A 272,203-nucleotide genomic window follows, 5' to 3' on the forward strand; every position below is an offset into this window, starting at 1 on the left:
GATATCTCTCTTTGTCCCTGGGAATATCCCTTTTTGAAGTCTACTTTGTCAGATACTCATGCAGCTACTGCAGCCTCTTTTGATGAGCGTTTGCATGCTGTGTCTTTTTTCATCCATTTACTGTACCTGCTGATGTCTTTATATTTACAGTGTGTTGCGTGTATTTGAAGTGGATCCATGACCCATACCTGATGTTCTCAGGGCACTTTCTGCACAGGGTGGAAGTTCTGTGTTTGAGTCTGCCTCCTCTTCCAGGTCGCAGGCGCTTGAGGCCAGGTGAGGGCCCCTGACCTCCTCTCCATATCTGTGGGCCCAGAACCTGGCACTGAGTGGTTGCTGCACAGGAGTGGTCACATCTGCAGGATGTGAGGCCTCAGAAATCCTCACTGTGCAGAAGCCTGAAGTGATTGGCAAGCTGGCCAGCCTCAGGGCACCGATAGTGTGACTGCCCCTCAGGGCCACTGCTTGGATTGGGGCGCCTGTGTCCAGCGGCGCTGGTGGAGATGGGCGGGTTTGGTCAGCTGGGCTTGGTGCCGCTGTGAGCTAGCGGCCAAAGTGGAAGCCCCGCACTGTGGCCTAAGTGACAGATTTTACACAGAAAAGAGGAAGCCTATTGGCCCAGAATTTCAGAGCCTTTAGTGGGAGGATGGGAAGAGGAAGAAGACCCACCACAGAGGCCACCGAGAGAGGACATGCAGCCTTGGGCCTGCACGGAGCCCGCACGGAGCCCGCCGCTGTGCCCTGGCTGTGAGTCCTGCTCACGGGGCCACGTGGATCGGCTTCTGCGTCCTGAGGGCATTTGTCCACAGTAAGGCTTTCCGAGAGAGGCAGGGGCAAGAGCACAGGGCTGCTCTATGTAGGGGTGCAGTGATGCCAGGCTGGGGAATGGGATGCTGCCCATCGAAGGGGAGATGTTGCCGGGGTGCACTGAGCGAGAGGAGGCACGGGCAGCGCAGGCTTGTGCTGGAAGTGCCGTGGGCCATCTTGCTCGAGTGGCGATGGAGGCGTTGGGACCCCCGTACAGGGAGTGCAGGGCAGCACGACACCTCGATCCCGGCACAGGGGCCTGAGCTGACACTGCTGCCTTTGGTGGTACGGGGCGTCGGGTGGGCCCTGCGGCCTCTTCAACATGACCAACCTGGTGCTCCCTTCTTTTCCAGGCCCAAGATGATCCCGCCGGGGGAGTGCCTGTACGCAGGGAGGAAGAGAAGGAAGCCCATCCAGAAACAGTAACGTATTACCTTCTTTGTCCGCTGGTTGTCACTGATGAAGGGGGACGGTGTGTGCACTTGCGCTGGCAAAATGAATTCCAGGAGAGGTTTTGGTCACGCCTCCCTGAGGGATGGAGGGACCTGCGGAGGCCTGGCAGGGCGTGCACCCTGGCCCGGCAGCAGGAGGTCGCCGCTGCCCTCCTGTGGGTGGCCACTGATGTAGAGCCTGCTGCAGCTGCTCTCTGGCTTTGATGAAGGGACGGTGAAGGCCCAGTGACGCTTATTTGGCCAGCAGCCCACATGGAGGGCTGCGATGTCACCCCTGTCAGTGGTGACACACAACCCCCTCTGGGCCCTGGTGACCCCCTGTCCTCAGTTAGGACCCACCCAGGGCTCCTTGGAGAGCCTCACCACAGATGGAAGGAGTGGGGGGCTCATCCTCCCTGCCTGGGGCTTCCGGAACCCCCGCCACAGGTGGGTCCAGGCCCCCTTCCACCACATCACCCCTGCTCACAGTCCCTCGGCCTGCCTGTGGCTGGCCCCGTGGAGCCTGGGCCACAGAGGTGTGAGGCCTGTGGTAGCTGCGGGAATAACAGGGCTTAGGGGATGCCCTGCTGGGGGTCAGCAGAGAGTGGCATCCCAGTGGCCCACAGGCTACCTCTGCTCCTCCAACAGGGTTCCTGCAGGTGTCCACCATTGGCTGGGGCTCTGTGTGAGTGTAATACAGCTGTGTGTGTGTGCAATACAGCTGTGTGAGAGTGTGTGCGTAATACTGCTGTGTGTAAAACAGCTGTGTGTGTGCGATATGGCTATGTGAGTGTGTGTATAATACAGCTGTGTGTGCATGTGTATAATACGGTTCTGAGTGATTGTGTATGTGCATGGACTGTGTGTGGGTGCACACCTTTCAGCAGTCTGTGTGTGGGTCTGTGTTCTTTGACCGCCCCCTGGCCTCCGGCAGCTGCAGGATTCTGTGTGAGGTTCTCAGCAGTGTGGCTCCGCAGCCCCAAGGAGAGGCAGCAAAGGCCTGTGAGGCTGGACTTTGGCAAGTAGATTTGCCACCTGAGTCTGTCGTGTGGCCGCTGTGGCCTCGGGGCACCACAGGCCTTAGGCAGGGTGGGTGCCAGGAGCACAGGCATGGCGTGGTCTGCAGGGGAAGGCGGCCAGAGGATGGAGAGATGCGCACCTGGGTGAGGGCAAGGCAGAAGGCGCAGACTTGTGCCTCCTGCCGGCATCCCTGGGGCAGTAGCAGGTTATTAGCGTGCAAGAAGGTAAATCAGGCCCAGCCCAACATGCACACTCATGCCTAACGTGGGACTGCTCAGTCATCGGTGTGGGCGTCTGTGACCCTGACAGGTCACCAAACTGCCCCACACTCAAGATGTGCCTCTTCCCCAGCCGGGGCACATGGTGTGGTTCAGACTTCGGTATTTGTATGCTTTAGTCACAAGTGAGGTTTACTGTGTTGATAACTTTTGCTCATTTTTCTATTAAGTTGTTAATGTTTCTGTGCTTCTTGGTCCTTAGGAACTTGTATATCAGGGAGACTAATTCTTGAGTGTGTTTCAAATACTTTGCCCCAGTTTTAATTTAGTTACGGTGTTCTTTGCCATGCAGAAAAATTTAATTTTTATGAAGTTGAATGCATTAATCTTTTCCTTTGTGGTTAATTTTACATCATCATTAGAAATGTTTCATGTTTACAAGAGAATTTTGCAAACATTTCTTCTTAACTTTTATGGATTCCTTTAAAAAAGTTTGAGTGCTGTTCTTAACAGTGTTACTGAATAACCAGTCCTCTCCTCACTGATGTAAGCGGCATCGAGCGTTTTAGACTCGCATTCAAGAAGCTCATGGGGAGCAGCTGGGTGTGTGCATGCGTGCCGAGCATCTCCACAGGGACACGTTCCAGGAAACTGGGGGCCAGACGACTTCTGTTTTTGATGTTTGAATGCGGGGCACCCGAGCCCACAGCCCCTCCTTAAGTGTGAGCTACATCCCTGCATTCCAGCTGTGGCCCCGGCCTCCTTGCCAGGCCAGAGGGCTGTGGGGCTTTGGTCTGGCCCTGCCCTCTGGGGTGGGTGATGGGTGATGGGTCTGTGGGTGCCCATCTTCCTCCGGGAAGGTGTGGGTGAGAAAGTCGTGGAGCATGCGGTGGACAGAGGAGACAGCATTTGCCTGGACTCACGAGTGTCTGGCTCCTGGGCAGAACCTGCTCCTCAGAGGCTTCCTCGGGGCTGGACGCAGAGAGTGGACCTGGGTGCTGTCAGGTCCCGAGGGCTTCTGGGAGCAGCGGGGTGACACTTTGAGCTCAAGGAGGAGTGAGCAGTGGGCCTCCCTTCTGTTGTCTGCATTTTTCATCTTTATTGGGCAATAACTGAAGTACCTTCGACTGCATGGATTTAAAGTGCACCGTCCAGCCCTAGCTGGTTTGGCTCAGTGGATAGAGCGTCCGCCTGAGGACTGAAGGGTCCTGGGTTCAATTCCCGTTAAGGGCATAGGCCCGGGTTGTGGGTTCGATCCCCAGTAGGGGGCGTGCAGGAGGCAGCCAATCAATGATTCTCATCATTGATGTTTCTATCTCTCCCTCTCCCTTCCTCTCTGAAATCAATAAAAAAAAATATTAAAAAGTAAATTTTAAAGTGCACTGTCCGATCGGTTTTGACCTACGGAAACACCCGTGGAAACGTCACCGAAATCAAGGTCACAGACACGCCTGTCACACTCCCAGAGTCTCCCTGTCATTCCTTCCTGTACCTCGTCCCAGCAGCCTGATGCCTCTTTCCCGCAGACTGGTCTGCATTTCTGGAGGCTTCTATAGAGGTAATCACACGCTCCTTCCCTGGGCACACGACTTTGAGATTCCTCCATGGTTTCTGCATCAGTGTCGTGCCCCAGGCGGGAACCCCACGTCCCCTGATTCACGTGCGGATGGACACCCAGGCTGGTCCCAGTGTGGGGTCTTTGCGACTGAAGCTGCTGCGAACGGGACTCTAAACGGGTGTGGGTCTTGGTGTGGATGTGCTTTTATTTCCCTTGAATAAATACCTAGGAGTGGAATCGCTGAGTCATATAGGGGGTGAGTGTTTAGCTTCTTAAGAAACCACCAAACTGTTTCCGAAGCAGTTGCACTGTTTACATCTCGGCGGCAGTCCTGGCTGCTCTGCCCTCTGTCCCCGCCTGGGACACCGTCCCCTTGGCGTCAGCCCTTCTGCCGGGTGCTGGGTGCTGTGGTGCTCACCCTGCCTCTCCCCAGGGACTGCGGGTGGGGAGGACCTTTCCGGTGCTTATTCGCCGGCCACGCACCTTCTCTGGTGAAGTGTCTGCTTACATAATGGGCCTGTCTTACCGGGTTGTCTTTTCACTGACTTGTAGCCCTTCTTTACGTGTTCTGGATACAAGCTCTTGTAAATATCATTTTTCCTACACAGGGTTTCCCTTTTGATCTTTGTAAAGGTGACTTTCAAAAGACATTTAAACATTGTTAACGAAGGTCAATTCATCAATTTTTTTTCTTTTATGACTGTGGGCGTGTGTTCTAAATGTCTGGGACCACCCCAAGGCCATTGAGATTTTTTCACGTATTTTCTTGTAAAGTTTATACTGTGGGTGGTAGATTCAGGTCTGTGATCCATTTTGAGTTAATTGTGGGGTGTAGAGTGAGGTAAGGGTTGATGTTCACTTGTTTTCATGGGTGTCCAGTTAATCAGCACCATTTATTAAAAGGACTTTTCTTTCCCTATTACATTGCCTTAGTATCTTTATCAAATGAATTGCCCAAATATATGTGCGTCTGTTGCTAGACTATTTTGTTCCATTATGTTTCTATCTTGTCTCTAATATCAAATCATCTGGAATATCGTAGCTTTAGAGAAGACTTAAAGTCAATAGGATGAGTCCTCCAACCTCGTTCCTCTTTTTTAATGGGTTGTTCTAGGTCCTTTTCATTTCTATGCAAATTTAGAAACAACTTATCAATTTCTGTAGAAAGGCCTGTTGGAATTTTGATTGCATCACATTGAATCTATAGATCAGCTTAGGGGAGCATTGCCACCTTAACAATATAGAGTCTTCTAATCTATGAACATGGTATTTCTTTTCATTTACTTAGGTCTTTTAAATCTTTTCTCAGCAATATTTTATGGTTTCAGTTTAGGTGTCTGGGATGTCTTTTGCTAGATTTATTCTAAGAAGTTCACATTTTTTGTGTCACTGCTTCCTTTGTAACTCTCCTTCCATCTGAGCTGGCCAGGGCTCCTCCTGTACTGTTCCTAAGCTGGGGGGTGCAGGGTCCCTTGGCTTCCCCGCTTTCTGCTGAGTCTCTGTCCTAGGGGATTGGAGCATCCTCCACATGTCCCTTACCCCATCTGTTCTCACCCACTTGGATGTGCGATGGGCAGGTCCTGGCCGTTGGAGCTGGGGTGGGGTGGAGGAACTGCATCAGGGGCAGCCAGGTGTTCTGAAGGAACAGAGTGATGATTGCCAAGCTCTTCAGATACCTGTTTCTTCAGCCTGACCCCCAGGTGCCCCATGGAGGTGGGGGTGGGGGTGGGGGTGGGAGAATAGTCATGCTCAGCTCATTCTCAGATACATGCTCTCTGGGGAGACAGGTGGGCAACTGCTCCCCCAGGTCTACACAGAGGTGAGATTTGAGCCTGGGCTTCCTGCCCATTACCTGGCATCTCTCCTCTTCTCTGACCCCACACCTGCCCGTGATGCTGCCCTATCTCTGGGGTCACCTTAGGGGTCTTTTACTGACAGTGTGGGCCTGTTCTCTGGCCAGCAAGTGCCAGTCCACATTGGAGACTGCTCGATCTATCCCCAGGTCTCTGTGTACTTACGTTGTGGCTACTGGTGTGAGTAACTTTGGGGTAGGGGCCTTATTAAGAACAAGAAAGAAAGAAAGAAAGAAAGAAAGAAAGAAAGAAAGAAAGAAAGAAAGAAAGAAAGAAAGGAAGAAAGAAAGAAAGAAAGAAAGAAAGAAAGGAAGGAAGAAAGAAAGGAAGGAAGAGGGAGGGAGGGAGGGAAGGAAGGAAGGAAGGAAGGAAGGAAGGAAGGAAAGAAAGAAGAAAGAAAGAAAGAAAGAAAGAAAGAAAGAAAGAAAGAAAGGAAGAAAGAAAGAAAGAAAGGGAGAAAGAAAGAGAAAGGAAGGATGGAAGGAAGGAAGGAAAGAAGGAAGGGGAAGGAAGGGTAGAAAATGAAAAGATAACCAAAGATATAGGAGAAAATATTTAAAAATTGTATGTCTACTAAGGGACTTATATGTAGAATATATAAAGACTGCCTATAACTCAACAATAAAAAGACAAATAACCCAATTAAAAACGGGCAAAGGAATTGAATAGACATTTCCCAAAGTAGATACACAAATTGCCAACAAACACATGAACAGATGCTCAACATTACTCCTCACTAAGGGCAAGCAAACCAAAGCACACTGAGGTACTTCACACCCATGAGCATGTCTGTTAGGATAAAACGGAAAATCACAAGTGTGGGCATGATGTGGAACAGCTGAGACCCCCCTGCTGGGAATGCGAAGTGGTGTGGCCCTCGTGGGAACAGTTTGGAAGTTTTTCAAAAAGTTAATCATAGAATTACATATCAAGCCAGTGACTCCACTGCTGGGTTTGTGCCCAAGGAACTGAGCACACATGTGAAAACTGGGACACGGATGTCTGTGCAGCATAGTCACCATACCCACCAGCGGAGTGACTCAGATGTGCCTGGGCTGGCGAGGGGATAAACTAAGCGTGGTAAATCCATGCGGAGGAACATTATTCAGCCTTAAAAAGAACAAAGTTCTGATAAATGCTACACCACGGATGACTCTTAAATACATGATGTTCAGTGAAAGAAGCCAGACACGAAGTCTCACATTGTATGGTTCCATTTATGTGAAATGTCCCAAGCAGGCAAATGCTTGGAGAGGGAGAGCAGATGGCAGTTAAGTCTGCTAGTTTAACGTTGTATGAATTATATCTCAACCAAAAAAGTGACTCTGGGTTTGGGGCTGCAGGTCCTGCCATGGGTCTTGTGGCCGAGGCCCTCAGACAGCACAGGGGACAGCTTTGTAGACAGAACAAAGAGGACGGACTGTTTAAGGCCCACTTTCCATGTGCTTACAAGTGAACACACTTAGGAAAATAGGAACTTCTGGACAAGAGACTCCAGCCCCTAGAGGCAGCAAGAGCCCGGGGCCGGAGCGGGGCGGGGTGGGGGGGCGGGAGCGCGGGGCAGGGAGGGGGTCAGCCCTGGAGCCAGCGCCCCTCCCAGCAGCCTTAGCTGCCATGTAGGGGCAGAAGGTTTCCTGTGGCAGATTTAGGAAGAACAAGGGGGAGAAGCTGTTCTGTGAGGTGGGAAATAGGGTCAGAAGAAGGGCACTGTCATCCTGGGGACCAGAAGGGCAGATGAGGGAGGTCACTGTGAGGCAGGCGGGGGTCTGGGGTGAGGGAGGGTGCACAAGGGACACCCCCTGAGGGGCCAGCTGGTCTCTTGCGGGGCAAGGGGAGAAAGCAGCCGGGGCCCTGCCCACCTGCACAGAGGCACAGCCCTTGACTTCAGGCCTTGGAGGGGTAGGTGGACAGCGCTCGGTGCCCAGGGGCCTCCGTTATCCTCCCCTCACTCCCTTTCAGCCCTGCTGTGTAGAGGAGAAACTGAGGCTCAGAGAGGCCACTTGCACCTGGACTGCAGGGCCAGGAATCCAGGTCCGAAGAAGGCCATGTGTTCAGACACAGGAATTACTGAAAGGGGCTGAGCAGATACAGCCTAGAGCTAGCTGCCTTTCTCCCACTTCTGGGAAAGTTAGCACAGAGAGGTCAAGAACCATGCTGGAGTCACACAGCTTGCGCCGAGCCACGTTCTCAGGCTCCCTGCTCTTCATCTCTCTGTTCCTTCCCTCCCCGTAATGAGATAGAGTCACGGAGGTGCAGTTTCAGATTCTTAGCACGAACCTTTTCAGGAATGGGTGAGTTTCAGTTTGTTTCAGCACTTTTTGTTTCCCTGGCGGCAGCCCCATTTGGAAGCAGGGACAGGTTTCCACCTGGGTGGTCCGCGGACTTGGGTGGAGTCACCCCAGGCTGACTGGTTGTTTCCCCGCAGGAAGCCTTCTGTGGGGGCTGAGAAGTCGAACCCTTCCAAGCGGCACCGAGACCGCCTCAACGCCGAGCTGGACCACCTGGCCAGCCTGCTGCCCTTTCCCCCCGACGTTGTCTCTAAGCTGGACAAGCTCTCGGTCCTGCGTCTCAGCGTCAGTTACCTCAGGGTGAAGAGCTTCTTCCAAGGTAGGACCCTGCCCACCGGTGCCCAGCGGGGTCTCACCTGGGGTCACCCTCTTTGCTGGGTGGACAGTTTGTGCCTCATGTCCTGTGTGGCCATTTAGAGGAGGGTTCGCTGACTGCCGAACCAGACAGCTCTGGTGGAAGGGGCAGAGCCGGGTTCCCCCCGTCTTGGCCTCCGTCCCTGCCAGGGCCTTGGGGCTTCCTCACAACCCCAGGGCTCCCGGGACCCGGCGGATCTGCTTCGTGTCCTGCTGCTGACGGCAGTGAGCTGGGTGGCCGGCCTCCTGGGGGTGCTTTGCTGTCCTGGGTGCCTGCTGCGCTCCCCCACACCGGGTGCTCCAGGTCATGCTCATTCCCCACGTGGCCTGGCTCAGCTCCTGAGAAAGAAATGTGCTTGTCACCCATCTTAAAACCTGCGGCTGCCACTACCAGGGAACGAAGGGTGAACCTCTTACAAAATCACGAACTTGTGGTGTTTCTTCAGGGGCAGGAAAGGCCAGTGTCTCAACGGGCACGGGTGGACAACAGGGAGGGGTGGGGACTGCGGTAAACTGTACAGTTCCTGCTCTGCCTGCCGTCCACTTTTGTGCTTCGTCGCGCTGCTCAACAAAATGCCTCGGGCTGCGGTGAGGATGGACAGGAGGTGAGGGCTGAGGCCTGGGGCCACGTGAACCAGGTCTTCCTACTCGGCACAGCGGCGGGAGCCGTTTGTACTGAGATATATCTGGGGTGAGACTCAGCCTCTGCCCACTGCTAGCTTTCTCTGCTCCTCCTGGAGATGGGGGGCAGTTTTCCTGAGGACTCAGCTCTGCCCGCCATGTACTCCAGCTGGGCAGCATCACCGATCCCTCCTCCGTAGGCCCGTTGGCCCTCATTTCCTCTCACGGACCGGGAGCCCCAAGTCCTCTGGCCACGGCTGGTCTCTGAGGGCCCCACTCTGCGTGTGAGACCTCTGCACGGGTGGTCTCGGCTCCTCCCACCCGTCTCTGTTCCCACTCTGCTCCGGGACATGGACCCCTTGTTGGTGGTGTGGGGCTGATGCCGAGCCACGCTGAGATGTCCCATCATGGAAGGGCCATCTGCCCCAGCGGAGGCCGGGCACACAGGCTGTGCGGCCGTGGGATGTGCTGAGCTGGGCGTGGTCCCGCGCGCTGGTGGCTCAGGTATCGGCCATGCCCGGGGCTCCTCTGAGGTATCCCTGCATTCCCGTGCCTCCCCAGGCCACTGCCTGTGCCCAGCCCACACTCATGCCTGTGGACACCTTCGACAGGCACGTGGGCTGAGATATTGCAGCCCGGCCCCCTCTTCTCTCTGAGCACCCCGATCCCTGGAGAAGCAGCTACAGCGGGTTCCCGTCTCCAACCTTGGTAACTGCCAGGGTCCTGGGTTCTCTCCCTGGGTCCTGGGCCCACATTCAGAATTGTCTGAGCTGAGTCTGATTCTCCTTCGCGGTGTCCACAGTGTCAGGCTCATGTCCTGTCTGTCCCCGGAAGTGCCTTTGTTTCCTTACATTTCGGGTTACTGGTTGCCCTGGGACCTCGGGTCTCCGATGAGCCCACAGTAACTTGCAAACTTGAACATTTCTCTCGGTGCTTTGTTGTGAGGTGGGGTGATGGGCTTCAGGCGTCTGTATCCCAATCAGAAGCCGAACGTGATGTCCATTCAAGTGGTCTTGAATCACACTCCTTTCAAAGTTAAAAATCAACAGTCGCCCGCCAGTGGGGCCTCCGCGGGAACTCGAGAGAGAGTGTGGTTCCGGTCCCGTGTGGGCTCGGCCCCGGCCACCAGGTCCGGGGGCTTGGAGGGGACCCGGTGTGGCCGCTTTCTGACTTGGAGTCAGGGCCCTGTCCAGGCCTCCCACTGGCCCTCCTGTGTCCCTTCAGGGAGGAGGGTCTGTCGTGGGCGTGTGTGACCGCTGCCACAGGGGCCCTGCCGTCCCCAGGCGCCTCCGATGGCCCTTGTAAAGGGTGTTGGCTGTGGGGACGCTGGAGAGGGCGCCCGAATGGCGTTAACACCCAGCATTGCCCCTTGACCCTGCAGTGGCCCTGGCCGGCCCCAGGGCCCTGGAGTTGAACACGCGAATGTGTTAGCAGCAGGAATCTCTGAATGGAAACGTTCCAGGGGTTTTGTTTCACTTTCCAGGGACTTAAATTTCATACCGAAATGTATCAGTTTTATGAACAGGAAAAACTCAGATGTGTGAAACGGCCGAGAAAACCTTCGCAGCGCTGCTGTCGTCTGGGTGTGGGGCTCCCGGCTCCTTATCCTGGACCCAGCTGAGCCGGGGCTGCTGGGTAGATAGTTCCAGATAGTCCAATAATTGTTAAAATCGTCACATCGTTCCTCAGGTATGAGTGTTATAACCACACATTGCACACCAATCCGTGTGTTTAATAATTTAATAATTTATACAATCGAGGCTGAGCAGACTGCGGGGGCTTGGGGAGCACCGCCAGGCAGCGCAGGGAGCCTGCTGTGGGAACGGTGACGGAAGGAAGGAATTGCGTCTCATCGGAAAAGCTGCCTGACTCTGAGAACCGGGACAGTAGAAGTTACTGTGCCCTGACTGCTGGGCCACGGGGCTGTGTCCACGGAGCTGAGAGTCCCTGGAGGGAGCACCCGGGAAGCCCTGCAGACGCAGAGCACGTGCTGCAGGCACACGCCATCCCTCAGAACCCTCTGCCTGGCCTGATGCTGTGGGGGGCACGTGCCCATGTCCCGGTGCCCGAGTCTCCCCTCACCAAGGCCCTGTCCCCTCACCAGGCCCCGGTCCCACGCCTGGTGCTGAGGTCAGTTTGCTGCGGTGACCAGGAGCCTTATCAGGTTGTGCAGGACGACTGCGCTTTTCCAGGAGAGCGGTGACGTGATGAAGAAGTGGAGGAAGAATGATAGCGCACCATCGCATGGGGCGCCAGACCCGCCTCTGGCAAGCACCTGTTTTATGGCTGCAGCTACTGGGCTGTTTGGACAGCTCAGGCAGGTCTGGGGCTGCCCGATGGGGCGGTCAGTTCACCCTCCTCCACTGGCACACCCACGAAGACCAGACCTCCTGGCCCAGAGATTGGGAGGGACCGATCACTTCCTGTCTGGACGAGTCCAGCTATGTCCAGCCAGGCCAGGGTTGGCAGTCTTGGAAAGACTGCTGTTCCCAGGAGTTCAGACGACTGCCCAGGTGTCCACCTGAATGCCTGGTTTTTAACCAGAAGCAGTGTGACAGTCCCATCTCCCAGCCGACCCCACAGCCCCCAGGGGTGCAGGGCCCCTGCCTGAGCCCGGGAGGCAGCTCCCTGCTCCGCTGCAGGCCGGCCTGGCTCCAAAGCGCACAGAGACGCCGTGGGAGCGTCGAGACTGTCACCACCGAGAGAAATAACAAACCTGATCCCGCCAGCGCACCTCTCCTACCAAGGATTCCCAAGGTGTACATTTTAGAGAAAATTCTAAACGCTTTCCTGAATTCATTTCCACTGAGTAGCTAGAAAAAAGTCAAGCTATAAAAATTGGATCTTAATCTGTGCTTCCTGACTCAGAAATGGGTGAATTAATTTCATTACAGCTTCTATAAAAAGTCACCTTTGGGAAGGACATGAACTGGAAAGTTTCATCTTCAAAGGGTAACAATGACCTGAAAATTTCCAGTAATGTTTAGTGTTGACTTTCATGAATTTTTAAAAGGCAGCGGGATTACTTTATTTTACTGTTTTTTTGCACAGAGCAAAGGGCCGGTGCTTCCGAGTTATAAACCCTCTGCCTGTACCCAAGAGCAGAGTTTTCCACTCGTAAATCTCACCATTCACCCGAGGGACGATGTGGGGGGAAGGTGGGTAGAGGAGAAGCCTGAGGACCCCCTAGGGGGGGCTGGAGTGTAGCGGGGTTCCTTCCAGGACATGTGGCCCCTGAAAGCGCGGGTCCAAGAAGCCCCTCACCCGCTCACTTAGGCTGAGCGGCCAATTAGGCCACCCTCCCTGAGCGCCCACTCATTCGGGAGAAGGACAAGTGCCCGCCCAGCAGGGAGGAGCAGCTCGCACAGATGACAGAGGGCCCAATGTCCACGCAGGGCTGGCACGTCGACGGCGTCCCCAGCGAGTCACACAGACGGGAGCGTCGTTGGGGCTAACAGACGTGTGCTCCTGATGCCCGGGAGAGAAGTGCCAAGGAGAGGGGAGCAATCCCAGTGAACACAGCTGAGAAGGGAAAGATTACAAAATCTGGAGATTCTTCCCGTGGTGACAGCACTGTCCCCCCATGCTTCACGGACCCTGTGGTTGAAACTGGCCTCCTGACCCTTTGATTCTTCGTGCTCAGCCTCTGGCACCCAATCCCACACACGCCTGCCCTGGAGCCCTGACCGGGTGGCCCTGGTTCCCTAGGCACCTGGGCTGGATGGGTCTGCTTCACCCTCATTGTAGGTGGGCAGGTCCAGAAGCTTTTCAGCCCTGCCTATGTCCCCTGGAATCGCACTGTAGTTGGCACCTGTTTTGTCTTGGGGCCTCAGCCAAAATTCAGACCGAAAGAGTTCTGCATTAACAACCTGTTTTAATGCAAGTGAACAGAAGAGCCGTAGTCCCGCCCCCTGGCATTCAGGGTCTAGCAGAGATGTAACCAGTCAGTCCTCCTGCTTACCAGTATAAGAGCCCAAAATACAAGAAAATATCTGAAACCTTTGAAAATATGTTGATGAGCCAGCGGGAAATTAGGGAATACTCAGAGAACAAACGAAGTGAAGCTGAGAACCCAAGGAGAACTTCATTAAAGAAGATTGTGAAGGAAGGGAATTCCAGGTGGTGGATCTGAGCTGCAAGGAGGGAGGAAGATGAGAAGGTACTGACTGTGGGTACATGAGGGCCCAATTATATGAAGCAATACCACTAATACATTGTAAGAACAAAGAGAAATGAATTCCAGCCATAAGAGCATATATATTTGGAGCAGGAGATTTGTGTTAGTCCAACAATTCTTGTATTAATTACCTTTGGAGGTTGATTAGCTAATTATAAAATTTCCATGATCATCATCAAGACAAGCGAAATGGGATTCAACTTTCAAACTAGTGGAGAGAAAAAAGTGGAATGAGAAATGTAATCAACCAAAAGAAAAGACAAGAAAGGAGAAAAAATATATATATGAAAAGGGTGGAGCAAATAGGAAGCACAAAATTCCAAGCATGTCACTAATTACAGAAAATGCAAGTGGACCAAGCATGCCAGCTAGCAGCCTGGGGTTATAATGGTGGACAGCTGTGTGTGTTCATAGAGGCCACAGGACAGGGCAGTGAGAGGGTGGAGAGATGCTAACCAGAAGAAATCTGATGTAACCACATTAATGTAAAAAAATCAATTTTGGGGTAACAAACATTACTGGAAATCATGGGTCCTTACATAATGATTAGAACATTCGTTTCATCAAGCAGATAAAATAATTTTAAATCTGTGTGCTTCTAATAACCTAACCTCAAAAATCAAAACAAAAATCGACAGAACTATAAGGAAAAATAATACATGAATTCATCATCAGAGAGAAAGAGGTTAAATAATTCTCTCAGTATTTAATAGATCAAATAGATAAAAATCAGTAAAGATTATAGGCTACTTGAACAATGCAAAAAAGGCTTAATTTAATGGGTATACATAAACCACTATAGTCTGAAACTGCAGAATTTACATCTTTTCAAGCCCACATGAAACTTGTAAATGTATTGAAAACAGATTGGCAAATAAAGCAAGTCTCAATAAATTTCAAAAGACGAAATCAATAATACATGGTAAGGCTCAATTCAATTATGCTGGAAATCAATAATGAAAAGATGACTTGAAAAGCCTCATATTTGGAAATTAACACTCTTGCAAATAACTCATAATTCAAAAAAGAAAATGTGGTAGAATTTAGAAAATATTTGCAAATCAAAATGTGTGGGATACAACTAACACAATACTTAGAAATAAATAACCTTAAGTGTTTATATAAAAGAAGGCTGAAAATTTATGGCCTAAGCATTCAGTTTACTAGTTTTGATTTTAGAAAAGCATAATAAACAAAAAGAGATTCAAAGAAAGCAAATAATAAAGGAAGATGTTCATGAAATAGAAAAGAAACATACAATAGAGTTATCTTGCAAAGATCTGGTGAGACTGATGAAGGAAGAAAGAGAGTGTCAAGAATGTTGAAGGGACACAATGGTAGAAGATGCAGATATTTCAAAGATACTTTGAGGCTACTATGAACAAATTCATGCCAATAAATTTGAAAACATAAATGAGTAAAATCCTAGAAATACAGCTTATTAAAATTGATTGAAGAAGAAATAAAAAACCTTAATAGTCATATGACCATTAAAGAAGCTGAATGAGTTATAAATCTCCCATGGAGATAATCTAAGCCCAGATAGTTTTAAAGCAATTTCCACCAAATACTAAAGGGAAAATAATTTCTTTTAAAAAAAAATACATTTTATTGATTTTTTTACAGAAAGGAAGTGAGAGGGATAGAGAGTTAGAAACATCGATGAGAGAGAAACATCAATCAGCTGCCTCCTGCACACTGCCTACTGGGGATGTGCCCACAACCAAGGTACATGACCTTGACTGGAATTGAACCTGGGACCCTTCAGTCCGCAGGCCGATGCTCTATCCACTGAGCCAAACCGGTTAGGGCAAGGGAAAATAATTTCACTCTATACTGAATCCTGTAGTGTTGAGTTGGAGTTGCAGGTACTGATGTAAAACCATGAATTTTGACATATGTTGATATAGACATAAATATGTGTGTATAAAATGTTAGTGTGTTCTAGCTCTGTCCACTGACGAGGTCTGGGGGCAGTGACACCAGTTTCAGTGAGCACAACTCACATTCAGACCTTGGTATATAGACACCATTCATTAAAAAGGAACGAGGGTGTGTTTTCTTTGTTGTTGTTGTTGTTGTGTGTGTGTGTGTTTGTCTCCTTCCAGAGCTGGAGCAGGGAAAGTACAGGAGAAACTTAGAACATTTGGGCCAGAAAGCAAGGCTGTGTTCAGATTGTCATGGGGATGTTGTGGGACACAGAGCCATCAGAAGGGGCTGCACTGGCCACATCTGGGGCAATTTCAACATTAACAAGAGTAAGGATAATAATGGATTTAACCCAGTGAATAAAATAGGATTCCATAAGTCCACACTGATCAGAGAAAGCTCCTCCTTACAGTAAACTGCTGACTAATAGGAGACAGGATTCTGGACAGAGAACTCTAAGTAGAAGAGGTGAATTATAAAAACTCCATTTGGTAACCATTGTAGTAACAATTCAGGCAAGAAACATCAACAATGCTAAAATTAGTACTTCAAAGTGGGGTGAGAAGTGGGATTTTCATAGTCTTGGCCTATCTCCTAACAATATACAAATGAAGTACAAAAGTAAAAAACTTAGAGTGGAGAACCCCAGCACACACTGTCCTAAGTGATCAAATTTGACCCCATCAATAATGGAATAGCTGACATCGTGCATGAGAAGAGCACACGGCCACTTCTGTCATATTCCTACTGAAGACGAATAATCACGAGGAAACACCCAACAAACTCAAACTGAGAGGCAGTCTGGGAAATAACTTGCTATAATGTTTTAAGTCAAGGTCATGGAAGTCAAGGATGGACCAAGGATGGACTTTAGATGGATGGGAACAGAGCGGGGGTGGCGGGGATAGCAGGCCCAGACCCCAGGCTAAAGGGATGTTAGTGGAACAGTATACAAAACTTGAGTCTCCGGGAAAGGATATTTGGGGTGCTTTGTACTATTCTGAAAACTTGCCTGTAAGTCCAACATTGTCTCAAAACATAAACAAAAGAAGAAACAAAGAAAACCGCACAACCGAACATTTGCCCTGAGGTGTGAATGGTGGGGCTCCTGGTGAGGTGTGGGGAGAGCGCGTCCTTCCTGGAGGGTGGGAGGTTGGCGGGGGCAGCATGTGGGGCAGCGCTGGACGCAGCAGCCGTGTCAGGGAACACGGTGTGCGTGTGCTTGTGCTTGTGTTGGTGAGGAAGTCACATTTGGACCTTGTAGGATAGCCTTTGGCATTTTCAGGCGCCCAATCTTTTTGTAAAGAGAAGTTTGAGAATAGCCAGCACTTTCCTCACAGCCACCATAACCACCAACCATCTCACAAATGAGCAGAGGTGGGTGGTCAAGCAGGAGCAGGCTAGTGGGTAGCTCTGGCCGTGAGGACTGGGTGTAGCCCCGGCAGGATGGGGTGTCATGGAGCGCGAAGATGGGTCCCCCGCCTCAGATGGGGGTGCTCTCCTGACAACCCAGACACCTGTAGTTTTCTTACAGCCATGGCCCTGCCGGTCCCTCTGCTCCTCCAGGTCTTTTCATCAATTCAGTCTGTATCTGTCCAGGGTGAAGTAAGCGTGACCGATAGGAACCAAGAACCTGTAGTGACATGTGATTGATTTGTGAGGAAATTGAAGGTGATGATGACTGACAGGCCAACTTTAAGTCAGAGTTATTTGCAAACCTGGGTAACTGGAGGCTAAGAACTTACTATGACTTACTCTATGAACTTACTATGACTTTACTATACATTCACGACTCATGCAGGAATCAGAGGCTCTCTGACACCTGAGCTGGGTGGGCACTCCTCTAAACTCCAGGGCGCCGGCCTGGGGGTGAACGGCTCTGGGACTGTTGTCAGCTGGGGCTGCCACTGAGGACACTGTGTGGGGCTGGCCCTCCAGGGCTCTGTCCTGTCTGAACTCCACCCAGGATTCCCTGTCGCCCTGTGAGGTTCTGGGTCCTGGCTCATGCGCCTCGTCTTCACACCTGCACATTGTGCAGTTACTAATTGAATAAATATTCGAATTTTTAAAAGCATCAGGACACCTTTTTCGTTTATGTTTTGTTTTGCAAAATGTTTCTTGAACCCTCGGCTTGACACTGGTGCATTTTCCTCCCGCTGTATTGACACGTAACAAAAACACCCAAACAGTTGGCTTCTTCCATTTGTTATGCCATGAACAAATATGGACCTGCAATGCATACAAATATTATTCCCTTTCTTTTTCTTTCCAAAGAGCTCTTCTTGGTTGCACTTAGCACTGTGGCATGGGGATTGCAGGGAGGGTGTGTTTGCGCTGCAGGACCTGTGACCAAGTTTCCACGGAGCCCCCGTGGGCTCCACGGAGGAGTGGCCTCAGAAAGTGGTTAGGAGTGCAGCCTCCTGACCGGAGAAGCCAGCCTCACGGGCCGCTGCCTCCGCATCATCACGGGCTCTGAGGAAAAGCATTTTTGGTGGTTCTTGGAGCCATATCGCAGGGTGAAATGTCTAAGGCTTGCCTGGTGCATTTTAGGAAATATGGAGGTTCTATATGTGCATAACCCATAGACACCGACACGTGTGGTGATGGCCAGAGGGAAGGAGGGCGGAGGCTAGGAGGAGGTGGACAAAGGTGGGAGTAGGGAGAGGGGAACGGGGACATCTGTAATAGTGTCAACTGTAAAAATAAAGTAAAACACGGAAAGAAATAAAAAGAAAACATGGAAGTTCTTTCTATAGAAGGTTAACAACTTGATGCATAAACATCTTGGAATGTGTGTTCATTTCCTAAATACATGAAAGGCACATGTTTATTTATACTCCTGAGGAGTTTTCTTGTCTAAGGGAACTTGGGGCTTTGAGTGGCAGTTTTAATCCCTTCTCCCCTCAAGCTGTACCACTAAAGAGGGTGGACAAGCATTTGGGGAACGGACACCACACCAAATCCCACAGCTGGGACCCTCTCCCCACATGTGTGTCATGCTCTGTTAAAGCACATCTGCACCATGTGGAGAAAGCTTCCTCACCAAGGAGTCATTCTCCCACTCATTGTCTTAACCCAAAGCAGGACATTCGCATGCTCTGTGTTCATACACACACACAAACAGCGTTCACATATACCCAGCATTCACACACAGAGACACACAGAGCATTCACGTTCACCCACACAGCATTCACACACACAGCATTCACACACAGAGACACACAGAGCATTCACGTTCACCCACACAGCATTCACACATACAGCATTCACACACAGAGACACACAGAGCATTCACGTTCACCCACACAGCATTCACACACACAGCATTCACACCGTGTTCAAACACAGCTTTTATACACACACATATAGAGTGTTCACACTCAGCGTTCACACACATGGCATTCACACACAGCATTCACACACAGTATTCACAAACACAACATACACACAGTGTTCAGACACAAAGCATTCATACAGACTCACAGTATTCACAAACAGCATTCACACACAGAGCATTCACATAGAACATTCGTGCGCGTGCGTGTGCGCGCACACACACACGCGCGCGCACACACACACACACACAGTTCCCATAGGCCCTGCTGGTTACTCCCCCTTCTGTGGTCCCTCCCCTCTGTTTATTTTTTTTGTGTGTTTTTTTACTACTGGGAGGGGCACTGCCTAGGGAGGGGGCGCCTGCTAGGCAGTGGGGAGGCCAGTGGGCTTGCCCTCTCACCTTGCCCCCCTGTGTTGCTCTTGGGGGTCTCCCCCAGACCAGGCTGCAGCCAGGTGAAATGGGCATAGAGGAGAGGGGTCACTGATTTTCCTCCAGAAACTCCCCATCCACCTGCACCCTGGGGCAGACGGTGGAGCCTGCAGGTGCAGTGCCTGCAGGGAATGCCCTTTCATCCAGACGGGTGAGGTCCCCGCAGATCCCCAGAGGGAGCTCTTGGGTAGAGGAGAGCGGGTGAGAGGCCCATCCTCCTGGGACGGGACAGGACGGGGCCAGCATGTCCCCAAGTCTTCTCTCTGCGGGAGAGGACAGATACAGCTCTGTGATGCTCCGAGCTGCCCCAGACCCACAGGGGGCACCTGGACGGCATTCTGCTCCCTCTCACCTGGTGCCACGTGTTTTCTGGGAGAGCTGGCGGCTCTCCGGGATCCTCCTCATCCTGGCCCCTCCCCAGACACTCACCTGGGCCAACTAACCACGTGTGCTGGACTCGCCTGCTTTGCAGGCTAAGGTGTGTGTGTCCCTTGCCTATTTGTAGCCGTGTGCACACGCAGGCTGTCCAAAGCCACTGTGATCCTTCCAGAACCGCCAGGCGCCCTCTGCCTCTCCTCATGCACTTTGAGGTTAAGGCTGCCTTTCCTGTCACCCATCTGAGCGCTCGACTTATTGGGGGGGACTCCACCTCCTTGGGGTGGTTAGGAGAAAGCTGAGCTTGTCCCGGTCTCCTGCACAGAGAACCTTCGGGTGGGATCCAGTGCTTCCGCTACCCTCCCCGTGCAGAGCCTGGCAGGTGTCCGACACTAAGCACCAGCTGCCTGGAGTGACAGGAAGGATCATGGTCTGCACCCCAGGTGCAGGGAACACATCTGGGCAGAAGGTAACGGAGAGGAGCTTCCTCCACAAATACAGTTTGTAGCCATCAAGAAACCTGAACACACGTGCACTTCGTGTTCCTCTTCCAACGCAAAGCAAGGGGGTTTATCTTTCCGTTCTTGGAAAGTGAAGACTGAAGGAATTCGGACAGCTGTGAGGTGGGGATGCACTCACGTGATGGCAGTGAAGGTGCGTGTGTAGACACAGGAAGGATGGGGAGCAGAGATCAGAGGTGGAGCACCCCCTCCTGCAACTCCACTCCCTCCTCCCACCCTCCCACGGAGTACCTGCCCCCTCTCCCTGCCTCTCTCCCTCCCCTGGAGCACTGCCTCTCCTCCCTGCCTGACCCCCTCCAACACCTTCCTTTTCTTCCTCCTCTGGTGCACCCTACCTCCCTTGAAGCACCAGGGCTCTATCCCTGCATCTATCCTTTCTCCCTCCCTCCCCTGGATCACCTGTCCTCTCCCCCAGAACTTTCCCTCCCTCCCCTGGATCACCTGTCCTCTCCCCAGAACCTTCCCTCCCTCCCTCCCTCCCTCCCCCGGATCACCTGTCCTCTCCCCAGAACCTTCCCTCCCTCCCTTCCTCCCCCGGATCACCTGTCCTCTCCCCAGAACCTTCCCTCCCTCCCTCCCTCCCTCCCTCCCTCCCCCGGATCACCTGTCCTCTCCCCCAGAACCTTCCCTCCCTCCCTCCCCCGGATCACCTGTCCTCTCCCCAGAACCTTCCCTCCCTCCCCCGGATCACCTGTCCTCTCCCCAGAACCTTCCCTCCCTCCCCCGGATCACCAGTCCTCTCTCCCAGAACCTTCCCTCCCTCCCTTCCTCCCCCGGATCACCTGTCCTCTCCCCAGAACCTTCCCTCCCTCCCTCCCCCGGATCACCTGTCCTCTCCCCAGAACCTTCCCTCCCTCCCTTCCTCCTCTGGATCACCTGTCCTCTCCCCCAGAACCTTCCCTCCCTCCCTCCCCGGATCACCTGCCCTCTCCCCAGAACCTTCCCTCTCTCCCTCCCCGGATCACCTGTCCTCTCCCCAGAACCTTCCCTCCCTCCCCTGGATCACCTGTCCTCTCCCCAGAACCTTCCCTCTCTCCCTCCCCCGGATCACCTGCCCTCTCCCCAGAACCTTCCCTCCCTCCCTCCCCTGGATCACCTGCCCTCTCCCCAGAACCCTCCCTCCCTTCCTCCCTCCCCTGGATCACCTGCCCTCTCCCCAGAACCTTCCCTCTCTCCCTCCCCCGGAGCACCCACCACCTGCTCTCCCTGCCAGGCCCTGGTCGTTTACTCCCCTGGGTCTGGTTGCACTGCACTGCGTTGGACTCACAAACATGCCCGGCGCTTATGGAGAGAGCGAGTATCCGTGAGGTCACCTGTCAACTCCTGGACTCATGTAGCCTCTGGGTCCCTGGAGAGACCTCACCACAGTCACCAAGAAGGGGCAGCACACTCCCATTGTCCTGGCCCAGGTCCCCCTCCCCTCCTCACCCCCAGGTCCCAGTTTCTTAGCTGCACAAAGGGGACAGGCCACCTGCAGTGCACCTGGTGAGTGGCCCTTGTGCATGGGCTGCCAGGGACCCTGCCCTGCAAGACGTGTGGCCATGTGGTCACCATCTGGATACTTTGGTAACTACCCATCTTAGTCAACGCAGGCTGCCACAGACAAGGCGGCTTGTAGACAACAGACACTGGTGTCTCCATTCTGGCGCTGGACGTCCGAGCCCAGCGTGCCCACGTGGTCGGGTTCTGGTGAAAACCTATTCCAGTAGCAGATGCCGCCTTCTCTCTGTCCTCACAGGCAGGAGAGGCGGGAAGCTCTGTGGTCTCTTCTTGTAGGGGCACTAACCATATTCATGGAGCGCCCCCCCTCATGGCTCAATCATCTCCCAAAGCCCCACCTCCAAATACAACTTGGGGTTAGGTTTCAACACATGAATTTTGGGGGGAACACACATTCAGTCAATAGCGCCACCCTACTGTGGAGTGAGCCGCAGTCCGGTGTAGACGCAGAACAGGAAGGTGTTTATGGGGCCCCTGCTGCCCAGGCTGCAGAAGGGACATTAGGTGCATGGCCTCGTTGGACCCTGACTTACAGGGGGTCCTGGGAGGCTGCTCTAAGCTGTGCACATCCCTGTGCTGAGCACAACTCCCAGGGGGCCCAGCTGGAAGTTAGCTTCCAATGAGATGGACCGAAGTGGGGCCGTGGCCATGCCAGCTGCCTGCAGAGGGACAGTAGGAGGTGTGGAGGTGGGCTCTGACCTCTGAGGGCCTGGGGCAGGAGGCTGAGCCCCGGGGGCCAGCAAGCTGCTGGGCCAGGGCTGGAGGAAGAAACATCCTGATGACACCTGCTGTGGGTGCCACCCCAAGCGTGGAGGTCAGGCCACAGAGCAGCACCCTTGGGGCTCTGACTTGATGATGAAATAGTGCCAGGTTTTACTGGGCATGTGTTCCATTCAAAGCAGGGACTGGGGTGTGGACATGGACCAGTCCTCGCTAGGAACTGCAGCTGGCGAGAATCGGGTTTTCAGTCCAGCCTCCTGTGGGAGCCCTGGGCGACAGGAGTCCTGTCCTCCAACCCATAGACAGCCCCTAACATTCCACATTCAGTGCATCCCACATCCTGGGCTCATCTGTCCGGGACACACCTGTCATGGACTCACTTATGCTGCACCCAACTGTCTGTCCACTTGGCTTCACCTGAGCTGGGAGCAAAGAGGCTGCCACCTTCTAGTCATCACAGCACTGTCCAGAGGCAGAGCGGGGGAGTCTCCCGACTTCCACCAGGAGGCAGATAACCCCTAAGCAGCCACTGGTGGGGGGTCTGGGCCCCCGTGGCACATGGTTCAGCTCAGGGTCACACCTTGCCCTGAGTCTCCTTTGTGCAAAGGAAAGGGAGGTCTCTTAGCAAGCAGGGGGGCGGGGTACGGGGTGGGGGCCAGCAGGCAGGGTGCAGTCAGCTCCAGTCTGAGCCTCAAAGGGAAGCCCCTACCCCACCCTGCGTGGGTACATACAGAGATGTCCACTATCTCTATGGTAATTCTTCAAATTCTCTCTGTTCCAAAGGAAACTTTTCAGGGGTGCAATAAATCAATGAAATGAGAGAAAGGCTGGTTCCAGTTAATTCTGCAGCCAGTTAGGGGACAGCATGGACAGGGCAGTGAGAATCTCAAGTGTGGCTGCAGTTCTGAGGCTATGGAGACTTAGTGGGGAAGGATACAGTGGGGCCGGACTCTGCGGGGTTCAGGCAGCTGCGCGAGCCTGCGCCCCCTTCAATTCTGGGAGTGGACAGCCCTGGCCGCTGCCTCCTGGCCCTGAGCTGCCTGGCACACAGGAAGCCCAATGCTCCAGGCTCTGCCCAGGGTGAGATCGGCTTCTGGGGCGCCCCCCTCACTGCCCTTCAGAGGCCAGCACTGGACACTTCGATGCTTGTCCCATAGGGAGGTCCTTGCACCTGGGACTTGGGGTACTTCTCATCCCTGGAACATCGCCTCCTCACCACCTGCTCCACAAGCGGGGCCTTGGGAAGGGGGTGCACAGTGACTCTCCACACTTTCACCAACTCCCGGAAAAGACACCCCACACCTGCTCCCTACCAGCCCTCCTCCTTGACCCATTACCTCGGGCAGTCCGGCACAGATGGAACCTGGATGTGGGCCTGCCCTCCTCATACAGGAGTGGGAGACTGGGCACGGAGAGGGTGGGACCCTCCGGGGTGTGGCTAGCAGTGGAGCTGGGGTCTGTCGGCTGGCACCCCTGCCCACAGCCCCACCTTTGCTCGGCTCCCCTCCCAGGTCAGACCCTCAGGTCTGAGTCCAGGGAGAGGGGTGACTCAGGAGAGAAGCCCTGAGATGGAATAGACCCAGGGTGACCAGGCAGTGCTGAGGCCAGGAGCTGCTGGGAGGGGGCCTGGGGGTGCCTGCAGGGGGTGGGGGTGAGGGCTGCTCCCCACAACCCCCTTGCTGTCACCACCTTCACACCCTGGTAACGGGAATGACCTGACCCAGAGCCCTTGGGCCCCCTGTGACCCCCGCCCCCATTGGAATTAGCCAGCATCCTGGGCACCCCTGAACTGGGGACCTGGGAAGTGAGGGGCAGGCCCTGTCAGACCAGGGATTTGGGGAAAGCTGCCCCCTGCGAATTGGAATCGCATTCGGTTTCTTTCTGTCTTGCCTCAGGCCTGGGGGTGGGGGTGGCGGCTCTGCTCGCACGCGAGGCCCTGGCCAGGGTCCAGGCTGCTGTCACTGCGCTGAGGCCCCATCGCGTGACAGGACCCGAGGAGGCCGCTGGGTGTGGCCCGGAATGTGGCTGCGGAGGAGGGAAGTGGGGGTGCCCGCGGCGCAGGGAGGGGGGACCCGCGATGCGGGGGCGGGGGCGGCTGTGTCCAGGTGCAGAGATGTGTGGAGGAGGGAAGTGGGGGGGTGCCTGCTGCGCAGGGGGGAGTGGGGGAGGGGGGAACGCGTTGCTGAGGGGGTGGTACCCTGGTGAAGAGATGTGGGGGAATACAATGCGTGGGGGGAGGAGCGGCGGTGTCCAAGTGTAGAGAGATGCGGGGTCAGGGAGAAATTAGCAGCTGGGGCGCCCCCCCCCCCGCCAACTTTTGGCCCCCCGAGTGGGCTGCAGCCCCTGTGCATCTGGGAGTGAGCTGTGCACCCTGCATTGCGGGGCAGGGTCCCCGCGGGGTGAAGGGGTCAGCGGCTGCATCCGCGGTGATGTCACCGCTTGGGGTCCACCCCCAGCCTCGCAGCTGTAGGAGTCAGCATCCCCCTCCCCCACGGGGTCTGCTGGCGAGAGAGTAGGAGGGCAGGGACAGTCCAGCCCCAAACCTCCCTTCCCTCAATTCAAAGGAGGCGCTGGGGAGGAATGGGGGCAAGGAGCTGACTCGAGCTAGGGTGAGGGTGGTGGCGACTTGCAAAGGAGTTTGCTGAACTGGGAGGTCTTAGTGGTCTGGGTCTGTAGCCTGTGACCTGGGTGCACTGAGGTGGGGGCCCTGCCCAGCCCCAGCATCACTCCTGGCCTTTCCTGAGCCCCAAATCCTCCCAGGCCCTGTGGGCTTCCCCAGCCCCAAGCCCTGACTGGTAGGACTATCTGGGTGGGCTGGGAAGCCCGGCCTGGCGGTAGGGGCTGCCTGGAGGGGTGGGGGAGGGGAGAGATGGGGGAGGACAGACCTCCTTGTCTTATTCCCACACCGACTTCTCCTTGATCTTTCTTGCGTCTCTGTCTATAGAACACACACTGACTGAGCCTTCTGAGACCCGGAGGTCCCTTCAGGGGAAGGGCCGCTCCTGGGTCTCTCTTGGGGAGCAGAGAGCCTTCCGGCTTCTGAACCTGTGCTGAGAAAGCCGGGTGCATACCAGAGGGGATTAAACACAATCTCTTTTAATGTCTCAGAGCTCAGCATGTCTGCCGTGTGGGAGCTTGGTTGCTGAGAGGGTGGCTGGTAGCAGACAGCCTGGGTGTGTTTGTCAGGGACCCCCTGGGCCACCTCCCCCCAGGGGTGACTGCTCATGTCTCCAGGAATACACCTGCCTTCTGGGAGCAAATGGGTTCCTTTCGTGTTATATTCAGTGCAGTGACGTGGGTTAGTGCGTATTAGCTGTGGGAGAGGAGGCTGATGGCACACGGCTTCTGAGAGAGGGAGGGATGGAGAGGCCAAAGGCCACAACGCAGCCAAGAGGTGCCCACTCTCCCAAGGGCCGTCTCCCTGTGTTGAGCTCTCTGCCCTGAGGACGCTCTGGTCAGCACCAGAGGATTTAATGAAGGGGTCCAGCGTGGCCTCTGTGGGGTCAGGGGCTGCTGGCCCAGGGGTAACCTGGTGTGTGTCCACTCTGCGGGGAGGAGGGTCAGACACCGTGTCTCAAACTGGAGCTCACATTCGGGCCCTGCTGTGTTGTGCGTCTGGGGGCCTGGACCCCCTCAGAGCAGATGCTGCCCACCGTTCACCAACAGGGGTGAGGGGGCATCTGTGGGGAGCAGGCCCTGTGTCTGAGTGGGGCCCAGTGGGGAGGTGAGGCCAGAGCCTTGGTTTCCCTCACAATCGATGGATGAAGCTGCCTAAGTAAGAAAGCAGCACAGACCAGCGCATCCTGGAGCAAAAGTTCTGAAAGAGAAAATGCTGGAGTGAAGTGCCCGCAGTTATGTTTTATCCCAAGACCGGAGCCAGTGCTAGGGCTCCACCTGCGGGCCCCGGGCCCTCAGTTGCACTGACATCACCTGTAGCTTCAGTTTGCAAATCCCAGAAATGAGGGGAAGCTGCGAGGCACTTCCCCGCCCGCCCTCCACGGAGGTGAGGCCCTGAGTTCCAGACTGCATCTCTCTACTCGCCTGTCCTCCTGGCCCCGGGGCCCTCCCATAACTCCTGGGTGCCAATGCAGAGGCTGAGCATGGAGTGGAAGGTCCCTAACCAGCTCCTGGGAGCTGGGATATGAACCTCTGTCTGTCTGTCTGAACTCTTCCCCCCAAAGTGGAGGTGAAGCCAGCCTGGGGAGGGGGTGGGAATGTGGGGATGGGAGAAGCATAAGGGTGCCGCCAGCGTCACAGGGCAGGGTGGCAATGTGAGGGCCGGCAGCTTCCCGGACTGGAGCAATCGGTGCAGTAATGGGTGCCTGTGGGGTGTGGGCTGCTCCACACGAGGTTCCCTGAAGCCAGTGGGGCTCTGAGTGGTTCGTAGGAGGTGGGTAGAGAGCAGTTTCTGGGGAGCAGAGTTAGGTGGGGTGCTCAGGTTAGGCCCAGCCAAGATGTCCTGATCTCCCAAACGTGAGCACATTGTTCCCACCTGGCTGCCCTGGTCGGAGATCCTGGCTCCTCCTGCCCTGTCCTCTTCCCGGGAGGCCGAGCGGGTCAGTGTGGGACTGAAGAGGGTGGCAGTGAGGAACAGTGGGGTGAAGAATGGAGAAATGCAACTTAACAAAGGCTCGCAACTAGGCCTGCGGCCTGGGGCCTGGGGCCTGGGGAGGGTGCTAACATGCTCTGTTTCTGTCTGACAGCCGTGCAGGAGAAGTGCCCGCGCCAGCCAGTGGCCGGTGCCCCCTCACCAGGAGACAGTGGTCCTTGTGGAGGGTCGGCAGTGCTGGAGGGAAGGCTCCTGCTGGAGGTGAGCTCCCTTCATTCCCCCACCCCTCTTTTTCCCCCCCTTCACCCCTTGATCACAGCACGGTCACAGTGCAGGCCTCTCCCCAGGGCCCTGAGGCTGTGACCGTTTACAATGAACTAGAGTTAAGGTTCTGAGGCGTCTCTGTGGATGGAGTCCCAGGGTCTCCTGGGAGCAGTGCAAATCTGGGGTCTCAGGTGCTCCAGGTGAGTGCTGGACAGAGACGACCAGCCATGGCCGGGCATCGGATCTAAAAGCCATTTTCATTCTGCATTCTCTGGTTTTACTTATCCATGGGGGAAACCTAACAAAATACTAAGCAGGGGTTTTTTTTCTTTCAAATTAAGGACAGGAAATTGTGTATTGAGCTTCCTGAGGTCTGGCAGGTGCGGCTGGCTGGTCCATTTATTGATATTACACGCTGATGGCGAGGGCCGGGTCGGCCCTTTCTCCGCCATGGTCGGTTCTTAGGAGATGTCATGGTGAGGAGTTTTCTGGGTTGTGTCAGATCAGTGTTTCACAGAGTGAGGGTGTTGCTGCCTCGCTGGGGCCGAGGACTCCGAGCTCCCCAGGCCTTGGCTTGTCCTTTCTCGGCAGCGGCTGGGAGGATGCAGCCGTCCCTCTGTAGGAAGGTGTGGGGGACTCAGGGAGAGAAGCCCATGGCAGGTGGCCCCATACCCAGCAGCCAAGGTGCTCCTGAAGCCCCAGCTGCTTCCCCGGGAGGAGCTGGGCTCACGTGTCCCCCCTATGTCCAGCGCAGAACTGGTTCTTACCCCCCAGCCCCATGTGGTGGGCGGTTCCGTCCCCCAGGTGAAGCCTCCTCGACTCCTCCCACATTCGGTTCATCTGTTAGGTGATGGCTGAAGGGCAGAAATGGTGAACTGCTGGTGCCATTTAAGCTGGGTCCAGTACCCCTTCTCTGAACGCTGGCAGCAGCTTCGCTCCAGGCGCTTCTTCTGCCCCCCAACCTGCTCTGTGGCAACCAGAACTGGCAGACCCTGCAAGGAGACCCGGGCCCTGCTCCCTGCCCGACACCCAGGAATGACCCCCATGGTTCCTGCGGCTCCTCCCCAGGGAGGGGCAGCCTTGCGAGGGAGGATGGATGGTCCCCTGGGCTCGGCCCTCCCACAGAGACAGGTGGCTGACCAGCCTGGGGTGGCCTCACTGACCAGAGCGGTGCTGGGCCACCTGGGAGCTGGGTGGGTGAAGTGGGGACACCAGGTGAGGCCCCACCCTCAGGCTCACTCAGCCCCTCAACCTTCCTCCTCTGACCCAGCTCTTCAGCCCATCTTCCCTCAGTGCTTTTCTGGGTCCCCCTGGCAGCTTCCCTGAGCAGTCTCATAAGTTCGATGTTCAGCTGTCTAACTGGCGTGACCCCCATGGTCCCCACAGGAACCACATGGCCCCCCAGGATCCCATGCCCCTCACCCCCGCAAGATCTCTGCCCTGTTAAAGGGTTTGGGTGTGCTCTCATGAGGATCAATGAGCTTATAAATTATTTCCTTTTTTTAAAAAAAATATATGAGGAAGTACATTCTTGCCGTCTAGTTTGCCGGGTCCGTGGGTGTTTGGGGGACTCCCGTCCTGGAATGAGTGTGGGTTTCATTTTGGGTCTGTCTGGAGCAGAGCGTGGGTCCAGCCTCAGAGTGTGTGTGGGGGGGATGTCACGCTCTCGGTGGAGGAAATACTTCCATACTTCATTATTTATCAGGTTTTTAGGAAGCAAATTCTTAAATATTCATTTTCCTTAAAAAAACTTTGGTCAGTGCTAGTAAAATTGGAGCTGGAAATGTGGCAGTTTGGATTTTATTCTTGGCAAAGATAATTGGCATTACATTTTTATTATTCATGTTCAAAGTTAAGATAATAAAATCTTAATCATAAAATCTTTTAAAAACTTTTGTTCTGAGCTATAAATACAGGAGCTTATGCACAAAGTGCCCAGCCGCCCTGGTGGAGCTCAGGGGACAATTTCACATATGTTCACACATGTCCTCACCACCAACCCTCGTCCTGCTTCTCTGCTGGGTTTGGGGAGAGCAGCACCCCAGAGGCTGTCTTGTGCACCGCCCCTCTCCCTGCCCGCCGTGGTTCTTCTCTGGGGGCTCGGTCTTCCCTGGAGGCCTCGGGGCCTCTGACTGAGGCTGAAGCCCAGGAACTAAGGACCAGGCCTGACTCTTGAGTCCCCACAAGCTCCCTCAGGGCCTGGGAAGGAGGGGAAGGCAGAGCTCAGCCCCATTAGCTGCCACTGATTTTCTGAGTTCTGCCCAGCGTGTGTGGGTGTTTTTGGAGCTACCCTCCTGGGTGGGACTTTTCCAAGGAAGAGGTCCCAAGGCTGAGAGGTCGGGTCCACTGCCCATCTGCTCAGGGCACTGCAGGCTGTCCCGGTGCCCATCCTGCCCGCTGGCTGCCAGCCAGGTCGGAATAGTGCTCTCCCCGCTGCATTTGAGAGCAGGAGAGCTAAATGTTCTTGAAGCCTCGTTCATTCTGCCGCCTCTTGTTTATTGTTCTCTGTGACCCACAGGAAGTTTCTGGAAGCTTCCTTTGGTTGCAGTCAGGGAGGTTATGTGGTGAGTGTCCTCTTTCACCTGGTGATTCTCAAACTTTGGGTGAGAGATTCTTTATGAAGTTTAAAAGCATTCCCAAATAGAGCAAAAGGAGCAGATTAAGCAACAATAACAAGAAAATCCCAGCTTTTATTTCTAATCTTTAATCTCTTGAAGACAGACCAGAAAAAAAGGAGAGGTTTATGGCAGGGCATTAATTCATAAAAAATTCATAAAAAATTTAGAGCTGGCGCAGACTTTAGAGTGCCTGTGGTCTAATGTCTGTTATTTCAAGATGAAGAAACCAGGATTTGCAGCTGTTAGGGGCTAGTCCAGGGTCCCCGTTGAGGCTGGGGCTGGAGCTGGACTCGGACCCGTGGTTCTTTGTCTGAGTTTAGTGGCTCTTGGGCCCAGTGGCTCCAAGCCCTTAGCTCCCCTGGGAAGCCAGGAGAGACAGACAGACAGACAGACAGACAGACAGAGCTGCCACCTAGTGAGCACTTTGGCACAGGCGCTGCATATGGCCTGGGGGTGGGAGCTTGGTGGGAAGAGGAAACCAGGAGCGGATGTGGTGGGATAGAGGGTCCTGGACACACACACACACACACACACACACACACACACACACACACACACTAGGTGCTGATAGAGCAACGCTGTGAGCTTTGAGCATGGGTCAGAGTGCCTCAGTTTTTATTTCTACTTGTAAGGTGGGCTGCAAGGCCATGTGTTTAGTGCGGAAATGATAGCATGTTCGCAGGAACTGTGAACTTGGGCCTGGGGGGTGGGGTCAGGATGATGCTACGACTGCTTGACTCTGGCTGGAGTTCAAGTGCATTGCGGCTGCATGATACATTTTCTAAAATTTTTATTTTTAATTGAATTTATTGTGGTTTCAGTGGTTAATAAAATAGGTATCAAGTGTACAATTCCTATATAGTCATTGTGTATTCACCATCCAAAGTCTAGTTTCCTTCCATCACCATTTATCCCCTCCTTTCCACTCTTCTACCTCCCCCTTTCCCTCTGGTAATCACCATTCTGTTCTCTGTGTCTATGAGGTTATTGTTTTTTAAAAAGTTTAATCCCTTCTCCTGTTTCACCCAGCCCCGCACTCCCCAGACCCTCTCCCCCCAGACCCTCTCCCCTCTGACAGCTGACAGTCTGTTCTCTGTATCTCTGAGTCTGTTTCTATTTTGTTCATTAAATTCCACATATGAGTGAAATCATATGGTCCTTGTCTTTCTCTGACTGGCTTATTTCACTTAGCATAATGCTCTCTAGGTCCAGCCATGGTGTTGGGAAAGGTAAGATTTCCTTCTTTTTCATGGCTCAGTAGTAGTCCATTGTGTAAATGTACCACAGCTTTTTTATCCACTCATCTACTGATGGACACTTAGGTTGCTTCCAGATCTTGGCTATTGTAAATAGCACTGCAATGAACAGAGGGGGTGCATATATTCTTCTGAATCAGTGTTTTGGGTTTCTTTGGATATATTTTCAGAAGTGGAATCACTGGGTTATAAGGCAGTTCCATTTTTAATTTTTTTGAGAAGCTCCATACTGTTTTCCACAGTGGCTGCACCAATCTGCATTCCCACCAACAGTGCATGAGGGTTCCCTTTTCTCCACATCCTCACCAACACTTGTCATTTGTGGATTTATTGATGATGATAGCCATTTTGACAGGTGTGAGGTGATATCTCATTGTGGTTTTAATTTGCATTTATCTGATCATTAGTGACATTGAACATCTTATCATATATCTATTGGCCATCTGTATGTCCTCTTTAGAGAAGTGTCTATTCAGGTCCTTAGCCCATTTTTTAAATTGGATTATTTTCTTTTTTTGGTATTGACTTGTTTAAGTTCTTTATACATTTTGGATATTATGTATCTTTGGTGAATATATACTTCCACTGAGTCTTTACTCTTTCAACCTTAGGTATGATAGTAGCTTACGTTTGTTTTATTGTGTTGTGTTTTTTTCTTGTAGCTATCTTATATCAGATTAAGAAATTTCCCTCTATTTCTTGTTTTCTGAGAGTTCTTATTATGAATGAATGTTAACTTTTGTCAAAGGCGTTTCCTGCATCTATCGAGATGATCATGGTATTTCTTCTGTTAATATTGTAAATTTCATTGACTGATTTTCACATGTTGAGCCCACCTTGCATGCTCAAGATAAATCTTACTGCTGGATTACATTTGCTTATATTTTGTGGGAATACTTGTGTTTATGTTCATGAGAAATATTTTTGTAGTTTTCTTTCTTGTAATGTTTTTGTCTGGTTTTGATATGGTAATGCAGGCTTCAAATTAGTTGAGAGTATTCCCTTCTCCTCTGTTTTCTGGAAGAGATCGTGTAGAATTGGTATTTTTTCTTCTTGAAATGTTTGATGGAATTCATCAGTGAAAACAACTGGTCTGGGAGTTTTCTTTGTTAGAAGATTTTTGTAAATATGAATTCAACTTCTTTAATAGATATAGGACTGTTCAGGCTGTCTATTCTAGTGTGAATTTCAGTAGTTAGGGTCTTTCAGAGAATTGGTCCATTTCACCTATTTTATTGAATTTGCAGATACAGAGTTAGTTGTCCATGGTTTTCCCATATTGTTCTTATAATGCCAATAGTTTCTATAGTGGTGTCTCCTCTTTTATTCATAAAGAATTGATAATATGTATCTTCTTTAAATTTTTTTTAATCAGTTAGATTAGAGGTTTACCAGTTTTTATTTTTTTCAAAGACAAAAGTATTGGTTTCATTGATGGTTGCTATGGACTGAATAATTATATCCCCCCCCCAAAAAAAAAATTCCTATGTGGAGATCTAATCCCCAATGTGATGGTGTTTAGATGTGGGGCCTTTGGAAGGTGATTAGGTAATGAGGATGGAGTCTCGTCAATGGGATTAGTACCCATATAAAAGAGGCCCCAGAGAGATCTCTTCCCCTTCTGCCATGTGATGTTACAGCAAAAACGACGGTCATTGATGAATCAGGGAGTGGGCCCTCACTAGACACTGTCATTGGTGAGGTATTCTGTAAACCTCAGTTACATCCAGTTGGTTGATAATGTTCTAATCTTGTAGGTCCTTGTTGATTTTCTATCTAGTCTCAACCTTAAAGACAAGGGTTAACCTTTTCCAGTATAATTGTGGATTTTTAAACTTCTCTCAGTTCTATCAGTTTTTGCTTAATGTAGTTTGAAGTTGTGTTGGAGGGTGCATACTCATTTAGGGTTATGTTGTCTTCATGAATTGACTCTTCTGTTATTATCATTATGTAAAATGATTCTTTATTGTTGATAATTTTCCTTGTTCTAAAGTCTAGTTTGCCTGATACTAATATAGCCACTCTGCCTTTCTTTTTACTAATGTTTGCTTGGCATATTTTACTCCAACTTCTTACTTTTAATCCATTTATGTTATATTTAAAGTGCATTCCTTTTTCTTTTTTTAAACATGCATCTTATTATTTATTTAGATGTTAAATTCTTGCACTGGATTTTTATAGGTTGGTGAATACTGACAAGTTATTTCTCTCACAGAACTATAACCACACATTCCCCGACAGTATAAATATATGGTTGAACTAACATTAATACACATCACCATTTTATCAATTACATACTAAAACAAATTATCATGTATCCAAATATTAAGTTACACAGCTCAAAGGCATAAAAAATATTAAATGTCTGCTCAATTCATTAGCAGAAACCCACTTTTTTTTTTTTTTTTTGGCAAGAGAGGGTGGGTCCTAGCCATTTTGGCTAAGTGGATAGAGCATCAATCTGCAAACTAAAGGGTCCCAGGTTTGATTTCAGTCAAGGGCACATGCCCAGGTTGCAGGCTCAATCCCCAGTAGGGGGCGTGCAGAAGGCAGTCAATCAATAATTCTCTCTCATCATTGATGTTTCTATCTCTTTCTCCCTCTCCTTTACTCTCTGAAATCAATAAAAATATTTTTTTAAAAGAGAGGGTGGGAAGAGGGAAAAAACACACACTTCAAACAAAAATATGTTGGTAAACAACTTCAGAAAGTCTGAAAAAATAAGAATTTTATGATTAAGAATTGTTTTTAGCTGCAATATCCAAGCGTCTCTATCTTTAAAAAATATTTCCTAAATTAAAGAGCATATTCTGTGTTCTGCACAAAACGAACGCCAAATTTTACTAAAAATACTTACTAGCCCCCTCCCATTCTTTTCTCAGGCCCTTCCTGTAAGTTGCACCCCACGTGCAAACCTTAAAATTAATGTGAGGCTTTCTGTCTGGAGACATTAAAGACATGCGCTTCTGTACAATGTAGATGTTCAAAAGGGAGTCTTTTCCCTAACAGCACAAGGTGAGATTTGTAGAAAGACAAGACTTGGCATAAAAATGTTTTAGAAGTTGAGCCAACCTGTCGTATACTTGTATGAATGTGGGAGATGTGAACATAGGGGGAGCAGGCACATATAGGCCCTATTTTCTGTGTTTGAAATGACGTAAGGGATAAACCACATAAGGTCCAGAGTGTTCAGAGTTCCTGGGATTGTTAGCTCTGTATGAAACTAAAAATACACAAGTATTGTGCTGGGCATTTGGGCATCTAATCTTTCTAAAGCTCTTACAGCTAGTGTATTGATAAGATTCTGGCCCTGGAAATAGATTTAAACACATACCTCAATACTTAATGAGTTCAGGAAAAGTTCATTGGTACAAATGATAGACCCATTTTAAATGCTGAACAGTAAGAATCTTTTGCTAAGTGTCAGAATAAGTTGATAGTAACCCACATATAGAGGTTGCTGTTCTATCAAGCGTGTGGCCTGGGAAAACGGCTTCTCAATACTCCTACGGAAGCTTCGTTAGACTTCTTCACCAAGCCGACGACATGTTGGCTAACATGAATGACAAACGAGGTCCTGTCTCCCGTTCCACTCCCAAGGCAATGGCATCGGGCACCCGTTTTATTGAATGCCAACAGTTGTTTCTGTGGCCATTGGAGTCTGAAACGCAGCCACAGGTTAGGACGATGCTTCTCCACTGAGTGGTTCCGTGGGTTGCTCAGTGTCACATCCTATGGAAGGGCAGAGCAGGGATTGGCCCCCACCGCCCCCCTCTGTGGGACTCTGCAGGGCCCTGGGCTGAGAATGCCCTGCCCGAGGCGGCCCAGAGCGGGGCTGGTGGCAGGGCCAGGGGCCGTCCCACGGTCAGCAGAGATGAGGCTCTCGAGTGGAGTGACCCGCCCAGCCCTGCAGAGCGCTCCCAGAGCTTCGGTGTCAAACCTCAAAGCCGAAGCACCAGGGGAACTGGACTGGGGCAGCTTCTGTCAGGCCTGCGATGCAGTCCCCGAGGCCTCCAGTTCCTGCTCAGACTGAACCGGGAAGGTGGCTGCGTGCCTGGCTGCCAGTTCTCAGGACTAAACCCATATTGCAGAGGATTTTCTCCGAGCATCTCACACGGAAGAGGAAACGGAACCCAGTTAGAAACCCATGGGCAACAGGCCTGAATAATGACACCCAGAATGGAAGGCTGGATGGCGACCCATGGACAAGGGTCCTTCTGGGGACACGGCTGGGCAGGACGCTCCCCAGGAATCAAGGTCCATGCAGGCAGCTGGGTCTGGGTGCTGCAGTCCTGGCTCTTCAGGGAAACCAGCTGTCACATAAAGTGACGATGCTGATGAGGGTCCTGGGGGGCCCAGGTGGGGGTGGTGAAGGCTGAGAGGTGGGGATGAGGGGGTGAGTGGGCACTTGGGTATGAGCGGGACTTGTCAGCAGATCAGGCTGAAGGCGCACATTTTCAGGGGAAAAGCTGTGAATTCAGGCAGTGTTCGTGACAGTTTCATAATTTCACGGAAAGTCCTTGAAAACCAAAGAGAAGTAGCCATGGAGGTCACTAGGAACAGTGGTGAGCGGGCCCTGGACCCTGGACCCTGGACCCTAGACCCTGGACCTTGGACTCATGTGTTCAAAGATCATTGAAGAGATTAAAGTCAAAACACAACCAACACAGGGGAACTGAGAGACCATCTGAGCATGTGGACATGGTGGCCCCTGGTCAGTTAAAAACATAACCAGGAAGCAGTTAGCCACCAGGAGGTTGGGGTCTCTGGGTTCTGACACAGTGGGATGGCCGATTCCCGGTCAAGGGCACATACCTAGGTTGCAGGTTTGATCCCTGGCCTGGTTGCATGCATGCCGGAGGCAACCAATAGATGTGTCTCTCTCATGTTGATGTTTCTCTCTCTCTCTCTCTCTCTCTCTCTCTCTCTCTCTTCTACATCTACTCCTTCCCTCTCTTCTACTCTTTCTAAAAATTAATGGAAAAAATATCCTCAGGTGAGGATTAATAAAGAAAAAAAGATGTCATTAAGCTCTTCAGAGAAAACTGAAGGTCAACAAAATGAAAACAGGTTTCTGTAAAAGGGAATATTCAGAGACTTAAAAAAAAAAGAGATCAACAATTAAAAGCATTAGAGCAAAACTTAGAAATATGTAGGAGGGTCAGAAATTCAAGTTGAGCCTGGCCAGTGTGGTTCAGTGGTTGAGCGTCGATCTGTGAACCAGGAGGTCATGGTTCGATTCCCAGTCAGGGCACATACCCGGGATGTAGGCTCGATCCCCAGTATGGGGCATGTGGGAGGCAGCCGATCAATGATTCTCTCTCATTATTGATGTTTCTATCTCCCTCTCCCTCCCTCTCTGAAATCAATAAAAAAATATTTTTTAAAACAGAAAGAAATTAAATTTTGAAGGGATCTTTCTAAGAGTAAAAGAAAAGTAGGAAAGAAGAGAAGAAAGTTAGGCAGACTGCCAGACCCCACAAGACCTGAGTAAACTGTTCCAGAAAGATCAGAGGGAAGGAAATGGGCAAGGAAGCAACCAGAAGGCTTCCCAGAACTGAGGACTGAGTTTCCGGCCCAGAGGTCCCACTGGGTGACTAGCACAATGGCTGAAAGGACGGGGGTGTTCGCCTTTGTGAAATTCTACACCTGGGACAATGGGAAACCCTCTGTGCTCCCAGAGAGAAGGAGCAGGTTCAGGACGTGTCCGTGGGACGCTGGAGGCTGGACTGCCAGGAGGACATGCCTACAAAGCACTGGGAGGAGTGCTTTCTCACCTGGGACGTGCACACACCTGTTCCTTCGTTGGAGAGGAAGTGGCATCAGGACAGCTTCAGACATTCGGGGCTCAACGGTTTCCCCTCCTCTGCAGAGCCTCTCAGGAGGAGGGTCTCTCCACCAGAACCAGGGTGACAAGGATGGGGGAGGGGGGGGGGAGGGCAGGCTTCCAGGAGATGGTGGACAGGACACCTACAGAGGGAAGGCTTTACTCCCCCTGGGAAGATTTGGGGGGCAAGTCAGGAACCGTGTACAATAAGGCAATACACAGGCGTTAACTCCAGACCCAAAGATTGTTGAGGGACAGTGAAGTGTTCAATGTGCATCCGCCTGGCTCAGCCGAGAAGAGTCTGTGATAACACAAACACTGCCCGTCGCTTTAAGCAAAATTATGACACAGCTAAATTAGGACGCGGAGGGGAAGCGAGCGTGCGAGCGTGTATCGTGGGCAGGTAGAGTGGCAGCTAGCCAACTGTGATGTCTGAACCCTGAGAAATGGAGAGCAAGCTGTTATGTAAGCCAGCAGCTCAGCGAGCTGAGGTCTGCCCCACCAGCCCCACCACCGCAGGGCAGGAGCTTCAAGCCACAGCTCCAAGGAGCGGAAGCTGCGGGGCGGGGTCAGGCACGGACTGCTAATTTCCACAGGCGTGGGGTGCCCCAAGCCTCTTCACCCCCCCCCCCCCTCCCCCCCCCCCCCCCCCCCGCCATCCTAAAGCTTACACGTTTGACTTTAACCCTTTTGTTCCAGTAAATTTACATTTTATCAGATATAAGATTATCTACAGCTTTCTCTGGGTTCCTGGCCGCTTGATACATCTTTTGCATTCTTTTCTTTTCAGCTTTTCTTCTCTGTTTAAGTCTGCCTCTTGCAGACGAACATGAGGCACCCTTCCCCCAAACGTTCGTCCAGTGATTATTTTAACCTATTTGTACTTCCTGTAATCACTCTTATTTGTGGGCTAATTTCTGTCATCGTATTTCCTATTTCCCATTTACTATACTTCCATTAGTTTCCTTTTTTTCTCTCTAGCTCTCCATTTATAGATTGAACTTTCACATGCTTTTGTTCTTTTGGGGTTGTCTTTGGCATAAGCCCTTTCCATGTTGGTTTTATCTGATTTATTAGACTTATCAGTGTTGACATTTCCCCAACAAGACTTGCACCCGCATATGCTTGGGTCTTCTGGTTCCCGGCCCCTCACCACCCCCAACACTTGCACATTGATTTGGTCTAGAAGTTGAATCCTGGATGGCACAGATTCTTATCTTTGTCCCTAGCTTTTTAAAAGACTCCTCTTTAAAGTTCACTGGGATTTGCTCACCATCCTTGTCATGCCTTGCAGCCCGGATGTGTTTCTCTTCGAGGGATTCCCCCAAAGTGTTTTCCTTGTGGGTCTGGGTATGAAATCTTCCTCGGTCCCCCCGTGCTGGAATGTTGTTGTACCTTCACATCTGGATAATAATTGGGCTGAATATACAATTTTAGGTTCAAAGTTTTTATCCTTCGACATTGAAAAATATTGTCGCGTGGCTTGCAGTGTTTTTGTGGCTGCCGGTGTGGAGAAGCCTGAGGGGTTCGATCCCCATTCTTTCTTGCCATCTCTCACAACTTTGCGATTCTTTCTTTGGCTTTGATGTTCTTAAATTTCTTTCTTTTTAAAAAGGTTTTCTATTGGTTTTTAGAGAGGGAGAGAGAAACATTGATATGATCGGCTGCTTCCTGCACGCCCCGCACTGGGGATCAAGCCCCCAACATGGGCATGGGCCCTGACTGGGAATTGAACCAGCAACCCTTTGTTGCACAGGACGAGCCACACTGGCCAGGGCAGATATTCTTAAATGTCGCTGTGTCCTTTGCCTGTGTCACCTGTGTGGTGCTCTGCGCTCTGTCCCTCTGAGCTGTTCCGTCGTTCATGCAACCTTGTCCCCTCTGCGTCATTGTTTCAGCTACTGGAGCTGCAGTTGTCCAGGTGCTGGCCCTTCTACGCCATCCTCCCCTGACCGGCTTCTCTTATATTCTGTCTGGTCCCCCCCTCCTCCCCCGGCTGCCTCAGCGGGTGGTGGACTCATCAGTCCAAACCCCTCAACTGCTTTTCCCTTTGCACCATTTTCATTCCTAGTATTTCCAGTTGATTTGTTTGTACCATTTTTTGTTCTTGTTTCATTTTGCTGGTAGCTTTTCTTACCTCCTCAAATAGCTGTATTTGAATCATGCTCTTTGGCGTCTGCTCTGTGCTGCCCACGTGCTGGGCACCTCCCGGGCTCCCGTGTGCTCTGTTCCTGCAGGAGTCTGACACCAGCTCCTCTGATTAGTGTGTGTGTTAGCTGAGGGTCAAGGGTCGGAGAGGAGGGGAGGGGAGGTGCTGGGTGGCGGTTTGCCTCCCCTTTAGAAAGGGGCACAGTAGGAGGAGACCCTGGCCTGGGGTTTGCAGCAGAAGAGGAGGAGAGGTGGGTACCTGGAGGGCAGCTCAGCTCTGCACCTCCACCCCTGCCCTGTGGTCCCACCAGGCAGAAACTGTCCCCAGACAACGGAGAGGGGCAGCAGCGTAACATAGAACGGATTTCTCCCACCTGTTCTCTGCCTCCCCAAAGCCCCTGCAAGCGATAACCTCCAGTCTCCTCCTCCCCCAGCCTTGGCCGCCTTGGGTGACTGGGAGGAGCCGGGGCCCACCTGCCCGTCTTTGTGGCCCTCTCACCCTCAGACAGTTGCATCCTTCAGGAACTGCTCTCAAGCACTGTGGCTGCTTCATGGCAGGGAGTCAAGCCTGAGTGTACTGTTTGTGGGATCTATAAACAGCCAGTGATTCCGCTCCCCAAGCAGGAACGCTGCTCGCACGCACGCTGGCTGGCCGAGGAGAGGCCCAGCGAGTGATCTGGCTCCAGGAGGCCGAGCCAGCTGCCTGACACCCGCGGGTGGGTGCCCGCTTGCTCGCTGGCTCGCGTGACTAGCGGGGCTTGGCCTGGTGTTGTTGCTCCGTGACCTTGGCAACGGCTCTCAGGGGACTTCTCTGCTCCCCGCTGCCCTTTATTCCGGAGGAGCAACAAGGGGCTGTGAGAATTGTTCCTTTTCCCTCTTTTTTTTTCCTCTGCCACGACCTTGACAAATCCATCTCTGAAATGCTTGCTGCTTATTTTATTTATTTATTTTTTTTTGCCACAGGACTGGAAGAGATCAGGATATTCAAGGGATTGGCCAAAGGAAGTCCTGGCTTTCTCAGATGTCCCTTTTTCCCCAAAAGGGGCTGAGGGTGGCAACAGTGTCAGTGGCCAAGCCGGCCTGGAGGCCTGGGCACCTCAGACCCTATCTGTGAAGTGGCAGGTGCACGTTGCGTGACGTTCAGTAATTGAATGTAGATGTGATTATTTTCCCCTCTTAAAAAAGCGCAGCCTTAAGCTTGGGGCCAAATCCCTTTTTCCACTTGGAAAAGTGATCTCATTTTCCATGTACCATGTTTAAAAAAACACACAAAAAACTCTTGTAGGATTAAAAAGAGAGAGAGAAAACAAACAAACGCTCGCGATGCATATTTGAAGGATGGTCCCACATGTGTAAAAGTATTTGGCGCGAGGACTCTGGACCAGAAAGTCAGTCTGATATTGAATCCATATGACTCGGCAAACAGCATTTTATGGTCTTTCATCTTTTTTTAAATTTCTGCTTTGTGAGTTAAAATTAAGGTTGTTTTGGTTGTGACTAATCTCATAAAATCTTTTTTAAGAAGGCATTTTATATGCTCAAGCCTTGAGCATTTCTTTGCTCTTTGAACTATTATTAGTAGGACATCAGTACGCTGCAACCTCAGCGTTGGGAGAAGCTGTGGGGGAACCGGTGCCAAGCCCGGGTGCCCACTTCCTCCACCCGGGCTGCTCCCTAAGTTGCTGGGCATGGAGGATGGGGCTGCCCAGAACCTGCAGGTGGATGCACCCCTTCAGCTTGACCAGGAGATGGACTTAGGTCCCTCGAGGTCACTGTTGTCCAGCACCCGTGTGTGATTGGACTCTGACCCCTGCTCTTTCAGCATATGTTCCCTGGACCACACAGCCCGCTGATTACATCAGGTTTTCACTTTTTAGCGATTTGCTGTGATAGCAAATAGTTGCTCTGAGAATCTATTAGAATTGACACCTTATCTTCCAACAACTTCTCAGTGGACCCCAGCATTGCCCCACCCTACCTGTGCCAGATCCTGGGGATGGGGCTGCAGGGGACTGATGGAGTCAGTGTTAGATGGGCAGCCTGCAGGGTCCCCCATCCTGGGATGTTGTTCCTGGCTCCCGATCAGGCATGAGCCGCTGTGGTGACAGCACTCCATCCACTGAGCACCTGTGAGAGCCAGGCATTGAGCTTTCCTGGTTTGTGCCCCTGTCACCACCTGGGAAGTGGATGGTGCCAGCTCTGTTCTCCCTGCCGAGGCCTTGAACCCACATCCTCCATCACTACCAGCCCCAGAGCCTCAGCTGTGCCCAGGGCCTGCCAAGCACAGGGTGGGAACGATGTATGCACGAGTTCCCATCAAGTCCAGGTGAGCGGGAGCGCTGGGGTTTCTGACATGAAGCACGTTGAAGCCATTGCAGGGCGGCCGTGAGATGCAGGCTGCGTGCCAGGGCACTATCTGTTCTTTTAAAAAGATTTCCAGCTCTGCGGGGTGGCAGTGCGTTTAAGCCTCCTAATGAACCTCTTTTATCCCAGGCAGAGTGGCAGGGAAGAGCGAAGTGTTGAAATGAATGTCATTCTTACCTCAGATACCTTGCTTCTTGAAGATGCACTCACTGTCTTACTGGTACCCCCATCGTCACAGCAGCATCATTCACAGTAGCCAGAAGTGGAAGCAACCCAGGTGTCCATCGATGGGTGAATGGAGAAGCACAATGTGGTCCACCCATGCACTGGAGAACTACTCAGCTCTAAAAAAAGGAAGGAAATTCTTATATACGCTACATGGACCTTGAGGACATTATGCTGAGTGAGATAAGCTGGTCCGAAAAGGACACATCCTGTGTGAATGTGAGACCCCTAGAATTTCCAATTCATAGAGACAGAAAGTAGGAGGCCAGGTGCCAGGGCTGGGAAAAGGGAGCGGGGAGTTAGTGTTTAATGGGCACAGAGTCTCAGTTTGAGAAGATGGAAAAGTTCTGGAGATGCTGGTGGGTATGGCTGCACAACCATGTGAATACTAGTATGCTTGATGCCAACATATGGTTACAGTGGTGAGTTTTATGTTATGTATATCGTACCACAATTTAAGAAATTTAGTTTTAAAAGCTGTCATAAAAATGCACGGCCTTGGCTGGGTTGCTGAGGGACAGAAATCTGGCCATAGTGGGTCCCATCATGGTCACAGGTGCTAACGGTAAAGGCGCTAGGGACAGCCTCCGGGCTAGGGCAAGTGGAAGAGACAGTCCAATTTTTAGGTAAAATGTCTCTGAAGTGGCCCAGGACACAGTTGTGGGGAACATCCACACTCGATGATTGCCAGGCAGGGGAGGTGAGCCTTTGAGCCCAGGACTGATCTATTTAGGACAGTGGTCGGCAAACCACGGCTCGCGAGCCACATGCGGTTCTTTGGCCCCTTGAGTGTGGCTCTTCCACAAAATACCACGTGCGGGTGCGCACATACAGTGCGATTGACACTTCGTGGCCCATGCGCAGAAGTCGGTTTTCGGCCTGGGTGAGTCTATTTTGAAGAAGTGTTTCTAACGCCGAGCCACACTCAAGGGGCCAAAGAGCCGCATGTGGCTCGCGAGCCGCGGTTTGCCAACCACTGATTTAGGAGAACACCCACATAATGCAGCTTTTGCACCCTCCACTCAGCCCGTTTCATGTCCCAGAGTCTGACCCAAATGCCAGGGTAAGAGCTGCGTCCTGTCTGCACTCATCAGACCAAGGCAATTCGGGTCTTTTTGTTAAATGATCTGAACAAGTAAATCTCACATGTTTCGTAGGTTTTTCCCTAAGAAATACTGTGTGTCTGAGAACAGAGGCCTTGGGGAGACTGTGGCACATTCCCAAACTCTGGAATAACGAGGCCCCGGCAGACACTGCACGTCCCACTCCACTCAGAGACGTTAGGACAGTGGGACCAGGCACTTCTCCGTGGAGCCGCACAGAAATTGAAATGACAAATGGCACAGTCTGTTTAGTTCCCGGAGACACTGTGGCGGACGCCTATGTTGCACGGGTCAGCTTCCCATTCTTTAGAAGCACATTGGGGTCCAGGGACGGGTTGCTGATAATGGGCTTCGGGATAATTTGTGGTCATCGTCTCTGGTTTGGACCATTGAAAGCGGCCACCGCAGCTGCAGTGCCGCGTGAGCTGGGATTTCTTGTTCAGAAAACTCTGCACAGGGTCTAAATCACATTGTGAAGTCACTGCCCTGGTGTTTGCATCTCTGTGCCAGGAAAGTCATCTGAACCATTGAAATTAGGCAACAAGCCCAGCCAGAGTGGGGCTCAGTTGGTTGAGCATCGTCCCATTCACCAAAAGGTTGCTGGTTCGTTCCCGGTCATAGCACATACCTGGGTTGTAGGTTTCACCTCTCTCTCTCTCTCTCTGTCTCTCTCTTTCCCTCTGTCTTTCTCCTTTCCTCTCTCTAAGAATGTCCTTGGGTGAGGATTAGAAGAGAAGAGAAGAGAAGAGAAGAGAAGAGAAGAGAAGAGAAGAGAAGAGAAGAGAAGAGAAAAGAGAAAAGAAGAGGGAAGGGAAGGGAAGGGAAGGGAAGAAAAGGGAAGGGGGTAACAATTTGGATGGCACCTTTCCACTCAAGGATCATCCAGGAACTTAGTTTTGCATCTAACAGCCACTAGTCCTGACTGCCTGGGGTCATCTCGATTCCCAGTAGTTTTTAGGCTGGTTTTAACGTCTCACTGCTTCCCTCTCGAGTAGAACTGTATTTTCATGGGCACCATGGCCTTTCCTTTCTGAATGATGCCTTCATGGTTGACGTGTTGGAATGAGAGAGCTGTCAGGCTTCACTCTCTCCGTCCACATAACCAGCTGTCCCAGATACATCTGTGTAAAGGACTTCCCTTTCCCCACTGGCCTGAGCCAGCACCTTCACTGAAGACTGCCTGTCTGTCCTTACCCCACGCAGCCTTCGTTACCATGGCCTTCGAGTCAGTCGGGAAGGCAGTCAGCATGAGTCCTACAGCTTGGTTCTTTACCAGGATTGCTTTCGCAAGTCTGGGCCCTTTGCATTTCCACATAAATTTTAGAATTAGATTGTCAATTTCTATAAAAAGAAAAGCCCTACTGTGATAGGATTGGGATTGCTTTATATCTATAGATTAATTTAGGGGGACTTTCCATCAGGAACTTGCATATCTCTCAGTGTGCTTAGATCTCCTCTCTGCACTGTCATTGTTTTCAGCATGTAGGTCTTGCACATGTCTTATTAGATTTTTTTCCTAGGTTATTATTTTTTTAATCTTTATTTCATCTGGGCCTGAAGTCATCTTTGTGGGGGTAGTTTTGATTACAACTTCAATTTGTTTAATAGATATTGGGCTATTTAGATTTTCTAGTTCTTTTTATATGACTTTTCTTAGTGTTTTTCAAGAAATGTGTTCATTTAAATTGCTTACTTTATTGAATATCAGTCTTACTATTCTTTTAATATCTGTAGGATCTGTAATAATGTAGTCTTTAAAATTCCTGGTGTCAGTAATTTGTGTTTTCCTTGATCAAGCTTGCTAGGGGTTTACAATTTTATTAATCTTTTCAAAGGACCAAAGTTTTATTTTATCGATGACCTTTATTATTTGACTGCTTTAGACAAATTTCCTTGATTTTTACTCTAATTCTTACTTTCTTTCCTTCTACTTACCATAGATTTCATTGGCTTTGTTCCCTAGTTTCTTGAGGGAGGGCTTTACACTTTTCCTTTTGAAACAGTCATTTTAGGCTCACTGGGACTTCATGTTGCCTTTCTGCTTATAAATAACTTGAAGTTTACCAGTTTCCTGTGTCCTCCTCAAGTCGAGGGCATGGATTGTTCAGCTCTGCTTGTCCCTGTTGCTCTCCATCATTTTTTAGATGTGTGGGGATTGGATCTTGGTGTCTGCCATTATCTTAGGCTGCCTAGAAATATCCAGTATCAGTAATTTAAAAGCTCTTAGAAGTTTATAAACCTTCATGGGAAAATTAGCACATGACCTGCATGGACAGTTTACCGAAGAAGAAATACAAGTTACCGATGACTGTATGAAATGTTTTCAATCTCATTGATAATGAAAGAAATGAAAGTCCTAGTAATGGTAAAATAATTTATCACATCAAATTCGCAAAGGTTTAAAAAAGAAAATAAAAAAAGAGAAAATACCCAGATTGTCAAGAATTAAGAGAAGTGAATGTTATGATATACTGTGGAAGGCCACAGACCTAATGAAAGTTAATTTAAGTCTCTAAATGTCTGTGTTTTAAAGATACAAGTTGAAATATTTATGAACTCCACTGACTGGGTGTCTCAGCCTCCCTCACCTCCAGCTTCTGTGCTGGCAGAACGAAGTCACAACTGTTCCTGCCTCATGGAGGTGACATGAAATTGAATGAGACATTCCACACAGAATGCCCGACACCCATGGGTCCCCACACAGTATGTGCTGTCCTTACTTTATCATGGTAATGGCGATGATGGAGAAGATGATAGTTAGATGGTAGATAGATGATTGATAAATAACTAGATTATAGATAGATAATAGATAGATAGATAGATAGATAGATGATAGTTGGTATGTAGATAATAGATAAATAAATAGATAGATAATAGATGATAGATAGATGGTAGATAGATGATAGATAGAATGCTCACTGGTCATGCAGTTAGGTCCTATGTGCATCTTCACTAGTGGCGGCTCTGGAAGCCACTGCAGGATGGTTGAGAGAGCTTGCTTTGCAAATGGAGACTTTAAGTCAAGTACAACAGCCACATCCCTACTTTTCTCCACACACACAAAGTCCACAATAATTATAGATATAACAGATTTAATCATCATAAAAGCATTGTGAATAACAAACACAAGCAAATTTAAAATCAAGATGAAATGGATGCATTGTTACAAAATATTTTAAGATACCAAAACTTATCTATATTATAAAGAGGTGATATGCAAATTAGACTGGGACTCCGTAATGGGTCATGACCAGACAGGAGGAGGTTGCGTGCGCAGGTGAGGCCCAGAGCAGAGATGGAGACAGTGGCGGGGGGCCTGCCCGAGCCGGTGCGGTGGCTCAGGTGGCCTCAGAGTGGACACAGGCAGGGGAGCCAGGGGACACTGTGAATCAGGTGTGGGTTCTGGCCCCCTGCGGCGCTGTCTGGCCTGACTCCCGTGGTGGACGGCACTGCACGAGTCAGGCGTGGGTCCCGGCCCCCCGCGGGGTGCTTCCTCGCACGGCGGGAGGCGGGGCACCTCCTCGTGCAATTTCAATTGCGTGCTGGGTCTCTAGTATTTAAATAATTTAAGCCTGAATATGCTAACAGCCATTAAATAAATGACATAGTACTAAAATCTACCCATTTTCACTAACCATCTCCCCAGAATACACCTAAACTGGATGATCTAAGAGGTGAGGTGAACCAAACTCTCAAGGAACACATGAACCCCATCTTAAATAAGTGGGTCCATAAAAATGAAAGCAGGGGAAGGGGGCCGACTCATGTCTGATGATTATGTGTACTTGACCCCCAAATTAGAGAAGCTTACAGTCTGGCTTTTCCTTAAATATGGAATACATTTATGAAAAACTCCCCAGTGAAATGAATCAATTCATAGCATATAAAGTTACGATCAGATATGTTTACCCCATGTGTGCCAGTGATTCTTCATCGGGAAATCTATCCCTGTATGTCGCCACATTAATAGACTAACAAAAATGTGTGTGGTTATTTCAGTAGATACAGAAATATCACTTGATGGAGTTCAACACTTTTTCATTATAAAACCCTTTAGAAAAACCAGAACATAGTAAAGAAGAAGGTGAACGCGTGAGGAAGTCACACAGGTGAAATGAAAGGCTTGTGTTTAGTTTCAAGTACTGATGGTGTGTCATCTTGTCCTGATGATGTTTACTTTTTATAAAGTAAATTTGTAATCATGGCAAGAACAAGAACCCAAGTCTTGAGCCTCATAAACCATGACCAAATGCCCATGTCATCTGCTAATTGGGGACCTGTTGCAAAATGGTCATAAATAAACGGACAGTAAGCATTTCTGGGGATTATGAATGCAGACTACAAAGCAGGGGAGAAAAGGTTGAAAGCTCAAGCAAAACCACACTTGTAGTAATTTATTTCGAGTGATTGCATGAATGTATCTTGAGGCCAACTGGATTTTTGTTTCTTCCAGTCCCTGGACGGCTTTGCTCTGGTGGTGAGCGCGGAAGGGGTGATATTTTATGCATCAGCAACGATTGCAGACTACCTGGGCTTCCACCAGGTGAGCAAACCTTCTCTCTGCCGTGTGATAGGTCCCGTTACCTGTAAATGCTCATTCTTCAAGGTTTAAACATCTCCAAAATCACGCTTTCCTTATCACAGAGGTTTTATCAGTTAAGCATTTGTCTGGGGCTCAGTCATGGCAAGAGGTGTGACTGGTTACAGGGTGTCCCGAATCTAAACAGCAGCAATGGTGCTGACTGTGGCACAGCCCCCACGCTCGTCACGCTCTGGCGAGTCCTTGCCAGCAGCATCGATCGATGCCTTAAACACCAGGACAAAGTGTGTTCTGGAAACGCCCTCTTGGATGCTCAGATAATCCACTTGGAAGGTTGCTGCAGACCAGCCAGGGAGGTGGTTCCAGACATTGGGGCCAAGAGCTGTGGCCGAGGCCCATCAAATGCTGGGACCCAGAAGGGCAGCTCCTCTAAGAAAAGGTGCAATGAGAAGTCCCACCCAAAACCCAGGAAAGGAAAAGGACACTTCTCTGCGTGGCAAGGGCACTGGCCCCTGTGACACTCCTGAGAGGCGTCCCCACACCAGCCCCGCTACAGGGGAGGCTGCCTGGGGTGTTTCTCCCTTGGCTGCACTCAGCAGTGTGTGACATACATCCTGTCCATGTCCTGAGATGAGTCTCTCATCCCTAGGACAATACAAGCACCAGGTGTGGCCAGCTTAGCCCTGGTGCCCTCCCTGTCCACTGTCCCCTCCTGTACATCACAGAAGCTCTGGGTGCCTCATTTACACAATGCTATTCACCCCTAAGTGGCCAGAAGATTGGTGGGCACGCCTGGGGTTAATGGCTCCGTCGCTGGTGGACAGGGCAAGAATGTGGACACGACTCGAATCCAGCCCCCAGTGGTGAAGTTTTAATGGACTTTCCTCAATTGCTTGGGCAGGGCTGAGTCTAGAGAGACGCGTTTGGTTTGCCTTTTCGTGCTGTCACCAAGAGTTGCCCCGTGAATTCTTTAGCCGTTATTCGGAGGTCTTAGCGCAGACGTTGGCTCGGTGATCAAGGCAGGGGCCCTGTAGAGCAGCCTTGGTTCCAGGTCTGAACTTGTCATTGGACCTTTGTTTTATTGGAGCTGGGTTATTTCCCTCCAAGAGTTAGAAGTAAAAAAAAGTTTTGCCTTTTATTATAAGGAAATTGTTTCCAAATGCCATTAAATCAAGCATCGACTCTAATTTATGCAAAATATTTCATAAAAATCTGAGAACAGCTTTGTGCTATTGTGAGCTCCTTGTGCAAAATGATTTACAAAGTCAGGAGCCAGATTCTTCCTATCACAGCCTGAGCCCATTGTCTATCTCAGGTCCAGTACTTTTTGTGGTGAATCCATAGGTCTAGGCGTATATTTCAGTCGCCATTTTTTGATTGAAGAAGTTGTCTTTCCTCGCACAGGGCAGCAGTGGGGAGGCTGTCCCCGTGTGAGCCAGGGCGCCTGTGGAGCGTGTTGACTTTGCACGAAAAAGTAAAGATGATAACTGCTGGCATGAGGATTTTGTTCAAGTAATGCTTTTATTCTTAACTCCATAATGATGGTTTAGAGCTAAAATAACGGCTGCTTTTGCTTGATCAAAGCCATGTTTTTGTCTATTTGAATAATTGTTATATTATTCTCTGCCTTCCTCGCATTTTTCCCACCATTTACTTCTCTTGACCTCACTTCCTAGGAATCAAGCTCTAGGAGATTAAGAAAGAAGAAGGGTGGTCAGACGTGCCACACTAATTATTACAATACAGATCCTTGTTTCCTCAAACTGAAAAAATTCACATTTAATGTCTTCAAATTGGCCTTAGTCAGGAATGCCCTTTCCGGTTTTATTATGCCCTCCTCCAAGTTCATCTGTCCCCTGTTTTGGTTGAGCCGCAGACTCATACCTTGCATGTTAATTCCACACATTCTTTTCATTAATAACTACGGTGTGACGATGACGAACGGCACCCAGGGAGACCTGTGGGCGGCCACTGCCTTCCGGGTTCTGTAAGGCTTGGGGTCACTGACTAACACTCATGAGGGAATAATGTGAACCATAGTGAGAACCATGACTGCTCAGTGCTCAGAGGTCAGCCTACTCTTTTCCTTAAACAAAGCCATTGAGGGGGAAATGCCATCTATCTGCAAGAGGATGCAAAACACCCAATTCTCAGTAAGGACTCAAGAATATAAAACAATCTTTAAAGAAATTAAAGAAGATCCAGATAAATTAAGGGATAGGCCATATTGATGAGTTGGAGGACCCAATCTCTATATATATAAAAGCCTAAGTGACCAACCATTCGTCCATCTGACCATCTGACCGACTGACTGGCCAGTACATATGACGCACACTGGAAATTTAAAAATAAATGTTGACTTGCGCATGCGCGATACATATAAAGCTCTCGCTGGTTCCAGTCACACTCGTGTGTTTCAATCTGTCATTGTAGATCGTGAATTTGGTTGACACTTCTATATAGAGAAAGGGCGAATAGCAATATTAAAATACTTCTTCTAATTAATTTCCTTTCAATGTGCACAAATCTGTGCACCGGGCCACTCATATTATCATAAAGATGTCAGATCAAGTTATAGAATTAATGACATTACCACAAAAACTGAGCAGCTATTCTGGAAATTGGCAAGCTAATTGGAGGTGCAGAAAGCTAAGGTGATCCGAGCAGGTCAAGGGAGTGGGAGGGACTTTGGGGGACCTATGATTCCTGGATACAAGACTTCCTACAAAACTCAGTAGTTAAGATAGTATGGCCTCAGTGCGAGAACAGACAAATGGACCCACAGGCGAACTGGCAGACGGGTGTGCACACATGATAAAGGCAGTCCTGCCGATGGTGGGGAAATGGTCAATAAATGGAGCTGGGTGAACCAGATCTACTGGCAGGAAAACGAATCTTGATTCTTGCCTCACACCATACACAATACATACTAGGTGGATGTAGAAGTTTCTAGGAGATAACAGAGCAGAAGTAGGAGATCTATGGGGAAAGATTCCTTAGGACAAAACCCCATCCCTGAGGAAAGATTGATGAATTCAACTGTGTTAGATCCATTAAGAGAGCAGGAAGGCAGGCCAGGGAGTGGAGATGTTTGCAATGGGACACGCCCAATAAAGTCCTCGTGACCAGAACAGACAGAGAACGCTGACAAGTCAGCACGACGGCTCCATGGAAAATGGAGAAAAAGACACAAATGGCCAACACGCACGCACGCACACACATGACACGTGTACACACACACTCACATCTAAAGACCAATAAATCTGTGAGATGCTCAATTTCCTTAGATTTCATGATGTGCAAATTAAAACCACACTAAGAAACCATGACACATTTGCCACAGAGGCTCAAACGAGAAGGGCTGAAGTGCCGAATGTCGGCGAGAATGGAAAGCAACTGGGCTTTTGCACTCGCCACAGCGAGGGTGTGACTTGTGCACTCACTTTGAAAAGCTGTTTGGCATCATCTCCTGAAGCTGAACTTTGGCTCCCATGCCCGAGTAATTCCACTCCTGGGTGTGTTCTCAGAGACGCAGCCGCGTCACGCCAACGGGCCCAGGCAGGGAACAGCCCAAATGTCCGTCAGCAGGAGAGGGGATTAGCCAGAGGTGGGGTACCCATACAGCAAAACTCATACAACGATGGGGGTGAAAACTGCCACACGCACACACGTGGGTGAATGGACAGGCACCAAGGAGCACAGCACACAGCGCTCCACTTACGTGCAGGCCAGCGTGCCCGCCCCCGGGAAGGAGAGAGGGAGAGGCCCACGAGGCGCTGTGGGTGTCCTGCTTGCTGATTGGGCGGTGGTTACATGGGGAACTCAGCACGCTGTATATTTATGATATGGGTACTTTCCAGCCTAGAAGTTATACTGGAATCACAAAAGTGTATTAGGAAAACATCCCTGTGGGTAGTGCACTTGCCATCATAGAGCCCCAGCTAAGGTGAGAGCCATCAGGGGAGCTGGAAGCCACCAGGTGAGACAAGAACCTTCGGGTGAGGTGGGATCTGCCAGGCGAGGTGCGAGCCAGCAGGTCTGAAGCTGGAGGGAAAGCCTGGTGCGTCCCCTTCCACCAGGAGCTGGCCTCTGCCTGTTGATCCCACATTCATGTCCGGAGCCCCTGACCCTGGACAACACTGACCAAGGGCAGCACCACTTCTGACCTCTGTGTCCACTTCTCTCTGTGAAAACGGTCTGTTTGGACTGTGGGGGTGCACAGAGATTGGGGTCCAACTTTGAGTTACGATCATATTCCTGCTCTGCCTCCCTGAGGGTGTCTTATTTGACATTAGGGCATCCCAGCCGGCCTTCGCCAGAGTTACAGGAAGGAGAAGTCGTGGGAGATGTGTACAGGCCCTCGTCATTTATCAACAGACTCTGAGGATGTTTTCACCGACAATAGCCACAGTCTTCATGGTCCTGGTTGTGGCCTCTGTGCCCCAGACGGTGGCTTCCCAGTGTGGACCTGGGGCCGCAAGGGTCGGCCTCTGTGCCGAGCAAAGGGAAGACAGAGGACCAGAGAGAGGGCTGTGGACGGTGTGTCCCTGGGGCATCCTGAAAGGGGGTGGGCGGGGCCTGGAGGTGCCAGGAAGAAGGAAGTCACTGGCCAGGAGACACTGGTGCTCCTACCTCACCCCCAGGGGTGATTTCCTAATAAACTTTTGGCTGCAAAGTGCCCAAATCATACAGCGTGATGAGTTTCCGGTGTCCCTGAGGCGGAACCAATTTAGAAAAGTGGGTATCTTGGCTCTAGAAGGCATTTGGTCTGAGCCTCGCTCTGCCCCCAAAGTCACCACCCAGCTGGTGGGTGGAGATTGGGGTGCTCTGTGTTCCAGGTGGCATGGCCGGTCCTCCCAGGGAGGGAATGGCCTTGAGGCCACACTCCAGTCTTTTCTGTGGACTTTCTCTTCACAGATAGGGCTCGCTCCAGAGAGTTGGATGAGGTGTTTGTGAGGTAGTCAGCACTAGGGACCGTGTGTAACTCCCTGGGGTAAGGCTGGGGTAACTGTTCACAGGGGACCATGTGTAACTCCCTGGGGTAAGGCGGGGGTAACTGTTCACAGGGGACCGTGTGTAACTCCCTGGGGTAAGGCGGGGGTAACTTCACTGGGGACCATGTGTAACTCCCTGGGTAAGGCTGGGGTAACTTCACTGGGGACCGTGTGTAACTCCCTGGGGTAAGGCGGGGGTAACTTCACTGGGGACCGTGTGTAACTCCCTGGGGTAAGGCTGGGGTAACTGTTCACTGGGGACCGTGTGTAACTCCCTGGGGTAAGGTGGGGGTAACTGTTCACTGGGGACCGTGTGTAACTCCCTGGGGTAAGACGGGGGTAACTATTCACTGGGGACCGTGTGTAACTCCCTGGGGTAAGGTGGGGGTAACTTCACTGAGGACCGTGTATAACTCCCTGGGGTAAGGCGGGGGTAACTTCACTGGGGACCGTGTGTAACTCCCTGGGGTAAGGCGGGGGTAACTATTCACTGAGGACCGTGTGTAACTCCCTGGGGTAAGGCGGGGGTAACTTCACTGAGGACCGTGTTTAACTCCCTGGGGTAAGGCTGGGGTAACTGTTCACTGGGGACCGTGTGTAACTCCCTGGGGTAAGGCGGGGGTAACTGTTGCGATGTTTCAGACGGACGTGATGCACCAGAACATTTATGACTACATCCACGTGGACGACCGCCAGGACTTCTGCCGGCAGCTCCACTGGGCCATGGACCCTCCCCAGGTGGTGTGTGGGCAGCCCCTGCGCTCGGAGACAGGTGGGTCTCACCGAGACTGGGAGCCCGGCTTGTCAGCACGTGGACTGCCCGGGAAACTGCCACCCGACCTGCATCTCCTTCCCTTCACATCGAGTGCAGCGTCCCCCTCTTCCAGTGACCTCCTCCCGCATTCCTCTTGCCCCTCCAGGCGGCCCACAGGGCTCTCGGGCTCCTGAGCCTGATGGCTGATGGCGTCTCTGTGCTCTGCCAGGGCCCGGGAACCCCTCCCCAGAAAGCTGTGGTGCTCGTCTTCCCCCAGGGACGCAGTCTTCCAGGGAATTCCTTTGGCCCCATTCGATTTACCTTAAAAAAGAAAGCCCCCAGAGATGGTTGTCTGCTCACAGATGTGCCCCTTGCGGGCAGGACCCCCTCCTGGCAAAGCCCCACCAGACCCAGACCGAGGCCCCTGCCCACTCAGGACACGCTCGGCAGGCGTCCAGCTCCTGCGGAGGCGGCAGGGCAGCCTGGCGCGCAGGGGAAGCGCACTCGGGCACGAGGAGACAGGGTGCCTCCCCCTGGGGCCCAGCACGGGGGAGTGAGTCCCGTTGTAAACGATTCAAGAAAAGTTTCCAACACAGCCTCACGCAACAGCATAATTTCCTCATAAAGCTGAGTGAAGGAAGCAAACCCAGGTACTCACACGCAAGACCGTTCTATCAAGCTCGAAAGGGACAGACTAAACAACCGGTGTGTCACACGCGCAGTCCTACTGAAGTGACGTGTTTCGTTTCCTTAATCCTCACCAGAGCATTTGTTTTTATTGATTTTTTTTGTTTGTTTTGTGGATGATTTTTTTGGCCTTTTATTATATAGGATTTTATTGGGGTGACATTGGTCTACATGGAACATATAGGTTACATGTGTGGATTACTCATTTATAAAATCTGTGTATAGGACCCTATGCCCACCACCCAAAGTCACATCGCCTGTCACCGAGAGAGGAGGGGGTAGGGAGAGAGAAACATCGATTGGTTGCTCCTGTACTAGCCCCAACTGGGGATCGAACCCACGACCTAGGCCTGTGCCCTGACTGGGAATCAAACCCGCAACCTGTTGGTGTATGGGATGACGCTCCAACCAACCGAGCCACCCAAGGGCTGAAGTGACGTTTTTAAAGGCAAAGTTCTGTGAGCACATTTGTGGGAGCAGCTGTCACTATGGGGTGTTGGGGACAGGGGATGGGCGGGAGCACAGGGGACGTGTGAGTTGCGGCCTACAGGGTGGGCGTGTTACATGGTGATAGCTGGCTGTTGCAGGCACAGCCTTGCTTATCAGCGTGTTTTTTCCGTTTCCCTGTCACTGCCCTCGGGCTCCCACCCCCGCCTGCGCCCACCTGGGCAGGAGAGGATATCATCCTGGGGAGGCTGCTCCGGGCCCAGGAGGGGGCCGCCGGCCCCACCGAGTACTCGGCCTTCCTGACGCGCTGCTTCGTCTGCCGCGTGCGCTGCCTGCTGGACAGCACCTCGGGCTTCCTGGTGAGTGAGCGGTGGGGGCTCCAGGGACGTTCGGGTGCCCTGTGTCCTGTGGCGGAAGGAACGGAGGGGGAAGTGAGGGGCTGGGGGGTGACCTGCATGCGGTTCTCAGCAGGACTGAGTGATGACAGGTGGGTGAACGAGAGTGAACCTGAGACACCTGCGACCAGGAGAGGACATGACTCAGCTGACGTGTTAAAACGTGCAGTAGGCCTTACACTGCTCTGGGTTTTAACTTATGTTTAGTTGTACCTTTATTTCAAATTCATTTGCAAAGATTTTCCCAGTACACCCAACAAGCACCGGAGACCCCGTTCCTGCCAGGCCTTTGGGTTTAAGCTCTTCTCTTGCAGATAGATACTGTGCCCCCACGTCTCATGTTTGACCGTTTCCTCGTCCAGCTTCTCCCTGAAGGGATGAAGGGAAGGGTGGAGACGTCCTCCAGGGGGCACAACAGAGCAGAGCGCCCAGCCCGTGCCAGCCTCTGTCCACCTCCCAGACTGTGTTCCAGAGCCCCTGTCGCTTCCCCTCCCCAGCCCAGTCCCCACACTCTCCTCGGGGTCACAGCCTCCCTAGAGGCCCAGCACCCCCATCCTTAGGCAGCAATTCAACACCAGACCCTCTGACCCCAGGGCCTTTCACCATCAGTGGCGCAGGGCAGGGCCCTGGGGCTCAGTCTCCAGCCCTGCCTGGGTGTGTGCACTGCTGCCTCTGACCACTGTACACCCTCCCAGCCCCTCCTGGCCCCGTGCCCAAGAGGAGTTGTCTCCCCCTCCTGGACTTTGGGCCCCTACCTGGGGTCTGTGTTCCCCACCTGGACGATGAGCCCCTCGAGGGTCCATCTCCACACCTGGGCTGTTTGGTGTTTGGTGTTTGGCAAAGCCCCGGAGTATTGGGCCAGGGCTGGGCTGGAGGTTTCTAGCTGGTGCTCAGCGTGCATGTAGGAAGGGAAGATGGACAGAGGACGGTGGTGTGTCTGCGAATCGTCCTCTAAGTGGCTCTGGAAGAGAGAGCCGTTCCTGCAGACCAGCCCTCGGGCGCCACCTACCGGCTGGCCGCATCAGTGCCTGTCTCACCGATCTTGTTTTGCTCCACCTTTTCCAGCTCAGAGCCCTTTGAGCCACTGCACACACCCCCCATCCCAGCCCCAGACTTTCGGGAAATGCACACAAAAACCATCCCACATCAGAGCTGCCCCGCAGCCCTGGGCTGAGGGCCAGACCCCCTCAGGACTCGAGACCCTCGGCATCACTCACTGGGGCACCCAGCCCAGGTCTCTGCAGGCAGGGCTCAGTACAGAGGCCGAGACCGACCAGCCGGTAGCTGCAGTTTCATAAACTTTTACCTGTTGGTTGGTTGTTTTGTTTCTGCATTGACAATTGTCTTAATAAAAACATTATTTGTGCACAATACAAATTCAGTCACTTCAGAACAGCAGAGAATGAAACTAATGTTCCTCCTTTGCATTTACCTGCTTCTCCAGATGCCACGGCCCCTACACATGTCCCTCCTGGGGTGCTTCCCCAGTTTCTGGCTCCCCTCCCCCCATACCCCACCTTCTCTGCTCCACCCTGACCCCTGAGGAAGCAGAGCCGCTGCTGGGCCTGGGAGACCCTCCCCTCAGGTCCCTGTGTCCTTCACGCTCACGTGTGAGGGTTGGCTCGCACACCCACACACCCGTGAGTGCACACACGAGCGCATGCTTGTCCGTTAAAGGAGATTACAGAGACTCCAGGGCACCCGGGAACCACTCGGGGGTCTGGGGGCAGTTCCTGTCCCACGGAGGCCAAGCAGGGAGACATGCTGGTGCCCGCCTCCTCGGTGACGGAGGATAAGGCTCTTGTCCGTGTTCCGATCCCCGAGACGTCATTTCCACCCCCTTTGACCATGTCGCTAATCGCTCTGTGAACACGTTTCTGTCCTTAAAACATCAGACGATGCAGTTCCAAGGGAAACTCAAATTCCTGTTTGGCCAGAAGAGGAAGGCGCCGTCGGGAACAGTCCTGTCCCCTCGGCTCTCGCTGTTCTGCGTCGTGGTGCCCGTGCTCCTGCCTTCGGTGGCCGAGATGAAAATGAAGGGTGCGTTTCTGCGGGCGAAGCACAGGGCAGACGGCTCGACCGCCATGGACACGAAGTGAGTAAGCCCCTGGGCAGCCACGCTCACCGTCCTGGTGCTTAAAGCGGAGCGCCTGACACGGAGCACTTTCCACATCTTCTTCATCTTCGGAAAGCGAGGAAGAGAGAGAAGTGTGGTGTTTTTTAAGCTAGCACATTATGGGAGCAACCGTTAGCAAAACAGAAATGCTTCTGTGAACCGTGGCAGCAAACACTGCCTCCACCATTTGTCCCTAAATCCTCCAGTTCCAGTCAAGCCCCAGCGGCCACCTGCACAGCTGTCCCTTGGGGGGCCAGGTGTGAGCGTCCACTCCTCATCAGCACCCACGATTCACCTCTGATGTCTTCCATGACCATTTAGAGCAGGGATGGGAGTCGTTTTCCTGCCAACAGCCATTTGGATATGTATAACATCATTCGCAGGCCATACAAAATTATCAACTTAAACATTAACCGCTATATTTGGTCAGACATTTAATTAACTCACCCTAATGCCTTGGCAGGGCCCGAATGATCTCGCTGGCCTTATAGGGCCTGCGGGCCGGACGTTCCCCACCGGCACGGTGATTAGAAAATCTGACAGCAGACACGGTCGGTGACTGGAGCGCTCCCGTTGTGTGCTCTGCTTTCTCGAGATGCTCATTCTCATGTCCGCGCGCTGTGGTGTGGTCTGCCTCGGGGCTGCAGTTGGAGCCACTGCCTTCACGGCAGGAGCCCCCACCTTGCTGCTGCTGGTCTCACACGTCTGCACTGAAGGTGGCTTCCAGGAACACAGCCGTGGGCCTGGGGCTGCCCCCCCCCCCCCCCGGGTCCCTGACACGCGCCAGCATGCTAAGACAGCAGTTTTGTGGAGTGGTTTTAAGTGAAATAGATGTGTCTTTTTACTTTTAAAGATGTGTTATGTCATGGCACACGAGAGAGAAACAACAGAATAGCCAATGAAAACAGCTATAAGTGTTAAGTGATGAAGCAAGCTAAATCGGGAAGGTGTGCTGAAGGGCAAGGGTTATTGTCCAAAGACCAACCTACTGTGCAGAGCCCATTGCAAAGGACTTCATGTGCCTGGTGGGGGATGAGTCTGTCCACACCTGCTTTCTTACCACCTGGACGAACACCCTCATACTCTGAATTATTTTCCATCCTCATTTACTGTCTTCGAGTTCTCTGTGTTTTTAAGCTGTTGTGGCCTGATAATTATAATTGAAACTACACAGTGACTTTTCTATTTTCTGTATATGTTTTTCCAACCCTATAAATAAGAGAGGAAAATTCTACCCTTCCCATCCCCTCCTAGGGGTCTGTGTGCAAGCTGGGCTTCTGCCTCCCCCTGGCGCCCAGGTGGGGAAGCGCAGGCTGACTGCACAGGTGCTGTGAATGCAGGGGGTTGCACACATAATGCCAGCTGAGTCAATATTAGGTATCATATTGTACAGAATTTCCTTAAAACTCAGAATAGGGAAAGACAAAGGCCCTCAGAGAACGTTGATTCTGTTCATCATTCTAAGAAAGGAGAGAACAACTGCCTCGAGCTTCCTGGTTTGGGAATTTCCAGCTGCTCCGAATGGAATTCCTAAACCAAGGTTTAGTTCAGGCCTCATGTTCGCTTCCCTCTGAGCTCAGAGACAGTGGAAGGTGCAAACTCAGAGAATCGGAGGCCCTGGGGGCTGCTCTGGATGGTCCCTTCAGGTGCTATTCAAGTTCTTCACAACCTTCCTGACAGGTTTGTGACACACCTTCATGCCTGATTGTACATGGATTCTGTATGTGTAAATCCATCTACGTATTTGTGCTCCAAAATCAATACCCAGGGGCCTTGGCAGTCATTCATAGTCATGCCCAGAGTGACAGATATTTGAGTCGTCCAATGAACATGTTCCAACCGAGAGAGACATTTCACCTCTTCCTCTGCTCTTTCCTTTCCCTTCTCTTGTCTCTGTTCTCTTATCTCTGTTCTTAGCCTCTGCCTCTCACCCCTGTTCTCCTGTCTGTTCTGCTACAGAGATGACCAGGAGGTGGAGAGGGGGGCAGGGGACAGCAGGGCAGGAAGCTCTGGCTCTGGGCCAGCCAGGTGGGCTGGATTTGAATCCCACTCCTGCCCCTGCTAGAGGGATGGCCTCAGGCAAGTCACTTAACACTTCGGAGCCTATATTTTTCTTTATTTTAAAAAAATGTTTTTATTGATTTCAGAGAGGAAGGGAGAGGGAGAGAGAGAAGCAACATCGATGATGAAAGAGAATCATTGATGGGTTGCCTCTTGCACACCTCCCATTAGGGGTCGAGCCCGAAACCCAGGCATGTGCCCACACCAGGAATCAAACTGTGATCTCCTGGTTCATAGGTCAATGCTCATCCACCAAGCCACACCCATCGGGGACCTGTATTTTTTTCTTGAAAATTAATTTAAAAAAAGAATCTAGCAGAATGCATTTCCTCAGGCTTAAGATTCTGCCTAAGCTCCGTGATAGGTGTGTGTATGTGTGTGCGTATCCGTGTGCATGTGCATGTGTGTGCTCATGTTCAGGGACGATGGCTCAGTGTTCACTAATTTAGTCGTTCACGGTGACTGTGTAGAGCAGGGGGTGGGGAACATCCGGCCCACAGGCTGTATAAGGCCCGAAAAATCATTTGGTCTGGCCCTGCCAAGGCATTAGGGGTGAGTTAATTAAATGTTTGACCAAATACAGCAGGCTAATGTTTAAGTTAATAATTTTGTATGGCCCGGGAATGATGTTATAAATACCTAAATGGCCCTCTGGTATAGAGCATAACGAGTGTAAATGACAAGAATTTACTGTATTTTCATTCTGGCCACCCAGAATACAATAAAGGCACTGAAAAGCCATCCAGTGTGCAGGTCTACTTTCTGAAGCAAATACATTAGGCCTTTATTGGCCTAAAGAGTGACACGCATTGGAATTTTTAGCTAATCTCTAGCTGAGAAAAGACTTTACGATCTATACAAAGTTAAAAAGTATGAGTCACTGTTGTGTCTCCCCCTCCTAGCCATAACTGTAATGCCTGTCGTGTTAACTTCCACCATCAGCACATGTCATCTGCGTATTATTTTGCTATTATCTGTTCTCTGCAGAGCAAAAGCCACCAGGAGTCTGTGTGTATCAGAATTGCACGGAAAACCCAATCACTTAGCAGGTACTTTTAAAAGCTCACTATGTTACCCTTTTTATTATTATTTTAAAATATGTTTTTATTGATTTCAAAGAGGAAGGGAGAGCGAGAGAGCGAGATAGAAACATCCGTGATGAGAGAGAATCATTGATCGGCTGCCTCCTGCATGCCCCCACCGGGGATCGAGCCCACAACCTGGGCATGTGTCCTGACCGGGAATTGAACCGTGACTTCCTGGTTCATAGGTCGATGCTCAACCACTGAGCCATGCTGGCCGGGCAACTGTCACCCTTCTTAAATGGGTAAACTGTGTCAGTGTCCCTAGGATGGCTCTCCCCACTCCCAGGAACCATGGCATGCTCCATGGCAGTGCCGTTTGGAGCGAGAGAGGCTGGGTGACGGCCAGTTCCCGTGGGCGCGGGTCTGCACAGCTCTGAGGGGCTCCAGGAGCTGTGTCCACAGAGAGCAAAGCCGCTCTTCGGGCCCAGGTGCTGTTCAGGGCACCCACGACGCCTTTCCCTTGTCTGCATCCTGACAGGAAGAAACAGTGGAGAAAATGGCATTTCTGTGTTCAGGGCACAGATGGACGCCTGCCGCTGGGCCCGGGTTCCCGCCAGGGCCACGTGCCTGTGCCTGCGGGGTGGCCCCGACCTCGTCCTTTACCCCGAGGGGGCCGCCGGGTAAGTGGTGCCTCTGTCCAGCCCAGCACCTCTCGAAGTCACAGCCGGGTGTCAAGAAAGAAAAGAGCGACTGGTGGCCTTGACCATGACGGCTCAACCTTGCTCTTAGTGGAACATGCAGATGCACATGGAACACACCCAGGCATGCTTCTCGCCCTATAAGTCATTACACGTCGGGGGGCTGGCTAGAGATGGGGACGGGACTTTCGTGGGCGCTGTAGGACCTATGGACTCGCCCTTGCCTGTAGCCTGGACCCTGGGTGGCTACCTCATCCTCTGCCCTCCCCTTTGCGTGGAAACTCTCTGCAGCGCCCCCCCCCCCCACCCCCCCACCCCTTCCCTGACACGGCTCTCCTCTTGGAGGCCTGGCCTGCTGTGTGGTCGCAGGACTACCTCGCCCTCCCAGGCACCACCTCCCGTCACCACAGGTGATGCCACACCATGCAATGTACATGCCAGGACCTGGCACCCAGAAACCACCCAGAACTCCCTCAGCGTTAGTAGCTACTTGTGTGGCTGACCCTTCACACGTGGACTGTGCCTCATGGAGATGCTGCTCCCTGCACCCCTACCCCACCCCACCCCATCCCACCCCGGCCTCAGAGTCCCCCCCTGGCGCCCGGAGGCGGTGGGAGGGTCATGCACTGGAAGGGAGGTTGCTGACACTGGCTCACGGGCTGCAGGGTTGAGAGCCGCAGGGTAGTGCGGGCGCAGAGTGGCCCTCACAGTCAGTCAGTGCCACCCTAACGTAGAGCCCTCCCCTCTCTCCGCCCTGCTGTCTGACGGGCCATCTCTCCGCAGGGACTGGGGAGGAGAGGAGCACGGGAGGGTGCCCAGCGGTGGCGGCTCCGGGGTGAGGAGGAGGAGGGAAGCACACGCTTACGACTGCTGCTTCGAGACGCCAGGACCCACGAGGCAACTGAGCTGGACGGCAGGCAAACACGGTCAGGACGGCCCCAAGCCAAAGCTGGAGCCCAGCAGGAGTGACCCGTTCCCTGTGCATGCCGCCTCCCGGGGCTCCTGCGTGCCCTACCCCAGCGCCCCGGGCACCGTCCCTGCCTTCCGGAATTCCCCTGGCGCTCACCAGGCCCCCAGTGCCTATGCCAGCCCGCCGAGCAGAGCCTTGCAGGATGGCGAGCAGGGCCCGGTCCACTCTCCCGCCAGCGGCCCCTTCCCCCTGGGGAGCCTGGAGAGCCAGGTCCCTCAGCCTGGGGTGCAGTGCCTCGCAGTGGGGGGCTATGCCACCCAGGACATCAAGTTGCCCGGTGTGCCCATGCCCCCGGAGGCCCCGTGCAACCCCCTGTTGTCACTTAATGTTCCCATCAAGATGGAAAGTGACTCTGGGTCCGAGGATGCAGCAGATGGCTACTCTGTGTCCCCAAGCCAGGTGTGGCTGGGAGCCAGTGACGTGGCTAAGAGACAGCTGGTCACTTTCCCTACCAGGATGCACCTGAAAACAGAGCCCGACTCCAAGCACCACCTGTACTCCCCGCACCTGGGGTATGGCATGCTGGGGGCTCCCCCCAGGCCTGGCAGGGAGCTGGCTCCCTTCCACCCTGCACACTTTGTCTGCCTGGAGCGTGGGCACGGCCCTCCTGAGCCAGAGCCTCCCCCCTGCCTCTGTGTGCGGGGCCACCGGCCCCCCACTCTGGGCTGTGACTGCAGAGCTCCAGGGACCACACCCATGATCAAACTTGAGCCCTTGGACTCACCCCCATGGGCCGCTCACAGCCAGGGTGGGGCGCCCAGGATGCTCCCCAAAAGTGCCTTGGCGACACTGGTGCCGCCCAAAGCCTCCGAGTGCTCTTTTCTGCCATGAGCCGGGCGTTGGTTAAGTGCATCTGCCCCCTCTGAGGTACGGTCAGCTGGGATGGCAGGTGCAGGCCAGAGCCTCTCTTCGGGGGCGCTCGGCAAGGGGCACAGGTTCAGTCCTCTGTTACCCGGTGGCAGATGCAAGCGTGTATTCTGGGTTTTGTAAAATATCACCAAAGTTCTTAAATGCAAAGTGGTCTTAAGTCTGTTCAAGTATGACGGTATTTCTCTCCGAGGGGCTAGGTTTTTCAGGAAGCGACCACAGTGAGGCCTACGGGCCGGGTGGGGCTTATTCCAGGCTTGGGAGGTGGCAGCAAGCTCCGGGCTGACTGGCAGCCCACAGGGCATGAAAGCTGTCGAGGTGACAGGTGACGTTTCCTGCGGCCCCACACCTGCCTCCAGCTCTGGGTCCCATTCAGAGAGCAGCCGCTGCGCCCTGGGGATTCCATGGCCAGACAGGCCCTTCGGCTGGAACTCACTCAGCTGCAGGTGACCGTGCCCCATCCATGGAAGGAATCTAGGAAGTTCCAGGCAGGAGGCACTGGAAGCATCAGGTCCTACAGCATGTGCTCTGTGACCCGCAGTGGAGTTTGAGGCCAAACTGGAGTGGAGATTCACGGGGTAATGTCCAATTCCTTCTAGAAGTCTCTCTGGGTCTTTGAATAGGCCTCTGAAGATGGTGTATGCTCACCTGTCTCTTGGTGCAGCATGTTACCTAGAGTTCCCAGGTTTGGAGGCAGAGAGAAGTTGAAAACATGGAGAAAAAAAACTGGAGATCGCATCGTCCTGCTGTCCTGCTGATTGGCCACAGTTTTTCAAACGAGGACTCCAATCACCATCCCAGGAAGAGCTGTTAGAGAAAAGCCAGGCAGGTTTTTATTTTATTTTTTTCAATTGGAAGGGTAATACATACTGATTGCAGGAAATTTGGATACAAAGCAGAAATCAAAAAGCGAAGGTGACGCTCAATCCCCATCCAGAGATGGCTTGTGGCTGATGGCAATGTTCCAGGGGACCCCCAGGGCATCCCATCGGGGTCTGAAAACCAACAGGCAGGAGGAGGCCACAGCAGGGAGGCCCTGGATCTGGGGTCTGCCTGTGGCCCTGCCTGTACAGGACAAGGACACCTATCTTTAAAGTCACTGCAGCTGGGCGTCTCAGGAGGCGGCCGGAGCCCCCGGTGAGGACTTGCTGTCCCATCTGGAAGTTCTGCTCTCAGTGCAGGTGTTTCTGTCATTGGTGGCTTTGGGGTGTCAGTTCCTGGGTTAATGCTGAAACTGTTTGGTAAATGCCACCCTGAGGACCAGCCATTCCGAAGACCACCTACTTCCCCTTCTCGCCCCACGTTGGGCCAGTGTCCCATCTACCCAATTCTCACATGGGGCATAGCACACCTCTGCTCTCTGGGTAGCTGTGGATTTAATCCCAAAGACAAGCAGGGGAGTTTCAGAATTTTCCTGCTTCTTTCTATTCAAACTGAGTGCCTGCTCCTCATCACGGGAAGCCACCCCCCCCCCCACTCCCCGTCTCTCAGAAGTAGCCATCCACTCTTTGTGCTCCCGCCTGGGCGGGCACGCCCTCAGTTCCTCTCACTTCATTCAACTGAGGGGAAGCGGGCCACTGCCCTTCCCCATCCCAGAGTACAGCAGACAGGTGAAATGTGTAACTGGGAGAACATGGGACCAAAGAGATGGAATTCACAGACATCATGGCATTTTTTGCACATTGTAGTCAGATCCCAGCGAAACCAAAGGAGAGCTGTAGGCGTGAACCTCACGTGAGGAGAAGCCTTTCCAAACACACTCCGTGGTCCCTGCCCGCGAGGTGCCTGGGCTGCCCCATCCTGCCAACATCGGTGCCCGTGCTGCCCGCCTCCTCCCTAACGTTCAGATGAACCCGTCTGTCCGCATTCTCTGGACCCGCTGCATCTAATTGGTCGCCGCTGGGTGGACAGGTCATGCTTGTTGATGGAGAATTCGGCATCTGGACCTCAACTCTGAAGTGTTCTGTCCTGAGACCTCCGTTGTGCTTGGACCCAGGGCCCTTCCTCTGCTGAGTCAGCAGCAGCAAGACTTCCCTGAGTCAGCACTTCTGTTATTTTACACGCTTGTCTGTCCCGAAAACTGTGTGGGGAAGACGATGGGGCCGAAGGTGGAGCTTGGCATCCCTGCTCTGCGATGTCACTGGCAGTGCGGATGACATGCTATCTTCTTCTGCGGTCCGAAGCTTTGACTGTGTCACTGAAACAGGTGACAATCCAATGGAAGGTAGAGATGGGAGGGAAGGCAGGGGGGAGATAAACACAAATTATATTTTATATTTTTTGCAGTTTCTACTGGAAGAAAAAGGTTTTCAATATCTGGACTGATTTGTTGAATGTTACAAATGGATGACTATAATGTAACTTTTTGTAGTTTTCTTGGTGCCTTTACAAAGAGCTTTCAAATGTATTTCTGATACTGTGGTTTCATTACATTTGCAATATTGATGTTCAATAAATCACAGTAATATGGGTTTAGCATAAATGGAAACATCTACTTGATTTTTCAAAGGAAGTCCTTTTATTTCCTTTGAAGTGTCTGTTGGTGGATGCACATTCTGAGACAGTCCTTCCCAGGGGAGAGCAGGCCGGCCAGCCCCCATTGGCTGGGCCAAACCCTCTGCAGTGGCCGCCTGTTCTCCCTTGTGCCCCCGTCCCCCATCCCTGTCTTGCTCACGTTCTTCACGCTCATCTGTGTTGGGACCTGAGATGGAAGTCACTCACTTTCACTCTGTCACATGACTACCCTGCTCCTGTGGGGACAGTTGGGCGTGGGGGTTAATTCCAGACTCTCCAGTGTGCTCCTTGGGACCGAAGTAACTGCTTTGGGGATTGTTCTTTCCCCTGGTCCACTCTTGCACTGATGCACCCTTTGAGCACCCTGGCCTCATGGAGGAGTCTCCGGGCCCACCTGCTGGCCCTGTGTGGGTGTGAAAGCCCCACCCTGGGCATCAGGACCACCCCCACCCCTGCTCCAGGGGGAGTTTTTGCTCACCTCACTCTCCCCTCCCTCTTTGCTTTGCCACCCTGGTCATTTCTTATGCTTGGTTGTGAAGTCTGTGCATTTAAAAGGTACATATAAAACTTATTGATTTTGGTTAATCCTCACCTGAGGATATTTCCCCCTCCCCTCATTGATCTTTAGAGAGTGGAAAGGAGGGAGGGGGGAGAGAGAGAAACATCATCGCTGTGAGAGAGACATTGATCGATTGTCTCCTGCACATGCCCCAACCCCAGCTGGGTTGGGTGTGCAACCCAGGAACATGCCCTTGATCAGGAATCAAACCCAAACTTTTTGGTCCACAGGCCGATGCCTAACCACCGAGTAAAACCAACCAAGGCAAAGGGTGATTGCTGTTTTTATTCAGTGCTTTATAGAGTCATTTCAGTTATTTGATTTTCCAAAAAAACAGAAGTCAGAAAAAGATTTTTAATTTTTTTTGTTCTTTTAGTTTTTAAGGATGAAAAAAATAGTCTTTAACAAAGCACCCCCCCCCTCCTTTTTTTTAAATGACAGGGATTTATTCTTTCAGAGTTCTGGAGGCCAGATAAAGCATCACATTTTTAACCATCCTGGTGAACTGAAGAAAGAGGGAGCCCTACATCCAAACACAGACACTGATAGCATGAGTCTCCATTTCCCATTATTGTTCAGTGTTGCTATGTTTTAAAGTGACAGACCTAAAAGCTTTGACCATTTTGGCACATTTTTCTTCATTAGTTTCAAAATGCCTTTACAATTATAACTTCAAATGTCATTTTAATTTTTTGTTTACATTCTTCACTGCTCAACTTAGTGTTATATTTTCACAATTACTAGGTACAGATTAAATAAAGGGATCAGCCATCAGAATAATGAGGTACTGCCCCTCCTCAGCTGTGACCTGTGCTGCCCTGGCAATGGTGGGGAGCTCACACATCTCTATCTTCCTGCCTCCCCGCCCCCCCCGCCTGCTGTGCACCTAGGTGTGTGCCTGTGTGTCTGTGCAGGCGCACATCTCCTGTGCTGCTGCCCTCACCCTTCCTCCCCTCCAGATCCAATCCCTGCCTGTTCAGGACTCTGCCCTATTTGTACCATCTCAGCTGACTTCAGAAGGTGCCCAGGGGTAGTCTAGTAGTTGGTAACAGTGAAAGGTTTCCTTTTAGGCTTGAGTTAAGGGAAATAGCGCTTCTCATCACAACAGACAAGCCCTGAAACCTTAGTACACTAGCGACCCGGTGCATGGATTCGTGCACATTGAAAGGAAATTCATTAGAAGGTGGCCAGCGGGGCAGGACTGGGCAAGATGGGCCAGACACACCCTGGAACCAACCTCCCGTGGTCCCTCCCCGGCGAGCTGGGTCCCTTCGGAAGATGGGGTCCCTCTGCCTGGCCTACGGGGATCAGGCTGAAACCGGCTCTCCGACATCCCCTGAGGGGTCCCGGAGTGCAAGAGGGCACTCTGCAAAGTTGCCATCATACAGGGTGTGGAATGCAAACGCTAGTGTGCAGTAAACCAGATTCGGGGCCGATAGTGCCCCAGCAACAACATAACCCACGGCCAAAGGTGGAATCGTGCGGCCCAGCGAGGAATTGGGCTTCTTCCGCTCCTGCGTTGAGTATCTGACCCCTGGTGATCAGTGCGCATCATAGTGACTAGTTGGATGGTCCGACACTTAGCATATTAGCCTTTTATATATATAGGTATTACTTGGGAGTAACACACGGACCATCCTCCTCCAGCTTCCTTTCCAGCTCACCTCCTGCACTACCAACCCGCCCCCCCCCCCCACCCCAGCTCAGCTGGTGACCTCGAATTGTTCCATTTTGTGACCACCAGTCCCAGGTGAGCTGCTCCCACATGGACTTCTGATCTATTTGTGCTCCCTGACGGGCTTAGTGTTACCTCGAGGAAGGAGAAACACAGGAGGCCAGAATGGTGAGGGATTGCGAATTTATTCGATCATCCCCACACCAGATGGCTGAGCCTGGGTAGCTCCAGCACCCAGTGATGGGAGGCAGCGGCTCTTAAAGGACTTTTGGCAGGCTTTTTCTGGGCGGAGAATTCTTTGTGCATACCCGGAGGGGAAATAATGGAATGTGGTCACAGCAAGTGAAATGAGGTCTCAGCAAAGGGAATGTCCATAGTGAAATGGCCTGAAAAGCCAGTTCCCAAGGGGAGGGGTATCCATTCAATTGCTCCATCAAACCTAGCACTTAGTTCACGTCAGGACCACAGCTCACGAAGAAGCTGCCGCGAGACTGTGTGGGGTATCACACGTGACGCTTATTTACTGAACCTCCGCCACCTGCCCGTGTGCCGGGCAGACAGGTGTAGCAGCTAAACAGGGAGACCCCAAGCGAGGTGGGGCGTGGCTGTCCCGCACCCGGAAGTCAGCGAGGGCTACCGAGGACGTGCGGGCGACAGCGCGGGTGAAGGGGAGCCCTGAGGACGCGGTCCGGGGGAAGGGGCGGCCGGTGCATGGACAGGGGACGGTCCAAGGGAGCATCCACGTAGGTCCCGGCTGCTACCGCGGGTGGGCGCTACCCGTAGGCAAGGACGCCACCAGTCCCGTCCTTCCGGTCAAAGGACCGGAAGCGGAAGTGGCCGCGGGTCGCTGAGTTCCGGTCGGGCGGCGGGCGGCGGCAGCACGGACGGTGAGGGGGTTGCGGGCGGGGGCGGGGCGGACTCCTGGGCGGTGGTCGCCGGTCCAGGGCGGTGGTCACCTGTCTCCGTCGTTGTCCCTCCCCGGGCTCGGGCGGGCGGGGCGCGGCCCCGGAGGCGGAGGGTGCAGCCCGAGCAGCTGCCGCCGTCGCCCCGTTGCCCCAAGTAGGTTCGGGCCGCAGTCAGTCGTCGCCTCCTCGTGTGAGGCCGCGGTGTCGCCCCTCGCCAGGGGTTTCCGCCGCAGTAGGTGACTGTCGAGTCCCGAGGGCGCCCGGCTGTCCCCAGGAACGGCGGTGGGAGCTGCGGTGGCCCACAGCCCGGAGGCGCGGACTGACGCTTTGCGCACCTGTGACCGCTGGAGGCCCCTCCTTGTCCGACCCACCGCCCCTTAGTGAAAATCGGACAGGTGTTAAGGTCGCTAGAAATGCTGCAAACATGTCAAAGCGAAACAAGAAACAAAAGCAAATGCAGGATTATGTAAGCAGGTGGATGCAACTTGGGAATGCAAAGGAAAAACGGAGAGCCCTGATAGAAGTGCCTGCCTATGGATGGCGGGTTGCCTGTTCAGATTTTCTGCATTGGTGTCCATAACTTCATAAGCAGACAAATAAAAAGGAAAGACAGGGGTTGCAGTATAGTTCCATTTTGAAAGAGAAATGAGAAAGCGTATCGTGTACAAACGGAGGAATTATTTAACACTCAGCCCTTAGGATATCCTCGTGGATTTCAGTGTTTTTGTGAAAGTATATGGGAATGGGGAAATGGAAATTTTAAGGAGAGGGTGGGACTTTCTCATATTTTTGAGAAGTTGTGGACAGAAAACATGCGTGGAAATGGAAGTTCAATGACTGAAGTTAAGGGGAATGGATTCTTTTCTTATCCTTATTTGCCGCTCTCACCAATCTCCCTTTTGGCTCCAGGACCAGGATGTCGGTAGAGCTGGGTTGAAGGCAGGTTTGCTTAGTTTCAGAGCCTTTGTTCTGTACAGTGCACCTGAGTCTTGTGCCCTCGACTGTTGTTTACTAGGCTCTGCTAAATAGTAGAAAGCAGAAATCTGGATGCTATAGACAGTAGTGATTTTTAAGGGGAATCGTAGGGTGTGTGCTGGGACTTCCGCTGGGGTGGTGAGGTGTGCTGTCCCTGTGCCTCCATGTCCTCACTAAGACATTCTGGCACAGCTGCCCCATTGGCATGACCAAGGGGTGGTGTGAACGCTCTGGAAATAAGAAATTGGTCCTGTCTGGGTAAGAGAAATGCCTTGGAGACTGACATCTAATATGCTGAGTGGCCTGGGGTCCACATAGAAATATTGTCCCTATCTCATACCTGTGAATGCCTCTGCTCCCCTTCAACGCAGAACTTTCTCCATATTTGAGTTCTGAAGGTTTGTATTTCTTATTAAGGAGTTGATAATCCTAGTTCAGTGTTCCTTCAGGCTTACTGGATTAATCAAATGCTCTTCTTACAGCTCCACTATGAACAACTGCCTATTGGGGGAGGAGGGTTGTACCTAACATTTCTACCCATCTAACACATCTTCCCCTCTTGTTCCTTCTCCCCCATGCACACAGGGTACATAACTCTAGTATGACAGGTTTGGAGATTCCACCTGCTTTTTAACCATGAAGGAGACAGACCGGGAGGCTGTTGCAACAGCGGTCCAAAGGGTTGCTGGGATGCTTCAGCGCCCGGACCAGCTGGACAAAGTGGAGCAGTATCGCAGAAGAGAGGCCCGGAAAAAGGCCTCCGTGGAGGCCAGATTGAAGGTACGAGGCCAGAGAGGCCACAGGCACCTGCTGCACCCCCGGGCAGGACAGCATTATTTAACCCGAGTTTTAGGTTCTTGCTTAGCTTCATTATTGTAATCTTCCTAAATTAGACTTAGTGATGATCTGGGAAGAGACAGAGTGGAACATCACCTTTACTTAGCACGTTCCTTCCAACAGTATATTACCAATCAGTAGATTTATAAACAGGATTGTGGGAATAGTTATGCAATCTGAAGAGAAACCAGAGCCCGGCTGGTGCGGCTCAGTGGTTGAGCATTGACCTATGAACCAAGAGGTCACGGTTCGATTCCTTTTGGGATGCATGCCCGGGTTACGGGTTCAATCCCCAGACTGGGTGGCAGTTGATCAGTGATTCTTTCTTGTCATTGATGTTTCTGTCTCTCTCTCCCTTCCGTTCTGAAATCAATAAAAATATATTTTAAAAAAGATTTTGGGAATATTGAAAACACCAGGGTAACAACCTTTAACAGTTATTCTTTTTTTCTAAATAGCTCTTGTACAGAGTGCTTCCTGAGAATATTTTATTTAGATAATTTAAGCACATGATGTATAGCAGGCTGACTGTGTGCCAGGTATCTGCTGGCCCTGGGGTAGAAGGGAGGAGGAGAGTTAGACACATTAAGAGTGTGTAGGAGTGGGGCAAGAATGAAAATCATTATTTTCAAGATATTTTATGATTTGGATTGGCTTTTACCTTAATTCATATGCACACTCAGTATAGTTATAAAAATGTTAAGATCCTGGGCTGCCATGGTTGACAGGCAGTAGAACGATCTTGAGGATTTGTCTTTGATGAAAGTTAACTCTCACACTGATATGGCAATGAGGTCAGCTCTCCACTAGAAAATACTAGCATCCAGGTAAGGTAATGGCAACATTGATGAGACAGGATGAGGCCATTCGTTTGTACCCAGAGGCATCTCAAAACCCATGGATGGATTTGAAACAGCAGCTTCATATTGATTTTAAAATGAATGTGGACCTGCTGCATTTTTAGTCAGAATTTTAATCTGTTCTGGAAACTTGTGGGATTAACTAAGAATTATCAGTAGTGACTTAGAAACCTTATCTGGTCTGTTACAATCATTGTTAATTATTTCTAAATGCAACTTAAGACTCCTGGGTTAAAGGTGTTCCTGGCCTCTTTTGTGCTGCCTGCTCTTTCCCTTCCCTTCCTGTCCACCTGCTGCTGCTCTGTCATGCCCTCTCCCTTCTGACTGTACAATTCACTAGGTGGCATTCCTTTGGGTCCGAAGAGTTAGTCCAAATCTTACGTGTACCAGTTCTGTGTAGTGGGGCTGGCTGTCCTTGAGCAGAGACTGGTTTGGGCTGAATGGCAGGAGACTGCCATTCCTAAAACTGATGAGCAAATCCTGACAGTTTTCTGTACCTAGATAAGGCCTGTTAGGAAACAGGCACCTGAGAGATCATGGAAGGGGTCCTTCTAAAGCAGGGATGGGGAACCTTTTTTCTGCTAAGGGCCATTTGGATATTTATAACATCATCTGCAGGCCATACAAAATTATCAGCTTAAAAATTAGCCTGCTATATTTGGTCAAACATTTAATAATTCACCTCTAATGCCTTGGCAGGACCAGACCAAATGATTTTTCGGGCCTCATATGGCTGGTGGATTGGATGTTCCTCACCCCTGTTCTAAAGATACCATTTAAGGGGTGGCCATAGGAGCTAAGGCGTACCCTCAGTGGTGTCCATTCTCTTCAGGCAGAGTGGCTGGATTAGGAGTGTTGTGAGGTTTTCTCAAAAAAGCTTTAAAAGGCGTTATTGTGTTCCAAGGTAGCAATAAGGAAAAAAGAAAAAAGTTCCCTTGGGAATCAATTAGGTACTCGTTGAGTTTTATTCTCTTTTCTCTGGGTGTTGACTGTTCCCTGCTATAGAGATGGCATTTCTGCACTTGAACCTCCTGGGAAGATTTGTTGTGGCTGCCCAGCACTGCTCACTGCTCACTGTCTCCCCCAGGCAGCTATCCAGTCTCAGTTAGATGGGGTGCGCACAGGCCTGAGCCAGCTCCACAATGCACTGAACGATGTGAAGGACATCCAGCGGTCCCTGGCCGATGTCAGCAAGGACTGGAGACAGGGCATCAACACCATCGAAAGCCTCAAGGACGTGAAGGATGCTGTGGTGCGGCACAGCCAGCTCGCTGCTGCTGTGGAGAACCTCAAGAACATTTTCTCAGGTAGCTAGGCTGACAGCGGGGCCAGTGGGCACCACGGGCATCACAGGGCAGAGTGCTACCAGTGCTGATGCCCGTGGCTCTTGCTTGGTTTTCCTTGCTCTGTGGGTAATGCAGAGGCAGTCCAGCCTCTGTGCAGTGTGTTTTGTAGACCTGTCTCAGAGTTGGCAGTAGGTGTGATTCCTACTTGCACAGTTAGCTTATTGTTTTGAACATGCATGGAAATGATCAACTGAGCAAGTAAGAGCTCGTAGTTCTGTGCTTGTCAGGACAGAGGCACAGAAGTGGGTAACTGAACCAGTTCTGTGTGAGCTACGTTCCTTCAAGGTGGTTAGATCAGTCGACCAGCTGGGATTTTTCTGGGTGCAGAAGAATAAAGATGAACCACACCTTGAAAGGAGCTTGTGGTCTGTGAGAGAAGCAGCCCTGTAAACAGGACTTCGGGAATAGTCCCCAGAGGGAGAGGTGATTAAGGAGAGCAGCAGTTCCCAGGAGCAGGAAGATTATATACAGGCCAGGGGCCTTGAGGGCTTGGGTAGGGCATGCTCTGGAGTCTCAGTCTTAGTTGGAACCAGACTTGGTGGAGGCTGGGGGGATGGTGGGGATGGTGTGGGGGCAGGAAGGTGCGGGAATGACCCTTTCAGAGTAATCTTCCCAACACCTCCATAGTGGTAGGAAGAGTGTTCCATGGACTATTCAGGATAGTGTTAGCTGTCACCTGGGTGGGCTCCCTTTGTGTGCAGCACAGCTTCCTCATATGGTGCTGTGATGGGGGCTCCTTGTGTGCTTTCCCCAGAGCCTGTCCCTCCACTTGTCCCTTTGCCTCTGTCAGATTCATCAGCATTCCAGCAAGAATCCTTGGGATGGTCTGACCACTTCCCTCCCTTTATCTCATGTTTGGTCTCTGGAAGTTCTTTCTGTCTTTCCCCAAACTGCTCAACCTCTGAGTGTATCCTTGAACAGTTCTTTTCACTTGCCCACTGCTGTGAATCCGAAGCACAGGAGGCCTTGTTCCTGCCACACTGTACCTCGGAGATGTGTCCTGTTCTCATGCCGGTGTCTGATGGCAGCACTGTTGAATACCTGGTCCCGTTGCTCTATGCGTAGTCATCTTGTGCCTTTTTCCCTAGTGCCAGAGATTGTGAGAGAAACCCGGGACCTCATAGAGCAAGGGGCGCTCCTGCAGGCCCACCGGAAGTTGATGGACCTGGAGTGCTCCCGAGATGGGCTGATGTACGAGCAGTACCGTATGGACAGTGGGAATACTCGTGACATGTCCCTCATCCACAGCTACTTTGGGAGCACACAGGGGCTCTCTGACGAGCTGGCGAAGCAACTGTGGATGGTGCTACAGAGGTCACTGGTCACCGTCCGCCGTGACCCCACCTTGCTGGTGTCAGTTGTCAGGATCATTGAAAGGGAAGAAAAGATTGACAGGCGCATACTTGACCGAAAAAAGCAAACTAGCTTTGTTCCTCCGGGGAGGCCCAAGAATTGGAAGGAGAATATGTTTAAAATCTTGGACAAAACTGTAATTACCAGAATCGAGGGCACACAGGCCGACACCAGGGAGTCCGACAAGATGTGGCTCGTTCGCCACCTAGAAATCATAAGGAAGTACGTCCTAGATGACCTCATCGTTGCAAAAAACCTGATGGTTCAGTGTTTTCCTCCCCATTATGAGATTTTCAGGAATCTCTTGAGCATGTACCACCAGGCCCTGACAATACGGATGCAGGAGCTTGCATCGGAAGACCTGGAAGCAAATGAGATTGTGAGCCTGTTGACTTGGGTTTTAAACACCTACACGAGGTAACACTAACTTTACATCTTGTGTTTTCTTTTACATAGAATTTTACAAAAACATACTGACTGGCTCTAAACAGCTACTGTTGTTTTGCTCCTCTCAGGTGCTTGGCACCCACAGGTATTAGTTTCTGGTTGATGAAAGTCGTCTTCCTAGTCCATCTGTGGGGCTTGTCCTTGAGGTCGGGCCCAGCCCCTGGTTGTGTGAATCTTCTTATGTTTGGGTGGTGCCTCTGCCCTTGACATCCAGTCCATATTGAGCATTTCATCTTGGACTTTCCTTGTACTAAGTGTTCACTATGTACTAACCTGCTTTCTCCATGAGGTGACACTGAGCAGGTGGTTTCACCTCAATTGACAGGTGAGAAGACACTTGGGCCCAAAAGGTCCTTCAGAGTCACGTGGTTGGTGAGGACACACCAACTCACTCTTTCCCTAGGTTTGGTTTCTTCTTCTCACCATTATGTTGGGAAAATCAGTTATCCTTTTCCATTTCAGCCTTGGGGCTTTGTCACTTCACAAAAGTGACATGAGCCATTTCATTTATGTATTAGCTTACGGTAGGGTTTGGAAAACGAGGCAATGGTGGGGTATTCTGCATTTCTTCAAGATTAGCTAGCTGAGAGGAAAAGACATTTAAATCTTGCATGGTTTTGTGAATAGAAAACGGTATTAAGTACTGTATTGGAATCGTTTTTGTAGTCTTATTGCTATTGTGTAGAAATTAATTAAATTTTTTTTTTTTTAGCAATAAGGTTTTGGGATGTTTTTTGTTTGTGTAATGGCTTACAGTAGAAAATGTGTACATTTCAACGCAGAAAAATATAAAGAGAGGAAATATCTTTTTAATGATGATTCTCGTGGCTGCAGCTTTTGTTGCCTTCTGTGTGCTGCCCTCACACAGCCCGGGAGTCCACAGCCGCCATGATTGCCCCATCTGTCAGTCATCTCCATGCAGCCTTGGCCTACACGTGTTAACCGTGAGGAAGGCACTGTGATGATTTTCTTCCTTTTGTACATGAGCACAGGAAGTAATGTGCCCAATTCATATGGCCAGCAAGTCAAGTGGGGAGCAGGATTCAAATCTGGATCTGGACCCTCGCTCCAGCCACCTGACTGTGGAGCGTGTGTTTGTGTGACATGCCCAGTTTTGTGTGTTGATTTTGTTTTTCACTCACTACATGGTAAGCACTTTTCTGTTCTTGGGAACTCTTGGGCAGCTTCCTATTGTCATCCCATTCTGTCATATTGGACTTTTCATGGGAAGAGTTGAACTGCTTTCATACTGCAAACATTTTCATGCTGAATTAAGGTTCTTGGGATGAAAGTCATGTGGGTTAAGTAGATAGTCTTTTGACATTGGCATAATCTTATAAAGATTATAAGATTGACTTGGATTTCTGATAAAGAATGGACTAGTGTCATTTAAATACACATTTAGTAAATGCAGCATAAGGCACAGGAATTTTCTGAACAATTGAACCTTGGACTTTTAAGAACCCAACCACATACACAGGTATTAACTTTTTTAGGAAAACTTTTTTCTGAAACTTAGTCCACATCCCTGCCTTCTTAAGCACGGTAGACTGGATTCGGTGACGTTGTTCTTGCTGACTTGAGTTTCACTGTGGATGTCATGTGTTCTCTGCATTAGAGATTATTCTGTTTCATAGACATGTCTTTTCGGCACCCCCTGTTAGTCCTGGTCTTCCATGGGAGGCGCCGTGGATGGAACAAACAGATCTTGCCCTCACGGGGCTTCTTCCCTAAGTTGGGCCTCCAGTACCCCGTGGCGTGGGCACAGGGGCTCCTTGGCCAGCACTCTTCCCGCCTACCCTCTTGACTGCCTTAAGGGTGGTTGGGTATTTGTGTGTGAAAAGAAATAGCAACACTTACCTGAGACTTTCTTTCTTTCTGGTTCTTAATCTTTCTCATTCCTGGGTTTTTCTGTAGCACAGAGATGATGGGAAATGTGGAGCTGGCCCCGGAAGTGGATGTCAGCACCCTGGAGCCTTTGCTTTCTCCAAATGTGGTCTCTGAGCTGCTGGACACGTACATGTCAACTCTCACTGTGAGTAGAGCACTGTGTTGTCCCAGAACGGTCTGTGCCTAGTGCCCCACACATTGCATTGGGTCTCCGAGTATCATGGAACTGATTCTAGTGAGCAAAAGCAGGGAGTGAGGCCCTGCCTTGACATTTCTTCCTAAGGATACGCAGGCTCTGTTTCTGGGAAATCGAGTCTTGAAACGTACATTTGCTTATTAGAGGAGGAGAGTGGCCCACTCTCTGGCCTGGGATCTGAAGGTTGGGGTATACATTCCACAGGTATGGAAACTGTCTCTGTTTGGGGGGCTGGGCCTGGTAGGCTCGCAAGACCCCAGGATGTCCTGTTGATGTGTGGTGGCACCTGCCAGCCTCTTACCATTGAGCCTGGGAGTGAGAAGGTGGCAGTTAGGGCACCAAATATTGCCTGGTGACCCCCAGACAGTCTCAGTAAGATGAGGTCTGGGTCTGCTTCTTGGGATGGTGCACCTGCTCACCAGACAGTATTCTGACATATGGAGGGCTCTGTGCGCAGGAGGTAACAGTGTTGGTGTCTGGTCTTCCACAGACGGGTCTGCCTCCGTCTTCCATGTATGTCTGCAAACCCAGCCTGTGCTCCAAAAGGTTACGTTGGTGGAGGTGGTGGGGGCACCACCACTGTGGAGCTACTCTTGGGATGGCTTTTCTGTCATTGCCTTGTTTGGGAACAGGAATTCCCAGGGTGCTGTGTTTGGTTTCTGCAGCTGCCCCACTTTATCCTCTGCTCAGAGGGCCTGTTCTTTTCTCCCTTCCTCTGATGCTCAACTTCCTTAGTCAAACATCATTGCTTGGTTGCGGAAAGCTCTAGAAACAGACAAGAAAGACTGGATAAAAGAGACTGAGCCTGAAGCTGACCAAGATGGGTACTACCAGACAACACTCCCGGCCATCGTCTTCCAGGTACCATCTGCAAATTCTGAGGTTCATTTCTGGTTAATGAGGTCTGCGGTTTTACAAATGAACACAAGGTGCATCATTTCATAGTGAAGATAGAAAGAACCTCTCTAGTTCCTTAGGTCCTCCTCTTTCTGGAGCTGAAGAAACGGAGGGTTGTATATGCCAAGTAGTTCTGCCCAGGGTCATTTTAGTTTTCCTGACCCTTTTTTACTTGAACTAGAAGTGACTTCTGTGTTATTTATGTGTAACGCTCAGATTTGAGTATACTTGTATGGAGTTTCCTGATTGTAAATGGCCAAGATATATCTTCATAAATGCCACAAAATTGAGTCTAACCTGATGGATTTGGGGAGGAGTCCTTTATATTTTAATGATAATCAAGCATTCTTACAGTGAATTTACTTTTTAATGCCCTGTCGCCTGCTGGTATCCCCCAGTGTCCTCTTTTTTCTTTGGCCCAAGGAATTTTTTCCCTTTGAGTGAGTTGCTGACAGTAGGAGGGCTGAGTCCTATTGGAATATTCGTTTGGCACTTTGCTGACAGAGCTGGGACTCTAGCCAGCAGAAGTGAGTGTTGGTGGTGTTTTTCTCCAGGTGATACCATTACTTAGCCACTGATTGGTCCTCAGCTTTTCTTTAATTTGGAAAGTATGACATGATAGCCCATTTACGACAAGGACCTGGGGTGAGCTCTGCCTGCTGGCCCTTCTGATTTTCAAGTCCGGTTCCCCTCAGCTCCAATATATGTCCTAATTCTTCTTAAGAAATACACATCGCTAATCACAGTGCAGCCCCTGGCACCCATATCACCGTGTCTCTGGGCTCTCCATCTCCCTGTCAGCTTCCCACCTCAAGGAGACCTGCCTGTTTGCAGGTAGTTAGGAAATGGTTCACCTTGTTTTTTTTACCTGGTGAGAAAATTGTTTGTTTAACTAACTTTATTTTTCACATGTTTTCATTTTTTTTCTCTGAATTTGGATTGTCCTAACTACCAGTTTGCAGATGGGGGTTTTATATAACAGGAAACCTGTGCTGTTGTGAGTTTATGTCAAAATTCATAAGTTCTCCAATTTTTAGATGTTCGAACAGAATCTTCAAGTTGCTGCTCAGATAAGTGAAGATTTGAAAACAAAGGTACTAGTTTTGTGTCTTCAGCAAATGAATTCTTTCTTAAGTAGGTATGTATTTTTGCCATTGTACTAATTTAGAAAGTTTATGTTTTTAAAAATTAAAAGCAAAAATGTGTCGATCTTGATATGCCTGATATTAAAAAGAACTTAACCCTGGGTTGACTAAGTCACCTTCTTTTGTTATTTAAAAAGGCAGCTTTTTCTTGCTACCTCCTATTGAAGGTATTTCACCAGTCCCCTGAGAGCCAGATCTGATCTGTGACATCCCCAGCAATGTAGTCAATATACCGCAGGGCTGGAGTTAGAGCTTTTCCTGAGACACGTATCCTTCCCCTAGTCTGACTTTCTGGGGTGAGGAGGACAGCTCCAGGTGCAGTGGTCACTGAATACCCACCACTGGGAGGCACCCCCAGTAGAGCCAGCCCTGGACAGGGGGCTCAGAGGGACTGTCTCCAGGACACCTCCCTCCCGTTGAATTGTTCACGAAGAAGGTTTTTCTAAACCTGTGCACAAGTAGAAAGAATGACATAAATAACTGTTTACCCATCCAGGTTCAAAAGCTATCCCTTTAAAGCCATGCCTTGCCTCATCTGGTCTCTCAACCTCCTCCCCTTTCCCTCTTTATCTGCTGAAATAACTTTAAAGAAAATCCCAGACATTGTATCATTTCCCATGCATTCTCTACCCTAACTACAGTGCTGTCAATCCATACAAAACTTGCACAATTATTCCATGGGATCATCTGATACCAAGTTTGTACTTGGATTTTCCCAGTGGTTGCAGACATATTATCTCTTTATAGTTATGTATTCTACATCATGTGTGGTTTTTTGGGTTCTCAGCTCTCTGGTACAGGAGAACAGTCCCTTCCCCTCTTTAAGCCATTGACTTACGGAGATGTGCATATCGTCCTGTAGAGCAGTGGTTGCCAACCGGTGGTCCGTGGACCATTGGTGGTCTGTGAGGTCCGAAAGGTTGGCGACCGCTGCTGTAGAGCATCCAGCATTCTCCAGCCTGGGTCTCAGATAGCCATCTGCCCACAAACCACAGGTTGTCTCTAAAGGCTTGTAGGATTCCCCTCTTTACTTACTGTTCTGCAAGAACCCTGCATAGGTGGTGTGTATGCTCCGCATGGCAGCACATCAGGAGATGCGTGTCCCTCCATCCTGTTCCGGTGGCTCAGAGTCCCCATCAGCCATCCATCTGGGGAACATGGCCTGAGTTAGTCATTTTGTTAGAGGAATGAGATAGGATTCTTCTGTAAAGAGGAATTTTTCTCATTTGCCCCAGCAGTTTGATTACCTGAACCATACTTGGACAGAAAGGTAGAATAAATACTGAATAATTTCCCTTTAATTGCCAATATTCAGTTTGGTCCTTTCTTAAGATCTGTTCTACTCCTGTACATGTTAGAGAATCTTCATAATAAATTAAAAAATAAAGCATGTAGTCATCTCAGTTATTTGCTTCTGTGATATCTAAAGAGTCTATATCTAACACATGACATGTTCCATTGTATAAGTTTCTAGGAAAATTATGTGAGATAAGTAAGATAATACTTTCCCAATTACCATCAGATACTAGGTGTACCGGTTAATAATGCGGATTTTTTTCAATAGATGGAGTTACACATATGTTGATATATATGCGATTTGATATGTATGCTATTTTGTTGTATTGACAACAAGCTTCAAAACTTCCTATGTCAAATTTGCTGAAGGTGTTAACATCATAGATATTTTTACGCTTAAAAATATAAAATTTTGTGCCAAAAAAAGCATCTGTGGGAAGTTTTAACGCATTACTTTATTTTGAAGAAAAGTGCTGCTGAAAGTTATCATATACTTCAGGAAGCTTATGGTGAACATGCTTCATCTCGATACTTGTGAACGCTGGTTTAAACGCTTTAAAAGTGATGATTTCAATGTGAAAGACAACGTCCAGGTCAATCAAAAAAGTTTGAAGACCAACAATTACAAATATTATTGGATGAAGATGCGTGTCAAACTCAAAAACAACTTGCAGAAAGATTAAACGTTGCTCAGGAAACAATTTCCAATCGTTTACAAGCAATGGGAAAGATTTTAAAGGAAGGAAAATGGGTGCCACATCAATTGAACTAAAGACAAATGGAAAACCAAAAAGTCATCAGTAAAATGTTGCTTCAACGGCATGAAAGAAAGTCTTTTTTTGCATCAAATTGTGACTGGCGATGAAAAATGGATTTATTTTGAGAATTCCAAATGCACAAAATCATGGGTTGATCCAGGTCAACCATCAACATCGACTGTAAGGCCTAGTCGCTTTGGAAAGAAGACAATGCTCTGCGTTTGGTGGGATCAGGAAGGTGTGGTGTATTATGAGCTTCTAAAACCAGGTGAAACCATTAATACTGATTGCTACCGACAACAAATAATCAATTTGAACCACACTTTGATCATAAAATGACCAGAATGTTCCAGAAGACACAGCAAAGTAATTTTGCTTCATGATGATGCACCATGACACACTTCAAAACCAGTTAAAGACACATTAAAAGTTATTGCCTGGAAAGTATTAATCCACCTGCCGTATTCACCAGACCTTGCTCCTTCAGATTACCACTTGTTCCGATCGATGGCACACGCACTTTCTGAGCAGCACTTCAAAATGTACGAAGAAGTGGAAAATTGGGTCTCTGAATGGTTTGCCTCAGAACAAGCAAAGTTCTATTGAGACGGTATCCACAAATTACCTGAAAGATGGGGAAATGTGTAGTTAGCGATGGACATTCCTTTGAATAAAGCACTTTTGATATTTCTTTTAAAATTATCGTGTTTTCTTTGATTACAAAATCTGCATTATTAACCGGTACACCTAGTATTTCAGAATATTTGTATAATCAGAACACTAAACCCTATTTCAAAGGGTTGATAGGAAGTTAAATTGTAATAATTTATTTTAAATGACCAACTTTTCTGTTCTTCTATTAGTATAGAGTGTCCCCCCCCAAAAAAAATTTTTTAAAGATTCATCTGGTCAAGTGTTGGTGATGTGAAACATCTGTTTAGGTATGATGTCAGCGTGGCATTTGAAATACCTGCCAATTATTCTCTGATGCTATTTGATGTGGGTTGTCTGTCCTCAGATACAAAGAGGAAGCTCAGTTGTATAAAGAGGAGCACCTGAGAAACCGGCAGCACCCGCACTGCTACGTCCAGTACATGATCGCCATCATCAACAACTGCCAGACCTTCAAGTAAGTGGCCGTTGGGGATGAGGACAGGCATGAGAGAATACTCAGCTGCCTCACTGAGCCTCAGCTGTTCCCTTGCAGAGAATCCATAGTCAGTTTAAAGAGGAAGTATTTAAAAAATGAAGTGGAAGAAGGTGTGTCTCTGGGCCAGCCAAGCATGGATGGGATTCTGGATGCCATCGCCAAGGAGGGCTGCAGCAGCCTGCTGGAGGAGGTCTTCCTGGACCTGGAGGTAGGGCACTCTGGCTGTGCATTCGAGCTGAGTGTGCACCTGCCTTCATCCTCAGTCACAGTTAAAGCGCCGTGGCTTTTCTATGTGGTGTAGGCCCGAGTTTTGGTCCTTCTACTACACAACTGAATAGACACTCCCAATAAATATCAGTGGATTACAAACTAGAATCAAGTATGTCACAGGCAGACTGTTATATTAGTTAGCAGAGTCTTAATGCCAAACCAAACTGAGAACACGTGCATGGTGCATACGCATGTTACATAGAGCAGTCTCAGTTTTGAATAAAGATACAAAAGAAAGTCATTGACAAAATGCATTTAACTTTATATCAAAGGCATAAATAACAAGTAAGGTTTATTTCAGAAATGCAAAGATGGTTCAACATTGTATAGATGTATTAGCAGAAACCAGAATATATTTAAAATACAAAATCATGATTATTTCAGGTCCCCTGGAAAGGAGCTCCTGGGATGATTGGTGGGATAATTTCATGATGTCTGTAACTTTCTCGAAAATCATTTAGAAAACAAATGAAATGTATGAATTTGAAATTATTTCAAAGTATGAAAAAAGACAATATAATCCAAAAGTAGATAAAAGACATCAGTAACCATTTCACAGTAAAAGGGACACAAATATCCTAAATATGAAACAAAACGTTCAATCTTACTGATCTTCAAAGAAATGCAAATTTAAAAAGTATTATTTGTTGCTTATCAAAATGACAAGGATTGCAAACATTGATACCACTCAGTGTTGTAGAGGGCATGAGCAAAGGGACAGTCTTTTTTTTTTTTTTTTTTTTTCAAATCCTCACCCAAAGATGTTTATTGATTTTAGAGAGCAAGGGAGGGAGGGAGGGAGGGAGGGAGGGAGAGGGAAAGAGAGAGAGAGAGAGAGAGAGAGAGAGAGAGAGAGAAAGAGAAACATTGATGTGAAAGAAACATTGATCCATTGCCTCCCGTACACACCCCAACCAGGAATTGAACCCACAACCTTTATGGTATATGGGACAACACTCCAATCAACTGAGCCACCCAGCTGGGGCCAAGGGACAGTCTTGTGTTCTGTGTAGAATATGAATTATGCAGCTTTTGGAGGACAGTTTGGAAACAGCTAATTAAGGTTTTAGTTTCTATACTTTTTGAGCAATTCCACTTTTAGGAGTTTTACCTGCAGAAGTGTGCATGGAAAATAATACAATAATTAATAAAGAATAAACTTTCATATACTCACAACTGTAAACCTACTTTTGCCAAATCCTGTATATGTAGTCATCAGTGGTGAAATGTTTACACACAGATACCTGCATATCTCACAGGTGTGTGTCATCTGAGCCCTGTGTGGTTAAAGTACATACTTGCAGGTCACCCACCAGTAGTGCTTGTGATTACCAGGTGCTGTCACATCAGCACATCAGGCAGATGTGCACGACTTGGAGACAGTGTCAAGGTGATATTTTCTCTCGGCTGTGCTTTTTAGCAACATCTCAGTGAGCTGATGACAAGAAAGTGGCTCTTGGGATCGAACGCTGTAGACATCATCTGTGTCACCGTGGAAGACTATTTCAATGATTTTGCCAAAATTAAAAAGCCGTATAAAAAGGTAAGAGTGTGGGCGCACATTCACATGGTGTGAATTAACCTGCATGCTAGAGCCCAAATGGCATTTTGTGTAGAATCTAGTGTCAAATTAGTTCTGTGAATGGAAGTTCCCAGGTGGTTTTATTAACCTAAGGCAGGTAGGAAACATCAGTGTCTAAAGATAAGGTGGAGGTAGCGATGATGGGGCCTCTGAGTGAAGGTTTAGACCATTCATCTGACTACTGTCTCCTGACACCCCACTAAACTCATACTGACACACGGCCTAAGACCTGGACCCTGAGGTGGGGGTCCTGGCTGTGGCTCTGATGAGAGGATGGGCAGAAAGGCAGTCCCCTGTCCAGATCCCCGTCACGGCACGTTGGCTGCCGCCCTTTTCCACTCCACAGAGGCCCCGTGAGGACAGGGTGCTTCTGTGTTACTCGCTGTCTGAGGTCTTAACCGTATACGCATCATGTCCTCATCCAGGGCTTGGTCATCTTTCTCATATGCACTTGGCCTTGTATGGGTTTTGCTGTTGTTGCTATTAAAAGTGTTACTTTGTAAAATCAGGCTTTCTGACTTTTGTTTCTAATTAAGTGTTTTTGATATGCTGTCCTCATATCTGGACACTTTGTAAAACTTTCTAATTGTTCCTAGGATTTGTCTCCATATCTTTTCATGTCTCTATGCAGACAGGTGTTTTATCTGTGAACAGTGACCTGGTGTGTTTTAATTTCTGACCTTACGGCTTTTGTGTCTTCTCCATGTCTTGTTGCACTGGAAACCCAGCCCAGGGGGATCCATGTTTAATTCCGAATTTTAAAGGAAATTCTTCTAACTGCTGTTAGAAGTGATATTTGCAGGAAGACCGAGGTGTTTTAAGTCCACCTGACTCATGGGTCCTTTCACAGCTGTTAGGAGCCTCTGGTGCTTAGAGGTTGGTGGGACCAGCTCTGGTCAATATTGAATTTCTTGTTGCTTGCACAGTTTTTGGTTCCACTTTTTATTTCTTTAGACATTTTTGAGTATTGACTTAACAGTTGATCTCAGCCCCATGTTTGGAGTCCTTGAGCCGGGAGCTTGTTGTCTCTGTGGACTCCCGGTCTTAGTGGCTCGTCTCCTATTGTGATTGGAGCTCATGCCTAAAGTGAGAAGGTCTGCGCTCCTGAGAGCCTGGGCTGTTGGAGTGGCACACAGTCCTTTCACCCTGGTCTCGGCAGCGGCCCCATGCGGGTGCTTGGTGCGGTCCTGCTTGTCTTATTTGGGGCCCCTGGGGGCCCCTCCCTGTGGAACAGGATGGAGAGCATCCAGCCTTCCCAAGTAGACCTAGCTTCTGTTTGGTCTGGGGCTGTGATGCTGCACATCACGTCACTGCAGTTTGATTTACGTACTTGAGGGATAACTGCCTGGTGCCTGTGGGCTCCAGTGGAGGCTGGGATCTACATTGTGTCACACATTGTGGAGAGAACCATGGTCTTCTCTGAAACTTCTTCAAATGGATGGACTCGGGTTCCTCTGTCCTCTGAAGCACTGTCACCATTTCCATAGACTGGTCATTAAACAGCTTTGTGGATGAGGACAGTGTGTGTGCTTCATGCATCTGTCCTGTGGAGCCTGTCTGCCTGTGTGGGCTGGAGTTGGGGCCTGGCCTCAGCTCCCTATTGGGTGCTCTGAGATGGGTGCAGAACAGGGCAGCTCCATGGACGCCCATCGGCACGGCTCCTGCCAATGCTGTGCCCTGCCTGCGTAATTCCCTTTCACCATTGGGCTTTAGGGGAAACAGAGTGAATACTGCTATGATTTTCTAAAGTAAAATTTGTGACTAAAAGTCACAGATGTACTTATTTACTTAATATATTTACTCTGAAGTTCTGCCATTTGTACTGGCGGGAAATGGGAAGGAATGTGTTCTGTTCACATGTCGACCTACATGTAAAACAAAGCCCACATGTTCGCGGGGCTGACACATCTCTGCTCTTCAGCGGATGACAGCGGAGGCACACCGGCGCGTGGTGGTGGAGTACCTGCGGGCTGTTATGCAGAAGCGCATCTCCTTCCGCAGCCCGGAGGAGCGCAAGGAGGGTGCCGAGAGGATGGTCCGGGAGGCCGAGCAGCTGCGCTTCCTGTTCCGCAAGCTGGCGTCTGTGAGTGCCACCGCCTGATACCCTTCACTGTCACTAATAAGTGTTGCTATGACTTCATTTCGTTTCTGCCCCTGGGACTTTAGGGGGTAGAAACTTCAGTTGATCAGGATCAGTCATGCCAGGAACCAAGTGACCATTTGATTCTTGTTTCCTTTGTAAACCGGAGGATCTGCATGCAGATCTGTCTGACCTGTGGTTGGGGCACATGCACTCAGGGCAGTAGCTTCTAGGCTCTTGGGGTGGTAGCATGTAGCCAGACTTCACCTTCGAGACACAATGCTCGCATGTCCCCTCCCTTATGAGGGGCTAAGCTGACTTCATGATCCACCCAGACCCCTAACCCCGTGTCTGTGCTGAGTGCTCCCACAGGAATGGCCCCCTGTGGGAACCAGTCTTGGTGTTTATGTGAGAGAAGGGAGTGTGCTGGTCAGGCATCCTTGGCCAGAGAGAGGGTTTGACAGACTCCAGCCTGCGTCTGGCTGGAGGCATGGTGGTGCTGCGTGCTGCTTATGGCCTCCATACTGACTTCTAGGGATTTGGCGAAGACGCAGACGGGTACTGTGATACGATCATCGCCGTTGCAGAAGTGATTAAGCTGACAGACCCATCCCTGCTCTACCTGGAAGTCTCGACTCTGGTCAGCAAATACCCAGACATCAGGTAACAGCCTCCTGTCTCAGCTAGAACTCAGGGAGCGGAGCCGCAGGATCATTCCTAGGGTCCTGGGCTTTAGGCATGGCCCCAAAGGGTGACAGTGTGACAGGTCTGGACTTCTTGGAGGATGAGCTATGCAGACAACAGTTGCAGGCAGAGTGGTATTCTGAGAACGATAACGTGCCCTCTGGCCAGCCCTGCCATGGTTCATGTAGCTCCCAATGCTCAGAATGCACGTAGGGCTGGGTGGAGGCTCAGTGTGGCTGAGCAGAGGGGTTTTAGGAAGCTTGTGTTGTGCTTGTAGTGGGTTTAGAGAAGGAAGCCAATGTGCCATGCTTGCCAGGACTCCTTCCAGCCTTCGTGTGGACAGTGCTGGCTGCAGGCTCCCACCAGCCTTTGTGAACCCGCCCAGGTCACCTCAGCCAGGTTTCTTTTCCTGCTGCTGTTCTGGTCTTGCTGTGAGCAGAAAACCCAGTGGTCCTGTGCTCTCCAGGGTCATCGTGCTTTAATTAGTTCATTAAACAAAGATTTAGAAAAGTAACCTTTAAAAATCTTTGCAATTGTAGATTGAAAAAAGACTACATTATAATATGCAAACTTGGGCTTCTCTCCCTCTGATCTGACAAGGGAGACGTGCCTTTCACCTGCGGCTATTGACCCTGTTCTGGGATCCTCAGTGCCCGCTGAGCTACAGGCAGGGATGGCGGGTGAAAGGTGGCGGGGGGGCACTCAGTGCATTCCCCTATACATCCCTGCCATTTCCCCCCACTTTCCCAGGGATGACCACATTGGCGCGCTGCTGGCCTTGCGAGGGGATGCCAGCCGGGATATGAAGCAGACCATCATTGAGACGCTGGAGCAGGGCCCCACACAGGTGAATCCAAACTATGTGCCCATCTTTAGGGAAATCATAGTTCCCAGTCTGAACGTGGCCAAGCTCCTCAAGTAGCCTTTCACTTTCTGTCTGACCTGTGGTTGGGGCACATCTTCATCCCATGATCTTCATCCCATGTCTGACATCCAGTGTGACTCACGGTGCCGAGAGCAAGGCTGTCTGACCGACAGGTGCTCTCGTTCTGACCCTCTCACCTTGTTGTGGACCAGCTTTGTGGGCAGGGTCCTGGCTGACTTCTGGTTCACCTCTCGTCTCCCTTCTGTAGTGTCAGCACTTCTGATGCTGCTGTTCAATAAAGTAAACGCTGTGGGAAATGAGTTTCCCAGCTGTTTCTTACTAACGGTGACCACAGGGCCCAGACACAGCACCTGAAGGTGCCCCCATCTGCCTGCCGCCCTCACCCGCCTGGACAGGTCCCACTGGTATCCTTGTGGCCCACTGCTCCACACCCACACAGGCAGCCCTCGGCGTTTCAGATTTATGGGCCTTCCTTATTCCTGACTCGGTCCCTGAGACTCTTTCTCTGTTATTCAGCTGTCTCTCCATGGCTGCCTTCAGTGGTAGCTTTGTTTTACACGTTAATCTTCAGACCAGGTTCATGGAAGGGTCCGTCCAGGATAAATGGTGAGTCCCTGCATGTGCCTCCCCAAACTTGCTTCACCCTCCATCCCAGTGAGCGAGATTTCTTAGGTGGGTGGTGCCTGGAGAGGCGTTTGCCCGTTCCTCTGTTGCAGGCCCCTTGCACCCTTGATTCAGGCTCCCAGAGGCTGGCCAGTTCAGGCTGGAGGGTCGTCCCTCAGGAAGGTGTCTGTGCTGCTCCCTCCCTTCAGGACTGCTTGTGTGTCCTGACAGGCTGCTTTCCTCCTAACACACATTCCGGACGGCAAAGTTTCTATTGTGCTTTCACCCTCATGAGACATGAAAAATTCACAAATAGGACTTTTTCTTGAAAGAATCAAAACCGAAGTGGAATTGACATGTTGCTGACCAGTCATGAGTTAGCTCGGGTCTTTTTCTCAACTCTAGCTCTTGTTTTAGCCCTAGTCCTCCCTCCCCCCGCTTTGTTTCAGGTGCTTCATTCTCCCACTTAGGCTGGGTGGGCGCTGCTCCCATCCTTCCTGGGCCTGCCCTCTGTGCTGTGACGAGTCTAAGGGAGTGAGGGGTGGTGTTCACCTGTCTCTCCTGGGGAGGAACCAGTTTCCAGAGCCCAGGCTGTGCCCACAGCTGTGTGTCCAATGACCTGGTACCAGCCAGAAGTGCCCTCCCTCCCTCCTTCTCTCATGTGCACACAGGTCAATGTTAACTCTAGTGCCAGAGCAATGTCTGCCTTCAGGAGACTGCTCCTTATGTTCTCTTTTATGTGATTTCTCATTGATAACGTTTGCACCAAAAAAATGCCTTGAAATCTTTTTAATAGATTTGATCAATCAGTTGTGGCAGGTTCTACGATGGGCCCCCTGCGCAGACACTGTCAACAGCACATTGGGGGCCACTTTAAGGCACATCGATTGTGATTAGGGTTACATAAAGTTTGACTAAGATCATTTTCACAAAATTGAATTCACAATTTCACCGCTCATAACTTATAATACATTTCAATTCCAATTTCAATGAAATTCTTGCTTTAAAAATTCTTTTCATAATAGATCAATAGTGTGCAGTAGGCGAGCATTGTGGCAAAATTATTTTCAAGACACAGAAATGAGAAGTAGCGACTCCTAAATTTGTGTGCTTTATAGCCTACCACAAAGTAGGCCAAAGTTCAGTATTAAATAAATAGGAATTCTTTCCTAATAAAAAATTTTACAACAGTTTTCCTAAGGAAATACATTCATAAGACATTGTTTACATTCTGTTTTACAGTGACAAGAACAGCTAGGATTCTCATTTATGAAATGTATCCACAGTACTAGGGTTTATAACACTGTGTTAACAGATGGAGTTGTCTCTCGATCACTGAAATGTGGGTTTTGGGGTTCTGTGAGGTTTCATGTCTGGAACTTCTGTTCCATTATGGCTGTGCTTATTAGACTGTGCCATTCAACTAACAGAAAATCTGCCTACCTCCTCCTCCCCCAAAAACACAGGGCTGAAGGGTTTGTTCAGGAGATATATGTCAAGTGGATTCACCACCTAGCAGTTCAATGGGTCGAGTGGGTCCCAGGAACTGCCCTTGAACTGCTTTACCTGACTCAGCCTCTGGCCCTGCAGCTGGAAATTGGATCTGGGTCCCGTGGTCCAAGGGAGTTAAGGCAGCTGGAGTGCCGGACTAACTGGGCTGTGGACCCAGCCTGCTCTGGATGAAACACTCCTGCAGGGAATGGACAGAGCATTGCCTTCCTAACGTTGCTGTTGGTGGCCGTGGCTCAGTGTCTGCTGGTCTAGGATCACTTATGGGCAGGTTTTGTTGTGCAGATCATGGCTGGGTTTTTTGCTCTTTAGAGTTTATTAAAATGGTTGCAAAGTGTGGGAAAACAACTACTGAAAACCAACCAACACTTCTTTATCTGTGATGGCTGAGCTAATGATTCAATTCACATAATGAGCAGCCCCACTCCCCTTAGGATAAAGAGCCTTCTCTGTATTGGTGAACAAACACCAATGTTTGTTCCTTTTGCTGTCCCTTGTTTTTCTCAACAGCAAAACTATGAACAGCAAATTATAGAGATTTTCCCATCAGGGACTCAATGTGCACCACTAAAATATTACAGACTGCTAGTAATCCTGGCCTGTGATGGCTGTGAGCACTTGAGCACTGCATGAAGTCTTTCCTGAGCAGAGCTGAGCCTGGCTTCTTTAGAAAAGCCTCTAGGAGTGTCTTGAAGTCCATTGTCCCTTTAATCCTTCACTACCTTGTCTTCACACAAAACCCTGCCTCTGAGGAATGGGTGGGCAGATGAGGGCCAACTCAACGGCCCCTTTCCTGGCTCACCGCTCCCCCTAGGACAGTCAGACAGTGGCCTCTGGAAGGCCCCTGGCTGGGTGGGGGGTTGTGGGAGGAGCTCTAAGGCCACCGTCCCTGAAACCTCAGGGTGGCAGGAGGTCTATAACAGCCTCAGGGCAGGGCCAGGGGTCTGATCCCTCCTCCAAGTCCTCTTAGCTCTCCATGAAACAGCAGCTCTCAGGGGCAGGGCTTCCACCAGCTTCCCCCTGTTGTGGTTAGGAGGGGTCAGGCCAACCACTTGGCCCAGGTCCACTTAAGGACTGGCTCTAATTCTGAACAGAAGTTGCTTGCTAAGGAAGGCCCCACTCGACTTAGCTGGCGCTGTGTGGGTGCACCCATGGGGCCAGTGCAACCTCTAACCCAGCCTGGGCCATCTGCCAGTGTCAAGTGGGGCAACTCAAGCCAGAGAGTAGGTGTTGGGGCAGGGGACACCTGGTACCCAGAGGCTGCCACACTGAAACCCAGGTAGGACAAGTGCCGGGCTCTGGGAATCTCAACACAAAAAGTGAACAGACAGATGATTCTGCAATTGTACCCAGCCCATAAGGTGACAGGTGGTCCACAGGACTGGTAAGTGGACATGACATCACACAGGGCCTAGGACAACCATGGCCCCAACCCCTTGGCCTGTGAATTGATCCTGAGTCAGGGCTTCTGACCTAGGGCCCTGAGAGAGGCCAGCCTGGGACTGGAATCAAGTTGGTATTATGGGCAAATATCATTTTGCTTGTCTCGGTTTCCCTGGCAGTGTTGAGAAAATGGACACAGAGTGCAAGAACTCAAACACGGAGCCTGGGCTCTGTGGTCCCAGGGCCCTCGCAGTCCCTGAGTCAGGAGTGACAATGGGAATAGTAACAAGTGCCAGCTCAGTTCAAAACCGGGACAGGTGTACAGAAGAATCCACAAGGCAGCCTCCTTACAAGGGCACCTGCCAAGACCTCCCAGAAGCTGGAGGCTCTTGGCCACTGGCCTTGCAGATATTTGGACCCCTGCTGTCGATCCCACTCCCAGACTCAGGATGTGGGGCAGGGTTTGGGGGGGGGGGGGGGGGGGAGGCCTGCCTAAGGCTGCCCCAGAGCACGGCAGGGGATACCATGGCAGTCGTGGAGATCACAGCGGCGTCTCCTCCTGCTCCAGCCCGTGCGGTGGCTCGTGGCACGAGGGCTGCAGTGACGCAAGCTTGAGCAGTGCAGGGCGGCGCGCGCGGGGCCGCTGGAACGAGCGCCGGCTGTGCACGCGGCGCGCCGCCGCCGACCGTGCGTGTGCTCCGGGCAGTACGCGGCGTTCTAGCCAAGTCCCCGACGCAGACCCCGCCTCCGACGTAGGCCCCGCCCCCAGCCCGAGGTCCGGCAGTGCAGCGGGCGCCGGGTTCTGCGCGGTGGGTGGGGCCGAGGGTGGAGCGAGCGGGCGCGGGGACTTCCCGGTGGCGGGCGGTACCTCGCGCGGGGACGTGCGTCCTGTCAGCGGCACGTCAGAGCCCGTGTCACCTGCGGGAGAAACCGGCGTGAGCGCGGGGCACCTGGGGGTACAGGAGGGCCCCCACAGATCCAGCTCGGGTTCCCCCCTACACACACCTGCAAAGTTCTGGGACATTTGCAGGCCATACTCTGGCTGTGTGACCAGTAGGGTCCCCAGTGACAGGGTCAGCTGAGGCCTTGACTTTGTAGACCCTCAACAGGTGCCCTTTCTGCCCGCCACCCTACAGCACCCAGCACTAAGACCCAGGGTGTTCCAGGAGGGAGGAAGGAAGCCACGAGGAGGGAGGAGGAGCACAGAAGCACTGCAGGGTCCTGCCTACAAGCTCTGCCAGGACCGGCAGTGGGACTGGGTGAGACTCGTCCCTGTGCAGCGTCACTTCTAGTCTCAGAAACGTCCCGGAGAAAGACCAGCTCGTGTACCAAGAAACCATTTCACCAGCACGACTGCGTCCCCCAGCTGGAGGATACCACCCTCTCCAAGTGTTCACATGAGAGAAAAAGAGATGCTACTGCTTCCGGTGAAATGTGAGTCTGCCCAACCTGTGCTTGGGAAAGTCTAGTTTTCCTTTTCCTCCCAAGTTCCCACCAAACACTCAAGGCACACGTGCAGTAAGTCCAAAACCCGCTCAAGGGGGCTGAAGCTCTTTCCCTGCAGAAGGCAAAGTGGGGACAGCGCCTTCTGGGACCCAGCAATAGCACCCCTGCAGCACTTACTGAATGGGGGCCTTGTCCTTCATCCACCATCCTTGCCCACCACTCTCTCCTTGCCTTCTCCCCTCTTCCCTGATCCAGGAATTCCGCCCCCCACCCCCACCCCCAACCCAGGGCCTGCAGCAAGGAAGTGGGCACACCAGCTGCACCCCTTTTACGAGGGTAAAAGGGACCAGCTGCTTCTCTCCTGAACTCACTTCTGTCAGGTGGGCTTTTCCCAGGGCCCCAGGGCCTTCAGGGAGGAAAATAGATGCTCCCTGTCCACACAGCACCCAAGCCCAGCCCATGCCCAGTCTCCTCTGAGCTCATGACTTATATTCATGGGCTGAGAGCACAGATTAAACGCTTATCTCAGAGTAGTTAGTGATCAAACTGACAATCTAAGAGTAAATTCTAATAAGGTGAAACAGTCAAATCCTCAGACAGCTCTGGATCCCGACCACCCAGCTGGAGAAGCAGAGACTGGGACCGTGTCCTAAGAAATGTTCGGCCAGAACAGGAGGCTTGAGGGCACAGGCTTAGAAAGAGGAAGAGCAGCTGCTAGAGAAAGTCTGCAGAGGTTCAGGTCCAGGGCCAAGAGAGAGGCAGATGCCTGAGGAAAGAGCAGGAGTTAGGGGCTGGGGAAGGGCGAGGAGCGTTACATGTGCGTGGACTCAGGCAGAGTGGTGGGAGGCTGCTCCTTGGGGCCCTCAGCCAGCAGGACGGAGTCCACGGACTTGTTGCTGAGGCGCAAGGGACCCAGGCGGTGGAAGTTGTCGGGAGAGTGGGGGATCTGCATACGGGCCCTCTGGGAGGGCACCACTGTCTCCCCGGGAGACAGCCAGGGTGGCACCCTGGACAGGATGCTCAGGTCCTCATCCGGGGAGAACACAGGGTTGTCAATTCCTAGGAGAAAGGGCAGTGGCTGATCAGCTTTCCAGGTGTACCCAGAATTGCAGGATTAGGGTGCTGCTCGGGGGTCAGACACCAGTGCGTCCTACAGCCATCACCTGGAAGGTCAGGGTCATGTGCCTTAGGGGTTTCAGGCCCTCTACCTCATGCTCTCCCTCCCCACACCATGGGCAGGATAGGTGACAGCTCCCTTCTCTCAGAGCAGAGACCCCCAACCTGCCATGTGCAGCTGCACAGCCACAGTCCTACCGTCCTACTGTCCCTGCCCAATGACCGCCTTCACTTCTGAGGCAGCAGAGGCCCACCCTATCCCTCACCTGAGGGGGAGTCTGTTGCTGTATCCCTGGTGACATTCGCCAGGAACTCAATCCCCCCACTCATCTCCTCAGCATCGTAGTTGGGGTTCTCTTCTGGGTCTGAAAGTTCCAAATCTGGTGGCAAAGAAAGGGCAGCACAAGGGAAATGGGCTGGGAACACGAAAGGCCCTGGTCCAATGCACCTAGAGTCCCCTGACACTGCCACTCTGACAAGCAGGGCAGCAGCCCACAGAGGAGGGTCCTGGGTGCTGGGCGGAGGATCTCCCTCCAAGGACAGCCCTCTGCACCCTGCCAGGCCCCTTGCCCCTTGCACACGTCCCTGAGTCCCTGCTGACAAGCATTTCTGCCAAGGCCCCCATCGGTACCTTTTTCCTTAATGGTGAAATTGTGTATGGGGCTCTCCATTGGCAGTTTCCCATTAGGAATACTGCTGTTTCTCTGAAAAACAGAATGAAACCGCTTACAGGGAAGGGAACAGTGGCCACGGGGACCCTGACTGCAGACTGTCCCTGGGAGACCCACTGGTCCCCAGCCCAGATCCCCTCCCTGCCCAGACCTGTCCCTAAAGGGGGTGCCTTGGTGGTTCCAGCATTGATCAGCATGGTCCCAGGGTGACCTCAACCCCACACGCCTCCCTTGCACAGCAACCCCCCCCCCCCCGCCGTACCCGCCACCCCCCACCCGCGGTCTCCCTTGCCCCGTGATCCCTCGCTCAGCACCCTTACCCGCTTCTGGGCCCGCTCTCGCTTATACAGTTTGACCGCCTTCTTGTTCTGGTTGATGCCCAGCTTGGTCGACTTGAAGGACTCCAGGCGCTTCCTCATGGTTCTGTGGAAGATCTCCTTGTCTTGCTTCTCATCTTCGTCCTGAGTTAACTCATGTCGACTGTAGAGATGTTTGTACTGGGGGAGGGAGAGGGGGAGGTGACAGGGACAGGTGGTGACCTGCAGAGCTGGAGGCACCCAACCTCGCCGCCGAGGGCAGCAACAGACCCCCAGGACTCCAGAGCCCAGGGACCACCTGGCTGGTAGGCCAAGCCCTGACCTTCCAGCCTGAGCAGTGTCTGTCCTAAAGACAAGGATTCCTCCCTTGGCTCAGAGAGAGGAGAGGAGGACCTGTGCCCCCACCCAAGGCTCTCTCTCTGGTCAGGATCCCCAGGGGCTCTGGACAGGAACTCCCACTCGCTGGCAAGCCCACCTCCTGCCGGGGCTTGTACAGGTACTGCTGCAGCGTGTGGTGAGTGACCATGTCCTCTGTGTCGCGGATGCTCCTCCTCCTCTGTTCCAGGGACTGCATGTCCAGGCACACCGCACTGACATTCTCCCTCCTACATGGGAGTACGTGGAGTGTCTGAGAGTTCCACTGCTCTCCATGTCTGCCCCTCCTGCCCCATGCCCTCTGGCCTGGGCACCAGCCACTGCCAAGAGGGCTGATCCTGGGAGTCCTCTCCTGGGGGGTTTTGGTCAGACTGACCCCACAAGATGCCCATTGGTTGATGTCTGTCCAGAGGGGCCTCTGGTGTGGCTGTGATCAGGAAGACCTAGGAATTACTGAGCAGGGAATACCGTCACCCCCACCCTGTCTCCTGCCCACAGCAGCCTCCAGGGCATGGTGAGAGGTGCCCTGGTGAGGGGTGGCCTCTCCCAGGGGGAAGCCTGGGCAGACTGGGGCACATACAGCAGGTAGGAGACGGAGGCCTCCACAGTGGAGGGGCGTGGTGTGCTGAAGTCTACGTTGACCATGTTGTCCGTGCTGGGGGAGCGAATGAAGGCCAGGGACCCGCGGCGCTCTCCCTGCGAGAGGATATGCCTGCATAAGCCAGGACAGGGAGCACCCAGGCCAGCCCAGGCACTGGGACCGAGCGGACAGAGCCTGGGAAGCCTGCAGCACCCGGATCATGTCACCTCTCAGCTTGGAGAGCGGAGATTTCAGAGGCCACAGCCAAGGCCTTGCTTGAGCTGAGCTAAGGTTAGTTAGCCATTGTGTTAAGAGGAAAGTGAAGACACAACTGTGTGTGAAGGACACGGCACCTCAGAGGCACCTGGGGAGTGCTGGGAAAGCGTGACAGATCTCCATGGGATTAGGAAGGCAACCCCTGTCCCTACTGGGGGTCCAAACCAGCTGTCCTCATTTCTCCAAGAAAGGAATTCTCAGGATTGAACCTTCAGACTGAGACCACATAGAGCAGAGCCTGACAGGAACCGAAGTCACAGCCTGGCTCCTGGGGGTGGGGGCTGGGCTATGGGGTGGGGGCGTCTCTTAGGAGAGGGGCTTGGAGCTGGGAAGGGTGGCTAGGTGGGGCCAACCTGCTGAGGGCAGACAGCAAGGTGCACAAGCCACCCGCTGGTACCGTCTGAGCAGGCCTGACCAGGGGTTGGGGCACTGGATGTGCCAGGAGGTGTGTGGCCACTGGGGAAGGGGCCAGCCAGTCTGCGTGTCCCATGAGGAGTGGAGTTAGACCTGAGACCCACCATGACTCCTGTCCCATTTGACACATCCTGAGTCCTGTCAGGGGCTGGAGGCTGCCATTAGGGAGGTGGTATCAGAAACAGCGAGATGCTGGGTGTCACCATGCACTCCACCCACATGCTTCTTGAACCCTGCTCATTGATGCCACCCCCTGGATGCATGGGGGTGGAGAGCCTTTTCAGAGACCTGGGGGTGGACCCATTCACCCGGAGAAGGCAGGGAGCTCTGTGAGTGCAGGAGAATCCTGTTCACTTGGAGGGACAAAGAGAGGTTGAGGAGGACACTTCTGAACCACAGCCTGTCCATGGGTGTGTTCCACACTTACCCCCTGGGACTTGAGAAGACATCCTTGCTGCTTCCCCCTATGTGCGCGTGTGCATGCACACATGTGTATATGCATGTGCCTGGGTGTGCATGCATGTATGTGTGTGCATTTATGTTGGGAGCCATGGCCCCGTAACTCCCTACCTGGTCTCAGAGGTCAGACTGACCCACCAGCACCACCGAGTGTCCTACAGAGCAGCGGTCGCCAACCTTTCGGACCTCATGGACCACGAGTGGTCCACGGACCTCCGGTTGGCGACTGCTGCTACAGAGTAATGGGGGGAGATTCTAGGCCGCAGCTTCCTGTGAGTGAGAAGGAGCTGTGACATGACCCTTTCCTGGGGTGTTGAAGAACCCAGGAGCCTCACATGGAGTTGTGGGTGGACCATTAAGCACAGCACAGTGTGCCCTGGCCAGTGTGGCTCCGTGATTGGAGCACCAGCCAGTGAACTGAAGGGTCACAGGTTCGATTTCCAGTCAAAGGCATGTATCTGGGTTGCAGGTTTGATCCCTGGTCCCATTTGGAGTGCATACAGGAGGCAATCAATCAATATGTCTCTCTTACATTGATGTTTCTCTCTCCCTCCCTTCTTCCCTTCCACTCTCTAAAGATCAATGGAAAAATTATCCTCGGGTGGGGATAAACAACAACAACAAAAGAATAGCACCCGCAACCACCTCCCCACCCACCCCGTGTTCTTGGGTGCAGGAAGACCCCAATGGCTGTCCACATCCCAGGTCCGGGTCCTGCATTAGCCCCCACCTCCAACACAGAGCAGATGTGGAGTGTCTGGTACCTCGGCCACGTAGCTGATGGCATCCTTCAAGTTGAGCTCATGGAAAACATTAAGAATTCGATCTCTTGACTTTTGGGCTGACCTTCTCATAAGGATTTTGCTGAGGAATTTTCTATCAAAATTGGACCACCTGGGGGATGGAACCAGACAGTGTCAGCACCTGGCAGGCTGTGGGTGAGCCCGGGGAGGATGGGCAGGGCATTCCCAACCTACAACCCAGACTCACTGAACATGGTCTCCCAGAGCTGGGTGGGCACAGAAGACCCCTTTCTCTCTCCAGAGATTTTTTTTTTTTTTTTTTTTTACTATTTATAGCAACCACAAAGGCGAATTTTAAAATAAAAGCAATAAACCACAATCATGCCCATTTCACAATTCTGTTCTTCGTTCTTACCTTTCTGAGGACAGTTGGCATTAGAATGTATATAAAATTGTGGGTTCTGTTTTCTCCTTTAATTTGATATTGTAGAGAGTTTTCCGAGTCACTACACAACCCTCCAGAAAGGTGGGCTGAGGACAGAGTGGGGCCCCGCGCCCTGGCTACAGTGACAGGGGCACATTGCACCTGCGCGCGGCGAAGGCCAGGGGAGGAGGCCCCCCCCCCCCCCACCCTGCCGCACCCCCGACCCCAACCCTGGCTCTCTCTCACACTTAGAACCAGGCTGCCCAGGAGTTTTAAAATTCAACACAATTAGAACAGTGACCAGTTGTTTGGGTCAGAATCGGACGTGACTGGGCCCAGACTTGAAATGGAACTTCTAAAAGAGGCTCAGTGCACTGCGGGCGGGGGACACCCTGGGCAGGAGGGGTCCCAGGTGAAGGAGGGAAACCCAGACATTTTGGCTCCTTTGAGGGCAGTGTTCTTCTATAATTAGGGTTTTGTGGGGTTAGAGTTAAGGTAAAAGGTAGTATTCTTTCTCCCCTGAGGGTCCTATACTCAGGCTTCGACTAAAGGAGGAGGGAGGGAAACAAACAACGGAGGCAAAGTGCCTCCCCAGGTTCCCGCCAGAGGCAGCACCAGCCACTTACTTGTCTCTGAGGTAATTGTGTCCGATTTGCCCTGATATGTCCTCGATGGCCGAGAGGATGTGGTCGAAAGCCTTTCCAAAACAGACAGGGGGGTTGGTGTCACGTGAGGGCCTCCCTGTGCTTCTCCCCATGCCTCCCCCTTCCCCCCAGTACTCTTCCCCGTCCCCACCCCAGCCCCCACCCGCCTACCCGGCCGTGCAGCTTCTCGTTGAGTTTGGGCTCACGGTGCTCACTCCTCTTCACCTTCAGCCACTGCACCAGGGGCTTGATGGTCAGGCCCTGGGAGAACGGAGTACGCTGACCCTGACAGCCGGGGCAGGCCTCACTGCACCCCATGCCAGGCCCTCACTGCACCCCATGTGTGAATCCACACCTGACCCACCCACACCCACCGAGGGTGAAATGGGCCACCCTTATCTGTGACCTTCCCTGCAGAGAGGAGCCCCCACAACAGCCCCTGTGGGTCTGTTGATGCCTCCTGAGAGCCCAAATTCAGCTCCTCAGATGAGCCTAAAGCAAGGCCAAGTGGGGTGATAAAATATTAACTGGGGCTCCCTTAACTAGTGATGGCTAAGGAAGGACATTTTTAAGCAAATTGTGCTGTGTCCCCTGTGGGGCCACATGAAAACCTACAAAACAGCTCCTAGTTACTAAAATTATAAAATCCAATTAGGGCCTGGAGCTCAGAAAGGCTCTTTGGAGGCCCAGCGATGGTGGGGTCTGCCCCTTGTGGCCGGTGGGTCGGGCATGGAGGGCTGACAGGAGGACAGCAAGGTGCGGCTGGTCCAGAGCTGAGGGCTACCTGGAAGATGACAGTGAAGTAGATGACGATGATGGTGGTGCTGACAAAGAGGTTCTTCTCCTTGACCTTGTCCTCATCCAGAAGGACCACCAGGGCAAAAGCCACAGCGCCCCGCAGGCCGCCATAGGACATGACCACCTGGTCTATGATCTCCAGCTGCACCATCCGGTACCGGTTCAGGATCCAGGTCTGCAGGACGACACCTGAGGGACCAGACGTGAGCTCAGCTTCCACAGAGGGCCGTGTGCCCCGCCATCACCTTCTCAGGCAGCCGCTGCGCTTGAGAGGGAACATTTAGGAATCCCTCCTAGGATGGAAGGTGGTGACAGGTGACAGCAGCATGGAGCACAGGGGATGGTGAAAACTCCACCCTCTGGCCCTGTTCACCCCGTCCCTTGTTCCACCTTGGACCCGGGCCTGCCTCTGTGGACACTCGGAACACTCCGAGTTGGCGGTGTCTGGGCAGCTCTGAGATTCTCAGTTCTCAGTGGGGCTAAGGCTGCACTGGCCGAGGCTTTGCCTCTTGATGCCAGAGGCAGCTCCAGGGCCAAAGGCCACTGCTGAGGGCAGCAGGAAGAGAGTGACCCTACCCCTCCATGACATCTGCTCCCTGAGCCCTTAGTCCCCAAGGACTGAGTGGGGGGCGGGGGGGGGGGAGCAGGTGTGATCACTTGGAGTCTCTCTCGCCCCCACTAGCCCCCACCTAGGTCTCCAAGGCACCACACACTAGGGATGGTGACTCCTGCCTCACACATGCCATTTCCTTTCCTCGGTGACTACACTGTCCCCGAGTCACTCTGCCACACCCCGAGTGAGTCAGTGGGAAGCCAAATGGGTTCCCCTGGGCTCCGAACCTTCCACCCTGACCCCCAGCTGCCCTGCCTTGGTCTCACTGTGGTAAGGCCACAAGGCTGGACCTTCACTGAGGACTCCTGGCGGTCTGTCTGAGGCTCACGAGGGGCTCCTGAACCCACCCCTCACTGAGTGTGGGCAATCGCCGAGGCCCTGGTGCCCATGGACCCCCACAGCCAGTCCCCATGTCACCCACCATGATCTCCCCAGTGTTGTCCTTCCACCATCTTCCCGTCATCTCCAAAGTCTCCCACCTCCTTCACCCCCCATTATGCCCCATCCCCATTGTCCCCTACCATCTCCATGGGTCCCATGGCCCCCCCAAATCCCCTCTCATCATCCATGGTCCCCCCATCCCCACACTGTCCCCCACCATCACCCCCCACTACACCCCCGCCCTGCCACGCCCTCACCAATGGCTCGGTACACAGAGATGAAGACCAGCGTCAGGAGCACGAAGGCCGTGTTCCACTCCCAGATATCGGGGTTCACCGCCGAGATGCCCAGAAACATGAAGATGATGGTCTCGGCCCCGCTCGCCAGCATCTTCATGGTGTAGCGCACGGTGGTGGCCGACTGCTCCGAGATGTTGGCCTTCACGTACTTCTGACAGCAGATGCCGCAGAAGGTGATGCTGGGGGATGGGATGACATGCTGTGAGGCCGCGGGCCACACGCCACTCCCCCTTGACCTTGTGGGGCCGTTCCCAAGACCCAGCGCTTGCTGTCCCTTGGCAGCACCTCCGGGCCTCTGTGCCCTGGACAGACATCCACCTCACTGGTCAGCCCTTCTCTCCATGAGCTCAGGGTTCCTACTGGGGACCAGGGCCCTGAGCTGGCCCATGCCCAGCTCCAGTACCCCAACCTCACTGCCATCTGACGTGAGCCTCTGGGACCTGAACCCTAGGCTGCAGAGCAGGCTGCCTGTTTCTGTCCAAGCCGGGCGGGCGGGTGGGCGGGCTCGGAGGGGAGGTGCAGGGCAGACCTGGGAGGGAGGGGCGGGTGTGGGCCAGCTCTGACAATTGCATCAGAACTCCAACTCCCTATTTAAAAAGCTAAACAGATCAAATTCTTTGCCCCCACAGTGACTTTCCATCAGGCTGGGAAGTGGGCCAGCAGACAGTGGGCTGGAGAAGGGGCTGTGGAAGGCTGTGCCTCCTGCAGGGCTCGGGAGCAGGCGCCACGCCTGCCTCCCCCATACCTTGGTGGGTCCCGCTCCCCTGGTCAGCCCTCTTCCTCCACAGCCCACCCCCCTCAGCAGGGCCGCGGGGTGTGCTCTGGCTCTGGGGCCTGGGTGAGCCAGGGACGACTTACGCCAGGATGGCCGACAGGGAGAGCATCTCGGAGGTGAGGTAGGACAGGTAGGAGATGACGAACACGAAGCCGGGCTCGATGATGCGCACGTGCTTGGTGAAGCGGGTCACCAGGGAGAGCAGGAAGGCGAACACGACCCCCACCAGCGTGCCCCCCAGGCTCACCACGAAGAAGGACACTGCAAGGGCAGGACGTAACGCTGAGCTGCCTCAATGGCCCTTTGTGGCCTCGGTGTGGCCTGACCCATGTGGCGTGGGCCAGGCTGGTCGGGCTGGCCTTCCTTCCAGGCCATTCCTCATGGCAGTTGCCTGGTAACCCCCCCCCACAGAGGCGCCAGCAGCTCAGCAAACAAGAGGCCCGTTCTCTGGAAGAGAGGACTGGACTCCTCAAGCCTCAGCGTGGAAAGCTGGGGAGGAGGCAGGCCTGCAGCCCACAGAGGCCCCGCTCCCCGCCCCCGTCACAGAGGGAGCCCTGTGACCAGCGGCCCTCGGGTCTGAGTTTGCAGCAAGGACCAAGCCCTGCGCTGCAGGCACAGCCAGGCTGTCACTGTCCCGGCCCAGAGAAGCACCTAGGACCCCCAGGACACCAGGACCCACATCATCCACCATATCCCGTGGCCCCCATATTCTTGTGGGTCTAACGGGCAATGACCCCCGGGTTTCCCAGGGTGGCTGGACCCCCATAAAACCGTGATTGTGAAACACTGTGGACAGAAAGGACTGCCAGGCTATGGGTCGCAGGGGCAGGCCTGGTGCCAAGGCCTGGCCCCGCCCAGCTCCACAGCCCACAGAGGCGCTGCCAAGAGGTGGCCCGCATTCTGGAGGAAGAGACGCTCCCCTGGCATTCCCCTGACATGTGGACCCCCCAGCCACGCACCTATGCCTTTCACGCAATCCACGCCAGTCACTTTGTCGCCACCCAGCGTCACGAAAGATTCAAACACGGTGTACAGGACCTGGGGGACAGAGAGGCAAACCAGACGTGGGTCAGCCCTCCATCAGCACTGACCCCTCCCTGTCCTGGGCCCCAGGCCTTTCGGGACGCGGGGCTGGAGAGAGGAGCTGGTGGCAGCCATCTGTTTCGGAACCTGCAAACCACTGGCAGGGAGGTCATCAGAGGGCAGTAATGGTCAATAGGACGAAGGCCAAAGATGAGCCAGCAGGTGGGGCCTGGGAGGCAGAACATTCTGGAAGGAACTGGGGCCTTCAGGAGCAACCTGGCCCTTTCCTACTCCGGGCAAAACAGGGGCGGCCACAAAACTAGCCCACTGCGCTCACTTTGGTTTTCCAAGACAAACCCAGAGTTTCATCCTCAGTGCGTTTGCCGCGATGTTGCCCCCTGATGTGGGATCACACACCCTGGCATCTTCGCATGTTGATGTTTAAACCTTATCCCACTAAGATGTTGAGATCAACAAACGCCCAGAAACCTTATCCTAGGCCTCGGTTGTGGAGACAGCTGTGTTTTCTGAGCCTGCGCTCCCCTAAACGATGCGCCGGGCTCCACCCCACGGAGGCCGAGGTGCTCCCTGGGGGGCTGCAGGCCCCTCAGGAGGAAACGTCTCTCTGTGCCCCCACGTCTGTGCTCTCCAGGACCCCCACGGGGCGGGTGTATAAAACTGCACATACAAACGCAGCCCCACAGGGGCCGTGCACAGGGCCGGGCACACACGTGAAGGCATTGGGAAGCAGACCTCTGCTTGCCCCGCTCATTTATGAAAACCCAGGTTGCGGGGAGGCGGGGGAGAACTCCCTGGCTGCAGTACGAGCTCCTGCCTCTACAGAGACACAAACGCTCAGGACAGAGGAGCCCCAGCCTTGAAGGGCCCATGCACGGTGTTTCTGATTGCGTCTTGTCTCCAATTAAGTTTAATTCCCTGAGACCCTGTCATCTGCTGCAGAGGAATCTGGTGCAGTCTGCCCTTTGGCCCTTCAATCTCCTGAACCCTGAAGGGACATCAGGACGAGGATTTCTTAGAGAAGCCACAGGCACTTTTAGAGCAAACAGGGAATTCCAGGTCCCATTGTGTCTGGGCCCCGGTGGGGGGTGGGGGACTGTGGGCAGGGCAGGCAGCCAGGCCTCCAGCCGCTCAGAGAGATGTTCCCTTCCAGGGAGGTCCTGGCCCCATTTGGGGGTGGGTTTTGAAAACTTCAAGATGGCCACATGCTGAGACAGCTCCTCACGTTTCAGGAATCTTCCATTCACTTCTCATAGTGTTAACTTGGCCTCCAGCCCCTGCCCACCCAGAGGCCCTGCCCAGGTCCCTGGCACCATCTCCCTGAGGGAAAACCACCTTCCTGAGCACACAGTCAGCGTCCCCTGATCCCCCTCCCTAAAAACGGTGAGATTTTGCTTGTTTACGTATGCATTCTCTTCGGAAAATCAGGAAGGAGGGCCCAACTGTGGATCCAAAGTTAAAGACCCCCTGCTCTGGGAACAGAGACTGTGGGATTTCAACAGTCAAATCATCACCTGTGGCCCAGCTGGTGTGGCTCAGTGATTGAGCGTTGACCTATGAACCAGGAGGTCACGGTCCGATTCCCAGTCAGGGCACATGCCTGGGTTGTGGACTTGATCCTCGGTGTGGGGCATGCAGGAGGCAGCCGATCAATGATTCTCTCTCATCATTGATCTTTCTCTCTCTTTCTCCCTCTCCCTTCTTCTCTGAAATCAATAAAAATATATGTTTTAAAAATCATCACCCGTGAAAGAATGAAGTGTGTGTGTGTGTGTGGCGGTGGGGCATACTAAGAACTGTGAAGGAACGAATGAAGAAATCGCATTACAACAGCCAGCCTCAGAGTTAGTGGAGGAAAAGGCCCAGCAGAAGGAGCTGGCCTGTGAATGCCTTGGACCACGAAGCCTTTGGGCTGTTGGGGCCAAGGAGCAGACTCGGGCTCTGTGGGCGACCCTGGCAGGCTCTCCGCGTGCCGACTTCACCGAGGGACACGATGATGCCCGGGGAGTAAATAGGGTCCCCCCACCCACAGCTTTGAAACGCTCTGGCACGGCCAGGACCCTCCCCCGCTCTCTCACCACGGTGACAGCGTCATTCAGCAGTGACTCCCCAAAGACGATGATGAACAGGACTTCGTTGACATGAACCTCCTCGAACACCGCCAGCACGGCCACCGGGTCCACAGCAGCGATCAGGCTGCCGAACAGGAGAAAATCCAACAGCCCGATGTTCAGGTCTCCTGGGAGACAAGCGGGGCATCAGGGAGGACCTAGAGGGCCAGGCGAGTAAGGGTCCCTGCGGCGTCCCCTGGCTACCAGGACCTGGAGAGAAGAGGGGCTATGGGGAGCGGAAGCAGGAGCACATCCTTGGCCTTCCCGGGGCTGCCTCCCGCTGCTGGCCTGCCAGCTGCTGGGCTGGGAACCCTCAGGGCGGGGCCTCTGACTCTTAGGGCGCAGGCTGGCTGGTGTGGGAACCTGGGTCAGATGACCAGACTCCCTCAGGGGCTCCCACAGTCCTCCAAGAAAGACAGCAGCCCATCCAGAGGAGACTGACACCCCTGGCTCTCTTCTGCATCTCCCCTTGGGCCTGGCTGACCCCTCCTGGCTGGCTCACCAGTGAGCCCACTGCAGGCAGGTGAGGGGCTCAGGTGGTGCCTGGCCATGAGACATGCAATCAGACCCCGGCCCTGGGGAGTTTGCAGCCTAGGTCAGCGTGAGTACAGATGCAGGGTCATAGGTGCTGGGAAGACATCGGGGGCTTGGTAGGGTGGGAGGAGGCCTCCCAGGGAAATGATGTCTCTGCCATGATTGGAACAACCAGGGCGGGCCTAAAGGGAGGTGATGGGTGGGGCAGGCCTCACAGGACTCTGGGAGGGGAACCAGCTGCAGGGGGATGGGGAGACAGGAGAGAAGGGAGATGGATGGCGCATTTGGGGGTGCTGGGAGGGGAGGAGCAGGGGCTGGAGGGAGGAGGCCTGGAAGGAGTGGGTCCATGTGGAGCCAGCCCCTGCTTCCTTCTGCTGTACGGCTCCTGCCCAGGGGGTTCTTGGGTGCCCTTGGGTGGGGAGATGGTGCTGAAGTGCACTTTCACCCTTTGCAATCCTCCCAGAGTTATCTCCTGTCCCAGATCACCAACAGGCCATGTGCAAACCCCGTTTCCCAGCGACGAACCCACAACCTCAGGGAGGTGCCTGTGGGTGCCTGTCTGGCTCAGCTGGGCTTGGCTGGAGGAGGGCCTTGGCTGTGGGCCTTCCTGCTGCCTTGCTGGTATTGAGTCCTCTCCCCAGCCAGAGGGGACCCAGGGGCCCAGGAGCCAGTCAGGCCTTGAGGGCGGGAAGAGGCCCACCTACAGGGCAAGGACGGTAGAGGGAGGGTGGGAGAGGCTGAACGCTGCCCTGTTCTGGGACAGGGGCGTCTGCAGGAGCCCACTCTTCCTCAGGGCCCAGTCGTGCCCCCAGAGCCCCCTCAGGGAAGGTGGTCTCTGCAGAGAGGTTGGTGCCCCAGAGGGAGTTTTCTGTGAGTTCCTAAAGCTTCCCAGCCTGGCACCAGGGTCACTGTCCTGAAGAAGTGACAGGTGTTGAACTGGCTCCCGGTGAGTTTTAAATGCCCCATTTAGAATGGGGATCATGGGTTTTGCTTTTCCACCCAAGACACTGTCAGTGGGCAGATGTGAGAACACAGTTCTACCTGGGGCTCCCAGACTCACACTCTCCATCCAGGCCATCAATCTTGGAAGGCCTCCCCGAACACCAGCCTCAAGTTGTGGAGGATGCTGACCAACCCAGTGGTACATCCTAGAAGCCAGACACTCATTCCAAGCAGGATGTGACCTGGGGCCTGCCCTCCTCCCTGGTGGGAGAGTCCACCACCCACTGGCCCTGCCAGGACAGTTCTGTGGACTGGACTATGGTCTCACGGTCGCCAAACTGCATGTTCTAACCCCTCTCTCCATCCCGGGCAAGAGGACCCATGGCTTCACCCCCTCAGGGGCATCTCCAACTGCCCGCCCGAGCTTCTGCAGGGCCTGACCCTGCGCTGGCTCGCCCGGACAGCGACCCAGGACGCCTGGGCTGACCCTTCCTCGGAAGGGTGCGAGGGGCCTTGAGCCACTGGTCTGCACAGATGGATCCTGCCTTCCTGGCTCCGTTGGCTCCAAGCTCTGCGTACCCGGGAGCAGAACAGACATGTTGGCCCCTGGGCACCACTGTGTTCCATGACCTGGGCTGACGCCCAGCCTGACCAGCTGTGTCCTGGGTGCCAGTCACAGGTGTCCCTACTCTAAACTCCGAGACTTCCCCCCTGGGCCCAGCAGCCGGAGATGGCCATGCCATTTTAGGTATGTCCAAGGTGAGGCATCGCCAACCGTGGTAGGTCTCTCTGGGCTGGGCCTAGGGGGTGGTGCCCACAGTGGGCGGCTTGAGGGAGCACAGCCCCATGGGGTAAGCACCAAGTCCTGCGGTGACCAATGTGCGAGGTGAGGAGATGGGGGACCTTTGGTTCTTCCTTCTCAATGCGTCTCCTCTGTCATCAGGAGGAGACGAGGGGCTCGGGGGGGGGGGGGGTGCCTGGTGCCAGGTGGTACGAGGCTCTTCCTTCAATCAGATGGGAAATCGCCAATCTGGGCTCACCCCCAGGAGTCTGGCTTCCATGGAGGAAGTGTGTGAGGTGGGGCGGAGTGCTCAGACAGGCACTTGTGGGTGCCCACACTCACCCTCTCACTGCCCTGGTTCCCCAGTGCTGGCAGCAAACCTGCAGACCCATGGTGCACCAGGACAGCCGCAGCATCCCCGGACAGAACAGCATGTAGGGCTGCACCATGCAGGCACACCTCTGCCAGGCCTCAGGTGACCCACTGGCCTCACCTGCTCCAGTTTTCCAGAAAGATAATGACCAACACCCAGATGGGTAGGGTGCACCTCACAGGTCCCCCAAGCCAGGGCTGAATTAAAGAACCAAACTGGAGGGGAGTAGCTTTGAGTGCATAGAAAGGGTGTGGCTTTTTCTCCAAGGTTTGGGTAGAAAGGACACCCAAACGTTTTGCTTAGGTGGGCATTTATGTGGGCCGGGGGGCTCTGCCAGAGAGGCCTCCTCCTCTCTGCCTGTGAGGGCTCAGGGACAGGGGAGTGGGGCTGGACCCCACCTCCCTGCCAAGGGGGACGGACAGCAGCTGGACTATTCCTACCTGCCCAGCCCACTGGCCACCCTGGTCCAACTGGACCTCATTCACAATCAGGACACATAACCTTGGCCTGGGGATGCTGGGCTGTACATGGACTAGCTAGTTATGCATTCAGCCTCACTTTAAACAAACCAGGAGGGTTCCGTGGACCCACCCGTGACATCTCACTGACCTGAAACACCGCTTTTTAGGTCTGCGTTCTGCACCCTGGGCCTTCTTAAACAGGGCAGCCCAGAGCCCGCCCGGCAGAGCCCGCTAGGTGGACGGGGGTGCCTGCTCACCCATCAGGCCGCTGAGGAAGACGCCATAGAGGGAAAGGCCGGTGGTGGCCGCGTTCCACACGGTGCCGATGACAGCGTACAGCAGGATGGTGCCCAGGTTGCCGAAGAAGAGCCGGTTGGGCATGAAGTAGCCGGCGTCCAGCACGATGGGTGGCAGCAGGTAGAAGAAGAAGACGGTGGGCGTGAGTGTGAAGGAGGCGATGTGTTCGGCTGCCCAGACGATGCCGCCCAGCACCAGGCCCACCACGATGAGCAGGGCACTCTCAGGGACCACGCTGGTGACCTTGTGGGACAGGTGGAAGCCTGCAGGGGAGAGGGCGTCAGGGGCCAGGACCCCACGGGAAGGGGCGAGTGGGACCCCACGCGGGAGAGGAGGGAAGGGAACCCCACAGGAGGGGCCATCCGGCGCCATAGCACAGACATGGGCTTGAGAAGCAAGGCCCACATCCAGTCTGTGGACGCTTCCCTCTGTCCCACTCAAGTGGCCTGGCGGCCCGGCCAGTCCGCTGTCAGCTGCCCCTCAGGACCTGGCCAGAGTACACCCTCCTCAGGGGTCTCCCCATCCCCTGCCCAGAGAATGACCCCCTCCCAGGAACACAGCCTTCTAAGGCCAGGGTCTCCAGGGCTCCCTAAAGAAACTAGCTCACTGCCCACATTCTAGCTTTCCGGGGACCGTGGCTAGAGGTCTCCCCACCCACGGCTGGCCCTCGGCCCCCTCGACTCCCCGGGCCATCAACCTTGCCAGGATCTTAGGAGGCGAGGCAGAGGCCCCGCCCGCACAGCCTATTCGAGTCCATTTTCCTTTTGTTCTATTGTAAGACTCAGAAAAAAATATGATAATTCCACATTAAGCCCGATTTCAAAACAGCTGGAATGTTGTCAGAAGCGGCGGACTCCTGCTTAAGCAATGTTTGGCATCATTATCGTTTTCATCCACCGAAGTCCTGCTTACTGAGAGGCCTTCTCTGAAATTCTGAGGAGCGCTGTCTCCTGAGCTGACGGGATCCCAGTCCCCAGTGGGCAGGAGAGGGAGGCAGGGCCGGGGCACTGTCCTGCCAGGATCCGTGCCCTGCGCAAACCCTGTCCCATCCCGGGGAGAATTCTTGGGCGAGGCCGGAGGAGGTGGCTGGCTCGGAGGCTGGGTCCTGCCGGTTCTGATCCAGCCCCACCCCTGCTGGCAGGTTGCCTCGCCCCTCCCTGGCCTGTTTCCTCACTTGTCATTACCGGTCACTGTGGGGGCTCCCCGAGCAAGGAGGTCTCCTGGTCTCACTCCTGCTTCTTCCCTGTGGACAGCCCTCTCCAATCTGGCTAAGGGGCTGAGTGACAGGCCCAGCTCAGGACCCTCCGGGTACCAGGGCCCCTGGCCTGTGACCTATGACTACAAGGCCTCCCTGCAGGCTTGGCAAGTTCAGGTTTCAGCGGGGAGAGGCAGAATGGGCTATGCTTCTGGGACCTGAGGACCCGCTAGGGGCCCCGCTCCCACGCCTGCAGGTCCTCCGAGAGCCCCAGCCGGCTGCACATCTTGCATTCTGACCAGGCCCTGCTTTCCCCTCTGATATATGACACACACACACACACACACACATACACACACACACACACACACACACACACACACACACACACACGTCGGGTGGAGGCAGCATCTCTTTGCCCCACCCCAGCAGAGCCGCCCAGGAAGCCCACAGAGGGAGTTCCCACCTCCATGGAGAAACCTGAAGGCCCAGGAGGCTGGCGCCTGGATGTGGCCACATGCCTGAGGACAGGTCATGAGTGGCACCACAGGGCGACCACCCACCCCGAGGAGAGAGGTTGCTTCTGACCGCGGAGGGCCGGGATCCTGGAGATCCTCGGGCCCTGCCTGGCTGCTGAGCAGAGCAACATCCTGGCCTCACCAGAGTGTACAGGCTCACACCCCTGCAGGGAGTTCTCCCCGAGCTTGGGCGGGCCCTCATGCGGGTGAGGAAGGAGGCGTCCAGCAAGGCTACCTCGGGCCCAGCTCTGCTCCCACACGGCCGCGTCCGAGAGCCCCCGCCCTCCCTCGGCAGCAGCTGGCCTCCGGATCCTCGCACACGGCTAGGAAGGGCACAGCGAGGTCGTCTCTTCCTGAGACAACACGCTCCACCTGCCTGGGCCCTGGGACGTTGGGGCTGCCCTCTGCTTCGGGAAGAGACCTGGGAGGCCTTGCCCTCCCTGTGGCTCGTGGCCCTGACACCCGAACACGTTCGGCAGCACAAGAACCCCCTGCAGGGCCCGGGGCCCCACTCCAGACACCAGACTCAGCAGGTCCTGGGCCGCCCCGAAGTCTGCTTTCTAACGGGTCTCAGGGCCCCTCCCTGGTGGACTCTGGAAAGGATTGGGGCACGTGTCCCTCCATCCGGACTCTCCCTAACTGTTTATTAATATCCAGAGAGAGCTGAGCTGATGGTCTTCTCTTCTTTCCTAACGGACTTGGTGTCCAGGAGCTGGGTGTACAAGGCCAGTGGTCCCTGCCCCTGTCTGGCCCCAGTCAAGTGTCCTTGACTGGGCCACTGGGGAGGAAATGCCTTTCTCTGGGGTGGGGGTGACATCCTCTCCTGCCCCCAGGAATTCCCAGGAGCCTCAAGCCAGCGGTGTTGGGGCCACCCTCCTGAAGGCTCTAGCTGCATTCACCATTCATAGAAGTCGCTGTTTTCTATAAAATGCATGTGTTCTGTCCTTCTTCCCGTCCTGGCCAGGCTATCGCAGAGGCTCTATTGGTGGCAGCCTCCTCGCTTGGTCCTCTTGCCTTTTACAGGCCAGCAAAGCTCCCACAGCAGCTGGGAGGCTGGGAGCTCGGTGCCCAGTGACCTGTAGGCCTCTTGGAAGACAGAAGCCACAGCACCGAGGGTCATATGGCTCAGGGCCAGACTTGGGGGGCACCGAGTGACCTCTGAACTCTGGAAGGCCCCTTGCTGAGGAGGCTGCCAGGGATCCCCAGAGCTGGCTCAGGTTGTGTGGTCAGGACCTAGTGTTTAGCCACAGTCTCTCCAAAATTGGAGATGCACCACGGATCATGAGCACTGCATTTACCTTTGACAGAGGCAGGGCCAGTGGGGTGGGCAGGTGCCCAGGGACCAGGCTTCTCCTTAAAAACAACAACAAACTTTGCACTTTAGGAACGGGAAGTCCTCGCCGGCACCATCCGCTAATCCTTGGCCGCATTCCTGTATGGCAGCTGGTTACTACACAATCTTATTAATTTGGGAAACGAGAGGGCGAGAGACAGGCCAGCGTCAGAGCAGATGCTCTTGCTCAGAAGTCAGCCCCGAAAATCCACAGAAGAAAACAATGTGACCTTTTTACTCACTGAGAAAGAAACGGGCACTTGTTTCTGAACTTCTGCCGTCAGCGCTGGGCGCTCTGTGAGGGTGGGATCCTGGGAGTGGGCGCGTTTTAAACTAGACGGCGCACCTGAGTGGAAGAGCCTGTCACATCTGCCCACGGTGGGGGGCAGGGGGTCCTGTCTTCGTCCCAGGCAGGTGAGAAACAGCACCACCACCCCGGGAGATTCCATCTAACTTCTCTTCAAGTTTGGGGACCATTCTTTCCTTTTCTGTGACCTGTTTCTTCACAGCATTTGTTCCCAACTTCACGTGTTCTCAAGCTGGGTTTCGCCTTCTCACGTCTGCAGACGGCTCTCCGACGCCGCCTGTGTCGGGTTGTGTCCTGAGGCTGCTCGGCGGCCCAGAACCTCCCCCAGGTGCTGCCCATCACCTCTGGGCTCAGCGTGGTGTGAGGAGGAACGGCAGACCAGCCGCCTTCCTTACTTAGTTCACCTGTGCGAGTCACCTGCCGGCTTGTTTTTTTCTGTCTGGTGATCAGAAGAAATTTTTTTCATCCTTGAGAACATCCTTGTAGCAAGGATACCTCTCAATGCTGATTTTCCTTCTTTCCCCTCCTATTGGGGAAATAATTCTTTTCAGCTGCAATTTCTGTCCTCCCTCCACTTCAATGCTCGGCCTCTTGTGCCTGGTTTATCTTTCTGGCTCGGGGACTGGGGGGTTGGGGGGTCAGTCTGAGATTGTCTGGGTTCCCCATTTTCACCCAGATCTCAGGGTCTCTGGTTGATGGGATTTCTTCTCGAGCGTGTCTTGCCAGACTGGGACAGGTCAGGCCTGCAGGCGGCTCTCCTCAAATCCCATGACCCCTCTCAGACGGCAGGCTGCATTGTAATGAGCTAATTAAACTGAAGCCTCGATTGGCTTAAAGTGGCTATTTGCTAGCGGTTTAGCAATTAAGCACAAATGGGCATTTTAGGAATAAGAAAGCCACGTTCTGGCTCCAAGTGCCCTGCGGCGTCGTTCCCACTGCTGATGGCGAGGCTCTCCGGCCAGAACCGGGCCTGGCCACCGTGGCATGGTCCTCGGACACAGGCGGACTCGGCTCTTGGTCAGGACCCCAAATTGCTGCAGGCCACACACTTCCTGCCTGCGCATTACCAGGATGGGGTAATAATGCTTGTGTGGCAGGGTTATTGTGGACATTTACCGAGGTGATGGGGTGGAGGTGACCGCAGCAGCGCACACACGGGCCTTTCTTTCCTTCCTGCACTCTCTGTCCACGCCCGCAGCCCCGTGCGAGTGAAGGTGGGGAGAACACTCACCCGTGTTGTGTAGCAACCTCCAGTCCAACAGCTTTGTCACCCCCACCACCTCGGGCAGCGTGGTCTTCTGGGGATGCTTGCAAAGAGGGCGCCAGGTGGCAGGGGCAGGACACAGAGTGGTCAGGGTAGGGGCTCCGGGCTTTTGCCCTGCTCCTCATCACCGTCCTCATCCCAGAAGACCCAGCACGTCAGTCCAGGCTGTAGGAACCACGTGACTGGGTGGGCGTGGCCGCCTGGACACTCTTGGCAGTGGGAAGAGCCTCAGTTCCCTCCCAGTCTTTGTTCTCTTTATGTCCCAAGAGACAAGGGACCAGCAGGCATGTGTGAGCAGTAACCCTGCTGCCTCCTCTGGACCCACAGCTGTGGGCTCCACATCGGGCCTGTCCAAGGCCTGAGCCACGAACACAGAGAAAGGCCCAGGATCCCACGTCCACGCACTACCAGAGTGGCCTGGATTGGGAAGTGGGCAATGGTGTAACCTTATGCATCAAAACTCCGGGTTTGCTAGGGAGGAAGCCAGGCGCTTTCAGCTGGAAGGGCGGAGGAGCCGTGCTTTGTGCGCCTCGTGGTGTGTCACGGGCAGAGCGCCATCCAGCTGGACGTCACCCTGCGTGCCGACACTGGCAGCCTCCGCCAGAGACACCGCTCCCCGCACACCTCAAACACTTCCTTCCTTGGCAGCAACACCCCGGTGTAAACTCCAACTCCACAAACACTAACATGTACTCCCAAGGCCGATAGCAAGGAGCCATCATGACAGTGAGAGGCAACATGGGAGCCTCTGTACAGGACAAAATCAAAGTGTGCCAAGGACATGAGACCACCAGACAGCAGAGCGAGGCCCGCCGGGTCCAGAGCTCCCCTGCTGGGGCAGGTGTCTTCCAACAAGGAACCTGAACAAAGTGACTTCCAAGCCCACAGGTAACTGATTGCCAAGACCAGAGAGTTACAGCTAATTAAGCGCAAACAGCAGGGCCACAGGGAGGTAACGACAGGGGACACACACACTTTTAGTTCTAAATACAATCTCTGACCAATGTCAAAGGTCAGAAGGTGCTGGCCAGCCGGCCAGCCATTTCTGGAGAAGGACCCAGACAGAGCTAGCAGCGAGGGGCTCAGGAAGGCCATTGCTGAGGGGTGTCATGCCCGCCGAGACACAGCCTGGCCCTCATCCTGGGTCAGGCCCTGCGTGGTTGCCGCCTCCCAGGAGGATCTCGCCACAAGATTTCAGCTGAGTCCACGCAAATGCAGGGGCACAGTAAATCCTCTGGTTTTACTTTAACGTGTGTAAGCCTGGTAAATTAACCCTGTGGACAAGCTAACCAGAGCAAACAGTAACACCTTTCCAGAGGGATGGGAAGCACTGGGGACCCACATCGCTTGGAGGAGGAGCAGGTAAGGGTTGGACCTGAAATGCCACACTCAGGTACACACACACACACACACACACATACACACACACACAGATATAACATGAACACACATAGACCCAGACAGATACACACACAGACACAGACACACAGACACATCAGACGTACTCACAGACACAGATACACATACAGGTGGGTCCCCAGCATGAACTCTACAGACAAGGTACAGGGTCCCCTCAGCACTGCTCCAGGACAGGGGCTGGCTCTGTACCCTCTCCCCACCAGTCTACTCCTCTCTGACCTCCATGCACCGGCTGTGCTCACTCGGCACCCTGTGAGGAATTATAGTAAATGTGTCAGCCGAGTCCAGGGCAGGAGGCAATGATATTTATAGTGTCCGCAAATATTATCTAACTGACCTCACACCTCCTGCCAGAAAGAATGTTCCAGATGAGTGCTCTGAGGTCACCGTCAGACGAAGCAGAGTGAGACCCTGGCCTCTCACTGGGGAGGGCTAGGGAGGGCGCCCTTGTCCCCTGGCAGGTGTGCACTGGCAGGTAGGGAGGTGGCTGCTTCCTACACCACGTGCACAGGGCTTGGAGGACTGGCCCTTCTGCTCACAAACCACAAGTGTTTTAAACATCACATGTTTATGAAACTCAGGCAAGCTTTGTCAACTTTTAAATTAAAAAAATGAACATTGTTAGTGCCTTCCTATGAAAGCAGTAGATGCCAGTTCTGAGCCATTGTGAGCAACAGACATGAGGACGATGGAAGGGTTGGCCTCTCCATTGTGTCCCTCACGTCCGACAGACAGGGAGACCCTGCATCCCTTCATCACGAACACTGATGAGCCCAGAAAGTCAGGTGTACCGGTTACTAATGCGGATTTTTTTTCAATAGCTGGAGTTACACGTATGTTGATATATATGCGATTTGATATGTACGCTATTTTGTTGTATTGACAGCAAGCTTCAAAACTTCATATGCCAAATTTTCTGAAGGTGTTAACATCATAAATATTTTTATGCTTAAAAATGTCGAATTTCGGCCCTAGCAGGTTTGGCTCAGTGGATAGAGCATCGACTTGTGGACTGAAGGGTCCCAAGTTCGATGCTGGTCAAGGGCACATGCCCAGGTTGCAGGCTCGATCCCCAGTAGGGGGCGTGAAGGAGGCAGCCAGTCAATGATTCCCTCTCATCATTGGTGTTGCTATCTCTCCTTCTCCTCTTCCTCTCTGATATCAATAAAAATATATATTCTTAAAAAGTCGAATTTCATGCCAAAAAAAGAGCATTTGTGGGAAGTTTTAATTCATTACTTTATTTTGAAGAAAAGTGCTGCTGAAAGTTATCATATACTTTGGGAAGCTTATGGTGACCATGCTCCATCTCAAGATACTTGTGAACACTGATTTAAATGCTTTAAAAGTGATGATTTCAATATGAAAGACAAAGAACGTTCAGGTCAACCAAAAAAGTTTGAAGACCAACAATTACAAGCATTGGATGAAGATGTGTGTCAAACTGAAAAACAACTTCCAGAAAGATTAAACATTGCTCAGCAAACAATTTCTGATCATTTACAAGCAATGGGAAAGATTTTAAAGGAAGGAAAATGGGTGCCACATCAATTGAATGAAAGACAAATGGAAAACCAAAAAGTCATCAGTAAAATGTTGCTTCAACGGCATGAAAGAAAGTCTTTTTTGCATCAAATTGTGACTGGCGATGAAAAATGGATTTATTTTGAGAATCCCAAATGCACAAAATCATGGGTTGATCCAGGTCAACTATCAACATCGACTGAAAGGCCAAATCACTTTGGAAAGAAGACAATGCTCTGCGTTTGGTGGGATCAGGAAGGTGTGGTGTATTATGAGCTTCTAAAACCAGGTGAAACCATTAATACTGATCGCTACTGACAACAAATAATCAATTTGAACCACGCTTTGATCGCAAAACAACCAGAATGTTCCAGAAGACATGGCAAAGTAATTTTGCTTCATGATAACGCACCATCACACACTTTAAAACCAGTTAAAGACACATTAAAAGATCTTGCATGGGATATATTAACCCACCCGCCATATTCACCAGATCTTGCTCCTTCAGATTACCACTTGTTCCGATCGATGGCACACGCACTTTCTGAGCAGCACTTCAAAATGTACGAAGAAGTGGAAAATTGGGTCTCTGAATGGTTTGCCTCAAAACAAGAAAAGTTCTATTGGGACGGTATCCACAAATTACCTGAGAGATGGGGGAAATGTGTAGCTAGCGATGGACATTCCTTTGAATAAAGCACTTTTGATGTTTCTCTTGAAATTATTGTGTTTTCTATGATTACAAAATCCACATTATTAACTGGTATACCTAAGCCTAGGGCATGTGCAGGAGGCAGCCTATCAATGATTCTCTCTCATCATTAATGTTTCTATCTCTCTCTCCCTCTCCCTTCCTCTCTGAAATCAATAAAAAATATATTTTTTTAAAATAAAAATATTGTGCTTAAGGATGTAAAGGAAAATATAATAAATTAACAAACTGTAAATCTTAGTGTAGTAGAACAGGGATTGGCACATTTTTCCTAAAGGGCTAGATAGTGGGGTTCAAGATGGCAGCAGCATAAGAGGATATTGAATTCACTCCCTCCCACAAGCACACTGAAATACACATGTACATAGAAAGAAATTTCTTCTGAGAGACAATTGAGGGAGGAGTGAATAGCCTTTGAATAACAAATGAGAGAAACAGACCAAATAGAGAAGACTTGGAAATTGTGGAAGCTCTCTGGGAGCTGCGGGAATTCTCCAGGGTGGAAGGTGCCAGTGAGGACCATTGCTTATGTCCCTCTCCACCTTGACAAGGCGGGGGGCCCGACTCAGGTGCTTTGGCCTACCTACAAGATCACAGTAGCATATTCCCAGCCACACTGCTCAGAGCCCATTTCTGCTCTGACTAAAGGGAGCAAGCAGGACCAACAGGTGTCACCCCATGCACCTGGCCTCCTTGCCCAGAGGTGCTCCAGCCCAACAAGCCAGTGCCCCAGGCTCTGTGGGCTCCTGTCAGGCTCCAATCAGCCTGCCAGAAACACTCAGCACACACAGCCTTCACGGAAGTTGCTTCCATACAAGGCCACTTTTTTTAAGACTCAGAGAGAGCTATTTTGTCTAATTCATATAATCAAACTTAGAAAGCCAGACAAAATGAAAAGACAGAAGCATATCTCTGAAATGAAGGAAGAAAAATCCCCAGGAAAAATATCTTAAGCCAACAGAGATAAGAAATTTGCCCAATAAAGAATTTAAAGAAATGGCCATAAGGTTTCTCATCAAAATCGAGCAGAATAAAGGAACTTAGGGAACACTTCAACGAAGAGTGAGGAAGTATAATAAAGAACCAAGCAGAGCTGAAGAATATAATAACTGAGGTGAAAAATTCTCTAACAGAAGAACAAATCAGCAACCTGGAAGACAGACCAGCGGAACCAACCAATCAGAATAGCAACAAGAAAAGGGAATTTTTAAAAATTAGGGTAGTTTAAGGGACCTCAGAGACAGCATCAAGTGTGCATTATAGGGATCCCAGAAGGAGAAGAAAAAAGGAAGGAACAGAAACTTTATTTAAAGAAATAAATAGCTGAAAACTTTCTTAACTTAGGGAAAGAAACAGAAATCCAGGTCTAGGAAGCACAGCGAGTTCCAAACAAAATGAAAGCAAAGAGACCCATACCAAGACATATTGTCATTAAAATGGCAAAAGTTAAAAATAAAGAGACAATTTTGAAGGCAGCAAGAGAAAAATGACTAGGTATATACTGGTTCAAAGGAAACTGCAGGCTATCAGTTGATTTCTCAGAAGCTACAGTTATAGGCCAGAAGGGAGTGACACAAAAAGAACCTACAAGCTAGAATAATTTACCCAGCAAGGTTATCATTCAGAATTGAAGGAGAGATAAAGAGTTTCCCAGACAAACAAAAGCTGAAGGAGTTCCTTACCATTAAACCAGCTTTGCAAGAAATGGTAAAGGGTATTCTTTAAGCAGAAAAGGAAAGGCTATAATCAGAAATAAGAAAATATGAGAAAGAAAAAATTCTCACAGATAAAGCCAAATATTTAATAAGTACAGTGAATCAGATATTAAAAATACCTACTATAAAGACAAAAGTACCAAAAATCAACTCAAACTACAATAAGTAGTTAGGAGATTCACAAAACAAAAAGATCTAAAATATGATATCAAAAGCATAAAGCATAGATGGGGGAGTAAAAATGTAGTACTTTTACTACCACATGCGAAACCAAAACAAAACACCAAAGATAACCAGGAAACCACAGGGGAAGATTTGAAGGGAAGAAAAGAACAGAGAGCTACAAAAATAACCCCTAACAATTAACAAAATGGTGCCCTGGCTGGTGTGGCTCAGTTGGTTGAGCATTGTCCCTTGCACCAAAAGGTCACTGGTTCAATTCCCAGTCAGGGCACATTCCCAGGTTGTAGGTTTGGTCCCCAGTTGGGGTGCATATGGGAGGTAACCAATCTCTTACATTGATATTTGTCTCTATCTCCCTCTTCCTCTCTCTCAAAAAAAAAAATAAAATAAATAAAAATATTTTTAAAAATGGCAGTAAGTACATACTTAATAATTACTTTAGATGCAGATAAATTAAATGTGCCAATTAAAAGACATAGACTGAATAGATTTAAAATAATGACCCATTTATATGCTGCCTACAAGACACTCACTTCAAATGGAAAGACACACACAGAATGAAAGTGAAGGGATAGAAAAAGACATCCCATGCAAATAGAAGTGAAAAGAAAGCAGGAATAGCAATACTCATATCAGACAAAATAGACTTTAACACAATTAAAAAAAACACAAGACCAAAAAAGGACATTACCTAATTATAAAGGGATCAATCCAAGTAGAGGATATAATGATCATAGATATCTATGAACCCTACAGAGAAGCACCGAAATATATAAAGCAAGTATTAGTAGACATAAAGGAAGAAATTCACACTAATACAAGAACAGTAGGGCATTTTAATAACCCACTCACATCAGTGGACAGATCATCCAGACAGAAAATTAATAAGGAAAAAATGGCCCTAAATGTCACATTAGACTAGATCAACTTAAAAGACATTTATAGAACATTTCATTAAAAAACTACAAAATACACATTTTTTAAAGTGCACATGGAACATTCTCCAGGATAGATCATATATTAGGCCACAAACAAGCCTCAATAAATTCAAGCAGACTGAAATCATATCAAGCATCTTTCCTGAGCACAATAACACGAAACTAGAAATCAACTACAGGAAGAAAACTAGAAAAAAACACAAATATATGGAGGCCAAACAACTTGCTAGGATACCAACAATCAATGGATCAAAAGGTAAAGCAAGCAGGAAGTGAAAACTACCTTGAGGCAAATGAAAATGAAAACACAATTTTCCAAATTTTATGGTATGTAGTAAAAGTAGTTCTAAGAAGGAAGTTAATGCTATATAGGCCTATCTCAAAAAGCAGGACAAATTCCAAAAAATAACAAATAACTTTGAACCTAAAGAAAGTAAAAAAAGAAAAATAAACAAAACCCAAGTAAACAGCAGGAAGGAAATAATGAAAACCAGAGCAATCAAACAAGAAAAAGAAGTAAAAGGCATCCAAATTGGAAAGGAAGAAGTAAAACTCTCATTATTTGCAAATGACATGATATATATAGAAAACCCTAAAGACTCCACCAAAAAACTATTAGAACTAATGAGTGAATTCAGTAAAGTTGCAGGGTAAAAAATCAATATACAGAAATCTGTTTGTTGCATTTCTATGTATCATAATAAATGATCAAAAGGAGAAATTAAGAAAACAACCCCATTTATAATTGCATCAAAAAGCATAAATACTCACTAATCATCTGAGAGATGCAAATCAAAATGACAATGAGGTACTATCTCACACCTGTCAGAATGGCTATCATCAACAAATCAACAAACGACAAGTGCTGGCCAGGATGCAGAGAAAAAGGAACCCTCGTGCACTGCTGGTGGGAATGCAGACTAGTGCAGCCACTGTGGGAAACAGTATGGAGTGTCCTCAAAAAATTAAAAATGGAACTTCCATTTGATCCAGTAATCCCACTTCTAGGACTATATCCCAAGAAAACAGAAACACCAATCAGAAAGGATATATGCACCCCTATGTTCATAGCAGCACAATTTACAATAGCTAAGATTTGGAAACAGCCCAAATGCCCATCAGCAGATGAGTGGATTAGAAAAATGTGGCACATCTACACAATGGAATACTATGCTGCTGTAAAAAAGGAGGAATTCTTACCATTTGCAATAGCATGGATGGAACTGGAGAGCATTATGCTAAGCGAAATGAGCCAGTCGGAGAAAGATAAACATCACATGATCTCACTCATTTGTGGAATATAATGAATAACATAAACTGATGAACAAAAATAGTAGCATTGAACAGACTGTCCAACCTATGAGGGAAGGCGGGGGGTGAGGGGATAAGAGACCAACCAAAGGACTTGTATGCATGCATATGAGCATTACCAATGGATACAGACAGTAGGGGAGTGAGGGCAGGAGCTTGGGGGTGGGAGTGGCCAGAGAGAGGTCAATGGAAGGGGTGGGGCGGGGAGACTCATGTAATACTTTATATTTTTATTTTTTTATTTTTTTTATTTCTTTATTGATTAAGGTATCACATATTTGTCCTCGTCCCCCCATTCCCATACCACACCCCTCCCCACACTCATGTAATACTTTAAACAATAAAGAATTTAAATTTTAAAAAATGGAAAAAGAAGCATAAATACCTAGGAATAAATTTAACTGAATAGGTGAAAGATCTATACTCTGAAAACTATAAGACACTGAAGAACGAAATTAAAGAGGATATAAATAAATGGAAGACTATACCTGGCTCAATGATTGACAGGATTAATATTGTTAAAATTTCCTAAATTCTTAAAGCAATATACAGATTCAATACAACCTCTATTACAATACCAATGGTGCCCCTGCCAGGTGGCTCAGTTGATTGGAGTGTTGTCCCATATACCAAAAAGGTTTGGGGGGTTCGATTCCAGGTCAAGGCACGTACCTAGGATTTGGGTTCGATCCCCTGTTGGGGCACACGTGGAGGGCAGCTGATGGATGTTTTGCTCTCACATAGCTGTTTCTTTCTCTCTCTCTCTCTCTCTCTCTCTCTCTCTCTCTCTCTCTCTCTCTCTCTCTCTCTCTCGCTCTCAAAAAAAAAAAAAAATCAAACATATCCTCAGGTGAGGATTAAAAAAATACAACAACAATGGCATTCTCTGAGAATTAGAACAAGTAATCCTAAAATTTACATGAAATCACAGAAGACCCAGCATAGCCAAAAAAACACTCAGAAAGAACCAAGCGGTAGGTATCAAGCTCCCAGATTTCAAATTATATTACAAACCTACAATAATTAAAGCAGTATGGGACTGGCAGAAAAGCAGACATATAGATCAGTGGAACAGAATAAAGAGCCCAGAAATAACTCCTCACTTACATGGTCCATGAACCTATTACAAAGCAGGCAAGGAAATACAATGGAGTAAAGACAGTTTCTTCAATAAGTGGTGCTGGGAAAACGAGACAGATACATGCAAAAAAAGAAATTGAACCACGTTCTTATATTATATATAAAAATAAACTCAAAATGGATTAAAGATTTAAATGTAAGACTTGAAACCATAAAACTCCTAGAAAAAAACAGGAAGCAAACTCTTTGATATCTGTCTTAGCAATATTGTTTTTGGATATGTCTCCTCGGGCAAGGGAAACAAACAAACAAAAAATTAAAAATGGGACTTACTCAAACTAAAGAGTTCTGCCCAGTGAAGGAACCCATCAACAAAACAAGAAGACAACCTACCAAATGGGAGAAGATGTTCACCAATGATACATCTGATAAGGGGTTACTATCCAAAATATATAAAGAACTCATACAACTCAACACCAAAAAATAAAAAATCTGTTTAAAAAATGGGCAGAGAACCTGGATATTTCTCCAGAGCATATGGCCAATAGACATATGAAAAGATGCTCAACGTCACTACTCATCAGAAAAATGTAAATAAAAACCACAATGAGCCCTGGCCAGTATTCTCAGTGGTTGGAGCATTGGCCTGCACCCTGAAGGGTCATGGGTTCGATTCCTCAAAAAACTAAAAATAGAACTGCCATATGACCAGCAATAATCCCACTTCTGGGTATTTACCCCAAGAAAACAAAAATACTAATTTGAAAAGATATATGCACTCCTATGTTCATTGTAGCATTACTAGTAAAAGCCACGATATGGAAGCAACCTAGATGCCCATCAATAGATAAATGGATAAAGAATATGTGGCAGCCGAAACCGGTTTGGCTCAGTGGATAGAGCGTCGGTCTGCGGACTGAAGGGTCCCAGGTTCGATTCCAGTCAAGGGCATGTACATTGGTTGCGGGCACATCCCCGGTGGGGGGTGTGCAAGAGGCAGCTGGTCGATGTTTCTCTCTCATCGATGTTTCTGGCTCTCTGTCCCTCTCCTTTCCTCTCTGTGGAGAATCAATAAAATATATTTTTAAAAAAAGAATATGTGGTATATACATATACAATGGAATATTAGTCAGCTATACAAAAAGTGAAATCTTGCCATTTGCAATAACTTGAATGGACCTAGAGGGTGTTGTGCTAAGTGAAATAATTAGTCAGACAAAGCGAAATGCCATATGATTTCACTTACATATGGAATCTGAAAAAACAAAAACAAAACAGAAGCAGATCTATGGCTATAGAGAACAAGCCAATGGCTACCAAAGGCTAGGAGAGTGGGGGGTGAGTGAAATAAAAGGCCAGAAAGCAACAGATGGTAAATCATTTAGGCTTGTGGGCTATACAGTCTGTTTTGCAACTATTCAACTCCACCATTTAGCACAAAAAAAACAGCCATAACACACAGTTGTATTCTAATATAACTATATTTACAAAATTAGGTGACCAACCCATGGGTTGTAGTCAACTGGCCCTTGAAACAGATGATATCTAAAAGAACCAAATGGCAGTTCTAGAATTGAAGAATTCAATATCTGAATGAAAAATTCAATGGATAGGCTTTTAAGAGCAGACAGAGATGACAGAAGAGATGGTGAACTCGAAGATCCGTCAATAGAAATTATCCAATCTGAGGAACAAAGAGAAGGAAGATTACAAAACGAAGAGCCTCAGTGGCCTGTGGGACAACGGCAAAAGGTCCATTTATGAGTAATGGGAGTCCCAGGAAAAAAGGAGAGAAAGGATGGGGTAGAAAAACACCTAAAGAAATGATGGCCAAATGCCCCCAGTTTAGTGAAATATACAAATTTACAGATTAGATAAATTCTTCAGATTGGATGATTTCTACTGATCTGAAGATAGCGTCACTATCTTTAAGTGAAGCTAGAACAGGTGTGAGATAAGCTGAGGGTCCAGGGCAGGTAAATTTGGTCGGGGGAGGGGGAAAGTCCTTAAAAGCAGCACCTGGAGTTGGGGGTGAGCTGGGTGGAGGTCGGGGCTGGCCAGGACCTCAGAAGAGGGAAGGCAGAGCCCACTCATGAATCAAGCTGACGACACATGGGGCACAACTTCAGTAGGTAGCTGATGATCCTGTCACTGAGACCTTGTTCAACAAATGACTCATTGAGCAGGGACTCAGTTGAGTGTGACAGGCGCACCGGGAAAAGCAGAGAAGACAGACGGGAGGATGTCACATCAGAGTCCCGCAGATCTGGACCAGCACCACACGAGCTCCCTTTTCCTGAACAAGATGGGAAAGGGACATGGAAGGGCACATGCGGTGGCCCCCCTCTCAGAACGAGGGAGCTGGAGGCCTGATTGGCTGGGCAAATCAGAGAGGTGTTTTTTATCAAGGCTTTTAAGTTTCAAGAACATGAAAGGTTCATTACTTCACCGGAAGCCGCTGTGAGAGGAGAAAAATCTCGCCCTCAATTGGGGTTGTGGTTGGCTGGAGGTCTGGGGATTGACTCTAACCATCAAATTCACTGTAAAGTCCACTGAAGCAAAGATGCAGACACTTCACTTTGGCATGGGGTTGGGGGGATGAGAGGGGCCCCCCAAAAGACTACAAGGATTTGGTACACAGATGCTCTGAACGGGGGAGAGTTTGGATTTCATTAACCTTTAAGTTTCATGTAAAAAATCCCAGCAAGGTCACTTCCTCTGAGGACATCTTCCTGCAGACACAATGTGTGGACAATGTCCCGTGGCATCATAAACAAGGCTGTGCCTGCCCACGTGGCTGCCATGTCCCCATGGTTCCACTATCAGGGTGCTGTGAGCACCATCCACCGAAGACAGGACTTTGTCACAGGCCACAGAGCAGCAGGAAGCAGTGGGGCTGCTGATTTTTTATATGATGCAGCACAGCCTGAGGACAAAGGGCTCCCCAGGCTGAGAGGACCACGAGACGCCGCCAGCCCAGAGGTCCCGCAGGGGCACCGAGTCTCTAGAAAGAAGCTCAACTGGGGCCAATGCAGACAAGAGCTCCTGGAGGCAAACGCAGAGAACCATGACACCTTTTGTGGCACCACATCCCGCTGTGTGCCTCAAATGCAGAAGAGTCAGGAGCCAAGGGCAGGCCCTGCTGAATGGCCTGGCTGAGAGCTGCCCCCACCCTCAGCTGCAGGGGCCCCCTCATGGAGCCACACCTACGGGGGGGGCGGAGTTTAGGGGGGTCAGAGTCACATTGCTGCACACTGGACGGCTTTCTGTAGGAGGGACCTGTCTTGGCACTTACTACAAGTTATTATTAGTATTTTATCTCTTTTAGACTTGGTTTCCTCATTGTAAAATAATAGATAGTCTAGACTTTTCTGGGCTATTGTAAAGATAAAAATCAGACTCCTGCAAGGAACGTGCATGGAGTGCTTCTACCCCAAGCCCCATGAAAGCAAAAGGGAAAAGCTGACATTTATTTTCTTTAGTTTTAATTTTTTGGCTAGGGTAATAGGAAGGAGGGATCTTCCACCCCATACCCCCCACACCATGGCTTATACATGCCCTCACCACAGCATGCACACATCTACCACGGCATGCACACATCTACTACGGCATGCACACACCTCTCATGGCATGCACACACCTACCATGGCATGCTGAACACCTACTACGGCATGCACACACCTTCACCATGGCGCGCACAGGCATCCTTCCTGGGCCCAGCCATGGGCTACCCGAGTGGCTTTCATGGCAGGACGGTAGGTTCAGGGCCAGGCTGTCCAGGGAGCTCAGACCCTCCCTGCTCCCCTTGATGGAGGCACAGGGTGCTACCCCAAGGGGGATATTAAGAAGCAGGAGAACCTTCTTCCTGGGAAGAGTATCTTGTTTAACTTCCCACAGTCAGGCACTGAGGCCCCGTAGCATAGATTTCAGCTGAAAACAGATAAACACGGCCCCTCAGGCTCTTGCAGGTGGCTGGGTGGTATGATGGACCCACTTAACTCAAGGGCTGCCTGCCCTGAGCACTTCTCCCCTAATGGTGGCCACTAGAGATGTGGGTCAGGGGCCAGGCCTCCGCCAAGGACAGAGCGAACACAACTGTGCCACATCAGGTCTACCTGGGAAATATTACTCGGTTCTGTGTTAGCCGCAGGCCACAGGCACAATTCAGGATTACAGACGACACACCACACACTTAGCAAGACGCTGGCACTGGCTGGGGAAGGCACACTGCTCTTTTGATTTACATTCAGCGCATTAACACTAAAACGAATTTTCAGACCGTTGAGAAAACCAGAAATATAAATGAAAAGCCCACTGAGGGTGGCCCTCACACGGGCAGCCCGGCGGGGTTCTCAAAGGAGAGTGAGCGCAAAGACAAAGCCCCTGGTTCTCCTCCCCCCCCCCCCCCCCCCCGTGCCAGCTGGAGCTCCTGGCTGGGGTGGGGGGTTTCCTGACGCTGAGCTGGTGTCAGGTCTGAGTGGAGAAAAGAGCCCATCCTGTCCCTGGGTGGCTGGCCACGTGTGCCCATCCTGCACCTGCCAGTGCTCCTGTGGGGGACACCCCAGAAGCCAGGGGGGCTGCTGGGGCCAGGATACACTCCTCTCAGGCCCCAAGGCCCCAAAATGCAGGATGTGGGGCAAGACTCATTCCAGCCTGGGGCTGAGGGCACCTTGGCCATCCGAACATTCTCAGCATTATTGAGTTAATGAGTAAAGGATTTTGACAACCCCAGGGACTCCTCACAAACTTAACACTGCCTTCCTTTTCCAGTTCCAGAAAAGTAAGCTTTATTGGGGGGAGAGGGGTGTTTGGACTTGCCAACACCTGCACATGGTGACAGTGTCCAGAGGCCCCATCCCACACCTGACCCCTGACCCTGCTCTGTTCACTAACTATATTTTTAAATGGCAGTCATGATGACCCCCCTGGCCCCAGTCACTATACTGGAGATGGCTATCAACCCCAGCACTGTGATACAGTGGAGAAAGAAGAGGTAAATTAGCGGTTGTGGTGTGAGGTGCACCTGCATGGGGCCAACACCATCACAGGGTGGACCACTCCTCATAAGCCTGACCAGCTCCATGAAGTAACCCTGTAGCTGGGGACTCAGTGGGTGGAAACCAGGCCCCTCCAGGACAGGGTCACAAAATCATTCCCAACTCAAGGACAAGTGAGGACCAAGAGGCTGCAGGTAATAGGTGTGTGGGGTGGGACTGCTGGGTCCCCTCCTTACCCAGCATCGAAGGACACTGGCCCTGCCCCTGCTGGGTGCTGTGAGATCCACAGCTCAGTGGCCGAGATATAGGTGTCTGCAGCTATTGTGTGACGGTCTTGGCATTTTTTGTTTTTATTCAGCGATTGTTTGTTGATCTCTGGGCACTATGCTGGGCCCTATGGAGGGTAATTACAAATGTTCGAAGAAAGTGCATCAGGCACCTTTTACTTTCTGGGCACTCGATCCACCTGCTTGAGTCCACCCTCACAGCCACACCTGAGAGAGATGCTGCTGCTGGCCCTGGCCCTGCTGTGGAGGCTGAGGCTCAGAAGGGACAACAGCTTGCCCTCAGACAAGGCGACCACGAGGCCTCTCAGAGGCAGCAGCAGACCAGGCAGGAGCCAGGGTGTGGGAGGCCCTGGAGAGTCTCAAATTCCAGGGAGTTGCAGCTGGGGTGGTATCTGCTCAGGGACAGTGACCAGCCTCTTCCCTCCTGCTTCCCTCCAGGAGATCCAAGCGCTGGGGGCCTGCCCCAGCCTCACCCCAGAAGGGCTAACTTGAGATTGCTGGAGCTGCCCCCAGGGGACTGAACAGGCCCAGTACCGCTGGTCCCACAGGCTTCTCAGCTGCTGCCCCAGGCGACAGAGACAGCTGGTCCCTCATCCAGATTCTTTTTTTTTTCTTTAAATCTTTATTGTTCAGATTATTACAGTTGTTGCTCTTCCCCCCTCCCCCATAGCTCCCCTCCACCTGGTTCCCACCCCACCCCATGTCCTTACCCCCCACCCAACACACACACACACACACACACACACACACACACTGTCCTCATCCATAGATTCTTGGCTGAAGGAACAGCACATGGAAATGGGCAGCGATGCTGCACGTGGAGTGTGGTTTTGCTTTACAATGTGCACTCTATAGCACATTCCGCTCAGTCACTGAGTTACTGCTGTCACCACATGGGGATGACATCTGCCTTCAGGGAGTCTGGCCTCTCCGCTGGCCTTTGGGAAGGAGCAGGAGACTGAGGCCCTTTGGTGCCCTGCTCTTGGGGGTGCCTGGTGACTTCTCAAGCTGGAAAGGCTTCTGTGACCCCACTACACACTTTCAGTGGGACAAGCCGCCAATGGGTTCACCCAAGGTCAGCCAAGGGGTAGCTTCAGCCTCTTCCCACACCCCAGGCTCTTCCCTAGCCCATTCCCCTGGGAGCCCAGCTTTTCCCATTGGGGTGGGTCTAGGGAGCCTTCCTGATGACCCTGTGTCCAGAGTTCCACAGCCGTCATGCCAACCCTCCATCAGATGTGTGGGGGTGACAGTAACTCGAGTTAATTGGATATCCCCTAAGTGCCTGCCACCATCTGTCCTGGCCCTAATTTCACCCACTCCTTACTGATCCCACGTAGGGATGTTGGTGCCACAGAAGTAATTGAGGGGCCTGGGGCAATGACAGAGCCAGGATTCAAATCCAGGCCCAGGATCCATGGCCACATGGGGAATAGATCTTAGTGCCATAGGCTGAAGCCCTCAACCTCATGGGAACCAGCGCACATACACACATATGCACACACACGCACAACTACACATGGACATGCACATGGAAATGCACAGACGTGGGCCTCCCCGGTGGCCCTGCCCCGTTCACGTCCATATCTAGCTAGCAAGCAGTGGGGGTGAGGGTGAACTATGCTGAGTGCCTAGCACATACGGGCCAAGTTCCAAGGGAAAGCAGAAGGGGAGACCGTAGCACCCAAAAACTAGAGCTAGCTAAGTACTAGAAGGAACAGAGCCCCTGTGAGCTGGTGGTTTCCACCCTTCGCATTGTTCTAACAGCTGTTAGAAACAGGCATTTCCAGCTTTCCCATCCTGCCTTTGTCAGAAACCCTTTTCCAGCTGAGAACTCAACCAGGTTGGACTTTGGCATGACAGCTCGGCAGGTGGTGAATTCATGGAAGGGAAGAAACAGAGTCCGACCCTCCCCCAGCAGCCCTACTCCTTCAACCATGAGCACTGGTTTGACCCAGAAAGGAGCTGATCTATCTCTGTCCCCAGAGGCTGGAGTTGGGGCTAGGATGGTTCACAAGACACCTTCCTGGAGCTGACACTGGTCTGTCTGCAGGGACCATATCTGTGTCTGAAGTAGAGCATTCTATCAGGGTGTGTGTGTGTGGGGGGGGGGGTGCCTGGGAGACACTGGCTCAACCATGCCCCATGCCCCATCTCCATCTTCAGGACTTAACCATCCACCACTGCAGCCCAAATGGCCCTGGGCCCCCACCCACTGGAGCCCCCTGGGCTGGTGCTTCTGCCTGTGTATTCTCCCCGCAGCCTCTCTCGTTCAGCTCAGCCACCTCTCTTCCTCTGAGGCCCATCTTGATGTCCCACAAACGGGAAGCCTGCATCTGGCCGCCATCTGACCCCTTTGCCTGGACTCTGACCCCTCACCCAGTAAACCATGGGGCTTTCACCTCTTTCTAGACCTGAATGAACACTTGGGTTATAGATGTGGACTTGAGACACAGCCAGCTCCAAGGAAGGACTCCAGGCCCAGCCAAGGCACCTTGCATGACCTGAGGAATAATACATCAGCGCTCACCCCGCTCAGGTGCTGCCCAGGGCTTTGCCATGGGAACCCACAGCCCTGGTGCTGTCAGTGGTCATCGCCACCCCTGCATGTGGTTCAAGTCCACAGAGTCGGGCACCATTCACCCTCCTTACCTCCCAGGCATTCACCCTCCTGGGAAGCTGGAGGTACAGAGGCCAAAACAACAGCGTGGTGGGTTCTTCAGCTCTCAGAGGCCTTGTCTCACCAAGGCCGTTAGAGCTCCTGAGGGAAGAGCTTGCATCTCTAATCAGACCCTCGCGAACATATGCACTGGTTTTGTGACTTGTTTATCCTGAACACATTACTGGGAAGAATCTTATGAAATCAGAGGGCTTTTCCCCTTTACAAATCACCCTCGGGCAAAAAATGGCCAACAGAGGAGAACCAAGATGGCGGCGTAGGTAAACACTGATACTCGCCACCTCTCACAACAAAATTACAACAAAAATACAGAACAACCATCATTCAGAACCACCTGAAATCTGGTTGAATGGAAGTCCTACAACTAAAGAATTAAAGAAGAAAGCACAGTGAAACTGGTAGGAGGGGCGGAGGTGCAGAACAGGTTGGTCCAACGCACACGTGTGGTATTTTTTTAATCAGGAGGGATATCTCGGCTGCAGAGGCTTCCCATGAGGAGCAAGGGATCCCAGCCCCACACCAGACCCCTCAGCCCAGGCTTCCAGTGCTGTGAAGAGAAGCCCCCATAACGTTGGGCTATAAAAACCAGTGGGGATTGTGGCTGAATAACAGGGAGGCTGCTGGAGTCCCAGGCAGTTCCTTGCAAAGGGGCGGCACACGGACTCACTCCCTCTGAGCTCCAGTGCTGGGGCTGCAGCTTGCGGGGATCCAAGGACATATGGGGAGGAACTGGATTGTCTGGAACCAGAGCAAGAACTCAGGGGCTGCTTTCTCCCAGACAGGGGTGCTCACAGGGGTCATTGTTCCCTCATCCTCCTCCATCACAGAGCTGACTGGCAAGCCCCATATCTGAGTATCCATCAACCTGGCTCATACTGTTTGCTCGGCCCTGATGATTCCCTGAGACTCACCCCACCCAATTTGCAGCCCCACCCAAGCTGTTTGCAGTGGCTTCTCCATATAAATGGCTTGTCCTGGCTCAGGCTTCAGACTTTCTAAAATCTCTCAAACAAGCAGCAGTTGGTGTCATCGTGCTCCATACCACTCAATAAGAGGCCCCAGGCCTGGCACTAGCAGCAGCTTGCCTTACCTCCCAGTGGGGCCAAGTTCGCCTCAGCTCAGAAGCTCTCATGGCTCCACTTCCCTGGCCCCTCTGACCTCACCTCCCACCCCTCCCTTGGTGGCTCTCCCAGCTGCTCCTCAGGTATACCGACACATGCCCACCACAGCACCTTTGCACTGGCTGCTCCACTCTGAAAATGCTTTTCCCCTTACCCAAGGACTCACTCCTCCCATCATTTGTTCACTATTGAACTTAATGCCATTATCCTGTGGCATGATTGCATCTGTCTGTCCCTGCACAAATGCTACCCTCCATTTGGGTCTATTTGGTTTGAAGTGGCCTCCTCCTGGCCTACAGCAGTGCCAGGCATGTGGCAGCACTAACATTTGTTAAATGAATATTACACTGGTGAGAGCTCATCTAGTGCCCAGAACTATGGCTGCTTGAAAAAAAAAAAAAAATTGAACATTTTGGATTATTTTGATAAAGCAAACCGTTCAAACCCAAAAGAGTCATCAATATGCTGAGGGTATTGACCTGCCTGGGACCCAAGTTCCAGGCTGTGTCCCAGGAAGGTGCATGAGCCAGGACCTGTGCAGGTGTCTGTGTGTCTGGAGGCCAGCATGTCAGGACCTGGCAGAGTCATTCTGTCTTAATCCAGAAGGTTGCACGGTGGCGAACAGGGCAGCCGATTTCAGCTTGTGGTGGAGGGCACTTCAGACATGCATAGGCGAGCGTGCCGTCTCCCGGGGACCTGGCCCACCCAGGCTAGCTCTGTTTGGGGTGATGGTGCTCCCCACCCTGAACCCCAACACGCCCACAGTGCTCTGAGCTAATGCTGGCGCCACTTGTCAATGGTCTGCCTGCCTGGAGGGTGTTGTCACAGGGTGTGCCGCTCGGCTCACCAGAGGCTGCATGGCAATTTGGGAGGGTGGGGGGGGAATTCAGCCAAGAGTTTAGGAAGCTGCTTCCCAGACCCAGCACCTGGATGGTTTGTAGGAAGCTCACAGACAAGTTAGAAGCTGAGAGTCATCAGTGTATTCATTGGTTCACTCACTCATTCATTCATCCCTCACCCCTGCAAAGCAGATCTTCAGGAGCCTGGGCAGGCCTCCGGGCTTTGGGTACACAGCAGGAAGAGAAATACAGTCCCTGCCTTTGCAACACTGACCTGGTTGTGGGGGCATCCTCAGGAACTGGGGGTAGGGGGCTGGAGGTTCTGAGCTCAGAAGGGGTGGGGCAAGAAAGGTCCTGGGTAGGTGGGGCTCCAATTCCTGGTGACCTGCCTGACTGGGGAGGTGTGATTGTGTGTGTGTGTGTGTGTGTGTGTGTGTGTGTGTGTGTGTGTGTGTAGGAGTCTGAGCTTCAGGTGAAGCCAAGAAAAGCCACTGTATAGCAGGGCTACAGCAGGGTGGATGGGAGGCTGCCACGAACTCACCCACCCCCAGCCCACATGCCCCCCTGAGCTCAGCACCCCCCTCCAATCTGATGGGCTCTGCAGGCAGGGCTGGGTGGGGAGGAGTACTGCAGGCACCTGGACTCCCAGCACTGCTATCTCCCCAGCTCTGAACAGACAGGAGGAGATAGAAGACAAAGATATGACGAGATAGAGAAGAGCTGGAAACAAGCGCATGAGATCAGGTCAGGAAGAAGGGCTGGAGGTTAGAGGGTGGGGGCAGGGTGTGAGCAAGGTACAGGCACGGGTGGGGGCAAAGACCTGCCCCAGGTGAGCAAACCTCAAACAGCTCAGACTCTCATACTAGGAAACCACCCAGCTGCCTTGAAACCTTTTTGGATGCAAGGGGCAGAGACCCCACTGTGTCCAGCATGGCTCAAGCAGGAAATCACCCACTCTAGGCTCCAGTGCTAAGGGTGGGGAAGCGGGCTCTGCACAGATGCCCCCCAATACCTAGCACCCCAAGACATGGTCCCTGAGGCCTGGTACCCTAATACCCGGTACTCGAGATCCAGCATCCCAATACTCAGCACCCCAAAGCTTGGTGTCTGAGACCCAACACCAGAGAGCTGCCAGCTGTCAGACTCAGAGCCATGGATACCATGTTCTGGGAGCAGGCCTGTCCTAGCTCCCCAGCAGGGACAGAGCCAGGGAAGCCCCTTCTCTGAGAGAAACTCAGAGCACCTGCCAGCATAGGGCAGGTAGAGGAGCTGAGGAGACTAGCCCTGACCTTGGCCAGCCCTAACCTTGGCCAGCCCTGATGTTGGCTCGCCTCCTTCATCAGACACTGAGCTCCCCCACCCGCTTCAGGTGCACAGCTCCTGGTAAAACTCGCTGCCAAAAGGGAGCGGAGAGAAAATGGGGAGAAGATGTGTGGATGGGAACCCCGACTTTAAACACTCCCTGGCTCTTGGGGAGCGCATGGGGAAGGGCCTGGCGCATGTGGAAGGAAATCCCGCCTCTGTCCTACTGGGCCAGAGCTGGGGGGCAAAACTGGGGGTGGGGAGGGCTGAACATGTCTGTGAAGAAATAAAGTGTGAGGCTGGTTAAGGGCCAGATCAGAGAGCCCAGAGCTAAGTTTCACCAAGCTCCTGCCTTCACAGAGCCCATACATGCGTACCAAGGCTGACCCGGGCCAGGCTCCGAAGAAGAGCCTGGAGTCCTGGGAACTGGCAGTGATTCTCTCTGGACTGTTTCGGGAAGCTGGCCCAGGTGGAAGGCTGCCTGGGAGTCCCTTCTGGAGCAGGCAGGACTGGGTGCTGTCGTACTGCCTGACCTTTGCCCCCTTCCTCAGATTATTCCAACAAAATACCTTAGCTCCGAATGCCCATGGATTGTTTTATAGCCAGGGGCTAATTCTCCCGTGGGCAGTTCCTGAAAAGGGAGACTTTACACCTTCAGCATGGCACCTTCCCTCCATTACAGACTCCAGGGAGAGTCCTTGGTTCCAGGCCGTGGATAATGGGTCTTCACTCCCATTGACTCCATCTGTCCTGTGAGGCATGGGGTCCACTAGGGCCCACTGACTGTCTACTCTTGGGAGGATAGGTTCCACTGGGACTCCTGTTGGTTACTCTGCCCTTCTAGGCCATCCTTGTCTTCCAGATCCTCTCATGCGTTCCCTCCGGGCCAGCAAGGGAAATTCAGGGGGTGCAGAGAGGAGAGCATGGTGGAAGGTGCCCAGAAGCCCACAGGAGAGAGTGGGATAGGAGTCAGGGGCTCCTCGTTTAAAACCAGAGCAGGAGTAATTAACCCAGGAGTTAAACACCACCCCAGAGCTTCCCACACAGCCTGGAGCATAGTTCAGGGCAGACACCCAGTGCCCGACAGCTCTACCGCAGAGAAATCCACCATTGGGCAGGGCGTCTAGACAGAAGTCACACAGCCAGGGGAGGCCTGAGGACTGAGAACACTGTTAGGGAGAGAAAGCCTGGCCTGGTGCAAGGTCCAAAGTGACCCTGGTATGGGTGGCTGCAGACTCGGGACCCTCCCCCCCCCCCCCCCAGAGAAGCACATGTCTGGGGCTCCCGGCTGTTCCAGAGAAAGCCCCCTTCCCCTCCACCAAGGGCAGACACCACCCACTGCATAAGGATCCTCACCCTCATTTTCCACCCGTCCCTGAGCTGTGGATGGCTCCCTGGCCTCAGTGGCCTCCTGCTCCTCTGAATTTCCTAAAGATGCAGTAACAGGCCCAGATGTATACATGTGGGGAGCTTGCAGTCTGACTTTGCCTCATTGGACATCTGTGGGTACAAGAGCCATACCTGCTCCTCACCTTGCAAAGTGGCAGAACCCAGTCCCGGGCCACCAAGATAGTGCTATGTATGACCTTGCTCTCCACAACTCTCTGTCCCCAGCTGCTGAGCAGAGAAGCTGCCGTGAAGCATATGCAGGAGTTACTGCCTGTGTCTCAGGGTCCCCTGCACCTTCTTTCCCCAACAAGGTTACAAATGGCTGGAAGAAATCTGACCTCTCCAACACAAGGTGTTTGGAAATCAGTATCAATCCAGCTCTTCTGTTCCTGTAATTTGAGACTCAAATAGTCTGGATGATCCCTGACCATTTTAAATGATGAAAGGGGCCAAGTAGCTTAACAAGTGTGAACCCTGGACTGTGGGGCAGGAGGAAGTACACTGTGATCCAAGCACGTCCCTCATCTGTGCATGGGTTGGACCCACGGCCACGAGGACTCCTGGCCCAGTCTGCGGAAGGTGTGGGCGTGATTAGTCTTTAGGGGTTTGAGCGATAGGCATTAGGGTTGGCTTCGAAGGGAGGGAGACGCCTGAGGGTGTCTGGTCCCTGAGTCAGGACCTCAAGTGTAAGTCCAGAGTTCTTAGGGGTGGGCAGTGGGGTAGGGGTGGGCACCTGAATGCAGAGGGCTGAGCAGGGAGGTGGGCTGGGCAGTGGGAAGTCCCTGGCTTAGTCCAGCAGAAACTAGGTCAGAGTTCTGATTTTCACTGCAGAGAGCACAGTGGGGGGTGAGACCCAAGCCTTGGAAGGCATGGAGCGCAGCTGGGTCTGGTCTGGAGTGAGTGGGGACCATTGAGATGAGGTAATTGGCTCGAGGTGACTCCTGGTTTGGGTGGCTAAGTGTGAGCGGTGGGTCCAGATTGTTTGCTAAGCCTTGGTTTTGAGCCTGGAGAGCTGAGAAGTGGGGGGAGTGGGAGTTCCTCTGAGGTGTGGGGAGATGTCTGTGCAGAGATGCCTGATGACCAGCCGCGCTTTCAGGTAACCTGGGCTGGAGATGGGGGGCCCTGGGAGACAGTACCTGGAGGTGCTGGGTGTGGGGCAGTGAAGGGAGAATGGACCTGGGGTGGGGGGGGGGGGGAGGACTTAGGTCCAGACCCAGGGGCAGGGCCCCAAGGTGGATGAAGAAGGAACAGCCTCAGAAGATGGGGACAGGACAAGGCAGTAAGGGGTGGGGGACTTCAGAGGTCAGGGAAAAGAGGTGGGGCCATGAAGATGGCCTTGGGAACTGGGCAGGGTCAGTGCAGAGGATTCCAGGGTATAGGATTAATGGGGAGAGGCCACAAGGAAGGACAGGGAGGGAGCAAGGCTGGGCATGGGTGCAGTCCCAGCTTCCTTTTAAAGACGGGAAAACTGAGTGTGTGTAGTGCTGCCTAGTCACAGGCCAGGCCCCGATGCCATCATAGTGGGAGCCTCCAAATTCAGAAGAATATGTAGGCAGGGACAGGGCAAGGCCTGACCCCGGGTCAGAGGGCACTCCAGGGGTCTTCTCTCTGGGATCCTCTTAATGTTGTCCTGAGAGCCCCTACCTCCAGCCTCCCAGGATTACAGCCTGCAGGGCGTGGTGCTGTTGAGGTGAGACTTTTTAAATGGTGAGTGCCAGGAGGGAAACACTCTCTGCCCTGCCCAGGAGACGGCGCTGGAGCGGCTGGAGTGGGCGGCCCCACCCGGAGAAGGCCCTCTTCGGACAGTCCGAGTGCTGGGAGACCTGCAGGCCATGGCTCTTCCTGGGTGAGTAACAAAATCTGGGCCAGGCAAATACTTGGGTCAGTGCCGCCCTCCCAGGGTCCCCACACCCACTCAAGGTTGAACAGCTGGTGCCCTGATGGCTGGCACTGGACTTCCATATGCCAGGCTCCACACCTGTGCCGCCACCGGGGCTAGACAGAAAATGCATGCTTGATTACACAACAGAGGTGCTGTACCTCCCAGAGTGTCTTGGGCCCACCCTGCACATGTCATCATCCTTATGGTGGTTTCACGGAGTAAAGAAGGTGGCAGAGGAAGAGACACCACTCCCCTCCCTCCCCCCAACTACAACTGTGCCCCAGAAACAGGTCACTTCTTAGGTGAGCAGTGTGAGCGTCCGGGCAGGGTACGCCCAGACGCTGAGGTTGGACTTGCCCAGTAAATGTCACATTGGACATGGCTAGTGTCAGTGGTCTCCCCCTGGCAGAGGCATCTGGCAGAGACACAGCTTATGAGACCACAGGGCTTTCCCGTGGGGCACAGAGTAAGCAAGGTGACCAGGCAGGTAGGTGGGGCCAAGGGGCTACACAGATGCCAGGATATAGGAGGGAGGAGGCAGAGGGAGCTCCTAAGAAAGACAAAGCAGAAAAGAGAGGGACTTCAAGGGAGGCCGTTGGCATAAGCAGGAAGTGAAGGAAAAACAAGCTGCAGCCAGCCTCTGCCAGGTACCCCCGAACCCCAGGTCCAAAGCCCTCTAAGGTCCTGCCCCAAACCTGTCTTTCCCGGCATGCTGAGCACGTCAGTGCCCTCCAAGGCCCCAGAAGGACTCCTCTTCTTCTTGCCTTGCCCGTCCCCATTCCAAAACCATTGGTGATCTGTTCCTGCCACCTACAGCTCCTTGGGGGGCAAGGATGGCTGGGGTGGGGGGAAGGTGGGGGGGGAGGGGGTGGGGAGGGCGGTGGGGGGGGTCTTCAGACCTTGCGCTCAGTGGGCCCTCCCTCAGGCTCCCCCTAGTTAGTTACAAATGCTATTACACCTCCAACACCTCAACTAAGACCCTCCCCGGTGTTGACCCAACCGCACTTAGAAACTTCAGTCCTCCTAAGCCCTTAGGAAAGATGATCTTCCCATCGCCTTGCTGCGGAGTTATGGCAATCCCACTTTGCTGGCTCATAGGAGCAAGTTAGAAGAAAAGAAATCTGACAGGAAGGGATTTTAAAAAGAGAAACACTCTCAATGGGAAAATCGCTCCTATAAGCAGGATTTTACTGGGTTTAATTCTGAGCGGCACCGTTCCCCTTCTGCTCTGGGAACAAAGTATCACTTCGGTGCTTGACAACAAGGGCATTCCCCTTTTCAGGGCATTAAAAAGCCCCCCACAAGCCCGACAGACAGAAAACCCCGCCGCAGGAGCGCCAGGAGAGACGCGCTGTACCGCAGGCCTGGATGGGCAGACTGGAGCCCCAACACAGGACCAGGTATCCGGAGTGCGCGGGCTTCCCCACCGGCACCTGCCCGGCAAGATCGGGTGACTCTCGGGGACCAGCACGGCCGCTCCGGGCCCGGCCAGGCTCGCGGCCCCTGAGCCTTGCCCTGCCTGACTCAAGGGCTGATTCCCCGCGGCTGGGAGCGGTGCTCTCGGACCGGACCGCGGGGCAACTGACACCGAACGCGCCCCTTCCACAGGGAAGACCGTGGAGCCGGCACCTACCCGGAGGAAGGCGGGCGCCTAGTTCTGCCCGCTGGAGCGCAGGCGGGGTCGGTAGAGAGAACGTCGCGGCGGGGCCAGAACCCCGAGGCCCTCCGAGTCCGGGGTTGCTTACCGATCTTGGCCACGCTGGCCACGAGGATCCAGAGCGCGATGATGTACGGGTCCTGGACGTGGTGCCATTTGAAGGTGACCACCTGGAAGCCCTCGCTTTCTTGGTGCTCGCCGCCAGGCTCCTCCTCGACGCCCCCCACCTGCGGCAGCTCGCCCAGCGCCAGCAGCAACGCCAGCAGAAGCCCCCAACGGGGCCCTAGTGCCCCGCGCTGCGACATCGTCCCCACCGCTCAGTGTCCAGTCCGGACGCTCATGTCGTGTAAGTCCGGCTGCGCTCTGCAGGACGCGCTGCGCGGGGGCCGCTGGACGCGCCAGCCGGCTGGACGCGCGTTGGGCAGCGCAGAGCCGAGAGCGCTCTGGGTGCGGGCTGCTGTCCGGGTCCCGCCCGCCCGGGTGGCCTTTAATCCAGCGGCCCCCTCCCGCCCCTGGGCGGGGCCTTCCCGCCCCCGCTGCGCACACGCGAGCGCAGACACCGTCGCGCGTTCTTGGCACGCCCACCCCGGGCCTGACCGGCCCCTTGGCCTCACCTTCCCACGTCCTCAACCCACTCCCGCCCTCTCCTGGAGCCCTGGGCTGCAGGGCGTAGGCCGGGAGGTCTAAGCGGTCGCAGGGCGATGGAGGACCTTCTCCCTTGGGGACGGAGCGCAGCGCCGCCGAGGGCTGGGGGTCCTTCAGGGCTTGGCTGTCAGGTGGTGGGCGCTTGGTGCCTCAAGCGCCCCATGGTGGCATTCGCTCAGCTCCGGAGTTGCCAGGGGCCGCCCATGGGAACACTGGCCCCAAGCTCCTCCTTCTCCACAAACGCAGGATCTGGGGCTGTGCAGACCCCACCAGAGGCACAAGGACCCAGAAAGGGGGCCAGGCTGCCAGCCTCGTACTGTCTTCCACAGCATTTCGTCACAGGATCCAACAACTTGTCAGAAACCAGGGTGATGCAGAATCCAAGTCGCTGCCCTTCTCCAAGCATGGCCCCTGTACCTTCTGCGAGGGACCTCTACCTCTCTCCCCCTTCCCCCACCTCAGAGCCCAAGGGCACTGCTCAGACTTCTAGTATTGCACCTGAAATGCCCCCTTTACCTCAGGGTGGGCTTCAAATTGACATGGTGGTTGCGCGGGTGGGGACTCTGCCCTCAAGTCCCTTCCGCCTGCACTGCACCTGCAGATGAGATGGCTCACCTGGACATCTCAGTCTCCACGATGCAAGCGCACCTCACATTTCCTCCCTAAACCCACCCTGCAGCCTCGGCAGGGGCAGCCCTGTCTTCTGTTCAGCCCCAAACCTAGGAGGCATACCTGACTTCTCCTTCAGCTCCCGCTGTTTCCAGGGCAGGTTTTCTGTTCTACTTGCAAATACAAACCAGCTACTGCTCATCACCTCTGCTCATCACCTCATCACCTACTGCTCATCACCTCATCACCTCATCACCTCTACTGCTCATCACCCACTGCGCAAAGGCTCCCCCTTCATCTGCCTGGTCTGGCCCTCCTATTGGCCCCTCCAACGCAGAGGAACTCTCAAGACTCAGGCCTCTCCCTGACCTCCTCTGAGCCTCCCTCTGCCAGATGCACCCGCTTTCTGGGGACCTCTACTTCCAGGCTCCCTGGGCTCCATAAGGCCTTTGCTCCCATGTCACCTCTTTGTTGCATCCTCTGACCTCTCAGCTCCCCTCCTCATGTTCCTCCATGCCTTCCAGGCTTTGACATGCTGTCTGCTCTGTTTGCCTGTTGCTTGTCTGCCCTCCCCATGGGAACACCTGTTCCCTGAGTGAGGGGCTGCACAAAGCCCACCAGACTCATGGCTGCATCCCCAGTGCCTGAAACGGTGCCTGGCACAGAGGAGCACTCAGGAGACGCTGGTTAGATGGATGCAGGTGGACACATATCTTCTAATATCTGAGACTATGTTGGAGTCTCAGGAGGTGGGGAGGGCAGTGCTAAGCTGGATGACTTTATTCCTTGGATTTTCTCCCTAGTTTCTTATGAGAGGTGGCCATCACTCATGTAGTGGAGAGAGAATTAATTCAAGTCATGCTCACTTGTCTGGGTGGCTGGGTGCTAAATGGCGAGTGAAGCTGGGCGACCACTTGGAGGATGCTGCGGAGGGCATCCGTCTTCACTGGGGTTCTGGGGGGACTTGCCAGCTGTAAGGGCCTCTGTGGTAGCCCAGGGATTCTTGGTGGGGGAGGAAGGCCAGCCTCAAGGGTTGTAGTGAGCATGGGGTGGAGGCTGGACTAAGGGAGTATGTGACTGGGAGCTACCAGGGTGGCCGTGCTTGGTGGACCATGGTGGATGGTGGTTGCTCCCAGCTCAAGCCCTATTCATGCTGCTGTACCTGCTTCTGTCCCCTGCTCTATTCTTGGCCTCCTGTCCCAGAGGTAGAGCCAGTTGGATATGATCAGATTACCTGCAACCCAGACACCCTTCTTGTTCCTTTCTCATGGTTCCTGGGTAAATAAAGCCTTTACAAAACCATCCTCTTTGAAGATGGTGCCCTTGCATTCCACAGAAAGGCCAAATGCCCACCAGAACAGCATGTACTATGATGCCCAGTGACCCTCCGGTCATGTCACCCTTGAGGGTTTTTACCAGAGCCTGTCCTAAGAGCTCAGGGCATTTCTCCTGGGAGCGGCTGCTGCTGAGACCCAGGAGGCAGTTCAAAGGGCAGAGGAGCCCAGTGTTAGTGTGCAGACTTGAGGATTCAAAGTGAAGGCTGAGGCCGGTTGTTGGCCATCGGACAGTGTGCCGCAGAGGTGGCCACAGGCTGTCCGAGGACAAGAAAGAGTTGAAAGGAAGCAAGGCCCTGCAATGGCATGGTGGGAGTGTGGTGCAAGCTCGGGTGAGAAGCAGGCTGTTTGCAGGATCTGTGGGCAAGTATAGGATGAATGCATTTGCACTTCAGGTTGCTGGAAGGCTCCAGGGCATGGTACAGTGGTGAGAATATCAGCCTCCCTTACAAGCAGAAGTCAGTTTGGGAGGGTGGGGAGTGTGTACTGCTCCATTCCTCCTGATATACCACCCATCCACTGACCAACTTCTCCACAGTGCCCCCCCAACAAGGACTGGGGCCACCTGGTGGGTGGGCTGTGGTTTTAAGCAGTGCTGCAGCACCCCACCACTCCAGGGCTACCATTATGAATGGCGCCCCCAGAGTTGTGCCGTGCACAATCCAAATGGCCATCTGGCCAAAAGTAGCCAGAGGCCTGGGTGTGCTTGTGTGTTGGGAGGTGTCCTCAGGGCCAGGCAGGTGTGTGATGATCTGATAACTACCCTCTCAGCACCGCCATCAGGCAGGCCTGAGCAGCATTGCAGAGCTTCCCTCCCCCACCCTCCCCGGGGTGAGGATCACCTGTGGGTTTGCTTGTACACATATTGTCTTAGTTAGAGTCTCTTCCTGCCTTGGTGACAACCACTGTGTCCTCATGTGGCCTTTCCTGGGGTGCAGACATGAGGAGAGAGAGGGACGGAGATGTCTCTTCCACTTCTTGAAAGGGCACAGACCCTATTAGATTAAGGCCCCAACCTTATGAACCTTACTTACCCTTAATTACCTCCCTATTGCCAAATACAGCCACAGTGGGTGCTCCGGCAGCTTCAACATAACAACTGGGGGGCAAACAAACAGTTAGTCCCTAGCACTGTGAGACCCCATGACCACATGGCCAACTCAAAAATGTTACAACGATGCAAGTAACCAGCCCAAAAGAACTGCAATCTACTTCATCTGCCATGAGCATCTGAACTTCAAAATTAAGACATGAAAATGAAAAACATCACATCTAGTCCATCTAGTCCACATCTAGGCTTTTGCTGACAATACACAAGAGATGAAAGTTTAGTTTTAATGTAACTTTAGGATGTTTAAGCCCATACACACAGGCGTTCACCATCCATCTCCAAAGTTTATTTTTAAACCCAAAGTGTTCACACACTAGCTCTGAAGGAGGGGAAGAGCCTGGTGCTATGACACTCCTAGCCAGTGGGCCAGCTGAGTGCCCGCTGTGCCTGGTCCTGCCTAGGCTCCAGGCATCCTAGGAGCAGACCAGCATGACAGGTGTCCTGCCTTATTTGATTGCAGTAATACAGCTGCATTTTTTTCAGAACAAATTGTGAGCAGGGGTTCTTCTGTGGTCGGCCTGTGGTGGCCCCGAGGCCTCAGGTGAGTCTGGAGCCTTTCTAGCCCAAGGCCACAGACCAGTGTGCAGGTGAGGGGCATTCAGGGCAGAGGGTCTCAGGCTAAGCAATAGCTCCAATGTTGCCACCTTGGTCACAGTGTCCCCAGACCCTGGGATCACCAGGCTATGGCCTTGGACCTGGAATTGCAGTCACATTCCATGTCCTCCCCCAGCCATGCTGTGGCTTGGCAGCACGTGAGTGAGCCTGAGGTGGGATTGAGGTCCAAAGGATCTTGGACCTGCCTTGATCCCTGCACCCCAGGCTTGGCACCCCCCTCCACCCTTGGGGACACAAGGGACCCTCTGCAACAGGGACTATCTGGCTTCACTGAGTTCTGTGGAAGCACCTTCCCCAACCACTTTGATCACTCCCTGCTCCTACCTCCTGTCCCTTGTGAAGTCCTGCAATCTCACTACACCCCTTGTTCAAGCCCTGGTCTCTGGGCCATGCCCCCTCCTCCCAGGAATCTTGACATCTCTCTCCTTTCTGGAGGCAAGACCCCATACACCTGGCATTCCCTGGCTGGGATCCCTTCCCCAGAAACACCCTGTGATCCCTCTGCACAGTGTTCCACACCCCCATCCATGGTCAGTGAGGACCTCTAATCCCAGCTCCTCACTGAGGCCCCACAAAAGCACCAGGGTCGGTGACCAACTGTGTCCCTCTGCCCCTGACCCCAACCTTGACAACCAGTTCAGAAACCAGCCCAGTCACCAGCAACAACTGAAGCATCCTAAACACAAGGACCAGCTAAATCCTGTAAAGTGCAGAGAAGGTACCAGACTGAAGAACTGGCTTAATATTAGAAGAGCTTCTTTAAAGGAGAGATTAAAGCAGATTAAAGGAGAAAGCTCAGTGATGAATCAACAGAAGCAGAAAGAGCCTTTGGGAAAATTATAAATCCACTCATGAGAAAACATTTGCTAAGAGGAAAACTCTAAGCAAACTTAGAACAGAAGCCAGTTTCCTTAGCCTGGCAAATAGGACCTACAAACCCCGCAGTGAGCACAGTGCTGATGAAACTGGGACCTGTCTCCTGGAGGTAAGGAGCCATCAGATGCCTCCCTCACTGCTGTTCTCCACACAAGAGCAGAAAGAAAAACTGAGAGAAGAACTGGGAAAAGAAGGAACAAAGTTGTTCTTAGCATGTGAGATATCGCCTCTATGTAATGCCCAAAAGGAGGCCTGGAGAGAAATGATTACAAATTATTAGAATTAAGGAGAGGTAGGTCAGCAAGGTTGCTGGCTACAAAATCAATTTCTATACACTGCAATAGATGTTTTCGAAAATGAAAGCTAATTTGACAATACTATTTACATAGCATCAAAAACTATGAAATACACCTACGGGGACGAGGGGGGGGGGGCATCTAGCAAGAAATATACAAGATGTTTATGGAAGGAGTCTCTTCAATCCTCCAGCTGGCTCTGCAGTTTTCTAGGTGGGAAAACTTTAAAGTATGGATTTAATTTATTTAATAAATATAAGACTAGTCAGACTTTCTGTTTCTTTTATTTTAAAATATATTTTTATTGATTTTTCACAGAGAGGAAGGAAGAGGGATAGATAGCTAGAAACATTGATGAGAGAGAAACATGGATCAGCCGCCTCCTGCACACCCCCCGCTGGGGATGTGCCCGCAACCAAGGCACGTGCCCTTGATCGGAATCAAACCTGGGACCCCTCAATCCACAGGCCAACGCTCCATCCACTGAGCCAAACCAGTTTCAGCTCTGTTTCTTTTTGTATTCATTTTGGTAAATTGTATTTCCAAGGAATTTTGGGCAAAGTTTTCATCAAACATTTCATGTTTAGGCCCAGCTGGCGTGGCTCAGTGATTGAGCATCAACCTATGAACCAGAAGGTCATGGCGATTCCCAGTCAGGCCATATGCCCGGGTTGCGGGCTTGATCCTGGTGTGGGGCATGCAGGAGGCCACCAATCAATGATTCTCTCTCATCATTGATATTTCTATATCTCTCCCTCTCCCTTCCTCTCTGAAATTAATATAAATGTATTTTAAAAACCCATCCTAATATATAAAAACCCTGGGTTTGTCACATCCGAAACGATGGGAGGCTCGACCAAGTGGAAGTCAGTCTGCAGTCAGCACTGGGTTGCCGTGGCGACCTAGCATTGACTGCTATGGCTGTAGGCATGGTGACCCAGCACTGACTGCTGAGGGGCCTTCGAATCAGGCCCGGAAAGAGGCCTGAAGAGAGAAGCAGGGTCTGATCCGTAGCCTCTGTGGCAGCTGTTGATCAGCACTTGCCTCTCTCTTTAGCTCCTGGCAGCATCCGTGCCTCCATTTCTTTCCAGGCCTCAACGGAAAGAGGAAAAAGGGCCTTTCTGATCAGGCCCTATTGATAGGCCTAGAGATGCTGACTGGCATAGAAACTGACCAATCAAACCAAATCTGGGTCAACTGTGAGGAGCCAATGGCTGCCTAGGAGGCGGAGCTTTTGACACTGACTGGCATAGAAACTGACCAATCAGAACCAAATTGGCTGGCAGAGGAGGGCAGTTGGGAGGGATCAGGCTGGCAGGGGAGGGCAGTTGGGGGCCATCAGGCTGGCAGAGGAGGGCAATTGGGGTGACCAGGCAGACAGGAGAGGGCAGTTGGGGGTGACCAGGCCAGTAGGGGAGAGCAGTTAGGGGCAAGATCAGGCTGGCAGGGGAGGGCCGTTAGGGATGAGATCAGGCCAGCAGGGGAGGGCAGTTGTGGGGGGACAAGGCCTGCAGGGGAGGGCAGTTGGGGGCCATCAGGCTGGCAGGGGCGGACAGGTGGGAGCCATCGGGCCAGCAGGGGAGGGCAGTTGGGGGCGAGATCGGGCCAGCAGGGGAACGGTTAGGGGGTAATCAGGCTGGCAGGCAGAAGTGGTTAGGGGCAAGCAAGCAGTTAGGAGCCAGCAGTCCTGGATTGTGAGAGAGATGTCCGACTGCCAGTTAGGGATCGGGCCTAAACTAGCAGTCAGATATCCCTTGATGGGTCCCAGATTGGAGAGGGTGCAGGCTGGGTTGAGGGACACCCCCCCCCCAGTGCATGAATTTTGTGCACCGGGCCTCTAGTAACTTATAATGGTGGCTTTGTCTGTCATTTTAGTTCTATTGGCTTCTGCTTTTGATAATTTAAGCTAAGAGATAGGGTTGCTATGTTTTCAGATTGAATTGGTTCCTTATCATCATGGAATGTCCCTCTATTTCTTCCTAATACTTCTTGCCTAAAGTGTACTGTGACATTCTTGTAGCCACACGATTTTCTTTCTTTTGGTGTCTCATTTCCCATTCTTTTGCTTGCAACCTACCCGTGTTCTTATATTTAAAGTGCATTTTTTGTTTTCTCATCAAGCCTGACAAGATTTATCTTCATGCATCTATTCTTAACTAATAACACGGAAATGGTTGATCTGTATACTTAAGATCTGGATCTTGCTGTTAACCTCTTGCTCTTTACATGAATGGCAGACATTTATCACTAACACTTCTCTGCCAGAGACTCAGCTCCGTCTTGTCCATCACTCACTCAGTCTCAGCTCCGTCTTGTCCATCACTCACTCAGTCTCAGCTCCATCTTGTCCATCACTCACTCAGTCTCAGCTCCGTCTTGTCCATCACTCACTCAGTCTCAGCTCCATCTTGTCCATCACTCACTCAGTCTCAGCTCTGTCTTGTCCATCACTCACACAGACTTAACTCCATTTGGTCCATCACTAACTTGGACTGGGCTCTGTTTCATCACTCACTCACACGCAGTTCCTTTTGGGTCATCACTGATTCAGGCTCAGTTTCATTCGCTCCATCACTTACTGAAACTCAGATCTGTCTTGTCCATCACTCACTCATGCTCAGCTCCTTTTGGTCCATCACTCAATCAGATCCACCTTCGTTTGTCCCATCCCTTAGTGAAAAACTCAGCTCCTTTTTGTTCATTACTTCATTAGACTCAACTCCATCTGTCCATCACTAATTCAGACTCAGCTCAAAGAAAAGTGAATTTGCTCTGCATGCCTGTCTTCGAATGTTTTCTTCTTCTGTTGGGCCTGGTTAATTTCCCTAAGCTCTCTTGTTATAGTCACTTCCCTTCAGCTAGCTTGGCTTGGGTTGCCCGGTACTGTGTGTAGCACAGACAAGCCTTCAGTCAATGTATGGGAAGTGGAACCTCACTTCCCATGCATCAAAAAAGTCGGAGGACAGCCCAAAGAGTTATGAGCCTGGAGACGCAGAGGAGGAGAGATCCAGGAAGCAGCGCCACAACTGGGATCTCACCCACGTCCCCCAGGTCGGGCCTGCCCACTGCTTTGCACAGCTGCGTTCTCAGTCACTGCTCATACAGAATTCAGCTTCCGTTGGTGTCCCAAAGGCTTCTCATACTTGAGTGGTCATCCAGGTCTCCTCCTCGGCTTCTTCCCAGGCACAAAGGCCCCCCAGGGGCTCCAGAGTGTGTTGCTAGCAGGACACATTTACATTTGCTGGACAGAGCTTTTCGGTCTGGTTCAGCTGTGGATTTTCCCATTTTCCAGGAAACTTGCTTTTGCCCCCCTTCCCTGTCCTGCAAGGCCCACCCTTTGGGAGGATTCATTCACCTGCAAAGACAGCATAGCAGCTCTCTCAGCTGACCCGAGGCTTCTTGTTGGCTGAGGACTCTGGAGCCCACTGGATACTTAGATGCTTAGGATCATTCGGGGTCTTGTGAAGCAGCTGGGGGCAGATACTCAGGAGGGGGTGGCCCGGTGCTGGCCCCACCTGCCACTGCGAGGAGCAGCCCTCGCTTTGTTCCTACCCCACTTAATAGTCTGAGAGTCTGGACCACTAGGCTATGCCCACTAGGAACGAATTATCATTCAGAACACTGCCCTGCACTCAGAGCGGGCATGTGGTGGGCTTGCGTGCGATGACTCACTTCTGCTATCTGCTGGTGGAATTCCTGCCTGTCACCACGGAATTATAGAAGAAGGAAGGAATCGGTTAATCAGGTGATTGTTCACTTGATCCAAACTCACCCCCCAGATGGGAAAACTTCCCTCTCCTCCGATGCTCCCTACTCCTCCACTCTCCTCGTTTTCATTTGAGCTGGAAGTGCCTGGAAGCCAGCAGGCATTTCTTACCAGAACCTGATGTGGGAGCCAGAAGCTCTGTAGACCTTGGGCCCAGACTCCCACCTGCCTTGGGAGAGATCTTGTTTATTGAAGAGGCTCAGTTACCCCAAGTAGCCACTCACTGTGGTACACGGGTGTGAACGGGACTCTGAGGTGGACCCAGAGGTCTTGTCTGCAACCCGTGCTGTGCACCGTGGTGGGGCCCTGTCTTGAAACCCGGAATGACCCAGGAGTGCCAGCCTGTGCCTGCTCCCTAGGCCTCCCAGGTGGGGGGAGACACAGCTGTGGTCCCTGTTCACAGAAGTGGATAAAATTTTGTTTACATATTCACTCCTGAGAGCATTTCTTCTGAAAAGAATCCAGAGGAATTTCTCCAAGAAATGGCAGTTGGGAATGCCATTTGTCGATGGGAATAACTTGAGAACTCCTACTAACGTGTTATGAAAATTGACTATTAACTTTTTTATGCATTTGTCCTTTTATTTATATTAAGTGTAAGCAAAGGCCAAAGTCTGGTTGGCAGCCTCTGGATTTCCAGAGAATTGGAGGCCTCAAAGTAAGTGTCGGGTTCAATCATCCCCTTACTAAACGTACCTGGGCCCTTTAGTAAGTGTTGAGGAGATTGCACAGAGATGGGAAGGCCATGGTGGGACATTGGTTCCTGCAGCAGGGAAGGGTCACAGCCCGTTCCTCCGGATCCCCACCTTGGGCTGCTGGAGGACCTGGGAGAGGTGGGCTCTTTGGTCAAGGAGGTAGGCTGGTGCCGGAGCAGGACTGAACCCCAACTGCCTCTGCCATGGCTCAAGTGGGGGCTGTGTGCAAAGGAGCAGGTCGGGCTGCCGCGTGTCCCAGGACCCCTTTCAAGTTTCATTTTCACCTCCATCTGTTTTGATTCCACCGTGGACTGCCGGGAACCACACTGGCAAAATCAGAACCTGGTCACCCACTAGCGCGGCCCAGAGAGCCTCACTGTCCTCAGCAAGTGAGCAGGTGGGACAGCTGGTTTGCCACCGTGTCTCTGGGGGCCTGTCGCTGTCACCAGAGGGATTCTCCCCCTTTAGGAAGCATGTCATGAATGCCATATGCCCCCACTTTGGGGTCTTGTTTGTGGGGATCCTCACCAGCGGAGTCAGGCCCCCACGGGTGCTCTGGTGGGACTCAGGCAAAATCAGTGATCAGCGTCTGAGGCCCCAAACCACTGGTTGAGAACATGTAGCCCCCTCTTCCCTGGCTTTGCTGAGCTCTGTGGTCAGGACAGCTCTGACCAGACCTCTGAGTCAAAGGCCCTCACCTCCCGAAGTGTTGCCTAGACCCAAAGAAAGTGCTAGAAGTGGAAGCAGCAGCATGGCACCCCCAGACAACAAGCACACGGTCCCTCCAGTGGGACCAGCAGAGCTCACCGACAGTGGAAAGTTTTCAGAGAGAGGAATGTCTGCGGCTTGCGTGGTGGGGACGGGAATTCCTAAGTAGAGGTGAGCAAAACACTCATTTGCACAAATTAGCCTTTCAGATGGGAATGTCGCTCATGCAAGACCTGACCGGCACAGAACGACTTCTTGGGGGGGGAGGTTTGCAGGGGGGGGAGGGCGACTCTGCGTCCCGGGCAAAGAGTCAAGGTCCCTGCATGGGGCTGGCTCCCCCCTGGCCCCACACAGCCTCTTTACTCAAAGCTGCTGGGAAAACTGACTGCCTTCGTTGGGAGGACTACAGAGAGGACAAAAGGCCTCTGGTCACCTGCTCACATTGACTCTGAGGATGGTTAGGATCGGGGCTGAATGCGCCTGCCTTTACTCTCTGGCCTGACTCTTCTGCTGGTGCTTTTAGAACAGAGGGACTCACTCATGCAGGGAGAATACAGGGGAAGGCACTGGGCCTGTGCTGTCCCCTGGGACCCTCATCCAGTCCTGTACAGCCCTGTAGGTGGGGGCTGGCCCAGCAGGGGACTGACTCCTGGGTGTCCTGGCAGGAGGAAGACTCTAGCCCAGGCACACCGCTGTGCCACCCAATTCTTTCACTGCTTTCCCTGGAATCTCCCAGGTGCCTGGGCCCTTTAGAAGCTCCTGGCCCTGGGCAGGCCTGAGATGGCCATGAGAGGGAGGCCATCTGTCTGGATGCTGCAGGGGGTGGGGGTGGGGGAGGATCCCGCTGGCCTGGTCTCTGTAACCCAGTCCTGCTGACGTGTGTAGCACACCCATCCAGGGGGTCACCCTGTGTTGACCCAGACTTGCCCGAGCACACCTGTGTGTTCAGACTTCCATGAGTGACATCACTAATAATAGAAGTAAAGCCTCTCGAGGAGCCTGTCCTCACTGGAGGAAGAGGACCCAAGAGAGGCCTCCTGGCCCCTGAAGCCCCCTGGCACATTACTTTAGGCCAAGGGGCCACGAGAGGTGGGGTCAGTTCAGCCATCTGCCTCCTTAGTGAAGTGTTGGAGGTCAGGGGCAGAGCAGAGGGGAGGGAGGTCCTGAGTCAGTGCCCAGACTACCCAGCCTTGGCCTGGCAGGAGCCTGCCCTCTGGGGTGTATGATTCCAGGGCATGAGGTAAGGCCTTGTCCTCGTAGTGCAGTGCCCACCAGACTGTTCTGAACTAGGGCGCAGGCAGGAGGCGATGCTGCACAGACCATGTGGTCAGAGGGGCCCAGCGGGGGTTGTGTGCACAGATGCTCCCATCTGCCTCCTGTCCTGCCCTGCTCCACCCCCCCTTGGGGCCCTGAGACCCCATGGAGCCCCACACATGATTTCTGCACCTCAATTCTCATAGCACCCTGACCAGGGCCTCTCCAGGACACATCCTCCCAGCCAAGACACCAGGACTGGGCCTCAGAGCCACTGTGACTGAGACCAGCTTTTGTCTTCAAGGGCAGTGCGTCGGAGCCTCCACCTTTTGCCGTGGGTGTCATCACGGGCCTGTGATAAGTGCCCTGCAGCATCTGCTCCACATGGTATGTTTTACCTGGGCTCCCAGTTATCTGTGGGGCGCTGAGGCCTGCTGGGCGCTCACTGCACACCAAGCTCACCAGACACGAGGGCTTCATAGGGGGTTGTGGAACTTGGTTGGGCACTCAGCCTTTCTGTGCCTCAGTTTCCCTGGCTGTAAAATGAGTGTGAAAGCAGGATTGAAGGAGGGCAAAACCAGAGACTGCATCTCCCTTTTAGTAGGTGGGGAAACTGAGGCAAGGAGAGACGGTGGGTTTTGCCCCAGGCCTTGTGACTGATGGTGGCCTGTCCACAGAGCCCATCCTATCAGCCCCTCACTCCCTTCCTTGCCCTGCCCTGCGTGTAGTGGACTGTGCTGTCCCCAGGTTCTATGGGGACCCTGTGGGTGATAGCCGACACCATCTGGATTGGGACTCTCCCACGACAAGGCCCATCCCGCTCAAGGAGGGAAGGGAGAGGGACACTGAGCCTGTCATCCCAAGAGGCGGTCCTGGAGAACCAACCACTCGGCCACCTCTCCGCAGCTGGCACTGGGGTGTGGCCCCTCTGGGCCCCCCAGTTCAGGCAGCTCTTCCTGGAGCCCAGGGGCCCCCTTCTGCTTCAGCCTCCTTTTGCCTCCATCCCCTCCCTCCCAGAGAGGACTTCTTCCATACTGGATTTGTCCCTGCAGCCCCGTCCTTACTCACCCCTCCCGAGATCTTACAGGACAGAACTGCAGGCTGGCCCCAGCACCCGCCCTGGGCCTGGCAGTGAGAGTACAGGCTGGGCCGAGGTCAATTGGGCTGTTAAGGAGATGTGATTGTGGGGGACATAAACCAGGACTTCTCTCCAGAAGCGCGAGTCACCGTGTTTATTGAGTGTAATTCTGAGGGAAAAGTGGAAAGCCAGCAGGATCTGAGTCACCGGTTTAGTGGCCCAGGGGAGAGTGTGCAAGGTGTGAGCGCCACTCTCCCGCCCCTCCCCCCCTCCTCGGGGACACAATATGTAAATTCAAGTGTTTCTTACCCAGTTCCAACGTGCTTCATTGCCCTCTTCGGCCAAACCCCTGGGTGGACACTGGTGTCCTAGGACCAAGATGCCCAAACAGCCGAGCTGCCAGGAAACAGTAGCCACAAGTTTAGATTTCAGGAATAGTATTTTCCAAAATCAATCTCACTTGCATCTGCCGACTCAGCTTGTAAAAAAAAAAAGGTGTTTTCCTTGGATACGGATGGGGTCCTCCTGCAGCCACCCTCATCAGCCCCCCAGCTGGCTCTCCCCTGCTAGCTCACCTGCCCAGGGTGATAGATGTCACCAACCTAATAAATGCTCACCGTTTCCCTCACATAAAAATGCCTGTGGTTTTATTTCAGTAATTCTGACATTCTGACATCGTACTGAAGGCATAACGCTCTACTCAGGACCAGCACGCACTCACCTGGGCAGGTTTTGCCATAGGAATTCATCAGTTCTGCTGATTTTTGTATGTGAGTTGGGACCAAGGTCTCCTTTAGTTAACATAGCCTTTGGCGTTTATGAAAATGTACCAAGAAATAGTACACACTGCTCCACGGTGTGGCAGAAACCCTGTGCCCACTATTTTCAGGCAGCCCTGGCTGCCATGGGGTTCTCGACTGAGTATGGGAACCATCCATGCTCATCTGCAAATGAATATATTCATTGTTCTGTCTCTGAACTTCCCTGTTTAGAGATTAAGTATTAGCTACACAGAAAAATAACAACAGCTCGGCTGCTTACCCCACACACGTCCCCATTCCAAGTTTCATTTGATACCCCTGGGAACCCCACACAGCAGGTCCAACTGACACTCTCTGCCCACACCTCTGGATCCCATTTTAAAGCAAGGAAGTGGAAAACCTCAGTGACTTGCCGAAGATCGCACAGCCGCAAGCCAGAGCCCTGGGCCTCGATTGCCCTGGCCATGGCGATTCTCTGGGAGAGGCAGCACCGTGGGTGGGCCTGCACCAGCCCAAGGGCCTGGGGAAATCCTGCCCCTATCACTCGCTGTGTTGCTTTGGGGAATTATGTAACCTTTCTGTGCCTAACTACCTTATCTGTCAGGCAAGGTGATGGCAACAGCACCCAGCTCACCACTTCCACGGGAGGGTCCAGCATCTGGGGTCAGTGAATGCAGGTGTGGGCCTCTGGCCACCCTGTGCAGGAGAAGGGGGTTCTTTGTGTGAACTGAAGGCCCCTCGTGATGGCCCTAGAGAAGCCACTGCCCAGGAATGGAGCCAGCAAAAAGATTAGCCAGAATGAATATACCACCCCTGGGGGCTGGCAGGTGGCTGGTTTATTTTAAGAATGATGGTGCTAGCCCTGACTGGTTTGGCTCAGTGGATAGAGCGTCAGCCTGTGGACTGAAGGGTCCTGGGTTCGATTCCGGACAAGGGTTGCGTGCTCGATCCCCAGTGGAGGCGTGCAGGAGGCAGCTGATCAATGATTCTCATCATTGATGTTTCTATCTCTCTCTCTCTCTCTCCCTCTCCCTTCCTCTCTGAAATCTATATATATAAAGAATGAGGTGCTAATAGTGAACTGATTTGATAACTTGCCCAGACGGCCCTGGGCAACAGGTGTTCTGCTAGCAGGTGTCGTGCCAGTGTCCCAGCCCAGGCACAGTGCACTTGCAGGCCTGGCGTGGAGCTTCTTCCTCTCTGCCAGGCACCGTTACAAAAGGGGCACCCAGGTTTCTCTCCAAAGCCTGGAGTCCCCAGTGGGAGCAGCAAGGGGGCTAAAAGGTAAGGCTTGGATGGTGAGGTGGCAGGTGACTTGGGGGCAGTGGCAGGGCGTCAGGGAGAGAAAAACCCACTGAGTCCTTGACCAACAGCCAGAGCCCATCACACAGCAGGTTTTGAGAGACACGCAGGGAACAGCAGCTGGGACAACACGCAGCCTTGTCCACGTCCCCCGTGCCTGTGGATGAGGTCACCTCAGGATGCCCAGACGGCCACGGGCACAAGAGCGGCTCCGAGGGGGAAGGCCTCTCCTCACACTGTTCCAGCGTCGGCTGGCCGAATGGCCACTTAAATAGTTGCTGAAGATCACAGTTGACTTTTCATTAATGCCACAAACGCTCCAGAGGTGTGGTCTGCTATGTCAGCAGCCATGGTTTTGACCGGCTAGAGAATGCACATGCACTTGAAGGTTTTCTGCTGGGGTTTTGTCCAGGGTTTTCCAGCGCCCAGCCCAAAGCCCACAGGCCTGGCTGCCACGGCTCGGCTGGCGCAGGAGTCGGGTGCAGAAATCCCTCCCCTGCCCAGCCCCCGATGTGTCTCCTAAGCCGGCACTGTCCACCTGCCCTCAATGCAGGAGACAAAGGCGACAGACTCACCAGCCACATTTGTCCAGAAAGTTGTCCTCGAGGCCAGAAAACAGAGGCGTGAAACCAGACTGTGTGTGTGCGTGTACGCGTGTGCCTCACGACCAGGACAATGATCTCCGTGGGTCTACATTCGAGCAGGGGCCTCGATGGAGAGCCCTCGGGCTTGTCTCATGAGCTATTCTTTCACACTCCTGTGTCCCCTTTTCCTTCTGGATTAGCTCATCGGAGAGGGGGCAACACCCAGAGGGTCATGTGGGGGCTCTGCTTGCCTCCCAGGAAGGAGGCTGGAGGTGTGGCCTTGGCACAGCAGAGGTCTCCTAGCTTTGGCACAGTCGCTTGCTACGTGGCTGGGGTGACCAGAGGCAGAGGGCAGGTCGGGGAGAGGGCCCCCGACTTGTTCCTTTCCCTGAGACACATTCCTCTGCTCCCTGCGAAGGCCAACACCCACCTGCGGGGCCCCGACACCGCCCTGGCAGAATATTCTGGGGAACAGCAGGCATCAGCACTTAGTCACCATCCCGACGGGGCGCTGGCAGCTGGCCCGTAATCGGTCAGGGTTGGCACCCCCCAGACACAGGATGGGCTGGGAGCTGAGCCCAGTTTATGACATGCCATATTCTCGCCTTAAACCCCGCGTGCTCGTGCTCTGCCCTACCTGCCACCTTAACCTGCTTGCAGGAAGGGAACTGCCTGTCCGGGAAAGCGTGACTACAATCACCCGCTCCCTGACCTTGCCCTCCCGGGACTGCTGTCTGTGCGCCAAGAGGGAAAAGCACACGGAGACGGGACGGCTCGGGCGCCTGTGGGTGACCTGTGCGGACAAGCCTCTCAGCAAAGCTGCGGCCTGTGGTGAACCTTAACCCCAAATAACAGCAAAACACCCTCCCAAAACTTCCAGCGCAGACATGTGCTCACAGGTGGGTGCTGACATCAGTGGGGCACCAGGGCCTGGGTGACGCGGGGAGCTCCCTGTGGCAGGGTCCTCGATGGGCGGCAAAGGAGCAGGGCCCGTGTCCTTTCCTGGGACAACCCTCCCCCCCCGCCCCCAATATCCTGTGACCTTGCAGCCGTTCACAATGAGAGAAGGCTCTTATCAGGCGCCTTCCCTTCCTACTTCTCATTAAATCCTTATCGAACAACAGTGCTGGCACTGGCGAGATACCGTGTGTGTGTGTGTGTGTGTGTGTGTGTGTGTGTGTGTGTGTGTGTGTGCAGAATTATATATTAACTTGTGCTAATTAATGTTTATGTAGCCGATCATGGCAGACATCACCTTGGACCATCATCCACAACAGCGGCTTTCACACAGAGAGCGGCCACCTGACCCGCTGGTCTCAGGCCTCAGGGCTGGGCCGCTGCATGTCTGGCCCACAGGCTGGCCAGGCCCTCCCCTGTGCTCCCTGTCCCCACTTGGGGAGCTGTTTCAAACACCTCCTGAGCCGCTCCCCTCTGAGAGCAACAGAGCCATTGGAGTGACTGCCCCCCTCTGAGCCTGTCCATGATCTCAACCTCAAAGAACTGTCTCCCCTTTGGTGACAGCCACAGAAGCCCCCTGCCAATCTCTGAGGTCCCGCCAGGCCTGGGCTCCAGGCCCTTTCCCTGGGTCCTGATCTTCTCTCGGCAGCTCCAGTGGCAATCCCTTCCCCTCCCCTCCAGGCCACACCTCCCTTTCTCCTTGACCTGCTGCCTGAATGGGCTCTGCCAGTCACCTCCTCCCTAGCCTTCCTCCCCCTGATGGTTTTGAAGCCATCCCAGATACACTATAATTTCATTCACAGTAATAATATTAATAATAACAACAATGTAATAACACTAATAATAACAACAATGTCTGTAACTGCACGGGTGTGGTGAGCAGGGAGACAAGCCTTCAGGGAGCGGCGCTGGGCTCGTAGAGCTGCACCTGGATGCTTGGGGAGGGTCTGGTCAGAGGAGCGCTCTGTCCTGAGCTGTGTGGGGACCAGGACCCTGTGTGCAGAGAACGTGCCCACCAGGGAGCAGGCAGGAGGGGAGGAGGCTGCGGGGTGACATACACACAGGACCTGGGACAGCTGAAGAGTGAGGGGCATCTTCAAGGAGGAAAGGCGGCTGAAGGCACTCAGTGGTGACCTGGGACCCAGCCTGCTCCCTGTGTCAGCAGGAGCCCCGTGTGAGGGGGGTCTGGAGGGGCTGGTTTGGTAGACAAGGCCAGATGGGAGAACAGCCAGGTGGGGTAAGAATCAGTGGGGATGAAGGGGGTGATGCCCTCAAACTGCCTGAAGAACTAGCTTGCATGTCTGGTCCAGTATTTGACCCAGCAAAACACTCACTGCCTTTTGGTCCTTTCTGCCTCCCCTCTCCAGGTCTCAGCTCCCCGCTCCCCTATTCCCTCAAGCCTAAGCTTGGAGTGTCACCAACGCCCCTCCTTCCCCCCATGACATTCAAGTCTTCAGGCTGGAGCTCAAGGACCCCAGACCAAGAGGAGGGTGTGTCTGTGCCCAAGAGCTGGCCTCCTTTGTGGACCCTGGCACTTGTTCCCGGATGCCACCCCACCCAGATCAGGACCCGAGCCTGGTGGCCTTGGACTCCAGCCCCACAGACCTCCTCTGCAGCGTCAGACTTGTCCAGTGACCCCACTTGGGAGATCCAACAGTCATGTTTGGCTTCAAAGCAAAATTTGTATTCACTCCTAGAGAAATCCCTGCTAATCACTGATTTGGTCCAGGGAATGTTCAGATGGATTCAACCTTCTGAGATCATACTCTGAGGGGGTGACAGTGGGTGCAGCCTGGGGCTGGGGCAGGTGAGCATTAACACCACCCAGGATGCAATCCAAAGATTGGGGCAAACCGATCTAAAGTTTATATGGAAGCAAAAGACCCAGGACAGCCCACACAATATTGAAACAGAAGAACAAAGTTGGAGGCTGACACCACCCGGCTTTAAGACTTGCTGTAAAGCTGCAATCATCAGCATAGTGTGGTGTTGGTGAAGTAGCAGACAAATAGATCAATGAAACAGAATAGAGCCCAGAAACAGATCCCATCATAAATATGGTCACTGCCTTTGGCAAAGGAGCAAAGGCAACACAATGAAGCAAAGATAGTCTCTTCAACCAATGGTGCTGAAACAACTGGACACAAAAAAAATGCACAAAAAAAAAAATCTAGACACAGATCATTTACCCTTCACAAAATTAACTCAAAATGGATCACAGACCTAGCTATAAGACACAAAACTGTAAAACTCCTACAAGGTAGCACAGGAGAAAAACTAGATGTCCTTGGGCATGAAGATGACTTTTTAGATACGACACCAAAGTTATAAGCGACAAGCTGGACTTCATTAAAATTAAAAACGTCTGCTGTTCAAAAGACAGTTTGAAGAGAATAAGAAGACAAGCCACAAACAGGAAGAAAATATTTGCCAAAGACAAATCTGATAAATATACAATGAATTCTTGAAACTCAACAATATGAAAAGAAACAATCAAATTAAAAATTAGCCAATGACCTGGACAGATACCTCACCAAAGAAGATAGACAGACGGCAAGTAAACTTATGAGAAAGATGCTCCACATCATATGTCATCAAGGAAATAAAAATTAGAACCACCTATGGGGCTCTTAAAAAATAGTCTTAAGAAAAACAAGAAAAGACAACAAAAAGTGTCTAGAAGGGACAATGCAGTTGATGTAGAGTCTGCCCCCCTGACTCAGAGCTCCGTGGGACAGGGTTTCTCAGAGATGGGCAGGAGTGACCAGGCTGTACTCCAGACCAGGTCACCTCGTGCCTCAGCCACACTAGGAAGGCACAGTGCCCTCCCCTCCAAATGGCCAAGGAACACAATGTTGAAAGCAGGCTTTGCTCAGTTTCTTTGGCCTTAAAGTTGTGGAGGGCACATCCTTGAGGCTGCTTCACTGTGTAAGACATTAGTAAGACACTCAGTGCCGACTGCTCAGACAGCTCAGGGCCGATGATGCCTCCGCCGTTTCTGCAAAGGCAGTCTCCATGGACATGGGGCGCTGGACAGCAGTGGGAGGCAGGGGCCTTGGGTGGCGGGCGGAGAAGCAGCCTAAGTGAGCACCCCAGCTGGACACACCAGCTCTGGGTCCTGGTGGGAGCCTTTGCCCTGAGCTTGTGTCCTCTGTGGATGCTCCTCGGGTCCTTGCCACCTTCAGACATCAGAGTGAATGTGGTCCGGGAATGGGGTGGGCCAAGGACCTCAGCAGGGCCATGCTGTGGACCCTGTACAGCAGGGGTCCCTGAGGGAGAGCAGGAGGGTCAGATGGAGGGTCTGGAATGGCAGCTGATAAAGGCCACTCCCACCAAGAAGGCCGCCCACCTGGACCCGCATTACAATCAGGCTGAGAGGAGACCCAGAGCCTTCTCTCTGCACGTTCAGTCATAAGCCTCGTGGGATTTATGGCCCTAGTCGGCAGAAGAGAAAAGATTAACTGCCGGGAGCAAGTAGTGAAACTGGATGCCGTCTGTCATTTGAACAGAAAGAAAAAGCAGCTGTGGCAGGAGCTGGTCAAAGGACAGGAGTGTCTCACTGCGATGGCTTCTGATGGGCAGGGCTCCTGCCGTGGGCACCGAGGATCCAAAAATAGTTTTATGATCAAGTCACCTTTAGCCAACCTCACTCACTAGGTGAGGGCCAGTGCAGGGAAGTAAACATGCTGGCCAAGTGCAGGCTCAAGGCTCTGGCCCTTGAGCTGTGGGAGGAGCCAGGTCCCTGTGCCTTCCACCTCCTCACCTTGCTTCATTTTTACACGCGTTCTAATTACGGGAATAGAATGGGGAGGGTGGGTGGCGCCTGCAGCTGTGACAATCAGATACTTGGGGGTTTTCAGCCTGGCAGATCTGCCCCCTGGAAAGTGAGCGAAAAGTGGGCATGGGTAATGGCCCTCTCCTTGGGGACAGGAGACATCGGGTGACATGGACTCGCTGTCTCATCATTAATGATGAAGAGCCATTGCAGGGGCCTCTGAGCAAGGTCAGGGCTGTTCCTCAGCAAGACTCAAGACGGCCCAAGCAGTTTACAGCCATTTAGTAAATTTCCTAAACCAAGGACACTTAAGAGTAAATGGTTTATACTTCTCCTCCCCATGGGCCACCTGAGGACCCATGCCACCCACACAACTCCACTTTCTGATCTCTGGGCTCGTCCAGCCTGGTGTGAGGTGGATCCGAACTGGCACATGAGTTTGGAGAAGAACAAAATGGACCACCCAGAGAAGTCACCTCTCACTAAGGAGCCTGTGCTGGATGGGGACCCCGGTGCCCTGTGCCTACTGGACAGGTCACTATGCCCTTCTCCTGCCATCTGCTTTCAGGGCAGAGTGTTGACATATGTCCTAGAGGTTCTCAGGTGCATAAACTCTCCAAACCCAGAGGTGCATAAAAAGGGCTTGTCTTTCTAAGAGCGGCCCCCATCTCCCAGAGGCCCCCAGAGCCATCTGTGTGTGACTGTCAGCTGTGTACCCTTTAGTCAGTCATGGGCAAAGAGGTCTCGCACGATCCTGAGTGTGAGCAGGTGACCTGCTGAGGTCTCACATCACGTAGACTCTTCCACTCAAATTTGGCCATTAAGAAACCCCTTCTGCCAGGCATTGCTGAGCCGAGGTTCGGCTGGACACATGAGTGGATAGAGAATGGAAGTCAGATGACCCTGGCTGCTGTGGGCAATCTCAGGGTTTGTATGACTTCTGGGCCCACTGATGATGGCCATCAGCCAAGATGGCCAGAACTGTCCCTGGGGTTGTGATTGCTGGGGTGGTCCAGGACAAGCTGAATGTGGGCATCAGGCACCTAACAACTTCCATGGGCCCCAGACCTGAGTTTGTGCTCTAGAGCCAGGCAGAAGTGGCGGGGGGCAAGGGGTGGGGGAGGGGAGGCTGGGTTCTGTTGAGTCAGCAAGGAGTGTTGGGCCCAAGCACCCCTTCTTTCCTTGCCCAAGGTAAGAGGGTGCTCCAAGGGGGGCAGGCATCTGCCCCTTTGTGCAAGCATTTTGGTCCCAAGATGTTCCCCCAAAACTCATCTACATTGAACCCCATTTAGGATGTGCTGGGGAGCCCTGTATCAAGTGCGCCGTTGGGAGGAACCAAGATGGCGGCATAGTTAAACAACTAATCTGCTGCCTCACACAACAATTTCAAAAACACAACTAAAAGACAAAAACGTCTACCACCCAGAACCACGGGAAAGCTGGCTGAGTGGAAGACTGACAACTAAGAACAGAAAGGAGCACAATCACTGAAAAGCTGAGGTACGGAGGCACGCGAATCGGGCCGGCGGCGGGCGGCTGGGTGCGCGGCTTTTCTTCAACCCGCAGGGAGACAAGCTCCCGATCACTCTGAAATCCAGTTTCTGGGGACACTCGGGGGACCCAGACACCTACGGGGAGAAGCTGGACTCTCGGCCATCGGGTCGGAAACTGAGAGTGACTTTTTTGCAGAGGTGCACCCAGCAATCATTGTTTACTGCGCTGGAGCGTGGGGCGCAGGGACTTGGAAACGGGAAAGGCAGAGACGGCTGACGGCAGCCATCGCTGTTGGCCACGCCCCAGCCTAGTGACGCCCTGAGACCCCGCCCAGCCCTGAGGCCCCGCCCCGCACATTCTACAAACCCGCCCAGGCTCCACATAGCGGCTTTTGCATATAAATGGCCTGTTCTGTGGCAGCTTAACCAACTGCAGCTCCAGTCAGACTGCTCCAAAACCGCCCAAGCAAAGGAGGAGAAAACTAGCCCTTGCTGTAGCTCCTGCTGGGGAACACACAGTACACAAGGGTACACCAAGAGTGTCCACCTCAAGTAACTGGGAGGCTGACCCATTGAACCAATAGGACACCTAGTGCACAAAACTACCCTACCAACTTAGGGAAGCAGAGAATATGAGAAGGCAAGGAAACAGATCACAAACCAAAGAAATGGAGGAAAACAAGAGATTGGACATAGAGTTCAAAACCACGGTTATAAGGTTTTTCAAGAATTTCATGGAAAAGGCCGATAAATTCCATGAGGACCAACTAGAAATTAAACATACACTGACTGAGATAAAAAATATTATACAGAGACCCAAAAGCAGACTAGAGGATTGCAAGAATCAACTCAAAGATTTGGAATACAAAGAGGCCAAGGATACTCCTCCAGAGAAGCATGAAGAGAAGAGAATTCAGAAAGTTGAAGATAGTGTAAGAAGCCTCTGGGACAACTTCAAGCGAACCAACATCAGAATTATGGGGGTACCAGAAGAAGAGAGAGAGCAAGATGCTGAAAACCTATTTGAAGAAATAATGAACGAAAACTTCCCCCACCTGATGAAAGAAATAGACTTACAAGTCCAGGAAGCGCACAGAACCCCAAACAAAAGGAATCCAAAGAGGACTACACCAAGACACATCATAATTAAAATGCCAAGAGCAAAAGACAAAGAGAGAATCTTACAAGCAGCAAGAGAAAAACAGTTAGTTACCTACAAGGGAGCTCCCATACGATTATCAGCTAATTTCTCAACAGAAACCATGCAGGCCAGACGGGAGTGGCAAGAAATATTCAAAGTGATGAATAGCAGGAACCTACAACCAAGACTACTCTACCCAGCAAAGTTATCATTCAGAATTGAAGGGCAGATAAAGACCTTCACAGATAAGAAAAAGCTAAAGGAGTTCATCACCACCAAACCAGCATTATATGAAATACCTTATGAAAGGTATTCCTTAAAAAGAGGAAAAAGAAGAAGAAAGATAAAAATTATGAACAACAAATACATATCTATCAACAAGTGAATCTAAAAGTCAAGTGAATTAAAAATCTGAGGAACAGAATAAACTGATAAACTTATTAGAATCAGAGGCATAGAATGGGAGTGGATTGATAATTCTCAGGGGGAAAGGGGTGTCTGTGTGGGGAGTATGGGAAGAGACTGGACAAAAATCATACACCTATGGATAAGGACAGCGGGGGGGGGGAGGTAAGGGCAGAGGGGGGGTGGGAACTGGGTGGTGGGGAGATATGTGGGGAAAAAGGAGAAACAATTGTAATCTGAACAATAAAGATTCATTTAAAAAAAAAAAAAAAGTGCGCCGTTGATCAGTCTCTCACGTTACTTTTCCCAGCATGGGTTCTTCTTTCTCAGGGTTTCACTCCAGCACAAGGCCTTTGACCTGCTACCCCTCACCTGCCAGGGTCCTGCAGAGCCCAGCAGCTGGCAGCTGAAGGCACAGGGAATGGGGGGGAGGGGCCTTTGGGGGCTGCTTCTCAAGGCCACAAAGACCCAACCTAGCAGAGCCTGCAGAATTGGCCTGAGACAGGCTAGTAAGCCAGGACAAATGGGATAGGGAAACTGAGACAGTTAATCGGCCAAGCAGTTTACAGCCATTTAGTAAATTGCAAAATCCTATCTTCCCTAAACCAAGGACACTTAAGAGTAAATGGTTTACACTTCTCCTCCCCAACCAGAGGGTAAATAGCTTAAATCACCCTACTCAGGGAGATAGCAGAAATCCAATTAGTACCATTTGTGCCAACCACACCCAAGGACAGATGAGTTAAGGGAATAAGTCTCATTTTGGTGCATCAGCATAAAGCTGATGGATATTCTATTGAAAACCCTTCCCTAGAACTTCCCCAAGTCCTCCAGCCTTTAAAACCCTCAAGACAAGGACCCAGCTCACTCTCTCCCTCCTGGGGGCAACCCCATGCCTTTCCCTTCCCGCTCCTCTTCCCTCACAGGCCTGCATCTCCTAAACTCTAAGGGACCCCAGGAATCTTGCAACTAGGGGAGCAATGGGCAGCAGCAGCTTGTCCCAGGCTAACCCCCTGAACCTGTCCTCATGGTCCCCCTTTCTCTGGCTTTCCAATGAGCCAGGAAGCCCTGCCATGGTTCACTTCCTTCACTGTGACCTTTGTTTCTCAATGAGCCAACGCGGCCTTGAGTAGGCTCATTTCTTTCCTAGATGTTTCTAGAGAACCAGCGCAGCCCTGCCTAGGTCCTCCCCTTCTTCTGCTGCCCTACGCCCTTCCTTGTGCCACTGTCCCCGGCTTTAATAGAGTATTCTCAAAGTCACCTGGACTCATCTTTCCTGCATGAAGTTAAGAGCCCACAAACGACAGGCCAGCCCGAGGCAGACCCCCTCTGGGCCGGTCCTTTCCAGTAACAGGCCCTGGGCCCCGAGGGGTCCAAGAGGTGGAGGTGTTTCCACAAGCCCACAGTGAGCTCCTCCAGTTCTCAGCAGGCTCAGCCTCTGCCCCTCCGGCAGCTTTGGGAAGTTCTGGGAAGGAGGAGGAGGAAATCCACTTTATCCCAGCCAAGGCCTGGAGCGGTTGCCAGGGACTTATCAGGAGGAAAGTCCACCTGCGCATGCCCATTATCTTGTGGTCCAAACACTGACATTGGGAGCCTTGGTCCGAGCCAGGGCTTTGTTGACCTGTGCGTGGCTATGGGGTCAGGTGATGGGCTAGCCTGCCCAGCTGTGACCCAGTGCCAGCCTTGTTCCTGAGGCCCGGCTCAGGCTCTCCTGGCCTGCCATGTCCTCTCCCTTTGCCTCACTGGAGGTCCTGTGCCCCGAAAGGCCTTTCTGTGGACTGGGACACGTATACTTGGTGCCAAAACCATTTTTAGAATAGGGGGCAGATGGCCCCTCCCGCCAATAAAGTTCACAGAGTTACAGGCTTGGACTTTGTGCCATCAGATGACTCCTGCCACTCAGACCTATCTCGCTGACTTCCTGCTTCCTGATAGCGAGGCAGGAACCCTGTCTCCATAGCTCAGCGCCAGCCCTGGAGCTCCTGGGTGATCAGGGACATGGTGCCCGCCCGCCGCTGCCTCCTGCCTGTTCAAGTTTAAAACTCATGGGTCCATCCTGAGGGGCAAGGGGCCCCCTGAGGGGACACTGGGAGCCTGTAGGCAGAAGGAAGAACCAGGTATGGGCCCAGAGGTAGAGGGGATGCTCCGGGCCTCCAAGGAGCCAGGAGACCTCCGCAGGTGAGGGTCTCCCCCTGGCCTGCCCTGGACCTGGAGGAACAAGCAGCCTGGAAGAGAGAGCAAGGTCAGCCATGGCCCCCTGCACCCCACGACCCATCCACCCCAGCCCCCCAGATCTACCACGCCAGAGTAGGAAGCTGTACCCTCAAATGGAGCTTTGATTGTTTCATTAGAATCACTGAAATGACATAAGCGGGAGCCTCTCTGTGTTGTCTGCACTGCCCAGTGGCCTCGGTGTCCCCAGGCTCAGCCACAGTACCAGGGGCACTGGCTGGACAGTGCAGTGCAGCAGCTCACACAGCCTCGAGGGCTAGGAAGGGGCCAGGCTCTTACTTTGGTGTATCGAGGGGATCAAGACTACTTAAACCCAACATAGGGAAGAGGAAAGCGCTGGGGTCCAGCCACTGGGCATCTGCACTCAGACGTCAAGTTCAGCCCATGGAGTCTGAACTCAGACACCCTGGCTGTAAAGTGGTCAGCAGCTTGGGGAAGAAACCTGGCTGGGGAAGGGGCTGACAAGGCAGGCAGTGTTCCAAGACTCTCACTGGCAGGCTGTCCTGTCTGGGTGTACCAGCTGGGTGTAGCTTTGGGGTGGGGTGGGCGTGCAAGCCGTGTGGGACGTGTGCAGTGTAGTGAGGCCCAGCAGAGTTGATTCCACTGGTCCACAGGGGACTCGGCCCAGGGCAGCCTAGCCCACGAATGGTCAGGTCAGGACGATGCTCCTGCTGCTGGCCTGTTGGTGGGTACAGCCTGACGTGTGTGGTGCTGACAGCCCAGGCGAACCCAAACTCACCTGAAGCTCAGGCAACAGGTGGAGAAAGCCCACACCTGCATGAGGAGCCAGGTGCCTGGTCCTGTAGCCTTCGTGGTGTCCAGCCTCCTACTGAGACCTGAACCACAGGGACTCTCCCAACCAAATAGCCTGCAGGCACCAACTCACCAGGGTTTGTTAGTGGTAAGTGCACAATGAATAGCTTTCCATTTATTCCAATGAGTAAATATCCATCTTGTGATAACTTTAATACTGCCACATGATAATCTTGTCCTTAGATTGGGTGCAGTCTATATGAGACGCCTTGTTACAATTAGGACTCTGAGAGTCCTGGTAAGTTCAGATCTGATTACAGTGACCCAGCAAACCTAAAATCACTAATGCCACTTAGAACAGCTTTGGGGCCACGAGACCTGTCACTTTGTCTATAAGGGGTCCATCCATTATCTGTATTAGGGCGACAACTAACCACCAGCAGCTCTCTGTGCAAAAGCCCGTGTACTGTGTCCCCTGTAGGAAGGGAGACGCTGCAAGGGGGCCGGCCGAGTGTCGGCAAGAGCCAGGCTCCCGTTTTCGAGGTGGATGAACTAGGTTCCTGCTCTCAAAGCGCTCCAGAGGCATTTCAGCTCTGTGCAGGGTCTGCTAGGGATGTGGGAGCCCCTGTGGGCCCCAAAGGGAAGGCACCTGGCCAGGGGGTGGAGGGAGGGCTTCCTGGAGCAGGTGATGCGGGGGTAAGACTGAGGGTGGGGCTTGCAGATGAAGACAGAGAAAAGAAGGTTGTCCTGGCAACCTCTTGAAGGGAAACCATTCATCATTTTCCGTGCCGTTGGACTGGCAGAAGGCATGTCTGTGGTCCCAGCCTTGTGTTCCCAAATGCCTAGAGGGAAGTCACACAGTCTCAGGGGAGGAATCCTTTGCCACAGGCCTGTGGTGCTGCTGCGTGCCGCCCCAGCCCTCCGTGAACTTGAGGCTGCCTCCAGGCTGTTACTCGCCTCTTTTGGTCTGTTTCGAATCAGTCTGGTACCCACCACTCTCCTGAAATTCTGCCAGCTAAAATGGTCAACTATGTGAGCCCCAAAGTGAACATGCATAAACAAACAATGCTACAGTCTGGCTGTATTTACTGAATTGTCCAGCTTCATATCAAATCTTGGAGCTGAGGTGGACCTTGGCCTCACCCCCTCCAGCAGCTCCTGAGATGCCCACTGGGGCTCCGGCAATGGAGAGGCTTCTCCCATCTTCCCAGTGGGCAAGTCGCCTGCTGACCTCCACGTGAGGGTCTTAATATCACAGAGAGGAGCCTTCATGACCATAGCTACCTCCTCATTCTACACGCGAAGAAAACTTGTTTAATCTGCACATAGGTTGTGGTAAAGCCAACAGTGCAAGGGCCTCTTTCTCCCAACCAGTCGTGGGGAGAAAATGTGCACACACACACACACACACACACACACACACACACACACAGAGAGTTTTCTATCATATTATGCCCTAGGCTTTCTTTAATCTAGGAACTCCACTGTTAGGAATCTACCCTAAGGAAACCATGAGATGCAAAGATGAGAAAAACAAGGATACAACCTAAATAATGGGACCAATTAAATAAATTACAGTATGTTCAAATGATGGATGTTGTGCTTTCTTTAAAATTCCAAGGAATATTTAAAAATATATATTTATTGATTTCAGAGGGGAAGGGAGAGGTAAAGATAGAAACATCAATGATGAGAGAGAATCATTGATCGGCTGCCTCCTGCACACCCACTACTGGGGATTGAGCCCGAAACCCGGGCATGTGTCCTAACCAGGAATCGAACTGTGACCTCCTGCTTCATAGGTTGATGCTCAATCACTGAACCACACCAGTCGGACCCAAGGCATTTTAATTACATGGGAAAAGATTCCCTATATGATGTTAGGAGAAAAACAATCAGGACCCACATATGTACCTGTGATTATAACTGCACAAGAGAAATATATATGCATACACACAGAAAAATAAATGGATGGAGGTGTAGTTAGCTCTAGAGCAGTGGTTCTCAACCTTTCTAATGCCGCGACCCTTTAATACAGTTCCTCATGTTGTGGTGACCCCCAACCATAAAATTATTTTCTTTGCTACTTCATAACTGTAATTTTGCTACTGTTAATGAATCGTAACGTAAATATCTGTGTTTTCCGATGGTCTTACGCGACCCTGCTAGCGGTCGCGACCCACAGGTTGAGAACCGCTGCTGTAGAGCCTAAGACCATTGGAAAACAAAGATTTTTACATTACGATTCATAACAGTAGCAAAATTACAGTTATGAAGTAGCAACGAAAATAATTTTATGGTTGGGGGTCACCACAACATGAGGAACTGTATTAAAGGGTCACAGCATTAGAAAGGTTGGGAACCACTGCTCTAGAGAGTAGGATTTGGGATGGGTTTTACTTTATTAACTTTTATTTTCCTATAGCTTCCAAGTTGTGTGATTTTTTTCTACAGTGAACACACACAACTTACAAATAAAAAAGAGTTATTTTAAAAAGTAGGTTGACTTCCCTTCCAGCTGGAAGTCAAGATGGAGTAACTGGGACCAGTTTTACTGCCTTACCGAGACAAATGAAAACGGGAACAATAAATGGAACAAAGGTTTTGGAGACACTGGACATCAGGCCACCTAGATAGTGATCCCTGAGAGACGGGAGACGGACTGCCAATGTATCGTGGGATTTGTAAGGTGTGCAGAGCAGGCACCTGCTGTGAAGGTCTTCGCTGGTATGACACCACGGGAGGTAGAGTGCGGTAAACAAGGTGTGCATCGTAATCCCTAAAGCGACTGTGAAAACACACAGCCAATAACAGCCAAAACCCAACAAAGGAGATTAAATGGAACCATAAAAACGAACTCAGTCTGAACCCCTTCCTGCACATCTCTGGTGGGGTTCTCTCTGCTATGCTGGCTGGACTCTGACCTCTTACCCTAATTCTGATTAAGTAAAAAAAGAAAAAGAAAACCAAGCACATACATTCCCAAATAAATGGAAGTGACCGAGCAGTGAAGTTGCTTCTGTTCTGTGGACTAAATGGCAGAAGAGAAGGAACAGCCAAGGAAGGGCCTCTGCACCCGTGGCCCAGGCAGGGAAGTGGCGGCCTGCCACCTGCTGGCGAGTCAATGCCTCTCCAAGCCTTGGCCGTGGTCAAGGCCCACTGGGAGGAGCAGTGGGTTTCTGGACAATGCCCAGTGGTTGTGGCCTGGCTGAGATGCCACACCCCACAGAGGTTCCAGAGAAAAGGGACAGAGCTTGATGTCTCTACGGTCAGCCTCACCTCTGCCCAGGCCACCCAGTCTCTACAGACCACCCACATCATATAGATTCCCACACTGCCCAGATCCCCTCATGCTACACAGACTAATCATACTGCATAGACCACCTACATTGCATGGATCACCCAAACCTTGCAATCACCTACATTAGATAGACCACTCATACTGCCCAGATCACCCGCATGGCCCAGAAGACCCACACTGCATAGGGTCTCAGTGTATCTGCCCCTTTGGAAAATGAAAATGACAGCTGACACTGTGGGGTGGCTCTAAGCACATTGTATTAGCTCATCGTCATCAGATTCAATGAGGTGGGTGCTATTACTGTGCTATTTACAGGCAAGAAAACACAGCTCTGTGCCACCTCTCTAGCCACTTAGCACCCGACTATGACCTTGGAAGCATCTTGAGCAACAAGATGATCCCATCTCAAGATGAGAGCATTGTTGTCTACACTTTTGAGATTATCATTAGCTTGTAACCAAGTGATTAAATTCAACAAGTTTGCTAAAACAAGAGCTAAATAAAAACCATGTTGTCCTGGCAGGGGGTGGGTGGATACCATAAATGAAATAAAACAATCAAAAGATAGCTTTAACAGTAAATTAATTTCAAATTTTCAAAACTACTCATCAAGAAAACACACCTTTTTTAAAAGAGCCATTGACTAGGGAGAAGGTAATTGCAACTCATGAAATGGACAAAAGATTAGTATCCAGAAAAATAGAACTTCTATAAATCAATATGAGAAAGACAAGTAATCCAAAGTTTTTATTTGAAGAACCCAGTTTTATTAGGTGCCTCTTCCTGAGCCCATGTAACACCATCTAAATTAGTGATTTTATAAAAAATCTTGCTAGAAATTCCTGAGAAATCTATGCTTCCTGACCTTGGAACTATGGAAGCCAGAAGAAAATTGAGCAAACTCTTAAAAGTAGTGAAAGAAAAGAAATCTTGCCACCTAGATCTTGTACTCATGGAAAATCTACTTCAAAATGAAGGCAAATAAAGGTGTTTTCAGATAAGCAAAAGCAGAGCTTTCCCACACACACAATGTAGAGGGTTCCTGGGGTTGAGGAAAATGGCCCCAGGTGGGAGGAGACAGTGGAGACCACTGCAATGAGGATACAGGGGGCGGATAACAAGTTATGGGGATACATGAGGAAGCAGACACACCTGCCTGGGCAGGTGTGGACGTGGGCTCTCTGAGTGTTGGCCCAGGGGAGGAGGCGGAGGACTGGGCTGGGATGATCATAAACACTCGGGTAGGATTTAATATTGGCTTGAGCACTCAGGAGTGACATTAATAGGTTGCTGGGATAGCTTCATCCAGGGTTTCTCAACCTTAGCTTTGTTGACATTTCTCTCCCATTTTTTTTTATTGTGGGAAACTATATAAAACATGAAATTTACTATCTTAGTCATCTTTAAATGCATAGCTTAGTGGCATTAAGTACATTGACATTTGTTGTGCAATTATCACCACCGTTCATCTCCAGGATTCTTTTCTTCCTCCCAAAATGAACCTCTATCCCCATTAAACACTAACTCCCCCACCCCTCTACCCTAGTCTCTGGCACCCACCATCTACTTTCTGTCTATGAATTTGACTGCTCTGGGTACTTCAATGTAAGTGATATCACACAATATTTGTCTTTTTGTGACTGGTTTATTTCACTTAGCATAAAGTCCTCAAGATCTTATCCATGTTCAAGCATGTGTCAGAATTTCCTTCCTTTTTAAGGCTGAATAACATTCCATTGTATGTATATATCGCATTTTTGCTCATCCATTCATCTGTCAATTGACACTTGGATTACTTTTACCTGTTGGCTACTGTGAATAATGCTGCTATAAACATGGCTGCACAAATATCTCTTCCAGACCCTGGTTTCAGTTCTTTTGAGTATATACCCAAAAGTGGAATTGCTGGGTCATATGGTAGTTTTATTTTTAATTTTTTGAGGAAACACCGTACCGTTTTCCACAACATTTTATATTCCACCAGCAGTGTATAAAGATTCAGATTTCTCCACATCCTTGACAATACTTGCTGTCTTCTGTTTCTTGTTGTACTATAGAAACTTTCCTAATGGTTGTGAGATGGTATCTCCTTATAGTTTTGATTGGCATTTTCCTATTGGCTAGTGCATTCATGTCCTTACTGACCATTGTCATGGACTTCCATTGGAAAAAAATTGTGTATTTTCTTTGGAGAAATATCTATTCAGGTCTTTTGCTCATTTTTGAGTTGTAGTGTTTTGTTGTTATTGTTGTTGAGTTTTATGAGTTCTCTCTATATTAAATATATCCAACCCTGTTGACACCTTGATCTTGGACTCCCAGACTCCAGGTCTGTGAGAAAATAAGTTTCTGTTATTTAAGTTGCCAGCCTGTGTTATTGGTTATAGCAGCTACAGCAGACTAAGACCATAGGGGAACATACCCTATTGGGTGTCCAGACTAATAAAACCAAAGCAGTTAAGAGAGTTGGGTTCTGGCATGAGATTGAATGGAAGGAAATGAAGAGCCCAGTTAGAGGGTATATGTCGCTTGACTTGTGACAAAGGTGCACTGCAGGCTAGTGGAGAAAGGATGGTCTTTGTAAGTAAAAGGTGTTGGGACAAATGAGTGTTTGCATGAAAAAACAAACAAACAAAAACTAGGCATTCATTTGGAAAGATATCTTACATAGGACACAAAATACATTAACCATAAAACATAAATTTTACATTAAAATTAAGAACTAGTCATTCAAAAAGACATGATTTTGAGAGGAAAAGGTAAGCCAGAGTTGGAGAAAATATGTGACTATATGTGAGTGACAAAGGATAAGTATCCAAGTTATGTAAAGAGCTACCAAAAACGAGAACAAGAGAAGTGAACGATAGAATCAACAGATATCAGTGTAAAGAAAATCCAAGTTCATCAGCAGTCGGGACAATGCAAACAACACCACAATGAGAACCATTTGAATGTCTAAAATTCAAAGGTCTGCTAATACCAGTTATGGGGACATGACGCATGGGGATCTCCCTCACTACTTAGGCATTATCTACCAAAGTTCACGAGCCCATGACCATGTGTTTAACTAGCAAAGCTCTTGCACATTCCAGCAGGGACAAGTGCAGGAAGACTAAAGAGTAACATTGCTGGAGACAGCCCACTGCAGAGAAGCAGTGTCCACTGTGGAGATGTGGTTGGTGCCCACCCAACCCACCGGCCCGCCAACACCTGCAGCTGTGGCTGTGACAGCTCACACCTGGTGGAAGGGGCCTCTCCTCGGCAACCTGGAGCCCTTTCTGTCCATCATTAGAGGAGCCTCACAGTTGACACAGCTGCTGAAGAGGCACTTTGAAGTCTCCATCTCTGAACAGAAGCAGAGGCACAGGTAGAGGTTAGCTCCTGTGAGTCCCTCCTGAATGTGCATTGTCCGAACATCCATGCTTGTGCACATTCACGGTGGTAGCTCCAGTCCTGAAGCCTGAAACCCTTGTAGGCCCGCCCAAGAGCTGTCCAGTCATTCCAAATTGTCACCCCTAGACCTTCTATCCCAGTACAGTGCCAGGAGGAGGGCTGCATGGGGCTAAGGTTGCACCCACCCCTGTCATCTGGGTAAGGAGGACACTGCCTTCCTTCTCCCACACTCAGAGCCCCTCCTCTCTGCCCTGAATCCTCCAGGACTAGTCCCTCCATGTCTGTTATCTCCATCTCCACCCATTACAAGGAGCCAGACTCCTGGACCACCCTTACTTCACACAGTGCATATCCACCTGGTTCTGCTCACCCCATCCTCCCCCTCCTGACTCCTAAAATCCTTCCACTGCTTCAGACCATTCTCCCTTTCTTCTCTTTGCAAAAAACAAAACAAAACAAAAAAACCCAGGTCATTGTATAGCATCCTTTGCCAGGTCATTTCCCTTCATTTCTCCAGGATTTTGGCTTCCGGCTCAGTATTACTCTCTCCACTTCATCCCTGTCTGAATTTTGTCACTGTTGAAATGCACATAGGCTCCTTCTTGAGCCTTTCCCCTCCAGGGGTCTGTCTTTTGCTCACCTGAGCCCCTCACTCCCAGGCTCACTCCCTGGACCTTGTCCTGCCAATCTCTGCACCCCTCTTACCCAACCGCCAGCCTCCTACTCCCTGACCACCCAGAAGCAGGGACCTCCAGGCCACTGACCCTCCGATTTCCCTGCCCCCACGGACCTGCCCCCTAGTACAGTCACACCCTCACATTGCCCTGGATTCCTTCCATTTCCACTTCATCACCGCAGTACCCACTTGGCAAAGGCTCCTGTGCTTAAATCAATCCTGTGCCCTCCTGCTGCCTGCTTCCTTCTTCCTCCTGCCCACCACCTCCTGCAGGTGCACGCACAGCTGCAGCCCAGCTCAGGCCCCAGGCCAGAAACCTCTTCTCTCTTTGCTGAACGATCCATATTGGCCTATAGACAAGCTGTGAATCCCTCCTATTTTAGAAGACAAACTTTCCTTTCACCAGACCCTTCCACCCTGAGGAACCCACACTAGGTCCCTACTCGCTTATCTCACCTCCAAGGCTTGGCCTGGCTGTTTCCAAGCCTCTTCTCTGGAAGGAAAGGGTTGTCAGTGTCCTGGGTTTTGTGTGGCCCAGTCAGGGTGGCTTCCCAGGCTGTTCTCCCTCAGCCCTCCCTGGAGGTCTCCCAGGCCACTCCCTTCCATTCATCCTTTATGGTCAGATCCCTGTAGAGCTACTGGCCAGTGGTGAACACCTTCTCTGTCTGGTTCACATCCACTCCAGCTCTTGGATCCATAACTGTGGCCACACCCACACTCACCACCCCAGGCAGAGGTTCAGGCAGTACCAGGTAGCCCCCCGAGATGCAGGTGGCCAGCTGAGAACTTGGAACAGTTGTTCAGGGTTCCCTGCCTTGGGCGGTCTCCACACCCCTTCATATCCTGCAGCTCTAAAACCTGTTTCCTGGACTCCTCTGGCCTCCTTGGAGCTTGCTGGTCACATTGCAAATGGAAAAAAAATCTGCCAAATCCAAATCTATCCTCAAATATCAGAACCCCTAGTTCTGCTCCACGGGAGAATTCCATGGGCTCGACCATGCAGTTTGCACAGAAGCCACGGAAAGCTAGCTGCTCAGGGTTCACAGACACCCTTCTGTTTCCGAAAGAGCCCCAGTTGTAATAGGCAGTTAGACAGACATGAGCAGCACAAGGACGATGGGCCAGGTGTGGAGGGTCACCAGGACAGAAAGCTCCGGATGCCCAGCAAGGGGCAAAACTGGGAAAACAAGGACCTCGCCCCCAGGGTAACCTTTCCTTCCCTAGCATATCACTGGTCATGCAGCTTAGCCTCCTCCCTAGGGATAACATCTAGGCCTCAGTTGCATTTCAGCTCCAGGCTCAGAAGAGCAGCAAAACCGGGCAAGTGACGCAGTAGCTGCCCCAGGACCAGTTGAATTGACTAATGACCCCTTGCCCTGGCGCAGACCAATCAGTGGAGACCATAACCCTGAAAGAGCACACCTGGAAAGCAGATGAATATTCTATTGAGACCCTCCCCTGAGACCTCTCCTCAGATTTCCATCTGCAAGAGAGAGGTAAATACCCTCAGGATGAAGGATCCTGCACGCTTTCCCTCCAGGGAGCACGCCCATGCAATTCCCTTCCCTTTCTCCTTCCCCCACAGGCTCGCTTCTCCTGAACTCCTAGGGACCCCACAAAACTCACAATGGGCAGTGCCAGTACCTCCCAGGCTAACCACCAGAACCTGTCTCCAAGGCCCCCTTTTCTCTGACTTCCCAGTGAGCCAAAGCAGCCCAGCCCAGGCTCTCCTGCTGCTTCTTCTATGCCCTTCCTTGTGTCACTGTCCTAAATGTGTTTTTGCTGGGGCCAGTACATTCTTGTTTGCTTTGACGTCCTTTGTCTCTAAATTGGAATCTTTCCTTCAAGAAGACAAGAAGCGAGGTCTGGTTGTCTGGCTGGTAACACTGACACATGGAAGTTCACTGGTACTGAAGTGATTAAGCCCCTCCTGTTGCAGCCAGGGGGTATGCCTTTGTTGCTCAATGGATGAATTTTCCCAAAGAATAAATCCAAATTCCACTACTTAGGAACTTGAAACCATGTCCACGCTCCCTTTATGGACCCTTGGGAAAGAGGGTTTTGGGATGCAGGCTTTTTTAGAATTTAGAAGTGAATGTTGTGCATCACTGTACATATGTGAGATGATGCCCCAGACAGCACACAAATCAAACATGTTGTGAATATTCTCAGGGAGAAATAAGGGACATATACATACAGTTCATGCCACATTTTGCACCAAACTCAGAAAACTCCCAGTATTCAGTGCTGTCTGGGTTTCAGAATGGTGGGCAAGGAATGGGGTCTGAATTGGAAGTTGCCTGAGCAGTGGATAAACTGCTCCCGCTCCTCAGAGCTGGGTGCCCGTGGAGCGCTCCCGCATGCCACAAGCCTGCTTTAGGCAGACAGATGTGGGACTCCACCCAGGCCAGGCAGGCTCTCGCTGACCGGGAGCAGAGGGACGTTGCCGCACGTGTGTGTGTGTGTGTGTGTGTGTGTGTGTGTGTGTGTGTGTGTTTGCTGGGGTAAACTTCTGTCTGCTGATAACCCTGCATGCTTGTCACAGCCTTCTTTGTAGGCATCTCTTCAATTAGCAAAGCACCTCCCCTTCATTTCCTCATTGACCTGTGCCCTGGGTAGGACACTGCTACCAGAGGGTCAGCCAGTTGTGCCATTCTGGAAGGACTCATGGCCATTGGCAGCAGGCAGGGCTGGGGCCAGACCCTCAGCCTCCAGACTCCTTGCCCTGCTGGCTCCTGGCCACCCATGGCGCACACACTCATGGTCCACCAGTCTGGTGCACAGACAGGGAAACGTTAGAGCCAAATCAATTCTCTTTGTGAAGAGGAGGTCATTGGAATCAGACATAATTGCATATACGCTTTGTTTTTCTTCTTAATCTGGTCACGTTTAATTTTATATATAGCCCCAAACTTCAATTTACCCTTTCAGCTGAATTATTTGTCCTGTGCAATCTTACCAAGAGGCTGCATGCTTCATAAGAAGTAAACACTCATGAATCTGGACTCCAAAACTTGTGAAAATGGTGGTTGGCATGAATCTTTTTATATCCTATCTAATAAAGAGGGAATATGCTAATTGATCCTCACACCATCTCAAACACGGCAGTACCCACAACCAATAAGGAGGGAATATGCTAGTTGACTGCCAAGCCCTCAAAGATGGTGGTGCCCACAGCCACAAGATGGCAACGCCCAGTCCCCTCAGCCTCGCCAGGGTGGCAGGCATGCGGCAAGGCCGGGCCCGCCCCCAGGCAGGCCCGGCAGCTCCTTGTGCCTGCCTCTGGCGTCCCCCAGTCTTTTCAGCCCCCTAGATACTCAGAGCTGGCCTGAGGCACAGGCAAGCCTCAAATGGCGGCTGCCCAGCTGCCCAAGGCTCAGGTAACCTGGGCCGGCCAAGGCAGTGGCAGCAGCAGAGGTGTGATGGGGCATCACTTTCCCCTAATTGCTGGGTCACTTCCTGCCTCTGAGGGCTCCCAGACTGTGAGAGGGGGCAGGCCGGGCTGAGAGACCCCCTCCAATGCATGAATTTTCATGCACCGGGCCTCTAGTTCAATATAAAAAATGCTAAAGAAATGTACCAAGAGTTGCAAGTGGTCAGTTGACTCCTGTGCAAGGGAGCAGGGCCTTCTCTGCTCACATTTGTGCAGAGATACATGGCAGCCAGGCAGCCAGGGGTCCCTCGGACCGCAGCATAGGCCAGGACAGTGCCCGTGTGTGCTCGACTGAGCCGTTCCACCTCAAAGAGGCTCTTAGAACCTCAGCAGGCTCCATGCCTTAGCCTCCTCCTCACCCCACTGTGTAGGTGTGGGACTGAGCTGGCCAGAGAGGGTGCCGGGTCTCAGAGTGCAGCAGCGGGGGTGGGAGGGCACAGTGAGTGACCAGTGCTCACTCACTTGGGCCTGGAAAGTCTGTTTTCTGCTCCAGAAGAACAGTGTTTACTTGCAGAATATTCATAAGGCACGGGAATCGTGAAACAAAACCAGAAAGGCCCTGGAGATGGAACAGCACGCAGATGCTTTTAGAGGCTTGCTCTGCGAAAAGAGTGGAAACACTCAAACCGCACGGTGAGCTTACCCACAAGGGACGAAAGGGCACAAGGGTCCACAGGGCGATGAGGAAGGGGCCTGCACGGAGAGCCACCGCAGGCTGGCCACCGGGACCCGCTGCTGTCAGTGCTGGCCCTGGGCCCCAGCTAACGAGTGCCCATCAGCCAGGCCAGCAATGGGAAGGCACATAGACAAGACCCCTGACCCACATGCTGGGCATGAGGTGCCGAGCTCCCAACCAGTCTCTTAATATCCATTGTGGGTTTTCACAGTTGGTGGTGACCTGGTTAATGCAGGGAACTGCCCAGCTGGTCTCTGGCAGCACCCTGGCCCCCCCTTCCTTCCAGTCACCTCTTCCTAAAGCTGAGTCTGCTCCGCCCTCCACCTCCCTACTACCTCCCCTTCACTGACCAGCCGTGTGGTAGGCAGCTCCCTGACCCCCAGGTCATCTCCAGATAAGCTCCTGGTTCCTTCCTTGCTCATTCATTCTGGCCAGCCGGCCTTCCTTGGGACTGGCTCTCTCCCTACAGGAGTTCAAAGCCTTTGCCGGGATGGGGCGCCCATTTCCCTGTGCTGGGAAGATAAGGGGCCGCCCGTCCCCACGAGATTAAGTTTGCCTGACACATAAAATAAAAGCAGGTGAAGAAATGGGGTTTAATGGGTTCTTTATCAGGTATTTCAGCCTTTGTTTGGAATATTGCTGTGGGATGGGGAAACCACCGGAAGGGATCATACCTGATAACATTACCTGCAAATGCAACAGCAGCGGCGTAGTTCCCATGTGGGGTCTGCAGCAAGCTGTGCGCCTCACAAAGCCCCCTCCCACCTCCTCTGGAACTCCTTGGCTTCAGAGCAACCCCAGCCTTTGCTTTTGCCAGGCCCTCTCCCTCCGAGACAGGCTCAGGCTTGTAGGGCCCTCGTCCCAGCTGTCTCCTATTTACCTGAGCCCAGGTGAACAGCCCCTGACCAGAGGTCTGAAGGTAAGGTGGGGCATCCTGCCCGGTCAAGCCTGAGCACACCGGGCAGATGGGGGTGAGGACAATGTCCTGGGCCGGCATGTGGTGTTGAAAGCCAAGTATATAATTCTTGAACACAAAGGTTTTGTATCATGAAGATAAAAATGTAGCCGAGTAAATCTATTGATTTAAAGTGATCCCAATAAAGATGCCAAAAGAATACTTTTAAGTATACTGGCTCTTTTTTTTTAAGTTTAAATAAATGAAATAAAAGATTTTGTGGCTAAATAAATAATAGCCAGGAAAATTCTGGAAAGGAATGAGCCACGAGGTGGGACTGGCTCTACCTTGTTCTAGAGTTTATATTTTATTTAAAAAATTTTTTTTAAATATAATTTTATTGATTTTAGAGAGAGGAAAAAAAAAACCACATCAATCAGCTGCCTCTTGCACGCCCCCCACCAAGGATGGAGCCCACAACCGGGGCATGTGCCCAGACCAGGAATCAACCTCTCAGTGCATGGGACGATGCTCAACCAGCAGAGCCGCACCAGCCAGGGCCATTTCTGGTGTTTACTTTTCTGCTATCTTCCCAGAATCCTCTCTTACCCACTTCTAAAAGAAACATTTTCTCTTTCCATAACGGGTACTTCATTCTACCCAGCCTTAAATTGCCTTTATTTCCTCCTTCAAGACAAGTGGTTGTTCCAATTCAGTTGGAAAATGGCCTCCAGAAATATTAGGTCAGCTGTATTTTAGATCTTGTGTTTTTGGTCTTATGAACAGGCAGGGCATGTCTCTAAGTGATCTGATTCCTTTGCATATGGCATTGGAAAAGAAAGACCAAACCCTGGGGTCTGCATGGCGTGGACTTGGGGAAATCTGCCTGCCTCAGCCTCATGGGTCCAGAGAGGCCCCTCGTGGGTCTTGGCCCTAAGAAGAAAGATAGCTATGACTGGATGTCACGAGATTCCTAAAGGAAGATTCTGAGAGTAGCAAGAACACCTCCTCCTTCTGGGACAGATGTCTAGCTGTTCCCCCAAAGCTTGGCTCTAGGCTGTAACAGGAACACTCCTCTGTGCCTTCTCACGAGGAAGGCAACCACACTCAGGACCCAAACTGTTCAGTCCATTAAAAATCTAACCTTTGGCAGAAAGAAAGAGGGTGGGTGGAACTCGTAAATTGCTCAGCATTGCCTTAGGGAATAAAGGGACAATGAGCCTCTGTTGTTCTTTCTTGTGGTGTCCTGATACTTCTGTCTCATTCCCAAATAGATCTAATGTAAGTCGAAATGTCATTCCTAACTGTGTCATGTCCTAAAACACTGCAATGTTTTCTTTGACTTTTTTTCCTACTAGTGACTTAGAAGGCATAGCTTTCTTGATTAACAAGTATATATATAGGCGAGTAACTCTTTCCAGGAAGTGTGGTATGGATGCGGCTTAGATATGTAAGTATCTGTGAAGAGCAAAGACTAGGCGAAACAAATACTTAGGATCCAGAAGGCAAGTGAGGCTGAGAGGTTGTGTGGATGCGTGTAAGATGGTCCCGCATACCCACCAAGGGATGGCAACCAGAGACTACAGCAGACTTCTCATCCACAGCAATACATACCAGGAAATCATGGGGTCATGGCTTCATTGTGTGAAGGGCAAATAATAGTCACCACTAATCCATCCATTAAACTATCACTCAGAATGAAGATAAAATAAAGGCACTCTGGGACAAATCAACACTAAAAAGAGAGGGTCTGACTCACACACTTTCCCTGAAATAACCACTAAGTATATACTTCATTCAGAAGGAAGGAGAGAAATGAAAGGAGCAGAAGAAAAGAAACTGGTAAATCCCATTCATAAATGTAAATAAATGTCAATTATTTTAAAATAAAAATTGGGGGGCATATAAAAATTACGCAAAGAATTTTGCTTTGTCAATGGCAGAGTAGCTTATATCAGAGTAATTCTCCCATAGATGATAAGTATACATTTTGGAAAAAAATACAAAACACTAGTTGGAGATATTAGAAAGCAACTAAAAGGCAGAAACGTAAATACAGGCAACCTTTGAAAGAATAGAATTGCAACAGGCGAGATTCATGTGTACAGCTTTTTTCTGGAGGGCACACCTGGTCAGTCTGGCATGGGGCTGCTAGAACCCAGACAGGAAGCTGCAGCTCTGGCTTGAAAGTCAGATGCCGAAAACGAAGGATAAAATCCCAAAAGGGGGGAAGCCAGAGGCAACAAAGCCATCAAATCTGTGTAGAAATCCCCTCCAAATCTTTGGCTGACTCCTGACTGCATGCATGGGGGAAGGTGCCAAGGATCCCAGTGAAGAAAAGCAGCAGCTGGAGGCAGGAGGAGCTGAGCAGAAGTGGCAGCTACTGTCCACTCAGAAAAGAAGAGCGTGTGCTCGGGTTCATCCAGGGAAACAACCTGCTAGAACAAGACGGAGCACTCTTCAGAGGAAGATAACATAATCCAGAGTCTCTACAACCTACTGACAACAATGACTGGTATACAGTAGCTTACAACAAAAAGTTACTAGCCATGCAAAGAAACAAGAAAATGTGACCCCAGTATAAAAAAAACCAGTCAACAGAAACCAACCTCAGGTAGTGAAAGAGGGTGAAACTAGAAGACAATGACTTTCAAATGTTCAGGAAATTCAAGAAAAATATAGTCACAAGGAATAAACAGGGAATCTCAGCAGAGAAACAAAAATTACTTTTTAAAGAACCAAGTGGAAATTCTAGAACTTCAAAGCACTATGGCTCCCATGCCGGATCATAAAATAAGTCTTAACTATTTCCGATAAGTGAAATCTTAGGGAATATATTTATTTTCTGATCACAGTGGACTTAAATTAGAACTCAGAACTAATTATACACAAAGAGTTGCAAGTTAAATAACACACTTTTAAATAATCCATAGTTCAAAAAAAATCACAAGGGAAATTAGAAAATATTTCAAACTGAGTAATATATAACATATCAAATCTGTAAGATGAGCTTAAATGGAAATTTGCAACTCTAAATGTTCACTTTAGAAAAAAATAAAATTTTCAAAGAAATTTCAAAGATTTCACCTTAAGAAGTTTAAAAAAGATGAGCAGATTAAATCCAAAATAAGTAGGAGGGAGAAAATGACAAAGATGAGAAAAAAAATAATAAAACAGAGAAGTCAGAAAAGATAAGGTATTTTTAGAAAAGATTAATAAAATTGATAAAACCTTAGCAAGACTGATCAAAGGAAAAATAATCATGAATTACCACTATCAGGAATATAAGAGAGGATATCAATATAAATTATATACATTTTCATAGTATAATATTGGAACATTATGAAAAATTTTATACTAATAAATTTGACAACTTATGTAACAAACAAATTATTTGGGAACTCAAGTTACCTAAACTGACACAAGGTGAAACAGAAAATTTGAACAGGCCTATATTTCCCCCCTAGGTGAGAACTTTAATGAACTGAACACTTTTGACATAACTATATTTTTTAAAGAAATTGAATTTGTTATAAAAAAACAAACACCTTTCCACAAAGACAACTTCAAAAATAAATTCTGTGAAATAGTTAATGAAGATATAAAGCCAAAATTTCATAAATTATTCCCAAAAATAAGGAGAACAGAACCTTCTTGATTTATTATTATTTTTTTAATCCTCACCTGAGGATATTTTTCCATTGATTTTTAGAGAGAGTGGAATAGAGAGGGAAAGACAGAGAGAAATATCAATGCAAGAGAAACATGATTGGTTGCCTCCTGCAGGAGCTCTGACCAGGGCCCGGGCCGGGGAGGAGCCTGTAACTGAGGTACCTGCCTTTGATCAGAATCGAACCCAGGATCCTTCGGTCCATAGACTGATGTTCTATCCACTGAGCCCAACCAGCTATGGCCAGAACCTTCCTGACTTGTTATATGAGGCCAGCTTAATTTTTACATCAAAACTTGGCAAAGATGTTCTAAGATATGAAAATTACAGATGAACATTTTCGTGAAAAGATGCAAAAAAATGAAAACAAAATACTATTAAATTGAACCCATCCTAGCTAATAAAAGAGTAACATGCAAATTAACTGTCACTCCGTGACAAAAATGGCGGCGCCCATAGCCACAAGATGGTGGCCCCCAGTCCTCTCAGGCCCGCCGGAGTCCGCCAGTCTCAGGGAGGGCTGCCGCTGAGAGCCTGCAGAGTAAGCGGCCTGGTGGAATGCTGCCCAGAGGCCCTCCAGACCCTTTATAAAAGACAAAAACAAATTCACTCCCCACAGCGCAATCTCCTCCCAGCAGCGGCAGCCTGGGGTCTCAGCCTGGGAGGGGCACGCACCCCCATGGCGTGATCCTCGCCCAGTGGAGGCAGCCTGGGCTGGGGTCTCAGCCTGGGAGGGGCGCTCACCCCCAGGGCACGATCCCCTCACGTGTTGGCAGCCTGGGGTCTCAACCACTGAGTCACACCAGCCAGGCAGATATGGAGGAATCTTAAATGTTTCTTTTTAAAATATATATATTTTATTGATTTTTTACAGAGAGGAAGGGAAAGGGATAGAGAGCTAGAAACATCTATGAGAGAGAAACATCGATCAGCTGCCTCTTGCACACTCCCCACTGGGTATGTGCCCCCAACCAAGGTACATGCCCTTGACTGGAATTGAACCTGGGACCCTTGAGTCTGCAGGCTGACGCTCCATCCACTGAGCCAAACCAGTTAGGGCTGACCAATGTGTTAAAGAAAAAACCCTATCTAATAAAAAGGGAATATGCAGGGGAGGGCAGTTGGGGATGATCGGGCCGGCAGGGGAGCAGTTAGGTGTAGATCAGGCTGGCAGTGGAGTGGTTAGGGGGTGATCAGGCTGGCAGGCGAGCAGTTGGGAGCCAGCAGTCCCGGATTATGAAAGGGATGTCTGACTGCCTGTCAGACAGTCGGACATCCCCCGAGGGGTCCCAGATTGGAGAGGGTGCAGGTTGGGCTGAGGGACACCCTCCCTCCCTCCCCCCGTCCTCCCTACCACCACCACCACCACCACACCACCCCCCCCCCCCCCCCGCCGCCCAGTGCACCAGGCCTCTAGTAGATGTATAAAAAGAATGCTTTTTTCCAGGAATGCAAGATTAGGCTAGTATTGGAAATCAAATCAATGGATTTCACAATGACAAAAATAAAGGAGAAAACCATATGAACATCACAATAGGAGCAGAAAGAGCCTTTACCAATATTCGCAATTCATTCAAGATAAAATGCAAAGCAATCAGAAGCATTGATATAAAACCTCAGTTAACATCTTCCTTATGGCAAAATACTTAATGCTTCTTTAAGACCAGGAAGAAGGGAAGGAAGGCAGTTCTCTAACCATTTCTATTTCATATTTTCGTGGTCTTGGTGAAAAAAGCAAGAATGAAATAGAGGAAGTGAAGATTGGTCTGGAAGAAGTAAAACGATATCTCTATTCACTGCATCTTCAAGACACCTACTAGAATTAATACGAGTTTATCTGTGTCTCGATATAAGCCCAGTCACCACCATTACTTATATGTCTATATACTAGCAGCAAATTATTTGTAAATAAAACTTTTAACTTATTCAATTTGTAATAGCATCAAAACTATAAAATCCTAAGGTCTAAATTTAACAAAAGATATACAAGACATGCAGAACATGGCTGAAGAGAAATAAAGAAAACCTGAACAAATAGAGAATACCCTTCATGGATTGCAACAGCATTATTGCTAAAATGTCAAGTATATCCAAGTTCAACTATAAATGCATCCCCAGCTATAATCCCAGCATGTCTGGGACTAATCTGAAGGTGAGGCCCAGAGTGCTGAGTGGAGGTGGGGAGTGGGGGACACCTGTATTTAAAAAATTAGTCTTCAGTTGTTTACCTCCTAGTCATCCTGGGATGCAGGAGCTGCTATTGTGGGCACCCTTACATAAGGAAGCAGAAGCACAGAGAGGTTACTTGACCCAGCCAGAGACACACAGCTGAATGGAGACTGGGCTGGGACTTGATCTGACCCTTGAGCTCTTTCCTCATAGGCTCAAGCGTCGTCCACTGTTGGTTGAGATGCTGGTTGATTTTGGCCTGTGCCATTGGTGTAAGGAAATGAGATGGAGGTGTTGTCTGTGGTAGTGTCGGAGATAGTTGAGCCCCCGAAGTGGGGGTACCTGAGGGTCAGTGCCCAGGGCTTGGCTCAGGGCTGGGATGAGATCTTGGGCACTCGAGTCCTCTTTCTGACTATGTGGGTTGGGTCCCAGCCTCCTATGAGACCGATGGTCTTGAGGATATCATGGTACCTGGGCTGCAACAAGGACATTTGGCCTGATGAGCCCAGATTCTTCAGTGTCTGAATGAGCCCTGCACCACCTGTCACTCCCTGCTGACTGGAAAGTGCCTGCCTGCAGGCAGACCCACCTCCCCACCTCCCCACCTCCCCACCTCCCCACCTCCCCACCTCCCCACCTCCCCACCTAGAGATGTTGTCATGTTTGGCACGGTGCCTGGCACATAGTAGGTGTTCAAAAGATGGCAGCTAGTGGTTGCATGAAGCAGTCACCCTTGCTTCCCTTTTCAGGCTGAGGATCTTTGACCAAGCCTTGACCCGCTAAGCAGGCAGCCAGGGATTCCACTGGCAGGCAGGAGAGTGAGCACAGAGTTAATTGAGTATGTGTGTAAATATCGCATCCTTTTGTTGTAATCCTTAAATTGGTGGGCAGAGCTTCCTTCTCTGATAAGCTCTGCCTTGTTTTGAATTTCATCCAGTTTCATTATGTGTGTTTTAAAGATTCCTTTACATTTGTTCTGCCCTACTAGGGCATTCACGTGACACCAAGCACAAGGTGTTCCCTTCTTTGCTCCTAATTCTTCAATTTCTGCTGATATTTGATATTTTCAATTCCTGAACCTTCACACGGGTATTATGCTCTTGTTTGCTACAGAGTTAAAAGCAGGAAGAGAATAAACAAAGCAGTGCCTCTCGCAGGGCAGGCTTCCGTGGCCCTCGCCACGGGGCTGCAGCTAGGGACGCTGCCTTGTGCCCAGGCCGCCGGAGCAGGTGTGGGAGGTGTATCCCCTCCAGGCATTTTGGAACCATGTGAAGGAGCTAGATGGATGGGTAAATGGATAGGATTTGAAGAAAATCAAACATGTACACCATTTATAATTGTAATTTTTAAAATTTACATTTTACTTGTATGTTTGCAAGATGTCAAAATAGGGATTCTTTCCTTCACCTGCTAAATCACTGAGGTGTCGAACACAATTTAAAACCAACCTGGGTGCCCAGGTGCAGGGCATCCTACAAATAACCAGGGCTCCTCAATACAGCTGCTGGGGGCTTCTGGCCATAACAAAAGCAGGGACTACATATGCCATAGGGGACATGTTTGCTCCAGGAAATAGTTACACTGACAAGAGAGCCACATGCTTCATGGCAGGCTTCTCATGCAGTAACAGCATTCAGATGAAACACATGGCATAAGGGCATTTCATACTTTACTAGAGGCCCAGTGCACAGATTCGCACACTGGCGGGGTCCCTCGGCATGGCCTGCAGGGATCGGGCCGAAACCGGTAGTCCAATGCTGCCTGCCCTTCCTGCCTGTTGCTTCCGCTCATCCTGGCCCCTCTGCGCCTGCTGTGGGCTCGTGCCCAGTCAGTCCTGAGCGGGAGAGGCTTGCCCTGCCACAGCGGGCGCTAGCCAGCTGTGAGCCCTGCGTCTGGCATCATAGGTCAGCTCCTGCATTGAGTGTCTGCCCCCTGGTGGTCAGTGTGCATCATAGCAACTGGTCTACCAGTCCTTTTGGTTGCTTAGGCTTTTATATATATAGATATTGGATATTTTATATTTTCAAAGCAGAATTGCACACCCACTTGTGCACACATGTGCATGGACATGCACATCTGTGTACAGACACTCTTATTCTGCTTGCAAGTCTGTTCCCATCTGGGACTGACCTGCTCTGACATTTTGTATTTTTCATTCCTCAACTTGCCTTTTGGAGATCACCCTCAGGTTGATTGGTGCTGTGGGTTTGGTGACCATCAGCTGCTTCTGAGACAATCAGTCCATTGCACAGTGGACAGGTAGAAAAGGGAAGGTGTAACTTCCGAGGGAACCAAGGGCATGCCCGCTCCAGTTTTCCCCCGTGAAGTGGACACTGTCCCACAGGTGGGAACCAGAAGTGGCTGAACAGACCTGCACAAAGGTGCTGTGTTAACCTCCGTGTGATCCCAAATTTAGTATGTGTGCCTAATTATTGTTCTTGAAAAGAAGATATACTAGTAAGTTGAAGAACATTTAAAGAAACTCACACAGTAGGCAATACATTGCTTGCTCTGTGCCAGGCAATGTTTCACGTGCTGGACACGTGTTCACTCCCTCCCTCCCCACAAAGCTTGGTTAAGTACAGGGGCCACACGAGACAAGCCACTGAGAGGCAGACAACTGGGTGTGCAACACAAGGCTGGGGGCCACACCGGACTATGACTGGATGCCATCCTCCCACTGGATCTGACCAACCAGGTCCACACCTAACCCCAAAGGCCTGGACCTTGCAACTGGCCCTGGTTGGTACTGGAAGGTGAAACCATTCTGGGGTCCCAGTGGGACCCAATGTCCTCTGATCTCCAAGAGTAAAAGTAGGAAGAAAAAAAAAACAAAGTTAAAGCATCCCCTCATCAGCTGCCCCAAACCCAGAAGCTCTTCTTCCCATCCGAGCTTTTCCATTAATCTCTTTCTTTATTCTTCCAACAGAGCGAAACTATTCAAACTTCTTTTTTTAACCTGGTGAATTCCAGTCTGGAAAGACACAGAATCATTTCCATAGCAACTGTTCCTCTAGCAACGAGTCAAGTTTTTTCCTTCTGGAATTATGGTCATAGACATCTTGGTGAGAAGTTCCACATCAGCTTGGTGTGGACTGAACAAAACTCTGTTTCTTGGCTGCAGGGCTTCTTGTCATGTGTGTTGCGTGTCTTTCCAGAAGGAGCCCTAGTGCTCAGTGGTTCCTAAGCACAGTGACCACAGAACCCTCCCTGCCCTGTCTATTTTGTTTGGAGGATCCCATTGTCATCCTATCAATTTTGTGCACAAAGAGTGGAAAACAATACCACTGCTCTGTGACCTATTAACTTAAAAAATGCTGTGAAACCTTTATGGACATTAGATTTAAAAATAATGATGAACCCTGGCCGGTTTGGCTCATTGAAGAGCGTCGGCCGGTGGACTGAAGGGTCCCGGGTTCGATTCCGGTCAAGGGCATATGCCCGGGGTTGCGGGCTCCATCCCCAGTAGGGGGTGTACTGGCAGCCAATCAATGATTCTCTCTCATCATTGATGTTTCTCTCTCTCTCTCTCCCTCTCCTTTCTCTCTGAAATTAAAAAAAAATGATGATGATGATGATGATGTTTTCAGTCTATAACCTTAAAATAAAAGAGGGATTACTCTGACATTTCAAAGGTATGTTATCTTAGATGCAAAAAGACGATAGACTCACTTAAGGTAAATGAATGTTTATGTTCAGACCATCCTATGTGGTTACTTTCAGTCCCTAAGTTTGTAAGGCCTGCCATGTGACACCCCCTTCCCGGCCCAGAGCTTGTCCGGTTTAGTATGTGACCCCTTTTTGGTCTACAGTCTGGTATACCTTTTTCCATTCCCAATATGTGGAAATATGTGGAAATTAAACAGTACACTCCAGGTAATCCAGGTATTTAGGAGGATGTCTCAGAAAATTGGAAATTATTTTAACTGAATGAAAATAAAAATATACTATATCAAAACTAAACAATGTTTATAGAAAAATTTATAGAATTGACCACTTATTATTTTTATTTTTTTTAGAATTGATCATTTATAGTAGGAACTAATTAGAAAGAATAAAGAAATACTTGTATTTAAAACAAAAAAAAATAAAAATCAACAATAAAAACTTTCACCTTAAGAAATTGGAAAAGGGAGAGCAAATTAAACTGAAGGTAAGCAGAAGGAAAGAAATAATAAAGATAAGAGAAATCAATGAAATTAAAAACAGAAAGACAATAAAGAAAAAAATCAATGAAACTAAAAGCTGGGTCTTTGAAAAGATCAATAAAATTGATAAACCTTTAACCAGACTTATCAAAGAAAGAGAGATAGAAGATATAAATGACCAATATCTGTAATGAAAGAGGAGATATCATCATGTCCCCACAGACACTAAGGGAATCCTAAGGGAACATTATGAACTACTCAGTGTTCAGATTCTGGATTCCAGGTTCTGCATGTAGAATATTGAATCCAAAACCAGATACCAAATTCTAGATCTTAATTCCTAGCTCCCCTATCACTTCAGTTGTCTCAGCCTAGTTCTCATATGCAAAGTCAGCACAGCCTGACTCATGGCAAAGCCAAGCCCTGTCCAAGGAAGAATGGTCTTTACATTCTAAGTGGTTACATTTTAAATGGTTCTGGAAGGCCCTGCATAGTCCCTTTAGTTTGCCTCTTGGCCCACAGAGCCTAAATTCTTTCCCATGTCGCCCTTAGGGAATCACTGCTGACCACTGTGAGGTGGACCCTCAGCCAGGCTCTCGAGAACATTCACTGTATGTGTCTGTAGCAATTCTGTCAACACTCTGGGGTCAGTTTGGCTGAATGTAAGTCCCTGGCCTATATTCTCTTTATCTGGAATATGTCACTCCTTCCAAAAAGATGACTCTGATTTTCTTTCCTTTATGAGTGAGCTGGTCTTTTTGTCTCTTGACCAAATAAGCTCTCTTTTTCTGTAAAGCCCACTTACTTTGTTAATAAATGCCTGGTGCCAGTCGTGTTGCATTGTGTTGGTTTTCCAAGACTTGATGCACTAGCTTTTTTCTTTTTTTAAATATATTTTTATTTATTTCACAGAGGAAGGGAAAGGGAGAGAGAGGGAGAGAGAAACATCAATGATGAGAGAGAATCGTTGATTGGCTGCCTCCTGCAGCCCCCACATTGGGGATGGAGCTGGCAACCCAGGCACGTGCCCTGACCGGGAATCAAACTATGACCTCTGGTTCATAGGTTGACGTTTAACCACTGAGCCACGCCGGCTGGGCGATGCACTTGCTTTCATATATATTTTCAAGAGGTTTTTCTTCTTCCAAGAACGTTTCCTTGAATTACACTTACACTATTGGTCTGTGCTTTGCTCTCTTCCTCAGGGTCTCCTTTATGCATGGGCTTCTTTGCCCATCTCTGGACCACTACCTCTAGAGTCCTTTCCTCCTCGTCCTGCATTGTTTACTTTGAAACATAGCCTTCACTTCTTTTAAATAGAAATATTAAGGCAATATTCATTGTGCTTTTTCATTGGTGTGTTCCTTCTAGTTTAGTCTTCTCTAAGTTATAAAAATATTTTAAATTCTTTCCTGAGTTTAGTCATTTGCCTTTTCAAATATTTACTTTCTCCAACCACTTCACTTTTAAGTTGTTCTAATTCTATTTTTTTCCAGATCATTTGTGTCACTTTTAAATCACTTTTTTGAGGTAAGTTGTTCTAATTCTAAATCACTATGTTGTTCTTTCATAGCTTCGATCATTTTGTGTGTTTTTAGCCCCTTTCAAAATATTAAGTTATGGTTTTCATATGTTTTCTAGTGTATCTTTCTTTTTTTTTCTTTTTCTTTTTTTTGCAAGGAGGGTCTAATGTATCTTTCTGATGTGCTACATGAATTTAATGACACATACCCCTTAGTGTAGGTTAGAAATTAGTTCATAAGCCAGTTCTAAGCTCACTTCAAGAATTAGAAAATAAACCACTTAAATGAATTCTATTAATATCACCAAAATAATCAATTTATGAATGTGCAAACAACAAAAACTGAGGACTACTAAAAATTGAAAGATATCTGTTTACATATATCAATTATTTGTTGATTCTTCTTCTTTGGCTTTCTACTCTAAATCTTTATTTATTTATCCCTATGGCTATTTTTGTTCAAGAGTATTAAATGAACTATTTGACTATCTAAGTAACTGATATGACATTTATTTAAACTAAATTAAATACATTCCTGTAAGACCTTTCATTGGTTTGGTATCCTGTTGATCTGTACAAAATAGAGAAAGAACAAAGGCACTATAAGATTAGTGGGACGTGGATTTAGTGGAGATCAGCAGAAAAATAACCACAGGCAAGAAGAAAATGCTGGAAGGCATAGAAACAAACACTTATTTGGCATTTTGGCTTCAAGAGGTGCTGACGCCAATCAGTGCAGGCCAGCACTAGTGTGGGCAGGACTGCATGTCCCATTCACCCACCCTTGTGGCTGGCCATGGTCACCAGCCCCTGACTCTGAGCACCTGTGTCAGGACCTCTCCTGCTCTTTCCCCAGATCCCTGGTGTAGACAGCAATGCCTCAGCTCCATCAGGTATCTACTCAAACAGCGTCTCCCTGATGAGGCCTTTCCTGACGATGGAACTCGGAACCTGCCCAGTGCTGCCCCCTAGCCCTGTCCCCTCTTCACTGTTTCCACGGCACTTCTCACCTTCGGGCGTGCTGCATCACTTACCGATGCCCACACTCCTGCCGCCCTCACTGTAAACGAAGGTCCACTCTACACCCAGCACCTAAAGCAGGACCTGGAATGGGTAAGCACTCAGCCCACATGTGCTGAATGAATAAACCTGTGCCGAAGGCTTCTTTTACAGAACTGAACGAGTCTTGGCCTCTCTCACCTGCCTTCCATTGGTACCGGCAGCCATGAAATAGAGAAAGAGATGTCAGGAAACAAGGCAAGTCAGGGCTTCATAAACAAGGCAGGGTGAAGACCCCGGGCTGACATTGCTGGGAGGAGCTGGCAAGAGTGGTGGTTGTGTGAGGAGCTCCTGGGGGCAGACTTCCTGGCACTCTTTTCCAGATGTTTCCATCCCTTTATCCCTTTGGCATTTTCCCCTGCAGGGCATGTCATGGGGTTCCAAGAAGAAGGATATGTTAGCAGATTAAATGCCAATATCTAAACACCCGTGAAGTTGGTGAGAACCCAGGCATGTGTCTGTGGGATAGGAACGGGTCCCACCGTGTGCCAGGTGTGGCCGCCTCCCATGGACTTCAAAGGCCGGGGAAGAAAGGGGCTGCAGACCTGCAAACAGGTGACTCAGTCCATTGTTCCACGTATCTGAAAAAATCAATTGGGTCCAAAGTAAAAATATTTATTTAATGAGCAAAAATGTGTGGCTAATTGGTTTTTAAAAGAATATTGCTTCCTGCTCCTTGAGACTGAAAAGGGGCCTTTGAAAAAAAATATTTATAGGGATCGAGTTCTGAAAATGGTTGCTGGAGGTTAAATAAGTACAGAAAATGGCATATTGCTCACAGGAGGCAACTCAGTCTTTTCCGCGGGGTACTGAGGAAAGTGGACCCCCTCGGAGCAATACCACGTCAGCGGAGCGTACACCGCAAGAAAGTGCACCCTGGAGGGCCAGACTGCTGCAGGCTGGTGGCAATATGACACCCCCGCCCCCCGTTTCAGGGGTCCCAGGAGTCCCTCTGTGCACTGCAGGCTTGCGTCTTATGGAAGGTGGTCTCCATTAGTAAAGAGCTGACGTTTGATAGCAGAACTGGGTGTGGCTCCTGTCAAGTTTCGTGGCTCCTTAAGCCCAGATCACTCCCCTGTAAAATGGACATGAGAGAATGGCATCCTTGTGACAACACCTGCAATGCACTTGCCATGGCTCAACAAGGCTGAATCTGCTCCTGGCAGGGCCTGCGGCTCAGCCATGCAGATGAGGTTCTTCTCTTAGGGCACCTGCGGCCCATCCCACTGTCAGTCCTGCTGCCGGGTGTCCTGGGACACGCCTCCACTGAGAGCTTCAGTGTAAAGCAAAGACACAGACCTGGACTCCCTCAGGCCGCAGCGGCCACCCCACAGCCTATCCTACGAGCTGACGGAGCTCACGCGATGCCCTGTTGTTCTAGACGAGGCCGAAGGAGCAGGACTCCAGCTCTGTGTTACGATTACTAGCTATGGGTCAAGATGTCGTCATGCTCCCAGACCATTCTGGAGAGTCTTGACCTTACAGCGGCCACAGAAAGGGCCTGGCACCCCAGCTCATTCACACTTCGGAGAGAAGTCACTTGGCAAAATGACACATTGACTATTCACAAATATTGATGTTGATTTTTACTGTTAGAAATGTAGTGAGGGAAAGGGCTCTTTTGTTCAACACTTATGAATGAACTAGTAGCCCATTTGCACGAAGATTCGTGCAATAGACCTTCATTCACCTGGCTGCCTGCACCAGTTTTCTGCCGGCACCGGGGACCCAGGCCTTGGCTGTGGCCACCGCCTTCTACCTTCTTTCAGGGTCCCGGTGCCGGCAGAAAACTGGTGCAGGTGAAAACTGCACCCTAGCGTCCCTGTGACCCGATCGCAGGAGCGAGCCGACCCCCCAGGTCGGCTCGCTCCTGCAATCGGAGCACGCACCCGGCTGGCGCCCAAGGCCCGGAAAGCCCCGGGCGGCTTCCCGGGCCTTGGGCCCCGCCGCACCCCAGCGTCCCTGCGACCCGATCGCAGGAGCAGTTCGGCTGGCTCCTGTGATCGGAGCAGGTGCTTCCCTGCAACGGTTTCCTGGTGGGCGTGGTTGATGGGCGTGGCTTGGTTGGTGGGCGTGGCTTGGGCATAGCGAAGGTGCGGTCAATTTGCATATTTGTCTATTATAAGGTAAGATGAGCACAAGAGGAAGTATATCCACGGCAAAGCTGTCCTTGATCGTATGCTTCCCAAGAAAAAGCTTTGATGGGGGAACGGGAGGGTGGGAAGGGCTTGCTCCCTGGGCTCATGGCCTCCTCGAGACTTGGAAGCAGCATGGACCACAGGCACATCCATGAGAAGTCTTTCAGGTGCATCTGCTCAGTATCCACTTTGTCCAGGGTGGGGGGTGAGCCAACAGAGCAATCAGGCTCAGCAGTGCTGCCCAGGTGACCAAGGGCGGTTCCCTCCATCTGGCTGGTAAAGACCCACAGAGTTGGAGCACTGGCTGTGTGCTGGCTCTGGAGGTCTGTGTGCAAGTGTGCATTTGGGTATATGGCTGAGAGCCTGCCTGAGAGTGGGTAGTGGTGTAAGTGAGTGCAGGAATATGCACGTGTGTGAGTTGTCAGTGGACACAGGGGAGATGTGGGTGTGTGGGTTCATCTTCAGGCTCACGGGAGCTCCTAGATGACACTGATTTTCAGTCAAATTGAGCCCAGTTAGCCACTGTTCCCTTGTTGGCTTTTTGTCACAATGCAGAGATGACCACTTATAGCCGCTAACACACATTTCAGGAGCACATAGGTTCCCCTCAGCCGCTCGGGCTCTGAAGACCTGGGATAAGCTCCTGAGTCTCGGGGAAGGTGGGAAACCGCCCCATTTTACACTCCTGGCTCACTCAGAGCATCTCAAGAGGAACTTCAAAACAACACCCGACTAGATTTGTCACCACAAAAAAACGTGGAAACAGACAGGTTAAATAAATGTGGGTTTAGTTCATGATCTAATGTGACCATTAAAAATGATGTTTAATAAGTGATGTTGAAGAATATTTAGTAACTGTTTATAAAAAGCAAAAAAAAAAATCATCTTTGAGAATGCTCAGCATAATCTCACCACTGTTAAATACACACAGGCTCGGAAGACATCCCTGAGGATACACGTGGAAGTGTTAACACTGGTTCTCTCTTGTTTTCTTCTGAAATTTTTTGTCTTTTCCACAACGAATATGCAACACTTCAGTAACAGAAAACATGCTTTCCAAAGTTTTTATTGGCACTTCCAATACATGAGACACGCTGTGTGGTGCTGTCCCACAGGACACGTGCAGAGGGTCTGTTCTCCACAACTAAGCCCCAAAGTCTGGGCCACCTGACCTGAAGTGACCGCGGGCAGGAGGAAGCCCCGGTGTTTGGAGTGTGGGCTGTGCCTGACAAGCTACTTGTCTTCGGTTGGGGCCGACAGAAGCCTTTTGTCTGCCTTTGTTTGCTTCTGAAAAGCAAAGAGATTTGTTCACTTTCCTGGCTGCGCAAAGTTCCACTCAGCGGAAACCTGGTGTGGTGACCACAGCTGGCCTGGGATGTGCTGGAATCCCTCCAGTCTTGTAGGAAGGGGACTGCGGAGCAGTATCGGGACAGACTGTGTTCCAGGACAATCTTGACCCAGTGTTACTGAGTGCTCTCCAGTCGAATTAATCACTCCGCACAGCTGCCCAAGGAGGCCTGTGTGCCAGGTTTGAAGTTCTGCTCTGCTTAGGACGGGGCACCCTGCATAACCCACCCTGCACCCCACCTCCTGGGCTGTGACATGCCAGGGGATGTTACCAACAAGCTGTTTACATCTGGGGTGAGGGGGTAGCAGGGGCGCCCCTATATACCAAGACGGGGGTAGGGAGGGGCACTCAGGGCGCAGGCTGGGTGGGGCAGATTCAGACCCAGAATGGGGTCTTCCCTAAATCCTGCAGATCTCAAAAGTTCCTCATGACACCCCATAAAGACCCAGAGGGACAGACACGCAATGAGCTTTCCGGGCTGCGGGTGCCTGGCTAGATCCGACCCCAGAAATCGTCGGGAAGTTGAGGACAGAGACGGAGGATGACTGGCCGCCACCGAGTGGTTACGGAGGGAGAGACCTACGACTCCACGTGCGGGGGTTCCGCCCAGGACGCCGGGGCAAGGCTGGGAACCCGCAGAGTCCCGAGGTGGGGCGGAGTCTCCAGGTGGGGCGGGTCTCCAGGTAGAGCGGGTCCCTGCGGGCAAGCGGTCTTGCCAAGAGAGGGCACCGCGCCCAGCAAGCGGCAGCATTCCTGGGGCATCGTGGGCAGAGCTGGCCGGGGTCGCCGCCCCGCGCCCTAAGAGGGGCTCCAACTCAACCCACCCCTGTGGCTGGCGGCCCGACCCACCCCGCACCCCTCCTCCCAGAGGCCCAGCCAATCTCTCCACCCGCTTTGGTCCAAGGCCACCCCTTTCCGCCGGGTTCCAGCTCCCGGCCACGCCCACCAGGAGGCCCCGCCCCATCCCGTCCTGACCACGCCCCCATGCCACCCCCAGGGGCCCTCAGCGGCCAAACTGCGCAGGCGCAGGCTCGGGTCCGTTTGAAAGCATGGCGCCGGCGGGCCCGCGGTTGGTGCTGAGTGAGGAGAAGATCTGGGAGAAGAGCGGCCTGTCGCCTCACCACGACCTGGGTGCGTGGCGGCGGGCCGGCCGGCTGGCGGGCGGGGGGCGCTGGCTGAGGGCGCAAGCTTCCCACCAGACGGTCAGGATCAGGCCAGAGAGGGCGGCACTAGGACCGAACGGTCACAGGCCAGGGCCGTGAGGGCTGGGGGTCCCCAGGGGCACGTGTGCAAAGGAGGGGGTGAGGGGTGGAGGGCTGGGACTGGGGGCCTGTGCGGGGAAGAGGTGGATGTGGGGGTAGGTGGTTGGGGGGTGAGGGGGGGGTGGCTAACTGTAATTGTAGATTTGTCTATTTCTCCTTTCACTTCATGTGTTTTGAAGGTGTGCTATTTGTTGCAAACTATTTAGGATTTTTATGTGTTCTTGTTGGAGTGACTCTTGTAGCATAATACTTTGTGGAGACATCTTGCCCCGATAATTTTCTTTGTTGAGACATCCACTTTTTCTGTTATTAGTGTAGCCACTCCTGCTGTACTTTGGTGTTTGCAGGGCATATCTTTCCCCATCTATTTACTATTTTATCTTTTAACCTACCTATATCATTTTATTTGAAATTAGTTTCTTGTAGATAGTGAATGGTTCATTCATTTTAATGCACTCTCACAATCTCTGTCTTTTATTGTGTGTTTAGACCATTTACACTTAATGTAATTATCAATAGAGTAGGACTTATGTATGCCATTTTATGATTTGTTTTCTGTTTGTTCTCTTTGTTTTTCTTGTGTTGTTCCCCTTTTCCTGCTTTCCCTGTGGTTTACTTGAATATTTTTAGTTTTCTATTTTGATTTGTCTTTTATATTTCTGAGCATATCTTTTTTTAAATATATTTTTATTGACTTAAGAGAGGAAGGGAGAGGGAGGGAGAGATTAAAACATCTCTGGTAAGAGAGAGAGAGAGAATCATTGGTGAGAGAGAACCATTGATCAGCTGTCTCCTGCTCGCCTCACACTGGGGATCAAGCCCGCAACCTGGGTATGTGCCCTGATGGGAATCGAACTTGACCTCCTGGTTCCTGGTCCATAGGGTGATGCTCACCCACTGAGCTATGCCAACCGGGCTGAGCATCTTTTTGTGTAGCGTTTTTAGTGGTAAACATAAGCCAAAACTTTATATGCAATTCTTGTTTTTGAGATTATGATATCTCGCTTTAATGTTGATTTATTTTCAATTTAAAAAATAATATTAAAATCTCACAATTTTCTTTTCTTAGCTGAACTTCAGTCATTATCTATTCCTGGAACTTATCAAGAAAAGATTACTCACTTAGGAAATTCTTTGATGAGTTTAACAGGTCTAAAATCTTTAGATCTCTCACGCAACTCCTTGGTTAGTCTGGAGGTAAGTTTTAGGTTTGTGTCGTCTTTTTTTTTTTTTTTTAAGGAGGAAGTTGGGAGAGGTTGTTTTATTATTATTATTATTTTAATCCCCAGCCGAGGATATGCATAGAGAGAGGTAAGGAGAGAGAGAGAAAAAGAAACATCGATGTGAGAAACATTGGTCAATTGCCTTCCGTATGCTCCCCGACTGGGGATCAAACCTGCAACCGGGAATCGAACCGGCAACCTTTCGGTGCATGGGACAATGTTAAACCATCTGAGCCACTCTAGTCAGGCTAATTTTTTTTTTAAAAGGAAAATTTATTACTGTTAGTAGCAGTGGAAAGTATATTTATAATTAAAAACGCATTGTTTTATAAATATGTCTATAATACTTCTAAACTATATACTTAATGATTTAAGCGTGTGGTTGTTTTTCTTGTGTTTACTATTTCTTATGCATCACATTACATCTTTACTACTTTGCCAGCCAAAAGTTGTAACTCTCTGATGAAGACAGTTGTATCTTTAAAGGAATAAAATAAAGTCCAAAAGACTTATGTGTGTGTGCCCATCACTCTCCATCCCTCTATCAGCTGTGTTTTTCTTCATCCACTTTCTGCACTGCACCTGTTTATAGTCTGCCTCTCGGTGGCTGCAGGCCTTTGAATGGCAGGGCCACTAGTGCAGTCTTGCTGCAGGGGGTCTGACCTAGCAGGGGCTCATTCCTGATAAGTGAGTGAGAAGTTACCCAGGTGATGGCAAATGGTGTATAGAGAGAGGGGTTCTTGCCTGAAAGAAAGGCAGGGCATCACTGCCCTGGATCATGATACTCTCAGCGCCCCTGACATGGGGTTTCAGGAGTCTGCTCAGAGTCAGAGGCGAGTTATAATTCAGGTTGCACCCAGTGCTGGCTCATCTCTCAGCCTCCAATCCTCATTTTTCTAATCTGTAAAATGGGAGCAGTAGTAGGGCTTACCCTGTAGGGTTGTGTGCAATGGGATGAAGTTATTTGTGTAAATCACTTTGCGTGGTACCTGCCAACTGGGTACCTGCCAACTGTCCTTAGTAGTCACAACTGTTGCAAACTTCCCTGAACGGTCATATCACTGTGTGCAGCACAGAAATTGATAGACAAGAACACATTTCATCTTTATGTTCTTCCTATAACTATAAGTTCATTTGTTAAGTTGGTTGGTCACTTCCTACTGGTGGCCCATTTTTCTATGTGTTTGTTTTTTTTTTTTAAAAGCACAAACTCATTCAGCATGTGTCCTGTTAACAGGGCATTCAGTACCTGGTTGCATTGGAAAGCCTCAATCTCTACTACAACTGCATTTCCTCGCTAGCAGAAGTATTCCGGCTCCACTGCTTGACTGAGCTCATGGACGTGGACTTCCGACTGAACCCTGTGGTGAAGAATGAGTCTGATTACCGCCTCTTTGTGGTGCACATGCTCCCGAAGCTCAGGCAGCTGGGTAGGTGTGGTGTGCTCACACCCTTGCTCAGTAGAGCCCTGACTGGTGTTTGGTACTGTCAGATCCATCGCACTGTTGATCTTCCTGAAAAGGGAAGTTACTTTCTACTCTGATGGCATGAGTCCCTGTATTACAGGATGGGTCTTGTAGGAGAGCCGCTTGGCAGGGAGCCCCATGGCCAGAGATAATTGCTGGGAGACCAGGAGCACAGGCATGGGCTGGACTGCTCAGTGTCATTCTGGCTTCGCTGTCTAGCCGTTTGACTTGGGCCTGTTCCTGAACTTCTGGTGCCCTGTTTCCATGCATGGCCCCTGGGCATCGTCTCAGGCCCAGGTGGACAGCTGGATTCTACTGGCTTGGCATCTACCTGGAGAAATACAGGACTAGAAGTTCATTGTGCCACACCCTCCCCCAGATGACCGGTATGAGAGAGGGTGTTCTGTTGGCAGGTGCCGCCACCATTTAGGCTTATTAACCCATGTCTCAAAAAAATGGGTCTCTGTGACGGCCTCACAGGCAGAGCTTGCAGGTTGCCAACTGGACAAGTCCATTTGGGAGGATCACACCCAGGGAAGCCACATCAATGCCTTCCCCCCTGCCTCACCACCCACCAGGAGGGGTCTTTGCCCTGAGCAGTGAGTCCAGGATGCACTGACCATGCCGGTCATGGGGAAAGGAGGGAGGGGGCCTCAGACCCTTAGTCCTCTTGTGTGAAGGGTGGTGGTAAGTGCTGGGTAGCTGTGGTGCAGGAATATCTGATTGAAGGGTGTGGTCATGTGCCCCAGTGATCACAGCATGTCCCCAATCTGCAGGCCCATTCACTTCTTGGCGAGGCTGCGGATGCATTTGAGGCATCTCCATCTCCTGGGTTCTGACCTAATAACACCAAAGTGAGACCCACATCAGGCCAGCATTTGTCAGGGAAGACATTGCTCCACACCTGTCCCTGGTAGTAAATACTGAGCTGCAGGCAGGCCACTGCCACTGTCCTGTCACTTCCAGCCAGTGTCTGTAGAAACCCATGTTCTGCACCTCTTGGCTGTGAGTGAATGGATGCACATCTCAGCAGCACGTGCGTGTCAGCTTATCCTCTAGTCCCCTCTGCACTGCCTGGGCCTTGGAGCAGGGCTGGGCTGTGGGTATGAATGACTGACCCCCAAAGGGTCAAACCTACTTAGAATTTCAATGTTTCATTTTAATTTTTAGATATTTGGGAGGAATAAGTGCTTCTGTTCTAAATTTTTACTTTAAGTAACTTAAAAATAGTTGAATTTGGCTCTTTTTCAGAAGCATTACAATTCTTATTATGGGAAATGTTTGCAATCTTCAGTCTTAAATAATTTCTTTTGTCATAAAAGTTTTAGGTTCAGAATTATATAATGTTTGTATAGAGAAGGGAAATGAGAGTCTTGCCACATGGGAAAGATATTTTCAGACATGAAAAAGGAACATAATTGAAACTCAAAGTCATTGCAGGACTGGGAGTTGCTGAGTAGAGGCCTCAGGCCCAGAGCACACATGTGGGGACAGTTTACACTTATCTCTCGTTTCCCAATCCTGAGGATCTGAGGATCCAAACACACAGCTAAGATGTCTCCTCTCTTTAGTGTGTTCAGAAATCTCACACCAGAGATTCTCAGTGTGCTCGGTGTGGTTTGAGAACCTCGTGCAGCACCCAAAATGTTCATTGATGGGAGGGAGCCTAGAAGGAGGTGCCTGTGTGTGGACTTGTCTGTGTATTTCTTTGCCTGTGGCAGTAGCCTGCCCCCAAAGCAGTGTCTGAAGAGTGAGCTTTGTGGGAGCAGGACAGTCCTCTTGGAATCAGCACTCAGCATCCCTGAGAAACCACGTGTAGCCACCAGAGCCCAGCACCCTTTTACTGGGTGTACTCAGTGCTTATGGGGGACGCTGTGGCAGGGTCAGCCCCGAGGGGACAGAAGGTCCGGAACAAGTGGTGGCAGCCTGGTCATGTGTGGTGTGCTGCAGGGCGGTGAGGGGGTGCCGGAAGGTGCACCTGCTTCTTGGTGGTGTTTGCTAGTTTCTCTGGCATTTCTCCCTAGATGACCGTCCTGTGAGAGAGAGCGAGCGGAAAGCATCCCAGTTGCATTTTGCTTCAGAGGAATCACTCGACTCCACACAAAGCTTCCCAGCTGTTTGCAGAGTTGGAAGGTATGAACACGAGTGGTGTTCAGATGTGGAAAGAAGGTGCTCAGGCTTAGCTATTCATAGAATGACTAGAAGATATAAAGCTCTGTATTAACTAACACATGTAAATGTTTTTGTGCTCTGAACGCCACTTAAAGGTCAGACATGCAGGAAAAGGAAGCAAAAATGCCCGGATACCAGCTGGGACTCAAGGAGACAGTGGGACGGAGTCTCTCTCTGTTGTCCACATTTTCTATAAATTACTTTTAATATTAAAATGTTTGTTAAACTAATACATGTAAATAAATAGCACAGAAGACTTGTGATGAGAAACAACAGTCCCCTTTCCCCACTGCCCGGCCCACTCCTCAGAGCAGCCACTTTCATTCACTTCTGTGATTGTCTCTGCTTCCTTCCTCATCCCCGGACAATACAAATTAATTGCCATTTCTGGGTGTGCACACTTGAAGCAGGGCCTGACAGCTGCCATAGCCCCTTCCCCACCCCATGGTGACAGTTTGTGGACTATGCCCTCTTGTATTCTCTGTTCTGGTGAGGCTGTGAGAGCATGTGCCCTCCCCACTCCTGCCATCTTCATCTTTATGTTTAATTTTAGATTGTCAGGGTCGATAGTATTTAAATGTTCTAAAGCCATAAAGAGTCTTCATGCTTTGTGTATGGGTTGCTTCTAAAGGCAAAAGTCAATAAACTGTTTACGTTTCTTATAATGTGCTAGGATTATTCACTCCTTGTACACTATTTTGTTTTGTCTGAAGTATTTAATAGTTTTTTTTTTCTTCTAGCATTATATGCCTTAGCTTATTTATGAATTCCTTAAATGTAGAGGTCAGCCAACTTTTTTTGTAAAGAGCTGGAGAGTGAATATTTTAATTTAATTTATTTATTTGAAAGTAATTTATGAAATTTTGTTTCCATTTGCCACTTTAAGGGAAGAATCAAATGATCTCTCCACCCCAACAAAAAGAATTCTTGTTTATTTATTTCCTTTTTTTTTTAACACTTTATCATTTTTATTACTGTTTATATATATTATATTATTTTAGTTTCAGGTATACATCCCAGTGATTAGACGTTACATAACTTACTAAGTGATCATCCCAATAAATCTCACACCCATCTGACACCATACATAGTTATTCGAATATTATTGACTGTATTTCCTATGCTGTACTTTATATCCCCATGACTATTCTGTAACAACCAATTTGTACCTCTTAATTCCTTCACCTTTTCTTTCTTCCCCTCCAACCCCCCTCCCGTCAAAATGTTCTCTGTATCTATGAGTCTGTTTCTTTTCTGCTTGTTTGTTTGTTTTTAGATTCAATTGTTGATAGATATGTATTTATTGCCATTTTATTGTTCATATTTTTTATCTTTTTAAAGAAAACCCTTTAACGTTTCATATAATAATGGTTTGGTGATGATGAACTTCTTTAGCTTTTTCTTTGTCTGGGAAGCTCGTTATTTGTCCTCAGATTCTAAATGATAGCTTTGCAGGGTAGAGTAATCTTGGTTGTAGGTTTTTGCTTTTCATCACTTTGAATATTTCTTGCCAATGTCTTTTGGCCTACACAGTTTCTTTTGAGAAATCAGCTCACAGTCTTATGGGAGCTCCCTTGTAGGAGAGGGAAATCATCTTCTAAAACACCTCACATTTTAGTCACTTCATGTAAAAATAGAAATTTGGAACATCATATCTTTTAACTTTCTCGATCATATGATAGCTAGGAAAAGAGGAGCTTTCTGAACTTTTGTTCTTGAACAAACCCTAGTGGGACTCTGCACATACTGGATGGTGTGATGACATTACACACCCTTGCTTTCCATCACCAGTTGTCCTGCTGGGTCCCTCCTAGACCTCACTTTAGAAGAGGCACAAGAGCCATTTCCTGCAGTTACATCAACAGCTCTTCCCAGGAGCCCTGTGGCTGTGCTGTCAGGACACTCATGTCTCCGCACAGGGTCTGCTCAGGTTGGAGCGACAGCACTGAGTTGGCTTTTCTTTGCAGACTGCACCACTCCAGAGTTAAGTGCACTGACCCCTCAGCCAAGAAGTGCTTAGTCATGGATGCGGATGACGAGGCAGTCCTGAACCTCATTGCCGAGTGTGAGTGGGACTTGAGCAACCCTCCTAGGAGTACAAGTTCCAGCCAGAAGGAGCAAGAGGATGACTTCCATAGTTCCCAAGGTACACTGCTCCACCCGAAGGCCCAGCGGGTCCAGCTTGCTCTGGGCACAGTTGTACTTTTTAGGAAGCTTACTTTTAAATATAGAACCTTCATGAAGTCCTGCATACTTACAAATATCAGTAATTTGGATTACAGAATTATAAAAGAATAAGTTGAATATAGTCGTATACTATATGGTGGTTTAAATTCTTCCTCAGATAATTACAATTGTAGGGAGGAGGTAAAATGTCCAAGTGGGCAAGAAGGTAGCATGTCCTGTGGCTAGTGGAACTGACGTCTGTGTCAGTCACAAGGGGGTGTTCACTTAGCGTTAGGGAGCACTTAGAGCTCAGGCTGATGCGTTAGAACTTTAAACCTGGCAAGCTCATTGTGAAGGCTTCTAGTGCATGCATGAATGTCATTACTTTGCCAGGGACTTTTTCCCACTGGGACTTTTGTATAAGCTTTAGCACCATTTCTTCTTCCATTATGAGTTTCTGAGAGCTTTTCATGAAGACGACAACAGGCTGAGGTGTAAGTTTGGGCTGAAATTCCAGGATTCACTGCTGGCACCATCTGCTCTTTGGGTATCCTTGCCAGCTCTTAGATTTTCAGTCTTTTTTATTCTGGCTGTTCTTTTGAGTAAATATTAATATGTAATTATGGTTTTAATTTGTATTTCAATAAAGTCCAGTTTATCAGTTTTTTCTTTTTATGATTTGTACTTTTTTTTGTGCCCTGAAAAAAAGAAATCTTTGTCCCATGCTCATGACGATTTTCTCCTGTGGACGTGTAGATGTCCTATGGTTCCAGTGTTCAGGTCTGTGCTCCTCCACGCTTAGATTTGTGGCCGTAGTGAGCGATGGTCAGGTTGTCTCCCCCTCACTCCCACCCCATATATCCAGTTGTGCTAATGCTATTTGTTGAAAATACTGTCTTTTGTCTCATTTAATTAACCCTAGCACATTTGTTAATTCAGTTAACCTGAGTCTCTCTCTGGGTTCTGGATGTTGTTTTATCTGTCATCATGTCTGACTTTGTGTCGATGCCACACTGTCTTGACTCCTCAGCTGTATAGCGAGTGGTGGTTGGTCAGTGTCAGTCTTGCACCTGTTAGCACTGTTTGCAGTGACTGCTAGACTCACTACAGGTTTAGCGGTTGCATTATTATTTTAAAAAAATATTTTATTGATTTTTACAGAGAGGAAGGGAGAGTGATAGAGAGTTAGAAACATTGATGAGAGAGAAACATCTATCAGCTGTCTCCTGCACACCCCCTACTGGGGATGTGCCCACAACCAACATACATGCCCTTGACCAGAATCGAACCTGGGACCTTTCAGTCTGTGGGCTGATGCTCTATCCACTGAGCCAAACTGGCTAGGGCAGCGGTTGCATTATTAACTCAGTCAGTCATCTTTTTCTTATTTAATTGGTACACTTAATAGATATAATACACTGTCAGAAGCTTAAAATGTAATTTTTAATGAACAAAAACTTTTTTAATGTTCTTTAATAAAATAGAATCCAGACATCTGTTGAGTCCTCACTTAGTCCAGCACCAGTGTGGGGACTCCATAAAGAAGGGCCATGAGAAGAGAAAAAGCAGCTCCCGAGGATGTTGTCCAGAAAAGAGGCTCCAGAACCAGTACTGTGGAGAGCTCCCGCCCCAGCAGGGAGACCAGCCCGAGACCTGCTGCTCCTTCGGACATCATGTGCACTTTCTCCCACACCCAGGTAATCTCACGCAACAACCACCGTTGACTCCTTCTTAATCATGTCCATTTCTCCTATTCTCTTTCTTTCTTTGTTTGTGGAACTCTCAAAAAGTCTTAGAAAGAACCTTATACGTTGAAATTTAGAATACAACCACCCTGGCCGGATGGTTCAGTTGGTTGGAGCGTCACCTCCTACACCAAAAGGTTGCGGGTACGATTCCCCATCGGAGTGCATGCGAGAGACAACTGATCGATGTTTCTTGCATCAATATTTCTCTCTCTCTCCTCCCCACCCCCACCCCTTCTCTCTCTTCCTCTCTTCCTCTCTCTCTTCCTTCTCTAAAAATCAATGGAAACATATCCTCGGGTAAGGATAAAAAATTTAGAATATTCATATTTCAGATTCCTAGTCTGTGAGTACTTTGTTGCTTTTCTGTACACACACACACACACACACACACACAGCATACACGCATATTTTTTCTCCCTCTCTCTCACTCACACATGTACAATTTATTATAACTTCATGGGCCCAGGTTATGACAATAGCTGTATTTTAAAAATTAAAGATGAAGAAAATGAGTAAGTTAATTGAGAGTGTTGTGTGCACACATGTGACAAAAATGTCAGAAAACTTCCCAATATGAGTGAACCTAGCACCTTCCTGAGGCTTGTTCAGGTGAGTTCACGGTTCTTCGGCGTTGGGGTGGGTTGTGGTGATGACCTGCCCAAGTTGCCTGTGGCCACTGCAGAGCAGGGTATGGTGTTGAGTCCAGGTAACACACACCCCTATTATATTCTCTACTTTCGTTGTCCTGGTTGCTTTTGCCCTATATCCTGAGACTTCATAATGATGCTGTGGTATATGGGTGCACAGGACCTCCATTTCTGTTGATTGTCAGAATTCATCATTTCACCTGTTCACAAAGGTGCATGTGCTTGACCTTTAGACCTCTTTATTGACCTGTAGTCCTTGTGAATTCCCAGAGTGAACACACAAAGGCTGCCACAGCAGAATAAGGAAGTTTCATATCTACATCATCCAGACCCCCAAAGTCAGCACTGACCACATTTGCTCTGTTGTATCCTTGTCCCCGCCCTGTGTGTGTGCATGTTTCTATGTGTGCATGTACATGTGTGCATGTATAGATGTATGTGTGTCCATATGTATGTATGCACACACTCTTTGTCAGCAGATGTGGGGCCGTGTCCCCTGAGGTTGGGAGGGTCCCAGGTACTAAAGTTAACAGAATCTCCTAAAGGAACAAATTGTTGAATCCTCTCTAATTTCCAAAATTTTAGGTTTTTACTCATCTTTGTTATACATACTTTTGGCAAGAAAACATAATCATCGGTCAATTAATTTGTTAAAGTTATTACTTCAGTCTTGTTACACTGATGGATTTCCCATATGTGCACACATGCATACACACACAGTGCATGCACAGGTACACCTGTGCCCAGAGATCCTGGTCTGATGAGGGTTGTGTTCTCCCCTCTGTTATAGACTGCATAGACATGGAGAACTCAACCTCCTCTTCTCAGACGTCAAGTTTGTCAACACAAAAGGTGTTAAATCCTTTGCCTGGTCTTGAAAAGTACAGGAAGCGAAGAATGCCTGGAGGGAGATTCCAGGCCCCTGCAGACCAGGAGTGTCTCAGCTGCCTGGAGGAGGGTCTGAGCAGGCAGAATGGCTCCGAGAGCAGGAGCGAGAGGACCTGTTCTCACCTGGAGAGCAGGAGCGAGAGGACCTGTTCTCACCTGGAGTCGTCTGAGTCTGAAGAGCAGAGGCCCCACAGCACGAGTGGCGCCAGGGAGGTGAGCAGAGAGCTGAGGGTGCCTGGATGTTCTAGTTGAGGGGCTGCTGTCTTTGGTAACACCGTGTCTTCTATTTTCAACATTAACTGTGATCCCAACATAAATACAGCTCTTAAATGCATGTTTCATTGGTTTTGTCACCTCTCTATTTTGCTAGAAATGTGCTTCCATGCATTGGGACCCGGACATGGCAGGCTGGCTTCCCGGCTGGTCACTGCAGGCTGTGGGTCAGAGTCTGCTTTCACAGAGGGCCTGGCTGTCAGCTGTTCTTACATGCGGTCTCTCACTGTCTGGATTGAGGGAAGGAAGGAAAATGGGATGTGCGCAGGCCTTTCCTGTCTGCCAAGGGATAGCACCAGGCAGAGCTCTGTCGCAGATGTGCATACTCGCTGTGGGGTTGGGACTTAAAGGAGGGGGTGCTGCCCAGGGCTCCCTCTCCTCTCGGCTCAGAGCTATGACCTCATGGTGGTCGTCCTTATGGAAAGGGCACAACCCGTGCTCCGCAGATGGAAGACAGAAATCTGTGTGACTGCACTGTGTCTACCCTGAAGACTTTGGCTCTGTACTCATGCCTGTCACCCTGGCCCAGTGTCCGGATTCAGCTTCTGATGGAGGTGTTTGTGCCGAACACTCACTGGGCTGGTCTCAGCCTCAGTTCTAGGCAGCAAGGAGCCAGGCCTTAGTGCTACCATGCTGACCAGTTATAGGATATGGGCTGCCCTGCCCCTGCTGTGAACTTGGGCCGAGCAGTGCTCCCTTGGCATGTGTTGTTAGAAGCCTCGTGATGTTAGAAGCCTTGTGTTTCAGGAACTGAAAACCTGTGTCATGGTTTTGTTTCTACTGCAGGTGTCTCCCAAACTGCTCTCAGCTGTGCCACCTGGGAAGGCCACCCTGGAGGTGGCACTCCTAGAAACACTCCTCGACCTGGTGGACAGGTACTGGAGTGGCTGCAAGTCCCTGCATAGCAACGAGGTGTTCCTGGGTGAGTTGGGAAGGGACAGTCAGCTCATCAGTTCAGAGCCACGTGCAGGCCCACCTTTGGGCAGCATTGTGTTAGTGGGTACTTGCCCTCCCATGGGGTTCTGGGTTCCTCACATGCTGCACCCTCAGCTGTCACTGTGGCTGCTGCGCTGCAGGGAGGACCCTGACAGTGTCCTCTCAGTAACTGGGGGCTCCCCTGAGGTATAGCTTTTGGTTTTCCCAGCCACTGGCTTTGGTGTTTGAGGAGATGCCTCGTTGCCTGGTTTTGTTGGAAGTGCCATTCGCAGGTATTTGGTTCTCATGGCTTTGTTTTCACATGGGGATTTGGAGAGGTTAAAAAGCTGCTACTCTCTTCTTCGACCTGGTATTTGCCGATATTTTGATGGAAATTAAATTCTGAGGTCCAGAGGATGGCCCCTCCCCTGAGAGGACTTAGGTTTGCTTCCACCTGGTGCCTGGGTGCAAGAGCACATTGGGGACCCCGTTACCCAGAGTCAGAATGTGAAACAGGGTACTGCATCCCCAGTGAGACACCTCTTTCCTCCTCAGTCTGCAGGGCGATGTTCAGTGTCCCAATGGGAGTGGGGACCTGCCAGCCCTCTCCTTCCTGAGAGACCCTGGGCCCTGCTTGAAGCTTCCATCCTAGCCACACCAGAGGCTCCTGAGCACTTCAGAATCAGGATGCCCCAAGAATGCTGATCCCATAAATCTACACCCTCTCGTTAGGATAGCAGCAGGGCTGTTGAAGAGAATGTGGTGGGCTGCTAGGGCATTCAGCCCAATCTTCCTAGTTGTAGCCTTCTCCTGAGGGGTACCTTTTCTCTAGAACAAAACTTTTTTCTGCTCTTTTCTGCCTCTCATCCTTGACTGGATGTAAAACAGCCTGAGTGAAGGTAATGTCAATGGTACCCTCATCCCTTTGCCAGTCTCCATGCCTATCGGTGTTTTTAAGGCATGTAGTGTGTGTGATTCAAAATGTATTGAACATATTTTGTTTACACATTCTTTTGTCATAAATGCAATAATAATACTTGATTTTTACTTGTAGCTCAGGCAAGACATATTTTGTCATCTGTTCAAGATTTTACATCAACTCAGGACAGTTCGACAACTGCGAGTGAAGAAATTAACTACCTGACTCTTGAAAATAAATCTTTGCAAAATCACCTTGTTGAACAACAGCAGCAATATAGTGAGAAGATGAGTGAGGTTGTGTCGGAGCTCAACAACACTCGGAAAGAGATGGTGAGCCACGCCCCTCGCATTTCCTTTTGTTCAGAGATGGGGTGAAAACATTGTTTTGACTTCACAGAATGAGGGGGGATTCTTCAGTCTGCACTTCCCCTTAGCTGCTATCGGGCTACAGCACTGGGGCTCCTCTTCCCCTCCAGGATCACAAACCCTCCCCACAGGTTTTCCCACCTGGGGGGACTCTGGCCTGACTTTGTAACAGCTATTTGCAGATGGCGGCATCGCCACTTCTCCCAGCTCTACCTCTTTTGACTGGTTGCCTTCTCTTCTGAGAAAGGGTTAGTGGGAGAGACAGAGAAAATCAAGCTGGGCTTAAAGTGGGGTTTTTGTGGCCCCATGTTCCCTGGCCCAGGTTCCCCAGACCTCTGATGAGAGAGGTTTCAGTTAGCTGTGTGATCCTAGGGTTCTGGCTCCTGTCCTGCTTGCAACAGCCACAGGACCCCAAGTTCCTATTGGACTTGAGGGAATTTCCACCACCAGGTGGCACCAAAGGGCAACCAGTGCCAGCACAGCTGGGTCTACTAGTTGAGCCTAAGACTCCTGGCTGTTAGGGATGCACTTGTCCTTTGTAACCCCACCATAAGACCATCACACAGAAATGTCTACATTAAAAAAGAAGAAAGATCTCAAATTTACAACCTAAATTTAAACCTCATAGAACTAGAAAAAAAAAAAACAAAGTAAACCCAAAGTTGACAGAAGGAAGAAAATAATAAACATCAGAGCAGAAATAGAGAATAGAAAAGCAATAGAAAAAATCAACAAAACTCAGTTGGGTTTTTGAAAAAATATATATACAAAATCAACAAACCCTTAGCTAGACTAAGAAAAATAAGAGAGAAGAATCAAAATTAGAAATGAAAGAGGAGACATTACAATATATGCCTCAGAAATAAGTAAAATCAGAAAGGACTATTATGAATGATTATATGCAAACACATTAGATAATCTAGAAGAAATTGATAAATCCTAGAAACATGCAACATACCACGATTGTATCAAGAAGAAATAAAACCTGAACAGATCAATAACAAATAAGGAGATTGAGCAGTAATCAAAAAGCTCCCAAAGAAGAAAAGACCTGGGCTAGATGCCCTCACGGCTGAGTTCTACCAAGCATTGAAAGAAGAATTAATACTGAACCTTCTTAAACTCTTCCGAAAAATAGAAGTAGAGGTAACACTCTCAAACTCATTTTATGAAGCAGCATCACCTAATTTCAAAGCCAGACAGACACCATAAGAAAGAAAACTACAGGCCAGTATGTTGGATGAACACAGGTGTAAAAACCCTCAATAAAATACTGGAGAACTGAATTCAGTATCACATCAAGAAGATTATTCACCATGATCAAATGGGATTTTCCCCTGGAATGCACGGCTGGTTCAACATATGCAAATTAACATACCACATTAACAGATTGAAGGATAAAAAAAACCACACAATCATCCCAAAAGGTGTAGAAAAAGCATTTGACAAAGTTCAACATTCATTCATGATTAAGAAAAATAACCTCTCAACAAAATAGGTAGATAAAGAACATATGTATATACAACATTTATTCAGCCTTTAAAAAAAAAGGAAATCCTGTCATTTGCAACAACATGGATGGACCTTGAGGTTAAGTGAAGTAAGTCAGGCAGAACAAACTGCATGATCTCACTTACATATGGGATATTAAAAAGTTGGAGCGAAGCTACCTGCCCAGGTGGACCATAAAGGCCTGGGATCTGCCGGTACTCTTGCTGTGGCGACCATAGGGCCTTCCTGGAGGAGGTAGGGCTCGAGCAGCCAGCCACTACATCTGTTCCCCTCAGCACCAGCGCTGTGGCTCCTGTTGAAGCACACCCCTCACCAGGGAACATGGGAAGGTGGGTGCTCCCTTGTAAGCTGGGCTACCCCCTTTCCTGTCCTCTCTGAAGGACACAGGCCTCAGCCTGCTGACAGAGAAGATGCATGCTTACAGTCATGTGCCACACAACAACATTTCAGTCAATGCCAGACTGCACATATGGCAGTGGTTCCATAAGATTATAATGGAGCTGAAAAGTTCCTATCACCTAGTGATGTCATAGCTGCCCTGACGTAGCACAAAGGTTGTAAAAATCACCAGAGCTGTGGTGATATGGGAAACAGCTTTAACCAAGGTGTGCCTGAGGATGACATAGGGGAGCTCCTAAAGGTGGTGCTGTAGGACTGACTACTGAGGAGTTGTTGGAACAGGAACAGGAATGCAGAGCTGAAGAAGAACCCCCAAGAAAATCACAGTGAAGGGTTAAGCAGAAGCTTTTGCAGACCTCAACAAGCTCTTTAAAAGGTTAGAAAACATGGGCCTCAACACCAAAACTTTTTCATTAATAGAGAGAATGCTCGTGGTGCATTGTCTGCTTACAAGCAAATTAAGATGAAAAAAGGAAGCAGGCTGAGCAAACCACCCTGGTCATATTTCTACAAAGAGTGATGTCCTCAAGTAGAGCCTCAGGCAGGTCCTTCAGGAGGTGTTCCAGAAGAAGGCATTGTTATCATAGGATATGACGGCTCCATGCCTGTTATTGTCCCTACAGACCTTGTGGGACAAGATGTGGAGGTGGACGACAGTGATACTGGTGATCCTGACCCTGTGTGGGCCTAATGTGTGAGTTTGTGTCACAGTTTTTAACAAAAACGATTAAAAAGTAAAACAAAACAAAACATGTTTTTTGCAAAAAGGTCTATCGAATAAGGATATAAAGAAATATTTTTATACAACTGTACAGTGTGTATGTGTTTTAAGCTACGTGTTATTATAAGAGTAAAAAATTAAAAAAATCTAAAGTTTATAAAGTTAAAAAGTTATAGTAAGTTAAGGTTAACATACTATTGAAGGAAAAATATTTTTTGTAAATTAGTGTAGCCTAAGGTACTGTGTTTATAAAGTCTACAGTCGTGTACAATAATGTCTTAGGCCATCACTAACCACTCACTCACTGACTCACCACAGCAACTTCCAGTCCTGCAGGCTCAGTTCATGGTAAGTGCCCTACACATGCATACCATGTTCTCTCTTTTATACCGTATTTTTACTGGGCCTTTTTTATGTTTAGATATGTTTAGTCCCACAAATACTTACCATGTGTTACAGTTGCCTGCATTATCCAGTACAGTAACATGCTGTACAGGCTTGTAGCCAGTATACAGTGGACTGTATCATCTAGGTTTGTGTATGCAAAATGACAAAACAACGCATTTCTCAGAACATATCTCTGTTGTTATGTGACAAATGACTGTACAGCTTTTCACATTGTGATTCAGAATTCTGATATGTAAAAGGAAACTACTATCTAGTTATTTCAAAGGATTTTATTTAATTTTCTATATGCATCTTGTTGAAATTGATTTGTCATTTTAAAATGTATTGTTCTGTGACCTTAGGATGACTTGAGGCAACATTTAGACAGATCTTTGGAGGAGAATAGTAGCTTAAAGTCTCTCTTGTGCAGCATGAAAAGAGAAGTAAAAAATGCAGATGCTTCAGCTGCGTTAAATTTGCAGATCACTGGTGAGTTTATGGTCTGTTTGGGACCACTACTTGGTGAAATGTACGTGTTCAAACACTCATGAAACTTATTTTAAATTATTACCAGAATTCAGAACCAGTAAATAATGTAAAATGGGTATTGGAGCCCACACCCTTGGTTGGTCTGAGTTGCTTTGGCTCATGAATGAGGCGCATGCTTGCCCATGGCACGCTCAGGTGTATATGGAGAGAGAGCTGTGCCTGAGGGAGAGGCGCCTCCCCTGTGGGCTCCGACAGGTCCTCACTGCTCCGGTCCTTTGACTCCTTGGGAGCTCAGGGATCATCCCATGGCTGTGGCGCCATGGACCATGGTGCCAGCCTGTCTGCCCCTGGCAAGTGCAGGGTACTAGCCTTCTGCTCAACCTTATCTGTCCCCAGCAGGTGCAGTGGCCTTGCTCCTTGATCACTGTACCTTCCAGACCCAGATCATTTTCATTTTCCTCTCTTCACTTCTTTGATTCTGTTTTGCCATTTTACAAAAGTCCACTCTCAGTATCTCAGGTTCACACACTGGGCTTTAGAATGAAGAGGTGTTGGTGGTATCTGTTTTCCATGGTAACTTTCTCTGGATGAAATGGGGTCTCTTGAAAGTTTTAATTTCACTGAAGAAGGACAGGTTGAGCATCTTTTCCCATTCTCACCTCTTAGGAACCCAAAAGCTTTTATTTAAAGATCCAGATAGTAACTATTTCAAGGCCTTACGTGTGGCCTCTGTCCCAAGTACTTACTGTGGCCTTTGTCACATGAATGCAGCCACAGAGAGTTGCCCTGGTCTGTCCTTGCCCATTGTGTTTATTGGGCTAATTTATTGAGTGGTAAGAGTTTTTTATAGTCTTCTCTTTTTTAAATTTTTTTAAAGAATAGTTTATTGATTTTTAGAGAAAGAGGAAGGGAGAGGGAGAGAAACGTTAATGCAAGAGCGCAATATGGATCAGCTGCTTCTTGCATGCCCCCCACCAGGGATAGAGCCCACAATCCTGGCATGTGCCCTTGACCAGGAATCTAACCAGCAGCCTCCTGGTGCCCTGGACGATGCCCAACTAACTGAGCCACACTGACTAGGGCTGAATTTTTATTTTAAAACTTCCCCCTTTGTATCTTCTGTTTCTTTGAGATGTCATTGGCATGTTCACTGCTCTTGGGTTCCTTCTAGTTCAGCCTTCATTTTGCCTTCTTGCCTGAGCTCAGCTACCCTCTTTCTAACGTTGTCTGATTCTGACTTTAGTTCATTCTGAAACCGTTGTGGTTTTTATCTGTTCTGAGTGTGGCTTTTGTTGTGCTCATACCATAACTTGTGTGTGGTTTGACCTCAGTACATCTCTATTGTTCATTGTCAAGTGAAGTCTGTTCTAAATTTCTAGAAGAAGCAGGGCAAACAGCTTCTCTAACTTCAGATAAATATGGTGGCCTCCTTTGCCCTGGACCCTCATCATCTGTTTCTCTACAGAATGGCCCTGTTCTAGAAGGGACTAGGCAGGTCAGCCCCAAGGGGTCATGGGGTGCTCCAGCCCCTTCAGACCACACAGGACACCTCCCACTCCACCCCGGGTTCATCTCATTAGAAGAGACTGAACCCCCTCATGCCAGCCCTGTTCCCAAGTTAGCCTACAAGGGTTTCCCAGGAAAACGGGACACTTGGAGGTGCTCCGTCCTCAGGTCAGCTTCCCCACTGCTGAGTGCTGTACCCACACAGACATGGATACCATGCAGGGCCGTGGCTGCCTTGTTAGGGGTCTTGAGGCTACCTTATCACCAAATGCTATAATGTTGTCTGTGGGGTTCTGGTCTTGTCATCTAGTTACTCTTGGTGTCAACTAGTGTAGGGTTCTGAGCTCTGACCCATGCCACCACTGCCGTCTTCCCAGAGGCTCATCATGCCCTCTAGGGAGGTTTGGGTGGACACAGATTCTGAGTAGGGTTTTCTTGTCCAAGTGCAGGAGGACGCCCTCCATTGCTGAGGTGATCATTGTGAGAAGGACCCACTGTCAGTGTTGGCATCCCTTTGCCCATTACCTTCCCACGCTGGCTTTCTCAGTGTCAGTCATGTGGTTTGGCAGTGGCATGTCTACTTGTGGAGTTATTTGTATCCTGGTTATCCTCCGTTTGGATTTAGGAGCCCATAAATAGTAAATTTCTCCCCCGCCCCCTCCTGCCTTGAGAAGGAAACCCAGAGAGAGGCAACACCCTATAGATGGAATATAGGCACATGCTCTGTCATTGCTGGACATGGGACCTGTGGCCACAGTGGGCTTCTAATCGCTGCCAGTTGCTTCTCCTGAAAGCCTCAGGTCCTCCCCTTGCCAGAGCTTGATGCTCTGTGGAAAAGAGGCCCTGAGGCCCACCTCTGTCATCACTCGCCCTCCACACAGGGGTGGGGTCCTCAGGGATATCGCAGGGCAGATCCCCGCAGCTTCAGCCCCGAGGAGGGAGCCAGAACTGGGTCCTTGGGGTAGACATGGCTGAATGTGTTCACCCCTGTCTTTAGGTTCCTTACAAAAATTGATCTTTTCTAAGCTATATTCTTTTTCTTGTGTCCCAGGCCCAGTTTAAACTCTAGAATTGTTTTAATGTTCCAAATGTATAAATGAATTTCACTAAATAGTACTACTTATTTTCTTTATCAGGGCTTCAAACAAATGTGAAGAGGCTCTCGGGTGAAATTGTGGAATTGAAGCAGCACCTTGAACATTACGACAAGGTCCAGGAGCTCACGCAGATGCTGCAGGAGAGCCACAGGTGCGGGCGGGGAGGGGAGTGGGGCGTGGAGCCGAGGCAAGGGAGGGTCCAGGAGCTCACAGATGCTGCAGGAGAGCCACAGGTTTCGGGGGGGCTGTGGAGCTGAGCAGTGGAGGGTGCAGGAGCAGCAGCTGCTGGTGGCCAGTGTTCTGGGCCCGCATGTGTTGCTGTGCAGACTTGGCACTTCTATGAGCTTTTCTTTTACTGCATCATTCTGAGAGGTGAGGGGCATGTGAGTGATGGTGAGTGATGATGCGGGTGTGTGTTCCCTGAGAGGTGGGACTGAACTGAGACTAGATGGAGCAGCAGAAGGAAGGAAATGAGACACAGTCACGGTACAGGGAAGTGGCAGGCAAGGCACGATCACTCCCTGGAGCCCTACGGCCCATCTGAGGCAGGTCACAGGTATTGGCACCGTGGGATTAATGTGGACAAGGCAGGGTGCAGAGCCTGTAAGTGCAGTGGAGTGGGGTTCACAAGGAGGTGTCCACTCGGAGCCTCCGCCTGGTCAGTGGCTGTTTTGTGGTCCAAGCAAACCGGGCTGCCACCTGCAGGGGGGTTGTCAGTGGGGAGACCTGTGTGGAGAAAATGGCCCTGCTTTCGCCCATTTCTTGTGATGCCACAAATGTGCTTGAGTCATTGCTGACCAGGTGAGTAGGGAACTTTGGCAAAATATAACACCACTTTCTTTCTGAAGTCCCCTCTATAATTAAAAATGGTTAACAATATTTAAAAATGAGGACTTTTCAATTGTATATTACACTGTTACAATGTCAGGATTTTTTAATGGGTCTTTTATATTTGACTGGGAATTAGAAATACTTCAGTGTTGAATCTTTCCTAGAATTAGAACATTGTTTTGCTGGCCATAGACTGTGACAAGTCTTTTCAATAAACCATGCATGGCCAGAGCATTGAGGGATCCATCTATTCATGCTGAGTTGGATCCATTCCACGGATGCCGCCAGTGTATGCAGGGCAGGTGATGGCTGAGGGGTTGAGTCAGACCTGGCCCCACCTGGTCTGGAGGCAAGGGGCAAATGGGTAGTCGCCAGGAGAGATCAGGAGGGGACAGGTTTGAGGGGACATGGCTGGGGCATGTGGGGTCAACAGGCAGGCTTGGCCAGGTGAGAGAGGATGCTGCTGGAGAGGACAGCAGCAGAGCCGGGACATGGCTGCCCTGTGTTCTCTCCAGTTCCCTGGTCAGCACCAATGAGCACCTCCTGCAGGAGCTGGGCCAGGTGCGGGCTCAGCACAGGTCCGAGGTGGAGCAGCTGCACTGGAGCTACAAGGAGCTCAAGAAGACCATGGCCCTGTTCCCAGTCAGCAGCCCCCGCCTCAGTGGCTGCTCCTAAACCTGACCTTCCTAGTTGTGTGGCGTGCACGTGTGTTTTCTTTACCTGGTGTACTTGTTGGTGAGAGTTGTTTCTTCTGTTTGCAGTTGTCTTGTGAGTTCTGAAATATATTCAGGGCCCACAGCTCAGTTTGCTAAAATATTCTAAAAAGACAGGATTAATCCAGGCCCTTCACATGTTTTGAAACAAAACACACTGACATATTTTAAGACAAACAGATTATTAATTTTTCATCAAATGTCTTAAGATAAAGAAAATCTTGTGTTTTTCTGCCTAATGTCAAAGAGAACTATGTATGATGATTAAAGAAAAAATTTTATTGTATAATAAGCAGTTATTTAATAAATGAATACATTGTTCTAAAAAGTGGCTCTTCATAAATTATAACTGATTTTTATCATTGAATTCTTTTATAAAACAAGCTATGTACCATGGTTGGTGAGCAGAAAAAAGTAAGTTCCGGGACTTAATAAAAGTAATATTTATAGTGTGGGAAACATAAAAAATAAAAATGTTTTGTGATATTAACATCCTACAGTAAAAATATCTACCCAAGCTCTGGCTCTCTTTTTGCTTACATTGTATTTCTGAAAATTAGGTCATAACAAGGCATAAAATTAGATTTTTTAGTTTGAAAACTTTATATCTTATGTAATATTTGCTTTCTTTGATAAAACAAAGTAATTTTTTAGAACAATGTTTAATTGAGGAAGAACGGGCCTCGGAGAAGATGCTGGTGTAGCTGTGCAGGTCAGGACTCTCTGGGGAAGTCAGAGGGGCATCAGGTCTCCCACATAGAGGGGTCTCTGGGCTTCAGGTGTCCTTCCATTCACCTGTCTGTCTGGTCACGGTTGTGTCCAGAGCATCCGTTTTTATACTTAGCCAGGAAATGTGTTATACCAAAAGTATGGGTGTGGAATTTCTTGTCATCAGATCACTTTTAAACTTATTTATTGTTAATGTGGTTAATTACAAAATTTGCTAATGTAAAAATCACCTTAAATTTCTGGAGTAAGCACAACTTAGTAATGATCGGTTTTCTTTTACAGATACATTGTTATATTTAGTTTGTTAATATTTTGTTTAAGATTTTATACACCATTTAATGTTTAACTTTGGGTAATTTAAATTCTCTGTTCCTCCATTTCCTCATTTGTAAAATGGAGTAATACTGGTGCCTGCCTTATAGGTTGCTGTGAAGATTAAATGACTTATTATATAAATAATGTTCTAGGACAGTACTGACACATAATAAGCATGATGTAATCATTTGTGTGGTGGGCCACTCTGGTACTTCCTGTCCCTCGTGATCTTGCCAGCTATGTCACAAGATCAGGAAGCCTGTTTCTCTTCTGCTGAAGAGACCTCTGCTTGACCTCAGTTGGACTTCTTGTGAGTGAGAAATAACTTTTGTTGTGTCCAGTCACTAAGATTTGGGAGGTTTTCCACTATAGTTGGTAGTTATTTACCTTAAATCATAGGACTATGCAGGCTTTCCATTTCTTCAGTTAGTTTTCATAAATTATGAATCTCTAGGAATTTGTTTCATTGCCTAATTTTCAAAATTTTTGGCATAATACTCCATCTTTTAATATCGTTTTAATAGCTTCAGCATTTGAAGTTGTGTCCCCATGGCAGAGATGTAGAGGCAGTTGTGTCCCTTCAAGTAAGACCTTGCCATGCCTGTAAGAGATGACCGCCAACTGCTGGTGGCCTGGGCTCTGCCTCAGCTTTTATCTCTGGGGCCTGGCCCTGCTGCCACGGGATCGCCTCAAACAGGCTGTCTCCAGAGACCCTGTTGGGCTGGCGAGACTTTGTCAAGTCTTCATCGTGGCCTGGAGGGTTCCCTGCTCTTGTGTCCTCCCAGTAAGATGCCAACTGCTCAGCATCTGCTTCCTGTGCCCAGCGCCCGCTCCCCTCGGTCATCGTCTCATTGGTTGTTTGAATTTTATCTCTTCATTAATCCACCAGAAGTTGGTTGAGTTGACCAGTCCTGTCAAAGAACCAGCCTTGGTCTTTTTCATTTTCATTTTCTGCTCTTCCCTTTCCTTTTTAGCCATGCTGAAATAAATGATACACTTGGCTTTAAAGTATTATTCTATCAATTTTCCTGTTCTATGTTTCTATTGCTTTATCCTCTAATGGAATTGATATATTTTAGTTTAAATCTGCCATATCATTTTGTTGCTATTCAGTGTCTTCTGTCAGTTTTTCCCTCGCCACTGTTGATCTTTTTAGATTTTTAACATTTAGCATTTCACCTCTACTAGTCTGGAAACCGTGCATGTTTCTGGTGTATTCTTACATGTTCATATTTATTTAATCAGCTCTTTCATGCGCATCTGCTATCATACAGCAGCCATGAGCATGCCCACCCCCCCCCACCCCCCCAGGATCCCTTCTGGCTCACATGCGATGCTCTTTAGTCATTTTAATGAAATATTGTTAATCCCACAGAGTATTTATATAGTTAGTCACTATGTATTTGTAGTTATTTACTATTTATTCTTTGTTTCACTTTCCTTCCTCACATCTCAGACATTCCATCTGCGATCACTTTCCTTCTGCATTTATAATTTCTATGCATGTCTACTGGAGGGAGTTCCCTGTTATAGTCTAAAAATGCCTTTATTTTATCTTTATTTTTGAAAACTATTCTCTGGGCTGGGGTTTCAGGTTGGCAGTTATTTGATGACGGCCTTCCTGTTGGGGCTGCTGTGTTGTTTGTAATGTAGTTTGTGTCCTGTACCCCTGGATCTAGACACCCACCCCCCGCCCCCCCACTCCCCCAGGGCTGCAGTAGAACTTGACCAGGCCTCTGACAGAGCATGGGGTTGGGTCAGTGGTAGCCTAAGTGAGGAGTGAAAGACTCTCTCTTGGGTGAGAGACAGGAGGCTCTCTGCCCTGGAAGTCATGGCTCTGCACCCCCTCCCAGGACCCCTCCCAGGGCCTGTCCCATGTTAGATGTTGGTGCCCATGTTATTGCCTGTCCAGACCATACACTTTGAGGATAAGAGATCCACCATTTAACACTTTATTTATCACTTTTGACAACAATGTTAACAACAGCAAACACATGAGGAGCGTTGTGCAGACAGACATTAGCTGTTTCACTAAAGGTTTGCAGGCCAGGCCTTGACAGCACCCCCATAGGCGACTCTGAGCCTCGCACTCCGAGGGACGGGGAGCAGGGCCCTTCCAACCCCACGGATGTTGCTGCTGAATGCCATTTAGACTTTCTGAGTCAGAACACCCATGACATTGACGTTACTGTACCCATCACTCTGATAAAGTGATACACTCAGTACTCCCTAACAATAAGATGGTGAAAAAATATATTGCATGTATATATAAATTTTATTTCACTTTCCTGAAAAAACTTAGTACAAACTAGTATATGATCACTTTCAAGTTTATTTTAAGTTGTGCAGGTTTCCTTTGTTTGGCTTGGTTTGGTTTTTCAAAAGTCTAAAGGAAGAGAGAGAGTTAACTAAAGCATCTCCAAGCACAGTGACCACTGCCTGGCACGCCACCACACTGGCCATGCTCTCCACGTGCCCATAGACAAAGGCCAGGCCCCTGAACCACCAGATTTCATAGTGTTCAGTGGTAAATCAGTGGAAGGAAACTACTCAGGGTAATAATTTCACAGTACAGCTAAATTGTCAACCTGTACTGTATTGAACAGGTGACAACAGAGCGCCCCCATATGGTGTGTGCTGCAGGACAGGGAGTAGCCAGCTTGTGTATAAACACCCAGGAGGGAATGAGCACAAGTGGGTCCTCAAGGGCTCGCCTGTCAAGGGCCAGATGGTGAATATTTTAGGTTTCATGGGTCATGGCATCTGTATCAACCCCCCAAGTGCCAATGTCACTGCAAAAGCAGCCACAGACAGTATATAAGCACACGGGCGTGGCCTGTGCCATTAAAATTATTCACAAAAATAGGCGATTGTACTGACCCAGGGTGTCAGTGAGCCTCTGCCTGCTGCCATAGTCTCTGTCCACTCAGACGGTCAGGCGGCCACTGGCCTGCCCGGAGCTCTCAGCCACTGGGACATGGCGGCGAGGAGCACAGACAGGCAGCGAGCCATGCCAGTGGACGGCCTCCACGGACCTTTCCCCGAAGGGTCAGCATCCGCTGTAATTTTCATCTGTCTCAACACTCAAGCCCGAGAATATTAAAGGTGTAAAAATACTCCAGTATAAATATATATCTTACTATAATATTTTAAAATTATGTAATTTGAACTTCAGTTTTGGTAAAGCTAACTCTATTCCTGACTACTGCCCAGTTGTGTTAAATAGAAATAAATAAGTATTCTGGTATAATCAGTGTTCTCAAATGCACTCCTGTTCTCTGCTGATGTTCGGACACCGTCGCACTGGCCCCCCCTCGGAATGCATCCCGTCTCCCGGGTGTCCTCCCCTCGGAATGCATCCCGTCTCCCGGGTGTCCTCCCCTCGGAATGCATCCCGTCTCCCGGGTGTCCTCCCCTCGGAATGCATCCCGTCTCCCGGGTGTCCTCCCCTCGGAATGCATCCCGTCTCCCGGGTGTCCTCCCCTCGGAATGCATCCCGTCTCCCGGGTGTCCTTCCCTCGGACGCGGCCTGTCTCCTGGGGTGCCTGCTGTGCAGTTTCTTTTGTTCACAGATAGACATTTAATTTCTATGTGACTGTGGTTAGAAGCTGACGGGCATTGCATAAAAACATGCAGCACAGACACACACTGCCTACGTATTCACAATACTCAGAACCCTGTGGAGGGACATGCACGTGTGTCAGTTTTGTGCAGTGAAGTCGGAGTTTAGAGGCTACACACAGACGCAGTGATGCATTCACCAGGCGATTAAAGGGGCAGAACGGTGAATACTGAGTCCGCATGACTTATCCCTTCTTCCTCCTTCTCTGACAGAGAGGGGAGGGTGGGTTTTCAGAGCTCTACTTTGACTGGAGAACAATGTGTTGGCTTGTGTGTGAGCCTGACGAAGCCTGGGGACGGGCAGGGGACACAGGGTAACCGCAGTGCCTGTGTGGCCAGCGGGACCGTGGAGCTGTGGACAGACTCCCGGCCCGGGCGTGTAGGGAGTCGGGCCCAGGGTGTGGGGCTCTCCCCTGCGTTTGGGTGGATGGGGACAGGGAGGGCCACTGACAGGGAGCAGCTGTGTGCACTTGATTTCATTCAGAAAACCCAAAAAGAAGCTGCTGCTATCAGGGTCAGCAGAGCATTCTGACATTTTCCTCGGATGTGGGCCAAGGGTTTCCTGTCAAGTAGCTCACCTCCACCAGCCTGAAGGGGTGGGGTTGGTGCTGCCTCGTAGGGCCGTGGGGGTCCAGTTCTGAGGCGGCACCATGGGAGAAAGCACGGGCTGCCACGGGGTCGGAGGACACACGCACGTTGTTTCTTTTGCTTAGACCCCATTTCCCAGGGTGCTCCGGCAGGCTGGCCCTCAACGGGGGTTGGAACCGTCGGGTGGAGGCTGTTCTTGCCTGAAGACAATGCTCTGGGGACAGGAGACCTGTCCTGGTGCCGGGCACCTCTCTCCAGGGTCCAGCAGGCAAGGAAGGGCTGAGAAGGGCCTGCATCCATGGCAGGCCCAGGTGACATCTGTCTCTGTGGGCTGTGGCGTGGGGAGCCTTTGCCAGCGCGCATGCTGTGGTGGCCGAGGTCCTGCCGATTCCAGTGTCTGTGACGAGGGGAACGGGGCTGCTCAGGGGCAGGAGACCACGGCATTCCCCCATGGCAGTGCCGGCAGGCACGGCGAGAAATGTGGCCACGGGAGAAAACCTCGCCAGCACTGGAACACGAGGGCTGTGGTTTGTGATCAGCTTATTGTCGAGAAACACTGCACGTTCAGTTGTCTTCAGACACGTTTTCCACGGGTTACTCTTGCCTTTGGGTTTCCCCTAAAGGTCCAGCCTGGGGGACGAGAGAGGCACAGGCTGGGGACTGGCATCCTGCCTGCCTTTGCCCAGCCCCTGGTCCTCAGTTTCCTCACTGCGAGTAGCCTCGCCGGGCAGCTAAGGATCCCCAAGTTAGAAACTTGGGAGAGGATGGTGAGATTAGCCCTAGAAGTGGCCCTCGGAGCCTGCGCTCCAATGCCACACGCTGTGTGCTCCCAGAACCTCCAAACGAAGCTGTCCACAGAGGCGGACGGGGATGGTGAAGGGAGGCCAGCGTGCGAGGGGCCTGGTGGAGACACACAGCTGGAGATGCTGGCCCTGAGCCTTCCCCAGCCCCAGCGGTGACCCCCCCCCCCCCCCCCGTGTGCCGTGGCAGTGCTGGTCCATGCTTCGGCCGCCCGTGCTAGGCCAGGCCTTGTGACCAGGAAGGGGTGCAGAGCAGACACCAGCTGTGGCAGCCGGGCTCCAGAAGCATTTTCTGAGACTGCCGTGGGCTTTTCCCAGGACCGGCTCCAGGACCACGGGCCCAGAAGGTGACACCAGGCTGTGGCTGCATTTATGCAAATGGAGTGTTGCCTTGTGGCCACTGTGAAAGCGCCCACCAACCCCAGCATATGCGTGGGCCTTGGGGGGAGGCCCTCCCTAGCCTGGTCTTGTTGTGCCGTTTCCTGCACTCCCAGGGCGGGAGAGTTCAGAATCAACTGCAGAGGCCGGAGCCGCAGAGATTTGTGCTGCACTGTGAGCAAAGGGAGTAGCCACGGCGATGGCAGCCCCGAGGCCCTGATTTCAGAACAGGGACGGGCAGAAGATGCCCCATCACACACCTGTCTGTGAGGGAGCCTCAGGGCCAACAGGGTCTCGTGACCTGGAGACACAGGGACAATAGGGAGAGAGAGTCACAGAAACAGGATATTCTGAATCTTCCCGGATCCGCTCTGGGAATAAACACACAGCCACTGTTTCTTCTGATTTCTTCTTTTCTTTAAAAAGCAACATGAAATGACCTGTCCTTAGTTTCCATTTTAAAAACTTCTAACTTCACACTTCAGATCACTTTCCTTTGGTCTCCTGAGGCGCATTCTTTCACTGGCTCACCTTCCTTTGCACACCAGCCTTCGTTCACATGACCGTCCTCGGCACAGACCTGGTCCGTGGGCATGTGTGTAAGCATGTGTGTGTGAGTGGATGTGTGGGTGCATGAGCATGTGTAAGCATGTGTCCGTGACTGCATGAGTGTGTGCATGAGCGTGTGTGTGCGTGTGTAAGCATGCACCTGGGTGTCGCACATCTGAATGGAGCCTTCGCAGACGTCCCTGTGTCCTGTTCGAGGTCCACTTCATCTCCCTGGTGCTGCTGGTTAGTGCATTAGTGCATGTTGCCCTCGTGGTTCCCGGGCAGGTCTGCTGGTCAGGAGGTCAGCATCACCTTTGGCAGGGTCTGTCCCACCTGCTCCTTTAAAACACCCCTTTCACCTGCAGACCAGGTGGCCTGTGTGGTCTGGATCCAGGAAACACTTTGGAAATGACCATCTGTTGACTTCCCAACATGGGATGAGGCAGGTGCATTAGAGGAAGGTCAGTGAGTTCAGGGGCCGCACCTGGGGTAGGAGAGGAGCATGCCGGGGCTCCAGGCAGGAGGAGGTCTGGGGTCACCCACAGCCCCTCCACCCCAGCGTCTGAGTTCTGCCCCAGTGAGCCCAGGAATGTAAAGAAGTGTGAGGTGATGTGGGGCCAGCAAAGGAGGAAGGCCCTGTCCCCGGGGGACTGGCTACTTGCCCCCCTGCACCTTCTGGTCGTAGGTGCCCGCGTGCTTGTAGCCTGGCACGTAGCCCGACTCGTCCACCAGGTCCACGCGGCCGGCCTTGCCCTTGCCCCTGCCCGATGGGTCGAAGCGCTCCTTGTGGGAGCCTGTGAACTTGGTGGTGTCCGTGAGCCGCGACACGGTGGGCGAGGAGATGGCTTTCTGCAGGAGAGCAGGGAGGGAGGTTAACTGTCATGGAACCACAGGAGAAAGAATGGGTGTGTCACGGGGAGCCGGAGCGGGGAACCAAAGGGGCTAGGCCCGAGCACCAGGGGTGCTAGCGCGCCTGGAATCCACTCTCAACTCAACCCAGGGAGGTGGCCTGGGCCGGCCCACACCTGGGGATGAAGGCTCCCACCCTGTCTTTAGGCCACGGCCATCTGTCCCCTCAACCTCATGGACCCCATTTCCCCAGGGATCCGCCCAGCAGCCCCGCTCACCGTCACTCCTGAGATGATGGGGGCCTTGCCCTCGATGAGCCTGTGCACCTCTCGCACGGCCTCCTCACTGCTCTTGTCCTTGAATCTCTTCTTGGAGAGCTCCTCCAGCGCCTCCTTGAACTGCTCGAACGTGATGGTCCGACAGGACTTGCCCCTGCAGGAGAAGGAACGTGGGCACCGGACCCAGGACCCAGTGACATTGGGGAACCCTAACCCTGCCTGGGCACCCGCTGACATCGGGGGACCTCAGCCCTGCCTGGGGACCCCACTCTGCTCTTGCCGACACCAGAAGTGAGTCTAACATTGAAACACAGAACATGCCCCTCCCCCTGCAGTGTTTTCACCCAACAGCCAGTCGCCATTGGCAACAGCAGCAAATATAAATTGTCTTGGAAAAAAGCTTAAAGGAAGCACATCCTTTATGAACAACTGGTCATTAAAACAGAGCTGTTGTCTGGTTCTAAATGGGGCATGTGTGTGGCCTCCACTTGGGAGGACTTTCAAAGAAAAGTTAGGGTGAGAAGCCTGTCAGATCCGAACCACAGGGAAGAGGCCTTGTTCCTGGCTGGCAGGCAGTCTGGGGGTCATGGTTACCACCCAGGGACAAGAGGGGGGGACTCCCAGGATACCCAGCAAGGTGTGCCCAGGGCCCGCACATGAGGCCCACCACCTGGGACCCTGCTGCCCCTGCCCAGAGGCCGCACAAGTGCCAGTCCAGATGCGCAGCACAGGGTGAGCCACAGGGCTGGGCAGAGGCCGCGTGCAACCCTTCATCCAGACGCACGGATGGCAGCACAGAGTTTCCCACGGGAGGTCAGTCCTGCAATTTTGAAACGCTCTAAACTGGCTTTTCACCTTTTATAATTTTAACTAAAAAAAGCATTTTTGCCAGTTTGACTGGATCTTCCCCAGTTCAAAATGGCAAAAACGTTTTCCACAAAAGAGCAAAGGCTATTCAATGGAGCCAGGATCATCTTTCACCAACTGGACATCCACGTAAAGTAATGAGCTTTGACCTGTGCCTCTCACCATATACCAAGGCTAACTCCAAGTGGTCAGTCTAACCTTATTATAAAACCTAAAACTATAGCACTTCTGGAACAACATCTAAGAAAATTCTTACGACCTTGGTTAGATAGAGATGTCTTAGAAATGACACCAGAAAACAGTCCATCCAAAAGAAGGATGACTTACAACTGTTTTCTTCAAAAGACACTGTAATGCAAAGACAAGCCACAGACTGGGAGAAAATACTCGCAAAGCATGTCTGATGAAGGACTGTATTGGAAATATATGAAGAACTCTGAAAACTCAATAAGAAGAGGAAATCCAGTGTAAGCAATTGGACAAAATATTCGAACCGGACACTTCACCAAGTGGCAAACAAGCACACGGAGAGACTGCACGTCGTCAGCTCCCGGGGAGACGCCGCACACCACAGGTGGCCCAGTGACTAGAGGACTGAGAAGACATCCCCAGTGCTGGCGAGATGCGGGCTCTGGGGCTCCGACGCAGCCGGTGGGCACACAGCGTGGCGGCCACTGTGGAAAGCTGTCTGGCCATTTCTTAAAGGTCACACCTATGGCATGACCCCAAGACCCACTCCTGAGTTCTCACTCAAGAGCCATGAAGGCAAGCTCACGCATTATTGCCTCTCTGCTCACAGTTCTGCTCGTGGTCACCAAGACCCAGAAACAGCCCCTGTCCTTCGGCAGTGGACGGACAAGCGTGCCCCCAGCAAGCACAGAGGTTCCCTCCCACGTTACATGTGTGTCTGAAGACCGGGCCATGCTGACCGTCAGGCCCATTGGCAGGAGACTGCTGATTGGAGGTTGCAGCCCAACCTCACCCCTCAGGGAGGCCATTCGGCAGGAGGGATGGGCCCTCTGGCACATTCAGAGCCGTCTGTCCCGGGGGCGTTTGCAGGGACAGGCCCACAGGGCAGGGGCTTAGACCAACAGTGTTTGGTGGTGGGTTCTGCCCCTCAAAGCTCTCAGACAACACCCACAAATGCACGAAGTCCGTGGGCCTGGAGGGCCATTCCAGGGGAGCTGCCCTCAGCCTGGGGTGCCTGGAATGGTGCAAACACAGCCTCTTGTCTTACTCCTCACCCTGCTGGTGGGTAACCTCAGGGGCCCGAGAAAGCCCGTTTGTCCTGGGCTGTCACAGGCGCTCCTGTCTCCTATTCACTGCCTGCCCGGGCTGGCATGTGGACACCAGGCCCGACGGCTGGCCCGGTGACCAGCCGCTAGAGCGCACAGCCCTCTCTGGGCATTGCGGCACCAGGCGCCACCAGGGTGAGTCACTCTGGCCAGAGTGGGGGGGTGGCCCACAGGGACTCCCGTCAAAGGGCGCATTCAGATTGGGCTGGACACACAGGTCCAGGGCCCTGACTTGCCCGCTCCACCTGGCCGGGCCGGGTGTCCCCCAGGATCCCACTGTAGCTGATGGGTGGGTTGCAGAGCCCTCCCCAGGGGACCTGGTGCCCTACTGCTGAGAGAGTCCCCAGGGAGTTCTACAGTGACAATGCCAGGCGCTTCCCCGGGGACAGGATCACATTACGCTGCAGTCCACACAGAGCGAGCCTGTTCCCAGGTGCACATGGCGGTGTCCCCACAGCCCTCCACCCCCACAGCCCTGCTCAGAGGCTGTTGTTCTGCTGGAAAGCCAGACGCAAGGCCCCTGCATCCCCTGGGCCTCCCGGCCCAACTCAGGGCAAGCAGGGAGGGGCTGGGCGGGCTGCTCCTGAAGGCCACCCAGGGACACTCGGGCCAGTCCAGCCCTCCCAGGACAAACCCAGGCCTGTGTGTCTCCAGGGCCAACACCCAGGATGCACCCAGGATGGAGCACCCACCGTCACCCCCGTGCCCTCCTTGCCAGCACCTTCGAGAATCAGAGCGAACTGCACTCTCCCAGGCCCCTCTCTGAGGGCCAGCGTCCAGCCTACTGAGCCATCGGGGCGGAGGGATGGGAGTGCCAGGGAAAGTGCTGGTTCTCCCAGGCTCCCCTGACCAGCAGCAGCTGGGACCTGGCGACCTGTCCAGAGAGCAGCCAGGATGCCACTGTGGGCAGGAAGTGGGGTGTCGAGGGGGAGATCTAAGGCACTGATGAGGGTCAGAGAGCTGGGAGCCTCTATAGCATTCCCCTCATCCCCTGGGCCAGCGAGAGGTGGGGGCGCCTGGAGGAGCTGTCTGCGGGGGACGCACCCCTCGGGGAGCCCTGCCTGGAGGATTGCTTGCTATGCTCGTGGAGGGCTCTCCTGGCAGACACTCGCCCTCACCCCTGCCCAGGGCCGCCCCCTCCACTGACCGGCCTGCCTGGGCCCCAGCAGGTGTGGAGCCGAGTGCAGACCCAGCTGACAGCCACTCCAATTGTAGGTCTGGTTGCAGCTGGCCCCGACCTGCCTGAAGGACAGCTGTGACCTGCCCCCCTCCCGCCCACCACATTCAGTTACTTCCCCTCAGTAGGGAAAAACACCCTCAAGGTTCTTCCTAATCCTAACTGTGTTTGCCTGGTCCAAGCCTGTGGTGGCTTGGACTTACCCTGGGCGGGGCAGGGCCCAGAGGCCCGGTGGATGACTTGCACTGCTGCCAGTGGTCACCAGAGGGCCCCCCAGAGAAGCACTCCCCACCACAGCCACCCCGACACTGGGAGACCCCAACCCGAAGCTGAAAGCACAGCAAGGGGCTGGGTGCACCAACCCCAATGCCCCAACTGCACTGCCAGCCTGGAGGGAGGGGCTGGAGCTGCTTCTCCCGCCCGGAGCATGGCCATATCAGCTCTCCGTGACACCCCACCCCACCCCACCCCACACTAGAGCTTTGCCGGGGCTCCTACTGTGGGCTCAGCCTGCTCCGGGCACTGGACACCACTGGATGGCATCTAGGCCCCAGGCCTGTGCTTCTATGCTGAGCCTCTGGGTTGCACACCCATGGCCCAGGAGCCCCTGCTTCAGACAATTTCCGTGTGTCCTGGCTTTGACCGTAGCGTGTGTGGCAAGAATGGAGCAGCTTTCCAAGTCTTCAGTGACAGGGAGCCCCGCCCACCTGCTTCCTTCAAACCTGAGACCCACATGCCAGACACGGGTTGAGCTGTGTCCCTGCACCAGTGTCACGAGAAACAGGTTGTTTTCTCTGCACGCACACAGTACCCACCAGACAGGCGTGTGCATGGGTCAGGAGAGGCTGCAGCAGAGACCCCGCCCGCCTCTGCCCCCTTGGTCTGTCCTCTCCACCTGCAGGGTGGGAACCGCATGCCTGACCCCACACATGCAGACAGGATGGAAGGGGATGTTGCCGTCCATGGCCCCCCCAAGTGAGACTGTCGGGGTGACCCTCCTGCTTGTGCATATGAGGTCCTGATTAATTAATCTTTCAGACTGACCATCATCTGTCCTTTGGGGCGTGGAGGATGTCAGAGTCTTTGTCTAGGTAACAATAGTCTTCCATCTAGACCTGGTATAGAGCTGCAAGAAATTTGTTTAAAATTTAACACATAGTAACATCAAAACAAACAGGCACTGCCATGACGACAGGACCTAAACAAAGGCTGCAGATACCCTGGCTGGCGTCACCGCCCAGAGCCCTGGCAACCGCCCCCAAACAGAAGAGCTGCTCTTCTCTACCAAGTCAGCAACTTTGAGGTCTCAGCCCATCCTGCAGGATCCTGTGACCCTACCCAGGGCACTGTCCACCCCTCCCACCCAGGGACAAGGGCGTGAGTCCCTCCCACTGTAACCTGTGGTATCCAGCAAGCCACCCAGGCAGGGGGTTCCCTGCTCCCTTCTAGGGGCCCCTGTAGCCACCACAAACTGGTCTTCACTGTGTAGTGACCACAACCCCTCACTGGGCTGGGCCACAGTTACCCGTCCTCCCATTCCATGTCCCCCAAAGTGGCCTGAGGTAGAGACACCAGGGGACCACAAATAGTCCTGGGCTCTGCAATGGGGGGCCCACCATGCCCAGGAGCTGAGGTCCACCCTCAGCCCTGAGTCCAAGCAGCTGACATCCTGCCTCCCAGGATAGGCATGGGGAGCAGATGGAGTCCTTCCTGGTGCCCACTCACTCCTTGAAGCCAGTGCCCCCATGTGGGTAATGGAGTGCACATGCCTCCTGCACACAGGGTTTCTGGGCTTGTCCAGGGCAGCCGTCTTCTGATTGAGCCACCACCACAATTGCCACCTCCCCCCATTCAAGGTATTGTACATGTGTATGTGTGTGTGTATGTGTTTGTGTGTGTGCGCGCGCGCACTGTGAGCTCGTGTACACAGGCAGGTCTGTGTATGCATGTGTGAGAGCTCCTGTGTGCACATGTGTGTACATGCCTGCATGCAATAGCTTAAAGGCAACTTACTGCAGAAGGAATTAAGAGCAAGGAAAGAAGAATTGTCCCCACCTGCCCCGACACTTTGCATGTCTGGGCCAGTGCCAAGGGTGTGGAACCTGCGGCACTCCTTGGTGGGGTGACCCGTCCCTGGACACAACACTTACCTCACCTGCCTCCAGCCCTTCTGTAGCATTCCCCAACAGACACAGCTCTTGGGGTTCATTTGCTCCTGGGTCTGCCCCTCTTTCTCTCCTGGACACACTGCGTTTACAAAGACCAATGCTAAAGGCCTGGAGAACCTGCCCAGGAATTGGACAGAGGGCCCATGCTGGGCCTCATCCCGGTCCCTCCTCCTCACCTGGCCCAGCTCCTGCTCCACCTCACAGGTTCCCACTTCCTCTTCCCCTCCATACCTGTGCCCTCCTCCTCCTCCTCCTCACCTGCACCCCACCTCCTTACCTGCATCCACCCTTTCCTTCAATTCCTGGCCCCACACCCTTCTCTAACCCTAGGCCTTGAGAAGGCACAGGCTCACAGGAAATGGAGCATCCACCAGGATCCCATACCCTGCGCTAGTGTGTCTTTGGGGCTCTGGCCGGACTGTAGTAAATCTGCAATGTTCCACCTCTTCAGGTGAGACTGAGAGGCCGAGTCCCTCTACCTGGCGAATGCCAGTCTCCTGTGCTGGTGACTAGGTCCTGATGGCTGGCCCTCAGGGACCACTTGTGGGGCCACCTCCACCCTGCCCCAGCCAGGCCACCCCATGCAACCTCCCACTTGGTGGGAATGAGCCAACCCCAGGAGAGCTGGCCTGTGGCTCCATGGTGACTGGCCCGTCTGCCTGGCGTGGCTGTCAGAATGGTATGAAAGGCTGGGGAGTTGGGGAGACCTCACCATGATGGAGATACACCAAACATTTCCACAAGCAAAGTGAGGACATAAAATCATAGGCTCTGGGGGTGCAAAGAAAAACCCTTTTCACTGCCTCTGTGCTCAGAGGAGGATGGAGGGAGGGAGGAGCCAGGCCATCAGCAGGGAGGGTGCGAGGGCATCTGAGATGAAAGATGGCAAGGTCACAGCAACATATAACTAAAGGATCACACCAACCCTGATGGACACAGGCCAAAAATAAACTGAAATAAAGCCATTTTCTAGCAACAAGTATGACCTGGATAGAGAGGGCTGGATGCTTGATGGTCTTGGGGGTGTTGTTAATTTTCCCACGTGTGGTCATGGGTGCGGAGGGCAGGAGAATATTTTCATGCTCCAGAGATGCCCGGTGGAAAGGGAAGGGGGTGTGTGTAACCTTTCCTGGATACGCTCCCTATGTCCAGGAGAAAGGATGTGTGCAGGAGCACATGTACATGCACACACACACACACATGTGTCTTCACAGGTGCACAGGAACATACACCTGCATGCACACAGATGTATATGCATACGAGGAAGCACATGAGCACACTGCTCACAGTCACTGTCCACAGCTGAAGACTCAGGTGCTAACTGCTCTGTCACCTACACTCTTCTTCACATGCCATCATTCCCAAAGGAAAGGGGAGCCCCACAGAGGGGCCGGCGAGATGCAGGCAGGGGCAGGTGAGATGCAGGTCAGACCTGGGGGACAGGCTTCAGAGCGGCACCTCTCAGGCTCAGCCCACAGTGGGCCAGGAGCTCTGCCACTGAGACCCCTCCAAGCTCCCGAGGGCAGGGCAGTGCCCCCTCCCCGGGTCCCAGCTAACCCCAAGGCAGCCTGCTCTGGTTCCAATCCCTGGGCATCTGATTCTGGGAAGGGAAGGATCTCGAAGCATCACACTTCCTCACAGCCTGTTAAGATACAAAATCCACCAGTGGACCCTGGACTGCGGCCTGGCTGACCACAGGCCTCCGGGAAGCTGGCTCTGCGGCGAGAGAGCCCAGCTCACTTACTTGATTTTGCTGAATACGATGTCCACGTCGGTGACAGTCACGTTCTTCCCGTCGATCACCTGGCAGTCCTTGCACAGTTTCGACCAGTTCTTGCCATGCATCTCCTTCCCGGTGGCCCTGGTGTCCCCGTGCACCGCGAACCGCCGGAAGGCCTCCTCCAGGGCGCTGAGCTCCTGGGCTGAGGCGGCCGCCCCCTCGGTGGCACCTTCTGACTCCAGTGACAGCCTCTTAGCTGCTTTGTCCTTTGCAGGGTCCCCTGGGGACTTGGGGGGTGTCTTGTTGGCAGCCTTGGTGGGCTTCGCCTTGCTGTCGGCCATGTTTCTGGTGGAGAAAGGAGAGAAGAAAGGGGTTACTCTGTTTCTTCGGGGCCGCCGCCCAAGGCTCCTCCAGCTCACTCACAGGACAGGGGGCTGGCAGGCACCCGGGATGGAGCAGGGCCCTGGGGCCCCTTGGAGCTGAGCCCTGGGCATGAGGGGGCAGAACCCCTGCCCAGAGGCCACAGCAGGATGGTGAGCGCTTGTCCTGCTGCTGGACACGACACTGCCCCTCAAGCACCAGCACCCTGCCAGCCATTGCTGGGTTAAGGACCCTCCCCAAAGAGTCAAAGCCATCAGCAATTGGCAGGGCCATGGGTAGTGCACCCAGCTCAGACACCTGGGGCTCAGGGCCCCTTCCTTGTCACTCCCCCATCAGGGTCTCTCCCCTGGGCCACACCTGCTGGGTGACTCCCCAGAAAGACATCCTTCCCGGGGTCCATGGAGTGATGCCATCCTTGGGGAGGGGGTATCCAGAATCGGCTGCTACCCTCACCTTAGGGCTGAGCCTGCTGCCCTCCTGCGAGTGGGAGAGGGAGACCCCAGGGCGTCAGCCAGGCACAGGGTGGGGGGGATTGCATGCACTGGGGAAGGCCACCACTGAGGGTCCTGTGTGGGGAGATGGGGAGCCTGCACTGACCTGCCCGTGAGGCTCTGCCTCTGTGAGGTGCCAGATCCCCAAAGCTGGGCTGGGTCCCCGGGGGCTCAGAAGATAGGAGCCCGTGCTGCCTCTGGCGGGTTTCATGAGCACAGAACGCGATGCAGCCATGCAGCCTCCCACTGCAACTGGCTGTGGCCAGGGCAAGACCCCGAGATGCCCAGCCACATGTAAGATCCCCCTGGGTCCCTGAGGAGTGGCTCATCTCTGTCTGCCTCGCTGAGAAAGGACCCTGCCGGGGCTCAATGAGAGGACAGAACTCGGGACCCACTGGCGCACAACACACAATCCGGGGGCAGTCTGTGCAAGCTTGCTCACAACTCTGCCATTCACTGAGCATCCCCTTCAATCTATCTTCTCATCACCCGTTAGGACAGAGGAAGATGGGCAACTGGGCATTGTGGGGGGTCCTGGTGGCCCTGCTGAACTCAAGATCCTACAAATTCACAACAGGAAGAAGTCAAATGCCCTCCACCATTGGACTGGATGTTCTCAGGGGCCTCGGGGGCTGTGGTCCCACTCTGCCCCCCATCCTCTGTGATGGCGCAAAAAGTGCACCTGCTGCTGAGAGAAATCCTGGACACCCGGTGACGGAGCAGAGCTGGCTCTGGGTATGAGTGAGAGTTGGACAGCACTTCCGGCTTCCCACAGGGTTCAGGGGCGGGACCAGGAGCGCTATCCCTCCAAGGAATCGGTGCCGAGGTGAGGAGTCAGGTGGCAGCAGAATCGCTTCCAGGTTTATTGCTGACACTATTCCTCTGTCTGAAACAGGAGCTTCTTGAGGGGTCGGCTGAGCATCTCTTCAGCACTCGGTGCCCAGGAAGGAAACGTGGCTCAGCAGTTACTAGAAGCATGCGTTGACTGGCGGGAACGTGCACGTACGTTCAACTTGGTCAAAGAGGAGGAAACCTCCTGTGATGCTTCCAGTCCAGTGCATGGTCCAGGAAGCATCGTATCGTGAGAAGAAAGCACGCCCGAGTACGTGGGGGAGAGCTGGCTCTGGTGTTGGAAAGATGGGCCATTCTTCTTGTGCTTTGCTGTATTTTGCAGCTTTCCTAGCAGCACTATTTTATAGCAAGAACCTGGATGGGGGAAGCTAGGACTCCTCCCCAAAGCGCTCCCCACCCCCGCACCCCGCTCAGTGTCTGGGGCTGAGCTGCCCCCCAGGGAACCAACAACAAGCCCCCACCACCCCGCAAGCCACGTGTGGCGGGACCGGGCACCCCACCAATGACAAGGACAAAACGAATCTCTGTGAAGTGCTCTGAGCACATGCTGACAGATACATTGATTCTGGCATGCAGAGTGGGCTCTCTGAGAGCCTCAGCCCCCAGGGACCCCGAGGATAAAGGACAGCAGGGGCGGCCGGGAGGGGGGTGAACACCAACCTGCTCAGGCACCGCACATTCCTCAGCCCACCAACTCGTGCTGGGCACGGGGCTTTAACGAGTCCATTAAAAAGTGAGAAGGAGCCCTGACAGGTTTGGCTCAGTGGATAGAGCGTCAGCCTGCGGACTGAAGGGTCCCAGGTTCGATTCCGGTCAAGGGCATGTACCTTGGTTGTGGGCACATCTCCAGTGGGAGGTGTGCAGGAGGCAGCTGATCAATGTTTCTCTCTCATAGATGTTTCTAACTCTCTATCCCTCTCCCTTCCTCTCTGTAAAAAATCAATAAAATCTATTTTTTTTTTTTAAAGTGAGGACGGAATAAGATGTGAAAAAGTTCTGTTGTCGTAGCTTTACTTTCCAGCTGGATACGGGCAATGAAGAGGTAAACACACGTGAATGGTGTGACATCAGGCAGTGAGCAGTGCCCCGAGGAGAATGAAGGCAGGTAAGAGGGCGATGGTGCGCGTGATTTTAGACGAATTGGAGGGGGAGCCCGAGTGGAGACTGGAACCGCAGGAAGGCGCCGGCATGTGGCTGCTGTGCGTGAACCGTCTGCCACCGATGCTGCCCCGAATCCCACCAGACAGTTGAGGTTCCTCCCAGACTGAAAACCCCACCCGGTCTCCATCTGCCGCCCTGGGTGCCAGAAGAGAGGGGCCCGTGCTTCAAAGGTGCTGAAGGAAAGCCCTTCCAGACCACGGCCCCCGGGGTGAGGGGCCGGACGGCGGCGGACAGACGAGCTGGGGGCTCTGCCACACTTGTCCAGCAGGCTGTTGGTGGCAGTCAGCACGGCTAGAATCCACGGCTAACCCTGGGGAGGGCGCAGGAGGCCACCCGGAGTGGGCAGGCAGCGGAAATGAGCAGGAGACCGTCAGACAGAAGCCTCTAACCTCAGCCCTGGGGGCGGCAGGCCCAGGGCCTTTCTCACCAGGTGGCTGGCAGCTTCAACCCGCCACGCTTTTTTCCGGAGCTGTGGCCGCAGGCGGCGTGCCTCTACCGTCAATGCCATTTGACACAGAAAGCTGTGTCTGTGTGTGTTGATGGGTTGTCACTTCGGATCAGCTCACAGACGTCTGCAGTGATGGTAGACAGAATGGCCCTGGAGCAATGACCCAGGTGGGAGGTGGGTGGAGCAGGGCACCTCCCCTCCCCCACCAACCCTCACTGCCCCTGCCGCCCTCACCCTTGCCAACCACTCAGTCTTGAAGCTGCAAAGGTAACTCGGCCACAAGACCCAGAACACAGCTCTCTGTTCTGGGTTTCCGCTTTGTTTTACTATGAAAATGCATGATCATAATAAAATATTTTAAAAATTACTTTAACAGAAATAACAGAAGGAGTTAGATCCTATGTATGGTATGGGAAGATCTCCAAGACTATTGTTTGTTGTGTGGAGACGCAGGACATGGGAAAGCAGAAATCACGCACCCCACTCTGGGAAAGCAGACAATGGAGACGAGAGAGGTAAGGGTCAGAGCTGCTAGGAAGACTGAGGGCGGCTGGGGCGGAGGGGAGGGGTCACGTCCTTCTGTTGTTTGAACCGCCCCAGTAAATCCATGTGCTAGTTCCATAATGATGTAATCATAATAAATTTAATTGAAAAAGAAGCCGAGGGCTCCACCAGAGGTCTACTGGGATACAGGGGTGTCCAGAGAGCCCTTCCGTACCAGCAATGACAGCCTGCACGCAGGGGCCTCCCTCCAAGGGCCAGCCTCCAGCACCTGGCTCCTCTCCTACCCTCTCACCCCCCACCCCCATGGAGGCGGTGGTACCCCTCTGCTTTCCTGCGCCAACGGTTTCTGGGGAGTGAGGTGAATCTGAACCCAGGGCGGCCTTCCATGCCCATTCCCACCTGTGCCACCCACTTTCCGCATAACGAAAACTGAAGTCACTTAGAGGAAGAGGCTGCCAGAAGGTCAAAATGCCAACCCACTGAATGAAGCGTTCTCTGAGGTGTGGCCTGTATTCTCAGGTGTGTACTGTGTTTCCAGGTGTGTATTCTACACCCCCAGGTGAGTGTCCTGCATCTCCAGGTGTGTGTCCTGTATGCCCAGGTGTGTGCCCAGGTATGTGTCCTGTGTTGCCAGATGTGTGTCCTGCATTACCAGGGGAGCTGACCCTCCCTGGCCAATATTCCCCTTAGGGGCACAAGGCAATGTATGGTAGAAGTGGAGACTGATCAGGTATGATCAGGTATCACTCCAACTGGCCACAGACATGGCAGCCTGGATGCCCAGCAGGCTCTGTTCCTGTTTCTTCAATGTAAGCATTTTTCAACAGCTCGGGAAAGCCCCAGTGAGTCAAGTTCTGATTTATTTCATGGTCCACGGCCCCTGGCTCCAGGTGAAAACCCAGTCTCTCTCCTGGGCCTCTCTCATCTGCTTCCCTGGAAAGACCCCTCAGCAGCCCTGGGCTCTGATGGTGTCAAAGAGGACGGCGAGGGACAGGGAGAAGAGTAGGTGGGAGGCTGGTGAGGTGTGGGGAGCCAGTACGTCCAGTTCTGGGGGAGCCATTAGCCTCCGCCAGGTCCTGCTTGAGGCGGGGCAGGCGCTGTCCTAGAGGGGTCAGGAGGGAACTGATACACTGGGTGTGGGGCAGACTGTGTTACCGGATTTGCATTTTTAAAGGAGGCTTAGAGAGGGCAGGGCAGTCAAAAGGTGGAATTACAGACCGGAGCAGCATGAGATACAGGGGCAGGCGCTGGGTACTCAGAAGGCTGCCACCCGGGAAACAGTCACACAAAAACTCCTGGCCAGGTGACCCATCTGAACCTGGGCACACGTGCCCCTGCGTGTCCACCAGGCTCCAGGGCTGCCTCACCACTGGGTGGGCTGTCTCTCAGATATCACATGGTCTCCCTGGCCCCCCGCCCCCTCACAGGGTATAGATGCTCCAAAGACCGGCCATGACAGGGTCCCTATTTCCAGAATGAACTAGGCCCCATTTCAGAATGACTCTTCCTGAACATGCTTAAGACTTGACAGCCTGAGGCAAAACCTATAGAAAAGGTGACACAGGACAGACCCCAACTGGTGACAGTCACAGTTGCCACATGACATTAGCACACAGCGCCCCAATCAGGAAGAATGAAAATCTGTGTTAGTGACATGCCTGCCAAAGGACCCGGTGCCTGTGAGCAGGGCCAGGTGTGTCTGTGAGCAGGGCCAGGTGTGTCTGTGAGCAGGGCCAGGTGTGTCTGTGAGCAGGGCCAGGTGTGTCTGTGAGCAGGGTGAGGTATGTGTCAGTAGGGCCAGGTGTGTCTGTGAGCAGGGTGAGGTATGTGTCAGTAGGGCCAGGTGTGTCTGTGAGCAGGGCCAGGTGTGTCTGTGAGCAGGGCCAGGTGTGTCTGTGAGCAGGGCCAGGTGTGTCTGTGAGCAGGGCCAGGTGTGTCTGTGTGCAGGGCCAGGTGTGTCTGTGAGCAGGGCCAGGTGTGTCTGTGAGCAGGGCCAGGTGTGTCTGTGTGCAGGGCCAGGTGTATCTGTGAGCAGGGCCAGGTGTGTCTGTGAGCAGGGCCAGGTGTGTCTGTGAGCAGGGCCAGGTGTGTCTGTGAGCAGGGCCAGGTGTGTCTGTGAGCAGGGCCAGGGGTGGTTTTAAAGGGTGGCAGCAACAGCAGCTCTGTGCTCTCCTGGTTTCCTTTCCTGGACAGAACATGGTTGTGCCCTGAATATAAAGATAGATGTAAATCATCTCCACTCTCTGGCTCCCCCAGGCACATGCCCAGCAACTCATTTCTGATGCCCCATGAGCTCCCTGTCCTGTCCCCAATCTACACCTTCACCTGCCGGCACTTCCTGCAATCTGACCTGGCCAGTGGAGCGGACCATCTTGCCTCTTATAACCAGGTGCCTTCTGGCTCCCAAGGCCCCTCACAGCCTGTAGCTGCCTCTTACCTCCCCTCCGCCCTCTGGTGCCACTGTCTGTGGCATGCTGGGCATTACTAAGCCAACTGACACACTGTCCTCCCCAAGTAGGAGCTGGGTGCACCCAAATGGCTGACCCTTCTTGGAGTGAGGGCCTGGGCAAGCTGCACGAACACTGGGGTGAGCAGCCAGAGAGCCTGCAGAGTGGGGCAGGGGGCAGGCCAGCAGGATGCATGGGGTGGGGATTGGCACCTGCCGTAGGGTCCCCAGAGCTCACACAGGACCATCCACACCACCTCACACTCCCGTGGCCCTACCTGGGGACTGATGTGCGAGACCCTCCTGATGGCCCCTTCGCCCAGGGAGCCTCTGCCTCGCAGACAGCCTCCCTGGGACCACCTCTGGGAAATGCTGGCCCTGACCATCCTCTCCTCCCCAGGAGCAGCATCCTCTGCCCGAGGCCTGCTCTGGGCCCTGCTCTCACACTCTCAAGGGGGAGCCTACAGAGAGAGCCCTGTGGCCCCAGCCCAGCCCAGGAGCATGCCCACAGCAGCAGCCACTGTCCTCAGGCTCCATTCTGCCTGACTCCGCCAAACTGCTGGAAACTCAGTCCCACCCTTTAGAGCAGGCGTCCTCAAACTACGGCCCGCGGGCCACATGCGGGTGTTTCTGCCGTTTTGTTTTTTTACTTCAAAATAAGGTATGTGCAGTGTGCATAGGAATTTGTTCATAGGTTTTTTTAAAAACTATAGTCCGGCCCTCCAACTGTCTGAGGGACAGTGAACTGGCCCCCTGTTTAAAAAGTTTGAGGACCCCTGCTTTAGAGGGACAAAACCCCGCCCCCACCCTATCTTCCTGAGCTCAGAGCACGCGGTGGAATGAAGACACCTGTGCACTAAGAGCCCACTCTGCGGAGAAAGGTCCTGCAACCAGGGCCACCTGATTCCACCGTGAACACAAGAGAAACGTTCTTTGCCAAAGCACCAGGTGTAGGTGTCTAACTCTGGGGAGACACCACACAATCTTAACTCCGGAACCTTCTGGTGTAACTAGAGTTATGCAGAACTCCCACTGGAGAAGTCCCCTTTTAAAGAGAACAGGACCCTTGTGATTCACACGCCTGTGGGCCTGGATGGGAAGCCGCACCTGCTGAGCTCCTGGCGAGGCTGCTGGCCTCCGAGGAGGCTGCTTCCTGGCAGTGGCTCTGCTGTCTAAATGCAGGATCTCGGCTTGGGTTCTTGACATTAACCTCTTCCTCTAAAGGCACAGTGCCAACCGCCTCGGGTGGGCTGAGTTTCCTGGGATGCACATGTTGCAAGCGGGATTGGGAAATGAGTGGACGGGCCCCACCCACTGTGCTCTGCGGGAATGGGGTGTGTCTCCGAGGCTGGTGACAGATGCCGCCACAGGCCCTGCAGGTGGGAAAGGGCTCCCAGGAGAGTGGGCATCAGAAGGAAGCCGCCCAGGCTCCCTGAGCTCCTGCCTGGGCGTCACTGGTCCTCCACTCCACGGACTTCCGAGGGGTGGGTGTGGTGCCACCCAAATCCTCTGAATCAATCCTCCTTCCTTTCTTTCTTTCTTTCTTTCTTTCTTTCTTTCTTTCTTTCTTTCTTTCTTCCTTCCTTCCTTCCTTCCTTCCTTCCTTCTTTCCTTCCTTCCTTTCTCTTTCTTCCTTTCTTTCTCTTTCTCTCCCTTTCTTCCTCCCTTCCTTCCTTTTTTCGTTAATCCTCACCCGAGGCTATTTTCCTATAGATTTTTAGGGAGAATGTTAGAGAGAGAAAGACAGAGAGAGACACATCAATGTGAGAGAAATACATTGATTGGTTGCCTCCTCCACAAGCCCTGACCAGGGCCTGGGCCGGGGAGGAGCCTGCAACCACAGTACGTGTCTTGATCGGAACTGAACCTTTGACCCTTTGGTCCGCAGGCCGACCATCTATCCACTGAGCCAAACAGGTTAGGGCTGAATCTTTACACCCACTGGGGGTCTGAGATACCATCTCACCACAGGACTACGAACCAGAGCCCTTGGACCGTCACTGGGCCCACTGCTGTGACCCCCAAGGCCCAGGGTCTGTGTGAGAAGCCCCACAGGCCCTGGAAATGCAAGCATTCCTGCGGGTATGATAAACTGACTCCCGTGCGGACCTCGATAGAGGGCCTGACACTTGCAGGGTTGACCGGCAGCCAAGGGGCAGCTCTGGCGATGGAGCTGAGCTGAGGGCACCTGTGGGGAGGCTGTGGACGCAGGAAGAGCCTTGCCACATGCCGCTGGACTCTCAAAGGCAACGAGGAAGTTCCAAACAAAGTGTGCAGAAGGAGAAAAAGAAAAAGTAGAGAGAGCCTGTGCCTCCCTCTCCTCAGAGACCTCCATGGCAGGTGATCCTGGGACCCAGGCGCCAAGGACCCAGGAAGGCCCTCCCGGGAGTGTTCCATGGGCACCATTAGGGCCTGGTCCCAGGACACTGATCTGGAGGGAGAGGGAGTTGGAGGGATAATGGCAAGAGCCCCCAGGTAAATGCCAAGCACAACTGCCCCAGAGGCACCAAGGGAGGCTTAGGCCTGGCCAGCAGGTCCAGGGAGACCTGCTGCTCACGGAGGCAATCTGCCAGGCTCCCACAGGCCCTGACCTCCTGGGGTATTCAGATGTGTGTGTGAGGCCCTCAGCAAAGGCAAGGTCAGGATGGGACAGTAAATTCGAAAGGCCATAGGGACCTGAAGCCGGAGGCAGCTGGTGTCTGTTCACCTGCCCCTTCTCACTTCCATCCCACCAGAGGCTCGGACCCCCAGTGTCAAGCTGTAGGAGTGTCGGCGCTGCCCCGTGGAGAGGGCACTCCCCTCCAGTAAACAGCCCAGGAGAACAAAGGCCATCAGAATCCTGTGGACCCTCCCAGGGCCAGCCCAGCCCTGCCCCCACCGTCTTCAGCTCTTTATTTGAGTCCATTTGAGTACAACACGGCCCTTTGGCAATTGTTCACATTGCTAATCATAACATGGCCACCCACCCCGCGGTGCCCCGGACACTCGATGTCAATGACCACTCGTCTCACCCGAGGGCCGTCCCAGGCAGCGGGAGCCTCCAAGAGCTGCACAAAGCCGCCTTTCTGAGTCCACAGGCGCCCGCCAAGTGCACGGGGATGGTCTCGGAGCCCCAGCTCAGTGTGGAGAGCAGCCCTGCAACCCAGCACCCTGCCCTTCACAGAACGACAGGCGGGGCTGGCTGGACTATGGCTGTGTCAGTGGGATGCAGCTCATGTCCTGTCATGTAGCCTCAGGCTGCTGCCCAGAAGGTCCATGGGGTCCAAGAAGCCTGGGAACTAATCACACCCTCGCTGTTCCCTGTTCACAGGTCAAAGGTAATTTCTCCCAGTCACAAGAGAAGAAAGAGCAGAGGAGGCAAGCTTCCCCAGGCCACCCAGCCACCCTAGGGCCGTGGCCCATCCTGCCACTGCTGTCCTCACCCTGGACCCCCAAAGGACCTGGGCAGGACAGGGCTGGGCGGAATGGGGCAGCCCCAGGACAGGCTGTGAGCTCTCCAAAAGGTGGCTCGTGGGCCAGGAAAACTGAGGAAGGTGGAGTTGTCCTCCCCTACAGCTCAGAAGAATTGGTGTCCACAGCAGAAACTTTTCCGGGCACCATGGGGTTGGTGGTTTCAGGGCGACCCACCTCCCGGGAGCCACACTTTGCTGCAGCCCCCAGAGCCACCCTGGTTTCCGTCAGCATGTTTCCTGTGAAACCCAAGCATGCAGCTGGCCAGCAGTGCCAAGGGGAGCACTGGGCACAGGGAGCTAAGAAAATGAGGGTCTCATGGGTAAGGGAGAGCCCTCCAGGGCGACGTAGCCACCCCACTCTGAGAGGGGCCCCTCAGGGCCCAGGACCGCAGAGCAGCTGGAAGGAAGTTCCCCCAGAACCAACAGGAACAGAAAAGCAAGGAGCTTGCTGCTGCCTGCCCACTCGGGGACCCAAGAAGTCCTTAGAGTGGCCCCCAAACCAGCATGGGTACTGGGCTCCAAGATGCCTGCCCAGCGCCCCAAATTAAATCCCATCCCTGTCACGAGACGTTCTGCCAAGCACCCAGCAGGAGCCCATGCCATGAAGTGGGAGAGAAAGAAGACCCAGGGAGCACAGGAACCACATAGCGCAGACGGGATGGAGAACTGGAAGATACTTCACATCAATAGACAGGCATCCACCATGCGGGGGTGACACTCACCCTCTGGCCAGAGTGCCCTGAGGGTTAGATGAGGACATTCATAGAAACTTCTAGTCGCTGACCCCTTCCTCAGTCAATCGGCACAAGCCCCCGGCCCCACAAGGAACCAGTGGGGGTAGAGGGGTGTCTCATCTTACAGCCAACCTGGAGTCAGGAGGGCTCCCTATGCAGGGGGCTAGTATACTGGCGGCCCCAAATTAGGTGTGTCCTGTCCTCCCCCCAGAACCTGAAAATGGGATCGTGTTTGGGAAAAGGTTCTTTGCAGATGTGATCAAGCCAAAGGCGTTGAGATGAGCTCGGCCTGGGTCATCCAGGCAGCGCTGAGTCCAGGGAAAGTGTCCTTATGAGACAGAAGAGGAGAGACACGGACACGTGAGGGAGGCCACACAGCGACAGAGGACGAGCCTGGAGTGCCGGGTGCTGGAAGAGGTGGGAAGGACCCTCCCTTAGAGGTTCCAGAGGGAGGATGCCCTGGGACACCTGGATCTCAGGCTTCTGGCCACAGAGAAGAGCGTGTGAAAGGCCCGGAGAAGGCAGTGCTATCGGGCGCGGCACAGAGAACACAGGGCCAAGACCCAGCAGCTGGTCCCCGTGCAGTGGATTCCAGAGGCCCCTGGAGATCACTCCGAGCCAGGATGAGCTCTAAGTAGGGGACTGCCAAAGGACACCTGTCCTTTAAGATACCCACTCTGGCTTCAGGTTGGAGGTATTTGGGCAGAAAATAAAGGTGGGTACACATTCAAGGAGAGGAAAAATACTGGTGAAGCACATGAGACCGGGACAGGAAACTTTTAAATCCGGGGCAAAGATAAACATGTGCGCCTGCTGCTGGCCCCTTCCAGATGGGGCCCTTCCTGAGGGATGAGCTGGGGCCGGAGTCGCTCCCTAGTGCGTCTCCTGCTTTGGAGATGCCCCAGGCCAAACCAACAAGGATGGCAGGCAACGGAGGGCAGGTCAGAAAGAACTGGGGTTCGCTCAGGCCAGTGCAGTGACAATAGGGACCACAGGAATGTGACCAGAAAGGACAGAGGACCTGCAGGAAAGGGCTGCTGACCAGGTCTGCCTGGTTCACAGGGTGTCAGTACCTTTAAGCCTCAAAGACCTCCTGCCCCAAAAAGCAGCCAATGTGGGAAGAGACTGACAGAGCACTGCAGTCAGAGAGAAAGAATGGAGGACTGAGCAGGGCCCACCTGTGGGTGAGACGCTGAGGAACCTGGCGCAGCTGTGACGTGCAGCCCGCGTTCAAGAGAAGTGTGAGTGGGCGTGTTCCCTGCAAACACCATCTGCACCTGGCCAGGCACTGCTCAGCCCAGACAGCACATGGGCCACGGTGAAGGGGTTTTCAGCCAGGCCACCCCTCAGAGTCAGCTGGGAGCTTTGAAAATACAGTTGCTGCACTCCTACTTCCTCTGATGGAGCCAGGCCTTCCAGCCCACAGGGCAGCGAGAAAGAGTGGACAATGAGAAAACCCATCTTCCTCAATACACCCATGTGCTAACAGGAGAGAGAAAACCCTGGACAGGCCAGCCGTGCACTCAGCCGTTTCTCTGTGGGCACTGGCTGGTGCTGGAGGAAGGTTGGGGGGTGGGGGGAGCTCTGCAGGCTGAGCACACTGTTCACAGCTGTTCCTGGAGGGACGTGCCGGGTGAGCTGGCAGGAGACCGAATCAGCTCAGCTTCTCAACCCACAACTTGGATTCAGGTGACTCTGGATTGCTAGTGCCTCGAAATGCCAAGAGGACACATATAAAAACTCTCTAGAGAAAGAGACCGCCATCGAGACCATAGACTATTTCTATGAACATATTTTGATTACAATATCTAGTACACAGTAAAAAAAAAAATAATAATAACCAGGCATATGAGGGGGGAAAGTGCAGAACAAAGGCAATAGGAACAATCTAGAGGTTCCAATTATTGGCACTCGATCAGACTGGGATTGAAGTAACTATGTATGCCATGTGCAAAGAAAAAGCGGCAGCATGCACCATATGCAAAGAAGAAAATGGACAAGATGGAAAATTCCAGCAAAAACTGGGAACTATAAAAATGTAGATAGCAACTGTGAAAGAGAATATGTTAGACATTCTAGCACTAAAAAACACAATAACTAAAATTGAGAACTTGGTGGATATGTTTAACAGCAGAGCAGATTCAACACAGCATTAACAAGAACTCATGAATTGGAAATACCCAAGAGAAAACAGCTAGATGTGCTAGAAACGTGTGTGTGTGTGTGTGTGTGTGTGTGTGTGTGTGTGTGTGTGTACAGACATATATATAAGGACAAAAACAACAGAAATAATAAAGATAAACACAAAATTAATAAATTAGAAAATAAACATACACTACAGAGGTCCAACAATATAAAAAGGTTGTGCCTTAAAACATTAATTATATTGACAAATACTGGGGATATTGATCAAGGGGAAAAAAGAGATTTAAAACTTTTCTCAAAAAAAGCAAACTCCAGTCATGGCTGTCTTTGCCAACAGATTCTACCGTATATTGCAAGAAGAAGTAATGTCAATCTTACACAAATTCTTCCAAAGAGGAGTAGAAGATGGGACACTCCCAATCATTTTATAAGACTAAAATAATCCTGGTACCAAAACTTAATAAGGGTGTTACAAGTAAAGGATAATTTATGGCCCTGGCCAGGTGACTCAGTTGGTTGGAGCATCATTCATGCACCAAAAAGGTTGTGGGTTCACTTCCTAGTCAAAGTACATGCGTAGGTTTTGGGTTTGATCCCTGGTTGGGGCTCATATGGGAGGCAACCAAATGATGTTTATGTCTCACATCAATGTCTCTCCCTTCTTTCCCTCCCTCCCTTTCTCTCTCTCTAAAAAAAATCAACAAACATATCCTCGGTTGAGAATTTTTAAAAAAGAATAATTTATGTCAATCTCACTAATGAATGTAAATGCAAAAATCCTAAACAAAATATTAACAAACTGAATCCAGTAATAAATAAAAAGAACCAATACCTTACAATCAGGTCAGGTTTATGCCAGGAATGCAAGGTTGGTTTAACATTAACATCAATCAATATCATTCATCACACTAACAGAATAGAGGACAAAAAGCATATTATATTCTTAATTAAATGCAGGAAAAGCATTCAATGGAGTTCAGCATCTATTAACCATAAAAATTCTTAGCAAATTAGGAAAAAAAGAAATTCCTTAATTTGATACAAACCATCACACTTAACAATAATGGTCCTGACACAAGGAGAGGAATGAACCGATAAGACAGAATAAAGCCCCAGTAGACCCAAGCATATATTGACCCATTCAGAATGACAAAGGTGGCCCTGCAGGGGAGAAAAGAATGATTTTAGTCAGTGAAGATGGGCTGATTGAACAGACACACAAAAAAAAGCACACTGGGTCCTGACACCATCAGCTCAGGCCCATGGCAGATTGAAGCAGGGAAGGCAGGGGAATGAGGCTGCAAGGAGATAATGCACAAGAGCATCTGATGTCCTCAGGGCAGGGGAAGATTCCTTACACAGGACACAAGCATCACTGCCCCCAAAGGAAAAGCTTATCAAATGGCACCAAGTTAAAATTAAGAACTTCGATTCATCAAAAAATACTATGGAGGGAGTGAAAAAGCAAGCCGCAGGGAAGGAGGAATCTGCTACTGATAATGAACATAGGCTCCTCTCAGTCTATGAGGAACCCTGTTCATCAACAGGAGAGAGACAACCGACTCTAGGACAAGGGCAAGGACGTGGCCTGGCAATCAGTGAGAGCACACCCGATGCCCAATACACGGGGAAAGTGCAAAAAAAAAAACCCAAGGCAGATACCACCACACCCTCCAGAATGGCAGATGGCTGAAAATGGCGGTGATGCCAAGTGCTGTGGGATGAGGAGCGACAGGGACCTGTGGGGCACATGGTTCCAGCTGCCTTAACAACGTGGACTGCAGCGGGACATCAGGACAAACGAGGGCCTACACTCGTCAGCATTCACCAGCAGAAACGCTTGCACGTGTGCTCCAGAGAGCATCACAGGAAGGTCAGGCAGCTTCATTCACCACGGCCAAAAAACGGAAGTGCCTCGCGCCCATTAGCCACATCGTGGGTAAATGACGGTGGTGGGCTCCCAGCACGGCACGTACACACTAGACATGTGAGACCACACGGGAGAGCCGCTCACACAGCGCTGACGGAAATAAGCCAGCACCGCAGAATGTGTTCTCCGTGGCTCTCTAGATATAAAGGTTGAACACAACCACAGTGGTAGGTGGTAAAACCACAGCAAAGGCACACCCCTCCCCCAGGGACAGAAGAGCAGCCACCACATCCGGCCTGGGGACAGCTGGGTGCCAGCATCCCAGGGAAGGCTGGGCAGTGATGGGAGGCTCAGATGACCTCCTTCATCCTCCAGCACCATTCTGTCCACAGCCTGCCCCCCACACAGGCACAGAGGCTTGAGGACGACCCTGCTCCAGAGGCAGGTGGGACATGCGGCACATGCAGCACCATGGCAGCCACCGATAGATGCCATCACTGTCTTAACTCCTGGTTTGGGATGGGCTGTGGAACAGCATTAGAAAACCAGAGCGGAGTGGGGTACGGGGAGGGGCTGAGGGTCATCAAGTGGACAGTGGTGAGAACCATGAGGCACGCATGGTGTGTGAAGCATGCTTCCTTAGGGGCAGTGCACCACCCTGCAGGCTCCTGGGAGTCCACTCCAGTCAGATGTGAGGGGTCATCTGAGTTAACACTGACTGGGGCCAGACTCCTGGGTGTGAGGCCCACATGCACACACCCCCAGGGAAGCTCAACCTGCCCGCCTGGCTCATCCCTCGCCAAGAGGAGATGAGACAGTGGGGAGTGTGAGGCTTAAATGAGGTCACCTAGAGGACGCTGGCTGTTTTGTGACATTCCAGCTAGAGTGAGAGCTCCCTAGGGCGGAGGCCACGCCAGCTCACCTGGCACCTGGCAGGTGCTCAGACATCTGCTGAACAAAAGGGTGCAACAAGGTTACAGGATGAGATCTCCAGAAAAGTGGCCCAGGTAGATCACGTTGAGCCCACATGGGATGCCCCACTTAGCATGCCAAAAAAAATTAGAGACTTGGGACTGATGGAGACAAGCTGGGGACATGTGGAGACACTGTGTCACAGGAGAAGAGGGCATAAAGGACTCCAGGTGGGTAAGGACCTTTCACAAATCTAATTTAAAAAAGAAAAAGTCACCCAGGTGGTGTGGCTCAGTGGTTGAGTGTCGACCTATGAACCAGGAGGCAGCCACGGTTCAATACCCAGTTAGGGCACCTGACAGGGTTGTGGGCTTGATCCCCAGTGGGGGGGCGTGCAGGAGGCAGTCAATCAATGATTTTCTCATCATTGATTTCTCTCTCCCTCTCCCTTCCTCTCTGAAATCAATAAAAATCTATACTAATAAAAGGGTAATATGCTAATTAGACTGGGAGACCTTCCAGATGTCCTTCTGGACAAAGCCATGGTGGCGGTGGCCAAGGCAGAGGCGGTTAGGGGTGATCAGGCCAGAGGGGAGGGGCAGTTGGGGGCGAGCAGGCTGTCAGCGGGGGGCAGTTGGGGGTGAGCAGGCCAGCAGGGGGGGCAGTTGGGGGCAAGAAGGCCGGTGCGGGAGGAGGTGGGGGGGCAGTTGGGGGCGAGCAGGCCGGCAGGCAGAGTGGTTAGGGGTGATCAAGCAGGCAGGCAGATGAGCGGTTAGGAGCCAGCAGTCCCAGATTGTGAAAGGGATGTCCGACTGTTGCTTTGGGATCGGGCCTAAACCGGCAGTCAGACATCCCCTGAGGGGTCCCAGATTGGAGAGGGTGCAGGCCGCGCTGAGGGACACCCGCCACTAGCATATATATATATATATATATATATATATATATATTATATTTTTTTTATTTATTTTTTTAAAGTCAGCGTGAACGTGTCCTTATAAGGATGAGCTCACAGTACCCACAGCTAAGAAGCTCAGGTCTCCGAGCGTATGGGGGCTTGCAGAAGACATTTTAGAGTGGTGCAAAAGTCAGAAAGCCATCATTTTCTTATACTTTGTGAAAGATTTTTTACATTTGCTCCCCAAAGAAGGTCCTGCATTTGGACGTTTAGAGAGTTGATCACAGCCACAACTGAGCTGCCATTACAAGCCTTTGTACAGTTAAAGGGAAAATATGGAAGTGAAAACCAGTGTTAATTCCTCTATCAGGAGCCGAGATTTGGACACAGTTCCTGGATTTGGATGCTGCGTTCCTGTGGGGAGCTGCCCTTCCCCCATATGCAGTTCCTGGGGGGCTGCCAACGGATCGCAGACCCTGCACCCTCCCCCCGTGACCCCAGCAGGGCCAAGTGAAGCCATTGCCAGGAACTGGCACTTGAAAGCTGCCCAGGAGGCTCTGCGGAGGTGAGATGCCATGGTTAGGGATGGCGTGGATTATGACACTGTGGCTACCTCCCCACCAAAGAGGAAGCTGGTCTCCCAGGAGGGGGCTGAATAGTGGAGAGGGCTCACACGGGAGTGGGAGACCCAGGTAGTGTGGGCCCCACCCAGGCAGCCCCACTCCTTCCTTCCCACCTGTTACTTAAGCAGTAGGATCTCGGTGGGTGTCCGTTCTCCTGCCTAGTCCCAGCATCTGCCTGCTTCTGGGTTTGTAGGCTCAGGTGGACTTGGCACCATGCCCAAACCACCCTCAGTCCAGAGTAGTTTCTGGAAGGAGCTCAGGGCCTGGCTCTCACAGCCCGAGGAGGACCTGATACTTCAAGGTGCCGCAGGGCCCCTTGCTCAAGATCCCCAGATGGCATCTCTGTGCATGCTCCTCCAGCCTCACCAGCAACATCACCAGCTAAATATAGGCCTGGCTCCAAGTCAGCACAGCCTCTCCCCAGGAAGCCTTTCCTTAAAAAAAAAAATCTTTCAATTACAACTTACTTTCAATATTATTTTGTTTTGGTTTCACGTGTACAGCATAGTGGCTGGACAATCAATATACTTTACAAAGTGTTCCCTTTGCTACTTCCAGTGCTTCTCAGCCTCTTCCACAGGGAACAGCTCTGCTGCCCCCCGGGGAGGGAAGCCACGTGGACGCAGCATCCCTGAGGACAGTCTGGCTGCTCAAAGGTTTCTCTTAAACCTCCATCCGCGCTGAGTAGTTTTAATTTTCTTTATGAAATGTGCACATTTTTCACCATTAGCATTTATAACCATGTACATAGTTATTTGTTGCAACTTCAAAGGATCCAGGAAGATCAACCAAACAACGCAGGAGAGATAAGACTACAGCACAGCTTCCTCTAATCTCCATCACCTCATCATTCCAAAGAGATGGAGATACATTTTTTTTTTTATTGTAGCCCTTAAATTGTGGTACCTTTCTTAGTCAGACCCCTTTGGAAACCACATGCCTACAGAACCCTCACTGGCATGCATTTGCAGACAGGAGCTCCCAGAAAGTTCACAGCACCACCTCCCCCCACCACCCATCACTGAGCCCTGTGACTCCCACTGTGTGAGGGGAACAGGGGCTGTTACCAGAGACAGGACCTTGGAATCCAGTTTAAGGCGTTGGGGAAGCCTTGAGGCCTGTCTCGCCGCCCCCTACACACACACCCATTTCCTGCCTGTTTGGAGCTCTCCCTCCCCAGCCCCATCACTACATCCCCGGATGTGATCCCAGTGCACTCAGAGTTCAGGTCAGTTTACTGCTCACTTCCTAGAGGCCAGGGGCTGGTCTAGGCTCTGGGGACAACCCCCCTCCCCGGCTCCAGCTTGTGCTCCCGGAGAGGGTGGCCGTGGGGAGTGCCTGGAGGCGGTGGCGGCCAGGATTGCTGGGTCCTTTTATCAGCGTCCCCTAGGGACTCCGCAAGTATCTAATAAATGTCAGGGGAATCAGCCAATGAAATGCGCAGGTGGATGACAGCATGGCCGGCGCGTCCCAAAAGGTGTCGGATCCTCGGAGAACACACAACGCCTATCAAAATAGCAGTCCCAACAGGGAAGCGCGAATTAATTCCCCCCCCACCCCCCCGCGTCGCAAGGCTTCCGTACAAAACCAAAACGGCAGAATAAAGGGTTTCTCAGGACCCTCCCTCAAAGGCGGGCACTGGCCCCAGAGGTGCGTGGGAAATGCACCGGCAGCAACCTCTTTATCTTGCGGGTTCGGTACTCACAGGCGATCAGAAAATACAATACCCCCTGGGAAGCTTAGATTTGCAGACTGTAGGCCTGACCCTCGGCCCGGCCCGGGAAAGGTGACGTTTGTGCCGGACCCATTGGGATGGGACCCTGAGAGGGGCAGCGCAGCCCTTGCCCAGAATCACGCTCATTCTGGGCCCCTGGACACAAACGGCCGTTCCGTGCTGCAGGGCAGTGGCTTCATTTCAAACCCGTTTAGTCCCAATTTCCCACTGTCTCGTGGGGAGCGGCACCCCAGGCCCGGGCGTCGCTAAACAGCGCTCCCTCAGCTAGACACGAAGGGCGGGGAGACACGCTGCTGCGCGGCGTAGGAAAGAAGGCGCAAGAGGCACCTCTGCGAAGAAAGGCCAAGTGCCTCGCTTGGGGCCCAATTATAAACCTCCTGTCCTTTGCACCGCCAGTCCCCCCGCCCGCCTCTCCCGTGTCTCCATTCCCGCACCCTGCACAGCGCCGACCGCCTGGCAGTCTCGGCGCAGGTGGCGGGCTGCGCAGGCTTAGCCTGAGGCCCTGCGTCCCCGAGGGGTGTCCGTCTGCCCGGCGCCCCGGTACCGAGCCCCGCGATCGCTTACCTCGCAGACGCAGGGACTGCTGCGGCGGCGCCTCCGCGACTCGGCCGCGCGCAACCGAGTTCCTGGCGGTGCGCTCGCGCCGCCACCGCCCCGGCCCCGCCCCGGCCCCGCCCCCACTGGTCTGCTCACGCCCCCCCAGCTTCGCTTCGCCCGGCTCCGCGGCCCCCACCCCGAGCGCCCCACGCGCCCCGCGCGCCCCAGACCCCCACCCAAGCCTACCCCGGCCCCGCCCACACTGGCCCGAGCTTGCCTCCAGCCTCGCCCCGGCCCCCACCCCAGCCCACCCGGGCGCTCCGCGGCCCCGCCCCCGGTCCTTCCAAGCCGGGGGAGCGCGCTGGCCTCCCGGAGGCCGGTCCAAGCGCCGCCTCTGCCTTACAAGGCCGTCTCTGCGCCGGCCACCGGCTCTCCGCCCAGGGCCGTGGGAACCTCGCGGGGCAGTGCCCGTAGGGCCCGCAGCCGGGGCCCGGTCTCCGCGCCACCTCCCGCCAGGACGCTGGCGATGGAGGGTGAAGGCGGAGGGAAGATGAATGGGTGCGCAGACAGGCCTTCCAGGATGGGGCGGACGAGAGCACTGGCCTCTTCGCTCGGGCCAGGAGGGGACCGGGGTGGCGGGGGACTCGGACCCCACGGAAGGTGGGAAGGTCAGCGAGCGGGGAGTGGGTCGCGTCCGGGGATTTGAGGAGAGGGCACGCGGGGGAAGGGTTGTGCGGCGAGCACCTGGGTGGAGCACCAAGGCCAGGCAGCAGGTCCGTGCCCAGCACCAGCAGCAGCACCATGGGCAGCTGGCTCGCCTTCCCCGGGGGACAAGCAGCGGCTGCACCCCCACCTCAGCCGTCCACTCAGCTTTCGGCCTTCCTTCTTCCTATGGACGATGTGGGTCTCCCCCGGTTGCCTGTGTGAAAAGCGTCATCCTGAAATCGTCTTCCAGTTTTCTTTTCTCTTTTTTTTTTCTTTTCTTTTCTTTTCTTTTCTTTTCTTTTCTTTTCTTTTCTTTTCTTTTTTCTTTTCTTTCCTCTTCTTTTCTCTCCTCTCCTCTCCCCTCCCTTCCCTTTTCTTTGGGACACCTGCTGCCCACGCTGCAGAGGGGAGGGGCGGGTCAGCCTTCAGCAGAAGGTTCTCCAGCTGGGATGACAGGGAGTACTGGCCAGAGTGCTGGGACTTGGGGTGCAGGGGTCTCCCTCTCACCCTCCAGGACCCCTCCAATGGAAGAGGTCTCCTCAGGCTACTGAGAGGCTCAGCCTCCAGGGCGGAGGGTGGCCCTGAGGTTACTTCTAGCTTCACTGCTATGGTTCCCTTGGAACTAGCCAAGGAACCCCACCCCAGGCTCTGTCTTCAATGTCCTGGCTGAAGAACCGCCCCCCCCCCCCCTCGCCCCCCTACACACAGGCTCTGTCCTCACTCTCCCAGCTGCAGACGCCCTCCCTCCAAACACTTCTAGATTCTATCCTCATTCTCCTCAATGAAGACCCCCTGCGCACACGTACCCATCCTCCAGGTGTGTCCTGCTGTCAGCACCTCAACTGAACCACAAGCGCCTGACACAGGAGTCAGCCCGTGGAAGCACAGAGTCCAGCCAGGTCAGGGAGCCTGGCAAAGGCGACAGAGGAAGTTGGGGTGCTGAGCCAGAGAAGGGGCGATAGGTTGTGGCTGTCCACCAGACCACGAGTGAGAGAACATGGTTTCCTGATGCTCAGGGAGCCACAGGTGGCTGCTGCACAGCCCTCATGATGGTCCTGGGTCCCAATGCCTTCCTCTCAACCCCGCTGGTTTCTACTTCCGCTTAAAACTGGCCCAAGGATGGGCTTCTAATTCTCATTCCCCTGAAGAGTTCCATACCCCAGAGGCCAGGCAAGTCCGAAAACTTAGAGTTGGAGAAACAGGGAGAACTCAAGCGGGTCCCCCCGAGGCCCCGCTTTCCCGACTCACAGTTCTGTCCGATTTAGGTTGAAGCTGGGCTGTGCCTCCTCTCTGTCCACACAGGCCTGGAAGTTATTAACGATGCAAATGAAGTAATGAAAAACATTACTAGTATGTTCCCATAATCGTATCAGCCAGGTGATGGTTTAATTCCATTTTTCAAAGCCAGCTCAGTGCTCTGACATAAATGCAGTGATTTTGCCAACCTCTTCCTCCATCTTCATGTGCCCACACCCCCGTTTGTCCTCTTCCCTGTGTCTCTTATAACAACACTCTCGTTGGATTTAGGGCCATCGGATAATCTAGGATGATCTCATGTCGAGGTCCCTAATTATATCTGCAGAGACCTTTCTCCAAATGAAGCCACATTCTGAGGTTCTGGTGGACTGTCACACAGTACAGATACTCTTCCTGGCTCTCCGGCAGAGGTCATCTCGACCCAGCAGCCATGGCAGGTCGCCAGTAGATGTCTCCAAGTCCCTCGCTGCATGTCCCCCTCCCCCCCCCCCAACCCCTGGCTTCCTGAGCAGGTTTTGTGTCACACAGTGGGGAGCATGAAGGACAACCCAGCACCTGTGTCTCAGGTAGCGGTGGCAAGGGAAGGGTCCCACCCAGGCTCCCTGACAGCTCTCCACTGAAACACCCACCCAAGAGCCAAAGATTTAAAATGACCAAGACTGATTTTAAGTTTATTGCCATTAAAGTTCATTTTTATTACTTCCTATAAAACTTTCTAAAGAATGCTGAAGAATTTCTTTAAAAGCTACTTAAACTCATAAACTTATCAACATTACTAACCAACAAGAGTAAGCAAGTCCATTTTGAATTCACTTTCTTCCTTGAATAACATAGACATGTTTAGAAAACTATGAATGTCTTTTAAAATATGGTTTCCAAACTGAGTAAATGCAGAGTTCATTAAAATCACATGTAGCCCACATCAGGGGAGGAACACTGGTTCCTTCTCTTCTTGGCTCTCTTAGAAAGAGTGGAGGCCTGTGCAGGCGGAGGGGATCGGTGGGTCTGGGGCGCCCCTTCTGGGCACTGGAGTTAGAGGGTGGGGAAGGGAAGGGTCTGGGAGATGTGCACACATTTTCTTTCTTTTATTTTAAACACCTTCTTGGGCCAGTCCTTTCCCCAAGCTCCAGGTCATCAGGCACCATGGTCAGGGGTGACTCTGGAGGAGCGTCTGCTTCTACCTCAATGAGCAGCTGAGCTCCACACTGGGGACCAGGGACAGGTTGGTCCTGATCCATCCCCGAGGGATGTGAAGGGTTAGGGACATGGAGGCTTACTTGGCTGAACCTCCTGGCCCAGCAGCGTCACCTCCTGTCTAGGTTCTGGAAGTTGGTTAGGCTGGAGGGGCACTCATCCTGGGGGCCTGCCCCTCATCTAGCTCCTTCACAATGATGATGGTGGGGGGCAGCACACTCTGGAAGGGCATCCTGGGCGCTCCTGAGGTGGCACATTCAGCAGGTGAGTGGCTTAAAAAACTGCCGAAACCTGTTTGGCTCAGTGGATAGAGTGTCGGCCTGCGGACTGAAGGGTCCCAGGTTCAATTCCAGTCAGGGGCATGTGCCTTGATTGCGGGCGCATCCCCAGTGGGGGGTGTGCAGGAGGCAGCTGATCGATGTTTCTCTATCATCGATGTTTCTGGCTCTCTGTCCCTCTCTCTTCCTCTCTGTGGAAAAATCAATAAAATATATTTAAAAAAAAAACCTGTGGGACATCTATACAATGGAATACTACGCTGCTGTAAAAAAGAAAGAACTCTTACCATTTGCAGCAGCATGGATGGACCTGGAGAGTATTATGCCAAGCGAAATAAGCCAGTCGGAGAAAGATAAATATCACATGATCTCACTCATTTGTGAAATATAATGAATAACATAAACTGATGAACAAAAATTGATCCAGAGACATAGAAGCATCGAACAGACCCACAAACCTCAGAGGGAAAGCAGGGGAGTGAGAGGGGGTAAGAGATCAACCAAAGGACTTGTATGCATGCATATAAGCATAACCAATGGACACAGAGAGTAGGGGGGGTGAGAGCCTGTGCTGGGGGCAGAAGAGGTCAGGGAGAGGTCAATGGGGGGGGAGGGGAAAGGAGACATATGTAATATTTTCAACAATAAAGAATTTAAATAAATAAAAAAAGATTGGGCATGGCAGCACCAGCTTGGTAGCAAAACCCTGGGAACCATCCCGAGGCCCATCCACAGCAGGGGGGCAGGTAAATGTAGGGTGGAAGGACATAGCCACAGAAGCAAAAGCAAATGGACTGCACTGACACAATGTGGACAGCCTCGGCAATTTGGTATCAAGTGAAAAAGGTGATTCCCCTAAGATTCAACTTTATATATATACAATGTCCCTTCAGTAAAAAAATAAAAATAAAAAAGGGCAACCAATGTATTGCATGTACTTTTTAGAAATATGTGTAATCTAGACTACTAAATTAAAAGGAAGACATGAGGATGAAGAACATGGGTAGGGTGCAAGGACTTGGAATAAGGGCCACATCAGCAGATGTAGACCATGTCAGGACCCTGCCTTTTTTTTCCTTCTGCTGTTATCAAAATTAAATAACTAGCCCTGGCTGGGTGGCTCATTTGGTTAGAGCATAGTCCTGATACACCAGGTTGCTGGTTCAATCTCTGGTCAGGACACATACAAGAATCAACCAATGAATGCATAACTAAATGGAACAACAAATCTATGTTGTTGTTTTCTCTCTCTCTCTCTCTCTCTCTCTCTCTCTCTCTCTCTCTCTCTCTCCCTCTTTCTTTCTAAAAAAATCAATCAAGCAAACAAACAAACATTAAGTAAACTTACAAAGCATGTCGTGCTTAGATCAATGATGAGTCTGTGTACCCAAACCAGGGTTATGATTAATGTAACTCTGTGTGCCAAGGTGCAAAGCAAGTGTGTGGTGGTGATGGCGCAACTGTTTACTGAGCATCACTTTGAGCCAGACACTGGGTGGCAGTGCTCATGGTCCCTCATTGGGTCTTCTCATGCATCCTGCTCTGGGAAGTAGATATTAATACTCCCTATTTCCGCATGAGGAAATATGGACTCAGAGGTTTAAGACGCTTACTCAAGGTTATCTAGCACTAGCAACACTTTGCCCTACATCCTTTATCACCTAACTGTCCACCCATCACTTTATAGTTGATGCATTGCAAAGCTGGAGGCAGATATCAGTACACCTCACAGCAAGCATATGATGCTTCAGTTTTAGCAACAACCATTTTGTGCTCTATCTGCTTCCATCTCCACATTCACACCTCCTACAGTTAAGAATAATTTTGCCCCTCGCTTTTTCTTCTATTCCACATTCACCTTTGTTGCCATTTCAGCAGCATCCCTGAGAACACTATAACTGCTTAACACGTCCAACAAGCAGCCCAGCAGATTGTCCTAACCTCAGTTCCCGGGCAGCCTTCGACCCTACTTGCCTCTCCCCCCTGCGTGGGAGGCTCAGTAACCAGCAGTCCTGGCTTACCTTCATCTGTATTGGTGGGGCGCTCTCTGGGCTGACGGGAGTGATGGAGCTCGGATTCAGCACCTAGACAGCCCCAGAAACTCCCTAGGTTCACTCTGCAAGGTTGGAGCAGAAAAAACACACATATCAACAAAGAAGGCCCTGGCTGTGGGGTCGAGCTCATAGAGGCCACTGGAGGCTGCCAAGTGCCATACAATTGCCTGGTTATTGTGGTTCCCCTCTTACCTGCACAGTCTCAGGGACAGGCAGCTCCTGGGGGGTTGAGTGCTTGAGAGCTCACTGTACAATAAGCAGGCCCACGCCTCATGTGGAAAGGACCCCGCATGCGTGTCGGTGGGATGGCTCAGAGATGCTTCCACCCACCAACAGAAAACTAGAACAAGCCACATGGTGTATTTAGCTGAGTGAAACTCCTTTAAACTTAGACAAGTGGCAGCTTCATATGTGTGACTGATCCTACTCCCTAGTCATATTTTCGTTTCATTTGGTCAGTACCATGGTTTCTAGCCAACCATTCAAGTTACTATCCCCTAACAGATAAACAGACTAGAAAAAAAACAACTCCCAATAACTTTTTCTGATAACTACCACCAGAGACAGACACTTTCTAAAGTCTAAACAATGTTTTACAATAAAATATGCCCGTGATTAATGCGCTCTCACTCCACAGACACTCAGTGAGCGGACTCTCGCCTGTTGGCGTGGTTCCGACAGACAGAGGCCTGGCCTGCAGGAACTGAGACTCAACCTGCCCCACAGACGCTGGATGAACAGTGGTTGAGGTTAGAGGGTGAGAATGCCATATCCACATGCTTAAAACACAGGAAGATGCCTTATAGAACTAGCCTTCTAACGACAAAGGCAACATGTGCTCATTGTGCGATCAGGTAGATATTGTGGGGAACAAAGAGTTTATAACCCACATTCATGTTGTGAGTATATTTCTTGTTACTCAATTTGAGAAGATGACTTTTAATGGCTGTACACAGTTTTGTCACGAGGACAGAGTATACTCTTTAAAATGTGCGCCTGAATCTGGATTATGATCTTTATAATGGGCTACTTCCTGCCTTTGTGTTGTGCACTCGGGGTTGGCCTGTGTGCCTTGCTCTTGGGGCAGAGCTGTCATCGAGAACGTGTTCACTTAGCCACTACGTGACTCCGGAATGAGTAAAGGACAAGCCCTACTTCACCAAACCCAACTATAAACCATTGAAAGGGCATCCAGGCATAGAACGTTGCAGAAGGACAGAAGGGAAAATGAGCACTACTTACATTTGTGCCCTCGTTCAGATGTCAGTTGTGAAGAATATAGAGAAGAATTGTTATAATTTTTAAGTAAGGTAAGTGCAAAAGCTACATAAATGGCTACTAGTGTCAATAATGTTAAATGAAACCAGTTTATTTTTTTATTATGCCATCACAATATTTTTTAACTATCTCATTATATATGAATTATTTAAGCAATTTTAGTTAAGACAAATACATAGCTTTTTTTTTTTTTTTTTTTTTTTTTTTCAGAAAGATAAAACAACTCCAATAAGCTTGTAAACATACCCGAGGCAGGGAGACTCTATTTCCTGTCAGGGCATATATATATGATCATTAATAAAATGAAAACTGAAGTAGTTGTTGACATTGAGCTTGTTCTTAAACAAAATTCAAGTCCATTATGAGTAGATTTTGAGTAATGGTACCTCAGGGGCTCCTGGGTCCAGGGGAAGGGTCTCTGGCAGGCGGTACCCTTCCTCCCAATCCTTGTGTTATGTCCCCTGAATTGTGTCCCCTTCAATTTCATATGTTGAAATCCTCTCTTCAAATACAGTCTCATTCTGAGTGCTCCGGAGTTACTGCACAAGGGGAAGCCCCCAGCAAAGGGAGCAGGGGGTCGGGGGAGGGACAGAGGGAAGCAGTGAGAGACGTTTGAACAAGAGCGGGCAGGAGCCCTAGCCATTTGGCTCAGTGGATAGAGCATCAGCCTGTGGACTGAAGGGTCTCAGGTTTGATTCCAGTCAAAGGCACATGCCTGGGTTGTGGGCTTGGTCCTTAGGAGGCAGCGCACAAGAGGCAGCCAATTAGTGATTCTCTCTCATCATGGATGTTTCTATCTCTCTCCCTCTCCCTTTCTCTCTGAAGTCAATAAAAAAAAATATTTTATTTTTTTTTAAAAAAAAGAGGGGCAGGAAGGGTGCTGCCACGTGCATTCGTAGGTCAGGAGGAGAGCCAGGCCAGCAAAAGCCCGGGTTTGACAAGAAGGAGGTTTTTAGGATTACCAAGAGTAATGGTGGGAAGGTAGTTCATGATGTGGTAGGCTTACAAACTCACCCAAGCGTTCTCATTCATTTCCTGTATGGGGACAGGGGGTAAATGATAGTTCACAAAATTAAAAAGGAAGTTGTTGACACTGAGCACACTAAATTCAAGCCAATGTTAAGTTGATTTTGAGTACTGGTGCCTCAGAGTCTCCTGGGTCCTAGAAAAGGATCTCATTGTGGGGACAGCCTCTCGTGACAGGTGTACCTGTGCTTTCTCTTCCATAAGAAACTGGGAATGGATTGCTGGCTCATATGATAAATATGTATTTCAGCAAACTGCTTTCTAAAGTGGTGTAGTTTTGCCTTCCCACTAGCTATGTGGGAGACTTCCGGTTTCTCCCGGTTTCTCTTCAGCTTCATCAACACTTGGTACTGCTGCTAGTCTTTTGATTTTATCCTCTCACTGTCTGTAGTGGTATCTTCTGTTGTTCACCCGCATCCCCCCAGAGCCCAGTGAGGCCAACCATCTTTTCATGTGCTTCTTTGCCACCCATAGTTCCACCCTGGTAAACAGTTTGCTCAAATCTTCTGCCAATTTTAAAACCTGAGTCATTTTTCTCATACTTGAGTTTTGAAAGTTCTTTATATTTTTCCGGATACAAGTATATGATTTGCAAATATTTTATTTGTCTGTGGCTTCTATTTTTATTTTTAAAATATATTTTTATTTATTTCAAAGAGGAAGGGAGAGGTAGAGAGAGATAGAAACATCAATGATGAGAGAGAATCATCGATCGGCTGCCTCCTGCACGCCCCCGACTGGGGATCGAGCCCACAAACCAGGCATGTGCCCTTGACTGGAATAGAACCCAGGACTCTTCAGTCCCCAGGCCGATGCTCTATCCACTGAGCAAAACCAGCTTCGGCTATTTTTATTTTCTGAAGGGTGCCCGTTGAGGAGCAAGTGTTTGTAATGTTGATGAGGAGTGGCCCAAGAAATGGGCCTCACGGGGAGTCAGCCCTGCTGGCGGGATCCCAGGCAGAGTGAGTGCAGAAATGATGTAACACAAACATGCACACCACACACACACACACACACACACACACACACACACACACACACGCACACACCGCATCGCACACACAGAAGCAAAGGACCATGACTAAATGGTCCTAGCCACCAGGCGACCTGGAGCCAAACAGGAAGGATGCAGCACAGGGACATCTGTACCTGTCTGTGGCCATCCTTGTATTTAAAAGGTGAAATTTTTATTCCTTGATGAGGCTTTTGACCTGTTGTGTGTGGCCCCGTACACCCAGGGCCAGAGCACCCAGCTGAGCTGAGCTGGACCCCTGACCCGGACACTGTGAGGTAATAAGCGTATTGGTTTAAGTGGCTGCATTTTAGGGTCATTCTACTATAATATCCCAACGTTTTCCTGGAAATCTGCTCTTTGATGTCCAAATGCCCTAGAATAGACATGTTTAGTCCTGTAATCAAATGTACCCATCCTGTTGGACACTGGAAAGGAGAAAGAAGGACAGGGCAGTTCCCAGCCTCCCACTGTGACTCATGACCCAGGGCTCCTCCCCAGGGTGTGGGGCTGGGTCCTAACCCATACACTGGGGAGCCGGACAGCTACTCCAGCCCACCTGGCCCTTGGGCAGCAGGAGCTCCTCACACTCACCCGAGGCCCGAGGCCTGAGGCCGGCTGGGCCCCTGTCCCTGGGGGCCGCTGCCCTGCCTGCCCCACAGCCCATAGTGAGAATACGGACCCGTGGGAGCGCTGTGCACAGCCTGGGGCAGGAGCACCCCAGGTACTGAAAGAGCACCTGAGACGTGTTTGTCAATAGAAAAGCAACATCAATGAGAATGGGTTCTGGGCGTGTTTCAGCCACGTGCTTCCACGGAGGGGCCCAACTTTCATTTCTCTTCCCCTAGAAACTAACATGAGAACAGATGGTTTATAATTATTTCTGGAAAGTGAAAAGGGCCACCCACAGAAGCCTATTTGCAGCTCGAGAGCAGGAGGAGGGGAAGGCTCCCCGCCCCCCCGCCCCCGCCCCCCAGCAACACCCCTAGCTGCTCGCTCAGGTCCGGAGCAGACCCCCATCCCCTCCCTGGGCAGTCTTAATTGAGTGCTTTTGTTTTTGCTGCCTTTGGGCCTGGCTTATCTTTCCTGATTCACTCCACCTGGCTCTTCCTGAATTCTTCCACATTCCCTCCGAACCTGGGCCGCAGTTGGAGGATATAAACGTGCACTTGTGTATATTCTGGTGGAAATATTCCTTCTTTTGCATGGGTTTGCTCGCATGCCATCAAAATCAGCTTATAAAACATGCCCTGTATGTCTCCCAGGGCTCACACTCATTCTGAGTAAGTTGCATGTAAAACATTTAAGTCTGACATAATGATAAAGCAGGGGAGACACAGCCCAGAACTTTAAACCTCACAGGCGAGGAACTTTGAGGCCAGAGTGCAGCGTGCATTAAATGGACGTCCACCGTGTTTCCTCTACCATTAGCTGGGGCAGTTTGTGGAATCCTGCTCTCCCTTCATATCATCCGGGATGTGTTTTGTTTCATTTTCTGTGGTGTGGCTTTTCTTCACACCTGTGCAGTGGGCACTCTCCAGGTCCACCCGTCTTCCCACGAGATCTCACCCTCACCAGTGTCACTCCCACTCATGTTCTGAGGACTCATCAGGATGCTCCTGTCTCAAGCTTCAAAATGGAGCATCCGATGGCCAGCAGCCTCCCCCGTGTCCCCCGCAGCGCTCTCCGAGGGCGTTGGTACCTTGTGGACTTCATCCTCTGGAGTGTGGGCTGCTTCTAGAGACTTGCAGAAAAGGCCATGGGACACCACCTCCACGACTGGCGTCCTTCCCCCCGCTGCCCTCTCTCAAGCCCTCTCATTTGCTCAGCTGCCCTGTTATGCGAGGCTCCGTCATGTTGGAACATCCATGTGACGAGGACTAGAAGGAGGCCCCTGGCTGACAACTCATGAGGACCGCCCCTGCCAACAACCTGGTGCTGAGCCTGGAGGGGCCTCCCCGTCGGGTGAGACCAGAGGCCCCGCCAGCACCTTGACGAAGCCTCGCGAAGATCCAGGACCAGAGCACCCAGCTGAGCTGAGCTGGACCCCTGACCCGGGCACTGTGAGGTAATATTGGTTTAAGTGGCTGCATTTTAGGGTCATTCTACTATAATATCCCAACGTTGTCCTGGAAATCTGCTCTTTGATGTCCAAATGCCCTAGAATAGACAGGTTTAGTCCTGAACTCCGTATGCGTCTCCCCTCTCCGGGGTCTCCCCCTGTGAGTCCCCACTTGTGGGTTCAATACCCGGTTAGGGCACATACAAGAATAAACCAATGAATGCATAATTGAGTGGGACAACAAGCCTCTCCCTCTCTCAAAACCAATACATTAAAAAAAAAAAAAAGAAGTACCAGCTGCAGCAGAAGCAGACACGGCTCAGAGTGGGCAACTGTGGCCCTGACAACACTGTGACCAAAGCCTGTCCCTAAGGTGTAGGGGACGCGGGCATCCCGGGTGGCTGAGGACAAATGCCCAAGTGTCCCCGTGGCATGGGCAACCTGTATGCTGCCCCGGTTGCATTGTCAAGCTCAGCCCTTTCTCTCCCACTCTGTCCGCTGAACATTTCTTTCCAGAACTCTAGGTGACATCACTGATTTGTGGTCGCCACTCTGACCACACCTCTAGTTTTATGCTGCCTCACAACACACAAACATGATCTCATTTAATCCCCACAAAACGTTGCCAGGAGGGGGGCCACCCCCAGTTCACAAACAGGGAAACTGAGTCTCAGAGATGGGGTGTTACCTGCCCAAGCACCTGAGTCCACCTAGAACGTCGGTGCAGCCCACAGGCCATCTGCTTTTCCCTGCTCCCTCTTATTCAGGCCAGAGCTCCCTCCCACCTCCAACTCGCTCGGTCCCCCAACCCTTAAGCCCTGGAATCATGGAAAATGAGCCTTCGGGGCTCAGCCTAGAGTCAGGCAATGACCTGGAACAGGATCAGGTGATGGGGCTCCTCAGTGCCATGCTACCATCAAGGGCCCCAGGAGGGGCACGGAGCCAGGAGTGCGCCATGAAGGGTGCCCAGACGGCCAGGAGGAGTTTGACCCCTTTGTGGCCCATGCACACATCTGGGCCACAACGATTAGGCTGCCTCGTGTCTGTTCTCAAAGGACATGGAGAATGATCCGTCCACCCAAAAGGTAAATTCTGGATAGCAATTCTTGGAATATGCTTTCACAAAAATGTCTTCCTTTAGTCTTTGTGCCATTATAATATTTTAAAACATATTCCTTTGCATTTTCAATGTTAAATAATGTCTTTTTCACTGGAAATGTAGTTGATCCCATTTTTTCTTTCATAGAACTTCTTGAAGTTTCTTTACACCAATCGTTAGGCGGAGGGTTAAATGTGAGTGTTCCCAGAGGGTCGGGTGGATGTGGAACGGCGTCCAGGGTAAGACGTGGCCCTGAGGCGGCCCCACTGTCCCTCTGAGGTGTGCCTTCTGGGTAACCCTGCACAGGCTGACTCTCCTGTGCGAGTGTGGGTGCTCCAGGGCCTGTGCCCAAGACCCCACAGCTGAAGAGGACACAGGGTGTGGCCCCCCATATCTGGCTCTAGTCTCAGGAGCCCGGGAGGTGGGAAAGCAGGAGGTGGGCCTGCCCCACCTGCAGCTCCTCACCGTCACCTTGGTCCCTGCAGAATTCCCTCTCACCTGGTGCAAGAGGCAGACCCCAGGACGGAGTGGGGGTGGGGGTGGGGGTTGAACCAAAAGGTCAAGCTTGTCATCGTCCTCTCCCCTCAAACATCCGCAAAGAATCGTCTCCTCCCTTGATTCCTGTATTATTCTTGTACCACATCTCTCTCCAGCTTTTAACCTGGCACCATTTCTCATTCTCCTCTAGTCCCGACGATGAAGGACACAGCCTCTCTCAGGGCCTCTGTTATAAATAATTTGAGCCAAATTATATTCTAAATGCTGTTTTCCTCTCTGCCCTACAGTTGAAGGGAATGGGAGCAATTGGAGACAGATGTCGGCAGTGGTCTATTCCCACCACTCAGGGCGGCAATGGCCCTTGCTGTCTGTCTGACCCAGTCCCAGTCTTTGTGGGCACAATGCCCCTTACCCACTGTGTGCTCCTACCGAGGTAAGCAGACCTCTCCCGGCTGTGTGCCAGCACCTGGTCTGTCCTGCCCACCCTGCCAGGGTGGTGGGTAGGGCTCCTTCGGAAGGGGAGGAGGTGGGAGGAGGACTCCCAGCTCCCTTCCAGGCATGCAATTCTGCTTGGATTTGTCTAATTATGGGATCTTTGGATTTCCATCTGCTTAAAGCATGAAACTTCTTTTCATGCAGGAGCAAGTGCTGCATTTCCCATGCAGTCTCCTGTGCGTGGTGATGGGAGCTCTGTGCATGTTTGCTGTCGAAGGTGGGTAAGCAATGGAGCCCCTCTCCACGCTGGGAGGCCATCAGATGTGCCTGCAAAGGCTTCCTTTGCATGGGTTGGGGGAGGGAGCACTTGTGTTCTGGCGACACAGAGCTCTCTAAGGCCAGCAGAGCTGACAGCCCTGGTAAAGCCACAGGCCCTGCACCCAGAGCTCACAGAGGAAAGGCCTCCGGTCATGGCTGGATGCTCACTCCTGGCACAGACCCCAGCCCACATCCTCTGTGCTCGGGGCCTGGCAGGCGGAAGGCAGAGGGACCCAGGCCAAGCAGGCCAAGGACTCGTCAGCCTGGTTTGTGTCCTGTGGAGAGCGGCTCCTCATCAATCTAATGAGGGTCTCCAGCGACTTACTTTGTGAAGCCGGGCTTGACACGGCATGTCCAGGGACAGCTCCATCCAAAGCCGTTCCAGAACCAGACAAGGAGACGCAAGGGACGCTGAGCTCCCTATGGCTGGGGGATGAGACACAGCCCCCCACTGCCCGTGGCCCCCAGCTCTAACCCATGAGGCCCGGCCCACAGACCCCCTCCTGGGTCCTCCTCCTTGCTTCGCCCTCCCTCCTCCCAGCCCCCTCACCAGTAATTCCCACTCCCAATGCATCTGTTGAGCCATTTGCAGTGACGGTCAGAGCCATTGATGCACTTGTTTCAGGTGCTACAATATTTGGCTTTCGTGCTGCTGGAAGGAAACATTTGGGAGGAGCCGTCTGTTAGCCACCTTTGCAGGTCAGAGCCCCTCTGTCTATAAGGGAGAGCCAGGCAGCAGCAGCCTAAGTCAGACAGGACCTGCGCCACGGGGTGCCAGGGTTTGAGGCCTGGAGGCTGGGCTGGGATCACACCCTTAGACACTGGGCCTCCCTCCCAGGCCACCCATGCATGTCCCCAGGACCGCTAGGGACCCTGGGGTCCTGGTCAGCTCTGCGATACAGTGGGGGCAGGGGGCTCAACTGAGAAACCCCAAGAAAGTCATGCTCTCCTGCTCCTAGACGAGCATGAGGCCAGGGGTGGAGGAGGGGGTGGGGGCTGTGTGTCTGAGGCCACAGCACCAGTCAGCAGCGTGAAAACAGCCCCTACTCTATGAGGAAACAGCACCGCAGTGGCCCTCACGAGTGGCTGGAGAATTAAATTTGGCTGCGTACCGAGTGGGTGTAGGGCCATCGGTGTCGCCTGGCCCCACACCCCAGCACCACCACGGTAACCTCACAGAGAGCAACACGGATCCTGGATGACATGACGGTGTTAGGATTGGCTGAAAGAGGCAGTGGTTGACCAGTAATCATGTCTAATGCTCACTTCGGCCAGGTCAGTGGAGACAGACACCAAGTGCAGGATGAGATGAAAAAAGAAAATTCCCCAGTCACCTGCTGTCGAGGAGTAACTCCGCCCTAGGCCTGGCCAGCTGGAGGTGTCAGCCCTGGTGGCTGGTCGGGAGCTATGGGCCCAGCTGGTGGCAGGGACCAAGGGCGACCTCTCTTGCCCTCCATTCTCCCTCAGGAAGGACGAAACAGGGCCTGCTGGAGGGACGCTTGCAAATTGGAGCCCTGGCCCCACAATGGGCAAACACTTGTTCCCCTAAGGGCATGGCTCCCACACGCTTCTAAGGCAAAGGCCTGCGGGCACAGGTGGGAATCAAGCCCCACAGGTGGGAATCAAGCCCCGTGCTGAAGGTTGGGGGTGGGGGGTCTTTAGGCCGCAGAGACCATCTGAAAGCATGGGTGGCATCAGGAAGAAAGTGTATCCTCAAGAAACAAAGGAGGGAGGGAGATAGGGAGGATTCAAACACCAGCCAATGAGCTTTGGGGTGAGTGGGCGGGCTTTCTCTACCCCCTCCGCCCCCCCCCCCCCTCGGCTTTCTCCAGCTCTCACTCCCTGCAGGGCTCGGAAGTAAATAAAATCAAGCCCTCACATCCCACCTTTCCACCTCCTCTCCCCTGGGGACCAACACACCATCCCCATAGAAACCAAACAGAAGGGGGCGGAAGCACAGGCTTGGCCTCCCCATTAGCCCAGCCCTGCTTCCTAGGAACAAGCCCTGAGCCAGGGGGAAAGGAAGGGCCCAGGGTTTACAGGCCCATCTCCAGGACAGAGGGCAGCCAGCATGGCGGAAAACGCTGCCTGCCACAGGGTCTCCTTCTCTGGGCCTGGGAGGGCGTCATCGGACTCACCGCCGTGTACAAAAGGCTCTAGAGAGTTTATAGAAGGGCCAACAAGCAGGACAGGCGCTGGACAGGCAGGTGGGATTAGGGCTCCATCCTGTGGAGCCCCCTTCTCAGGGTCTGCCTGGTCTGCCGCTCGGCGTGCAAGGCCGGCCTCGGTGCACGCCGAGGGGGCTCTGGGTCCTGGGTTTCTATGGGCAGCCCTGTCCTGGTGAGGGTCCAGTCACAAACGGAGCCTGATTCTGGCCAAAGTTGCACATTCCTCCCTCGACCTCTGGCCTCCACGCAGCGAGTGCAGAGCCAGGGCCCTAGGGCCCACCTGGTTGAGGTGCCCTGAGACAACCCAGGGTGGGCAGGTAAGAGGGAGGCAACAAAAAGTCAGATAGGGAAGCTGGTACCTGGGCCAGGGATGGGCAGGTGCAGAGCCAGGAGGGGCTGGGAAGTGGGAGTGGGGAGATGGCTGAGAACCAGCCATGCCCTAGGGTGGGGGTGGGGGGTGTAGCGGGGGCGGGATAGAAATGACCAGACCTCTCTGGTGCCATGTGGGGGACAAGGTGACACCCAGGCCCTTCCCATGGCCACCAGACCCTGCAAGGCTCGGGGGAAGGTCTGAGCCTCCTCTACTCTGCTGTTGAGCAGACTGAGGCCAGGCTCCCGTGCAGGGTGTGGGGCCGCAGGCAGGTGGCCAGCGGCTGGGCCTCACTGTCGCCGCTGGTAACATTAACAAGGTCTTGGCACGCTGGTCCCCCTGCACCTGGTCCCTGAAGCCTGAGGAGCCTGCGGCACTGTTTGTGTGGTTACTGGGGAAACAGGAGCACGTCCTGAGTGGCAGGACACAGGGGGGGTGACAGCCAGCGAGGACAATGAGACACAGCAGGAAGTGGCACCGTGGCCCAGGTGCAGCCCCCTGGAAGGGCTTTTGTCAGAAACCAGTGGGTGGGATGGTGGAGGGGAGGGGGTAGCCAGCAGGGCCTCCTCCTGGGCCGTAGGTGAGGCTGGGACTGAAGCGTGTGGCGCAAGCCTTTGCCCCCATGTCCACACTTGCCTCACACACGAGACCACTGTCATGGAGTGTGGGGACAGCAGAGTCTTCACGAGGACCCTCCGCCTCAAAGTGGAGGTGCCGGGGCACCTGACCTGGGCCTGCGGGGCCAGCCCTGCTGAGCTGCCTGCGGCCCATTTCCCAAGCTGTCCCAAACCTGCAAGGCTGTCGCAGGTCACCTCGTGGATCATGTCCCCTAGGAACAAAGAGGTGAGGCTTCCAGAGGGAGGGAACCCTGATATTCTAGGGTGGTGTCCTGCCCAGACACAGTGGGCAAGCTGCCCTCAGCCCCCTTGGACATGAAGCTGTCCAAACCAAGAGCAAGCAAGCACACCTTGCACAGCGTGAGCATCTGAGCAAACACCTCGGCCAGCACTCAGCACTCAGCCAGGTCTGAGCCGCCCCTCTACACACAGATCACCCACAGGGATGACTGCTGAGCGGAAGTTGGTCGCATTCTGCCCAAGATGACCTGGCCATTCACACTCACTGAACTTCACTGGGGGTGGGTGAGCCCCTGGAATGGAAAGGTCACAGGGTAGGGGCTGCACCTCAAGTTCCCTGCTTTCACTTTCAGAGGCAATTTCATGTTAGGTTCACGTTTATAATAAAGAGAAAAAAGAAGGGGGTTTGTGATCACACTTTCATTACAAATCAGGAGCCGCCTGACCAGCCCTGAGGGTTCGCAGGAGCTGTTCTGAGAACTGGCTGGAAGGTCCCCTAGCAACAATCTCTGTTTGGTAAACAAACAGCACAGAGGGCGCCAGCCCAGGACACGCCCTCGTCACACTGTTAACCTCTTGTCCTGTTTGCAGCAGGAAGGGGCGGAGAGCAGGGCCCACAGCAGGGTTCCCACTGCCACAGTCACGTCCTATCCCCACTCCCGGGCCAGCCCTGGAGCCAGAGCAGATGCTGGGGGTGCCAGGTTCACTGTCCTCACTGGAGGCTTCTCCACCACGTGCCCACGTTCACTTTGCCTCTGGCCACAGCACAGGATGCCCAGATTAAATGAAGTTCCTTCAGATTCCAGTGCCTTCTGCACTGTGGACCACAGGGGTCAGACAGCAAGGGGAGCACGGACTCAGAGGGTCAGCCAGTACTGGACGTTGACCTCAGCCCTGTGCAGAGATCCACCTCTCCTGTTCCTTCCTTGTTCCCCCTGGGGCACCCCACCCTGCCTGCTCTAGGGCCCTGGGCCGCGATCTCTGCAGGTGCCGAATGATGCTGGCGTCCCCCCAGTGGCCAGAGCATGGAGCCCCAGTGCAGCTGCTGGGGCCTGAAGAATGTCACTGGCGGGAAGGGGGTGCTATTTTGCACCCACCACTTAGGACAAGTGGGAAGGGCAGCACAGACTGGGCTCTAAGCTGCCCAGGGGTGAGGAAGGCCAGGGCAGGTGTGGCAGGGAGAGCAGGGGAGCCTGAAATCCTTGCTGCCCCATAAAGCACATACGAGCTCAAGATAACCGCTGGACAAAGAACACGAGGCCAAACAGGGCTGAGTTCTGGGTCAAAAGAGAATAAAGATAATTGGTATAATCCAGCACATAAGCAAAATCAACAGTTAGGGGCTGAACTGTGTCCCCCCAAAGATGCTGAGGTCCCAACCCTCCGAACCTGTAAATGTGATCTTATTTGGAAATAGGGTCTTTGTAAATGATCAGGTTACGATAAGGGCGTTAGGGTGGGTCCTAATCCATATGACTGGTGTCCTAATAACAAGAAGAGATTAGGACATAGACATGCAGAGGGATGACCATGTGAGGACACAGAGGAAGTGGCCACCTATCAGCCAAGGGACACGTAAGGCCATGAGAGCAGGAGAGAGGCCTGGAACGGGTCCCCCTGGAGAACGGCCCTGCCCGCGCCTTGATCTCAGCCTTCTGGCCTCAGAACTGAGAGAGAATAAATTTCTCCAAGCCACCCAGTCTGTGATACTTACTGGTATTATGGCAGCAACCAGGGGAACTCACACAGCCCATGAGTTTCAGCTCTGACATGGCTCACTTACGGGGTTTCAGGTCTGAGATCCACTCTGGTGGCTGTGTTCTCCGGTGCGCCCCAAGAGACATCTGCCTTTATAGCTCAGTCGTTTGTGTCAGGGCGGCTTGAGGTTTTGTGTTTCTTGTTCAATCCTCTTACAACATCAGCCCGTTTGCAGGCCAGGCCTGTGAGTGTCAGCACCCCCTCAGCAGCACCTCTTACCTGTCCCTGCAGCTCCCTGCCCCCCACCCCGGGCCCCCCTCGCCGCCCCCTTGTAGCCAAGTGCACTCTCTCTACACCAACCACAGGTGAGGGATGGGTGCCTCCGTGTAAGCATCTGCACTTTTAGCCAGGACCCCGAGCTGCACAGAGAACAGAAGTGTGTGTGTGTGTATGTGTGTGTGTTGGGGGGAGGCATTGTGACAATGGGGGGGTACATGGGGTGAGAATTGGGGAGTAGGAAATGACCCCTGCAGTGACTCAGGGTAGAGGACAGGGCAGAAGGAGAGCTTCACAGGACAGGCAGGCCCTGGAGTCCACTAGGGTGGAGGAGTCCTTACGAAGCCCCTCCCCCCCTCCAGGCCACAGGCAAGTGCTGCCCCAGAAAAGGATACTCCATGGGTGAGGTACTTCCTCTCGTGTGGCAGCATGTGAATAAAAATGCAAAATGTGGCTATGCCAAGATTGCAAACATGGCCCAGGGTATCACCGGGTATTGGCGGAGAGGCTTCCACCGCACGTTCACTCGGGACAGGCGAGGCACAATGTCCACTTGGCCCTGCTGGTCAAAGGCCTGAGAGGACCCGTGTCTGGCCCCTGCCACAGCAGTCCATTTGCGAAACAAAGGAGGGGAGCGTGGAAGGCCTGGGCCTCCTGCCCACAGCCCTGAGTAGCTGGGGAGACCCCAGGGGTGGGAACCCATAGCCTGGCATCACCCGGGACCACTGTCGGTAGCAGAGGTGGCAGGGCAGGGGCTGGAGCTGGGGCTGGATGGGCAGAGGGGCCTCCACAGGAGAAATAACGGAAATTCTGCAGTGCCCCGCCAGGCCACCGCCACGATGCTGCTGTGGAAAACAGTCCTTCAGGGGTATGTGGCCCACATGGCCAAGGAACCGAAGGGCACCCACCCACCAGGACCCCAGGTGTGGGCAGCTACCACTCCCTCATGGCCCGGGGACAGCCTACAGTGATGCAGAAGGCGGCTGAGGCCACGACCAGGAGCGTGGACCCGGCCATCGCCTGGCAGGAGTGGCTTTATAAACAAGTCCGGGGATTGTTCATCAATGTGCACAGACTCATCAGAAGGTCCACCAGTGTGAGATGAAAACCCACATCAGCACGAAGCCCTCAACCCTGGGGAAACGGAGGTGATGCAGGTAAGGCAGACTCTGTCTGTGTGATAAGGTGATGCTTTTATCCACAGAAATCCTCCCTGAGCATTCACCCTGTAAGCTCCCCTTCAGAATAGAACCACAGATGTTTGCAGAGTTCTGTCATTTCTTCCTTGGAGACAGGGAGGGCTGTGACCTCTGGGCATCCTGGTGTTACCCAGGGAGAGCGGCTGGGAGGGAGCCCTGGCTCCTCCTGGCCAGTCAGGTGGGCAGGAGCCACTGGGAAAGAAAAGAACATGCGTAGAGACTGCGGAGTGAGTGCTTGAGGGTGTGGGATTTGGCACGAACAACGTTGCACAGCGGCTACCGGTGGGCTTTCAGAAAACTCTGCCACCTGATGTGTCCTGTGCAGAGAGCCCTTTGTGTCCCTTCCGAATAAAATGCACAGAACGTGTCGTTGATAGCAATGTGTTTCTTTGGGAATAGACAGAGATGTTGAAAAGCATTCTAAGGTTTTTTTCTTATGAGTTATGAATTCTCTTGGGAATTTTCCTAAGAGCACCTTTTGGCTGCTGCCCACTGCTTTTGGTCATCCGCTCTGGTTCGCAGGTGGACGTGGGGCCACAGTGGCCCCGAGCTTATTTGGGTTACATGAGAATCTCAGGAAAACCTGAGAGAATATCACATTTATGAAACAAGAGCACATAAAAACATCCTTCACAAATAAAAGCAACATGCAGGTATAAGAGCCGACAAACAGAAAAACAGCCAAAAATTAGTCTTGTAATCTGGAAAGTGAGATCAGAAGAGAGAAGTGACGAAGTGAAAATTATGAGAGAAAATTTAAGTGACATGGAGAACAGAAACTGGAGACACAATATAATTTGTTAGGCTTTTTGGAAGAGGCAATGGAGAGGATGTAAGAGGAGAAACAAAGGAAAATGGTGAAGTAAATATGTACTTCGAGGAGATTTAAGACTTCAAGACTCAAAGTTTGCTCCATGAGCCAGACAGGAATAATGAAAAAAAAAGAAATGAGATTACCTAGAGTAGATGGATACCTAAAAGCTGTAACTGGCTTCAGATTTTGTAGAATTTTATTTATTAAAAATATTTGTATTGATTTCAGAGAGGAAGGAAGAGAGAGATAGAAACATCAATGATGAGAGAGAATCATTGATCTGCTTCCTGCACACCCCACAATAGGGATTGAGCCCACAACCCGGGCATGGCATGTGCCCTGACCGGGAATCGAACTATGACCTCCTGGTTCATAGGTCGATCAACGCTCAACCACTGAGCCACATCGGCTGGGCAGATTTTGCAGAATTTAAAACAGAGCAATTCTTCAAGTTCAGACAGTCTTTTGAACCTAAAATAGATGAAACCAAACTATCACCACAGTGTGGGAGCAAACTGAAAGATCTTGAAATGAGACTCAAGGAACACCGAAAGTGTTCACGCCATCACATCTGAAAATTACCCACAGTGGTGAGCAAATGAATCTACAATTATGTCTGAATCAAATCTACAATAAAATCAAGTTGAAACAACGCCTGATGACAGAGCTGTGAGTCTGTGCTACTGTCAGCAGACACGCTTGGTCGGAAGGCAGGGTGCCAGCAAGATGACATATGCCAAAATGATGAGTGCGAGGCATGCGTTTACCCGGTTTCCTAGGACACAGATGATCTGCAGCGGCGGCTGAAGCCCGGCACTTTCCGGGTGCTGTGCGGAGCTCTCCCAGGCGCTTCGCTGGGCTTTGGGATCTAAACGGTTCTTCAGAAACAGAGGAGCTGCATGCCACCCCACCCTAAGGGGCTGCACACCCTCATCTCACTCCTCCCCTCTCAGCAGGCTCTGCACTCTTCTCCATAAATAAAAACCAAGTGTTCTTTTCACCCAGTTTGAAACATGTGCAAAAGGGAAAATGTTTCTAGTTCAAACTCTTCTCTCTTGGGAGATCAGATCAGTTAAAAGAAACCTGGGACCAAATACCTGGCTGTCAACAAATGTGGTACTTTCTGTTTCCTTCTGGGTGAAACTGGCACAATTAAAGTGAGCTCCCCGTGAGCGCCCCCACTGTCTCCTTGTGTGGACAAAGTGCCTGCCTGGGGACAGTCCCTTCCCCTGCATTGAGGGAATCAGAGCCTCCACCTCCAGCCACCATCCCTTCAACTTCAAGGAATTTCTGGAAATACCACTTCCTACTGAGATTCAGCTCTCCCCTGTCTGCTCCACACGTAGAGAAATGAAACCGTAGTGCTGTCTCGTCGGCCAATGGCACAGACCCATTCCTCCACACTGCTTGAGAGGAGTGAGGTGAGGACCACAGGGCTGGGATAGCACCGTGGAGGCCGCATGCCCCAGTGACAGAAAGCGACAGCCAGGCCAGGTTCCCACACCCAACCAGCAACAGCAGACACAGCAGGCTCCTCACTCCTCACTGAGCCCACTTCCCACCACTGCCATGCAGCCCAACTGGTCAGGCCCCAGTGAGAGCGAGGAAAATGCTCTCCTCCCTACCCGACCTGACACATGGCTTTGATATTGCCGCTGCATGTGAACACATGCACACCACACCACACCCACAACATCACACCCACCACACCCACACACATATACCACATAAACCACACACCAAACACACATGCACACACACATCGCACCCACCACTCATCGGCGTGGGAGATGGGCCTGCAGGGCTGGTGCTGAGGCTGACCTCTGGCTGTGGTCAGTCCACTCTGCCCAGCCACCTGGCTCATGCGCCCCCTGGCCTCCTCCCCCACTCACCTGGCATTCCATTTTCTCACACTGCAGCAGTGTCATCCTAAGGAACAGCACAGGAACAAAGCACCTGGGGATGACAGGGACACGTATCCTGGAAACCTGTGCAGACCACAGGTGAGCAGGAGACAGGGCCTGAGAGGCTCTCTGGGATCACCAGCCTCAGAGGCCCCAGGGAATGAGGGGTCCGGAGGCCTTGTCACCAGGCCACTGTGGGGTGGGTGGCTGTCTCCCAGAGCTCCTGGACACCAGTACCACCTGTGGGCAGGCCTGGGTAGGCCCAAGCTGGCACCAGCACAGCTCTGCTACACTGACCTCCACCTAGAAGCCACGCCCAAGCGAGGTTAGAGCCGACACCCACAGCTGACCAGATAGCCACTATGGCTGCTGGGCACCGCTGTCCATGGTGCTGCCCAGGCCAGGCCCTTGTTGCCAGGGTCCCATCAGGTGCCAGACCGAGGTGCTACCAGAGACACAGGGTAGACAATTGGGCTGCTGGAATGTGTCTCTGACCCCTGAGAATCTAACCAACGGCACACGGAGGCCACAGATTGCGGGAGACATCAGAGCCATGATCACGGTAACTGACAACCAGGGCACGGCACCCCTCAGGGAGGGCGGTCAGTCTAAGGCACCTACATTTCCAAAAGGACTGACTGAGGAAGCCCCGTTCCTGGAAGGCAATGTTTCAGTGGATTCACCTCGCAAGCTGTTCGTCAGCGTGGCCTTCACAGTTCTTGAAAGCACTTCCTGGTAACTAAAGATTAACGCTGTCTCTGCCTCATGCACAGAACATGCTTTTCCCGACACACACATGCACAGTCCATGGATGGTGCAGGGTGGCCGCACTGCCGTTACCCTAGGGGCAGATGACCTCAACACTTGTTGTCCTGAAGTCTGTCAGGTCCCAAAACAGTTCCTGTGTGACACTGAAGGAGGCCAGGCATGAGGGGTGGGGAAAGCACTACCCCCAGGGCACCCTAAGTCTGCAGGTGGTGGGGGCCTCCAGACTGACCCAGAGACAGAGTGACCTCAGACACTCAAGCCTTTGAGAAATGACCCTACCTCAGGGTCATCTTTGCTTCATGAAAATAACTTTAGAAGCTACAAAATCAGGGCACAGGCACAGCCACCTGAGCTGATCGCCCTCTTGGTGGCATCACAGGTTCACTGTATAAACATTAAGAAATAAAGAACAGAGAACCTGCAAAGTCAGGCCTCCAGCCTGGGGCCACCAGGCCTTCTGTGCATAGACACACACACAGGGACTCAAACGTGACCAGTGTTTTGTGGGGCCCACGTCACAGCCTGCTTTTGTCCCCTAACTGCAGCACGCTGTCATCCCTTCCAATGCAGATGCACCACAGATTTTATGGACTGCACAACACCCATCTGGTGTGACTGATCAACACGCTGAAATCCAGGTGGTCCAAGACTTTCCATTATAACGCTGTGAACCTGTGTGCCATTCTGCTGTACACTTCTGAGATCCTGATGAACGCCCCCTCACTGCAAGGGTCTACACTGCAGGTGAGGGAGGTTGGTGTGAGCGGGAGGGCCAGGAACAGCCACAGGAGGGAGCAGAGGTAGGTACAGGGCCGGCCAGGCAAAGGTGCTCACACACAGCTCACCTGAGCACTCGCATGTGTGCACACACCTGGGTACAGGGCTTCCCTTTGGGTAATGGAAATATCACTGTGAAGGTGCAAAGGCCACTGAGTTGTGTATTGACAATGGGTAATGGTTAAATTTCTCAGGTGGATTTTACCAAAATAAAAAGATTTAACAAAACTTGAAGCCCGTGGGTCAGAGGTTCCTCTAGTCCTGAAGATTCCTTCATCTTCATTCCCTGCGGGCCTGCAGCTTTCTGAGCAAAAAGGCCTTGCCCCGGGCTGGGCCTAAATTTAGTGACAAAGTATCTTAAGTAAAGATATTTTTATCTTTATGTTAAAGATAAAAATATATTTAAAAAAAAATTCTTTTCTGCCCTGGCTGGAGCATCGTTCCATACACCAAAAGATTGTGGGTTCAATTTCTGGTCAGGGCACATACCTAGGTTGTGGGTTCGATCCCTGGTCAGGAGCATATAGGAGGCAAGATGTCGATGTTTCTCTCTCTCTCTCTCTCTCAAATAAATAAAAACATATCCTTGGGCAATGATAAAAAAGAATTCCTTTTCTGCTCTCTTAAGTCATAGCTGCTTTTTAAAAAAATATTTTTATTGATTTCAGAGAGGAAGGGAGAAGGAAAGAAACATCAATGATGAGAATCATTGATCAGCTGCCTCCTGCATGCCCCACTTTGGGGACCGA

General features: G+C 51.5%; 5 protein-coding genes and 2 long non-coding RNA genes across 11 annotated transcripts; 5 read left to right on the forward strand and 2 right to left on the reverse strand.

The window, feature by feature from the left end:
• The first annotated feature begins 239 nt into the window (after positions 1-239).
• Positions 240-62,111, forward strand: AHRR (aryl hydrocarbon receptor repressor). The gene is made up of 11 exons (XM_054714307.1): positions 240-276; positions 1,161-1,229; positions 8,313-8,494; positions 26,842-26,948; positions 46,946-47,035; positions 52,669-52,798; positions 54,140-54,273; positions 56,205-56,404; positions 59,474-59,535; positions 60,050-60,191; positions 60,993-62,111. The coding sequence occupies exons 2-11, from the start codon at positions 1,168-1,170 to the stop codon at positions 62,008-62,010; spliced, it is 2,127 nt and encodes a 708-aa protein (XP_054570282.1). The 5' UTR covers positions 240-276; positions 1,161-1,167; the 3' UTR covers positions 62,011-62,111.
• Positions 62,112-67,629: 5,518 nt separating this feature from the next.
• Positions 67,630-86,650, forward strand: EXOC3 (exocyst complex component 3). Of its 4 annotated transcripts, none has more exons than XM_008161828.3 (13): positions 67,630-67,681; positions 69,260-69,454; positions 71,459-71,678; positions 72,806-73,487; positions 75,435-75,552; positions 76,339-76,464; positions 77,538-77,638; positions 80,718-80,828; positions 80,907-81,057; positions 82,540-82,662; positions 84,623-84,784; positions 85,317-85,444; positions 86,216-86,650. In XM_008161828.3, the coding sequence occupies exons 2-13, from the start codon at positions 69,311-69,313 to the stop codon at positions 86,385-86,387; spliced, it is 2,238 nt and encodes a 745-aa protein (XP_008160050.1). In that variant the 5' UTR covers positions 67,630-67,681; positions 69,260-69,310; the 3' UTR covers positions 86,388-86,650. The 4 variants fall into 4 exon arrangements, with proteins under 4 accessions (XP_008160050.1, XP_054571212.1, XP_054571213.1 ...); XM_054715237.1 differs by lacking the exon at positions 67,630-67,681 and adding an exon at positions 67,904-68,173; XM_054715238.1 differs by lacking the exon at positions 67,630-67,681 and adding an exon at positions 67,904-68,165.
• Positions 86,651-90,870: 4,220 nt separating this feature from the next.
• Positions 90,871-96,622, forward strand: LOC129148732 (uncharacterized). The gene is made up of 2 exons (XR_008555698.1): positions 90,871-91,280; positions 96,079-96,622. It is a non-coding gene; the product is annotated as an uncharacterized LOC129148732 (long non-coding RNA).
• Positions 92,104-136,672, reverse strand: SLC9A3 (solute carrier family 9 member A3). Its single transcript, XM_008161825.3, has 16 exons — positions 136,456-136,672; positions 106,678-106,980; positions 103,297-103,457; positions 101,137-101,215; positions 100,261-100,438; positions 99,361-99,581; positions 98,096-98,298; positions 97,483-97,572; positions 97,294-97,364; positions 96,265-96,394; positions 94,352-94,467; positions 93,872-94,001; positions 93,400-93,576; positions 93,040-93,112; positions 92,675-92,788; positions 92,104-92,351 (listed from the first exon to the last, which is right to left on the reverse strand). The coding sequence occupies exons 1-16, from the start codon at positions 136,670-136,672 to the stop codon at positions 92,104-92,106; spliced, it is 2,511 nt and encodes an 836-aa protein (XP_008160047.1).
• Positions 136,673-185,479: 48,807 nt separating this feature from the next.
• Positions 185,480-187,891, forward strand: LOC114230096 (uncharacterized). The gene is made up of 3 exons (XR_003615943.2): positions 185,480-185,780; positions 186,615-186,648; positions 187,497-187,891. It is a non-coding gene; the product is annotated as an uncharacterized LOC114230096 (long non-coding RNA).
• Positions 187,892-192,221: 4,330 nt separating this feature from the next.
• Positions 192,222-213,191, forward strand: CEP72 (centrosomal protein 72). Its single transcript, XM_008162052.3, has 12 exons — positions 192,222-192,316; positions 193,517-193,644; positions 194,908-195,100; positions 197,161-197,269; positions 199,276-199,454; positions 200,959-201,171; positions 202,660-202,970; positions 203,817-203,952; positions 205,000-205,196; positions 208,614-208,740; positions 211,383-211,494; positions 212,690-213,191. The coding sequence occupies exons 1-12, from the start codon at positions 192,235-192,237 to the stop codon at positions 212,847-212,849; spliced, it is 1,947 nt and encodes a 648-aa protein (XP_008160274.2). The 5' UTR covers positions 192,222-192,234; the 3' UTR covers positions 212,850-213,191.
• A 5,935-nt stretch (positions 213,192-219,126) lies between these two features.
• Positions 219,127-247,492, reverse strand: TPPP (tubulin polymerization promoting protein). 2 transcript variants are annotated; one of them, XM_008161824.3, is made up of 4 exons: positions 247,435-247,492; positions 228,246-228,566; positions 220,995-221,148; positions 219,127-220,716 (listed from the first exon to the last, which is right to left on the reverse strand). In XM_008161824.3, the coding sequence occupies exons 2-4, from the start codon at positions 228,560-228,562 to the stop codon at positions 220,522-220,524; spliced, it is 666 nt and encodes a 221-aa protein (XP_008160046.1). In that variant the 5' UTR covers positions 228,563-228,566; positions 247,435-247,492; the 3' UTR covers positions 219,127-220,521. The 2 variants fall into 2 exon arrangements, with proteins under 2 accessions (XP_008160046.1, XP_027995283.1); XM_028139482.2 differs by lacking the exon at positions 247,435-247,492 and adding an exon at positions 229,776-229,790.
• Positions 247,493-272,203: the final 24,711 nt, after the last annotated feature.

This window comes from Eptesicus fuscus, chromosome 4 (assembly GCF_027574615.1).
Source record: "Eptesicus fuscus isolate TK198812 chromosome 4, DD_ASM_mEF_20220401, whole genome shotgun sequence".
Lineage (NCBI taxonomy): Eukaryota > Metazoa > Chordata > Mammalia > Chiroptera > Vespertilionidae > Eptesicus > Eptesicus fuscus.

Excerpts from the sequence above, each read along its gene's own strand:
- CEP72 (XM_008162052.3), top strand. The coding sequence starts at position 192,235 with ATGGCGCCGGCGGGCCCGCGGTTGGTGCTGAGTGAGGAGAAGATCTGG. Across the intron at positions 193,645-194,907 it reads ACTCCTTGGTTAGTCTGGAG|GGCATTCAGTACCTGGTTGC; the intron begins GTAAGTTTTAGG and ends TCCTGTTAACAG. Across the intron at positions 197,270-199,275 it reads GCTGTTTGCAGAGTTGGAAG|ACTGCACCACTCCAGAGTTA; the intron begins GTATGAACACGA and ends TTTTCTTTGCAG.
- AHRR (XM_054714307.1), top strand. The coding sequence starts at position 1,168 with ATGATCCCGCCGGGGGAGTGCCTGTACGCAGGGAGGAAGAGAAGGAAG. Across the intron at positions 8,495-26,841 it reads GGTGAAGAGCTTCTTCCAAG|CCGTGCAGGAGAAGTGCCCG; the intron begins GTAGGACCCTGC and ends TCTGTCTGACAG. Across the intron at positions 26,949-46,945 it reads AGGGAAGGCTCCTGCTGGAG|TCCCTGGACGGCTTTGCTCT; the intron begins GTGAGCTCCCTT and ends TGTTTCTTCCAG.
- SLC9A3 (XM_008161825.3), bottom strand. The coding sequence starts at position 136,672 with ATGTCGCAGCGCGGGGCACTAGGGCCCCGTTGGGGGCTTCTGCTGGCG. Across the intron at positions 93,577-93,871 it reads TGTACAAGCCCCGGCAGGAG|TACAAACATCTCTACAGTCG; the intron begins GTGGGCTTGCCA and ends TCCCTCCCCCAG. Across the intron at positions 92,352-92,674 it reads AGCAACAGACTCCCCCTCAG|GAATTGACAACCCTGTGTTC; the intron begins GTGAGGGATAGG and ends CCTTTCTCCTAG.
- EXOC3 (XM_008161828.3), top strand. The coding sequence starts at position 69,311 with ATGAAGGAGACAGACCGGGAGGCTGTTGCAACAGCGGTCCAAAGGGTT. Across the intron at positions 69,455-71,458 it reads CCGTGGAGGCCAGATTGAAG|GCAGCTATCCAGTCTCAGTT; the intron begins GTACGAGGCCAG and ends TGTCTCCCCCAG. Across the intron at positions 75,553-76,338 it reads CGTACATGTCAACTCTCACT|TCAAACATCATTGCTTGGTT; the intron begins GTGAGTAGAGCA and ends CAACTTCCTTAG.
- TPPP (XM_008161824.3), bottom strand. The coding sequence starts at position 228,562 with ATGGCCGACAGCAAGGCGAAGCCCACCAAGGCTGCCAACAAGACACCC. Across the intron at positions 221,149-228,245 it reads ATCGTATTCAGCAAAATCAA|GGGCAAGTCCTGTCGGACCA; the intron begins GTAAGTGAGCTG and ends CTTCTCCTGCAG. Across the intron at positions 220,717-220,994 it reads CCATCATCTCAGGAGTGACG|AAAGCCATCTCCTCGCCCAC; the intron begins GTGAGCGGGGCT and ends GCTCTCCTGCAG.